Raw genomic sequence first — 255,159 nt, 5'->3', positions numbered from 1 at the left:
CTTGAAATGCATTTTATTATAACGCCTGATAAGCCATGTGGCTTTCGCGTTCGGAGCTTTGATTTATAACGGGCGTCAGGCGTAAAACGATTACCCTAAATAATTACAATCGGTCAAAATACTGGAATATTGTTACAGCTATGTAGAAAAAGAAGTAAACAACTATTAAAACGTGTTCATGAGCTCTTTCAGCACAAATTGTTGCGATTTGAGATTGCTCAAGACGAGTTTTGTACATTTTTTTTTTCTTATTTTCCTCTGAAAACGTATTTTTTTCTTAAAAAACTCACGATGCTCCTTTAATTCGTGAAACAAACGCATTTATTCCGTGAAATTTGCCAAAACGCATCATATCTCAACTAAAAAAAAATGATGATTTTCTATAAATACAGCACCTTTGTGACTAGGCCTGGTTTTGCGTTTAGGTCATAATACACCAAATAGTTTCCCTATATAATTCAATGTAAAAGCGACAACTTTGAGCGAAAATAAATGCAACATTTTGCACATAGAGACCCCCATAACCATACCTTTTCTTAAAGGCCATTCTAAGCGGAATCGATTTATGCAATAAAAAGATATGTCATGTACAATGCAAGAAAGAACTTGACACAAATCAAAATCGACTGTTTTTGCAACTTTTTTTTTCGGCCGTTTCTTAGTGGAATGTAACCTTTTCTAGTGCAATGGTTTACTATAGTCTTCAAGTGTATCATATTTCAGGGATTCAGTAGTGAACACCTATTCATGCCCTACCATTATCTCCGCAAGATAACACCTGAATAATGGTAAAAAGTGTAAAACATGCCTTCCTGTCAACTATGATATTTTTTTAGAGAGTACAGCCCTTCATGAAGCGATCATTTAGTGTATTGTAACCTATAAGACAACGTTTACTGTTAACATCGCGAAAAATAAGCACTTCTCGATACTTATAAACCTATTTTCTATGTGCATGCCAATTTTCAGACCGATCTTTCACGTAGAAGTGCTTGAAAATGCATTTTATTATAACGCCTGATAAGCCATGTGGCTTTCGCGTTCGGAGCTTTGATTTATAACGGGCGGTCAGGCGTAAAACGATTACCCTAAATAATTACAATCGGTCAAAATACTGGAATATTGTTACAAGCTATGTAGAAAAAGAAGTAAACAAGCTATTAAAACGTGTTCATGAGCTCTTTCAGCACAAATTGTTGCGATTTGAGATGCTCAAGACGAGTTTTTGTACATTTTTTTTCTTATTTTCCTCTGAAAACGTATTTTTTTCTTAAAAACTCACGATGCTCCTTTAATTCGTGAAACAAACGCATTTATTCCGTGAAATTTGCCAAAACGCATCATATCTCACTAAAAAAAATGATGATTTTCTATAAATACAGCACCTTTGTGACTAGGCCTGGTTTTGCGTTTAGGTCATAATACACCAAATAGTTTCCCTATATAATTCAATGTAAAAGCGACAACTTTGAGCGAAAATAAATGCAACATTTTGCACATAGAGACCCCCATAACCATACCTTTTCTTAAAGGCCATTCTAAGCGGAATCGATTTATGCAATAAAAAAGATATGTCATGTACAATGCAAGAAAGAACTTGACACAAATCAAAATCGACTGTTTTTGCAACTTTTTTTTTCGGCCGTTTCTTAGTGGAATGTAACCTTTTCTAGTGCAATGGTTTACTATAGTCTTCAAGTGTATCATATTTCAGGGATTCAGTAGTGAACACCTATTCATGCCCTACCATTATCTCCGCAAGATAACACCTGAATAATGGTAAAAAGTGTAAAACATGCCTTCCTGTCAACTATGATATTTTTTTAGAGAGTACAGCCCTTCATGAAGCGATCATTTAGTGTATTGTAACCTATAAGACAACGTTTACTGTTAACATCGCGAAAAATAAGCACTTCTCGATACTTATAAACCTATTTTCTATGTGCATGCCAATTTTCAGACCGATCTTTCACGTAGAAGTGCTTGAAAATGCATTTTATTATAACGCCTGATAAGCCATGTGGCTTTCGCGTTCGGAGCTTTGATTTATAACGGGCGGTCAGGCGTAAAACGATTACCCTAAATAATTACAATCGGTCAAAATACTGGAATATTGTTACAAGCTATGTAGAAAAAGAAGTAAACAACTATTAAAACGTGTTCATGAGCTCTTTCAGCACAAATTGTTGCGATTTGAGATGCTCAAGACGAGTTTTTGTACATTTTTTTTCTTATTTTCCTCTGAAAACGTATTTTTTTTCTTAAAAACTCACGATGCTCCTTTAATTCGTGAAACAAACGCATTTATTCCGTGAAATTTGCCAAAACGCATCATATCTCACTAAAAAAAATGATGATTTTCTATAAATACAGCACCTTTGTGACTAGGCCTGGTTTTGCGTTTAGGTCATAATACACCAAATAGTTTCCCTATATAATTCAATGTAAAAGCGACAACTTTGAGCGAAAATAAATGCAACATTTTGCACATAGAGACCCCCATAACCATACCTTTTCTTAAAGGCCATTCTAAGCGGAATCGATTTATGCAATAAAAAAGATATGTCATGTACAATGCAAGAAAGAACTTGACACAAATCAAAATCGACTGTTTTTGCAACTTTTTTTTTCGGCCGTTTCTTAGTGGAATGTAACCTTTTCTAGTGCAATGGTTTACTATAGTCTTCAAGTGTATCATATTTCAGGGATTCAGTAGTGAACACCTATTCATGCCCTACCATTATCTCCGCAAGATAACACCTGAATAATGGTAAAAAGTGTAAAACATGCCTTCCTGTCAACTATGATATTTTTTTAGAGAGTACAGCCCTTCATGAAGCGATCATTTAGTGTATTGTAACCTATAAGACAACGTTTACTGTTAACATCGCGAAAAATAAGCACTTCTCGATACTTATAAACCTATTTTCTATGTGCATGCCAATTTTCAGACCGATCTTTCACGTAGAAGTGCTTGAAAATGCATTTTATTATAACGCCTGATAAGCCATGTGGCTTTCGCGTTCGGAGCTTTGATTTATAACGGGCGGTCAGGCGTAAAACGATTACCCTAAATAATTACAATCGGTCAAAATACTGGAATATTGTTACAAGCTATGTAGAAAAAGAAGTAAACAACTATTAAAACGTGTTCATGAGCTCTTTCAGCACAAATTGTTGCGATTTGAGATGCTCAAGACGAGTTTTTGTACATTTTTTTTCTTATTTTCCTCTGAAAACGTATTTTTTTCTTAAAAACTCACGATGCTCCTTTAATTCGTGAAACAAACGCATTTATTCCGTGAAATTTGCCAAAACGCATCATATCTCACTAAAAAAAATGATGATTTTCTATAAATACAGCACCTTTGTGACTAGGCCTGGTTTTGCGTTTAGGTCATAATACACCAAATAGTTTCCCTATATAATTCAATGTAAAAGCGACAACTTTGAGCGAAAATAAATGCAACATTTTGCACATAGAGACCCCCATAACCATACCTTTTCTTAAAGGCCATTCTAAGCGGAATCGATTTATGCAATAAAAAAGATATGTCATGTACAATGCAAGAAAGAACTTGACACAAATCAAAATCGACTGTTTTTGCAACTTTTTTTTTCGGCCGTTTCTTAGTGGAATGTAACCTTTTCTAGTGCAATGGTTTACTATAGTCTTCAAGTGTATCATATTTCAGGGATTCAGTAGTGAACACCTATTCATGCCCTACCATTATCTCCGCAAGATAACACCTGAATAATGGTAAAAAGTGTAAAACATGCCTTCCTGTCAACTATGATATTTTTTTAGAGAGTACAGCCCTTCATGAAGCGATCATTTAGTGTATTGTAACCTATAAGACAACGTTTACTGTTAACATCGCGAAAAATAAGCACTTCTCGATACTTATAAACCTATTTTCTATGTGCATGCCAATTTTCAGACCGATCTTTCACGTAGAAGTGCTTGAAAATGCATTTTATTATAACGCCTGATAAGCCATGTGGCTTTCGCGTTCGGAGCTTTGATTTATAACGGGCGGTCAGGCGTAAAACGATTACCCTAAATAATTACAATCGGTCAAAATACTGGAATATTGTTACAAGCTATGTAGAAAAAGAAGTAAACAGCTATTAAAACGTGTTCATGAGCTCTTTCAGCACAAATTGTTGCGATTTGAGATGCTCAAGACGAGTTTTTGTACATTTTTTTTCTTATTTTCCTCTGAAAACGTATTTTTTTCTTAAAACTCACGATGCTCCTTTAATTCGTGAAACAAACGCATTTATTCCGTGAAATTTGCCAAAACGCATCATATCTCACTAAAAAAAATGATGATTTTCTATAAATACAGCACCTTTGTGACTAGGCCTGGTTTTGCGTTTAGGTCATAATACACCAAATAGTTTCCCTATATAATTCAATGTAAAAGCGACAACTTTGAGCGAAAATAAATGCAACATTTTGCACATAGAGACCCCCATAACCATACCTTTTCTTAAAGGCCATTCTAAGCGGAATCGATTTATGCAATAAAAAAGATATGTCATGTACAATGCAAGAAAGAACTTGACACAAATCAAAATCGACTGTTTTTGCAACTTTTTTTTTCGGCCGTTTCTTAGTGGAATGTAACCTTTTCTAGTGCAATGGTTTACTATAGTCTTCAAGTGTATCATATTTCAGGGATTCAGTAGTGAACACCTATTCATGCCCTACCATTATCTCCGCAAGATAACACCTGAATAATGGTAAAAAGTGTAAAACATGCCTTCCTGTCAACTATGATATTTTTTTAGAGAGTACAGCCCTTCATGAAGCGATCATTTAGTGTATTGTAACCTATAAGACAACGTTTACTGTTAACATCGCGAAAAATAAGCACTTCTCGATACTTATAAACCTATTTTCTATGTGCATGCCAATTTTCAGACCGATCTTTCACGTAGAAGTGCTTGAAAATGCATTTTATTATAACGCCTGATAAGCCATGTGGCTTTCGCGTTCGGAGCTTTGATTTATAACGGGCGGTCAGGCGTAAAACGATTACCCTAAATAATTACAATCGGTCAAAATACTGGAATATTGTTACAAGCTATGTAGAAAAAGAAGTAAACAGCTATTAAAACGTGTTCATGAGCTCTTTCAGCACAAATTGTTGCGATTTGAGATGCTCAAGACGAGTTTTTGTACATTTTTTTTCTTATTTTCCTCTGAAAACGTATTTTTTTCTTAAAAACTCACGATGCTCCTTTAATTCGTGAAACAAACGCATTTATTCCGTGAAATTTGCCAAAACGCATCATATCTCACTAAAAAAAATGATGATTTTCTATAAATACAGCACCTTTGTGACTAGGCCTGGTTTTGCGTTTAGGTCATAATACACCAAATAGTTTCCCTATATAATTCAATGTAAAAGCGACAACTTTGAGCGAAAATAAATGCAACATTTTGCACATAGAGACCCCCATAACCATACCTTTTCTTAAAGGCCATTCTAAGCGGAATCGATTTATGCAATAAAAAAGATATGTCATGTACAATGCAAGAAAGAACTTGACACAAATCAAAATCGACTGTTTTTGCAACTTTTTTTTTCGGCCGTTTCTTAGTGGAATGTAACCTTTTCTAGTGCAATGGTTTACTATAGTCTTCAAGTGTATCATATTTCAGGGATTCAGTAGTGAACACCTATTCATGCCCTACCATTATCTCCGCAAGATAACACCTGAATAATGGTAAAAAGTGTAAAACATGCCTTCCTGTCAACTATGATATTTTTTTAGAGAGTACAGCCCTTCATGAAGCGATCATTTAGTGTATTGTAACCTATAAGACAACGTTTACTGTTAACATCGCGAAAAATAAGCACTTCTCGATACTTATAAACCTATTTTCTATGTGCATGCCAATTTTCAGACCGATCTTTCACGTAGAAGTGCTTGAAAATGCATTTTATTATAACGCCTGATAAGCCATGTGGCTTTCGCGTTCGGAGCTTTGATTTATAACGGGCGGTCAGGCGTAAAACGATTACCCTAAATAATTACAATCGGTCAAAATACTGGAATATTGTTACAAGCTATGTAGAAAAAGAAGTAAACAGCTATTAAAACGTGTTCATGAGCTCTTTCAGCACAAATTGTTGCGATTTGAGATGCTCAAGACGAGTTTTTGTACATTTTTTTTCTTATTTTCCTCTGAAAACGTATTTTTTTCTTAAAAACTCACGATGCTCCTTTAATTCGTGAAACAAACGCATTTATTCCGTGAAATTTGCCAAAACGCATCATATCTCACTAAAAAAAATGATGATTTTCTATAAATACAGCACCTTTGTGACTAGGCCTGGTTTTGCGTTTAGGTCATAATACACCAAATAGTTTCCCTATATAATTCAATGTAAAAGCGACAACTTTGAGCGAAAATAAATGCAACATTTTGCACATAGAGACCCCCATAACCATACCTTTTCTTAAAGGCCATTCTAAGCGGAATCGATTTATGCAATAAAAAAGATATGTCATGTACAATGCAAGAAAGAACTTGACACAAATCAAAATCGACTGTTTTTGCAACTTTTTTTTTCGGCCGTTTCTTAGTGGAATGTAACCTTTTCTAGTGCAATGGTTTACTATAGTCTTCAAGTGTATCATATTTCAGGGATTCAGTAGTGAACACCTATTCATGCCCTACCATTATCTCCGCAAGATAACACCTGAATAATGGTAAAAAGTGTAAAACATGCCTTCCTGTCAACTATGATATTTTTTTAGAGAGTACAGCCCTTCATGAAGCGATCATTTAGTGTATTGTAACCTATAAGACAACGTTTACTGTTAACATCGCGAAAAATAAGCACTTCTCGATACTTATAAACCTATTTTCTATGTGCATGCCAATTTTCAGACCGATCTTTCACGTAGAAGTGCTTGAAAATGCATTTTATTATAACGCCTGATAAGCCATGTGGCTTTCGCGTTCGGAGCTTTGATTTATAACGGGCGGTCAGGCGTAAAACGATTACCCTAAATAATTACAATCGGTCAAAATACTGGAATATTGTTACAAGCTATGTAGAAAAAGAAGTAAACAACTATTAAAACGTGTTCATGAGCTCTTTCAGCACAAATTGTTGCGATTTGAGATGCTCAAGACGAGTTTTTGTACATTTTTTTTCTTATTTTCCTCTGAAAACGTATTTTTTTCTTAAAAACTCACGATGCTCCTTTAATTCGTGAAACAAACGCATTTATTCCGTGAAATTTGCCAAAACGCATCATATCTCACTAAAAAAAATGATGATTTTCTATAAATACAGCACCTTTGTGACTAGGCCTGGTTTTGCGTTTAGGTCATAATACACCAAATAGTTTCCCTATATAATTCAATGTAAAAGCGACAACTTTGAGCGAAAATAAATGCAACATTTTGCACATAGAGACCCCCATAACCATACCTTTTCTTAAAGGCCATTCTAAGCGGAATCGATTTATGCAATAAAAAAGATATGTCATGTACAATGCAAGAAAGAACTTGACACAAATCAAAATCGACTGTTTTTGCAACTTTTTTTTTCGGCCGTTTCTTAGTGGAATGTAACCTTTTCTAGTGCAATGGTTTACTATAGTCTTCAAGTGTATCATATTTCAGGGATTCAGTAGTGAACACCTATTCATGCCCTACCATTATCTCCGCAAGATAACACCTGAATAATGGTAAAAAGTGTAAAACATGCCTTCCTGTCAACTATGATATTTTTTTAGAGAGTACAGCCCTTCATGAAGCGATCATTTAGTGTATTGTAACCTATAAGACAACGTTTACTGTTAACATCGCGAAAAATAAGCACTTCTCGATACTTATAAACCTATTTTCTATGTGCATGCCAATTTTCAGACCGATCTTTCACGTAGAAGTGCTTGAAAATGCATTTTATTATAACGCCTGATAAGCCATGTGGCTTTCGCGTTCGGAGCTTTGATTTATAACGGGCGGTCAGGCGTAAAACGATTACCCTAAATAATTACAATCGGTCAAAATACTGGAATATTGTTACAAGCTATGTAGAAAAAGAAGTAAACAGCTATTAAAACGTGTTCATGAGCTCTTTCAGCACAAATTGTTGCGATTTGAGATGCTCAAGACGAGTTTTTGTACATTTTTTTTCTTATTTTCCTCTGAAAACGTATTTTTTTCTTAAAAACTCACGATGCTCCTTTAATTCGTGAAACAAACGCATTTATTCCGTGAAATTTGCCAAAACGCATCATATCTCACTAAAAAAAATGATGATTTTCTATAAATACAGCACCTTTGTGACTAGGCCTGGTTTTGCGTTTAGGTCATAATACACCAAATAGTTTCCCTATATAATTCAATGTAAAAGCGACAACTTTGAGCGAAAATAAATGCAACATTTTGCACATAGAGACCCCCATAACCATACCTTTTCTTAAAGGCCATTCTAAGCGGAATCGATTTATGCAATAAAAAAGATATGTCATGTACAATGCAAGAAAGAACTTGACACAAATCAAAATCGACTGTTTTTGCAACTTTTTTTTTCGGCCGTTTCTTAGTGGAATGTAACCTTTTCTAGTGCAATGGTTTACTATAGTCTTCAAGTGTATCATATTTCAGGGATTCAGTAGTGAACACCTATTCATGCCCTACCATTATCTCCGCAAGATAACACCTGAATAATGGTAAAAAGTGTAAAACATGCCTTCCTGTCAACTATGATATTTTTTTAGAGAGTACAGCCCTTCATGAAGCGATCATTTAGTGTATTGTAACCTATAAGACAACGTTTACTGTTAACATCGCGAAAAATAAGCACTTCTCGATACTTATAAACCTATTTTCTATGTGCATGCCAATTTTCAGACCGATCTTTCACGTAGAAGTGCTTGAAAATGCATTTTATTATAACGCCTGATAAGCCATGTGGCTTTCGCGTTCGGAGCTTTGATTTATAACGGGCGGTCAGGCGTAAAACGATTACCCTAAATAATTACAATCGGTCAAAATACTGGAATATTGTTACAAGCTATGTAGAAAAAGAAGTAAACAGCTATTAAAACGTGTTCATGAGCTCTTTCAGCACAAATTGTTGCGATTTGAGATGCTCAAGACGAGTTTTTGTACATTTTTTTTCTTATTTTCCTCTGAAAACGTATTTTTTTCTTAAAAACTCACGATGCTCCTTTAATTCGTGAAACAAACGCATTTATTCCGTGAAATTTGCCAAAACGCATCATATCTCACTAAAAAAAATGATGATTTTCTATAAATACAGCACCTTTGTGACTAGGCCTGGTTTTGCGTTTAGGTCATAATACACCAAATAGTTTCCCTATATAATTCAATGTAAAAGCGACAACTTTGAGCGAAAATAAATGCAACATTTTGCACATAGAGACCCCCATAACCATACCTTTTCTTAAAGGCCATTCTAAGCGGAATCGATTTATGCAATAAAAAAGATATGTCATGTACAATGCAAGAAAGAACTTGACACAAATCAAAATCGACTGTTTTTGCAACTTTTTTTTTCGGCCGTTTCTTAGTGGAATGTAACCTTTTCTAGTGCAATGGTTTACTATAGTCTTCAAGTGTATCATATTTCAGGGATTCAGTAGTGAACACCTATTCATGCCCTACCATTATCTCCGCAAGATAACACCTGAATAATGGTAAAAAGTGTAAAACATGCCTTCCTGTCAACTATGATATTTTTTTAGAGAGTACAGCCCTTCATGAAGCGATCATTTAGTGTATTGTAACCTATAAGACAACGTTTACTGTTAACATCGCGAAAAATAAGCACTTCTCGATACTTATAAACCTATTTTCTATGTGCATGCCAATTTTCAGACCGATCTTTCACGTAGAAGTGCTTGAAAATGCATTTTATTATAACGCCTGATAAGCCATGTGGCTTTCGCGTTCGGAGCTTTGATTTATAACGGGCGGTCAGGCGTAAAACGATTACCCTAAATAATTACAATCGGTCAAAATACTGGAATATTGTTACAAGCTATGTAGAAAAAGAAGTAAACAGCTATTAAAACGTGTTCATGAGCTCTTTCAGCACAAATTGTTGCGATTTGAGATGCTCAAGACGAGTTTTTGTACATTTTTTTTCTTATTTTCCTCTGAAAACGTATTTTTTTCTTAAAAACTCACGATGCTCCTTTAATTCGTGAAACAAACGCATTTATTCCGTGAAATTTGCCAAAACGCATCATATCTCACTAAAAAAAAATGATGATTTTCTATAAATACAGCACCTTTGTGACTAGGCCTGGTTTTGCGTTTAGGTCATAATACACCAAATAGTTTCCCTATATAATTCAATGTAAAAGCGACAACTTTGAGCGAAAATAAATGCAACATTTTGCACATAGAGACCCCCATAACCATACCTTTTCTTAAAGGCCATTCTAAGCGGAATCGATTTATGCAATAAAAAAGATATGTCATGTACAATGCAAGAAAGAACTTGACACAAATCAAAATCGACTGTTTTTGCAACTTTTTTTTTCGGCCGTTTCTTAGTGGAATGTAACCTTTTCTAGTGCAATGGTTTACTATAGTCTTCAAGTGTATCATATTTCAGGGATTCAGTAGTGAACACCTATTCATGCCCTACCATTATCTCCGCAAGATAACACCTGAATAATGGTAAAAAGTGTAAAACATGCCTTCCTGTCAACTATGATATTTTTTTAGAGAGTACAGCCCTTCATGAAGCGATCATTTAGTGTATTGTAACCTATAAGACAACGTTTACTGTTAACATCGCGAAAAATAAGCACTTCTCGATACTTATAAACCTATTTTCTATGTGCATGCCAATTTTCAGACCGATCTTTCACGTAGAAGTGCTTGAAAATGCATTTTATTATAACGCCTGATAAGCCATGTGGCTTTCGCGTTCGGAGCTTTGATTTATAACGGGCGGTCAGGCGTAAAACGATTACCCTAAATAATTACAATCGGTCAAAATACTGGAATATTGTTACAAGCTATGTAGAAAAAGAAGTAAACAGCTATTAAAACGTGTTCATGAGCTCTTTCAGCACAAATTGTTGCGATTTGAGATGCTCAAGACGAGTTTTTGTACATTTTTTTTCTTATTTTCCTCTGAAAACGTATTTTTTTCTTAAAAACTCACGATGCTCCTTTAATTCGTGAAACAAACGCATTTATTCCGTGAAATTTGCCAAAACGCATCATATCTCACTAAAAAAAAATGATGATTTTCTATAAATACAGCACCTTTGTGACTAGGCCTGGTTTTGCGTTTAGGTCATAATACACCAAATAGTTTCCCTATATAATTCAATGTAAAAGCGACAACTTTGAGCGAAAATAAATGCAACATTTTGCACATAGAGACCCCCATAACCATACCTTTTCTTAAAGGCCATTCTAAGCGGAATCGATTTATGCAATAAAAAAGATATGTCATGTACAATGCAAGAAAGAACTTGACACAAATCAAAATCGACTGTTTTTGCAACTTTTTTTTTCGGCCGTTTCTTAGTGGAATGTAACCTTTTCTAGTGCAATGGTTTACTATAGTCTTCAAGTGTATCATATTTCAGGGATTCAGTAGTGAACACCTATTCATGCCCTACCATTATCTCCGCAAGATAACACCTGAATAATGGTAAAAAGTGTAAAACATGCCTTCCTGTCAACTATGATATTTTTTTAGAGAGTACAGCCCTTCATGAAGCGATCATTTAGTGTATTGTAACCTATAAGACAACGTTTACTGTTAACATCGCGAAAAATAAGCACTTCTCGATACTTATAAACCTATTTTCTATGTGCATGCCAATTTTCAGACCGATCTTTCACGTAGAAGTGCTTGAAAATGCATTTTATTATAACGCCTGATAAGCCATGTGGCTTTCGCGTTCGGAGCTTTGATTTATAACGGGCGGTCAGGCGTAAAACGATTACCCTAAATAATTACAATCGGTCAAAATACTGGAATATTGTTACAAGCTATGTAGAAAAAGAAGTAAACAGCTATTAAAACGTGTTCATGAGCTCTTTCAGCACAAATTGTTGCGATTTGAGATGCTCAAGACGAGTTTTTGTACATTTTTTTTCTTATTTTCCTCTGAAAACGTATTTTTTTCTTAAAAACTCACGATGCTCCTTTAATTCGTGAAACAAACGCATTTATTCCGTGAAATTTGCCAAAACGCATCATATCTCACTAAAAAAAAATGATGATTTTCTATAAATACAGCACCTTTGTGACTAGGCCTGGTTTTGCGTTTAGGTCATAATACACCAAATAGTTTCCCTATATAATTCAATGTAAAAGCGACAACTTTGAGCGAAAATAAATGCAACATTTTGCACATAGAGACCCCCATAACCATACCTTTTCTTAAAGGCCATTCTAAGCGGAATCGATTTATGCAATAAAAAAGATATGTCATGTACAATGCAAGAAAGAACTTGACACAAATCAAAATCGACTGTTTTTGCAACTTTTTTTTTCGGCCGTTTCTTAGTGGAATGTAACCTTTTCTAGTGCAATGGTTTACTATAGTCTTCAAGTGTATCATATTTCAGGGATTCAGTAGTGAACACCTATTCATGCCCTACCATTATCTCCGCAAGATAACACCTGAATAATGGTAAAAAGTGTAAAACATGCCTTCCTGTCAACTATGATATTTTTTTAGAGAGTACAGCCCTTCATGAAGCGATCATTTAGTGTATTGTAACCTATAAGACAACGTTTACTGTTAACATCGCGAAAAATAAGCACTTCTCGATACTTATAAACCTATTTTCTATGTGCATGCCAATTTTCAGACCGATCTTTCACGTAGAAGTGCTTGAAAATGCATTTTATTATAACGCCTGATAAGCCATGTGGCTTTCGCGTTCGGAGCTTTGATTTATAACGGGCGGTCAGGCGTAAAACGATTACCCTAAATAATTACAATCGGTCAAAATACTGGAATATTGTTACAAGCTATGTAGAAAAAGAAGTAAACAGCTATTAAAACGTGTTCATGAGCTCTTTCAGCACAAATTGTTGCGATTTGAGATGCTCAAGACGAGTTTTTGTACATTTTTTTTCTTATTTTCCTCTGAAAACGTATTTTTTTCTTAAAAACTCACGATGCTCCTTTAATTCGTGAAACAAACGCATTTATTCCGTGAAATTTGCCAAAACGCATCATATCTCACTAAAAAAAATGATGATTTTCTATAAATACAGCACCTTTGTGACTAGGCCTGGTTTTGCGTTTAGGTCATAATACACCAAATAGTTTCCCTATATAATTCAATGTAAAAGCGACAACTTTGAGCGAAAATAAATGCAACATTTTGCACATAGAGACCCCCATAACCATACCTTTTCTTAAAGGCCATTCTAAGCGGAATCGATTTATGCAATAAAAAAGATATGTCATGTACAATGCAAGAAAGAACTTGACACAAATCAAAATCGACTGTTTTTGCAACTTTTTTTTTCGGCCGTTTCTTAGTGGAATGTAACCTTTTCTAGTGCAATGGTTTACTATAGTCTTCAAGTGTATCATATTTCAGGGATTCAGTAGTGAACACCTATTCATGCCCTACCATTATCTCCGCAAGATAACACCTGAATAATGGTAAAAAGTGTAAAACATGCCTTCCTGTCAACTATGATATTTTTTTAGAGAGTACAGCCCTTCATGAAGCGATCATTTAGTGTATTGTAACCTATAAGACAACGTTTACTGTTAACATCGCGAAAAATAAGCACTTCTCGATACTTATAAACCTATTTTCTATGTGCATGCCAATTTTCAGACCGATCTTTCACGTAGAAGTGCTTGAAAATGCATTTTATTATAACGCCTGATAAGCCATGTGGCTTTCGCGTTCGGAGCTTTGATTTATAACGGGCGGTCAGGCGTAAAACGATTACCCTAAATAATTACAATCGGTCAAAATACTGGAATATTGTTACAAGCTATGTAGAAAAAGAAGTAAACAGCTATTAAAACGTGTTCATGAGCTCTTTCAGCACAAATTGTTGCGATTTGAGATGCTCAAGACGAGTTTTTGTACATTTTTTTTCTTATTTTCCTCTGAAAACGTATTTTTTTCTTAAAAACTCACGATGCTCCTTTAATTCGTGAAACAAACGCATTTATTCCGTGAAATTTGCCAAAACGCATCATATCTCACTAAAAAAAAATGATGATTTTCTATAAATACAGCACCTTTGTGACTAGGCCTGGTTTTGCGTTTAGGTCATAATACACCAAATAGTTTCCCTATATAATTCAATGTAAAAGCGACAACTTTGAGCGAAAATAAATGCAACATTTTGCACATAGAGACCCCCATAACCATACCTTTTCTTAAAGGCCATTCTAAGCGGAATCGATTTATGCAATAAAAAAGATATGTCATGTACAATGCAAGAAAGAACTTGACACAAATCAAAATCGACTGTTTTTGCAACTTTTTTTTTCGGCCGTTTCTTAGTGGAATGTAACCTTTTCTAGTGCAATGGTTTACTATAGTCTTCAAGTGTATCATATTTCAGGGATTCAGTAGTGAACACCTATTCATGCCCTACCATTATCTCCGCAAGATAACACCTGAATAATGGTAAAAAGTGTAAAACATGCCTTCCTGTCAACTATGATATTTTTTTAGAGAGTACAGCCCTTCATGAAGCGATCATTTAGTGTATTGTAACCTATAAGACAACGTTTACTGTTAACATCGCGAAAAATAAGCACTTCTCGATACTTATAAACCTATTTTCTATGTGCATGCCAATTTTCAGACCGATCTTTCACGTAGAAGTGCTTGAAAATGCATTTTATTATAACGCCTGATAAGCCATGTGGCTTTCGCGTTCGGAGCTTTGATTTATAACGGGCGGTCAGGCGTAAAACGATTACCCTAAATAATTACAATCGGTCAAAATACTGGAATATTGTTACAAGCTATGTAGAAAAAGAAGTAAACAGCTATTAAAACGTGTTCATGAGCTCTTTCAGCACAAATTGTTGCGATTTGAGATGCTCAAGACGAGTTTTTGTACATTTTTTTTCTTATTTTCCTCTGAAAACGTATTTTTTTCTTAAAAACTCACGATGCTCCTTTAATTCGTGAAACAAACGCATTTATTCCGTGAAATTTGCCAAAACGCATCATATCTCACTAAAAAAAAATGATGATTTTCTATAAATACAGCACCTTTGTGACTAGGCCTGGTTTTGCGTTTAGGTCATAATACACCAAATAGTTTCCCTATATAATTCAATGTAAAAGCGACAACTTTGAGCGAAAATAAATGCAACATTTTGCACATAGAGACCCCCATAACCATACCTTTTCTTAAAGGCCATTCTAAGCGGAATCGATTTATGCAATAAAAAAGATATGTCATGTACAATGCAAGAAAGAACTTGACACAAATCAAAATCGACTGTTTTTGCAACTTTTTTTTTCGGCCGTTTCTTAGTGGAATGTAACCTTTTCTAGTGCAATGGTTTACTATAGTCTTCAAGTGTATCATATTTCAGGGATTCAGTAGTGAACACCTATTCATGCCCTACCATTATCTCCGCAAGATAACACCTGAATAATGGTAAAAAGTGTAAAACATGCCTTCCTGTCAACTATGATATTTTTTTAGAGAGTACAGCCCTTCATGAAGCGATCATTTAGTGTATTGTAACCTATAAGACAACGTTTACTGTTAACATCGCGAAAAATAAGCACTTCTCGATACTTATAAACCTATTTTCTATGTGCATGCCAATTTTCAGACCGATCTTTCACGTAGAAGTGCTTGAAAATGCATTTTATTATAACGCCTGATAAGCCATGTGGCTTTCGCGTTCGGAGCTTTGATTTATAACGGGCGGTCAGGCGTAAAACGATTACCCTAAATAATTACAATCGGTCAAAATACTGGAATATTGTTACAAGCTATGTAGAAAAAGAAGTAAACAGCTATTAAAACGTGTTCATGAGCTCTTTCAGCACAAATTGTTGCGATTTGAGATGCTCAAGACGAGTTTTTGTACATTTTTTTTCTTATTTTCCTCTGAAAACGTATTTTTTTCTTAAAAACTCACGATGCTCCTTTAATTCGTGAAACAAACGCATTTATTCCGTGAAATTTGCCAAAACGCATCATATCTCACTAAAAAAAAATGATGATTTTCTATAAATACAGCACCTTTGTGACTAGGCCTGGTTTTGCGTTTAGGTCATAATACACCAAATAGTTTCCCTATATAATTCAATGTAAAAGCGACAACTTTGAGCGAAAATAAATGCAACATTTTGCACATAGAGACCCCCATAACCATACCTTTTCTTAAAGGCCATTCTAAGCGGAATCGATTTATGCAATAAAAAAGATATGTCATGTACAATGCAAGAAAGAACTTGACACAAATCAAAATCGACTGTTTTTGCAACTTTTTTTTTCGGCCGTTTCTTAGTGGAATGTAACCTTTTCTAGTGCAATGGTTTACTATAGTCTTCAAGTGTATCATATTTCAGGGATTCAGTAGTGAACACCTATTCATGCCCTACCATTATCTCCGCAAGATAACACCTGAATAATGGTAAAAAGTGTAAAACATGCCTTCCTGTCAACTATGATATTTTTTTAGAGAGTACAGCCCTTCATGAAGCGATCATTTAGTGTATTGTAACCTATAATGCAAAGGCGGGATCTACTTTCTGCAAAATTGGATCATATGACGAATCGGCTTACATTTCAATGTTTCCGATCAATTCATGTTCGTAGGCTACATGTAAGTCATAATTATTAAAATAACAAAAATAAATTGATCTAGGCTAAGTCAAAATAATAAAAATAATAAAAATAAATTGATTTCAAGCTGCATTTCACTTTTTCTTGTTTAATGTTTGCTAATACATTAAATTATCATTAGTAAAATAAACAAAGGTGAAACTTCAGCTGCCCCAGCAACACAGCATTCCCGTCATTAACTGCGCCTACTTAAATGACAACGATAGCCCCTAAAAAGTGTGCGAATTATTTTAGAATATAACTTTTTATACATTTTGGGGAAAAAAAATCATTACACACACATTGTATTTATCTTACTTTCAATTAAAGAACTGCTTTGACTTAGACCGAAAATATACAGCAGTTCTATGTCTGCATGCCCTTATCTTTTGCTAAAATCAGTTAATAAACAGGTCTACATAATATGTTTCTTAATGAAATACAAAAAAATAAGTATAATATAATTAATAATATTAATAAACACACATGATAATATTAATAACACACATGGCAAGATTAAAGTTCTAACCAAAAATCAATTAGGCATTCCTGGTATTAATTTCGTCTAGTCCTTCGTATAATCCTATGTTTAGAAAACAAAGTAATTTATAACCGACCAATGACGTTACACAATGCAATTTTCAATTGACACAGTGCCATATGGTACAATCTGAATGGAACAATGATAGTGTCTTTAGATCTGGCATAGCATTACTTGTAAGTTTTTATTATCCCCACGCTTTTTGAAAAAAAGGTGGGGATATTGTGGTTATCTCCGCCGTCCGTCCGTCCGTCTGTCTGTCTGTCTGTCTGTCTGTCCGTCCTGGCCACTATCTCCTCCTACACTAAAAGCACTAGAACCTTGAAACTTACACACATGGTAGCTATGAGCATATGTGCGACCCTGCACTATTTGGAATTTTGATCTGACCCCTGGGTCAAAAGTTATAGCGGTTGGGGTGGGGCCGCGTCAGAAATTATCACTCATTTTTTTAGGCTATTTTACATTTACTTCTTTATTTCTACACCGATTCACTTCAAATTGATACTGGACCTCTCTTATGACAATACGGTCAATCTCAACCATGCATGGCCCCATTCCCAACCCTGGGGCGCCCCGCCCACATAGGCCACACCCACCAAAAATTTCCATTTACTATAATTTTTTCATTTCTACACGGATTCACTTCAAATTGATACTGAACTTTTGTTATGACATTAGGGTCAATCTCAACTATGCATGGCCCCAATCCCAACCCTGGGGCACCCGCCCACATAGGCCACACCCACCAAAAAATTCCATTTACTATAATTTTTTCATTTCTACACGGATTCACTTCAAATTGATACTGAACTTCTCTTATGACATTAGGGTCAATCTCAACTATGCATGGCCCCATAACCAATCCTGGGGCCCCGCCCACATAGACCACACCCACCCAAAATTGCCTTTACTATAATTTCTTCATTTCTACACCAATTCACTTCAAATTGATATTGAACTTCTCTTATGACAATACAGTCAATCTCAACTATGCATGGCCCCATAACCAACCCTGGGGCGCCCCGCCCACATAGACCACACCCACCCAAAATTGCCTTTTACTATAATTTCTTCATTTCTACACCGATTCACTTCAAATTGATACTGAACCTCTCTTATGACAATACGGTCAATCTCAACTATGCATGGCCCCATTACCAACCCTGGGGCCCCGCCCACATAGACCACACCCACCCAAAATTGCCTTTTACTATAATTTCTTCTTTTCTACACCGATTCACTTCAAATTGATACTGAACTTCTCTTATGACAATATGGTCAATCTCAACTATTACCAACCCTGGGGAGCCATAAATGATCTTGTCCGGGCCATAACTATGTCGTTCATTGTGGGATTTTAAAATCATTTGGCACATTTGTTCCCCATCATTGATACTGAACTTCTCTTACGACAATACGGTCAATCTCAACTTTGCATGGCCCCATAACCCTGTGTGCGCCCCTGGGTCAAACATGTGGCGTGGGGATACGTGTCGGCCTCTGCCGCGCCATTTCTAGTTAACTTTATTGTAATGCAACTAGTAAAATAATGTTTATATTAAGTGACTCTTGCATGATCATCTGCATTGTTTGCAGCCGTTAAAGCTTCCTACTTTTCTTTACTTGTTGGAACGATGCTATTGTAAATGGACGTTCAATGATATGAGGTCGATATATATTTAAAGGAGTAGTTTGTAAGCTGTAGTGACTTGCATAGTTTGTATGCCAATGTAGTAACTAACTTAATTTGTATGACAGTGTAGTGACTTGCCTAGTGTGTATTCCAATTACATGACATGCCTAGTGTGTCTGCCGCTGTAGTGACTTGCATAGTTTTTATGCCCATGCTATAATGTCAATAGTTTGTATGCCAGCGTAGTGACTTTCCTAGTGTGTATGCCAGTTTCATGACTTACATAGCGTGTGTGCCACTGTAGTGACTTGCATAGTTTGTATGCCAATGAAGTAACTAGCTTAATTTGTATGCCATGGTAGTGACTCACCTAGTGTGTATGGCAATTTCATGACTTACACAGTGTGTGTGCCACTGTAGTGACTCGCCTAGTTTGTATGCCAATTTCATGACTTACATAGTGTATGTGCCACTGTAGTGACTTGCATAGTTTGTATGCCAATGTAGTACATGTAACTACCATAGTTGTATGCCAGTGTAGTGACTGACCTAGTGTGTATGCCAATTTCAAGACTAACATAGTGTATGTGCCACTGTAGTGACTTGCATATAAATATATAATATTTATATAAATTATTTTATACTATATGGTTAAATATATATATATATATATATTGATTTACTTTTACAAATCTGTTATTGTTTATTTCTCTTTCAATTAGGTTTGATGGATCTACAGAAGATGGCAGTTTTGGAAGGCTTGTAAATGACTCCACCCACCCCAATTGCAAAGTGCAGTGCTTTGAGGAGGAGGGTCTACCAAGCTTGTATTTCCTTGCCCTCCGTGACATTCTGCCACTGGTCAGACGCTACAAGTGACTGTGCCAGTGTCATCTCTCGTGCAGAGAAGAAGTTGTGTATAATTATGGTACAGGACCATATCCATGGACGAAAAAGGTACTTATCAATAAAGAAATGTTTCCTCTAACTACTAGTTGATCCGTCTGTCCCTAAATTGGCTGTGCTCTAACTGCCTGATGAATTGCCTGAGGCCTGTTTCTACTGCCTTCATGGGTCCGATAGTCGGACCCTTTCCCAATGCCAAATATGCATAGTTTTTCCCAATTCGTACCCCAAAATTCCCAATTGTAAAAAAACAGTTATTTTTTAGCTCATCTATGCTTTTATGACCTGTCTTTTTCTGTCAACATTTGTACTTAAATGACATCTCCTACTAAATCGATGGGCCAGTCTTGATGTAAATTGCCAAGAGTGAAAGTTTTTTAAAGAATTGCATGCCAACCGAAAGGAAAAAAAAAATCTCTAAAAACTGCAAGGTCTGAGGCTTTAATAGATATTTTGCATGAAGCATCATCTGTTGGAACTCTACCAAGATTGTTTAAAGTACACTGCAACGCTCATATATCGCAGACCGGTAATTCGCGCTGACCGGTATATCGTGCTTCAGCTATGGCTTCCGAAAATCCAACAAGAATGATAACTAAATGACGTTTAAATCTGAAAATTCGCTAACTTAAGGTAGCGCACCTCTAATGATTTCCCGCGATTTATTTTACGATCATTGCCGATCTTCAATGATCGCATATTTCCGAGAGATGCATTTTATTATTTTCAAACTTTTAATTTTGATATATGTTTAACTTATTCATTTAGAATACATTATTTTCACTATAAATATTGACTTTGATCCAATTATCATCTGAAAAATACGATTTCGCGATTTCTTCTAAGATCGATCAAGCCTTTTTACCTGTTTACTTATGGATATCTAATTTAATGTTGCACCAATGTAAAGTTGTCTTGGCCGAGTGGTTAAGGCGATGGACTAGAAACCTTTTGGGATCTTCCCGCGCAGGTTCGATTCCTGCCGACATCGCATACTTTTTGCGATGCGTTTTATTTCTTTTCTAACGTAATTTGATTTAATATAGCACATTAGCTATGTTTATTGTTAAATATGTTGAAAATTGTATGCACATCCTTCAATTTTAAAATCAAAACAACGTTGTGGCTAAATTTATTAATTTACTGCTGAAAATACGAATGATGCATGTTGCATTTTTATTTTTATTTCTAAAAATAAACGGTAAATCTGTCTATTTTTTGGTATTTTTACTGTATATAGTGTTTCTATAAAAACTAAGTTTAAAATATAACTTAAATGATACTATTCTGAATTGTATGACACTTTGTTTTTAACCGACCCAATTTTTACTTGGCTGAAATCACTTACATTTCATGGCGCTATTCCATAGATTAAAATTTGTAAAAAATAAATGTCTGTAAAATAATACTTATTTCATCTTGTTTAAACTTAAAACACCTTTACTTCATCTGTACACACCAACTGCATGCCCATATTTGGAAATTTGAATGAATTATGGAACTTTTATATACCCCAGGGGTGAAAATAAACTGGACAAAAGCCGAGCGTGAGGGTGGTTTTGAAAAAATCGGTATATTTTTTTAAAAAGCATGGAAAGCCTACCTATAAATTTGCATGTAGTTCAGTGAAATGATGCTGATTAGGAAAATAATTAATTAAATTATATTTGGATATGTGCCCATTAGAGGTGCGCTACCTTAAGCAGAAAACCGTTTCTAGCTAGTATAAACACCCTATATTTTGCGGCCTACTATGGCACGCAATGAAGCATGAAAACAGTCGATTACTGACAGTGTTGTTTGCACACAGCTCAGGCTTTTTCCGCTCCATTTTGGGAATATGCCACACTGGAATTTTGGGAATTTCGTGTCGTGAAAACCCCCATTTTGGGAAAAAAATTATTTGCAAAATTGGCTCAATTGGGAAAAATTATCGCATGTAAATAGTGTTTCTTATATTTCAAAGAAGCCGTTAACTGGTAAATAACGACTATTTTGATAACTTATTATTAAAATTTTACAAAGTATTATGAGAATGTGAGATAAGTGCAGGTTTTTTAATCTGAATTTGGGGAAAAGGCCAGGTCTTTTTTGAGGTGAAAAAAATCGTGCGAAGCGCCGGATTTTGAGGAAAATAAGGAAAGTCTTAAATAATCATTAACATATTTTACAGTTTTTAAAAAAATTCAAGGCAACAGATAATTTAATTATGCAACACTTTCTGTTTTATACACCGGATCAGGTTAACTTATATATTTTAAGGTAAAAAAAAAAAATTTTTTTTTTTTGGAATTGGGATTTTTTTTTCAATTGGGAAAAAAACAACCAGATTTGCATTGGGAATGGGGCCAAATTTCAGACCCGTGGCATAGGGCGGAAAAAGCCTGCAGCTGGGGTTGTTTTTAACATGTAAGAAATAACTAATTAGTGTCCCTGCACAGGTTATAATAGCAGTATACTGTACTATAAATCGTTAAATTTCGCAACTGGTCATTCTGACTCTGTACACGAAATACATCGCAAAAATGGCTATGAGTAATACTGTCACACGCAAACATAAACAATTCTCGATTACTGAGAAGATAGAGATAATAGACATGAACTGAAGTACATGTTTATAGCAACAGATTTCCATTGGTCAATCCAAACTGTTTGATAGGAAAGTTTGTGTACATAACGTTATTTAATTTATTTTGGCAGTCATTTTAAGGATCATCTAATGCTTTTGAATTACAGCAATAGATATACCCTGTTAAAGGTTTTATAGAGATGCCACATAAGCAAAACATAAAATATTGATTATCTAAAACTGAACTAACTACAATGCATTGAAGTTATAATGTGATCAAAGTCTTCTAGTCATTTTGTGAGATGGAAATTTAAGTTGTTGTGTCATATTTGCTGCTATGTTTCATATACTGATACAGTGTGCGAAATTCAGATTTTAAAGTATTAGCCCAAATTCTTTTACACATATAAAATAAGTAAAATTTCTTAGTAGCCCGACTATATAAATTTTTTAATTGTTCCCACTAGCCCGAATGGATTTTCACTAGCCAAAACCCTTCAGACTGGTGCGAATTTGGCACACTGCTGATAGGTAGCAAACAAAGTTAAGTCATTAAAAGTTACAGTTTTATTTATACAGAGTTTTGTATGCCTCTGACATCTTAATGCAGGACACATATAATGATTGTGTTGGCCATCAGTAAATCCGTCCATAGAATGGTCTAGCGCAGGGATTGACCTTTACTGTTGGGAGGGGACGGTCCACAGGACTGACTGACTACCTTCAAAGCCTACTTGTCTGATACTGAATATACATGTACTGGTCCTGATAATCAAAAAACACCAATTTGCATTACCCGCAAGTGCATACAATAGCATGAAAATCAAAATGATTATCAAAATTGAATTTTGGCAAATAATAAAGCACATATAAATATTTTCAATGTACATTTTATAATATAACATATTTCGCTTAAAATATTATAAAACATTGTTGCTTAAATAAAGATCTAATATAGAATACTTGAACTTGACTTAAATTTGACACTATGATTTTTTGTGTGCTGAGCAATCAATAAGCAATTAGAGCAATTTAAGTATTTATCAGTATTTGATAGGGCTTTTCATTTCTTTATGTTTTGCAATAATTCCTAAAATGTGAAATCTAGGCTTGAATTTTGCTTACTTTGATTGTGTGTTGTTTAAATTAGGGTTACAATTTAAAACTGCCTGTTGTAGAAAAAATAATTGCTGAGTTGAAAAGTTGTTCATCAACTGTTATTGCGTCTGGAGAAATACTAATGATATCCAATTTTAGTCAAAGAACGGCCTAATGACCCATGTCAGCCAACCTCACTTTGGCCTTGACATAGTTTGTACTTAAAATATAAGAAATTGGTCATCCAGCACGAGCAATAAGCATGTGTGGGCAGTGAGCACAGCATCTCGTTTTAAAGGAAAATAAAAATATGCCTAATGTGTAATTTGTGCTCTAATATATTAACTAAAATGTACAAACACATTACTGGGATTATAAATGTAAATTACAAAATAGCCTATGCCTTCCAACACAGCTTGTCAGGGCATAATATATAATAATACAGTAAATATTATCTATAAATGAAATGTCGCTATTTAATTTGAAACAAGTTTTGAAATCCAAACAGTATTGTTATTTTTAAACTGCAGTTTGAAAAGCTGTGACGGTATAGTATCCAAGCCAGGCGTGAGACCAGTCCATTGCCTACTTGAAGTTAACAACGGAAAGGTAAGTATTTAAACCCTGTAGATTATTTTTCATGGAATTGTGTAATATGCCGCATGTTGCATTTACAATGTAGCTACAGAACTGTGTTTTTGAGCAAGCAATCAATTTTATTTGCCTAAAACTCTTATTATTATTTTTTAATTGATATCAAAACGTACCAATTAGTCAGGTTAAGCAGTTTGATCTGTAATAATTGACAAAATCCTGTCCGTATCAATCCTCGAGCCATAATTTACTGTGTTGCAACAAATAAGAGCACAGCAAATATGGGTGCAAGAAAATGGGAAGCTGTCTTAATAAAGATAACTAATAATAAAGAGCTTGAAACTAGATTTTTAGCTCTTTGCTACATTATTCAGAAAGTCGATAATGTGAATGTAAAGAAATAGTTTTTCCCGATAGCGATAAAACCTGTAGGCATTTTTAAAAGACAGTGCTAGTAGCATTGTAAACATATCTGGTTTATTTAAGTATGTACATTTGATCTTTCCTATCAGTTATTTGCAAAATAATCAGATTAAAATGACAATAAAACTTGAAAGCAGACATGAAAGCATTAAATGACGAAGAAAATGCTTCCATAAGCAATAAATAAACAAGTACTGATGTAGATTTCTTCCATCGTTTATAAGGGTTATGTTCTTTAAACCAACTGTCAATTTAACTTGTATGTTCAGTTGAAAACTAATCGTTGCTTAAAAACAAGCTTATTGTGCATTTGAAGGCAATGATTGTTATGAACTTTTATTCAATTTTAAATTGAAATATGTTTATTAACTTTATTTGGTTAATTTTATTTCTGCCACTGTATCTGATGAAAAACTCTACCCACTCTAAGGTAGCGTTCCCCTCTCATCATTCTGTTTATACAAGAAATGCAGTTATAAAGTTAGTACTCAATTCTAATTTGATAATCACTAAAAAAAAAACACTGGCATAACACTTCCTGAAATACTAGATTGTTGTTTGATACTTGCTTAGTTTAAAGAATTAAGGGTTATACTAAATTGACCTAAAATGCTCTGTCGCTGTAGTATATGCTACTAGTAATTCTTATCTACTGGTTTCATTTACTGCCCTTTTGGGGGATCTTTTAACTTGCTTTCTTCATGAAATACATGAAATTGCATTGTTATATTTATCAATGCTTAAAGAAACATTGCTACTCAAAATGAACGAAAATTTCGTACAATATTTCGTAAAATAAAGCTAATCAATTAAAAATCATTGTTCCTTATGGAAATTGCCGAAATTTCAACGCCAGACGTGGTCTGGTAAAATAGATGTTTGTAGATACAAAATGCTCGTTTTTATTCTTGATTTACATATTTATTTCCATTTAATAACATGGAATTAATTGTGTCACAAATAAATAAAAAGGAGCATTTTGTATCTACAAAAGCTATGTAATCATACCATATCCAGCGTTGAAATTGTGGCTATTGCTATAAGGAACACTGATTGTTAAGGTGTTAACTTTATTTTACGAAATACTTTACAAAATGTTCATTGACTTTGAGCGTTTTAATTGATGGCCCAAAGTGATGACTCATGACAATGTAGGCTCTAGTGGCTTGAGTGTTTGTACACACATTCCACATGCAAGTCACTACACAGTACACACTATGCAAGCCAGGAAACACTATTCAAGTCACTACACAGTACTCACTATGCAACAAGCCAGTACACACTATACAAGTCACTACACAGTACACACTATGCAAGCCAGTACATACTATGCAAGTCACTACACAGTACTCCCTATGCAAGCTATTACAGCATAATTAATTAATTTGACATCAGATCTATACAGTTTTCAAGCTCTTCATTATGTTCATGAGTATTAATTTGTATTTTTTATGTGTTTTAATAATAAATGTTTAAATCTTCAGGACAAGTTTGCTTTATACACTGATGTTGGAGCTTGGGGAAAGCCACTTGACTACATTACCCAGCTCAGGCAGTCTGCAATACTCAAAGAAGTGAGGACTTTGAGGTATAAATAATTTGTATGGATCATGTTGATAAAACAACATACATCATAGATAGCTGAATCAGGGCTTTTTCCTTCTGTGAGAATAGACGTTTTTCACAAATTTGAGAAATTGGCGACTCAAATTTTCACAATTTCAAGAAGTTTGTGACTCAAATTTTCAAAACTTTAGAAATTTCACGACTCATTATTTCACAATTGTGAACAGTTTTTGACTCATTTTTTCACAATTTTAAACTGTTCGGGAAAATTTTTATTCACATAATGAGGGTTGAAGCCAAGGCCGCTCCACAAAAACAGGGAACAAAGCCCTGTGAATTAGTACTTTGTATTAAGTAGTGTGTTAATTTTTGAAGGCATTATGAATACTATTGTGTGAAAATCTGTCATAGCCTAGGAATATAATTACTATATTTAATAAAACTGGTCCAAGGAATTTTGAATCGAACTATATACTTTTGTTAACAAAATCAAACATGTTACCACTGAGACAATCAGAAATTATAACTGAAAGCTATATTTTAAGGCTATGTGAGTAATAATAATACAGGTTTTGACATTATTGGAGTTTTCAGACATAAGTGGAATGTAGGGCACCTGTGTCATTTGGACATATTCCTGTTTGAATCTGTGACAATTTTTTGGGATATTTGTCATTTTGTTATGTAGTCAATTCTCTTTGAACATTGTGGCATGCGTAAACAAGTTTTATCTAATGTGTATAAGGTCTTGAGCTTTTCAACGAATGAATTTGTCTGTGCCATGTATATTGTTGGCTAAGGGATTAAATTTGTCTTTAAAGTGAGGCTCAAACAAACTTTTATCTGCAATATGTGCCAGTTATTTACTTAAATTGAAAAGGATGGGTCACATAGAACTACACCGCATTGCATGTCCCTATTTGAATGCTACACTTTCCTCAGTTTGACTTTTTACTGTCATAATTAGATAAGATATTACTTTTTATATTATACAGTTCTTGATGACTGCAGTGTCCATGACTTAAAAGTTGAACCAGATGGCCTACATCCAGAACTGACGCATGGAGTTCAAAACTACACGGATCAAGGTATTCTTTTCTATGAAACCTTTTGAAAAAAAAAAGATTTCATGTACCTCACTCAGGCTAGTGCAGTTTATAGGGAATTTGTCCATAAACCCCACATTCACAAGTTAGATTCAAATAAAGAAGGAATTGATATTTACCAACAGCTAAATGTATAATTGTAATCAAGAAATGCAGCAGTACAATTATTTATGAATAATGTTTATTTTTTTTGCCTGTGGACTTCAAGCACAATTGTGTTCTGAGTGCTGGCTACTGTTACATATAGGAATGATTACATGAAACCAAAAATACTGATGGTTTGCTTTGTTGTTTTGCCTTAAATTACCTTTATCAAAAGAATAGAATGTCTACAGTTTTAATTCTGTTACACATATGCGTATACATGTCATTATTTTCATTGTTTTTACATGTCTACCACATAGTAAATCAGGTATTCAAACTTAATGCTGTTTTTAATAATAGTTATTTTTTACATTATTGGAGTTTTCAGACAAAAGTGGGAACCCTTGTCTTTGGGACACTTGTCTATTTTAATATTAGTATGTGATGCATTTGTTGGATAGTTGTTATATTGCTTCGTAGATAAGTCTCTTTAAACTATGAGTTATGCCTATAACAATTCTTTTTTAATGTTTACAAGGTCATGGCAATTAAAGGAATTAACATGTCTGTATTGGTTAAGGGATTGGCATTGTCTCTAGAGTGCAGCTCAGCAAAGTTTGTTTCTTTAATATGTGCCAGTTATTGAATGACATTTAAAAGGATGGTGCAAAAGCAACAGTTAACAAGACTTAAAATGTACTCAAACAATGCTATATACATGTCATTGTTTTGTGCATGTCCCCATTCGAAGGTTACATTCTCCTCAGTGTGACTTTACACTGTCCTCATTTGGGGACGGTTACATGTATATTAGATATTACTTTTTATGTACACAGTTCTTGATGACTGCATTGTCCATGACCACGATGTTGATCCAGATGGCCAAGAACCTGAACTGAGACATATGGAGGTGCAAAACAGCATGGAGCAAGGTATTCTTTGGTGTGAAACATGTTAAAAAAAGGTTTACATATACATCCAGCTAGTTCTATTATTTTGGAACTGGTTGATCAACCTCACATGCACAAGTTGGATGACAGTGACAGTCACAATGTTTATATTTTAAAATTAATGTATGTGGCTCTATCTGTTTTCTTATGTCATGTTGTTACATGTACAGTAATGAGTCTGCAGCGGTTACCTTCTAGGCATCTACGTTCGATTCGGCGTAAAGTCGCCATGGTTAGCCCAGACAGCCTTCCGGCACTTTGTCAGAGGACAGATCATCTGAGATGTGATTGAGAGTCATGAGGTAGCTGCTGTGCAAAGATTGGGCTCGGATCTGACAAGCCGCAAATAGTTTGCCTTTTAAAGAGTGTGGCATATCATTCCAACAAGGTACATTTTATAACAAAATAAATAAATACTTGTTATAAATACATGTGTCACTGTGAGACCATTATTTAGTTGAGCTGTTCATAATGTTATTATATTTTGATAAAGAGTGAACTAAAACCTCAAATTTTTGTATTGTACTTTCACCTATATGGAACATGTGTTAGTAAATGTTTTTAATGTTTCTTATGATTCAAGACAAATAGTTTAAGCATTTTTTGTTTTGAATATATATTACGTGTCATTAGTTAAATATTTAAGAAAAATATGTACAGTTCTACATGTATATGAGTAAATGCATAAACTTCACTTTCCTTATTTTATCCGAAGAAGAACTTGTCCAAAACACACCAATGTTGAGTTTCTAAATATGTTTTGACATTTTTGGTAGTCAGTAGTTGTTGCTATTTTAGATTCTCTTCTTGTAGTAAGTTCATGTACTGTTATAAGGTATTGATAAGAAAAGTTTATTGGTTTGATTTAAAAATGTATGAAGTGTTTAGATGATTAATTACTTCAATGTATAACTGTCATAGACTTATTAGCTGGCGATTTATTTTTAAACACATGATATTATTTCATTTTTCATTTGTAAATGTTTGGACTAACAATAGCAAATAAGCAAGCATATACACGTATATATATCCAGTTCAAACTGTGTTTGATTTCAGTTATTAGTGCGGTGTTAAATATTCATATTGTATAAACCATAAACTTAAACATAACAATTACAGATGTGCATTGCCCCATCACCTTTGTCCAGCCACCTGGCTTGACTTGTAACAGATATCAGGATTCCCTGCGGAGTAGTTGTGTGCTTACTTCTCGGGTTCCACCACCAATGATGGCTTCCCCAAGGCTACAACTACATACAGAAGATGATAGTCAACAGTCAGCTTGTGTCAGATGTAAGAAACGGGCATTCAGCCGGCGAATATAAACCAGCACACCTTAACTGCTTGGTAGGTATATAGTGACGAGTACATGCAACTGTTTAGTTGTTGAAAATTTAAAAATTGTTTTCCCTTGAGTCATCAGTAACAACATTAGCCAATGTAAATTTTGATGTATTCTTAATTAATTTATCATGGAAACTTTGAAAAGAACAATTTAAGTGTTAATATCTGTAACATTATTGTTAATTTTATTATTAAGCTAAATATTGGGTTTGTACATTATTCTTTCTTGAAAAAATTTGGGATAAAATAATTCCACTTTCCAAGCACGTGTTCTTTGTACACATGTACATGTAATTGACTTTATCTGTTTGTTTTACATTTATTTAATAGTTGATTATAGTTAATGTAGTTGACAGAAATAATTTAAACAATATTGCTGTTACTGGAAAAATCCTTATAGTGTAAGCAAACACACCTTTCCATATGGAGAGGAAATCCAGGTTAAAATCCTGGTGGGGATCCCATATAAGCAGCAACTTACATAATGTACATATAAATTATACAAAGAATAGTATGTGTTGTCATAGTGTGTGATATTTAATATTCATATTAAAATTAAGTTTTTGATGATTTTCTCTGTCACACACACACATACGCAATATACGCTGGCAGTGACATATGTATTTTTACTTTATGTGATTTATCATTAGTACACCATCATTAGCTTCACGCTTCAAAAAAGGCCCATCACTCTGTCCTGGCAATTAATCATAATTATTACCCTTTTTTACTTTAAAAAGAAAAGGGTTTGTTTTCAACAAGTGTGCATCTTTGTTTCTACTACAGAATCTGATGTTCATATCTTCAGTGTCTTAATATAAGGCAAAAACTGATAAAAAAATAAATTTCATGAAGTACATATTTGTGTCAGTTTTCATGTGCAGTGCTCTTGGAAAGTGCAGGGAGAGGATCTTGCTGGAACAGGTGCTCACCCTTCAGTTGGCTCGATTGGTAGCGCCCAAGTCACTGCCAGCGCCCATGAATAGGCCAGACGCCCTGGAGATGGGAACCACTGACGCATGATCAGTTCCCCATCTAGAGCAGCACTGAAAGCGACCTCCTTAAAGCCTACTTTCTGGAATACATCTGTGTGCAGAGCTTGTACATCAAGTTGAAGACTTACAATTCATCTCATGGACAGTGATAAAACATTGAAACAAAACCTTATTATGACTGAAAAATCTAAACAAAAACAAAATTTGTTGTTGCCTTATACCAGTGTCATGGCACACTGGTCGCTTTACTATATGCTGCAATAAATCGCTTCTTTTCAAGGATGAGGCTTTGTTGACTGCTTAAATAAATATATAATATAAAATTACCTGCTCAACTATGAAATTATGTGAATCAAATATTGTGTACAACTACTGCTGGCCTCATTAAAAAAACACAATATGAAGCTTCATTACTAAATGTGTGCGCAAAAATTATTTCCCGATTCTGATCAGTGACTCCTTTGTGTAGCTTATGTTTAACGACTGTTCAGTTTAGTTGCTTTTTTGACCAAGTTAGTTATTTATCAAATACAGTGTACCTTTCTAATCATTTTGCTCTATGTAGTATAAAGTTACTGTTTAAAATAAATCAGATATCTTAGATGAGCATTTTCTAATTTTTTTTTATGTTAAAATCTCTTGTCATAAATATAACTTCATGGGCTAGTTTTAAAAATTGCATATGTATTGCGCAAAATGTTTGTTCATTAAATTCAAAAGATTCAACAGTCAATAAATAAATATTAAAAAAACAGTTTTAGTTGAATAATAATTGATGTTTTGGCTATTTTGTCTTTTTTACACTTATACATTATTTCTATACAATTGCGGATAGAATTGAATTACAGATTGATATTATTTGACTATTTGACAATTATTGCATTCTACTGATTAATATACACAATCGAATAATTTACATGTATCTGAAAATCAATAATAAATACAGTTACTAATTGTTATGAGTTATTACGGATTAAGTTCATATTGTATATTAATGTACATATGTATCTTGTATAGTTGGTTGCTCATTCGACGATGCAGCCTGTTAAGTTTATAAATGAAGGTCACTCGCTGCATGACAGATATTTCCAAATATTTCATTTACATTTAATTGATTGCATATCTTAAATATAATTAACGGATACTTCAAATAAAAACGTTTTAAAATAGGTATCGTAAGGAAAAAAATAATCATAAGGTCCGTTTTGCGATAGACGTCTGCAGTCGAACTTGAATTTTCCTATTGTAATAACCGTGTAAATGAAAAATATACGCAACTAAAATTTGAGACATCTTCAGCTAGAAAATTGTTTTACTCTACCAGGTCATCCGAGTGTTGTCAACACTATGATTGATATAATGTTTTTGACAATAATATAATTGTATATACGCTATATTATTCTTTTGAGTCTTAAATAAAAAATCTGTATATTTATGAAAATGATGAAGTTGTGAAATAGTACGTGATTTTAAACCATATTGCCCTCAGATATTGCAACCTATGCGGAAAAGGTACGGCGTCTGCGCAAGGCGGCCCCAGTGGTATTCGTCACCGCTGTTAGTTTAAGAGAACTCAATGCGTGCAGATTACATCACAACTCTTGTCAATTTGTGTATGCATTTAATAGCGGTGGGTAATATTATTGCGCACGTTATCACTCTTGCGTGCACAGGTACGAGTAATAGGTATCGCATGCGCACGTAATAGTTATATCGGTCTCACATAATAACTAAAGCGTGCGCTCGTAATTTTATTGCGAACATCATTAATACTATCGCCTGCGTTTGTAATACACACACTATGTAAGTCATGAAATTGACGTACACACTAGGAAAGTCACTACACTGCCATACAAACTATGCAAGTCACTACAATGGCACACACACTATGTAAGTCATGAAATTGGCATTCACACTAGGCAATTCACTACACTGGCATAACGAACTAAGTTAGTTTCCCTCAGATATTGCAACCTATGCGGAAAAGGTTCGGCGTCTGCGCAAGGCGGCCCCAGTGGTATTCGTCACCGCTGTTAGTTTAAAAGAACTCATAGCATGCAGATTACATCACAACTCTTGTCAATTTGTGTATGCATTTAATAGCGGTGGGTAATATTATTGCGCACGTTATCACTCTTGCGTGCACATGTACGAGTAATAGGTATCGCATGCGCACGTAATAGCTATATCGGTCTCACATAGTAACTAAAGCGTGCGCTCGTAATTTTATTGCGAACATCATTAATACTATCGCCTGCGTATGTAATACACACACTATGTAAGTCATGAAATTGGCATACACACTAGGAAAGTCACTACACTGGCATACAAACTATGCAAGTCACTACAGTGGCACACACACTATGTAAATCATGAAATTGGCATACACGCTAGGCGAGTCACTACACTTGCATAAAAACTATGAAAGTTACTACATTGGCATACAAACTATGCAAATCACTACAGTGGCACACACACTATGTACGTCATGAAATTGGCACACACACTAGGCAAGTCACTACAATGGCATAAAACTTTGGAAGTTACTATTTTGGCATAAAACTATGCAAGTCTCTACAGTGGCACACCCACTATGTAAGTCATGAAATTGGCATGCAGTGATACACACTAGGCAAGTCACTACTCTGGCATAAAACTTTGGAAGGTACTACATTGCATAACACTATACAAGTCACTAGAGACTCTGGCATAAAACTTTGGAAGGTACTACATTGCATAACACTATACAAGTCACTAGAGTGGCAAACACACAATGTAAGTCATGACATTGGCATACACATTAGGCGAGTCACTACACTGACATACACACTAAGTTAGTTACTACATTTTTATACAAACTATGTCACTGCAGTGGCACACGCACTATGTAAGTCATGAAATTGGCATGCAGTGATACACACTAGGCAAGTCACTACACTGGCATAAAACTATGAAAGTTACTACATTGGCATACAACTATGCAAGTAACTACAGTGGCACATACACTATGTAAGTCATAAAATTGGCATACACAATTGGCAAGTCACTACACTGGCATGCAAACTAAATTAGTTACTTCATTGACATACAAGCTATGCAAGTCACTACAGTGGCACACACACTATGTACGTCATGAAATTGGCATACACACTAGGCAAGTCACTACAATGGCATAAAACTTTGGAAGTTACTACATTGGCATAAAACTATGCAAGTCACTACAGTGGCACACACACTATGTAAGTCATGAAATTGGCATGCAGTGATACACACTAGGCAAGTCACTACTCAGGCATAAAACTTTGGAAGGTACTACATTGCATAACACTATACAAGTCACTAGAGTGGCAAACACACAATGTAAGTCATGAAATTGGCATACACATTAGGCGAGTCACTACACTGACATACACACTAAGTTAGTTACTACATTTTTATACAAACTTTGTCACTGCAGTGGCACACGCACTATGTAAGTCATGAAATTGGCATGCAGTGATACACACTAGGCAAGTCACTACACTGGCATAAAACTTTCGAAGTTACTACATTGGCATAAAACCATGCAAGTTACTACAGTGGCACATACACTATGTAAGTCATAAAATTGGCATACACAATTGGCAAGTCACTACACTGGCATACAAACTAAATTAGTTACTTCATTGACATACAAGCTATGCAAGTCACTACAGTGGCACACACACTATGTACGTCATGAAATTGGCATACACACTAGGCAAGTCACTACAATGGCATAAAACTTTGGAAGTTACTACATTGGCATAAAACTATGCACGTCACTACAGTGGCACACACACTATGTAAGTCATGAAATTGGCATGCAGTGATACACACTAGGCATGTCACTACTCTGGCATAAAACTTTGGAAGGTACTACATTGCATAACACTATACAAGTCACTAGAGTAGCAAAAACACAGTGTAAGTCATGAAATTGGCATACACATTAGGCGAGTCACTACACTGGCATACACACTAAGTTAGTTACTACATTTTTATACAAACTATGTCACTGCAGTGGCACACGCACTATGTAAGTCATAAAATGGGCATGCAGTGATACACACTAGGCAAGTCACTACACTGGCATAAAACTATGAAAGTTACTACATTGGCATACAAACTATGCAATTTACTACAGTGGCACATACACTATGTAAGTCATAAAATTGGCATACACAATTGGCAAGTCACTACACTGGCATACAAACTAAATTAGTTACTTCATTGACATACAAGCTATGCAAGTCACTACAGTGGCACATACACTATGTACGTCATGAACCTGGCATACACACTTGACAAGTCACTACACTGGCATAAAAAATATGGAAGTTACTACATTGGCATACAAATTATGCAAAGCACTACAGTGGCACACACACTATGTGAGTCATGAAATTGGCATACGCACTAGGCAAGTCACTACACTGGCATAAAACTTTGGAAGTTACTACATTGGCATACAAACGATGCAAATCACTACAGTGGCACACACACTATGTAAGTCATGTAATTGGCATACACACACACACACACACACACACACACACACACACACACACACACACACACAACACACACACACACACACACACACACACACACACACACACACACACACACACACACACACACACACACACACACACACACACACACACACACACACACACACACACACACACACACACACACACACACACACACACACACAAACACACACACACACACAAACACACACACACACACACACACACACACACACACACACACACACACACACACACACACACACACACACACACACACACACACACACACACACACACACACACACACACACACACACACACACACACACACACACACACACACACACACACACACACACACACACACACACACACACACACACACACACACACACACACACACACACACACACACACACACACACACACACACACACACACACACACACACACACACACACACACACACACACACACACACACACACACTAGGCAAGTCACAACACTGGCATACAACTTTGGAAGTTATTACATCGGGGTATGTATGTACGCAAACTTTTTGGCAGTAGAATAGTGAAGTTCTCTTTTTGTCAGTAAATGTAAGTACGTTTCATTTTCTAGAGATGTGTTGAGCACCATATACATATCTAAAACTGAACTATTATTCATATTTCCAAACCATTCTTGTTTAAATGTATCTATAATTCTACATTTTAATTCACATACAAACGAATTTTTACTAACCGTATTTACATTTTCGAATGTATAAGAAAATCAATAATCATTTAACAACTTTTTTTAAATTATATACCGTTTATTACAAATATTGATTGCTGGGTTATACACAGTTTGCATGATAATATGTTTACTATTAACAACTTTAAGCCAATGCTTTAACTACTGCATACAATGACGACTGTACCGAACGTAAAGAAAATTGCACAAAGCATAATGAATATTCCACTGAAAATAATGGTTAATGTACTGCAAACAACGACAACAGTCATATGCAGTCAGTAATGGCGTTCCATACCGCCTTATATCGGTAGACGGCTGTATGCGATGGACATCAACTTCTCAAACAGAACGTCATGTTGACGATTTAGTATTGCTTTGTTTGTGATGTCCATGGCTCTCAAACATACTCCGAAATGACACGATATTACACGCAATGATTATGAGGGATGGAATACCTTTTTTCCCGATCTTTCATTCATGGCCATTCCCCTGCTTAAGATTTCGTTTTAAAATAAAGATCGCAACTATGTTAATAGTAACAATGAACACACTTTTTGGGAAATAATTTGTGTCTACATGGTCACCATAAACTAAAATTTTATATCGAGACATGCATACAGTTATTAAACTACAACAGTTCACAAAGCAAAATAAAAATGTTGCTAAAATAGGTAAAAATAACCATACATTTTAAATAAAATCTATGCCCATTCATTTTCGTTCTAAAAGCGAAATTCAATGTTCATTTTAAACACATATTTTTCTCATTTTTTTTTTTAATTTACAAATTTGTGCTAAGAAGTTTACAAATTAGTCTTATCTTATGAAAATCTTTATACATAATTGAGTTGCGCATGACACGTTACAACACGTAGGATAAGGATAGGCATCAAACAACTGAAAATTAAAAGATCTCTGATCGGGATGTAGTAGTTTCATATTGTGTTGTCAAAATGATTGTTAACTAACTAAACGTTTGATTAAAGAAACAAACACGTTAAGATTAATGAAAGAACGTAACTATTTTATCCAGTAAATTCAATTACACATTTTAATTATTGTGATTTTTTAAATAAATATTTTGGCCAGATTGTACAAGTCTACTTGTACGTAATTATGCAAAGATAATATTAAAAAAGCAAAATAAAACACGTTGTGTACGGTTAATCAAATATAACATATACATGTACTGCTGCCTGTGTACCATAGTTCTTTCTGAACGACGTTTTTCATATTATATAGTCATATATGCTTTCCAATTTAATTTTACGTACGAACATTAACGTATTTGAACAGTTTAGAGATTTCAGCCCTCTTTATTATTGGTACTTCGAACCCCGATTTTGCCCCAAAATCCGTTTTTTAATAGGTGTATAAAAATAATATATAATGCATCAAAAGGAATATCAATATATGATGTACATCAAATGTTTTTATAATATAAGTATTTTAAGAAGAACATTTAGTTGAGAACAAAAAACAATTGAAGAAAATGAGGCTCTTTTAATCTGCAGTCAAATGCGTAACCGCTTGGCTTAATTGCTAATAAGTATGACTGTATACACGTATGAGCTTTATTCAAGTACATTAAGTTAGGTTGTAAATGATTTGATAACTTTCTTTCAAACATAAAATAATACACGTTCATTAACATCCTGACATCACCCGTTATCCATATCAACTTATGGATTACCGGTTCCGCTTAATGGTTTATTTCATCGCCCAGGTTATTGGAGTTGAACAACGTAGGATGACGTTTTAGGATTTGAAATTACAAAAAATATCAATGACGTTTTAGGATTTGGAACTGACTAAAATAAAGATATAAACAAAATGTCGTCGTGTATCAATAATCCTTAATGCAACTTATCTTTTAAAGTTGTGTTACACGTTACTATTAGAATGCGTGTTGTCTTTTTTATAACTGTCAACCGATATGAATTATAATGGTACCGTTGGAAAGAAGAACCTCCTAAGTTTCTAACAATTTAAAAATATTGTATGGCAGGGTCAGAGTTAGCCTGTAAATCGCGGTCAAAGTCGGCCTTTTTTTACACAGCAAAATGCCTAAAGGAAAACTCGGAAAAGGTCAAAGTGGTTATACAAACATTATTATAAATTCGATATTAATAAAATGCTACAGTTGTAAAGAAGATCCTCTAAGATTTCTAACGATGTAAAAAATAGTGTTTATCAGTATTATATTAGGGCGGCCAAAGTCGTCCTATTGATATGATTTTTTACACAAAACAATGTATTGAGGAAAACCCGGAAAGATAAAAGGGGGTTATACAAGCAACATTTTTTCCAACCGACCATACATTATTTGGTACCGTTGTAATGGTATTCCTCCACCGTTTCTAAATATGTAAAAAAAATCATGTGAGAATAGCATATTATTAATGCTAATTGCGACCGAAGTTGGTGTATATTTTTATATTCTTTACAATGACAAGCTGTGTTTCCAGTAAAATCCGGATATGATAAAAGTGACTATACAAGCATTATTCATTCGATATAATGGTAAATGGGGATCGTCTTAGAATTTAAAATATGCAACATTATTGTTTAACAGTATCAGATTACCACTATTGTTAGCGTCGGACTCCATAGTTAGTATAAGTTCTATGATTGCTGATGCCCAATTATGTTTTCCCAAAATTGGGGAAAATAAAAGGGGTCATAAAAGCAATATTTGTCATCGAACATTCATTAAAATAATACTGCTGTAAAGGGGATTTTATGACGCTCCAAAAGTATACAAAAGTAATATGTTTGCAATATTAAAAGTGACTAGTAATACAACCTATACTAACTGCGGACGAAAATTACAACTCACATTTGATATTACAAACATATTACTTTTGCATTTATATTTAAATGCAACAAAATATTTACCGGCACTTATAAATATTAATAAATCATTTGGCAAATACAAATGTTATGGAAATTTCAAGTATTGTAAGATAAAATAAATTAAATAAACTTTCATTAAATACATCACAATTTGGAAACTTCACGACTCGTTTTTTCACAATTGTTTAATTCGCGACTCATTTTTATCACAATTCTGAAGAATTCGGGACTCATTTTTTTTTAAATTACCTGCCAACGGCCGCTTCCCCAAAACTGAAAAAGCCCTGTTTCTGCTATCATCGTAGGAAGAAATATGGCTTATTTATGTTGTATTTATTTCCATTTCAGTATGACTACTGAATATCACTAAATATTCGTGAATATAAACCCGAGTTCATAGAAATGAATGATATTTTCATTATTATTTCATGTTTCAAAATCATTGTACTCTTAAACAACTAGATCTAATAATTATTAGCACTTACTCATTCGAACAATACCAAAAATTGTGTAGAAATTAACACTCGTTTCATGAATACTGATAATTAAGTCAAAATGAGAGCTCGAATATACGAATTTGAGTGATATTTTCATTATTATTGTTTTAAAAATTTTGAATTTTACTTTAAACAAGAACACTGAACTATTAATACATACCAAAATTCGTTGATATTGGACCATTCGTAGAAGTTTTCACCTGCAGCCTTAGAGCGTTTATGTTAATGATTCTCCATAATTTCCTTTAAGAACTCACAATATCAGTTTTTGGTATTAACTTAAATTTTATACGAGCAAAAATTTGAATTTCCTTACGCGCTTCACATATTAATACAATATATAATCATATCATATTATGTATGTGAAATGTGCTCGCTACTTACCGAAAAGAAAGGCGCAACTTCAAAAACGTCTTTCTTGTATATAAACTTGAGCGTTTTATATCCAGAATACGAGAAAACTGAGTACGAACCATTACACAAATAATCGGGCAAGTACTTTGTCCCACTACTAAAGGCATTGTTAGTTAATTAAATCACGCACAACACTTCGGGCACAAGGTCAATTAACACACATTATATCAATATAGATTCATAAAATGTTTGATCAATATATATATATATATATATATATATATATATATATATATATATATAATGTATATATAGTCGTGATCAAAGCTAGACTTGTATTGTAGTTATGATTGTTTCATACAAAAAATCTTATTTAAGTATTCGGATCGGAACGGTTCGACACCAAGCTGTATATCTACTAATTATACTTCATGGAATATCGAGATTTTGAAAATGTGCGTGTATAAATGGCTTTGTTTGCCTGGTCAATCTAATAAGTATTGCTTGAAACCCATAGCGTCCAATAGTTATATTTTTAGATTATTGCAAGTAGTGAGTTGTCTGGGAAAATGTGTGTGTACATGTAGTGACAAACTAGTGTGTATAAATGTAGTGATTCACCCGGTGTTTTTTTCAGAAGCGTGTATGTAGTGGGTAACATGGTAAAATATAAGTTTGTTAAAATACATTATATTGAAATAATAAAATCATCGTTCAGTAAAGTAGCCCTTTTGACATAATATTTCCAAATATGAAATCGCTGGCATAGCTAGATCTAGTGGTAGTGGGTTTCCGGGAGAAAATGCAGTGTAGTGACTTTGCACCATTTGCACGTATGTGTGTGTGTGTGTGTGTGTGTGTGTGTGTGTGTGTGTGTGTGTTTGTGTGTGTGTGTGTGTGTGTGTGTGTGTGTGTGTGTGTGTGTGTGTGTGTGTGTGTGTGTGTGTGTGTGTGTGTGTGTGTGTGTGTGTGTGTGTGTGTGTGTGTGTGTGTGTGTGTGTGTGTGTGTGTGTGTGTGTGTGTGTGTGTGTGTGTGTGTGTGTGTGTGTGTGTGTGTGTGTGTGTGTGTGTGTGTGTGTGTGTGTGTGTGCGTGTGAGTGTGTGTGTGTGTGTGTGTTTCTACGTGTGTAAGAATGTGTTGAATATCAACGGTGGACAGTGTCAGTTATTCTTTGCCTGTTTATCTCGGAATATTAGGAAGAATACCAAACAGGGGAAATCTTCGTTATCTTCTGATTTAATTTTCTTGTAAATTTATTCCTCGATGCACATTGTTCATTAATAAAGCAATGGTTGCGTTTCTAACTTGGTACAATAACAATTGTACTTGGTATTTCAATATTGCTGTACATGATGCCTATGCACTGTGGCCTGGTCAGGTGTTTTCCAGGATAAAATCACCCGAATTTCTCTAGTTAAGTGCATTTTTCCTTATATGGCTATAGTTAAACATGGCAAACTCTTTAGAAGTAACATTTATGGTTAAATCTTTATGAAACTTGGCCAGAGCTTCTAATGATAGCTTGGCTGAGTTCAAAACTGGTTTTTGTTTCCGAAAAATATGGCCAACATGGGGCGGGGCATTTTCCTTACATGGCTATAGTTTAACCTTTTTTAGCACTCTAAAAGTTACATTTTAGTTCAATCTTTATAATTCTTCGTCAGAACATTTGTTCTTATGATAGCTTGGCAGAGTTAAAATCAATGGTCATGGTTCGTCAGAAAGTATGGCCGCCAGGGAGCGGGGCATTTTTTCCTTTCAAGGCCATAGTAAAACCTTATTAGCACTCTAGAAGTCACATTTTAGTCCAATCTTCATGGAACTTGGTCAGAAGATTTGTTCTAATGATATCTGGGCTGAGTTCCAAATGATTCACGTCCGTTGAAAAACAGGACCGGGTCATTTGTCCTGATATGGCTATATTAAAACTTAGTTTACTCTCTTGTTAATATATTTGCCAAGTTTGAAAATGGTTTCAGACACATCTCAAAAGTTGCTGAGAGCAATGCAGTTCCCCGAAGGCTTAGGTGTGCGACCTTGGGCATCTGGGTCTCTTGTTTATAATTGTGTCAAGTCGAAACGGCGCAATGAGTTCGAGCGCTGTAAATGCGTATTTGATCCTAATAATGGTCGTTGTGAGTTCGATCCCAACATGATTGCTAGTAATTCGCTTGTGCTTTCATGCACAGCTGAGAATCATATAGTTTTTTCGTATTCCATCCGTCCGTGTGTCAACCGGTCTCACTTATGGTGCGGAGAAAAACTCGTTCAGTGTTGAATGATTGAAATGAACCTTCATAAAAGCACAGAACATATGGTTTTATGGGCATATCCAAAGTGCAAAGACATTAACTATCTTTTCACGATTTATCGAGCTATTTTCATTTCTTCAATTTTCTTATTCGGAGTATAACTCAATACGAAATGAAATGTAAAATAAACTTTGGACTAGAAAATCTTTAAATGCAGATTTCAAGAAAAACAACTCTCTTTTCATCTATATATTGATGCTTTCTTATAAGCCTGACGTACTGTTTTAATACGTTTGGCCGGATAACAGTCTATATGTATCCCACACATAACATGGGGGAACAATCTAACTGATAAAAAGTTCACGAATTCATAAACAAGAAATATCTTTAAAAAAGATATACGGCGTTGATTGTGGTCGATGTTTATGAACGATCAAAAGTTATCTCTATGAGATAAAAAGTAGCGGATGCCTTTTTTCTGCGCAGTTCTAAGCTACATCACAAGCAAATCAATTACGGGGTGTTGCGCCAGATTTCGTGGCTTATTTTGCTTTATGTGATATTATTACTCAGATATCTATATTTACAGAATAGAAAAACACAAGAAACATGAAAATAAACGAGTGCATATAGGTTAGCCGGCAATACTCGAATCTTATTTAATTGCATAATTATAGTATAGTGAATTATTGTGCTCATGCTTAATAAACTGGTCTAAATGGATAAATATTTCTAATTAATTTTATCAAAATTGGTCCTTATCATGCAAATGTTGAAAACATATTAAAAATCGATGATTGACATACCACAATAATATCGCCGAATATCTTTTTTTAGTATCTTTCTGATCAAAACAGACTTCAAGTGCACAAAGTTTACGAGACGGCGTTTATATAATGATTTCTGCAACTGACCGCAAACTGACCTTGATACCTTGCGGATTGGAATGCATTAAAGTTAGGTAACAATTCTGCTGCTGAAACGACGGCTTGTTTACGCCAATTGTACACGACCAAGGCAACAGCTGTGCCTAAAATATTGATATATCGACAAAGCGACTAAACGAACTATTTACTTCATCAGACAAAAATAGCATAGATTCCATTTTTTTTCCTTCAATGAAAAGATCGCAACCCCTTCTGCGAACTCCGGTGACGAACTGTATAAACTCTGACTTTCACACACTGGCCGCAAATTGATCCGAAACCTCGCGGGTTGAAATGCAATGCAAGTAAGTACTAAATATGAGAATATAGCCTTTAGTATAAACGCTTTTGCGCTGGTAATTCTCTGAAAATAAAAGGTGAACGCACAAACTGTATTTATGTCGAAAATTGATTGTAAAACTGTTCTATCTATTGAGCCTTTTCATTAGAGATACAATTGTTTCATGCAGTAAAACAGTGTTACAAAGACGCGGATATGTTTCCAATGTTCTGGTGTTATACTCAAATCAGCCAATGGAATAAATGAAGTGTATTCATTCGTACCTAGCCGCGGGAAATTTTATTTGAATATTATTGGACACTTACAAAGGTCAAGTCAGGGTGAAAAGCTGGCTTAATACAGCTTACGCCGAAAAAAACTCATTGATAAGCGTTAAATGAGTTCAAAGCGAAGTTACCACTTTTATAGATATACGATTTGGTGTATCCTGAATGCATTAGCACCCTAGCGTGTTCGTTCCTGTTCAGCTTCACATTAGTAGAAGCCGATGGACATTATCCGCTCTTATATGTCTATTGATATTCGGCCGTCTGACGTTCATGCTTTCTTTGCCTTTACCCATGTATAAGTAAAGACTTAGTCCTGGGTAGGAGCAGATTAGGGAAGTAAAGTAGTAAATCCCGTCCACAAGAGCTGGGAAGTGTCCAGTGCTGGCGTTTCGAACTGTTTGGTTCGTCGTCATTACAAGCAACGGCATTGCAGGCATTGGTTTTATATTTGCGTTGGTATAGTCTTTGTTTTTAAGAGAACATAAATGAACATCAATAGAGAAATTTGCAGAACCTATATTTGATAAGCCAAAAAATGTTGCGGCGTATAAGCTGTATAAGCCAATCCTGGTTTTCGTTTTATAACTTTTATAGCGGAAAAAGCCAATCTATTTAGAGAAAATCGTATACATTTGTTGAATGCATTTGTAATATAGATAACCGATGTATATTTCCGAGGATTGAAACTTATTTAATTTATTAAGGAGCGCCTAAAATCAAAAGATAACAGTAGTTCTTCGCCATACACTCTAGACTAATACAACAATGAACAAACTTTCATTTGACGGTTTGATGAGAATGTTCTTTATTTTCATTTATTGAAATGACATTATTTGGCTTATATTTGCATTTTTTCGAAGCGCGAATAGCAATGATGATGTTGGAAGATGGACTTAAGTCGATTAAAACGCTCTTTACAAGATGAGCTCTCCTTTCCGTGTAGGAGGGATGAAGTTTGCCTTTTTTCAAGTATACTGGATGATGGTGAAATTCCGTAATAAAAATACTTAGGGTAACTGTAATAGGAAATTTGATAGAGTTTACTTTCTATTATTTAATACATATCTATACATAGTAACACAATTAAATTGATATTAATCTGATATTGATTTGAAAAGGCTGGGCATGCATTACAAGTGTGCCGATATTCATTCTCTCCTTCCTACGAAGCCATTTCCTGTTGGTAGCTGGTACACGATCGGTTTCCCACGCCATCGTGTACTGCAGTGATCTTATTTACACAGTCAAAATGTATCGTTTACGAGCTCACTTAAGGGTGTTTTCAGCTGATAACAAAATCATTTGAAAGCATACCAATGAATAGTTTCACGCAAAATAAAAGTATTTCTAAAGTTATTGTGCTTCCCTTGTACTCGCTGGTGAGATTATTGGTTGTACGCATTGCCTTCGTTGGAGATCACAATGGGAAATGCATAGACAAGATTTGACAACACGTTGACTCCGTGAGCGTTGAAGGCTGCAACATGACCTGCAATGTATAATTGATAGTTTATTTCCCATTTAAACGTATCTATTATCAAAATAAATAAAATGTATCGACACTCTCTTTTCATTTGACAGATCACATACCAAATGTAGCTAAGTATGCTTTTTGTTGAACGTTGGGATGAGTATGAATGTGCAATTTTGATGTCCAAATGAAATAAAATAAAATAAACAAATAACAAAATATATCATGCTTAATCAAATTATGACTGATCAACTACTTAGCAGTTATTACGTGGCGACGTTGTGATAGCTGTCTATACTCGCATTTTTCAACAATAATGTTTTTAAATGGGCAAATATGATAAATAGAACTCCAACGCTATTCAACTATTGTGTATTGCATTATTTATCAAACAAAGGAGTTTTTTCATCAAATAACATTCGCAACGGCCAAGTGAGAAAATTATTTCAAAATTCGCAAGATTTTAATTTTCGAATGTAGATCAAATTGTTTCACGACAGTTTTTCCTTTGCTTTCAAATGATAAAGAAGGAATTAAATTAAAACAAAAACATATGTTTAGGTCTTAAATGGAATGTAATTTTATCTAGAATAACGATAATGTGTCCTACATAAATGTCACGGTACCGAACTATAGCGGGATTGGTGATTAGCTGTGTAAGCGGCCCAGTTAGCCCATTCGGTAGAGCACTCGAATTGTTCGCGGGAGGTCCCGGGTTCGTGTGCTGGACTTGCTGCACACTTTTCACCACCTGGCGACATAAGGGCGCCAGTTAAAGAAATGGATATCCGAATATCCATTACTGCAGTTACGGTCGAATTCGACATGAATACAATTGACATGACGCCTTATCAGTGATCGCTCCGCCCACTTAATCACGTGGCTTAGCGGGAAGAAAACCTAGACAAGCTAATACCAAAATGGCTTCTTTGCCTATAGACTGCATATGGATTTACGCGATATTCCGGATGATTTTATGGACTTGTTTAACACCATATTACACTTGTAAAGGGGTTGATGCCATTTAGTTTTTCTGCAAATGCAAAAAATATACGATTAAAAAGAACATCAGCTATTTATAACGGGTAAATCGGTACATTAAACACGCTCTCAAACGCTTGCGCGCCTACCGAAATCGAACCCGTTATTACGTGTAATGGTGGTATCTGCAATAAATTAACACTTCACCGGTATTTACCCGTGTTATTAACAAAATTATTACCGAAACATTCCCCCCTACCCGTGTATTTGACACGAAATAGCGCTTTATAACTGATAATTTGGTGAAGTTTTACGCGCTTTCTGACGCCGGGTGGGCACCTCAGTCCCACATGTTATTGCGTATAAAAGTGAACCTGCTCGCGCAGGTACCGACTTCCCCGAAGTTACCGCATTATTGGTTAACTAATATCAGTAATAATAACTCTTTTACAATTGCATTTATCGATACGTCTTTATTAAAATGGTTTTCACTTGTTTCTGACACACACAGAAACGCGATTTTTAACGGGGATTTCGTAAAGTTACACGAATTGGGTACCAAAATTCTCAATTATTTTACATGCACACGTGACATAATACATACTTAATAATGCTTAGTTATTGCTTATATGACATTTCAAGTTTGTGAAATAAATTAATGTTCTATAAAGGGGATCTCGGTAATTCTTGAAGCTTCCACTCGCTCTTGTCAAGACCGCATTGCCGCGTTGGAAATGGAATACATTTAATTCATCTAACTTATCTTTCTGGATACCAAATGTCAGAGTTGCATTAACCCTTTTTACACCGTTTTTGCCATAGTTCATTTCCGTTTTTTAATCCGAACAAAATAAACGAAACTCGTTTAAAAAAAGAGAACTAGGCATTCGAGCTCCTAGTGTGGATTAAAAGCGTTTATTGGTGACACCACATGACTGCAAATGTGTAGATACTGTTAATAAGATAATATATCACATGTCACCTTCAAATAACATGTATGATGTCAATTAAGTGCATTACTATCAGAGTAATAAAACACATATTGTAATTGTCGTTGACAATGTTGATGTTCAGTTGTTCGTGGGGACGACCGCATGCCTTTATCCATCTCTTACACTTTTCAAGATCTTTTTTCGGCTTTGGAAACGAAATTAATTCAATGCCACCAATTAATCTGTCTGGATATCGATTGTCCGAGTTACATAATCCCAATTGTCACCGTTTAACCATTTTTAATCTTTTTTTAAAGAGGAAAACAACAGAAACTCGTTGGAATAAAAGTGAATCTAAACATGTAGCTTGTCTAGAAAATGGCGGACAGGTCGTTGCTAACGAGTGCGCCCGATTAATCGATCGCTGATTGGTGGATCAATTCTAGTGGGCGTCATGTCAATTGTTGCTTACACACATCTCGGTCAGCAGCTGGAGCGTGCGCGACGCGACCGAGGCGAGAGTCCCCCGCAGAAGATTTCGGTTGAGGGGAACTTCTGCGGGTGGCTCTGCTAATCCAGCTGAGTCCGTCACCCTCGAGCCGGACGTCTTCCGCACTGCTGGGATTGCTGTCTTCTCCAAGATGCAGCGGACTTGTCACCCGCTGTCTATCGTCGAGAGCTCGCTGACCCGGACCTGCCAGAGGTCCCGTCTGTAGAGGGACGGGGATAGTGGGACAGAAAGACCACCAGTGTGGAGGAAATACGGGGCGGACCAGAACAGGCTTCTTTCCTGGGGAGGTAATGAAGCATGCCTGGAACTTCGAGGGGGTGGCCTTATAGAGGGACCCCGGGACAGCGGTACTCAGTACGCTCAACGCACTGGGGAAACTGTCTCGGGGATGATGACGACGGCCGGTGACAGCGAGAGGGGCCATAAAGGCAGAGCTGCTTGCTTGCACTCCTTTGGTGGAGCTGCGTACAGACAAGAATTTGTCTTTGAATTGTCAACTACCAGTGCACATTAAGGTCTCATTGGCCACCGTGCACTGGTATATTTGGATCTAAATTATATCTTTGGCGAATACCCGGGAAGCCGGGGTAAATTTGACCTACTTTGGCTCAAAATTTATCTTTTTCCCCTGAAAGGTTACAGGACAGGGGAGGTCGGACCTCAAAGACCTCGTGAAGAGGCCGGTAGGACCTGTAAATAAACTCTGATTAAAAAAAAAGTGCTTACACACATAACTGTGCGGCTTACTCCGACGTCCGTATCTAGATATGACAAGTATGGATGGTCGGCAGTTTCTAACAATATGTGTAGCGATGTGTATGACAAATGTGAATGTAGCACACTAAATGTGGAAACAATTATACTGTCAGTGTATGCCGCAACTTAAAAAACGCTGAACGGTGCACTTCGATAATATCCCCTTTGCGATGATTGTTCTAATTTGAGATCGTTTACTATGCAAAAGTTTGAATCGATATTACGCAATTCAAAAGAAGTTTTTTTATTGTTTATGATATAAAGTTTTGATGTTTTATTTTCTTGTTTGTATAAAACCCCATGTAAAAAGTTATAAAACATAAACTTGTATGTTTAGCAAACTAGAAATCTAAGATACTGATGTATTTGGATTGTAATGCAGTTGCTACCGTTAACCCAGGCGGATGTAACAACTGCGCGGAGTTTGAATTAGCATCAATGTTTCGAAATATAACGTCAAGAGCGACAATCTGCCAAAATCCAGCAAACCCGCAAGTGCGCAAAACAACAGCACTTACACTTTCAACATTTACCCATCGTTAAGTGATGCTCACCGTGCTTTAATTTATGGTTTGTAGACAAGAAGTAAATTTCATTAATAACAAGAGGTCGATCTTTAGGACAGATGTGTGTTCGCGACTGGTTTGACTTAGTTGTGCTTATAATGCGCTGATGATGCTTTTGGCGTTGTAGTAATGTTCTGGATGTTAAGATGATAAGTAATAATAAACATAGACTAGTGGAAGGCCAACATCCATTTTTATGAATTAGCAATTTACTTCGAACCATGATTTTGTTTCTCAGTTTCATTGTCTTACGTAATTTCGGCGATAACTCCTTAAATACAAATCTGAGTAGTCTATTATAACGTTAGAGCTTAACCATTATATTTATAAGTATTCTCACTGTAAAACTGTTTGTCCGAAAAAAAAAATAGTCCGAATTATTATGAATTGTACACTGAACGTTTATTAAGTTATTTTTAGTATTATTTGTTATAAACATTTCTTCTTATTCCAAAAGATAAAGTGTCAATTATTTTTGTACTTCGGTTTTATGTATTTCACGGTAATCGGTCTTAGAAATATCACGGGTTACTTTGAGACTCGTTAGGCTTACGCTTTGTCTCCTGGTTCAGGGTGCAGGATCACGCGAATTTGTGGGGTTCACAATTAAATATTAATGGATGTACATTCTTTACATAGATGGTGACGTCACAACGTTATTGTCACCTCTATACTAAGTCGCATCACATTGCCCTGTTTTGCGTAGGAATGAAAACGTTAAACATGAAAGAAAAATCGTTTTTTAGTGTGTGTTTAAAACGGAATGTTGATTAAAGAAATGTTATTTAATTATGTTTAAATGAGATTTTGAATCTCTATAAAGACTGATATCGATTATCAGAAGCACTATTATCTGACCTACTTTCGCTTTCACTTTACATGTATAATAGAAGTGTTACCCACTATTCCTTTCGCGTTAGTACACAAGTCAGTATAACCGGTGTGTACACAATGAATGGATGTAAACACACAGGTGAGTGGTGCTTTTTTGCGTAACTTGCTATAACAATCTTAAGAATTTCAACTAGTGCATAAAAGACAGTTTTATGCTGCTTATTGCAATTTATAATACATTAGAATTAATTTATTTAATAAGCCTGTGTTCTTGACCAAAAATTCGATGTGGACAGCATTCATTTACACAGTTTCGCTGCACAACGTGAACAATTGGCACCGATTTCAAACGTATTCAATTATTTATTCTTAAATCTTAAGATATCGGCACAAACTGCAAGAAAAAATGTCTTTAATGCAAAAACAGAGTTCTAAACGGTGTGCGAACATTCTGTCCAGCCCTTGGGTAAACCCTTGTGAACGCCTTTGATCCTGCACCCTGGATTGTCAAGGTCGTGCAAATGTCGATCGATAAATTGCAAAAAGTCAGTCCCTGAAATCGTAAACACGCAAGAAATGGCGTAAATACTCATCAATAACGGTTTTATTCTTTTCAGTACAGACACATGATTTACAACAAATGTAAATGCCAAACTGTAGATACTTCTTCGTATGATGTTTAAATAAAAGCTGTCATGTTATTTCTGCAATCTTGTTTAAATCGATACCGTCGTAGAAACTTGATCATACACATTTAACTCCATGATGTGTTGATGCGCATTCAGTTTACTCTAAATAAGCGCCCTCACAAGTCTTGCCGTTCTTCTTATACATTTGGTCATACACTGTTAACTTACATGTTGTGTTGGCACAAACTTCGAATGCTTCGGTGTTTCCCTCATATGCTTTGCCGTTTAATGTCGAAATTGTGTTGATAACGGTCATATTCCTTGGCTTGAGTCCCCCTCCACAATACATAATTTGACATTTATATAAACTAGATCGCACACATTTACTTACATGGTGTGTTGACACATACGGCGGAGGTCTCAGAGTTGCCCTTACAACCCTTGCCGTAGGCGGAAGGACTCGGGCAGGTGCAGGTCCTGCTCCTCAGCTTCTAACCCACTTCACACGTGACTTAACAGCTTTGCCACGCACCCCAGCTCGATCAGCCTCCATCTTAGTTAAACGTGGTAAAATTTGTTTTTCATACTGAACAGAAAAAAATGATTTTTACACATTTTCCACTCAATTTGCATCATAGTTAAGTGGAATCGGATACTTACTTCTGTTGGCGCATGGTTCTTGAAGACAAACTGTATTCTGGTTTAGGATTAGTGCAGATTCTGGACCTCTTTCTTAGACCCACGTCACACGTAACCGTGCAACCAGACCACGTGGACCATTCTGACCAGTTGCCATGTACTTGGAAAAGAACGTTTTTCGTTTAAAATCCGATGTTTGATTTGCAAATTGTTTTAAGATAATGGTTAAATGTAAAATTATATTGTCATTGTTTTACATAGATTTTGATTGAAAGTCGAATGTTTAATCAACATTTAATTGACGAAAAAAACAACACACGATGGAATAAAGCAGGCTTACCCGGACAAAGCTGGTAAGAACATTTTTTTGAGTCAACAGATGGCCCCATGCAATCGAGCCCACCATTGGTGGTTGACGGGTTAGAGCAGTTGCGTGTCGTTGACTGCGTGCCATTGGCGCAGCTCACGCTGCATGCCGTCCACGCACCCCATACTGCCCAATTGCAATCAACTTTAATTGTAGTATAATGGTCATTTATTACCTTTGAATGTTAATATGATATGTATCAAAATTTGAAAATAAGATTAGTACATCTTATTATACATACATGTACACTTTGATTGGAATGCAACATTATTACCTAGGTTACAGAGTCCGCCAAACTTTGGACAAGTGATTTTGGCGTGATGAACATCTGCACAGACGTGGAAAAGAGAGTTCAGAGGGGCACAGTCCAGTGTTTCGTCATCAATGCACGATGTTGCTTAAATACAATAACGAGTCATACATTTGTTTCAAATACAATAAACCATTTATTCCAAATATTGTGTTTTATTTTGATGGTGTACTCTTAAAGCGTATTTGAACAATCAATATGCTCAGCTTTTCAATAGTAAGCTAGTTTTTATAGTTCAAACTCTATGATGATTTTTACTGCATTAAGACCTTTATTTGTTACTAAGCTAATTTCAGCTTCCAGGTTCAAGTATAAATATTTTAGAACAGTTGACCAATTCATTGCTTTTAAAGGTAACTTTATTGTATATTGAATGCAAAAACTATTGATAAACCCCTGCATAACGCATACGTTTAGTGTGAACACATAGCTGCGCATTGCATCGGTTACTGCTGCAACATTCATGACAAGAGTACTGCTGTCTTGTCTGGATAGAACGACCAACGATACCGTTGGGGTCAACGGCATCGGAACTGCAGAGCTGCAAATATTTAAAGATTCGTGTCAGTTTTTGGAGTGGTGTGTGCATACATGTCTTCATCTATTGTTTTATTTGAATTTTGGTTGTTTTGTTTACTAAGAATTAAGTAAGATTAAAGATACACGTTATTGCACTAAGATTAATGCTCTCTGATTATACTCCTTTAATTGACGTTTCGGCATAATGCCTTTATCAAAACATTGGAGATTATATGTTAAATACATTTTTAAATAAACAAACGTTTTCAACTAATACCACAATCGTGTAAGACTAATTGTATAGTCTGTAAAATGTTGAAAAGAGGTTTTCATAACAACCCAAAAAGTGACATTCCAAACGAAGCAATAAAACAGAACTGTAACATTTATAACTTGGTGTACGGTATATTTTGTATTAAATGCCAAAAGATGGTATACGTCGGAGAGACAAGCAGATCATTAAAGGAACGTGCCAAAGAACACGAGGCTGACGAGCGGCTACGAAGAGAGAAACCAATCTCAGAACATTTTAATGGTGCTGGCCACAGAGTGCAGGATATTGGTGTATCAGTGTTATAACAAATAAGAGACAGTTCCCATTATTACAGACTTATTAAAGAATTGGAATTCATTAAAAAGTTTCAAACACAATCACCAAATGGACTAAATACAAAAAATCAACTTGATGTCCTGCTACGGGAAACTATATTGTAAAAAATATATGTGAAAAACATTTTATATTAATCATCAACATAATTGAATGTAAAAATAATAGTACTTTATGCAATTTATCTTGTCCATAATGTGTATATGATATATAGAATAGCAAGTATATATGATTATTTAATCAAATATCATTAGAATATTATACATAGATATGGATTGAAATAATTAGAGTCATTAAATAAGTTTACCCTATTTAATTTATTATAATAAGTTTAGGTAGATTATAATTACATATGATGATGATTGTTTTATTGTAAAATATCAATTTATTAAATATATAAAGCACACATTTAACATAAGATTAAGATACAATATGTAAGTGTTTAACGTCATTTCATTTTTGGCGAATTTTTACATTTTTTGGCGCCATTTTATATAACGCCATTTATGACGTCATCATGTACAACGTCATTAGACGTTTAAAAACATTTTTCTTTGTTATTTAAATTGTGCAGTCAAAAGACGTAAAAATGTAGTTAACATATAATTTCCAATGTTTTGATAAAGGCATTATGCCGAAACGTCAATTAAAGGAGTATAATCAGAGAGTTATAATTTTTTAATATCCCTTCGGATAATTCAACTGAGCTCAGATTAATGATACACATTATTGCACCTTAATATTTTGCATTGTCCAAATTACGTCGCGGGCTACAAGGTATATGCAGCTACATGTACCTACGCCCCTGACTTGTTCCCCAGACATTATCTCAAAGATGCACATGTTCAAGAGCCTCGCTCTTAAAGTGTCCTAATAGATTGTACTGTCCGCGTTTATGGATATTTCGTATACAGGAAGCCTCTCCTTATCTAAACTCCAGTTGCATTAAGAACGGGGTTCCCAGATCGAGACTGTTGTCGAGAAGTTGCCCCCCCCCCACACACACAGTTAGTGTTAGATTAAAATGAGTTCATTTCAGGTGGAATCACAAATCAATTCACTTCGATTAATCACAAAGATTCTCACGATCCATTTTTTTTTATAAAACTGTATTACAGCTTATAACATACATTAAAAGTGCGATGGTTGGATTTCATTGGCGACTTACTTAAGTGTCCGTTTTACTATAAATGGTTTGCAAAATAAAGTCGCACTAATATGGTTTCCTAGTGTTTTTGTTTCCATTGCAAATAAAGTTTTTCGATTTTATTCTCTTTCTCTCTGGGTTGAAAAGTTTTCAACAATTACGTACGTAATGTAAAAAAAGGGAAAACATTGAGCCAGATTTTGTGTTAGGGAATTTCAAACCTTGTGCGAATGACACAGTAAGCCCTTATTTTGCATATATATGTTTTTTATCCGATTTCAGAAATATAATTTATTGTTATTGTAAGCAAATATGTATCCTCATATTTTTAAGAGAAATCCTTCTACTAGCATTTATTACCGTGTCTCAGACAAGGAAGATATAACATGTTTAGGATTGTGTAAATCTAGAACACCATCTGCTGTTGGTAGGGAGGGTCGTATGGGTTAAGGCAGCACATCATGCTAGATAAGCTCGAGTCTGCACAGAATTCCCGGCCAACTCTGGAACACGCGTGCAGATACTATATTTACTACATACACCGCAAGTAATTCACTCACATTTATGTGTAATACACTTGCAACGAGACGCGTTCCATAATGATGACTTGCTGTCAGACCACTAAAGCCCCTGCCACAGCTCTTACAAAAAGGTTCCAGACAAGTTTTAACTGTCTTTTGTTACTGATGACTAAATACTTTAGCTCACGACGTACTTTTGCTGTCTGTCAACGATAAACACAATCTATATAAAATCTTGAATAATCCAAATTGAACATCGAGCGTTACTACTTTTTAATATGTCTAAAGACAAATCAGTTTTTGGATAATATTATCGTCGCCCCAGTACATGATTCCGATATGTCAGAAGTCAGATTTAATGTTGCTTATAAAAGAGTCGCCACGAATTTCTGAGATGGAATGACATTCATAGTACCATCGTACCATTGTATCATATTCTGACGCATTCTTGCAGCACTCTCGAAGGTATTCGAGGTCGTCAATTATCAACCAGGATCGTTTGCGGAGACTCGCGCAGTATGATTTAGGATATGCATTTTACAAGATTATGTTTTGCTACAAACGGGACATGAATTTCCCCAAATTTAAAGGTAGAATTCCGATTTGTATATTCTGCGACAACTTCAAAATAATTACTCCAACGGGAGGATCACGTAATCTTAATAGGACGAGTACCAAAAATGTCTGCCATTTAGAACGAAAGTCACATTTAAGATAATTTAGATAATTTCCCATTCTATTCATATCTCAACGTCTGCACGAAGTCGTGAGCCTTCTGGCGTTATCTTATTTGCCCGATGATTCATCGTACATTTGAAGAACACATAAGACACGTTTTTCATTAACATTTCAAGTGGTCAGATAAAATACATGAAGGATAGTGCATTTTGTTTATTTTTGAATGTTAAAGTGATGTCTCTTATTCTTACATGCATACAATGCATAAATTTTTTCAGATCAACTACGAGCTTTAGTGCAATTAGTGTGTTTTTACAAAAATGTTGGATTTTCTTATAGTAGAAAACATATATCCAACAGTTAGAAAAGTGTAATACTATGAATCGCTTTCTATCATAAGGGACACACACACAGCGTTAGTTGTTTTTTTTTAACTTTAAATTTTGAACGAACAACACTAGTTCAAAGCTATTTTCTAAATCTTTTAATTTCACATATTCGAATATTTTACACACCTTCTAAATAATCACCTTTGGTTTAAAATGCAAGAGAAATGTAAACCCAAACATTTCCACAGCGATTCATTAATTGACACAAGTAACAGCCCTCACAGTATTTGAAAACACACACACACGTCTACGCAGTCGAAATAGATGTCATTGAAATTTCAGTCAACACATGTTTATTTAAAGGATAACATTCATAGCTCATTTTTTGCAAATATTCATGCAATCTCGTTTTCAGAAACAAGAAATAGTGAAATAAAGTAATGGTCTACTGGTAAATGTTTCATTGCTGAAGATTAATAAGTATTCGCACGACTCTAAGTTTCCCTCAAAGCCAATATTCATGAATAAATTATAGTATTCTATTAGTTGTATACCAGTTCAATCATACGATGCTAAATTGTTCGGCATAGTTTTCATTGCAGCATTTATAAACACTTTTGACAGATGCAGCACAAATTTGGGTTTATTAGAAAACCTGTATAACATTATAGATTGTATACAACAATAGTATATAGAACACTTTTGAATAATTTGTTTGCTATAAATGTCAAACAAGATTAACGTATTATGTTTGTATTAGCATTAGTAAAATGCTGCGATTGTTCAATCGATGTTCTTTGTTTTTGTTTGAATATTAAGCTTACCTTGGTTAATTTAAGGTCACATTTTAAGAGCCATATTAAATGCTGAAATAAGGTCGAATGCCTCAAGGTATACTTTGCAATCGTTCAATTGATATGCGAGTTTTGTCAGATTTTCTGATTGAAATTTGGGTGAAAGGAACTTATTCAAATCATTGTAGGGGAGCTGATGCAGTAAGGTAATTATTCAAGGGACACAGTGTTTCAAAACTTCACTCAGTTGCAGAACGGTGGAAAGTTGTACTTTGTCTGTTTAAAGCGGAATATAAGGGAGAATAACAAATATGGGAAATCGTCTTTACCTTCTGATTTAAGTATCTTTTAAATCGATTCATCCATGCAGAAAGTTCATTAAAAAAACAATGGTTGCGTGCCTTACCTGTAACAAGAACAACTGTATTTGGTATTTCTATATTGCTGGAAATAATGCCTCTGCAATGTGACATGGTCAGGTGTTTTCCTGGATAAAATCACGCGAGTTTTTCTAGTTGAGTGCATTTTCCATTAAATGGCTATAGTAAACCTTGTTTACTCTCTAGAAGCCACATGTATGGTCCAATCTTTACAAATCTTATTCATAACATTAGTTCTAATGATAGCTCAGCTGAGTTTAAAAATGGTTGCGGTTCGTCGAAAAATATGACCGCCACGGGGCGGGGCATTTTTCTGTACAAGGCTATAATAAAACCTTGTAAACACTCTAGAAGTCACATTTTAGTCAAATCTTCATGGGATTTGGTCGGATGATTAGTTCTAATGCTATCTGGACGGAGTTTAAAATGGTTCACGTCCGTTGAAAAACAGGGTCGGGGCATTTTTCCTTATATGGCTATACTTAAACTTTGTTTACTCTCTTGTTGATATTTTGGCCAAGTTTGAAAATGGTTTCATAAACATCTCAACAGTTGCCGAGAGCAGTTATGTTCCCGAAGGCGAAGGTGAGCTACCGTGGGTTTTGGACCTCTTGTATATAATTGTTTCAAGTCGAAACGGCGCAATGAGTTCGAGTGCTGTAAATGCGTATTTGATCTTAATAACGGTCGTTGTGAGGTCGATCCAAACCTGATTTCTAGTAATTCGCTTGTGCTTACATGCACCTCTGAAGAATCATACAGTTATTTCTTATTCCACCCTTCCCTTCCGTGTGTCAACCGGTCTCACGTATGGTGCGGAGAAAAACTCGGTCAGTGTTGAATGATTGTAATGAACATTCATATAAGCACAGAACATACGGTTTGATGGGTACATTCAGAGTGCAAGGACATCAACTCTTTTTTCAGGATTTATCGAGCTATTTCTCTTTCTTTAATTTTCTTGTTCGGAGTATAACTCAATGCGAAATGAAATTTAAATAAACCTTTGGACTAGTAGATCTTTAAATGCAGATTACATGACAAACAACTATCTTGTATTCGATTTGTTGAAGCTTTTCTACACGTCTGACGAGATACGTTTGGCCGGATACTAGACTATATGTATCATACACATTAAATGGAGAAATAAACTTACTTTTAGAAAGTTCACGAATCAATTTTTAAAAAAAATCTCGTGTATCAGCATTAACAGAATTCAAAGCGAAATTACCACTTTCATACATAAACGATAAGGTGTATCCTGAATGCATCAGCTCCCGAGAATGTTAGTTCCTGCTTAGCTTCACATTGGTGGAAGCCGAAGAACATGACCTGCTCATATAACTGTATTGATATGTAGCCGTCTGATGTTCATGCTTTCTTTGCCTTTTCAGATCTTACGAAGGAATCCGGAGATAGCCGATGTATCACGATTAGTAAAAGTATAGAATGATTCCTTGGTAGGAGCAGATTAGCGAAGTAAAGTAGTAAATCCCGTCCACAGGGGCTGGGTAGATTCCAGTTCTGGCGTTTCGAACTGTTTGGCTCGTCATCATAACAAGCAACGGCAGTGCAGGCATTTGTTTTATATTTGTGTTTGTACAGTCTTTGTTATGAACAGAACAATACTGAACACTAATACAGAAATTAGGTGAACGTTTATTTGGTAAGACAAAAAAAATGTTGCGGCGTATCAGCTGTATTAGACAGTCCTGGTTTTCATTCTATATTGAATGCTAACTTGATGCATTTGTAATATAAATGCAATGTATATTTCCGAGGATTGAACTTACATAATTTATTAAATAAGCGCCTAAAATAAAGCGATACAGGTAGTTCTTCGCCATTCACTCTAGACTTTCACAATAATGAACAATTTTTATCATTTGACGGTTGAATTGGCAAATGCTATGTTTTTGTGTATTGAAATGACAGTATTTGGCCTATATTAGCAGTTTTTCAAATCGCGAATAGCGATGACGATGTTGAAAGATGGCCTCCAGTCGATTAAAACGCTCTTCGCAAGATGAGCTCTTCTTTCCTTGTCAGAGGTATGAATTTCGATGTTGTTTTTTTTATCAAGTGAACTGTATGGTGGTGATTTTCTGTATTAAAAATACTTCGCGTAACTTAAATAGGAAATTTGATATAGTTTACTAACTATTATAAAATACATGTTTATACATAGTAACAAAATTAAATTGATAATATTATGATATTGATTTGAAAAGGCTGGGCATGAATTAAAAGTGTGCCGATATTCATTCTCTCCTGCCGGTTGGTATCTGGTACATGATCCTTCTTACGCCGTCGTGTACTGCAATGATCTCAAAATGCATTGTTCACGAGCTCACTTAATGGTGTTATAGCGATTATTTTTTAGATCATCACAATACATTTACACTCGCTAAATAAAAGTATTTCTTGAGTTATTGTGTTTCCTATTTCAATCGATTAATTTCATTGTAATTATTAAATGTTCGAACAAACAATTCTGACAATTACAATATATTGTATTACTACATTTTACATCGCATTTATAAATAATTTGTTAACAGAAAAATGTAACACACACACAACATATTATATTTTGTGAATAGATTCATTAAATTGTATAATAAGTTCCCAATTATATATGAATGTTTTGTTTCTATTTTATTAATAAATTTACAAAAAAGACAGTTTTTATTCATTTTAATAGCTATTTGAAATTGTAGACTACCTTTGTTCGAACAACCCTTTTTGATCCGATTTAATATGAAATACGTTTAACTGAGCGATCAACAGTACAGGTAATCCTAAGGCCAACACAAAATATAACGTACAGAAATATTAAATGTCTACTGGACTTTGTGGTAAAAAGACAGGTTCGAAATGAATATATTTAACAATCAAGCATTACATGAATCAAAAGATCACCCAGATTTAGATCATATTAATAGTACTCGGTACATGAATCTGAAATCTCGCATAAATCCTCTTGGGTCATCTTAACGTTCACGCCGTTGATTTGTATACAGATAGAGCACCAACAAGTCGTTTGAAATACGATTAACATTTTTTGTAATTGCTACGCAATTAAAATACATATAACGAACTCAGAGAAACCAGTGACGCGCTAGAATAGCCATTAATAAAATGTAGAACAACGACGATAACAACAACAATACTACTAATAATTAAAAAAATAACTTAAGATGATTGTGTTAAATCTGTGTTTTCAATCTTCGCTCAGAAGCATGGTCTATGAAATATGCTTAATGAACGATGGTTCAAATAGTTCGGGTGTTGCAACTACTGACGGAGTGTTTGATACGAAGGAACGGCTACCATACTGTACCATACATATGTGTTATACACACTTGTACGACTTTGATGAAATAAACACACCATATTAAGTTCACGAATTTATTAAAGCTGTTGAATCAACGTTCCAGTAAATGAATTTCAAGTTTGTACATCAGTTTCAAATATCTGTGATGTGGTGTATTGCTGGTGCATCATCACCCACACGTGCTCATTCCTTGTCAGCTTCACAGCGCAGGATGCAGACGCACATGAATAGCTGGTGCTAGATACTTGCTGATCGGTAGCTGTTAGACGCACCTTGACGATCATGTTTTCACTGCCCTTTTCCAAGAAAAAGTAAACATCCTGTCCGGGCTTAACGCAGATGTGGGCAGTAAAGTAGTATATCCCGTCCACAGGAGCTGTGAAGTGTCCAGTGCTGGGGTTGTACGCATTGCCTTCGTTGAAGATCACAATGGGAAATGCACATACAAGATTTGACAACACGTTGAGTCGGTGAGCGTTGAATGCTGCAACATGACCTGCAATGTATAATAGATAGTGTATTTCCAGGTTAAACGTATCTGTTATAAAAATAAATTAAAATATATCGACACTCTCTATTCATTTGACAAATAACATATCAAATGTAGTTAAGTATGCCTTTTGTTGAAAGTTGGAATGAGTATGAATGTACAATTTTGATGTCCAAATGAAAAAATGATTCAAAATTAAATAATTTACAAAATATAACATGCTTATATCAAATTCTGCCTGATCAACTATTTAGCAGTTAACATATGGCGGCGGTGTGATAGCTGTCTATTATATCATAACTCAACAGGAATGTTTTTTTAAATGGGTCAATATGATGAATAGAACTCTGAAGCTATGTTAACTATTTTGTATTTCATTATTTATCAAACATAGGAGTTTTTCATCAAATAACATTCGTAACAGCCATATGAGTAATTTATTCAACGTAGAAAGCTTTTCGTATGATTTTAATTTACGGATGTAGATCAAATTGTTTCACGACAGTTTTTCCTTTGCTTTCAAATAATAAAGAAGGAATTAAATTAAAACGAAAACATGTGAATAGGTCTTAAATGGAATGTTACTTTATCTAACAATAACGATTATTTGTCCTAAATTACAGAATCCGAATAGTGCCATCTATAATCTCGCCCTTCTTTCATCAAGGGCGACACTAGACACACGATACACGATATTTTTCGCGACATTCGCGGCGACGCTCGATATTTTTTGCGACAGTCGCGGGACGCACGATATTTTGCGCGACAGTCGCGGCGACGCACGATATATTTAACACGATATATCGCCCTTGTGTAGGTAGCCTAAAAGGCTTTTAGATATTCAAGATACGAAAGTATTTGGATTGTAAATGCAGTTCCTACCGTTAAAGGGACCTTTTTCACAGATTTTGGCATGTATTGAGGTTTGTCATTAAATGCTTTATATTGATATATTTAAATATTGGAATTAAAAAGCTCCAGTAAAAAAGCACAAGAATAACATTAAAGAAAGAAATAAGTAACCTCAAATCACTGACCCCTGGAGTAAAAGTCTAATGCTTAGACCACACGGTCATCCGCGCTCATACAATGAGTGATATGTTTTATACTTTATATAAACAATTCTCGTAGTGTCACAAAATATAACGACAACAACAGAACTCTCCAAATTATTCAATCGTTCCGCGTTGAAACGTTTTATAATTTTTAGGTTTTTAAATCGTCAAAAGATGCATATAATGAATATTATAGAGTATGGCAAATTTTCAGCATTACTGTTTCCTTACAAGTATCATAGCAACAACGAAAATTTGCGAATCTGAAACAATTTTTTTTTTAATTTTCTCAATTTACCAAAACGTGAAAAGACCCCTTTAACCCAGGCGGATGTAATAGCTGCACGGAGTTTGAATTAGCATCAACCTTTCGAAATATAACGTCAAGAGCGACACGCAGAGTCATTCATACAACGTTGCTACCATCTGCCAAAATCCAGAAAACCCGCAAGTGTGCAAAACAACTACACTTACACATTCAACATTCACCTATCGTTAAGTGATGCTTACCGACCGTGCTTTCCTTAATTGTTTGTAGTCCATAAGAAAATTTTATTTACAACAAGATGTCGATCTTTAGGGACTCATGTATGAGTCTCGAAGACTGGTTTGACTAAGTTGTGCTTATAGTTGCGATGGTGATGCTTGTGGCGTTTTAGTAATGATCTGAATGTTACGATGATAAGGTAATTTTAACCGGTATACTAGTGGAAGACCAACCTTGTCAATTAATTGTATATTTCACCCTTCTTTTAACAGATATGCATTGCAAAACTGACGTCTACTACACTAATCATACCTGGTGAAACGCAGGGTTGATTTTGACAAACAGTGTATTCGCTATTATCACCGAAACAATAGTCGCCTAGAGCGTTCGGTTTAGGATTGGTGCATGTCCTTGATCTCTTCTGAAGTCCTCCATCGCACGTGACAGAACAAGTGGACCATACGGACCAAGTTGACCAGTTGCCATGCACTGATGTAGAAACACAAGCAATAAACGATAGCTGGCAGATCATTTCTATTGTGTAACATTGTTGCCCACGTAAAAACAAATTGCAATCAATTGCGACAATACATCTTCCATCACACGTACTAAAAGAGCTGAACCGTTAGGTCAAGGCTGACCAGTTGCCATTGAAAAATAAAGTTATTCTTATTTATTTTTGTTCGTTGCTGCAATTGTATATAAAATGCGAGTTTATTCCTTCCAACACATTGTATAAATAAAAAAGCCTTAAACTATATTATTGTTACCAGGAGCAATGCAGTGATCGATTTTGCAAACAGTTTATTCGCTAGCATCGCCATAACAATTGTCGCCAAATCTATCTGGTGTTGGATTGGTGCAGGTTCTTGTCTTTTTCATTAGTCCAACATCACAGGTAACTGAACAACTAGACCAACTGGACCAGTCCGCCCAGTTTCCATGCACTGAGTGATAGAAATATGCGTTACTTATTTTTAATTATGCTGTAAAGATTAATCCGGTTTGGACACGGAAGATTTGAATAAATGTGACAAATTATACATTTTAATTTATCGAACATTAAAAAACGTGATAATGTACAACATGCAATTCAAAAACAAAATAAAAAATCGTATTAACTTGAGAGCTAAAATGTCATTATTGGATTATAGAAGGCATTTATAATTTGAAGAAGCGTATGTTCGACTTGATGTAATATTTACAATGTTTTACAAAACACTTTCTATGAAAATCGCTTATATACGATATATACCATTTTGTTTGTTTTTAAATCAACGTAAAAACAATGTTATTTAACCTGGACAAAGCTGCTTTGTGCACAGTTTAGTGTCAACAGCTGGTCCAGAACAGTTTAACATCTTAGTTAAACGTGGTAAAATTTGTTTTTCATACTGAACAGAAAAAAATGATTTTTTACACATTTTCCACTCAATTTGCATCATAGTTAAGTGGAATCGGATACTTACTTCTGTTGGCGCATGGTTCTTGAAGACAAACTGTATTCTGGTTTAGGATTAGTGCAGATTCTGGACCTCTTTCTTAGACCCACGTCACACGTAACCGTGCAACCAGACCACGTGGACCATTCTGACCAGTTGCCATGTTCTTGGAAAAGAACGTTTTTCGTTTAAAATCCGATGTTTGATTTGCAAATTGTTTTAAGATAATGGTTAAATGTAAAAATATATTGTCATTGTTTTACATAGATTTTGATTGAAAGTCGAATGTTTAATCAACATTTAATTGACGAAAAAAACAACACACGATGGAATAAAGCAGGCTTACCCGGACAAAGCTGGTAAGAACATTTTTTTGAGTCAACAGATGGCCCGATGCAATCGAGCCCACCACTGGTGGTTGACGGGTTAGAGCAGTTGCGTGTCGTTGACTGCGTGACATTGGCGCAGCTCACGCTGCATGCCGTCCACGCACCCCATACTGCCCAATTGCAATCAACTTTAATTGTAGTATAATGGTCATTTATTACCTTTGAATGTTAATATGATATGTATCAAAATTTGAAAATAAGATTAGTACATCTTATTATACATACATGTACACTTTGATTGGAATGCAACATTATTACCTAGGTTACAGAGTCCGCCAAACTTTGGACAAGTGATTTTGGCGTGATGAACATCTGCACAGACGTGGAAAAGAGAGTTCAGAGGGGCACAGTCCAGTGTTTCGTCATCAATGCACGATGTTGCTTAAATACAATAACGAGTCATACATTTGTTTCAAATACAATAAACCATTTATTCCAAATATTGTGTTTTATTTTGATGGTGTACTCTTAAAGCGTATTTGAACAATCAATATGCTCAGCTTTTCAATAGTAAGCTAGTTTTTATAGTTCAAACTCTATGATGATTTTTACTGCATTAAGACCTTTATTTGTTACTAAGCTAATTTCAGCTTCCAGGTTCAAGTATAAATATTTTAGAACAGTTGACCAATTCATTGCTTTTAAAGGTAACTTTATTGTATATTGAATGCAAAAACTATTGATAAACCCCTGCATAACGCATACGTTTAGTGTGAACACATAGCTGCGCATTGCATCGGTTACTTCTGCAACATTCATGACAAGAGTACTGCTGTCTTGTCTGGATAGAACGACCAACGATACCGTTGGGGTCAACGGCATCGGAACTGCAGAGCTGCAAATATTTAAAGATTCGTGTCAGTTTTTGGAGCGGTGTGTGCATACATGTCTTCATCTATTGTTTTATTTGAATTTTGGTTGTTTTGTTTACTAAGAATTAAGTAAGATTAAAGATACACGTTATTGCACTAAGATTAATGCTCTCTGATTATACTCCTTTAATTGACGTTTCGGCATAATGCCTTTATCAAAACATTGGAAATTATATGTTAAATACATTTTTAAATAAACAAACGTTTTCAACTAATACCACAATCGTGTAAGACTAATTGTATAGTCTGTAAAATGTTGAAAAGAGGTTTTCATAACAACCCAAAAAGTGACATTCCAAACGAAGCAATAAAACAGAACTGTAACATTTATAACTTGGTGTACGGTATATTTTGTATCAAATGCCAAAAGATGGTATACGTCGGAGAGACAAGCAGATCATTAAAGAAACGTGCCAAAGAACACGAGGCTGACGAGCGGCTACGAAGAGAGAAACCAATCTCAGAACATTTCAATGGTGCTGGCCACAGAGTGCAGGATATGGGTGTATCAGTGTTATCACAAATAAGAGACAGTTCCCATTATTACAGACTTATTAAAGAATTGGAATTCATTAAGAAGTTTCAGACACAATCACCAAATGGACTAAATACAAAAAATCAACTTGATGTCCTGCTACGGGAAACTATATTGTAAAAAATATATGTGAAAAACATTTTATATTAATCATCAACATAAATGAATGTAAAAATAATAGTACTTTATGCAATTTATCTTGTCCATAATGTGTATATGATATATAGAATAGCAAGTATATATGATTATTTAATCAAATATCATTAGAATATTATACATAGATATGGATTGAAATAATTAGAGTCATTAAATAAGTTTACCCTATTTAATTTATTATAATAAGTTTAGGTAGATTATAATTACATATGATGATGATTGTTTAATTGTAAAATATCAATTTATTAAATATATAAAGCACACATTTAACATTCGATTAAGATACAATATGTAAGTGTTTAACGTCATTTCATTTTTGGCGAATTTTTACATTTTTTGGCGCCATTTTATATAACGCCATTTATGACGTCATCATGTACAACGTCATTAGACGTTTAAAAACATTTTTCTTTGTTATTTAAATTGTGCAGTCAAAAGACGTAAAAATGTAGTTAACATATAATTTCCAATGTTTTGATAAAGGCATTATGCCGAAACGTCAATTAAAGGAGTATAATCAGAGAGTTATAATTTTTTAATATCCCTTCGGATAATTCAACTGAGCTCAGATTAATGATACACGTTATTGCACCTTAATATTTTGCATTGTCCAAATTACGTCGCGGGCTACAAGGTATATGCAGCTACATGTACCTACGCCCCTGACTTGTTCCCCAGACATTATCTCAAAGATGCACATGTTCAAGAGCCTCGCTCTTAAAGTGTCCTAATAGATTGTACTGTCCGCGTTTATGGATATTTCGTATACAGGAAGCCTCTCCTTATCTAAACTCCAGTTGCATTAAGAACGGGGTTCCCAGATCGAGACTGTTGTCGAGAAGTTGCCCCCCCCCACACACACACAGTTAGTGTTAGATTAAAATGAGTTCATTTAAGGTGGAATCACAAATCAATTCACTTCGATTAATCACAAAGATTCTCACGATCCATTTTTTTTTTATAAAACTGTATTACAGCTTATAACATACATTAAAAGTGCGATGGTTGGATTTCATTGGCGACTTACTTAAGTGTCCGTTTTACTATAAATGGTTTGCAAAATAAAGTCGCACTAATATGGTTTCCTAGTGATTTTGTTTCCATTGCAAATAAAGTTTTTCGATTTTATTCTCTTTCTCTCTGGGTTGAAAAGTTTTCCACAATTACGTACGTAATGTAAAAAAAGGGAAAACCTTGAGCCAGATTTTGTGTTAGGGAATTTCAAACCTTGTGCGAATGACACAGTAAGCCCTTATTTTGCATATATATGTTTTTTATCCGATTTCAGAAATACAATTTATTGTTATTGTAAGCAAATATGTATCCTCATATTTTTAAGAGAAATCCTTCTACTAGCATTAATTACCGTGTCTCAGACAAGGAAGATATAACATGTTTAGGATTGTGTAAATCTAGAACACCATCTGCTGTTGGTAGGGAGGGTCGTATGGGTTAAGGCAGCACATCATGCTAGATAAGCTCGAGTCTGCACAGAATTCCCGGCCAACTCTGGAACACGCGTGCAGATACTATATTTACTACATACACCGCAAGTAATTCACTCACATTTATGTGTAATACACTTGCAACGAGACGCGTTCCATAATGATGACTTGCTGTCAGACCACTAAAGCCCCTGCCACAGCTCTTACAAAAAGGTTCCAGACAAGTTTTAACTGTCTTTTGTTACTGATGACTAAATACTTTAGCTCACGACGTACTTTTGCTGTCTGTCAACGATAAACACAATCTATATAAAATCTTGAATAATCCAAATTGAACATCGAGCGTTACTACTTTTTAATATGTCTAAAGACAAATCAGTTTTTGGTTAATATTATCGTCGCCCCAGTACATGATTCCGATATGTCAGAAGTCAGATTTAATGTTGCTTATAAAAGAGTCGCCACGAATTTCTGAGATGGAAAGACATTCATAGTACCATCGTACCATTGTATCATATTCTGACGCATTCTTGCAGCACTCTCGAAGGTATTCGAGGTCGTCAATTATCAACCAGGATCGTTTGCGGAGACTCGCGCAGTATGATTTAGGATATGCATTTTACAAGATTATGTTTTGCTACAAACGGGACATGAATTTCCCCAAATTTAAAGGTAGAATTCCGATTTGTATATTCTGCGACAACTTCAAAATAATTACTCCAACGGGAGGATCACGTAATCTTAATAGGACGAGTACCAAAAATGTCTGCCATTTAGAACGAAAGTCACATTTAAGATAATTTAGATAATTTCCCATTCTATTCATATCTCAACGTCTGCACGAAGTCGTGAGCCTTCTGGCGTTATCTTATTTGCCCGATGATTCATCGTACATTTGAAGAACACATAAGACACGTTTTTCATTAACATTTCAAGTGGTCAGATAAAATACATGAAGGATTGTGCATTTTGTTTATTGTTGAATGTTAAAGTGATGTCTCTTATTCTTACATGCATACAATGCATAAATTTTTTCAGATCAACTACGAGCTTTAGTGCAATTAGTGTGTTTTTACAAAAATGTTGGATTTTCTTATAGTAGAAAACATATATCCAACAGTTAGAAAAGTGTAATACTATGAATCGCTTTCTATCATAAGGGACACACACACAGCGTTAGTTGTTTTTTTTAACTTTAAATTTTGAACGAACAACACTAGTTCTTAGCTATTTTCTAAATCTTTTAATTTCACATATTCGAATATTTTACACACCTTCTAAATAATCACCTTTGGTTTAAAATGCAAGAGAAATGTAAACCCAAACATTTCCACAGCGATTCATTAATTGACACAAGTAACAGCCCTCACAGTATTTGAAAACACACACACACGTCTACGCAGTCGAAATAGATGTCATTGAAATTTCAGTCAACACATGTTTATTTAAAGGATAACATTCATAGCTCATTTTTTGCAAATATTCATGCAATCTCGTTTTCAGAAACAAGAAATAGTGAAATAAAGTAATGGTCTACTGGTAAATGTTTCATTGCTGAAGATTAATAAGTATTCGCACGACTCTAAGTTTCCCTCAAAGCCAATATTCATGAATAAATTATAGTATTCTATTAGTTGTATACCAGTTCAATCATACGATGCTAAATTGTTCGGCATAGTTTTCATTGCAGCATTTATAAACACTTTTGACAGATGCAGCACAAATTTGGGTTTATTAGAAAACCTGTATAACATTATAGATTGTATACAACAATAGTATATAGAACACTTTTGAATAATTTGTTTGCTATAAATGTCAAACAAGATTAACGTATTATGTTTGTATTAGCATTAGTAAAATGCTGCGATTGTTCAATCGATGTTCTTTGTTTTTGTTTGAATATTAAGCTTACCTTGGTTAATTTAAGGTCACATTTTAAGAGCCATATTAAATGCTGAAATAAGGTCGAATGCCTCAAGGTATACTTTGCAATCGTTCAATTGATATGCGAGTTTTGTCAGATTTTCTGATTGAAATTTGGGTGAAAGGAACTTATTCAAATCATTGTAGGGGAGCTGATGCAGTAAGGTAATTATTCAAGGGACACAGTGTTTCAAAACTTCACTCAGTTGCAGAACGGTGGAAAGTTGTTCTTTGTCTGTTTAAAGCGGAATATAAGGGAGAATAACAAATATGGGAAATCGTCTTTACCTTCTGATTTAAGTATCTTTTAAATCGATTCATCCATGCAGAAAGTTCATTAAAAAAAACAATGGTTGCGTGCCTTACCTGTAACAAGAACAACTGTATTTGGTATTTCTATATTGCTGGAAATAATGCCTCTGCAATGTGACATGGTCAGGTGTTTTCCTGGATAAAATCACGCGAGTTTTTCTAGTTGAGTGCATTTTCCATTAAATGGCTATAGTAAACCTTGTTTACTCTCTAGAAGCCACATGTATGGTCCAATCTTTACAAATCTTATTCATAACATTAGTTCTAATGATAGCTCAGCTGAGTTTAAAAATGGTTGCGGTTCGTCGAAAAATATGACCGCCACGGGGCGGGGCATTTTTCTGTACAAGGCTATAATAAAACCTTGTAAACACTCTAGAAGTCACATTTTAGTCAAATCTTCATGGGATTTGGTCGGATGATTAGTTCTAATGCTATCTGGACGGAGTTTAAAATGGTTCACGTCCGTTGAAAAACAGGGTCGGGGCATTTTTCCTTATATGGCTATACTTAAACTTTGTTTACTCTCTTGTTGATATTTTGGCCAAGTTTGAAAATGGTTTCATAAACATCTCAACAGTTGCCGAGAGCAGTTATGTTCCCGAAGGCGAAGGTGAGCTACCGTGGGTTTTGGACCTCTTGTATATAATTGTTTCAAGTCGAAACGGCGCAATGAGTTCGAGTGCTGTAAATGCGTATTTGATCTTAATAACGGTCGTTGTGAGGTCGATCCAAACCTGATTTCTAGTAATTCGCTTGTGCTTACATGCACCTCTGAAGAATCATACAGTTATTTCTTATTCACCCTTCCCTTCCGTGTGTCAACCGGTCTCACGTATGGTGCGGAGAAAAACTCGGTCAGTGTTGAATGATTGAAATGAACATTCATATAAGCACAGAACATACGGTTTGATGGGTACATTCAGAGTGCAAGGACATCAACTCTTTTTTCAGGATTTATCGAGCTATTTCTCTTTCTTTAATATTCTTGTTCGGAGTATAACTCAATGCGAAATGAAATTTAAATAAACCTTTGGACTAGTAGATCTTTAAATGCAGATTACATGACAAACAACTATCTTGTATTCGATTTGTTGATGCTTTTCTACACGTCTGACGAGATACGTTTGGCCGGATACTAGACTATATGTATCATACACATTAAATGGAGAAATAAACTTACTTTTAGAAAGTTCACGAATCAATTTTTTAAAAAAATCTCGTGTATCAGCATTAACAGAATTCAAAGCGAAATTACCACTTTCATACATAAACGATAAGGTGTATCCTGAATGCATCAGCTCCCGAGCATGTTAGTTCCTGCTTAGCTTCACATTGGTGGAAGCCGAAGAACATGACCTGCTCATATAACTGTATTGATATGTAGCCGTCTGATGTTCATGCTTTCTTTGCCTTTTCAGATCTTACGAAGGAATCCGGAGATAGCCGATGTATCACGATTAGTAAAAGTATAGAATGATTCCTTGGTAGGAGCAGATTAGCGAAGTAAAGTAGTAAATCCCGTCCACAGGGGCTGGGTAGATTCCAGTTCTGGCGTTTCGAACTGTTTGGTTCGTCATCATAACAAGCAACGGCAGTGCAGGCATTTGTTTTATATTTGTGTTTGTACAGTCTTTGTTATGAACAGAACAATACTGAACACTAATACAGAAATTAGGTGAACGTTTATTTGGTAAGACAAAAAAATGTTGCGGCGTATCAGCTGTATTAGACAGTCCTGGTTTTCATTCTATATTGAATGCTAACTTGATGCATTTGTAATATAAATGCAATGTATATTTCCGAGGATTGAACTTACATAATTTATTAAATAAGCGCCTAAAATAAAGCGATACAGGTAGTTCTTCGCCATTCACTCTAGACTTTCACAATAATGAACAATTTTTATCATTTGACGGTTGGATTGGCAAATGCTATGTTTTTGTGTATTGAAATGACAGTGTTTGGCCTATATTAGCAGTTTTTCAAATCGCGAATAGCGATGACGATGTTGAAAGATGGCCTCCAGTCGATTAAAACGCTCTTCGCAAGATGAGCTCTTCTTTCCTTGTCAGAGGTATGAATTTCGATGTTGTTTTTTTATCAAGTGAACTGTATGGTGGTGATTTTCTGTATTAAACATACTTCGCGTAACTTAAATAGGAAATTTGATATAGTTTACTAACTATTATAAAATACATGTTTATACATAGTAACAAAATTAAATTGATAATATTATGATATTGATTTGAAAAGGCTGGGCATGAATTAAAAGTGTGCCGATATTCATTCTCTCCTGCCGGTTGGTATCTGGTACATGATCCTTCTTACGCCGTCGTGTACTGCAATGATCTCAAAATGCATTGTTCACGAGCTCACTTAATGGTGTTATAGCGATTATTTTTTAGATCATCACAATACATTTACACTCGCTAAATAAAAGTATTTCTTGAGTTATTGTGTTTCCTATTTCAATCGATTAATTTCATTGTAATTATTAAATGTTCGAACAAACAATTCTGACAATTACAATATATTGTATTACTACATTTTACATCGCATTTATAAATAATTTGTTAACAGAAAAATGTAACACACACACAACATATTATATTTTGTGAATAGATTCATTAAATTGTATAATAAGTTCCCAATTATATATGAATGTTTTGTTTCTATTTTATTAATAAATTTACAAAAAAGACAGTTTTTATTCATTTTAATAGCTATTTGAAATTGTAGACTACCTTTGTTCGAACAACCCTTTTTGATCCGATTTAATATGAAATACGTTTAACTGAGCGATCAACAGTACAGGTAATCCTAAGGCCAACACAAAATATAACGTACAGAAATATTAAATGTCTACTGGACTTTGTGGTAAAAAGACAGGTTCGAAATGAATATATTTAACAATCAAGCCTTACATGAATCAAAAGATCACCCAGATTTAGATCATATTAATAGTACTCGGTACATGAATCTGAAATCTCGCATAAATCCTCTTGGGTCATCTTAACGTTCACGCCGTTGATTTGTATACAGATAGAGCACCAACAAGTCGTTTGAAATACGATTAACATTTTTTGTAATTGCTACGCAATTAAAATACATATAACGAACTCAGAGAAACCAGTGACGCGCTAGAATAACCATTAATAAAATGTAGAACAACGACGATAACAACAACAATACTACTAATAATTAAAAAAATAACTTAAGATGATTGTGTTAAATCTGTGTTTTCAATCTTCGCTCAGAAGCATGGTCTATGAAATATGCTTAATGAACGATGGTTCAAATAGTTCGGGTGTTGCAACTACTGACGGAGTGTTTGATACGAAGGAACGGCTACCATACTGTACCATACATATGTGTTATACACACTTCTACGACTTTGATGAAATAAACACACCATATTAAGTTCACGAATTTATTAAAGCTGTTGAATCAACGTTCCAGTAAATGAATTCCAAGTTTGTTCATCAGTTTCAAATATCTGTGATGTGGTGTATTGCTGGTGCATCATCACCCACACGTGCTCATTCCTTGTCAGCTTCACAGCGCAGGATGCAGACGCACATGAATAGCTGGTGCTTTCTTGCTGATCGGTAGCTGTTAGACGCACCTTGACGAACATGTTTTCACTGCCCTTTTCCAAGAAAAAGTAAACATCCTGTCCGGGCTTAACGCAGATGTGGGCAGTAAAGTAGTATATCCCGTCCACAGGAGCTGTGAAGTGTCCAGTGCTGGGGTTGTACGCATTGCCTTCGTTGAAGATCACAATGGGAAATGCACAGACAAGATTTGACAACACGTTGAGTCCGTGAGCGTTGAATGCTGCAACATGACCTGCAATGTATAATAGATAGTGTATTTCCAGGTTAAACGTATCTGTTATAAAAATAAATTAAAATATATCGACACTCTCTATTCATTTGACAAATAACATATCAAATGTAGTTAAGTATGCCTTTTGTTGAAAGTTGGAATGAGTATGAATGTACAATTTTGATGTCCAAATGAAAAAATGATTCAAAATTAAATAATTTACAAAATATAACATGCTTATATCAAATTCTGCCTGATCAACTATTTAGCAGTTAACATATGGCGGCGGTGTGATAGCTGTCTATTATATCATAACTCAACAGGAATGTTTTTTTTAAATGGGTCAATATGATGAATAGAACTCTGAAGCTATGTTAACTATTTTGTATTTCATTATTTATCAAACATAGGAGTTTTTCATCAAATAACATTCGTAACAGCCATATGAGTAATTTATTCAACGTAGAAAGCTTTTCGTATGATTTTAATTTACGGATGTAGATCAAATTGTTTCACGACAGTTTTTCCTTTGCTTTCAAATAATAAAGAAGGAATTAAATTAAAACGAAAACATGTGAATAGGTCTTAAATGGAATGTTACTTTATCTAACAATAACGATTATTTGTCCTAAATTACAGAATCCGAATAGTGCCATCTATAATCTCGCCCTTCTTTCATCAAGGGCGACACTAGACACACGATACACGATATTTTTCGCGACATTCGCGGCGACGCTCGATATTTTTTGCGACAGTCGCGGGACGCACGATATTTTGCGCGACAGTCGCGGCGACGCACGATATGTTAAACACGATATATCGCCCTTGTGTAGGTAGCCTAAAAGGCTTATAGATATTCAAGATACGAAAGTATTTGGATTGTAAATGCAGTTCCTACCGTTAAAGGGACCTTTTTCACAGATTTTGGCATGTATTGAGGTTTGTCATTAAATGCTTTATATTGATATATTTAACTATTGGAATTAAAAAGCTCCAGTAAAAAAGCACAAGAATAACATTAAAGAAAGAAATAAGTAACCTCAAATCACTGACCCCTGGAGTAAAAGTCTAATGCTTAGACCACACGGTCATCCGCGCTCATACAATGAGTGATATGTTTTATACTTTATATAAACAATTCTCGTAGTGTCACAAAATATAACGACAACAACAGAACTCTCCAAATTATTCAATCGTTCCGCGTTGAAACGTTTTATAATTTTCAGGTTTTTAAATCGTCAAAAGATGCATATAATGAATATTATAGAGTATGGCAAATTTTCAGCATTACTGTTTCCTCACAAGTATCATAGCAACAACGAAAATTTGCGAATCTGAAACAATTTTTTTTTAATTTTCTCAATTTACCAAAACGTGAAAAGACCCCTTTAACCCAGGCGGATGTAATAGCTGCACGGAGTTTGAATTAGCATCAACCTTTCGAAATATAACGTCAAGAGCGACACGCAGAGTCATTCATACAACGTTGCTACCATCTGCCAAAATCTAGTAAACCCGCAAGTGTGCAAAACAACTACACTTACACATTCAACATTCACCTATCGTTAAGTGATGCTTACCGACTGTGCTTTCCTTAATTGTTTGTTGTCCATAAGAAAATTTTATTTACAACAAGATGTCGATCTTTAGGGACTCATGTATGAGTCTCGAAGACTGGTTTGACTAAGTTGTGCTTATAGTTGCGATGGTGATGCTTGTGGCGTTTTAGTAATGATCTCAATGTTACGATGATAAGGTAATTTTAACCGGTATACTAGTGGAAGACCAACCTTGTCAATTAATTGTATATTTCTTTTAACAGATATGCATTGCAAAACTGACGTCCACTACACTAATCATACCTGGTGAAACGCAGGGTTGATTTTGGCAAACAGTGTATTCGCTATTATCACCGAAACAATAGTCGCCTAGAGCGTTCGGTTTAGGATTGGTGCATGTCCTTGATCTCTTCTGAAGTCCTCCATCGCACGTGACAGAACAAGTGGACCATACGGACCAAGTTGACCAGTTGCCATGCACTGATGTAGAAACACAAGCAATAAACGATAGCTGGCAGATCATTTCTATTGTGTAACATTGTTGCCCACGTAAAAACAAATTGCAATCAATTGCGACAATACATCTTCCATCACACGTACTAAAAGAGCTGGACCGTTAGGTCAAGGCTGACCAGTTGCCATTGAAAAATAAAGTTATTCTTATTTATTTTTGTTCGTTGCTACAATTGTATATAAAATGCGAGTTTATTCCTTCCAACACATTGTATAAATAAAAAAGCCTTAAAATATATTATTGTTACCAGGAGCAATGCAGTGATCGATTTTGCAAACAGTGTATTCGCTAGCATCGCCATAACAATTGTCGCCAAATCTATCTGGTGTTGGATTGGTGCAGGTTCTTGTCTTTTTCATTAGTCCAACATCACAGGTAACTGAACAACTAGACCAACTGGACCAGTCCGCCCAGTTTCCATGCACTGAGTGATAGAAATATGCGTTACTTATTTTTAATTTTGCTGTAAAGATTAATCCGGTTTGGACACGGAAGATTTGAATAAATGTGACAAATTATACATTTTAATTTATCGAACATTAAAAAACGTGATAATGTACAACATGCAATTCAAAAACAAAATAAAAAATGTTATTATTGGATTATAGAAGGCATTTATAATTTGAAGAAGCGTATGTTTGACTTGATGTAATATTTACAATGTTTTACAAAACACTTTCTATGAAAATCGCTTATATACGATATATACCATTTTGTTTGTTTTTAAATCAACGTAAAAACAATGTTATTTAACCTGGACAAAGCTGCTTTGTGCACAGTTTAGTGTCAACAGCTGGTCCAGAACAGTTTAGGCCACCGTTGCTAGGGGGCGGATTAGAGCAGGTGCGTGAACGCTCTTGCGTGCCATTCGCACACGTCACACTGCACTGCGTCCACGTGCCCCATTCCGCCCAGTTTCCATCAACTGCGTACAAATATAAATCAGTCTTGAAATAATTATACTAAGCCGATGTAAGTTCTGAAGCCATGTCGGTTGTAAGAGGAACGACAAACGCAATTAAGCTTGAATGAGATGGGACGTTATCTATAATTAAATATAAATATCTTTAATTGTGTAATATTTTATCAAGGTTTTCTACACTCTTAAAACAATACGGAAACATGACGTACTGACTTTTTAATTCAGAAAACTATTGTTCATATCTCTTATGCGATCTTACCGAGTTGGCACAGGCCACAGAACTTTGGACACGTGACTTTTGCATGATGAACATCTGCGCAGACATTAAAGAGGGTATTTAATCGAGCGCAGTCGAGTGTTTCGTCATCAGTGCACTCTGAAGCTGCAAAGAGGCACACGTGTTCACACATCAAAGTTGACTAAAGAAAAAATAATTTAAGCAACAATAGGCGTGACATTAATACTTTTTCGCATTAATTATATATCGTATTAATTGTACAATCCCGATCAGATAGATATACCGTATCTTGTAGTATGGGATGAACGACTGATTATAAATAGTTTCATGGCTTTAATTAAGCAACAAGTTCTTACGTTATTAGATTAATCAATAACACTTTAACGATATGGCATTGGCGTTGAAAAAAGTGAGATGAAAACATAGTTTTGAAACTAAAATAAAATTGAAGCGAACACATTACATATTACAAAATTAATGGACAAAATAGCAATATTTTTTTCAGCCACGACTATTTAACTGAATCTAATTCGAAATTCATTCCTTCAGGAAACCGAAGAGGAATGAAATGTTGACCATTGGTAAATGTTAATGCTCTATTCGGGAAACCGTTTCAATCGAATATGAGTGGTATCAATTGTTTTGTAATAATTCTGAGGTCTAACGTTTTTTATGAAAGCAAAGGTTCTCATTGCATCGGTCGGTACTGCAGCATTCATGGCATGTGTACTGCTGTCTCGTCTGAACGGAGCGACCGATGATACTGTGTGGGCTAAGAGCGAGGGAACTGCATAACTGCAATGTATTTAATTACTGATACATGGGTGCAACACCAAGATTTCTGTTTCAGAGAAGGCACAAACAATATATTATATGCAACAATTGTAATTGTAAAATGTTCAGTAGATTAATAATATAGTATAATATGTATTACCTGATTGTTTTGACATCCCATGGTGTAGCGTAATTCGGAGTCAGTTTGGAATATGTGTAAAGAGCAGGACTGCTTGTCAAAACAGAAAACACTGTTTATTAATGAGACAGATTGAACGATGCTCGAACTGGTTTTATAGTTATCATATTTCTTTATAAACATATTCCCTTTTCGACAGTTTTCTCGCTTAGTATTTACGGTATTTAAATAATGGTAGAGGAAGTGCGGACTACAAGAAACATAATCCTTTCTTTGACATTCATGTATTTAGTTCCCCATGTATAATTATCTTGTGTAACGAAAAATAAAAAAGAACACTACATATGATTGCAAACAACAAGAAGACAAACTTCTCTTTCAATTATACAGATTTGGTGGGTTTTTCTTGTTTTTTGTTTTTCTATTTTGGACCATTGCTCTCTTAGTTTTTATAAGAATCTTATGACAATTCATATGCTCGTGATTATAAGACACCAAGACACTCTTCTTAGTACACATTCCATCTATCGGTTTTCAGATTTAATGTTCTGTTTTTCATGAAATAAATGAAACTTGTCTGTGGTCCAATGTTTGAAGGTCAACCTGTTTGGTCAAAGTAATTTAGTCGGGGTCAAGTTGTTTAAACATATTTATTCAAACAAGAACTTTGATACATACACTTTCATACAACATGTATATTAAATATTCATATTATATTATGTTTAAAAAATAAAATCGGGTCATTTTGCGCTAGCGGTGATTTTGAGTGTTCATTTTAATTCATTTAGTTCAACTGGATTCAAAACACAAGTTGGCATTATACCAATTTTTTTTATAAAGTTTATACAAACTTGACCACTGGAACATTGTGAAGTATTTCTGCACTCATTAGGATCAGCAATGTTTTGACAAGTGTAACACTCTATGCATTCTGAAAATACATTAAAAAGTAATAAAAGATTAACACAGATTAAACATTTTAAGGTATCCGATGCATACACACATATATTGAAACGGTACTTAAATGGAGATATGAACAAAATGGTATACCTGACACTCTAATCATGCACAGAATCGCCAATGGAATCCAAACTCCTGCAACGTAGAACAAACCCGTCATGTACGTTTGAAAGAAATATATATATATATATATATGTGTAAAAAAAATATTTATGTATAATGTATTATTTTACTACCATAAAACAAATCCAATTTTTACCATATTATATTTTATTACATGAAACTTACCTATGTTCATTTCTCCGCCTTAATGTCCCTTGTCCTTTTAGAGAAACAATTGGTCTTATCAGGGAACGTGTTTGACTTTTTGATATTCGTGACTGTGACAGAGATTACACTTGATGAATGTATAAAATGTCCTACATACATGGAAACATGTCACTTGATGAAACCAGAGAATAGTTTTACGAAACTTTGATATCACACAATCAAATTAGTTCTTACCTCTTCAAGTTGCATGTATGTATGGTACATGTATTTTCATCTTGATTTAAATACTATTAGTATTTAAATAATCTCATTTATTTTTCCCTACCATAGTAAATTAAGATATTTAAATACATTATTTTGACACCATACCCACCACCAAAGGGTAAATAACTATTTTATAATACATATTATATTAATGCCATGAAATACCTATTGGATAGCCTGGTGTCACATATGCTCATAATGACAAGAAGGAATGTTCGAAGACCCATATATAACATTAAGCGAGGAGTGCACATTGTCTTAATTAAACATCTTAGTATGGTTATTTTCTTGGGTATTTGGTTAAAATTCAGGTTTAAGTGTTCATATCGCAATGTATTTTTCTTTTACCAGAGATATTCCTTATCTTCTTATTAAACGAATAATTGTGGTTCATTTAGGCGTTATTTACTGTTGTTATTATGATATCGTGTGTTGGATATCATGTTTTATTTCTGTCATTGGCATGTCTTTATGATGCAAATTTCTGGTATTTATATAATCTATAGTGACATAGAGATTAATTTTCCGAAAATTAAGATATATATGCTACATATGTCGATCCATTTCCTATAGTATAAAGTATGTACTAATTAGTTGTCCTTTTAATCACAATATTGTATTTTTATTTAGGACTTTAGGTACGTTAGTACATCTTTTTGAAACGAAACGCATACCCTTCCATTAAATGAAAACTGTGAAGTGGGGTTCAAACACTGTTTAACTACCTAACTAAATTCTAACCAAATGACGTTTAGGTGACAGGTAGAGTAAACGTTTACGGCTTATTACGCATACCGTTCTGAACTTAATGGTGAACTCCGCATTAATAAATGCACTTTCCAACACTACTATGTGACTTTCTATATTTGTAAAAATGGAAAACTTCATTTGGTAAATATTCGCAAATGTGAAACAAAACATAATACGTTCATATTATATTTTGTAATTATACTAATTCAAACACCGAATATGTAAATAAATAATGCGTACAAACAACTCGTTCAAACGATTCAATTCAACAGCATTGTTAAAATAACAACAGTTTTCGTTGAATCGTACATATTCGAACACATACATTTAATTTGACATTCCTTTCGCACGTTTCAGAGCAAAATATACATTAATATTTTTATAAAAGTAAGACAATACTATTATGGAGGGACATATGAAGTACCAAGGGGGTTTTGCAACAAGGCCTTGGTATTTTGAGACGTATTTCCACGTGTCACCGCGTGTTACAAAAAGACATGACTAATGAAGCAAACAGTGGAACATGTCCCCATAGCGTATGGTCGTGACATTGCAGTAGGTGCACTGTTGTGCTGCGCTGGAAAGGAAGTAGACGAGCCGCTGCTGCCAATGCGCAGAGTTGTTGCGAGCGTCGTTGTTGTGCACAACGGAAGACCATTCTCCCATGGCATCCGTGATATAACAGTGACGTTCCAACTTGAACCCGAGTCTGAAAAGTGCAGGGAACTAATTTACATCTTGCAAACAGCTAACTGCTATATGTTGACTCCATTGGTAACTATAATTAATGCGTAATGAAACCAAATTATTCCGTTTTAAGAGAAACATGTGACGATTAAGGATGCGTATTTGCAACCTTGGTACAAAAATAACAACTATTTATGTGTTTCCCTTACACGGACAGACGTTACACATCCAAGGGCAACGGAACATCGTGTGCATGTTCGTGTAGCACGTGCCACGTAGTGACCTTGAACATTCTGAATCGATGTCATTGGTTCCAACGCAGTTTACTGAAGTGAAATATTATAACGCATGTATTATTTTGTGACCTTGAACTTTCTGGATCGATGTCATTGGTTCCAACGCAGTTTACTGAAGTGAAATATTATAACGCATGTATTATTTTGTGACCTTGAACATTCTGGATTGATGTCATTGGTTCCAACGCAGTTTACTGAAGTGAACTATTATAACGCATGTATTATTTTGTAACCTTGAACATTCTGAATCGATGTCATTGGTTCCAACGCATTCTACTGAAGTAAAATATTATAACGCATGTATTGTTTTGTGACCTTGAACATTCTGGATTGATGTCATTGGTTCCAACGCAGTTTACTGAAGTAAAATATTATAACGCATGTATTATTTTGATTTGTCTACATTGTTCATCCACTATATAAGTAGTTGCTGTGTTGGGTAGTTCATAATATAACTTATGTGTAAACAAACTTACATTTAACAAAAATGTAAGCCGAGAGTAATCATTTGGATAGTGTCCAGAAATTTTCAAAACATCGATTGCATGTTGACATGCACAACAGTTCAACAATATGAACCTATCATTAATTGTTGCACATTTTTGCTCAATTGTAACAAACGTGTTTTTATATTTAGTTTACAAACGTATATTTTTCAAAGATAATAATCACAGTAAAGCTGTTTAGAAATAATGGATACAATGTATTGTATTTATACATATAAACATATATTAGAATTTTAACGAAACGTTTCAACTTGTATCAATTATACAAAAATAAACGAATTACTTTGTAGAAAACCGCAAATTTCAAGCAAATGTTATAGAAATTTGCAACCTATCAGTCAGTCCACAAAAGTTCATGGACAAGTCCTTTTAAAACTCTGTAAGCTGCAGTGTGTACGCACACGAGCATTCACTGCCACTGTATGTTCCTGGCAACACGGTTGACACGCAATCACATGTGTATGTAGTCATGTTCAACTTAGACCCGCTGAGGCATATCAATCCACCGTAGTCTGTACAACACACAACGGCGATCAATGTAACATAAATATGATACTTCGCATGTCTATTAAATTCATACAGTGCACCAATGTATTAGAGTAATGTATGCGAAACTTAGATTGTTAGTAGTAACAAGACTAGGGAATACATATTTTACATTTATAAAATAATAATATACAATATTTCGATTCAATTGCATTCAGACTATACATCATGTTCAACATAACAGTTTGGACTATATAGATGCACAAATTATTGATGATGATATTTATTATCACAAAAGCACTTTTACAAATGTATTACCACAGAGGTGGGTGCTTGCATTGCAGTGGCCCGGACAGTCGTCGCACGATGAGTTTGACACAGACTCTTTGTATGGCTGATCTAATGGCTGGGGGTTAGGGCTAAAATTGTAAAAAAATACAATTAAATCATTTATATTGCAAAACATAAATGGGCCGTGCTCTGTGAGGGGGTTTAATGCATGTGCGTAAAGTGTTGCGCAAGATTAGCCTGTGCAGTCCGCACAGGCTAATCTGGGACGAAACTTTAAGCAGAAGCATTAAACCCATTTTCACAGAGCACGGCTAAAATGATATATATCATTTTCCTTGTTTTGTTGCAAGATACTATAACATAGCCAGAGACCAGTTTTGGACAGCAACTTTGCTAATTCTTATTATCGAAAATTTCTAGAAACTCGGAATACCCTACATTATGTCGCCGATAAAACGAATTATGTGAAATGATTGCAGGTAATTAACTTACATGGTAGCATACAGGCAGATGTAGATGAAGAAAGTACCACAATTTGCAGCGCTACATCCAACAGATGAGGTTTCACCCCAAATCATCTGGAAAAAGGACAACTGGATTCTACTTTCTATAAATTATATATTTAATCAGAGTTTGGTTTAGGTATCATTTTAGCGCACTTTATAATCATCTCAAAGTTGAAAAGTCGGAAGTTAACATGCAACATAACTTTTAAAAAGGTAAATATGTCAATTGATTACCTGTGTGTAATTTCCAACCAGTGACGCGTTATTTCCCGGTGAGCCGTAAGCGAAATTCTTCTTTTCCTGCTCCCATGTTTTCACGACATCTGTCCAGTTAATGAATGATTTGCTGTACAGATGATTTTGGCCAAGAATGTATCCACCTGTTTTGTGTCAAAAAAACATATTTTTCATAAACATTGACGAATATAAATAAGCTCTACAAAAGAATATTTAATTACTTAGTTACGACCCCCTCAACAGGCTTAGATTTACAAAAAGAGCAAATGATTGTTGTTTTCTTGTTTTTCATCTCCCCTCAAAGTCAACAAGAAAATATATGTTGCAATATCTTTTGAATGAAACAAGCGAACCTTAGAAAATTTATTTAGGATTAAAATAAAAGCATTTTGAAGGTTGTATGAGCTCAAAGTGTTTCGCATGTATATCTGTCTACCTGATAAGATTCTTTTGTCGGTTATATACCTGGCGACGTTCGCTGATACCAAGTACTGTCGGCCGTGCATCGGCGTACCCATCTGTCCGCAGTGCTACTTAGGCCAGGGTTCTCCTTCTAATAGTGAACACATATAGTACGATCACTTGCTTGCGTGTCTTGGATTAATTGAAATAAAAATGTGCCGTTTACAATTCGCAATACAGGATAAGTTGTATACGTTGATGATCAAAACCCGTGTACAGTAAGATATATATTGACGTAAATGTTTCATACTGCAGCTTAACGTTTAAGTTTAATAATAACTATCATTATCATGTTAATTTTTTAATGTCAGACTAACAAGTTCTGCAGTTATGATGTAAAAATTTTAATTAGAGACAAATACTCATTTTATACCGCTAAAAACAGCCCTATAGGTTTTTTAGCATTGTGCGTATAATAGCAAAAATATGTGTACACTCAAACGTACATTTTTTATAGCGATGTGAAAAAGGGAGAGTTGATAAAATAAAGGGAAAAAAAATAACTGTAATAATATTGAGCGACCATTGCATGAAAGAGAAGAAATAAAAAAATGCAAATAATACAGAAAATAGGAAAAAAAAAATTAATATAAACGTTACGGACCATAAGCCGCATGTCTGCCGCTGGGGGAGATACATGGGTCCGGATCTCGTTGTGCAAGGCAGCAATAGTTGCGAGGTCTGGGACAAAAGCATACAGTAGTTGTCGATTTAGAGAACTCAACGTAGAACATGGTACGCAGCCATATAGACACATTTAGTGGTTGTTCGTTTATTTTAAATATAATTATATCTGCTATTTGTTTATGAAGTAGGACAACGTTTGCAAAAAGAAGACAAATGGTTCATCGTGAGAAACGGAAAGATAATTTAGAAATGTGTTGTTTTTATCTTTGTTATTTCAATAAATAATCACAAGGTCTCTTCTCAGCGTTGCGCGGACTTGTTTACGTTGTTCACCGTTGTACAAAATCACTTCTTAAAAATCACATTTTATTACGATTTGCACACAGTTCTTTTTGGTATGCGAGCCTTTTAACATAACGTTTTCTCCACTCCGGCATACCTGTGTCTGATATTTTGATCGTCTTTCCTGTCAATGGTCGGGTTTCACAATTGAGATGACCAGGGAATGCCGCATCCCGGTCGATACAGGTTGGATTGAACGGTCTCTGAAAGAGGAGGATTGAACAGATGCGATTACGCTTATTCAAGGTTCATTTCTGTTTATTCTTACTGATAAGTTATATAAACTACGGTATATGTACATTTACTAGCTATCGCATCCAGAAACTACTGCCGTTCTAGAAAGATCATTTGTACATTAACCCATTTATGTCTAGTGGACTCTTCCATCCTTCTAAATTGGATCAATTTATTTTTAAAATAAGGGATGTCTAGTATAATTATTTATATATTAAGAATATTTTTATTACAGAACTTCCTTAATGCAAACAGCGCATACCCTGATGAGACGCCGCATCATCATCAGGGTCTACGCTTTTTGCCAAGGCCTTTTTTCTAGACGCTAGGCATGGGTTAAAGAGGGGTCTAGTACCGCTTCAGCTCCATAAAACCATATATGGTCTATCTATATATTCAATGATCAAACGTGTTAATATGCATTCTGCACGTGATATTCAGTGAACCCGTCTGAATGCAGTTTCTTTTATGCTCTGGAATTTTGGAAATATAGTTGCAGTATGATGAGTATCTGTTAAGAGATTAATCCGTTTTGGTTGAGAACTCTTCACTCCGTTGAACAAGTACTAGTTTGGGCACGTCTCATTTGACTCAGATATTTATCATTATATACCGACGCATAAGCGTTTGTTTTGTTTCATTTTGAACCATTTATCATTTTATTTTATCATTCTAGTATCGTTGCATTCTCTCTTGACAAAACGTTTAGTTCTCACAGTCGTAAAATTTGATAAAAAATGAAGATTACGTTTTCGTATCATATAATTGCCATTGAACAAATCCGCATGGTTACAGAGTTAAGTTTTGTTTATGATAAGTCAATGTATATATAAGCAACATTTGAAGTGTATTGTTTTCTAACTAAAAATGCGCGCAACCCTTTTTTCTATGCGAGTTAATATATATATATTAAAAAACGTTTGTTGTAAACAAAACTTGATTGATCATCTGTTTTCCTTATTTAATATTAATATAGTTTCAGGACACATTGTCTAAATTTTGTTGTTCCTTAATACATTCAGTTTAGAAATAAGTAATCCTTAAATTGTGTATAATATGATATTGAATTACATAACCCTTTGTGTCAAACTTAAACAGGTAAATTTACATTTACAATTTCGTGATGTATCACGAGGGGTATCACGATATGTATGCTGGCATATACATGTATTTTAACCGGCTAGTTAAAACCTGGCTTAATAAAAAAAACATGTGAATTTTACTTTTAAATTAGTTTTACTTACTGGCGAATAACACGTTAGGTTTGGCGGTACCTGTCCCAATACTTCTTCTTAAAAACAACACAATTTTTAAAAAAATATGCGATTCGCAGTGCGAAAACAAAAGAAATAAAATTAGGGATAGAGAGATATAATCATACATGCGCTAAATAGTTATCCAATATTTCTACTATGATCTGCTTATTATTTTGCACTAGTTCCAAAAATATTGCCTGAAAAGGAGTCTCTATAAACACGCACACACAGTCCACAATATTTGTTCATCTCACACATAAATATTTATATTGATCGTGTCCATATTTGATTATGTTTTCTACATAATGGCCCTACATAATTGATTCTGCATAAATCTTTAGTCGTGAGTTCTAGGAACATACACATGCACCTAAATGTGTGCTTTAAGAAAATCTGTATCTATGTTGGTACTTCAAATGAGTCATTGTGGCCATCTTCAAATACGAAAGTCGTGCTTAATTACTAAAAAATTCGTGAACTTTTAAGTTTGCAATATGCACAGTCGATAATACTGTTTGATATGGTATTGGGGTTATACCTCTTGTTTATGTACAGTATGATTTCACAAAATGATAAGTCTGAATGAGAACGAAATGCAGACTGTGTTCACAATGCTCGACGCATTACGGACGACTGCTTGATTGTGAGGGAAAAAAACTTAAAAGGCGGATAGTTCATACCAAACTGATACTTCGTTGAAGTCATCCCGAAAAGAGCTAAGTAAATATGCGGTTTTAAGAATAATGCATGTATAATAAATGGATCTTATAGTGAACCAAGTTTGGTGATTGAACACATATTAAATATTCAGTTGTATTTTTAATATGGTTTGAATGTTCCCTCGAATGTCAGCATACAGCACAAGAAATAAATTTATTAAAAAAGACACACACGTATTATATATAAGATTGTAGATTTAGTAAAACTTGCGTTATAGCACCTTTTATGTTAAATTGATTTTGCTTCTAGTTCAAATCCATTAGAAAACAAACAAATGCAATAACTGGGTATATGCTTTGTCGATAAACTCATGTATGTTTGTGATCTCAATGTGAGGAATTAAAAAAAAAACTAATGGAAAAACTTCACAACTTTTCAGCCATTCCAATGCACAGAAAACCGATTTTGTGATAACAGTGTTATAGTGTGTAATTGATGCTGTTCAATCAAAGTGAGACATTTGTTCCTTTAATGATGGCTCATATTAAAAAACAGTTAATTTTCATCGGTGTGTTGCGATTTTCCATAAAATAGTTACGTTAGCACAAGCGAGTGTCGGACATTCATTGAAAATTTGCACTTTCATTATCTGTAGTTTACTTGTCCATTTAGTTAGATGGAAACGACTGTCGTGTAAGAATTTTCTCGTCATTTAGTGCGCCTGATTGAACAAAAAACACCAATAGCCAAATTACTCTCTATTAACCTTTCTTAAACAATATTTTGGAAACTCCATAAAAGGTACATACTTAACGTATATAATAAAAGAACTCTAAAGGAGTGCATGTGCATATTTGATGTTTCCTATTTGTGTGATTTCGGATTCAATTTCAGCTAACTATATCATAATATATATTGGATATATCTAGTACATAATAACTAAGGCGAAAAAAGAAGACGCTTTACGCACCTGTTACCAGCAAAAACAGGGCAAACAACACTATATCCATCTGAAGTAAACATTTAACACAGCGCTAATAAAAAAAATATACAAATACAGAATGAGCGTGCATACATGCTAGCTATCAAAATGCCTCATCAACAATTTACTCCCTTGTTTTACTTAAAAACTCAAAAACGCTCAAAACCAACGAAAATTTCGTTAAGTATTTCGTAAAATAAAGTTAACACCTAAATAGTCAGTGTTCCTTATAGCAATAGCCAAAATTTTAACGCTAGATGTGGTATGATTACATAGATTGTTGTAGATACAAAATGCTCGTTTTTATTTATTTGTGACGTAATTAATTACATTTTAATTTCCCGCGAATATATCTATTCATACGACACACGAACGCTAAAATGGTACCATGTGCGAAACAATAATAAAAACGAGCATTTTGTATCTCCAAACATCTATTTTACCAGACCATATCTGGCGTTGAAATTTCAGCAATTGACAAATATTTTTTTAAATATTGTTATTGAATATAATTACTATTAAAATAATTGTTTTGACTTTTATTAAGTGAAATTTGCAATAACAAATATATTATCGTTTGTAAATCAATATTTTAACATATTGCGCCCAATGTAAATAATACTTTATATTTTATCATATGTATTTTAAATGAAAATCAACCGTTAATCCGCAGTTTCTGATAACTGAGATATCTCCAAACGACCGCTTGCTTTTATTCAAGGTGCATTCTTAAGGAGGTCGATAAGCGAAGACTCTACATTTTCCATAGACATATATTTTAAAGTGTTTGCAGTTTATTTTTCCTTTAAGAAGTTTGAATTTACGATAAGAAATGTATTTTTAATTTTTCAATTTGTGTCATAAAGGACATTATCCCAGTTTCATAAGATTTATAAGAAGTTATTCCTGCAAAAGTAATATCCAAGTTTCAGATAATTACCATATTTTCATGCATTTTATGGTTTGATGTTTTTTTTACATTGTAAAAAAGAGTTATTTTATTAGTACACATTTGTGTTTCAAATAACAAATAATATGTTGTTTTGTTTTTTTTTGTGTAAAATATGTCTTATTTTAATTTTCGTCAGTGAGTCGCCTTAAATTATGTGCCACCCTTTTGCAGATATGGTCTACATGGAAAGAAAGTGGGTCAAAATAAAGTGATTGCTAAAGTTTGACTTTCCTATCGTAAAAATTCCTGTCAGCAATACATATTGAAGTGGCATGAATGATATTAAACGTTTTTTTAGCTGGATACATTTAACTTAAGGCCTGGCGACAAACGACGAAAATTGGAATGTTAGACAACCTTTAAAATACAAACATAAACATTAATATAAAATGTTTATGCCTGATTATATATAGATCTATTGTAATTGGTGGTGGTGATGGTGGTGGTGGTGGTCGTGGTGGTGTTCATGGTGGGGGTGGTGGGTGGGGTTGTTGGGGTGGAGGTGGGGGTAGGGGGATAGGGGGCGTGGTTGTGGTGGTGGTGGTGGCGTTGGTCGCGGCAGTGGTGGTGGTTCACGCAAGGCATGCTGACAAATGAAATTATGTTTTATATTCCATTACATTTTATGACAAACATAAATTATTTATCATCTAACCATTTAGAATAAAAACAAACACATTTGTTTAGGTGTCATGACAAGCAGGGTATTTTATTTCTTGAAACACACGCACGGAGTGGGTGTTTGTATCTGACAGGGCTTTCTACACATAAATGCAAGAAACAAATCTTCTGACGATCGTATGTGTTCAATGAGCAACAGATATCGACCCCAATGGCACCGCTCAGTTGAAAAGTCTCGAGACGTCAGTAAACGTTGCGACATCCTTCTCATATATTTAAGAACTGAAACGATACTAAATCCATTCTGTAGAACACGTCGTTATACGTATCATTAAACATGCTCATGCGTTACATGTGAATAATTGAATATTTTTAATACCCATCAGACGTCAAGCCTAAACTCAAAATCATACAATTGCACTATTTAACTACACAATTCAAAATCACAAGCCCAAACAAGGACGCCACGGCCCTAACAACCGCCCGTCCGCCGCCGATGCCCAAAGCGCACCGAGGACGCCCCCTATGCCCATCCACAACGCCTATTTGCGAAAAGTACATAAAGTGAAGCATTAGTTTTGATAAAACAGCTGCGATAATTACAATATTTATTCATTACCATCAATTAAGAGAAGTGCACATGACTTCAAGTACACCCCAAACAATAATCGGTGGTAACGAACGATTCAGGTGTAACCGCGAGCGGGATACGCAACCCTACTGCTCATTTTTCATTTTTCTTTTAATGGCAGGGGGACGTATGAGGACCCATGGCTTAAGACCAAGTCTAGGTGCCTTCATCACCTCCTGAAACCTCTAATTTTAGAGAAATCTACAAATAATCAGCTGTTAGTATATCGTAAACGTTAAGTATTCTTTTTAGAAAACTATGTAAATCCCATGGTAAAATGTCCGGAACCAATGCCCCTTTCTATCTCAAGTCAGTCATCCGTCTGCTCTCATAAAACTCACTGAAACACATAAAACATAATATTAACATCAACACACAAACAGAGCATAAATAAATAAAACGATTTAAATCAAGTCTTCGCTCTACCCTGCTTGCCTGTCGAATGACTAAACCTACAAATCTGTGCAGGAGGAAATCTTGATTTCCGCACCATTGGACATATATCACCTTCAAAAACCTGTATAACCAGTTTATTCATTCACACAACGATAATAAATACATTTATGTTTTATATTCCATTACATTTTATGACAAACATAAATTATTTATCATCTAACCATTTAGAATAAAAACAAACACATTTGTTTAGGTGTCATGACAAGCAGGGTATTTTATCGACAGAAAAAGAACGGGGCAAAAAAAACAACGCACAACTAACAACATACAACACCAAGTACCATATATATTTACAAATCCAAACGAGAAGAAACAATTGTTTGTGTTTCATCCGAATCTCTCACGCAGTGATCCTAAGCGCCAACAGTCTTCCACTGCCCATGCTTTTTTAACACTATCAGATACACCGCTATTTGCAACAGCAGCTGCTTCCCCTGACCGAAATTAATGCAACCCGTAAACATTAGGTTTAAGTCAAATTTCACTAAAGATGTGGTGCAAAATATCTAATTGTCTACTGTAACTCATCTGCTTTGAGCCAACTAAAATGTATTTATTCATTTTCTTACCATTTGTTATGTTTCTAAACGAAACATATATTGCAATATCTAGAATAGTTTCAACCAAGATACATTTTTTCAAGTAGAAGACAGGGCATAAAACTGCATTTGTTTTACAAAATGTCAAAACCTGTTCGCCCTTGCACAATTGAACCATTTTACTATTGAAAATAATAATTATAGCACAATCCTCAAAAATCTTGTATCGCATCCTTTCAATTCAAAGTCCCCAAACCGCCAAACCCCCCAAAAAACGCACCAAACACACCGTTACACATCTCACATCAAAGAATCAAAGCCTCTACACATCCGCTTTAGTCACTAAGCACCTCCGAACCAGCGGCCCAGAATTGGCCCTTTTCAATCCATCATCAGAAAACACAACCAGACCAGAATTACAACGACCACACGATCCCACAACCCCATGAGCCCACGAAATGCCACACACAATCGCGTCTACCCCAGAGGCAGACAGACATGAAACACACACACCAACATTTTAAATTGACTTTCTGTAACAAAACCGTTTCCCTTGCTTTCTTTTTTGCAAGTATTTTCCAATTTGAAATAAATATTACCCTTGCTATCTTTTTTGCAAGTTTTATACTTTTAAAACTATTATTTTTAACCCTTGCTTTCTTTTTTGCAAGTACTGTTTTTGCTTTCTTTTTTGCAAATATTCCATTCCTCGTGTACTGTACACGACTTCGTAAGCACCAGGTGCAAACGGACATACACCAACATGGTTTCTATACATACTTAATGGCTATACAAAAACAACATCCATTTAATCATTTCTACACATATAAACACGTGAAAAATCCCAACTATACCATAAGTCTAGCAAAACAGTCAAACCATTCATATCACCGATTCACATATAAACGACATATAGTATAGTTAAATTCGAATAGCAAGAACATTTCTTGAAAAAGGTCTTGAACTGAAACAGAGTGGTTATTACTCATACAAATAGTTTGCCCTTTGTCAAACACAATAATATCATTCTCAAAGTGCATTTGTACATTACCAGCCTCAAATAAGAATGGCCAAAATGCTGCACTAGGCCATCTGTGTACCACCAAAACGCCATATGCGTTGCATTCTAGAAAGTGCAAAATTGTTTTTCCTACGAGATAAATAGGGGCATCAACCAACTCAAATCGGCACCCCAAAACTGTGTAAAGCAATCTGCTTCTGTTTCAAAATCAAAGAATTTTGAGTTATATCTTTAAGTATTTCCATTTTTAACAGTAGCCAAGCGATCAATCAAAATCGGACCCGAGCTACCATTTAAATACTCAAAGAAATCTCGTGAGATTTACCATTCATCTGAATTGCTCATTTTACTTATACTCGCAAGTGAGTTTAATTCTCTTGGAATTCATTGTATTTCTAGTCCTATATTCATCTTCAAACACATACTAAAATGCTTAGTGCTAGATCATGTTACTCAATTTTAGAACTTCCTACCTTTACCAACTTTACACGTGATTCAGAGTCAGAAAACCTCTTAACAGCCCCCCACCCTTAAAAAATCCCATAGGCACGTAAAACTAGAACTACTCCATTAAGTATACTATAAGTAGAACTTGTATTGCAATCGTCATTTGACCATATATCGTGAAAAATAAAACCTGACATATCAACAATATAAGCCCCACCGGCAAAACCACTTGCATCACTGTAAACTTTTAAAACTTCGACACATGTAGTTTTACTAAAATGTCTTGATTGTATGCCATCTATGCGACCTAACCAAAATCTAAATTCGGAAATAAATAAGCTATCTGGTTCAAGGGCTATAACTCTATGCATTGACGGTCTAGAAACGATTTCATAATAAAGATATCTAATCTTTACCTAGCCAGACTACCAATAACAGGCATCATTGAAACAATTTTCCACGTACATCTAGCTAAATCCCTTGCCGAAACCATTGGCATGGAAGAAAATACCTTTAAAAGAGTATTTTTAAAATCAGTTATTCTTCTATCGAGAATTTCAAAAGAAAACATTTGGCTATCCCAGATTAATCCTACCCATTCTAGCCTCTGAACTTGTACTTATATTGACTTGTCCTCATTGATTACAAATCCAGCTTCCGGCTTCATTCACGGCTACACTTGATTGACTAACAACATGAGGGATGTCCTTTAATTCTTCAATACAGCCAGTATTTTACATATCCTGCACCGACTCGTTAATATCTGCTAATCTATCTGCTTTAAAGCTGATTGGTTATTTACAGATACACATTTTTCAGGTAATTATAAGAATGGTAATGTGTAAGCGCCGACAATACAGTCAATTATATCAGAATTGGCACCAATGATTTTCCGAAAAAAGGACATGCCTCTCTTTAAACTACAATTTACAAGAGAAAAACGTGAGAAATGATACTTTTCTTCACAATGTGCGTATTATATGTAAACCAAACTCGTCAAACAATTCTCCTCTATCCCCGAGGGCCTACCTTCTTGACCGCTACTACGTGGTCGCTACGTGTGTCCATTTACTGTGCCAGCCCTGTCCCCGCCGGCGAGACGATCTCTCCTCTCATCCTGACTGTCCATATTAATAAATTACCAACGCCAATACGACACAAAAATAAATCAAATTTCACAATGAAATGTGGTTGAGAAAATAAATAAAACGATTTAAATCAAGTCTTCGCTCTACCCTGCTTGCCTGTCGAATGACTAAACCTACAAATCTGTGCACGAGGAAATCTTGATTTCCGCACCATTGGACATATATCACCTTCAAAAACCTGTATAACCAGTTTATTCATTCACACAACGATAATAAATACATTTATTCTCGGTTTGATAAATACGGTATAGTATGGTTTATTACGTGTTATTTAGAAGAGAGATTATGTTAATGGTTTAGCGTGAATAATGCACGGGTTTTGTGTGCATGTTTTAGCGCACGAGTTTTTCGTTTTGGGGTATATATGATTTGCACATCTATTGAGTCGCCATTCGAGGGTGTATTTGACAGGCAAACGTTATGGAACAAGAAAACGAAAGGGTGATAAAGTAGTTTAGGCGTTCATTTGCGAAATACATAGTATTCGGAAGGAGATTTTCGATGAGAGGACTGATTCTCTGCTAAAAGCGAAATGGTGAGCTGTAACTTCGAACAAAGGTCAGACTTGTTGGTTCTGTTTATTGTAATAACACTGGCAACAACATTCCGATTGAAATTAACACAGGTTGTGTTCCTTGTTAACTTTTATGATAAGTATATTTAATAACATGCTCCATATCTTTATTTGTTCTGTTGTTTTTGTTTAGTTCCAACTTTTCAAATACATCAATTGATTTGATTATTGGGTAAAAATAAAACTATTTAAGTTCAAAAAGAGGTCGCAAATGTAATGGTTTGGTAGGATTATATATAGGTTAGGCCACATAGTGTGTAACTCCAGGTTGTTTTGATAGCAGAGTTAGATCACTCGCCCTCATGTTTTTACGAACACCTTGCTTTATTTTTATTGTTTTTAAGATATAACACCTTATATGGTAATACATGTGTTACAAGTTTGTGTATTAGTTCCAAACGTATAATTCAACAAACGATTAATAACAATTAACTGCCGTTTTCCTTATAATTCAGCACGATGGTTGTGTGCGATATATGACGTGGTATGATAATGAGCGGATGAATATTTATGCGAACATATCTTTAAACTATTCAGGTATTCCAATTGTGAATTAAGAATGTAACATCAAAAATCGATACATTACGGAAATATATATTCTATTCATCTATGAAACAGCTATAGAGACTTGTCTTTTAAACTTTTTTCGAAACATGTTTGTGTTTTGCATATATTACATCTCGTTCGCTGGATATAGAATAAACAGTTTATTGTTATTGTTGTATACAATTAAAAAATTTCTCTAAATTGAATTAAAACATTAAGAGTTATTATATTTTTCATAATAATTTAAGACGTTAAGTTTTCCCTGCAAGGTTGGTGTCAATAATGGTGCATGCGTATGTGCTAATTAATTTACGATATTTTGGATAAACTGTGGTATAAATTTGGTTTGAAAAGAGCGTTGACAATAAGACTGTTGTTTTAAACTTAGATGAAAGGCATTTATCGGTTTTGTTAAATTTAGTTTCGTCATAGTTAAATGCATTTTTAAAGATTAGGTACTGTAATGATAACAAAAGTAGACCGGATTTATTTGCAATATAAGTCATTTTGTTTTCGTGATAGTTTTTGTTTTTGTTTGGTGGCCTGTTGGCTTGATGTGTAAAGACATTTTGCTTTTATGGTGTTTGGCCGTTTTTTGAATGCCAGTTATCATGTGTAATTTGCTTATCGATTTGGTGAAAGCCAGTTGACCAGATGTGGAAAAACCCAGTTAGCGCGTGTAGTTTGTTAACCAAACTTGTTAAAACGTGCGTTTACATTTACATTTTTGTTTTTATTTAATGTTAAGATTGTACTGTTCGAAGGATATTATATATATTGGAGAACATTAAATGTATGTTATTAAGGGCCAGATTGGCTAATGTAAATTAACCGGTTGGCTCGGGTTGTCCGTTGACAGTTTGTTGAAAGCAGATTTTTTCAGATGCGTATAAGCCAGTTTGCTTGCGTGTCAGTTCACTAAAATGTCTCAAAACACATGTTGAAATTGCATTTACACATATTTGCGAAGTTTATTTTTTCAGAAGCTGGACAGTTCGAAGAATAAATAATGAATAGTGTAACATTATAGTAAGAGGGCAGCTCGAAAGGTATAATTTGTTTTTTTGTGTAATTATGTGTTAGAAAATAACTTGTTAAGATTAATAATGATGATTTTATTGATGATGATGTTATAAATGTTGATGATGATGCTAACGTTATTGATGAGGAGGAGGAATAGTTGACAGTATTTTGTGAATGGATAATACTACTTTAACGAATTTTGAGTGAATGAAATTATTTTAGGTTTGATAAATACCGAATGATGTTGGTCTATACATATTATTTAGAAGAGAAAGAGAGTATGGTTATGGTTTAGCACGTAAAAATGAATGAGTTTCTAGGTTTTGCGTTTAATTGAACAAAAACAAGTAACGGTTCAGCAACAGGGATTATTCTCAGATGGTACATGTATTCCTTTTAGAGTCACAGAAATTCAACTTTGCATCAATACCTGTTTTCTTTGAGATTTGTTTGATGGGTTAAAATTCCAAAAATTGACTAGTTTTGCAGCCGACCAAGTACCTATAGCTTTGTATTTGAGTGTGTTAAGCATTTTGTTGTTTTTAAATTAGTAAAGCAAAATTAATACGGTGTTCTAGTATATCAATAGAGCTTATGCTATTGCCATCGAAATTTGAGCCAGGGTTCGATCAGTAGATTAAAGTATGTCTGTGTTGGTGAATTGAACCTAAAAACAAATGTCAAGTCGGTAGTTTTAATTTTAAGAGCAGAACATACGTATTGATTGTGAGAACATTAGTAAAATGTGTTTGGTATTTGTGCATGTCTCTTGTGGTCATTAGACCAAGTTGTTTTAGGCCAATTGGCCTGATTTTGAAAGCCAGTTGGCTTGTATGGTCAGTTGACCGTTTTTAAAGCCAGTCTATATGATGTGTGAAAGCCTGTTGGCTTGTGTTGTCAGGTTACCGAACTTTCTTAGAACGAAAGTCTCATAGAATTAACAATATTTGCAAGTTTATTGTTTGCAATGCAGTAACTGGACAGTTCGAATAGTATATTAAGTATTGAAGAACATAAAGGTATGGTTTATGTAGTATGTTATTATTATTACTAGGATTATTATGATGTATTTTATTTGGGTGCATTCGGAGAATTGCAAAGCCGGTAGTTAAAAAAGAGCCTATTACATCAGATATATTAAAGAAATTTTATCACACTTTTGTTTCTGAAAGCGATTGTTCTTTGGGGTATTTAAGAGACGTTACAATCTTTTTCTTATCTTATGCTGGTTTTTTAGGATAAGTGAAATTTTGTCTGTTAAAAGATCAGATGTTGTATTTTTAGATACGCATTGTGATATTAAAGTTGAAAAGTCAAAAACGGACATTTTAAGAGAGGGTAATACTGTTCTGATTGCAAAAACTAATACAGACACATGTCCTGTGAAATTGTTTGAAAAGTATTTGTGTGTTGCAGATATTGCATGTTCATCTACTGATTATGTGTTTAGACCAGTTTATTTGTGTAATGTTAAACACTGTTTCAAATTGATTTCTAATAATAAGCATATAAGTTATTCTACTATAAATGATAGTTTTAAGAAGAAGTTAAGTCTATTGGGTTATGTTTCTTCTAAATATGGACTTCATTCTTTTCGTGCTGGTGGAGCATCTATAAGTGCCAATAATAAGACTGTGGATAGACTTTGGCAAAGACATGGTAGATGAAAAAGTGTTTCCACTAAGGACGGATATGTTAAAGATTCTTTGAAAGACAGATTATCGGTGTAGCTAATGTATGTGTGATTTGAAATGTATGATGTGTTGTTCGTAGCACATTTAAAGACACTATAATATATTATTATATAAATGGTTTGGAAATGCTTTTGAGTATTATTACGTTCTGTGTTTGTGTTGTGTGTATGTTCCTTGTGGTCATTGAACCAATTTGTTTACGGCCATTTGGCCTCATTTGGTAAGCCAGTTGGCTTGTATGGTCAGTTGACCGTTTTTTAAAGCAAGTTGATCTGATGTGTGAAAGCCGGTTGGCTTTTGTGAGTTGACCTTATTTTCTTAAAAAGCATGTTCACATGGAATTAACAATCTTTGCAAGTTTATTTTTTGCAGTGCAGTAACTGGACAGTACGAATGGTATATTAAGTATTGGAGAACATAAAGGTATGGTTAATGTAGAATAGTATTATTATTATAAGGATTATGATTATGATATTTTTTATTTCCGTTTTAATGTTTATCATTAATTTTGTAAATATTGTTTTATTATATCTGTTTAATTCTCTTGTGCTATATTCGATTGGTCATTTGACCGTTTGTGAAGGCCAGAGTGTGCCTGATGTTAGTTAGCCGTTTGGCTTGTGTGGTCATTTGACCGTTTGTGAAGGCCAGAGTGTGCCTGATGTTGATTAGCCAGTTGGCTTGTGTGGTCATTTGACCGTTTGTAAAGGCCAGAGTGTGCCTGATGTTGATTAGCCAGTTGGCTTGTGTGGTCAGTTGACCGTTGTTGAAGGCCATAGTGTGCCTATTTTGATTGAATTATTGTTATTGCTTTTACAAATGTTTGTAATTGTATCTTTTCAGTTAAAACACAGTTCGAGAGGTATATAACGTGGTGGAGAATATTTGGGTATTCATTTTATGTTTCATATTATTTGTATTCTCTCTTTGTTTTATTCGAAAGTCCTGTCAAATACAAGCACTCACTCCTATTTTGTCTTTGGTTTATTATTTGTATGATAATGATAATGATGATGATATGGGTTATAACGATGATGAGATTTTAATAGCATTTTGAGAATAGAGAATAATAAATTTACTCATAACTATGAGTAAATGAAATTATTCTCGGTTTGATAAATACGGTATAGTATGGTTTATTACGTGTTATTTAGAAGAGAGATTATGTTAATGGTTTAGCGCGAATAATTTACGGGTTTTGTGTGCATGTTTTAGCGCACGAGTTTTTCGTTTTGGGGTATATATGATTTGCACATCTATTGAGTCGCCATTCGAGGGTGTATTTGACAGGCAAACGTTATGGAACAAGAAAACGAAAGGGTGATAACCCCGCCCGCCCGCCCTTCATGAGCAAATGTATGGTTAAATAATTGGTTACATTGCTTTTATGTTTATAATTTTGCAATTATAAAGTCTATATTTAGTATATTTTCAGTTCGGTTTTTAGTCCATGTGAGATGGGATCTTACCACAAACCGATTCCTTTACTGGGAAAGAAGATGGGTGTATTTTCATTTAAGTCTGAAGCAGCTAAGTTTTCTTTATTATTTTGACTCATTTTTTACTTAATATTGTGTTTGAATGAGGTTTTTTAAGTTATGGGTGTCATGTTTTTCGAGACTCTCACTTCCTGGAGATAGTACCTCCAGCATATTTATTGAAATATTGGTATGTTTAAATTTCAGTGTTATTATTTTTTGTTGTCTTTCGTAATGAACGTTTAATTTTAAAGACATTCTTATTGTACGATTACTTAATATTTTCATTTTGGTGTGACTGGTTAGATGTTGAAGTCGGTTTAATATAGCTGTTCGTCATATGCATTTATATATTTCCCGGAATACTTATGATTTATCAACATTCTTTTTAGGTGCTTTATGGATTTTATGGTTTTAGTGATTTGTTTGTTTTTATGTTGATGTCCGGGGTGTGTGCGGGATGCTTTTGATGTTTGTTTGTTATGTTAATTTGCGCTATGAAATTTATAATGTTTTAATTACATTTTTTACTAAATAATACTTAATGTTTACAGTTTAATAATAGCTGCTTATTTGTAGATTTCTCTAAAATTAGAGGTTTCGGGAGGTGATGAAGGCACCTAGACACCGGTCTCGAGCCATGGGTCCTCATACGTCCCCCTGCCATTAAAAGAAAAAATAAGTAAACAAAAATGGCAGTAGGGTTGCGTATCCCGCTCGCGGTTTTACCTGAATCGTTTATTACTACTGATTGTATGGGGTGTACGTGAAGTCATGTACACTTCTCTTGATTGGTGGTGATGGATGAATCTTGCAGATATTAGCAGCTTCTTTGAACAAATTAATGTTTCACAATTGTTAATTTATAATATTTAAGCAAGTTAGCGTGATTGATGGGCATTGGGGGCGTCCTGTGTTCACTTTGGGCATCGGCCGGGATCAGTTTATTCAAACAGTAACTCTTTATTTGAGATATATACATGACGTCTAATTGTTATGAATAAATTTGCATTTTTTCACATGACACACATGTGCATGGGAAGAATTCATAATTACATGCCCTACAGCATTTAAATAGTATCGTTTCAGTTCTTTATACACCTGAACAAAGATGTTACACCGTTGCCAGTCGTCTCGAGGCTCATCAATTGAGCGGTGCCGTTGAGGTCTATATCCATTGCACATACAACACATACGGGCGTCAGAAGAATTGTTTTTTGCATTTATATGTTGAAAGTCCTGTCAAATACAAGCACTCACTCCTATTTTGTCTTTGGTTTATTATTTGTATGATAATGATAATGATGATGATATGGGTTATAAAGATGATGAGATTTTAATAGTATTTTGAGAATAGAGAATAATAAATTTACTCATAACTATGAGTAAATTGTCTTTCTTTACGGGAAAGGTGAGCTAGAAACCAGTTCAATACAATCTGTGTGTAACTGTACCAAACTTAAGCTGCTCACTTTTTACAACGCGCGGTAATGTAGTTCAATGAGTAGTTTGCAAAAGCGCAAATTTATTCGAATACTCGGTTTGTCCCCAAAACTTGGGAATATTGATCTTTGCTAGTCATTTGTGAGTTATAAATCAGTTTGGCAATAATATGACTGACTGAGTAATAGTGGAGATTACACTACATTGACAGCTATCACAAAAATTTAGTAAATAAAGTGAGATTTACTGCAAACGTTCTATTTGTAGTCATATCAGGCGTAAAAATATGTTACTTTGTAAAAACGAAAGCAGCACGCTGTGGGGCTATACGTTGTACACCGGTTTACATTTTTCGTTTGTCATAAATTGTGGCCGCTTTCAAAACTTGCTTGTGAATTGAAATATATCAAACTACATTAAAACGAATGTTAATCGTAACAAAATCCTGGACTGCTACAAGTGCGCGAACAATCTGAACACTTCGGACAGTGGGCTACACCACACCGTCGATCGCCGTTATGGCGGAATTGTCCGAAGGTTCCCGATTAGAGCGCGAAATGTCAATCGTACTTAGTACAATATATGGCTAACGGTTGATTTCAGAGTAGGAGATCATCACGATCCTGCCGAGGCGCATCTGAGTGTTGCTAATGCATTATTAAATCACGGACCGCATAACGTCCCGAAAAACAACACGTTCAATGTGTCATCCGCCCAAGTTAAACATCAACACACGTGCGTTTTAAATTCAAAAGCGTTAGAGTTTCTAGAACCAATCGATAATTTACAACTCATCAACCACAGATTGCGTTGACCAATAGTATAATGATGTTAAGCCCCGGTCCCATATAAGCACGGTTGAACACGGCAGTCCGGATCGTCCCGGACCCCCCCCCCCCCCCAAATCCGGCAGCAACACGACATAAACACAGCACACATGCGGATTGTCCCGGACAGTCACGGCAGAGCTACAGACCTCAGAGCCACAGACCTACACAGCAGAGATAGGGATAAACACAGACAAACACAGTATTTACACGGATCATCCCGGACCGACACGACAACGACACGGACTTACACGGAATCCAGACGGACCATCTCCGATCTGCGCCGGACCAACAAAAACTTGTAAGAAAGCATGTTAATTTTCGGTGAGTCTATCATTACTCAAAGCTCAAGGTGTAACCTCGTATACACATATAAAACGTCAAAATGCCACATAAATGAAACTTTATTATGTTGTAAAAGTGGGTAATTTATTTTCCAAAAGATCGCCACGAGCAGCAACAGCTACCGATGAAGAACAACACCAACAAGAAGATCCAAGCTCGAGGCCCAGATCAAGGTTGCAATTACATTTACAAGTAGATCAATAACCATCAACACCACCCTCAGAAACTAACTCCTAAAGAAAAAAGAAGACGTCTCTAGTCCTTTCAGGGTAAATTGGGGTCATCATGGCCGATTGGCTCCATGAGAACCCTATGTTGAAATGCATTGGTGCCTAATGCAACCTAAATGAATTTGTAGTCGGCGTCGACCATGGCCTTGATGATTATAAATTGATAAGTGTTGTAGTTCAATGACAAGGACAAGGTACGGCGATGTTCTTTCCGTCCAATACAACCACATAGTAATGCAACTGCTTTAGGTCGCCGAATTGCTTTACGATGCTCTTCTATTAATCCTGCGTTTCAGGACAGGGCATCGGTTCCTTAGCAAATTCTACAAACACTCATGGCAGACACGAATGATGATCTTGTGGATGGTGCTGTATGCGACCCGAAAGCCATACAACAGACAGTGGTAACTGTCCCCGATGTTAGGTACCGTAATGTTTTTGCAAACTTAATGCCAGCCGTCAGAGCCATCCTGCAGTTTAACTTCTACGGTTTGATTCTTTGTTCAATACGTGCCAAGATCTTTTGATATGTGCAGGATATTAAAAAACCTTTTGCGTCTTGAGTTCGCCCATCAGTCGTACGTTATCAACCAGGCTTAGTCGTCTGCCATTGACAGCCATTGTGTGACCCATAATATTATACTACTTCTTTACAGTCTATTCACTGGTGGAGATAACTATTTTTCTTGATTTTTCTTTTTTATGTCGTAGCTTCGATTTTGCAGTCAGAATATTGTTTTCAACCTGAGCCTTTTGCAGTAGGAGCTGGCATCTCATCAGCATCAGCTTGTTCTCCGTCGTCATCTCATCGCCCATGTTGCAACGTCGGTAGCACAGGGGACAACCGTACAATTGCCGTCACGGTCCTTGAAGGACAGGGTCGGAAATGTGTTCATTGACTGTTTAGGACGAATATGGACAACCAAGGCATAAATACGGTTGTCCCCAGACTCTATACGGCTGTCCCGGACCACACACGGCAGCTACACGGACCATCCCGGATGGTGATATCATCCAGGATCGTCACGGATAAAGATGGATTTAACTTTCCCAAAACTGCCGTGTTGGCCACCCGGACCCCCAAGGACAATGCCGGACGTTCCATAAACAACAGGGTTCGTCACAAAGCTACACGGCCTCGACACGGTTTACATGCCGGATCAGGCCAGATATGAATCGTGTTGATCCGGCATCTGAATGGGACTGGGGCTGAAGGAATTGCTAAATAGCACACGGTCGCCTTATCAAAACAATCTACTTCAAATGATCGGACAAAATAAATTTCGAACTGAAAGGTCAGGTATTTTGTTTTTGCGACTTTACGGCTGTATGACTCATGGTCGCTATAAGCTGTGCATTTATGTTCACATTGTCTTTCAAAAAGCCTGTCCAACCGTCCGACCGTCTTTTGAAAGTACTGATTTGATTTTTTTCGAGTGGCAATGCAGAACTAAACTGCGTTCTATCAAGTCTGCCCTATATGGTTGAAATATGTGCACTGGATTGTCCTTGTTCTTGTTTTATTTGAGTTGCTTTTCAATCGTCTTTATAGGCTATCGGCGTTTTTTTATTAAGATGTCCAAAACACAAAACACATACATGTACATACATGTACTATTAATTGCTTCATATCTTAATGTTTCTTTAAAGAACTACCACAGTTGTTTCAGACATATATAATATAATATAAATAAGATGTACTAGAAATTATAATTCAATCACTTTAATAACATGCCACTAGTATTATAATTAACAAATCGAGTACGCGCATTAAGTCCAATCAATTACAATGAATCCATGAACCACATATAGTTTTACTAATATGACATGCAGTTTGACTGTTTGTTTGTAATTGTTGTACTGGAACAAAATCATCGCACACGTCGTTGCTAAGAAAGTCAGCAACAGGAATTGATGCTGCTTGGATGACACGCCCAGGTTACGCTGGTTCCACGCAGTGTTGCACACCGGAAGTCCCTTCTCCCAAGGCATTCTGGATATCGCACTGACGTTCCATTTAGCATCGGAATCTGAAACATCCTTAAATTATAATGAATGATACAAAATGAAAATCTATCAAGCAATTTTTTTTAAAATAAATTCGCGGAATACTAAATAGATGTATATAATACATATGGAGTTTGTTTTACAGTGTATATGAGTATACATGCAAATAATAATAGTTAACACAGTTTAAATTTAACAATTCAATAAAACGTTAACAATAAGTGTATGTCGTAATTTGAGTAATACAGAGTTAAAATGGCTATATATGTGCTTTTCTTTGTGCACACCAACACAGCATGTACAGGAGCGTATAAACTTTTGCCGAGTATATATTACATACACGGACAGACGTTGCACATCCACGGACACCGGAACATCGTGGTTAGCTTCGTGCCGCACGTGCCTCGAAGTGTCGTTAAACACTCTGGATCAGTGTCGTTAGACCCGATGCATACCACTGAGATAAATGAATTTTATAATTTCTCTAAGAACAAATCAAACGTTTTTTTCAAATCGAAAACATGCTGGTATAAAAAGTTAAATAACACAACACGCAGTTTTAAAATGTTAGATGCAACACAACGCATTTATGACAAAAATAAGGATTCGTGTATTTTCATCGACATTTTAAAACGTCTTACGACATATATTCATACTGTCAATGTTGTGTTCATTTAAAGACGCAGTAAGAAAAAAAACTTACGGTCACATATGGTCCTTGTGTAGGTGCCGTGCGGAACAGTCTGGATGCAGTCACAGGTGCCGGAGGTCATGTTGAGACTCGAGCCTCCCAGACAGAGAAGCTTGTTGAAATCTAGAAATCAAGAAAACACCAGGTTGGTAAAATAACCAGAATAATTGATTTGCATTGTTTACATGCGAAGGTATTCGTTGCAGTATTTGTAGTTAAAATGGTACGTAGCGCAGCGTTCCAAAGTCTGATAATGTTCTTTTAAGTCTGCTATAACTCAACATATGCATAAAATATGCTCTCATTAAAATGAAAAATGGAATAACTAAACTTCAGTAAATCTGCATAATCCGCTAAAACTGTATACGTATTGATTGTATGAAGAATCCCTCTTTTTTCAAGTTCTTGTACATTTATGCACAAAATTGGGCCGAAATATAAAAGAAATAAGGCTATTTCTTCCTACCACAAAGTCCAATGGTAGTGTTAGAATGACTTGCACAATCGTCACAGCCTCCTGTGATGTTTGATGCTTTGAATGGCCGGTCAAGCTTTGCTGTATCCAATCTGAAAAAAAGCTTATAGTTTTACAAATAACATTTTTTGATTAAAAAATTCAAACGCTCGACGTACCCGAGGACATTAAGGAATAAATATGAGTCATGCTCTGTGAAAAGGGGGTTTAATGCATGTGCGTAAAGTGTCATTCCAGATAAGACTGTGCAGTCCACACAGGCTAATCAGGGACGACACTTTCCATCTAAACTGGATTTTTGCTAGGAAGAGATTTTGTTGAAACCAAAAATATCATTAAAGCGGAAAGTGTCGTCGCTGTCCGCAAAGGCTAATCCGGGACGACACTTTACACACATGCATTAAACACCTTTTTTACCGAGCACGACCCATATGTATTATACATATCCAAAATAAATAAAAACACAATAAGAATGGTGAATAATTACCATGCGTATGACTATTGAGGTGTATTCCTTACATAGGAACATAAAGGAATATGTGCATGATGAGTCCGCCACCGTTTATTTCGCATATCTAAAACATAAATCACCATAAATATTGTCACACTATCGGCATGCGTTCGACTGCCGAGTTGTTGTTATTACATCGGGACATAAAGGCAGATATACATGAAGTGACATTGCATTGGGACATAGAGGAAGATATATAGGTAGTGTCCTTACGTTGAGATATAGAGACATTTATATACAGGAAGTGTCCTTACATCGGGACATAGAGGCAGATATACAGGTAGTGTCCTTACATTGGGACATAGAGGCAGATATACAGATAGTGTCCGGACATTAGAACATAGAGGCAGATATACAGGCAGTACCCTTACATTAGGACATAGAGGCAGATATACAGGTAGTGCCCTTACATTAGGGTATAGAGGATGATATACAGGTAGTGTTCTTACATTGAGACATAGAGACAGATATACAGGTAGTGCCCTTACATTGGGACATACAGGCAGATATACAGGTAGTACCCTTAAATTGGTACATAGAGGATGATATACAGGTAGTGTTCTTACATTGGGACATAGAGACAAATATACGGGTAGTGACCTAACATTGTGACATAGAGACAAATATACGGGTAGTAACCTAACATTGGGACATAGAGGCAAATTTACAGGTAGTGCCCTTACATTGGGACATAGAGGCAGATATACAGGTAGTGCTTTTAAATTGGTACGTAGACGATGATGTACAGGCAGAGTCCTAACATCGAGACATAGAGGCAGATATACAGGTAGTGCCCTTATATCGAGACTTAGAGGCAGATATACAGGTAATGTACTTACATCGGGACATAGAGGCAGATATACAGGAAGTGCCCTTACATTGGGACATAGAGGCAGATATAGAGGTAGTTTCCTTACATCGGGGCATAGAGATAGATATACAGGAAGTGCCCTTACATTGGGACAAAGAGGCTTATATGCAGGGAGGGTCCTTACAATAGAACATAGACGCATATATACAGGTAGTGTCCTTACATCGGAACATAGAAGCAGATATACTGGTAGTGTCCTTATATTGGGATATAGAGGCAGATATATAGGAAGTGTCCTTACATCGGGAAATAGAGGAATTTATGCAAATAGTATCCTTACATTGGGACATAGAGGCAGATATGCAGGTAGTGTCCTTACATTGTGACATAGAGGCAGATATACAGGTAGTGCCCTTACATTTGGTCATAAAGGCAGATATACAGATAGTGTCCTTACTTTGGGACATAGAGGCAGATATACAGTTAGTGTCCTTACATTTGGATATAGAGTCAGATATAGAGGTAGTGTCCTTACATTGGGACATAGAGTCAGATATAGAGGTAGTGTCCTTACATTGGGACATATTGGCAGATATACAGCTAGTACACTTGCATTGGGACATAGAGGCAAATATACAGGTAGTATCCTTACATTGGGACATAGAGGCAGATATACAGATAATGTCCTTACATTGGGACATAGAGGAAGATAAACAGGTAGTGTCCTTACATTGGGACATAGAGTCAGATATAGAGGTTGTGTCCTTACATTGGGACATATTGGCAGATATACAGCTAGTAACCTTGCATTGGGACATAGAGGAAAATATACAGGTAGTATATTTACATTGGGACATAGAGGCAGAAATACAGATAGTGTTCTTACATTGGGACATAGAGGCAGATATACAGGAAGTGCCCTTACATTGAGACATAGAGACAGATATACAGGTATTGTCCTTACATCGGTACATAGAGGCGGATATACATGTAGTTCCCTTACATCGGAGCATAGAGGCAGATATTCAGGTAATTTACTTACATCGGGACAAAGAGGCATATATACAGGAAGTGCCCTTACATTGGAACATAGAGGCATATATAGAGGTAGTGTCCTTAAATCGGGACATAGAGGTAGATATACAGGAAGTGCCCTTACATTGGGACAAAGAGGCATATAAACAGGGAAGGTCCTAACAATAGAACAAAGACGCATATATACAGGTAGTGTCCTTACATCGGAACATAGAGGCAGATATACAGGCAGTGCCCTTACATTGGGACATAGAGGCAGATATACAGATAGTGTTTTTACATTAGGACATAGAGGCAGATAAACAGATAGTGCCCTTAAATTGGGACATATAAGCAGTTATACAGGTAGTGTCCTTACATTGGGACATAGAGGAAGATATACAGGTAGTGACCTTACATTGGAACATAGAGGCAGATATACAGGTAGTGCCCTTATATCGGAACATAGAGGCAGATATAAAGGTAGTGTCCCTACATTGGGACATAGAGGCATATATACAGGTAGTGTCCTTACATCGGGACATAGAGGCAGATATACAGGAAGTGCCCTTACATTGGGACATAGAGGCAGATATACAGGAAGTGCCCTTACATTGAGACATAGAGGCAGATATACAGGTATTGTCCTTACATCGGTACATAGAGGCAGATATACAGGTAGTGCCCTTACATCGAGACATAGAGGCAGATATTCAGGTAGTTTCCTTACATCGGGACATAGAGGCATATATACAAGAAGTGCCCTTACATTGGGACATAGAGGCAGATATACAGGTAGTGTCCTAACAATAGAACATAGACGCATATATACAGGTAGTGTCCTTACATCGGAACATAGAAGCAGATATACAGGAAGTGTCCTTATATTGGGATAAAGAGGCAGATATACAGGAAGTGTCCTTACATCGGGAAATAGAGGAAGATATGCAGGTAGTATCCTTACATTCGGACATAGAGGCAAATATACAGGTTGTGTTCTTACATTGGGACATAGAGGCAGATATACAGGTAGTGTCCTTACATTGGGACATAGAGTCAGATATACAGGTCGTTTCCTTACATTGGGACATAGAGGCAGATATACAGCTAGTATCCTTACATTGGGACATAGAGGCAGATATACAGATAGTGTCCTTACATTGGGACATAGAGGCAGATATACAGCTAGTATCCTTACATTGGGACATAGAGGCAGATATACAGATAGTGTCCTTACATTGGGACATAGAGGCAAATATACAGGTTGTGTAATTACATGGGGCATATAGGCAGATATACAGGCTGTGCCCTTACATTAGGACATAGAGGCAGATATACAGATGGCATCATTACATTGGAACATATAGACTACATGTAGTTTTCTTACATTGGGACGTAGAGGCAGATATACAGGTAGTGTCCTTACATTGGGACATAGACGCAGATATACAGGTAGTGTCCTTACATTGGGACATAGAGTCAGATATACAGGTTGTTTCCTTACATGGGGACATAGAGGCAGATAAACAGCTAGTATCCTAACATTGGGACATAGAGGCAGATATCCAGGTAGTATCCTTACATTGGGACATAGAAGCAGATAAACAGGTAGTTTCCTTAAATTGGTACATAGAGGCAGATATACAGATAGTATCCTTACATTTGGACATAGAGACTACAGGAAGTGTCCTTACATCGGGAAATAAAGGCAGATATACAGATAGTGTCCTTACATTGGGACATAGAGGCAGATATACAAATAGTGTCCTTACATTGGGACATAGACGCAGATATACAGGTAGTGTCCTTACATTGGGACATAGAGACTACAGGTAGTGCCCTTACATTGGGACATAGAGGCAGATATACAGATAGTGTCCTTACATTAGAACATAGAGGCAGATATACAGATAGTATCCTTACATTGGGACATAGAGACTACAGGTAGTGTCCTTACATCGGGGCATAGAGGCAGATATACAGGAAGTGTCCTTTTATTGAGACATAGACGCAGATTTACAGATAGTGTCCTTACATTGGGACATAGACGCAGGTATACAGGAAGTGTCCTTACATTGGGACATAGAGTCAGATATACAGGTTGTTTCCTTACATTGGGACATAGAGGCAGATAGACAGCTAGTATCCTTACATTGGGACATAGAGGCAGATATACAGATAGTATCCTTACATTGGGACATAGAGGCAGATAGACAGATAGCATCCTTACATTGGGACATAGAGGCAGATAGACAGCTAGTATCCTTACATTGGGACATAGAGGCAGATAGACAGCTAGTATCCTTACATTGGGACATAGAGGCAGATATACAGATAGTATCCTTACATTGGGACATAGAGGCAGATATACAGATAGTTTCCTTACATTGGAACATAGAGGCAGATATACAGATAGTATCCTTACATTGGGACATAGAGGCAGATATACAGATAAGGTCCTTACATTGGGACATAGAGGCAGATATACAGCTAGTATCCTTACATTAGGACATAGACGCAGATATGCAGATAGTGTTCTTACATTGGGACATAGAGTCAGATATACAGGTATCGTCCTTACATTTGGGACATAGAGTCAGATATACAGGTTGTTTCCTAACATTGGGACATAGAGGCAGATAGACAGCTAGTATCCTTATATTGGGACATAGAGGCAGACATACAGATAGTATTCTTACATTTGGACATAGAGGCAGATAGACAGCTAGTATCCTTACATTGGGACATAGAGGCAGATAGACAGCTAGTATCCTTACATCGGGACATAGAGGCAGATATACAGATAGTATCCTTACATTGGGACATAGAGGCAGATATACAGGTAGTATCCTTACATTGGGACATAGAGGCAGATATACAGATAGTATCCTTACATTGGGACATAGAGGCAGACATACAGATAAGGTCCTTACATTAGGACATAGAGGCAGATATACAGATAGTATCCTAACATTGGGACATAGAGGCAGATATACAGGTAGTGTCCTTTCATTGGGACATAGAGACAGATATACAGATAGTATCCTTACATTGGGACATAGAGGCAGATATACAGATAAGGTCCTTACATTGGGACATAGAGGCAGATATACAGATAAGGTCCTTACATTGGGACATAGAGGCAGATATACAGCTAGTATCCTTACATTGGGACAAAGATGCAGATGTACAGATAGTGTCCTTGCATTGGGACAGAGAGGCAGATATACAGGTAGTGTCCTAACATTGGGACATAAAGGCAGATATAAAGGTAGTGTCCTTACATTGGGACATAGAGGCAGATATACAGGTAGTGTCCTTACATTGGGACATAGAGGCAGATATACAGATAGTGTCCTTACATTGGGACATAGAGGCAGATATACAGGTAGTGTCCTTACATCGGGACATAGAGGCAGATATACAGGTAGTGTCCTCACATTGGGACATAGAGGCAGATATACAGGTAGTGTCTGTACATTAGAACATAGAGGCAGATACACAGGTAGGGTCCTTACAGTGGGACATAGAGGCAGATATACAGATAGGGTCCTTACAGTGGGACATAGAGGCAGATATACAGGTATCGTCCACCACAGTCCGCAGCGCCACAGCCTATTGAAACCGTCTCGGCCGAGATCATCTGAAACAGGAAACAGATGGTACCAAATAGTGTGATGATGTATCTTTAATCGGGAGTTTGAACTAATGCTGCACCATATCAGTTTTTCGCTACACGTTAAGTCAGTCCCACAAATTATAAATTTAACTATTAACTATAACACGTGGGCCGCCATACGATCTTTACATGAGTATATATTACCGTGGTGATTTTGTGCTTTAAAGGCAAAAGCTTATTAACGTTTTTTGGAATTCCCGTAGTGTTATTAGTATATGCATTTATTGTACTACTTCAATAATCACGTGTTATCATGTTACTTCTGTTGTAGTGCACTTTGCTGTCAACCCGATTTTGGTGTTTACAACTTAAGTGCGTTCGCGTTTTGGTCAGCAATAAAGTGCGCTGCAATGATACATATGATGCGGGAAATGGAACGCACTTTGGTAATATTCTGTACACCCTTTTCGGTTGATATACAATTCCACATTATAAGCGTTATAACCACTACCACCACAAGAACTATCACAATCATCATCATTATTATCAGAATCATCTTTAACAACAACAGCAGCAGCATCGTCGTTATCGTTTTCATCACTATCGTAACCATCATTATCAGAGACAACATATTATTATTCAATTATTGCTTATCAAGAACTTCAAACAATTTTGGCATCAAGTAAGCATTTCGTTTGATACAAAATTATCGCAATCAAAACAAAACACACACTGTTTATAATAATGATCACGATCAAGCAAAAGATGCTGACGATAGTGATTGTTGATGATGATAAATGTAGTTCTCTTGATGAAGACAACTATTATAAATGATAAAACAACGATGAAGTTAACGTTGTTAATATTGTTTATTATAATGATGAATATAAGTCCGGTGAAACATACCCACCTGTGTATAATTGCCTATCAAGGCCGCGTCATTCCCCGGCCCTCCGTACGTGAAATGTGTCTTCTCCGCCTCCCACGCCGCTATGACGTCCGTCCATGTGATTGCAGTGGGGCTGAACAAAGAGTTCTGTCCGGGAATGAACGCACCTGAGAATAATTGGTGAGCTAAATGCATTTGCGCACAGTCTTGTCCAAGATAAGCATGTTCAGTCCGCACAGGCTTATAAGGGACGAAACTATCCGCTTTTATTGAATTTTACGTTTAAATAAGGTATTTTCTTAACGGAAACTATGTTTAGGTGGAAAGTTTCGTCCCTGCCTTGTTAATATAGGGGACACTTTAGCCCCGTTTTCACAGGTCGAGCCCCATGTTTCCTATCAGTCAAGCTGAAGAAGAGGTTCTGTAATAATATAACTTTTGACCAAATGAGTGTTTTGTAGTTTTTAAGATAACACAAACTCCAAGTACGGTTATAGTCGGAATGATTTCATCTTCAAGCAAAGACACTTTGGTCGTCCGAGAGTTGTACAATAATTATGGTAATTGTTACGAACATTCTCCCAAAACATTTATCATTACCGTTAACGTACCTGGAGTGGAACGCTGGCACCACGTGCTGTCTGCCGTACAACGTCTCGCCCATCGTCTGGCAGCAGACACAAGTCCCGCATTGGTATGCTAAACGTATATGTTATGGTGTAGAAATGAATTTTAGTAATGAAGAAACGACAGCGAAAGGAATTTCAAAAGCTACATACCATAAAAGATGTAGTAAAATGAGCATGCATTATTTAAAATGTCAAAACTAAGTCTAAATGTCAATGTGGTAAATAGCGACAAAGGTTTGACTTCAAAATTGTTTTGCCTCTACCTTTTTGTCCCGAGTAACAAGCATTGCAACTTTGATGAGCGTAGGTCCCTAACCTCTTAGTTTATTCTTCGAAATTACAATGTTCGATAGAGGAAACTTGTTTGTTACGGTCCCTTGTTATAATCGTCTGGCAACCGTTCTCAAGAAACCATGCAGAAACGCATATCATGTTCAAAGACCCTTTGATTTTTGACGTGTAAAGACGTCTTACTTGCCTAGCAAACGAAATTATCAATAGACCGAAGGACAAACCATCCGACCGGCCGACGTAAATAAATTCTTTGTTTCGATAATGTTGTTTTTTTATTTTCGAAAAGGTTATGTGATTTTCTTAATTTAGGTTGATTTAACCAGAAATCACGTAATATGATAAGCAGTTTCTTGCAATACAATGTATTGATAGAATATATGGACACAATTAATTCGACGGCATAGATCACACTTCGAAAACACAGTTTTTACGGTTTTCAAAAATATGCGTCTTCCAGTAAATGATTAAAGCAAGTGGCAAAAGTTTTACGTGGCATATAGTATATATATAATGTCTGTTCACTGTAATGGGTTCAATGCATGCCACTTACAGTATAGTTTATTTAAGTGTATACGAAAAGTATATGGTAAGCTTATGCAGAGTATGTTATCATAAAAGCTGTGTAAACATTGACATCTTACCATGACTAACATGTTTGACGCCCGAGGAGTAACATTGGAACGGACACGGTTATGCTGATTTGCGATATCCTCCATTTCTGAAAGACATAATAAAATTGCCAAAGCATCATTCGCATGTTATCGGGTATTAGGTGAATCACTTTTATAGTTTTTTTAAGAAAGGTTATATCATGGGCTTAGCGCAAAACGGTCGTAACTGACATTTTTTACAAAAATGACTTTATTGCATATTTTGTACTATAATGTCAATATTAATAATCTGAAAAAATATTTAAGCTAAATTCTGCCTTAAAAAAAACCTAAAACGTCATTCGGCAAAAGGTCGTATCTGAAAATGAAATTATTTTCATTGCAAAACAGTCGTATCTGCAGTTGCAACCGTTTTGCACTGAAAAAGAATATAAACATGATAGTGTAATGGTACCAGTACCTAGAATGTGAGACTGAGACCATGGTAGCAAAAGATACAGACTGAGACAATGCCGTGATTTGTGTTACCTATTGGGAAAAGTATTGGTACCAGCCAAATTGTGTGAGAAAAAACCAGAAATTGGGAAAAATTATGTTGTGAAGTCTTCATATTGGGAAATTGGTATATTTAATATTTTGCTCCCAAATACTTAAAAATTAATAACTTAATGTTGTCAAGTTGTCATACCATAGAGCTGCATAGGAAAACTAATTAAAATTTGTTTTGTTTTTTGTTTTCTTCAATTGTTTTTTTTTTAACAGCAATTGGGAAATTTGTAGTTTTTTTTCTACACTAGGAAAGTGCCATTTCTGGTACTTATTAAAAATAAATTAAAACGCTACAATCGTACCAGTACTAGTAAGTCAGACTGTGAAAATGGTACCGGTATGTATCATGTTAGACTGTGACAATAATACCAGTATGTAGCATGATAGACTTTGACAATGGTACCAGTAAGTAGCATGCCAGACTGTGACAATTGTCCCAGCACAATTAACCAGTCAGACTGTTACAACGATACCAGTACCTAGCATTTCAGACTGTTATAATGGTACAAGTACGTAGCATTTCAGACTGTGACAATGGTACCAGTACGTAGCATGTAAGACTGTTACAATTGTTCCAGTACCTAGCATGTGATACTGTGACAATAGTACCAGTGCGTAGCATGTCAGACTGTTTCAATGATACCAGTACGTGGCATGTCAGACAGTGAAAATGGTACCAGTAGGTAGCATGTCAGACTGTTACAATTGTACCAGTACATAGCATGTTAGACTGTGACAATGGTACCAGAACATAGCATGTTAGACTGTGACAATTATACCAGTACTTAGCATGTAAGACTGTGACAATGGTACCAATACCTAGCATGTCAGACTGTTCCAATGATACCAGTTCGTGGCATGTCAGACAGTGACAATGGTACCAGTACCTAGTATGTCAGACTGTTTCAATGATACCAGTACGTAGCAAGTAAGACTGTGACAATGGTACCAGTACCTAGCATGTCTGACTGTTTCAATTATACCAGTACGTAGCAAGTAAGACTGTGACAATGGTACCAGTACATAGGATGTCAGACTGTTACAATGGTACCAGTACGTGTCACATCAGACTGTTTCAATGGTTCCAGTACGTAGCATGTGAGACTGACAATTATACCAGCATGTAGCATGTGAGATTGAGACAATTATACCAGTACGCAGCTCATGAGACTGGGACAATGGTGCCAGTACATGGCATGTCAAACTATTGCAATGGTACCATTAAGTAGCATGTGAGCCTGTGACAATTTTACAAGTACGTAGCCTGTCAGACTGTGACAATTATACCAGTATGTAGCATGTCAGACTGTGACAATTGAACCAGTACATTGCTGGTCAAACTGTGACAATGATACCAGTAGATAGCATGTCAGACTGTTACAACGATACCAGTACATAGCATTTAAGTCTGTTAAAATGGTTATAGTTCGTAGCATGTGAGACTGTGACAATTATACCAGTATGTAGCATGTTAGATTGAGACAATTATACCAGAAAGTAGCATGTGAGACTGTGACAATGGTACCAGTATGTAGCATGTTACACTGAGACAATGGTACCAGTACATAGCATGTCAGACAGTGACAATGGTACCAGTACCTAGCATGTCACACTGTTACAATGTTACCAGTACATAGCATGTTAGACTGTGACAATGGTACCAGTACATAGCATGGTAGACTGTGATTATTATACCAGTACTTAGCATGTCAGACTTTGACAATTTTACCCGCATGGAGCATGTAAGACTGTGACAATTATACCAGTACGTAGCATGTCAGATTGTGACAATGGTACCAGTAGGTAGCATGTGAAACTGTGACTATTGTATCAGTACGTAGCATGTCAGACTGTGACAATTATTCCAGTACGTGGTATGTCAGATTGTGACAATGATACCAGTAGGTAGCATCTGAGACTGTGACATGGTACCAGTACGTGGCATGTCAGACTGCGACAATTGCACCAGTACATGTCATGTCAGACTGTTACAATTATACCAGTACGTAGCCTCTGAGACTGTGACAATCATACCAGTATATAGCATGTCACACTGTGACAATTATACCAGAACGTAGCATGTCCGATGGTGATAATGGTACCAATGCATGAGACTGTGACATGGTACCAGTGCGTGGCATGTCAGACTGTTACAATTATACCAGTAAGTAGCATGTGAGACTGTGGCAATGGTACTAGCATGTCAGACTGAGACAATGGTACCGGTATGTATCATGCCAAACTGTGACAATGATACCAGTACATATCATGTCAGACTGTGACAATGGTACCAATGTGTAACATGTCAGACTGAGACAATTATAATAATGATGCTCAAAAGGTAGGAAAAAGATCAATAGGATTTTGTAATAGTTTTTGTCTTAACATTTTTCATATATCACAATAAATGTATTTGAAAACATTGTAGTTTGTATTTGAATTCAGAAAGAGGGTTATAGGCCTGCTTTTAATAACAAAGTTCATTATTTTTTTCATTAAAATAAGCTGATAAGACTTGTTTTGACTTGAACTCTATTGAATTATAATAATTACAATACAAATATTAAATGCTTTATGAAAGATTTAAAGATATAACAATAACTTGTTTTTTTATGTATTGGTCTTCTACTAAATAATTCTGTACAGGCCCCCAGTCACTGTGTAATGATCATTTTTCTGTTACTAGTATGTCTGGATACATTTAAATAATTTTAAAAAATCAAATAAAGTGATAATACTTTATAGTTATAGTTATTGGTTAAAAACAAGCACAGTGCAATGCATTTCATGTACCCCAGGTAATCCAACTTGTAATTCAAATAAATGTAAATTTTTGTATTTTCTTCTATCATTAAAAAAAAATATTTCAATAAACACATATTTCAAGAATTCCGAATAAAAGTCTTCATATTAAGACATATTAACAGAAAAAACTGATCTGATTTTCAGATACGACCTTATTGCATAAAAATATAATCCAACATTACAAGATTTTAAGCGCAAAACAGTCGTATCTTGATATTTTACAAATATCTCTGACTACAATAATGCCAATAGAGGTATATTGTGTGAACTTTAAATGAATGTACAATACCTACATTTATGCAAAATAATTTTGTATTACTGATAAAAATGAATAAAATATTATTATTTTTTATCGTACTGAAAAGTTTACAAATAGTCAGTTACGACCGTTTTGCGCTAAGCCCGCGATATACAACTCAAATTAGTGGATGATACACACAAAATAAAACATTCTTCAAACATATTTGATAAATATGCCATACTTTCATTTTTTGTCGAAGATTTTGCAGTATATAAAGATCAAGTATTACCGCTGTCAGGAAGTGGTATTGGCTCTCCCGTGAGATGTCCGAGGTCTTCGCAGTTCAGGTGGCCTGGCAAGGCAGCGTACTTGTCTGTACATGATGGGTTGAACGGGCGCTGAAAAGAGACAGTATTGTATGCTTTAACTCCGAGCAAGCTTTTTCCCATTCTGACCGTAAGAAAAATGGAAAAACTGTAATATCATTGTCTACATTTATATAAAATATGTTCACTGTCATATTGTTTAAGGTTGTTTTATACATGTCTTCGCAAACTAGTAAGATATCAAAAATTAGAAGTTATTGATTAACAAATGAACCACATACGTAACCAAGAGTAGTAAAGTTTATATAATTGTTGGAAAACGTTCATATTTGGACGGCTTCGAGCCTTTGCGCGGAACGTCGCGCGACGTAAAGACAATCCTTATCGATAAATGTTTCGTATCGAAGGGAATAATTTGTTCAAATAAATGTTGTTAATACTAAATGATATATTCTATTTGTGAAAACGATTTATTTTATCTTTACAAATTTTATATTTTGACATTGGTGGACAATAAGTTTTCATGTGTCGAGGTTCTAAAATAATATGGCGTCATAAAATGCATTGCGCTTAGCATACGTCACTATCGAGGCGAATTTTCTGTAAAAATGTCGGACCTGGAGTTATCATCAAATACACGTGCTTTCTGAATGTGTGCTTTCTATTAACAAGCGACTCTTATTAGTAGTAATCTTATCTTATTTATAGAGATACATGCAACAAATTTATAAAAAATGTCATGGTTCTGCTGACGATGGAAGAAATTTAGAAATGATACCAATAGAACGAAAGCGTATTAATATTCACTGCTCGTTTATGGCGGTAACCAATGATCTGTAAAGCACAATTTAACGACAATACACAGAGCACTAAACGAAACGTGCAAATCATTAAGTCTTTAAAACGGGGCTTAAATGGAGTTAATACTTACAGGAGAGTAGCACGTTATGTTCGAGGGAGTCTGGGACTCGATCAAGCCTGAAATACACGCAGCAGACACAGCCTTATAATATATACAAAACTATTCTTTATATTAAAATAAGTTATTAATTTATAAACATGATTCCGCTAATATTGCTGAATCAAAAATACGCAGTTAGATTTGAACGACAACTCAAGTATATACAATTTTGAATAGGAACTCACCAATATTTGCATGGCATAGTCAAATATTTCACATTTCAATTGCAAAAATATTTAATAAACCAACTTATATTCAAATATTTTTCCGAATTATCGTTTTTATCGGCAAATACACACACATATATTATAAATATTTTTAATATTATACTATTAATAATATTTGAACTAGGTCACACGCGGTCGCTGTAACGTTCCTAGGCATCGTAACCACTAATCGTTGTTTATTGGGGAAAACACGCTCAATTGATAAATCAAACAACCTGCTTGTTGTTGATAGATGCAATTCAAATGAAATCATGAACCGGTTTTATGATAATAAAACCGTGTATTTTAATCTTTAAGATTATCAGTTTACAATGTTTTAACATTCTTTGTACTATTAATCCAAAAATTATTATTTAGCATCTTTCCGAAACTTTTCTATAGTTAAATATTCATTACTATATGGAAAAAACTATTTTAAATTGTTGCATAATGCATAAAGATATTAATAAAATAATATCGTTTCAATATTTGTAATGTGCCCATTATACATGTCTAGTATATCTTCTAAAATTATGGCATCAACATTTAATTGTATACTTACCTAAATATAGTTGAATCAAAATCAAAGCCAGATTATTTTTATCCATGACTCGTCGAATTGATAATAATATTTAAATATCGTTGCTTCTTAACCTATATGATCCCGGTACGTTTCTGTTATTTTGATACATGCTTATGCCCTAAGTTTAAGTAAGGAGAAAAACAACTTTCTCATCGAAAAAGATTAATTATATCAACTTTAATCTTTGTCTCAACTGTGTTTGTGTTCCTTCCACATGAGCCAATGGCGAATTTACTCAACTAATTGACTGAAGATGTGTGATTGTTGATAAAGCCCACGGAACATACGACAACGGCACCCACTTACAGATATGCCAACATCATCGTTTCAATCGTGATCTGTCGGCTATCTCCGGACTCCTCCGTAAGATTTATGGAATAAATCGTTACAATCCAAAATCGATTTTGCTTGTCATTTAAATGGATTTTCATTATAGTTGATAGGCAAAAATGAAAATCGATGTCAGTTGAAATCGATTTTCGATTGCAGAATGTTTTGTGAACACGAGGCCTGGATTGAATTGGACGTAACGATTGTTTACCTTGACCGCGTTTACATACGATGTTAGGTCCACTCAGGGACTCTAGATGAAAGTATACGCTCCGTGGTCCACTTCAACACTTTAATATCATCAACAGCAGGATTAAGGTGAGTTCGAGTTTAGGTAATTTGCATTTTCTCGTCCACCTAAGAATGCGGTTTATCTCATGAATTTCTTTTTTTTGCCCATCATGTTAACTCCTTGCAAACTTTTAGGGTTTGAATCATTAAAATAGTTACTTATTAAATGCAACAATGCACGATTGCTTTGTGGTGATATATTTGCTATGCTAACGCATGTCCACGTAATTGAGTCCTTCTAACTATTAAGAAGATTGACGATGAACGTAGGTCAGTTGGCTTTTGCCCCACCATTAATTACAACAAATATATTTATTTCCGTTATTGTGTAAATCAGGTTGTTTAACAGGAATAACTGTATATGTGTATGGTTACTGATGGTTCAAAGACCTATAGAATAGGTCGTTGCTGATGATAGATAAAAATTGTACCGTACACAACAGTGTTGTATAGAGTTCCATATTTAATGACTTGAAGTCGAAAAGATACAGCTTGTACAAATATCATAGACACTTATTTTCAATGGAAATATATGTAAGCCGTGCAAGTATATTTTGTTCTAAAAATCCCTATTTCTACAACGTGTTACATATGATAGTATACGATTAAATGACGTTGGACCATCTATGTATTTGTATTTCATATGTGGTCTATGTTAAGACAATAACAGACGGCAGTGCAGGGCTGGACGTCTATAATCGGCCCGCTGCTGGCATAACGGCCCAAGGGCCTGTTGCCAGAGGGCCAATTTGCGGCTAAGGCCGATTATGGACATCGGACCCGGCTCTGCCCTGTGTTATCGTTCATATTACATATCATCCTATTATGCTCCTTCACTAAAATTCATTTCAGAATCATCTTTCCGTACCTTTATTTTGATTCGATTGACAACGCAATATATGACGTACCTCGTGTGACGAAATTTCTCTTACGAAACACACCAGATGAAGCTAACCTCTATGGATTTTAAAGCAAGCATGCAAATTGGACGTGGTGGTTTCTTTAAAAATAAAATATTTATTAAAGCATCGAACGAATCCAAAATGTATTTCAATTATCACCGTTTGCTGAGACTGAATTTTGGCGCCATTTTGTTCAGCATCAAAGAATCATATCTGAATGAAATAATTTACCTTACGTAGTAGTGTCTGCTAAGTCATTAAATATTTCAAAAACAAAAACAGACTCGACCAACTGTGGGATAATAATGCTCCGCACCTGTTGAGTTCTAGCCAGTGTTTTATCTCAAATTAGGTATTTGGTGTATTAAATATCAATAGATCTTTGTATGTGAAAAGTGTATTAAAAACTGTAAGTGCTAAATAAGTCAAGTCATCATTATATAACGAAGATGTAGGCTAAAAAGGATCCTGATCCTAACTTACGAGCCTAACAACGATTCTACTGTATTCTACGGTATATATAATCCGCGCGACCCCATTTTTTTCAGATATGAAAAATCTAGGCTAGGCGGGACTTCCGATACGAATAACGTTCGGCCCGCGAAGTCATTTTGTTACTAATTATAGTAACGATACATAAAATATGGATTATAAAATGCTTACCAATCAAAGTAAAACGTTATTCCAATGCATTTTCTTATGCATGATGGTCAATGTGCAGACACCTTGTCAGAATATCATCTTTATTAAATATTGTACTGCGACCAGACACTTCCGGCTTTCTATATTTTCGTTTCGTGTATGAAGCAAGCAGGGTCTAATGCTAATGTTATTGTAACACACATGGGCTACACTTGTAACTTAAGTACAGTTTACTGGTAGATATATACAAAATCAATTATATTACAGTTACATGTACTATCAACTATTGTTCTACAACTCTTTCTCCAATATGTACATAATGCTATGTATACACGTATCAGGAAAAACAATATGCTTCGTGGAATGATTTGTGTAACTTTGGTTAAAAGTATACATAATTAATATTATTGATCTTATTTGAATAAAAATAATTAGTATTATTATAATGATTATTATTATTATTACTAAAACACATTATTCATATTTAGACCTTATACATGTAAAATACAAAATGTTTGATATATTGTTGGACTTAATTAGCTTGATCGCAATTTGACGTTATTTCACATATTTATTTTATGCTTTCCGGCGGTTTATAGAGAAATATCAGTGAATTAAAACTGATAATTTCACTGTTCAAACAGTGAAAATTATCAGTGAAAATTATCGGTAATTTTCACTGTTTTACCGGAACTATTTTTTTTTACCCCATTGTGACCCCCAAGCAGTCTTCCACCAAGAGAGAGAACTCTTCAATGAAAATTTATATCAACTTACGGAGTAAGTTCCCATGAAAATAAATGTACACACTGTCGTCTGCTGTTTAAGCCTTTACTCTGAAACTTAACAATGAATGAAATGGAAAACGATGAAATTAATTTAATGTTCTCGGATATTTTTGATTTTGAAGATTATTTTAATGAAAATACAGAAAATCTTAATGAGACATCAAGTTTAACAGAAGAAACAACAGCAACAGTATCAGCAGCAACAAAAGTATCAGCAACACTGTTATCCATAACAGAAACAAACCAAACATATGGAAGGGCCTCAGAAACAATTTCTGCTGGGATACAGTCATCAACAGCCACTGCAGCAATAATGGCCACAGCAACAACAACGAAACGGCAGTTTCGAGAAGTCAATATTGACAATTTCCTGAATGAAAATGAAAATATGAACACCAAAAAGAAAACAGTTAGTTCTGGCTACCATAACTGTAAATGTCGCTTTTTATGATTTTTGACTGGCGCGACTTTATAGTTATTGACCAACCCCATTAGGAAAGTCAACCAGAAATTCCCGAAAAGTTGACAGTTAACAAAGACCGGTCCAAAACAGCTTTTATATGCAGTTATTGGCTCAAATCAACCACTTGATCGAAAAGATTAACATTTTTCACATTTAACTGATATATTCTTTTACAAAATACTATCTTAAACATATAAAATTTATCTATTCTGCTCTTACATATCGAGAAAAACAGCGATGTGACAGACTTTCTTGAAATGCAAATCTCCCGAGATTTCACGGTCAAATGACGTTATTTCTATTTTTAGTAACATACTATGTGCTCAAGTGTTTTCAAATTCAGAATGACATTTCCCGGTATGTTAGATAATTCTGGCTTGTTTTGTAAACAAATTGTAGTGTTAATACGAACTCAAAGTAAATATTGTTTAAAACTACCTGATTCACACTGAAATCAGTCTTATAATCCACCATACGTAATTTGTTAATCACAAATAATAGATTTCAGAAAACGAAAGTAATGTTTACAATTTCAGCAAAAGATGTCAAGGTCGATCCGAAAGTATCCAAATGAAAACTCATCACGTGACAAAGCGACAATGGCGTCAAAATTTTGAATTTCAGACTGATGAAAGTTATTTTCATCTATAGTAAGATGCATTTGAAATATTTGAACCTTAAAATATTCCCAGATGCAGTAATTTATATTCATTCACAAATATATGTAGAAATGTATGCAAGAAAATGAGCTTTCTTTGATTTATAGCGTGACATAAATATGTTACGACTCTGGTTGACTTTCGATACGGGGTTCGCTTCAGCGTAAAGGTCTGTCAATACTATATAAACTGTACGCTGAAGTTTCTTTAGCTAGAAAACAGTAAGTGACATAAAACTCTTCAACCAATTTCTTCTTCACAAACAAGACTCAAGAAATGTTGAAAATATTCCTGCGCATGAGTTGAACAATCTGATTTGTGAATTCTTGTTGGGCGACACCAAAAAAGATGGAAGTGAGTACGAGCCCACAACACTGCGAGGCATCATCGGCCCAATTGACCGCTATTTAAAACACAATAACAGTAACATATCACTCATGAATGACAAAGAATTTCCCAAAGTCTGGGAAGTGATGAAAAGCAAACAAAAGGCATAGAAAAAAACAAGGCTATGGGAATAAACCCAGAGAGGCTGTGACACTTGCAAAAAGAGGCAATGTATTCAGCCCAGACACTAGGAGATTCTAGTCCCAGAGCCTTGATTCATTCGTTGTGGATGATCTGCACAATCCATTTCGGCATGAGGACGGGAAATGAAATACATAAACTCTGCTGGGGGGACGTTACACTTGCTGTTGATTTTGAGTCAGGCGAGGAGTACATCACACTCGATACCGAGTGCCAGACCAAGACCAGAACAGGGGAAAATCCTAGAAATACCAGGCAAATTTCTATGTCTGAAACATTGAAGTAAATTCATCAAATCAGGTATTGCCTTTTAATTAAAGTATTTAATTTCATAGTCATAATTATAAGTGGCTTATAAAATTTACATGTCAAAATTAATGTAAATGTAACATGCTTATATTTATACATTATTTTTAATCAACAAAATGGTTAACTTATAAATGATTTAATAATTTTGATGTATTTAACAAATTATGGCCGACTCATTAGTAACAGAAGATCAATAAATTAATGATAAATAAATGAACTTAATGATTAATTGCCAAACAAAAGCCATTGACATCATGTTTTTATATGGTTTAAAGCAACTTCGTGGAAACTTTTGAATTCAGCATTGCTTTTTTATACACACATAATTTAATTTTGTTAGGTCAGTCAAACCAAGGGCTTATGCAGTCCCCGAAGAGCCCAACAGAGACCCAGTTCATCTGTATAAGCTGTATGCAGACAAACGGCCGGTGGAAATGAGAGGAGATGACAGTCCGTTCTTCCTTACACCATGCAACAGCACACAGCTTGGCTGTTCAGGAGGTCAGCAATTGGTATAAACAAGCTGTACGGCATCATGGCAGAGATGAAGGCGGACGCTGGGATAACAGAGCCCAGAATCACCCATACAGGTAGAATTAATTAACATTTAACTCATTTGCATATGTATGGTGGCACTAAGCCAGGTGACAACAAAGCTAAAAAAAATTAACTCGTGAAAACAGACTTATTTTGTGTTTCCCCGACTTATTTTTTTTGGAGCGCTGATGTAACCTTAGTGCCAATGTACATATCTTAAATAAAAAGAAAATGATCACTTACCTTTAATTTAAATTAGCAATTATCATCATTTGTTCACGATTCCGTATTTCAGCATGACGCCTTTCTCCGATTTTCCAGATCCATGCACTGTATTCTTTTTTGGATGAAGTTTTTCAAAGGGACACTATGCAATTACAAAAGCTTTTTTTTAATTGTAATATGCAATGTTTCCTTTTGATTTGTTTCCAAATTTATAGCCAAGACTATCAATAAAATTTCTTTCTTTTACAGTGCAAGAAAACACTTAATCCAGACATTAAATGATGAGAACAGCCCGGCTCACCAGATCGTACAAATTTCAGGCCACAAAAATGTCAATAGTCTAAATAACTATAGTTTGATAAACAAGGATCAATCAAAACAGATTTCAAAGATCCTCTCAAATTCAAACCAAACTGCTGTAACAAAGCAGAATCTTCCTCCATCTGCAACTGCAACCACGTTAATGAGTGATTTATCGATGGAAAGAGGATTCTTTGTAAACTCAAATTTCCACGGCAACGTTACTTTCAATTTTCACAGCTCTGAAATGGGTCTGTCCCAGAAGAATGTGTTTAATCAACAAGTGAAATCTCCAACACCAACACCGGATGTTTCGCCTGATATTCCTGATCAACCACGCTACAAGCGTATCCGTATGATTCCAGACAATGATAGCGATTAAATAGTTTGTGATAAAATTGGCACGAACAATTACTGTTGATTTTTTTCCAGTTAATTCCATTTAATTGTTATCACTCCTTTCGTGCGCATTTTGTTAAAAAATGGCGAAGACATTGTTAGCGTTATTTACGCTATAAATAGACTCCGCATATTAATACACCAACATGACATAATAAACAAATTGTGTCATCATATGATTATTTATTTTGTAAATGATGTTAACGGTGTTTTTGTCTTTTCACTTGATATGTGTTGCATTGTAAATACAAAAAAGTTATTGTTTAACGTTTGTTTTCTTGTGAACTATTTGCAACGCTTATTCATGTTATTGTTGTAAGCGGTAATGATATTTTGGGGCGCCCAATGGGTAATTGGTTTGAACGGATTGGCAAATGTATAAAAATATTAATTTGTGAGCATAAAATAAAAAGAAAATTTGTTGGATTTGGTGGAATATCGATTTTAATTCACTCGTGATCATAGAAAAAATATTTTTTCACTCGTGGCTGCGCCACTCATGAACATATAATTTTCTATGATCACTCGTGAATTAAAATCGATATTCCACCCAATCCAACAAATATCCTCTATTCAATAAAATATACAATACTGATAGTTATTAAACCAGTAAACGAATATATATTGGTATATTTACGTATTGTTACAATTAAACATATCATTATCTTTATAAAATCATGACTATTTACTTTGCAAACACTACACGTTTACTTTTTCCGCTTGGGCTTTTGGACTTCTGGATGTATTGTTCAATAAACATGCCTAACTCGTATAAAACATGTACGATTTCAGTGGATTTAAAGTTGCTTCATACAATTTAAAAATCAAAGGGACAGCATTCACGCAAATTGTCAGTAAGGAAATTTGGAAACAAAATGTTATATAACATCAACCTTTACATTAATTCATCTCACATCGAAAGAAAAACAGACAACATACACACACTAGTATGATTTATTGCATCAAAATTAAAGTAATTGCAAGGAATATATAATTATGTAAATTTATTCGGCTTACATTTCAAAATAAAATATGCAATTCAGTGTTCAACACTTCCAAAAAGAAAACGGTGTGTTTTTGTATCTTGTTTTACACCTTAATTATCAGGTAGACTCATGGAAAATGAAGCAAATGTCTAGCCACAATTGTGTCGAAATAACGTGTTTTTGTTCGAAGAAGAGACTTAATTTGGAAGTCTTGTCCCAGATGCCTCTAGAACATGTCAGCCAGGAGAACTACCATTGCTGCCCATGCCATTAAGGCGCACAGGCTGATCGCTGCAGCCGCTCCCCCGCTGTTATCCTGGCCCGGCCCCTGGTCGGGTGTGGAGGAGCTTACGACGTTAGGCAGACGGCTGGTAGCCGTGGTGGTGGTTGCTGGGAGATCCTTCTCCCATGGCATTCTGGAGTTGGAGGGCGTGCCCAAGCTTGACGCTGCATCTTTAAGCAAAAACATAAAATACATTGTAAAACATGGTTTTATATTCGTTTTGTTTCTTTGATTGTGGCAGTGTTTTTTCCCGATTTACCGAGGAGCAACTATTTGTTATAATGCGGCAAGCAAACAAAACAACGAAAAACAGAACTGACGAACAGGGCAGAACTTAATTTCATTTACGTCATACGAGTATTCATTATTTTATACATTTGGGTACATAGAAATCATTGTAAAGATGCTTCAGGGTCAACACGTTTTAAATGTTTAGTTCAACTGAACAAAATGGGGGCGGGGTATAATCATTTTCGAATGTCAACGTGAAAGAATTTAATGCTCTAGCATTATAATTATTTGTAATTTTAAATGCAAAGTAACTTATGTTAATCATCCAAATTATGAATTTATTATTTTTCGCTCGCGCAGTTAAAATGTAAGATTTAGACGGATAATTAATTAATTAATTATTATGTAGTAAAACAAGAATTAAACATAACTGTCCAAGTTGATTGATAATTGGACATTCATTCGTACACAAATGCGATGCATTGTTTATTTTGAGATGTTCTCAATATGATTTAATAAAATGTTGTGTAATATTGTTTTTATAAATTATTTGCGCTTGCTCTTAAAATAAATCAATAAAAAATAAAACAACGACGAGTGAATAATTCCACAATCAGAAAAACCAGTATTGTCCTACATGGACAGACATTACACATCCACGGACACCGGAAAATCGTAGTTAAATTCGTGCTGCACGTGCCTCGAAGCGTCTTAAAACATTCAGGATCCGCGTCGTTTGTGCCAACGCATTTCACTAAAATAAGAAAATAAAATACAGACGCGGTGCAAACCTCGATAAAAATATATGTAACTGTAGTATTGGTTACGAGAAAAATAACTTTGTTTAAAAAACAGCGCTACACAAATACGATATAAGATCTGACAGCGAGGATGAAGATATCATAACAAAGGACGCTCGTCGTGGATAAAGCATGGCAATCTTGCATAAATATAAGATAACCGTGCATATATGATGTGCGCTAAAACTCCATAAATAAACAAGACTATTGCCAAACAATAACAGTTCCGTACCTACCAACAAAATGAAATGACGTGCATAATCACCATATTGCCATCTGTCCATGTTTCAAGTTTCATGACAAAAAAATAAAGAACTTTTAAAGTTATCGCAGGAGTCACCATTTTCAGCAATATTTATAGTCTATTTGTTGCCATAGCAACCAGAACTCTTGCCGTAGGAACAAAATGAACTGACGTGCATAATCTCCATATTGCCAGCTGTCCATGTTTCAAGTTTCATGAACAAATATGAATAACTTTTAAAGTTATCGCAAAATCCAGAAAAGTGTGACAGACTGACAGACACACAGAGCGCAAACCATAAGTTCCTCTCCGGTTTCACCGGTAATGGACTAAAACGACAGTCGTTTTAAGTAGTTTTCTCTCATGAAGGCTTATCACATAGCTTAAACAATAAAAAACGAACTCTGCATAGTATTATGCAGCGTATGTGTGTTCAAATTATTTTATTTAACCTTTTTAAATTGTAATGTATTTTATAATTAGGGACTTTTTGGTGAGTTTCGTCATCCAGTAATGTGATGTTTCTTCTTGTCAAATGTGGGTTGAAAATCATGTGTGTGCATTGCCATACATATTTGTATAGGCACGGACATTTGTTTTGTTCAATTGTTTTGTGTCAGTTTTTGTTATAATTTTATCAGAATTAATGTGAATAAAATTGGTACTTGACGGTATTGGTATTTTACGACTACAGATGCAACCGTCTGGGTTTATATATCAATATATCAAGCCTTCTAAATGCATTTACTTCACCTATTCGGTCAGGGACATTAACTTACGTGAACCTCGAACTAGAAACTGGGTTAAAAGGGCCCAGCTTTCCATCTAAGAACAAAAATGGTTCTAGTCCATTTGTGAGATTGAAGATAAAGAATAAAGACAATGCTTTAAATTGGAATATTAATGAATTGCCTAATTTTGAAAGCAAACTTTGCATTAACTTTTTCTATATACATCATTTTCATGAAGAACATTCTGTTTAAGACATAGTCAATAGTGCTAGCCTATTTATTTATTTATTTACGTGTTTATTCATTTATTTATTTACTTATTTATTTATTTATTTATTTACTTATTTATTTATTTACTTATTTATTTATTTATTTATTTACTTTTTTTTAACTTATTTATTTACTTATTTATTTATTTATTTGTATCAACATGTATTTGTTGTTTCTTAAGCCTATGAATTGTTTGGTGAATACAGGCATTGAAAACTTCAATGCAAACTTAGACTTACATTCACATATTGTTCCGTTGTAGTGATCATTGTCAAGACAGTCGCACGATGAGCCGGTGGTCATGTTGACATTAGAGCCACCCAGACATAGAAGTCCCTTGAAATCTGGAGCATATAAACATCGAACCATATGAGCCGTGCTCTGTGAAAATGGGGTTTAATGTAGGTGCGTAAAGTGTCGTCCCAGATTAGCCTGTGCAGTGCGGGTCGATCAGGGACCACACTTTCCACTGTTATGATATTTTTCGTTTCAAGAAAGTCTCTTCTTAGCAAAGATCTAGTCTAAACCCTCTGATCCGATTGTGTATTCAATTTACAAAATAATGACATAATTATGCTGAACAATGTTTCAACCATACAAGTCAGCCTTTAGGTATAATACTAAACTTTTCGCGTTTTAAACCCTCTACCCCGGTTGTGTATTAATTTAATAATACTATGACAGAGTTTAGCTTGGACATGTTTCAATCATTCACTCTTAACTTGAAGAATGCTTCACAAACTCTGTTCCGGTAATGTATGCATTCACCTAAGGCACATCTCGAAACGGTATTAAAGGCACTCGTTGTAGTTCCATGTAGCTCACTAATAAATATTTGCTATCCCAATGAAGACAATATATACATAAAACGTGTGTTGAGTTTCTTACCGCCTAGCTTTATGGTTGAAGTACAGTAAGATATATTATTTGTTGAGTTTCTTACTACACAGCTATGTGGTTGCAGTACATTTAGATATAACATATGTTGAGTTTTTTACCGCACATCTTTGTGGTTGAAGTACAGTAAGATATATTACTTGTTGAGTTTCTTACTACACAGCTGTGTGGTTGCAGTGCATTTAGATAGAACATGTGTTGAATTTCTTACCGCACAGCTTTGTGGTTGAAGTACAATAAGATATATTATTTGTTGAATTTCTTACTACACACCTATGTGGTTGCAGTACATTTAGATAGAACATGTGTTTCTTACCGCACAGCTTTTTGGTTGAAGTACAGTTAGATACATGTATGTTATTTGTTGAGTTTCTTACTACAAAGCTATGTGGTTGCAGTACATTAAGATAGGACATGTGTTGAGTTTCTAACCGTACAGCTTTGTGGTTGCAGTACACTTAGATAGAACATTGGTTGAGTGTTTACCGCACAGTCATGTGGTTGCAGAACAGTTAAATAGAACATTTATAGAGTGTCTTACCGCACAACGTTGTGGTTGCAGAACATTTAGATAGAACATGTATTGTTTCTTACCGCACAGCTATGTGGTTGCAGTACATTTATATAGAACATGTGTTGAGTTTCTAACTACACAGCCATGTGGTTGCAGTGCATTTCGATAGATCATGTATTAAGTTTCTTACCACACAGCTTTGTGGTTGCGGAACATTTATATTTAACGTAGGTTGAGTTTCTTACCGCAGAGCTTTGTGGTTGCAGTACAGTTAGATGGAACATTTGCTGAGTTTCTTACCGCAGATCTACGTGGTTGCAGTGCAGATTTATATTATATTTATATCTATATAGAACGTATGTTGAGTTTCTTACTGCAGATGTACGTGTTTGCAGTACAGATTTATATTATATATATATATATATATATATATATATATATATATATATATATATATAAATATATATATATATATTATAAATTTGTTTGTATTTATTAGTTTTGTGGTTGCAGCACAGTTACGTTGACAGTGATATCTTACCGCAGAGCTTTGTGGTTGCAGTACAGTTACGTTGACAGTCATCACTTACCGCAGAGCTTTGTGGTTGAAGTACAGTTACGTTGACAGTCATCACTTACCGCAGAGCTTTGTGGTTGCAGTACAGTAACGTTGACAGTCATCACTTACCGCAGAGCTTTGTGGTTGCAGTACAGTAACGTTGACGGTCATCACTTACCGCAGAGCTTTGTGGTTGCAGTACAGTAATGTTGACAGTCATCATGTACCGCAGAGCTTTGTGGTTGCAGTACAGTAACATTGACAGTCATCACTTACCGCAGAGCTTTGTGGTTGCAGTACAGTTACGTTGACAATCATCACAACCCGCAGAAGAAGTAGGCTTATACGGTTGGTCGCGTTCAGAGGGATCCAATCTGTATCAGTATGGTATGGCACAAATACAACAGTATCACGAGATGCTTTTTTAAGTTGTACAGCTGCCAGTAAAAGATTGCTTTAATAACAACATGGCAGTTTTCGTGTAAGACGACTACGTGTATCACACAGAATACCGCAAAAAACTTCATTATTTACTATAAATAATTTTAAAGTATTCTTATTATAAATGTAATCGCAAATACTGCTGGTTGACTGCCATAAATAACACCACTGAAAAATAAGTAACAAATGCATATATTTATGGTAAAACGTGATTTTTATGAAAATGAAAATGATGTAGTTTACTGACTGAATCAAATTCTAGATATGCAGCTATCGATCAGGCAATGTACAAAATATTCAGTATAACCGCAGACGGTATAAACTTATGATCTTACATGGGGGCATAAAGACAGATATAGATGTAACGCCCTCCACAGTCCGCCGCGCCGCAACCAACAGAAACCGTCTCTGACCAAATCATCTGAAAAATAATTAGTGTATATTACATATTTAACCTAACTTACGATCGATATCTCAAATCACTGTATCTTAATTTTAAACTGATTACTTAACCGGAAGGAGATTCGGAACAACTGTTGCTATAGATAAATGGAGCAGATCGACATTTTCCTATAGTTACGAACTTTCCTCGCTTGATCACGTTTGGTCTCGCTTGCTCGAGAGATTTCCGAAATTGCCAACGTATGTATACTCATCAGCAACATGTAATTAAATACAATCAAAATATAAATGCTCATAATTTCCTCCAAAAATAATTTCCCTTTTGCATTTTGTAGCACCCACAACTTGCAATAATAATTGTGTGTTCGACCCGTGTGCCATCAACAGATAAAGCAATCGAATCCGTATCAACGACATCAACATCCAATTCGATACAATTAAAATATAAATGCCAACATTTTTCTTACACATTAACTTCCTTATCGCATTTACTTCTACCATCCACAACTTGCGATGATCGTTAACTATTTGTAAGCCCTGTCTGTCTCAAGCAGATAAAGCAAACAAATCCGTATCAACGACATCAACATCCAATTCGATACAATCAAAATATAAATGCCCATAATTTTCTTAGAAAATAACTTCCTTATTGCATTTACTTCTACCATTCAAAACTTGCAATAATCATTAACAGAAGATAAAGCAATCAAATCAGCAGCAATAATATCAACATCCGAAAATATTATAGGGTGCTAATACATCGTGTTCTGAAAACAACTGGACATAATGCATGTGCGTTAAGTGTCGTCTCAAATTTGCCTGTATAGTCCGCACAGGATAATCAGGGACGAAACTTTCCGTTTTATGACAACTTTCGTTCAAATGAAGACTCTTATTAGCAAAAATCCAATTTAGGCGGAAAGTGTCGTCCCTGATTAGCCTGCGCGGACTGCACAGGCTAATCAGGGACGAAAATTTTCGCACATGCAGTATGCCCAGTTTTCTCAGAACACGACTCTAATAAGCTTCCATGCGATCCTAATGTTATGATTTAGTAACAATCTTTGAGTACTAACGGTTAAATAATGTTTAACATGTTATAAAGTGTGGATTTGGTTAACAAAAAAACTCGATCATTTAACCAACAAACTATATTAAGGTTCATGGGAGGGATGAGATTCATTAAAACTTTGATTTGGTTTTTCTTCATTCAATGTGGTACAATATGGTCAAACTATATATCATTTTAAAGGTAAAGACGGACAGAATAACATAAATACATTTTTGACATTCAATATTTTTTTCCTTTATTCATATTTTTGTTTAAAACCAATACATTTTTACACTCATTTACAAAATCTCAATATAAAGTTAGGAAGGATATGCACGACCGTAAGTTGAATAAATACAAAGCGATATACATATAAAAGGTCAAGTAAGCAACATTTCACAGAAAATTATTGTCGGAAAACAACAAATGAGTTATTATTCAACTGCATTTTTTGGATAATTTTCCTAAACAAAGTTCTAAAAATAACTAAACTGAATTACTTTTTAAAAATTCAGGTATGGTGGATAATAAGAGTTTCAAGGGTTTAACAATTTTGCTATAACCAAATGGAAAATTTTAAACCATCTCAAATTGAAAGATATTGCAGACGACATATAAAATTGTAAATAAATATAAAGAAATAGGTTTGGCTGGGTAGAAATCATTGTGATTAAATGAGATATTGCTAATCAATAACAAGATTTTATGAGTTTTTTGCAGACGACTCCAGAAAGCATAGTTTTACATATAAATACACAGCTAGGTATTATGGTTTTTTCTTTCTTCCTTCCTCAACAACTACTGTCCTTGTACCGTTTTGAATAATGTGTTCCTTTTTGCAAACCGAATGTTTTTTATACATTTGTATATCAATTCCTTCTCCCCATTTTGAAAGCGTGGCACTCGCTGTGCACCGTAGAAAAACGTGCATTACAAATCGGTCGAAATCACGTGAAGTAGTAAGAAAACGTGGTATGTGTATACACATACCTGAGAAAACACATGATTATTTTAACAGTTGGGACGCGACTAGTAAAGCATCTGTTAACATTAATCAGGAAGAGATCGCGCTTAATAACAGAAATGATCACACAGAGATATAATCACTAACCCCATTTCAAATATTGTCTAGCTTAAAATTTCCCCCCACACGTCTTCTTTTAGTGTACTTGTATTTTTTTCTGGAGCCGAAGTGCATCTCATAGAATATCCATCCGACTTCCGTTGTTTTCACTTTCGTTATTAAAAACTCCGTTTAAAAGAATTATTTTTACATTTCGGTTGTTGAAGCGAATTGTTATTTTATATTATCAATAAAATAGTATACCGTGATGAATTGAACGGAGTTTGGTATCGATCTTTCTGTCAGTCTGTAAGCGTACTATTTTGTGCGCAATAATACAAGTGCATGTGATTCGACAGCAATTGTAAACATTGGTGAAATGCTTCTTACAAAGTTATATTTTGGAGTGTTTATGAGGTCTGATCATGCGGTTTGCACACATCAACGGAAATATTACAATTCAATGCATTTGTCATCGTCAACCGTTTGGAATGTCAATAAGGCGATGAGTGAGTTTTTAGCATGTTTCTTTCGATTTTATTAATTTAAAAATGGCTGCCCCCATCGTCATGAAATGGCATGTGTTCGAGTTTTGATATTTCTAGATATGTAAACTTTTTTTACTATTTAAGCGCAACTTGCCCTCATCAATGTCGATATTAATAAATAGTTATATAATTTTCCGCCGAAATACGTTGAATAAACATCATTCAGATTTTTGAAAATAATGTCTATTTTTGTGTTAAAATTGCTTTGTATTTTTATTGATTTTGTCGATAGTATGATACGTTGCTGCACACAATTGGTAGCAGTTTGAATAAAAAACATCCTTTTAAGCAAATATGTATACCTTTTCAATGTGGCACTCTTCGTTTAGTTAAATTTGAGGTCAATGCTAGGGGTCCCACATTTTTCAAACTGAAGCCTCAACATGAACCTTAAACGGTGTTATAGCCAATTCGGACACGTGTTTTATCTATACAAATTAGAAGTGACAAAACAACTATAAATGGTTATGCCACCGTAATCGTTATTCTCACATTATTTTGACAAAAAATGGATGTTGTGTGCAGCATTAAGGTTAATGCACGGTGATTCGGAAGTACTATGAATAGTTGAAGTAGAAAATAATAACCTAAATAAAGCATTGGCATAATAATCGGTAATGACAGTACAGCACCACTTTTAGTCACCTACAATACATGCGCATGCGCAGTGGGCACCCTACCTGTGTATAATTTCCGACCCGAGTCGCGTCATTTCCCGGTCCACCGTAACTGAAGCTTGTATTCTCCGCCTCCCAAACCGCTAAAACGTCTGTCCAGTTCAATGGAGTTTGGCTGAACAAATAGTTCTGTCCGGGAATGAACGCACCTGGAAAAATGACACACAAATAATTGACTATATAATTACCTGGCGGAAATAAAACAATGATAACAATAATTTCCAGATTATTTTCTGCGGATGTTACTTCAAAGGGATCTTTTCACGTTTTGGTAGATTGACAAAATGGAAAAAAGTTGTTTCAGATTCGCAAATTTTCGTTTAAGTTATGATATTTGTGAGGAAACAGTAATACTGAACATTTACCATGGTCTAATATAGCCATTATATTCATCTTTTGACGATTTAAAAACCTGAAAATTATAAAGCGTTGCAACGCGAAACGATTGAATAATTTGGAGAGTTCTGTTGTTGTCGTTTAATTTTGTGAAACTACGAAGATTGCTTATATAAAGTATAAAATATGTCAACAATATATAATTGGCAGGATGTTCGAGCGGTCTAATTGGTTTTTACTCCAGGATTTCGGGGGTCACTGGTTCGAGCCCTGCTGCGGGCTACTTTTTTCCCTTTTTTAAATTTTATTCTTGATTTTTTACTGGAGCTTTTTAGATCCAATGTTTACATTTATCAAAATAAAGCATTTAATGACAAACTTCAAAACATGCCAAAATCTGTGAAAAGGCCCCTTTAAATATAACGTTCCTATTTTTGCATGTGTACTTATATATCATAACGATCGTTAGACTGTTCAACAACTAGTATGTTTTCTGCATTTCAATATATATTATATAGATTCGGGTTTTGAAGTCACCTTTTATCAACACAAGTTGTTCAACACGATTACAAACACACAGCATGCGGTAAACAGTCCTATTTGTTGATTATGCTTATCAAAAAAAATCTTAAACCTGGAATACACTGATAATATACCTGGAGTGGAACGCTGGTACCAAGTGCTGTCAGCCGTGCATCGTCATGCCCAGCGCATTGCAGCCATCTCAAGTCCGGCGTTATAGTGCTGAATTTGATTGTACAAAATGTTCAACGAATCTCTGATAATGCGTGCGCGTCTTTGTTTTGGAGTTTGTGTGAAACAAACTTTCAGCATGTGATTGCAACTTACAACTTCAAGCACTCTCGCTAATTCACTTTTATGGTTGATGTGAAAATCTCGTAATTTTTATGTATTTGTCATATTGGTTCTCTCCGAATTAAATCCTATGTATAAAAAGTCTAGTTTTAGCCTTAACATTATCATAACTAGAACGAAAAACTTGTATTCATCTTAACTCAAATTGTTAACTCTTAAATTGTGGAGTCTGTTATCATTATTAATTAAAAGCATATATTAATGCTCTGAACCCACAAACGACCGGTTTGCTGTTTCTTACCATATCTAGCATGTTGGCTGCTTTTGTCACGACATTCGAGCGAATTCGATTGTGCTCGTCCGCTATGCGTGTCAATTCTGAAACAAATCAGGGACAACACTTTCCGCCTAAATTGGCTTTTTGCTAAGAAGCGACTTCGTTTTAACGAAAAATGTCATAAAAGCGGAAAGTGTCGTCCATGATTAGCCTGTGCGGATTGCACAGGCTAATCTGGGACGACACTTTACGCACATGCATTTTATGCCAAGTTTTTTCAGAGCAGCAAGACTCAAATGATCGCGTTGTGTATTGCTACAAATTAATAAAACACACGAATGCATTTATAAGTATCATTCAAGTGAATATGCTTAAAAAACCTTCGACGATGACAAAGCATGATCTGTGGCTTCAAGTTAATAAAGCATGAAACTGATGAAGACATTCAATATGCAATATCGCTTAGAGTTTCGAAATGCTATCAGAAGTAAATGCGTTTGAAGATGTTTTTTATTTTGCATTAAATCGCAATCGTTTTGAAATAACTATCATACATATAGATGTACGTATCGATGGACAATTTACTTATTATCTAACCTTTGTCTGTAATTGTCATCTTACTACCGACCAAGAGACTTTGGTCCTCACAGTTCAGGTGGCCGGGAAAGGCGGCGTACTTGTCGGTACACGATGGATTAAATGGTCTCTAAACAGAAATTTAACCCATTTATGCCTACCGTAAGTAACTCGCAGTCTTTCAAGCTTTATGCTGTTTGCTGCTCATCAGTATCTTATGGTTGGAAATGAAGCATTTAAAAGTTTTATTTAGGAATAAAGGTCTTTAATTAAATTTAACCTTTAAAGGGACTGCATAGCTAAGTGTTAAAGCCACACACCTTGAAATGAAATACATGGCATAGTAAATTCAAGTATAAATAAGATTTATATTTTATCTATGCCAATTAGAATATATCTGGTGGTTACAAGGTATAAATCCGTGTCTTTTGCGATTTTAAACTTTAACATAATCGCGTATGTCAAAATGGACGTATACGTCTAGAAATCCTTCTTTCGGTTTTAAAAGCGATACCGTTTGAAAAATAGTAAATAACTTGCTAACTAGGATATAGATTTTATTGTATCTATCTCAATTAGAATATATAACTGGTGGTTACAATGTAGAAATCCGTCTTTTTAGCGCTTTAAAACTTAAAAATAATCGCATTTGCGAAATTGACATATGTTTATACTTCTACTTCTACTTGATACTTCCTACAGTCAATTACTGACTATGACAGGAAGGCGTCTGTCGGGGGACAGAGAATGTTAAAAGTCACGTGTTAAAAATATATATACAGTATGTACATGGAAGTGATGTTAATTGACATACAAAAAATGGTGACGAACAATGTAAAGTTATTACATTGACTACTGATAAAAGTATAAAAACAAGATACTTATATTTATTTCGAGACAGCGGCCATGCCTGCAGTAAACTGACTGAGGCTGGTGCTGCTCTTAACGTTGCATGGAATGCCATTCCAATACCTGATTGTCCTTGGGAAAAAAGAATTTTGATGATAAGTTGTTCTAGAGAAGGGTACCAAGAAGTTTAAATGTCTTGTTGTTGTAAGATGTAGGTGGTCTACATAGATTAGATGATGTTCAATTTTATAAAGTAGTGTCAAGGATGAGTTTGTTCTTCTCTGTTCTAGAGTTTGCCAGTTTAGTGTCTTTATCATATGTGAAACGCTACTGGTGTAATGGTAGACATTTAACATATAACGGGCTGCTGATCTTTGCACTCTCTCTATTTGATATGTTAGGTTTTTCTGCCATGGATGCCAAATTGAGGAACAATATTCCAGTTACGGTCTGACATATGTTTTGTATGCTGTTTCTTTTATTTGTTTGTTATTTGTTTTGACATTTCTCTTGATAAATTTCAATGTGTTAGTAGCTTTAGATGTTATGTTATTTATATGCGTTTTCCAGTTGAGATCATTGCTTATAGTTAGTCCGAGATATTTTGCTTTTTCTGTTGTTTTAAGTTCTTTATTATGGAGTTTATAAGGGAAATTAATTATCTTTTATTTTTTCGTTATTCTTATTACTTCACACTTATCAGGATTAAATTCCATAGACCAGTTATCCTCCCATTTTTCTAGTTTGTGTAGGTCATTTTGGAGTGTGTTACAATCATTTTCTTTATTAATGGTGAGGTAGACCACCGTTTCATCGGCAAAGAGCCGTGCCCTACTTTTTAAGGAGTCTGTGAGGTCGTTAATGTAGGCTAGAAATAAGCAGGGCCCCAGTACGGACCCTTGGGGTTCACCTGACATGACTGGGGCTGAGTTTGATTTTTGGCCTTCAACCACTACAGTTGTGTTCGATGTTTTAGGAAAGAAGAAATCCAAGAAGTAGTGTTGCTGGTTACACCAAGTTTGAGAAGTTTGAAAACTAGGCGTTCGTGGTCTACTTTATCAAAAGCTTTACAAAAATCCATTACTATTAGACCAGTTTGTTTACCAGCTTCTAGGTTATCATAAATTTGTTGAGAGAGGTATATATAGGTATAGAAATTCTACTTTCGGTTTTAAAATTAAAAAAAATTACTTCCAAACTAGGCTATAGATTTAATGAAAATTTCTCACCCTTTCAAAATTGAATCTATATGTATTGATTAACATGTACTTCATTTCAAGGTGTGTGGCTTTAAAGGGTTAATATTTTCACAATGCTTTAATTATTCCCCGCCATAGGCGGAGTGATATTGTTTTGGCGTTGTCCGTTCTTCCTTCCGTCCGTCTTTCCGTCCTTCCGCCCGTCTTTCCGTCCGTCCGGAGTCATATCTTGGAAGTGCTTTGGCGGATTTCATTGAAACTTGGTATGAGTATATATATGGATAAGAGAATGATGCACGCCAAACGGCATTGTACACCATCTGTTAATAACAGAGTTATGGCCCTTTGTATCTTGAAAAAAAAGCTTTTTTTGTGTGTCCGGAGCAATATCTTGAAAGTGCTCTGGCCAATTTCATTGAAACTTCCTATGAGTATATATATATGGATAAGAGGATAATGCACGCCAAATGGCATTGTACACCATCTGTTTATAACGGAGTTATGGCCTTTGTATCTTTAAAAAATGCTTTTGTGAGTGTCAAATATAACACTTTTGTGTCCAGAAGCATATTTGCGGGGGATATCAATTCAACGAATTTGATTGTTGCATGTAAAACTGGAGTTATTATTTTATGGGATCATTGTAGATGTAATAGAAACAATAAGAAATCTTAAGTTATGACCATTAATTTCAAATTAAAGTTTTGGCAGCTATTACCTGTCATGTCACTGACAAATAAATTTTCAAACATATTTAATCATACTATGTTGAACAAATGCAAGATTTGATTCTTCTTTTTTTCTTATCTTCTGTTTCTGATATACATATTAAATTTGGCAATGGTTCTATGAATGTCAATATATTGGAACATTTTCTTATCATTTTTTAATTATGTTTTGTATTAATTATATGGTGATGGACACATTTTTGATATTCATTTACAGAAAACCGGAAATGCTATTCAAACTTTGGGGCGGATTACATTAAATCAAAAGATGTTAAAGAGAAACAACTCTACCAAAGATAGTAGCTTTTCAACCGCTTCTGGTGAAGGTTCACAATCTAGTTCAAGTAGTAGTCTAGGGTAAGGTGGTACATTAACAGTTACTGAAAATAACACTTCCTCTTTAAAGGAAAGCACCAGAAACAAGGAAGTGACGGCCAATAAAAATGGTGAACATTCAAATGTGACCAATCAGAATAAAAGTGGTGGCTCAGCAAAACAGACACATTCAGGTGATGGACTTAGTGTAAACAATGACACGAAATATGATCAAGACCTTGAAAAAAGAATGTCTAATCATCTTGCAAGTGTGGATTTAAATGCAAATGAAAGAAACTCTGCCCTTCCAAAATCACCAAATCAGAAATCTGGAAATTGCGACGTTTCCAAGCAGAATACTGATTTGTGTGACAACTGCATTAAAAATAAATCGTTAAATCACAATTCTCATTCACAATCAATAAAACCATGTTGTCCCATATTTAACAAGAAAATGGTGGACACTCGAGCGTTTCCAGGAGATGTCGTTAGATTTGACGTTGGATTTGAAGCAGACGCTCAAACAACTGTGACTTGGTATTTTGAAGACGAGATTATAGTGAAAGATAACCGCAACAGTATTCTAAAAAGCAAGGAAACTTGCTCGTTGATAATTAAAGACGTCTGCGAGGATGACGATGGTGAATACTCGTGTGAAATCGTGAATTCCAAAGGAGAAGATGAGTGTTCTTCAGAACTCATCGTGTACGGTGCATTATGAAACAATCTGGAATATGGAGTGCACTGACGATTGGAGTTCAAATATCAGTATTTTGAATTCACAGAAACGAATAATTTTTTTTTTTCGAAATCTGTTTGAGTTCATCCCAATCATGTAAGATCCAATGAGAGTCTCTCTCTGTGTCTGATATATTCATTTATGCAGATGAGTGGAATTTTTTCATGAATATGCAGCATCTTACATATGCATGAGGTAATGAGGTACTATACTGTGCCAGTTAAAATAATCAGGTTGTATGTAAACCCTCCTCTGGTCCAATCAGAGTTGAGCCTTTTACCTGATAAGAAATTTGAAAGTAACCAATCAAAATCAGTCTGTGATTTACTCCAGACTGTGTGTAGACAATTGATAAAGAGACAGATACACAGATTATGACAAATATAATCGTAGCTCCAAGCCTCATAGCCCTTGTTTGTAGTAAGTAGTGCATGATAAATTTGTTGAAGCCTTATTTATGCAATTTTGTAAAACTAGAGACAGATCCAATTAACAAAAACAGACGATAGAAAACTGTTTTTAAAAGTGTTATTCTTAAGAGTTTCAATAAATGCATTGTTATTTTGTTACATTTAAATAATTATAATATCAAACGTGAAAGGGTAACACGATCACACTTTGTATCTATATTTTTAATTTTTCAAATGTTTACGGCTTCTAAGATATAATCATGTGTAAGTTTTTCTACAGTGTATGATAAACTATGTGATTTTATTTCTCTCTAAAATGCTTGTATTTACTGACAACGCTTGGCCATCATCAACATAGACATACACCTCTTGCTAACACAGACATTGCATTTAAGGAGATGACATGTTTTCTTGATGTTGGCCATTTTTCGACTTTTTCGACCCTCAACTATACAATCCCTGATGAGCATTTTACAGAAAATTGAGTTCAGCTGAATTTCTTTGTGCAATTTTTGTGTTATATTGTGTAGTTTATTAAAGTTTACAACTCTGTAGATATTCTGGTTACATATATGTAGTTAATATATTGTATATCCAAGTGTTATTCTGTAAATATTCTGATATTTATTAATTTTCAGTAATCATAGCTGTCTTTCACTAAAATAAGATTAGCATTTTTTATTTTTTTTTATTCTTTACTTAATAAGAAAATGTTGATGTTTATGTATTATAGGTTGTATTACCACAACAACTAAACCTGTTCTCGGCTGCATACACTGTAAATAAACTTTGGTGTTCAATAAAATCTATAAAATAATTTGTATTCACATTGTTCCTGCTCATACATGAATTCAGAGGTGCCAGTATTCATATTGTTAACCTCTCACAATATCATATATTTTATCTTCCTTTCTATTTGTATTAGAATGTTATTTGAAAATAGACACCCAAAATAGACCAATAGAGATAACCTTTTTCTAACAAAGTATTCAGCTAATGTGCCTTGTTCTGAAAAAAATGGGCTTAATAAATGTGCATAAAGTGTCATCCCAGATAAGCCTGTGCAGTCCACACAGGCTAATCAGGGACGACACTTTCCGCATAAACTTGATTTTCGGTAAGGAGAGACTTTCTTGGAACTAAAAATACCAAAAAAGCGGAAAGTGTTGTCCCTGATTAACCTGTGCGGATTGCACAGGCTAATCTGGGACGACACTTTACGTACATGCATTATGCCCAGTTGTCTCAGAACGCGACTCATTTGAAAATAGACACCCATAATAGACCCACTCAAAAATAAGTTCAAATTATTTTTGAGAAACCCCTTATCTGTAGGTACAAACTAGGCTGCCCCATGTACAATTATTTCAAAATCACATGCCACATCAACCATTATTATTTAAATTAAATTACCATTAGTTTAAACCCATTTATTTTAGCTCGATTGCATAGAAAGCCTAAGCCTATATGAAAAGCTCTTGAGTGTTTCCTGGGATAAGATCCAGTTATTGGTGTCTACATGTATATTTGGGAAATCTTAAGAACGCTCCAACAGTGTGGATCGAACCAGTGACCTCCAGATTGCTTGGCGGACAACATATCGATTACACCATTGCGACCTGACAAACTACCATTTACGGATTATATGGGTCAAGGATGTTTGTATCTGTTATGTACAGGTTGGATGAGTTTTTCCAAAGTTAATGATATCTTGATAACAACTTCACTTCAAACTTCAAGTGACCAGTAGCATCTGGCCATTAGTCAAGTATAGATTAAATGGACATGAAAAGTACACATATATACTCCAGTTTTGTGAAAAAAGCAAGTTATATCCATTGTATTTAAAAAACAGTGACGCAAAAGCTGCAGTATATTTAAGAATGTTAGACAGCCTGTCTTGATTTAATATATCATTTTCGTAATGCGCTTGAAATAGAACATGCCTTCTTTACCATGTAAGAATATGTTCGATATTGCATCATAAACTTTGCAGTGAAAACCCAGATCATAATGCAAACTATGACCATTGGGTCCGAAAACACAACAAAACGCCATGGATTCCCTTGTTTTTGAGTTATTAACAGTTCAACAACAACAACTACATATTAAGGCATTTTGGGGTTCCCCATAAATATACGTTTATCCATTTGCTAAAAAGCTGTATTGAGCAATAAATCAAAATGTTGAAACAAGCAGTGACATCTTATCTAAATGATGTGTTAATATCTAAGTTGGAAAATGAGTACACTTAAACAGGCAACATAAGGATCAATGTTTGACTGTTTGCATGCATACATAGGCAACATGTTGATCAAAGTTGGACAATGAGTACACTTATACAGGCAACATAAGGATCAATGTTTGACTATTGGTATGCATACATAGCCAACATGTTGATCGAAAATGAGTACACTTAAACAGGCAACATAAAGATCAATGTTTGACTGTTTGTATGCATATATAGGCAACATGTTGATCAAAGTTGGAAAATGAGTACACTTAAACAGGCAACATAAGGATCAATGTTTGACTGTTTGTATGCATATATAGGCACAATGTTGATCAAAGTTGGAAAATGAGTACACTTATACAGGCAACATAAGGATCAATGTTTGACTATTGGTATGCATACATAGGCAACATGTTGATCAAAAATCGAAAATGAGTACACTTATACAGGCAACAAAGGCTCAATGTTTGACTGTTTTCATGCATACATAGGCAACCGACGGATCAATGTTTGACTTCTTCCATGCATACATAGGCAGCAGGCGGATCAATGCTTGACTGTTTGGAAAATGAGTACAATTATACAGCCAACATAAGGATCAATCTGTTTGTATTGGCAAAACATGTGCATATCTTGAATAATGTGTACACATAGCAGCAATACAAGGATTACTGAGTAGGCCAGTTAGATGACTTTATAAAGGCCACATATGATAGCACATGTGGAAGATTCAAACACATATATAGGGCACATGTGTATCATTTAACTTTTACACATATATAAATACAATTCAATCTTTACAGTAGAACACTTTTAACAATATACAAACACCATATACAAAATGTATATTACAGTAGAACTATTGTATAAATATATAGACAACACATGTATCGCAGTAGAACAATTGTACAAATAAACAGACAACACATGAACCTTAGTAGAACATTTAAAGGCAGCAAATGTAGACAGTAGAGCAAATTTAGACTTATACAGACATCATGTGTCACACAGAATAACAATTGTTCACATACATTGCCAGCATATGTAACACAGTAGAAAAATAATTTAGGTATCACAGTATAATAATAAACATGTATGCATATATAAGCAGATCATGCACCAAATAAGCACATTTTTTATGCATGGGTAACTCAAACTGGTGTGAACACGGTTTGCGAGTACCGTATGTATCGCAGAATTACATTTGACATCCACTTGTATCTTAAACGTTTGAACGAATTCATTTTTCGATTTTTTTTTCAACATTAACCGATTTTATTGAAAGCACACATACGGAAACGATTAACACTTTTTCACTAACCAGTATGTGTGTGTGTGTGTGTGTGTGTGTGTGTGTGTGTGTGTGTGTGTGTGTGCGTGCGTGCGTGCGTGCGTGCGTGTGTGTGTGTGTTTATGTGTGTGTGTGTGTGTGTGTGTGTGTTTGTGTGCACGTGCGTGTGTGCGTGTGTGTGTGTTTCTACGTGTGTAAGAATGTGTTGAATATCAACGGTGGGCAGTGTCAGTTATTCTTTGCCTGTTTAGCTCGGAATATTAGTGAGAATACCTAACAGGGGAAATCTTCTTTATCTTCTGATTTAAATTTCTTGTAAATTTATTCATCGATGCACATTGTTCATTAATAAAGCAATGGTTGCGTTTCTTACCTGATACAATAACAATTGTACTTGGTATTTTAATATTGCTGTACATGATGCCTATGCACTGTAGCCTGGTCAGGTGTTTTCCAGGATAAAATCACCCGAATTTCTCTAGTTAAGTGCATTTTTTCTTATATGGCTATAGTTAAACATTGCAACCTCTCTAGAAGTAACATTTATGGTTAAATCTTTATGAAACTTGACCAGAGCTTCTAATGATAGCTCGGCTGAGTTCAAAACTGGTTTTAGTTTCTGAAAAATATGACCAACATGGGGCGGGGCATTTTTCCTTACTTGGCTATAGTTTAACCTTTTTTAGCACTCTAAAAGTTACATTTTAGTCCAATCTTTATAATTCTTCGTCAGAACATTTGTTCTTATGAAAGCTTGGCAGAGTTAAAAAAAATGGTCATGGTTCGTCATGGAACTTGGTCAGAAGATTTGTTCTAATGATATCTGGGCTGAGTTCCAAATGATTCACGTTTGTTGAAAAACAGGACCGGGACATTTGTCCTGATATGGCTATATTAAAACTTAGTTTACTCTCTTGTTAATATATTTGCCAAGTTTGAAAATGGTTTCAGTTACATCTCAAAAGTTGCTGAGAGCAATGCAATTCCCTGAAGGCTTAGGTGTGCGACCTTGGGCATCTGGGCCTCTTGTTTATAATTGTGTCAAGTCGAAACGGCGCAATGAGTTCGAGCGCTGTAAATGCGTATTTGATCCTAATAATGGTCGTTGTGAGTTCGATACCAACATGATTTCTTGTAATTCGCTTGTGCTTTCATGCACAGCTGAGAATCACATAGTTATTTCTTATTCCATCCGTCCGTGTGTCAACCGGTCTCACTTATGTTGCGGAGAAAAACTCGTTCAGTTTTGATTGATTGAAATGAACCTTCATATGGTTTTATGGCCATATCCAGAGTGCAAAGACATTAACTATCTTTTCACGATTTATCGAGCTATTTCCATTTCTTCAATTTTCTTATTCGGAGTATAACTCAATACGAAATGAAATGTAAAATAAACATTGGACCAGTAAATCTTTAGATGCAGATTTCAAGAAAAACAACTCTCTTTTCATCTATATGTTGATGCTTTTTTATAACGTACTGTTTTAATACGTTTGGCCGGATACCAGTCTATATGTATCCCGCATATAACATGGGGGAACAATCCAACTGTAAAAAAAGTTCACGAATTCATTAAAAAACTCATTGATAAGCGTTTAATGAATTCAAAGCGAAGTCACCACTTTTTGACGATGCTGGCACAGCATCGTCCAAGGTTTGATAACCATCTAAAAAAAAATCACAATGGCGACCTATGTAAAAGACCGAGCCAGTCCGATTGAGATAACTTGATTTTTCAGTTACTTCCCTTTTGCATTCGCCACTGCGTAGGAGATTGCTCGTTATTGATAACATTCTCCTAGCAGAGTTGTCGTTCGTGTTTCAACATTCAACAATGGCCGCCCCCGTGAGAAGCTCGATTCAAAACTAAATTTACTGCATAAATTGGCTTGTTTCGCTATTAAGAAGCTGTCATTTAGGATTTATGAATCATTTATTCACTAAATCTCCGCTTATGACGACAATAGTTGGAATTCGAAGGATATATACTAGATGTGAATGAAGGACTTTCTGGATCGTAACAGCTTGACACGGCAAAACTGGCATACTGGTATTTTTAGTTATCAATAAAAGTCACATTGTGCTTTATAAATTGTATTCGAGCATTTTGCGACTTATTAAATGACTATGATACCCGATATCAACATTTCATCGGGGATTTTCAGATCACCAAGCTGTCCTGAAATTGATTTCAAACTCTTTACTGGTTTGTACTATTTCTTAGTGTTAGTACTTTTTATCATTTTAAAGTTAAATGAACTGTGTCACAGTAAAAGAGACATTAAGGCGATTGTGGCCATTTTGGATCTAGATCAGCCTGCAGTCGCTTGAAAGCTGTTTGCTTAAAAGTGTTTTTCTGACGATAACAAATAATTTAATTGGATACTGATTTGACTGCGCTTTTCCTGTGACCTGGCTCAAATAATAGAATTGTCATTAATCAAATTATTTATTTCAAACATTAATCAATTGTTTTTCTTGTCCCTCGGGATCAATGACTCCAGCACTTTCCTGTTGAGAATTTAATACTGCTAAAGGCGATGCTAGGGGGCGTGAGAGATGTTGCACCTTCCAGTATCGCTCGATTGTTCATTGTCGGCTCGGGTACTACGTACATGTATCCCGGGAACTCTTAAGTATACTTACCTGTATCCCGGGTACGGTAAATATACAAAAATGTACCCGGGAAATTTAACCCTAAATCAGTCGTTGTCAACTATTTTTTGTAATAATTATATATACACATTTATGTCAATTTTCTGTAGAATGGCCTCTATATTATCGGAACACATACTCAAAAAGCATGTTGATGCAGTGTTTTTTGAGGAGAAGTGTGTTTAAGATAATCGGTTGCGCGTTTTACGACATCGGATTTTGGGCGCGAATACAACTCGGGAACAGTCTAATATGGACCGAGTACAATTATGTTTATTTACCGTACCTGGGGTACATGTAAGTATGCTTAGAGTACCCAGGGTACATGTAAGTATACTTAAGAGTACCCATGGTACATGTAAGTAGTACCAGAGCCGACAATGACCAATCAAGCTCCATTATCTCTCATGAACCGACTCAAAAAACCGAGTCGGCAATATTTGACTTAATTTTTGGTTTGGTTGCTCTCGAGGGATCGAAAATTTCAGAATCTTCCTTAACGCCCTACGGGTTTGATCCCCAGAAGCGACATTGAAAACTAGCATACTTTTTTATCTAAAAGGCTTATAAACCTGATATACAATGATAATGTGAATTTTCTCTCACATGATGTTCATCAGTCATATTATATAAAAACTTACAACAGTAGTAAACAACTGGACAATAATTAATGAACGCATCTTTCATTTGTCTTTGACACTTTGATTTTGACATGGCCTAGATTTAAATATGTGACTGGACTTAACCAGCACTCTTGTAACAGAGCTAAAGTTTAAATTTACCATTGAAGATCACCTAAATCCAGATTTGCTATTATAGACGTGTGGAAAGTTTTAAGGGTGTGACAAGTAAGCAACAATTGGTCATTACCCAGAGGCCACAACTGATCTATGACTGTATTAAAACAAGAAAAATCAGTGCCTGATTTAGATTTCCTTAGAAAGTTAAATAAAAACTAATTTCATAAGCCTGGTAACAGTTTTACGGTAATGCTACCAATGAGTCACACCAGGGCCTTGAATTTGAAATCTAGGACATGCATGGTCATTTCTTAATGAAATCAGGACACAAAATTGTATTTTAAGTCCTTAATTGACCTTGCTATAGTTTTCAGATTATTATTAGCTCAATCAGTATATTTATATAATTATTTATGCTTTGTGTATTGTAAACATATACAAAATCATGCAGTTACATGATAGCAATAAATAATATCAAAGCTACCCATACTATAAAGGTCATTGACAAAGCCTATGGTCAAAATGTGAACACATTGAGTGTAATTGCCCTCTCGTGCCAGCAAAAACAACACGTTGACAGGTTGTCATTTTTGACAGTTCTACTTTCACTTTCATTTTGTGATATCAAACTATTAACAATTATGTGGCTGAGAAAATATCGCCATTGCTTTTTATGCCCCCGGTAGGGTGACCTATATCAGTTGAACTGTCAGTCAGTCAGTCAGTCCGTCCGTCCGTCCGAAAACTAATATGGCAATAACTTTTTAAATATTGAACATAGCAACTTGATATTTGGCATACATGTGCATCTCATGGAGCTGCACATTTTCAGTTGTGAAAGGTGAAGGTGAAGGTCATCCTTCAAGGTCAAATGTCAAATATAAAGCGTCTGTCTGTCTGTCCGAAAACTTTAACATTGGCCATAACTTTTTCAATATTGGCGTGCATGCGTATCTCATAGAGCTGCACATATTGATTGGTGAAAAGTCAAGGTCATCCTTCAAGGTCAAGGTCAAAGGTCAAATTTTGCAATATTGAAGATAGCAACTCCGTATTCGGCATGCATGTGTATGTCATGGAGTTGCACATTTTGAGTGGTGAAAGGTAAAGGTCATCCTTCAAGGTCAAAGGTAAAATATATGACTTCAAAGCTGCGCAGCAGGGGGCATTGTGTTTCACAAACACAGCTATTGTTTAATATATTTTCTGCACATTTCTTAAAAAAACTTACATCAAGACACGATTTTCTTCGTTAATTCAATCATTCCTGACAGACTTGTGTACATATTTCGCTTACATTTTGTCGCGCGAAGGTAGGACCGCATTACCGCTTCCGAAATGTGTATTCATACTATTGCCTTCGAGGAACTTATCTGATGTTTGACGGAAAGGGCCGAAAATGTGCGAGTATGGGTCATGTTCCCCACAGGTACTACTTTCCCCAATCGGGACTCCTCGGACAATTCCGCCATAACGGCGATCGTCTCTCGGGTGTATTTGGTGGAAGGATATGTCTAACGCCTCTAGGCGGAAGATATTACACCGAAAATATAGTTCGGGTTACACACCAATAAATTTGCACTAAATCAACCGATAATATATATATATAAGGACCAATATCTTTAAGGAGTAATATAATAGAATATTTATTAATGGTATTGTTTAAAATTAGATATTATTGCATGAAAAATATTCAAATTTTAATAAAATGTTAAGAAAGCCAATTTGTTGTTTATTGAAGTGAAAACAACAACATTATTCAAACTTAAAAGAATCAGTATTTCTTAAATTATATTCATTGCAACATTGCTGATGTTCGGCTGCAAGCGACAAACTTTGAGATTTAATCAATACGTTTATGTTCTATACCATAAACAAATGTACAACACTGTACAGTGGTACAGAGAAAACTCTTCGGTGTAATATAAGAAATAGTAAACTCCACGTTGGTCCCAATGGCATTATAGTGACCAGCCAGGCAGTCACTAACTGTATATGGACTATAGCCATACGGCCTTCAGTGGGGCTATTATCAGTATTGAGACACCTGAAAGGTTTCATGGAATGGAATGAGTGGGGCTTGATTGAATTTGAAAAACGATGCTTTCTGTACATTTGATGATGGCAACCATACAGAACTTTTGGCAGATATTGTTTATATATTATCCTAGGCATTTTAATTCCAGATGTTGTTATCCCGACCAGGCAACTAGCTTTTCAAAGCCTTAAACAATCCAGTGCCATTAAAATTAGGGACAGTGTAACAATGTTCAGTTTGGTAATATTAATACATTAAGGCATAACTTTGCCCTTGGAAATGAACTCAATTCAGATTGGCCTCTCAAAATAAGACATACTGTATTGGAAATGTTAAAACTGAGCAGTGGTGATGTTAACATTTATATTATTTATCTTTTAAGAAACTTTAAGATACATATCACAGGCATGCCCATAGTTTTGGGTCGGTACTCTTTAGATGGGAAACAAAAACACTAAATATGGTCGACAATGTAGGCAACAATTGTAAAAAGATATTTTCCATCCCTGACTGCCATAACTGACATGAAGTAATTTAACAGTAATATGTCTGGAAACAGTGTCAGTCACACTTTTCTAAATATTGATTTATTCAAGCATATGTATATATATGTCATACAAGTACAGATCATACAATACAGTCAATTTACAACATTTAACAATTGGAAAACAATTATCACAGGTTTTGGATCACAATGCATTGATATATCACATTTTGAATATCACAGTCAAAGTAAATCATTTAAATTCAGTTACAAGTAAATAGTGTATTTGGCAGAGATCTGAAATAACAAGTAGTTACAAGATGTTGAAATCAAGACATGATATATATACCACAGGATGTCCCAGGAAAGGTTTGCAACTTATTTCCAATGGGGCCCTATAGATGGGAGGAAAATGTACAAAAATGGTGGCATTAATACGCATAAAAATATCATTAATTTAAACTTGAGACAATAGTCTTGAGATCAAATAGTAATTAGCATATATTATTAGAGAGCATAAGTTACACAATGTATACAACTATCTTGTCATCACATTTAAATGTACGTACAAATGCTTTATTGATGACTTATTTGAACAACTGTAATATATATATATATATATATATATATATATATATATATATATATATATATATATATATATATATATATATATATATATATATATATATATATCACAAACCAATCACATAAAACATTAATTTAAACAATAAGACTACTAGTAACAAATAAAATCAGCATCTTCTTTCAATTTCAATCATATTGTCTGTGAGAGAAGTTTTCACTTTGTTTTCAAATTCATATTTATTCTTTTATAACGATTTTTACATCAGCAGGTAAACAGTTCAAGTCTTTAATCGTTTATAATAAATAGTAGTGCTGGTAAAACCATTCACTTGAGGACATTGAGGTAAATAAAAGTTATCTTTACTATGTCTACTGTTATCACTATATGTATATCAGACACTAAACTAAAATTATTATACAAAAAAGGTCATGTTAGAAGGACATGTCTTGTTAACAATTTTATAAACATGGTTGAGTGTTAATTGCTTAACTCTGTTTTGAACATTTAACCAACCAATACTTCTAAAATCTTTAACTTTCAAAGATGTTATGGAGTCATATCCATGAATAAATTTAACAACTTTATTCTGTACAACTTGTAATCTATTTTTAACTGTTTACTAATACCATTGTACTATGAAGAGCTAGCATAGTCAAAATGGCATTGAACCAATGAGTTACATAACAATTTTCTTAATTCCATATTTGAACAGTGGTTTTGTCTATACAAGAACAGGGGCGTAGCTGCTATTAGGCACAGCAGTCCCGGGCCTACATATTTTTTTAAACATGAAAAAATTAAAATTGCTTCAACTTCGAAAAACGCATTAAAATGTTGACCCTGAAGTTGGTGAGGTGTAAGAAATCTGCATTTCATATCGACATGATCCTCAGGCAATGGATTCTGGTCTTGTTCAAAGGACATATCTTCAAATTATCAACTCTACTTCTTTCTATATAGACATGCAGACAGTATTATTGGAAAGAATTCCCATGGTTTGACTTGTGAATAAGTGAGTGTTACAATTTTATATGTTTCTCTGTTCCAAATTGTTTTAAAATTTAGTTCTCTGGTATAAAGATAATACAGTAAAATTTAGTTCTCTGACATTGAGATAAAACAGTAAAATATCAAAGAAATACAGGCCAAAGTCTTATATGTTCTTACCTTATTATTTGTCTAGATATGCTTTAAATCTCACCACAGGCGTTATAGGATTTAAACAATTTCCAGGGGAGGACCCCCACACACACACCCCGTTTTTATGTAACATATTCGGGCCTACAGCTAAAAAATGCTAGGTACGCCCCTAAAGAATCTTATTCTTGAGTTCACCTTTAAAAAAAATATTATTAACAATAGATGTAACCGAAAGACCAGTGTCGAATATTGAACCAAGGTGTTCAACAGTTGATTGAGAAACAAAAGTGTGGTCATTACATTTTACATTAAAATTATGAAGTTTAGATAATTTCCTTTTGGAACCAAACACTATACATTCAGTTTTTCCAAGGTGTAAAGACAGTTTGTTATCCACTTACCATTTAATACAATTTTCAAGTTCTTTACAAAAAACACTACTGATGATACTAGGATCTTTGTAAAAATAAAGGATGACACTTTCATCAGCATAAAGAATAAGTTTACATAAATACAATAATCAAAAATCACTAATATCCTATATCAGTGTTAAGGCATTATGAAATGGAAATGGGTGTGACAAGTAACAAGAACCCTACACATTTACATCACAAACATCTGATATCTACAATTACTGGATATAATGTATATGTTGAAAGTTACTATAAAGAGGGCAATACTAAAGAATGTACAAAAGTAGTAATAAAGACAAAACAACCAGTTTACAATGTTAAGATTTATGCAGTTGTTGGCAATAAGAGAACAATTACCATTCTTAACTTTGAATTTTGCAAGTGTAAATACATGTTTGTAAATCTGAACACAAGAATTTGTTTCCCGGTCACTTTGAGCTATATAAGTACCCAATGTTTACACTCAGTGAATTTGTAAAACCAACTTATATGTGGTAACTGTCTGTCCGAAAACTTAAACATTTCCTATAACTTTTGCAATATTGAAGATAGCAACTTGATATTTGGCATACATGTGTATCTCATGGAGCTGCACATTTTGAGTACTGAAAGGTCAAGGTCATCCTTAAAGGTCAAATATACGGCTTCAAAGCGGCGCAATAGGGGGCATTATGTTTCTGACAAACACATCTCTTGTTTTAACATGAAAAACCACAGACATTGTTGGAATTTGCCACATATTAGGCATTTTTAAACTCAATTTTCCACACAATGAAACAACTTTTTAATAAGGCACCAACAAATGTTCCTCCATCCCCTTTGCACGCTAAACAAAGAATCAGTTTTTAGCTCCACTGGCCAAATTTGTTCAAATTATGCCCCTGGGTCAAATTTGACCCTGCCCCGGGGGTCACAAAATTGAAAATTGCTAATTTAAGGCCTATTTTGTGTAAACTTTCAAAATCTCCTCGTCGATAACCATTGGGCCTAGGGCTATCAAATTTGGTATGTAGAGTCATCTAATAGTCCTCTACCAAATTTGTTCAAATTAGGCCCCTGGGGTCAAATTTGACACTGCCCCGGGGGTCACAAAATTGAACAAATGCGTATATAGGGTCTATTTTGTGAAAACTTTACAAATCTCGTCCATAACCATTGGGCCTAGGGCTACCAAATTTGGTATGTAGTGACATCTTATAGTCCTCTACCAAGTTTGTTCAAATTATGCCCATGGGGTCAAATTTGACCCTGCCCTGGGGGTCACAAAATTGAACATACGCTTATATGGAGCCTTTTTTGTGAAAACTTAAAAAAACTTCTTGTCCATAAACATTGGGCCTAGGGGTACCAAATTTGGTATGTAGTGACATCTTATAGTTTTCTACCAAATTTGTTCAAATTTTATCCCAGGGGTCAAATTTGACCCTGCCCTGGGGGCAACAAAATCGATTATATGCTTATATAGTGCCTATTTTGTGAAAACTTTAAATATCTTCTTGTCGTTAACCATAAGGCATAGGGCTACCAAATTTGGTATGTAGTGACATCTAATAGTTTTCTACCAAATTTGTTCAAATTATGCCCCTTGGGTCAAATTTGACCCTGCCCGGGGGTCACAAAACTGAACATACGCTTATATGGGGCCTATTTTGTGAAAACTTTAAAAATCTTTTTGTTCATAACCATTGGGCCTAGGGCTACCAAATTTGGTATGTAGTGGCATCTAATAAACCACTACCAAATTTGTTCAAATAATGCCTCTTGGGGTCAACTTTGACCCTGCCCCGGGGGTCACAAAATTAAATAAACGCTTATAAAGCGCCTATTTTGTGAAATCTTTAAAAATCTTCTTGTCGAAAACCATTCGGACTACGGCTACCAAATTTGGTATGCAGTAACATCTTATGGTCCTCTACCAAGTTTGTTCAAATTATGCCCTTTGGGTCAAATTTGACCCTGACCCGCGGGTCACAAAATTGAACATGTACTTAAATAGGGCCTATATTTAAGTATTTGCACATGCCGAGAATATTTGTTTCAGCCTTTTTTTCAGCAGTGGAGTGATACACGGCCATCGTGGCCCTCTTGTTTATAAGAATATGTCGAAATGGGCAAAAGTCAGGGACAATACTGTCTAAATGCCCTTTTAACAGCTCTGGTGACATGCGGCTGTAGTATATTTTCTCTGTAAATTTACAGCAAAACACATAATGTCATCATCATATATGTATAGCTAACATGTATATAAATATGTTACGAGGTCTTACACGGTATTTATACAAATTAACCTGGATATTTATGAAAAACACCATCTCCCTGTATAGTGTAAAGAGAGAAGGCATTTGTTTACCAGTAACATTATGTTCATTACCGGTAAATTGCAAGCAGCGAACATGAAAAATTCAGTTCCCAATTCATCGAGTTTTAAAAAAGTTTAACTTTGCTTAAGTAATAATGCATCAATGTTGATTCTAAAAAAAGAGTAATCATTATGCCTAAACTGTTCTGCTGTCCAGAAGCAAGGACATCATACACAAGCTTTACAACATTTATAGTTTTAGTAACTTAACAATCTTAAGTGAATGTCCATTCTAAGTTTGCTGTCGTATTCTTCCCTCTAATCGTACATGTTTCTTGCATAATTGAATGTTCATTCCATGGATCACAATGTTACAAACAAACATTATTTTGAATTATCTTTCACAGTCATATATTTAATATAAGGTTAATTTTGGGATACACTAAAGCAAATATTAACATTTGTTTCAAAATGAATCATCCTCTGAAGCCCCCGATGGGATTCAAACCCATACCTCTTTCCTCTGGAGAGGAAAGTATTCTATCTTAAAATACAAGGGCATGTAAGAGGAAAACTAGCAATTTCAAAGGGACGTTTTCACAGATTAGACATGTATTGAAGTTTGTTATTAAATACTTTAAATTGATAAGTAAACATTTAAGCAAAATACCTCAATAAAAAAAAAATTAAAAAAAAAGAAAGGAAGTCTTCCTTAACTGGGCTCGATCGACTGACCCTTGGAGTAAAAGCTTAAACCAATGGGCCATCAGTGCTCCCATATAGTCAGTGGTTTATTTTATACTTTATATAAGCAATCCTTGTAATATAAAGAAGTGAAATGTCACAAATCTTACTAAAACATAAGAACTCCCAAAATTATTTTTTTCATTATAGACCTATGCTATATTGATAAATGCAAACATTGGATCTATAAAGCTGCAATAAAAAAAAAACAAGAATAAAATTGAATAAAAATATAAAAGTAACACTCAAATGGGCTTGAACTAGTTGCAATAATCCAACTCCCAGCTATTGACCCTCTGGGTCCTGGGAGCTGTACGTATGTACTCATAAAAGCTCAGAGCATTCAAGAAGAACTAGGGCTCGAACCATTGACCCCATGGAGTAAAAGTCTACCGTTTAGACCACTCGGCCATCCATGCTCATACAATGAGTAATGTGTTTCATACTTTATCAAGTTTATGTAAGCAATCCTCGTATCTCACAAAATATAACGAAAACAGTCGATTTAATTTTTTTAATGTACTCGATGTCAATACTATAAGTACTCCTATCAGTATGTCAGTAATGGCATCTTTAAATTTTAACAAGTTGTTAAGTACGTTGTGGGAATTCACAGATCTACATTAAATTATTACTTAAAGAATGTTATCTTGAAAAAGACGAGCTAAAACACACATTTAAATTTTTCCTCTTTACGAGGGGGCCGCCATCTTGTTTTCTAAAGTAGTTCCAAATCCAATATGACGGCCGCCTACGTACATCAGAGAGACGGTGTGGTGTAGCCCACTGTCCGAAGTGTTCAGATTGCTACTTTCCCGTTCCACCAATTTTTTTCCGTACCTAAAATTTTTTGTACCCCTTTTTTTTTCGTACCCGATTTTTTTTCGTACACATTTTTTTTTCATCCCCAATTTTTTGTTCGTACCCAAAACATTTCGGTCCCAATTTTTTTGTTCCCGAATATTTTTTCGTACACAAATTTGTTTTCATACCCAAATTTTTTTCGAAAAATTTGTGTACCAATTTTTTTTTCGTACCAACATACACACTTGTGGTGATTGTGGTGATGTAGATAAACTTAACTTGATGCTTTTATATCCATCCTCTCAAAAGCATCGTCACACCAGTACTGTCAGTACTTTGATATAGATGTACGATTTGGTGTTTCCTGAATGCATTAGCACCCTAGCGTGTTTGTTCCTGTTCAGCTTCAAATTAGCAGAAGCCGATGAACATTACCCGCTCTTATATGTCTATTGATATTTGGCCGTCTGACGTTCATGCTTTCTTTGCCTTTACCCATGTATAAGTAAAGACTTAGTCCTGGGTAGGAGCAGATTAGGGAAGTTAAGTAGTAAATCCCGTCCACAGGAGCTGGGAAGTGTCCAGTGCTGGCGTTTCGAACTGTTTGGTTCGTCGTCATTACAAGCAACGGCAATGCAGGCATTGGTTTTATATTTGCGTTTGTATAAACCTTGTTTTTAAGAGAACATAAATGAACATTAATAGGGAAATTTGCAAATCTATATTTGATAAGCCAAAAAATGTTGCGGCATATAAGCTGTATAAGCCAATCCTGGTTTTCGTTTTATAACTTATAAAGCGGAAAAAAGCCAATCTATTTAGAGAAAATCGTGTACATTTATTGAATGCATACTTGATGCATTTGCAATATAGATAACTAATGTATATTTCCGAGGATTGAAACTTATATAATTTATTAAGTGAGCACCTAAAATCAAGAGATGACGGTAGCTCTTCGCCATACACTCTAGACTTTTACAACAATGAACAAACTTTAATTTGACGGTTTGATTAGAATGTTCTATATTTTTATTTATTGAAATGACATTATTTGGCCTATGTTTGCATTTTTTCGAAGCGCGAATAGCAATGATGATGTTGAAAGATGGACCCCAGTCGATTAAAACGCTCTTTGCAAGATGAGCTCTCCTTTCCTTGTAGGAGGGATGAAGTTTGCCTTTTTTTTCAAGTAAACCGGATGATGGTGAATTTCCGTAGTAAAAATACTTCGGGTAACTGTTATAGGAAATCTGATAGAGTTTACTTACTATTATTTAATACATATTGTCACGACTCTGACATTTGTGAAAGTAAATATCTTCGGAAGCGGTAGCGAACAGTGTCAAGATAAATTTCTTTTAGTTAAGAAGTGAAAAAAAAACACTTTTATAAATTTTGTCAAACGTATCATTTATTATTTTCATCATATCACACATTTATGAACATAATACATTGTATTAATTGTATCATTATCATTGTCAATGATAACATTACATGAGAAAAGTAAGAGTTATAAGTTAATAATTATGTTAAAATTCTGCAAGTTTTCTGTTAAAATTTTGTGAGTTTTCTGTTAAAATTCTGCAAGTTTTCTGTTAAAATCCTGCAAGTTTTTCTGTTATACTTGTATGTTATTTCTTTTTCTTATGAGGTTGTCAATTACAAACCATCAACTTTCAAAGCCTTTGTCTTTCTTTTATTCTCATATTCTTGCGTTATCACCTACCGACCCAACCGTTCTGGTTAGAGTGATTCAAACTCAGAACTCACGGCCTTTTATACTCTCAGAAATTATGTTACCGCAGCATTCTGCTAAGTATTAGAATGTCATAACGTAAACAGCAGAAGACTGACAGAATCACCAATAACTTTGGATTGTTCAATGAAAAATATAACATTTCAATATGTATTAACAATATAATATATACTACTACATAAATTGCCTGCATATTTGCTATTTTAAATGCAAATAGTATTTTAAAACAATAAAAATTGATGCGGTATAAAAACAGTTTACAGCAGATTGTTTACGTAATAGTGACGTCATTCTTAGCTACAACGCCACCTAGGGTTGAATAACACTAAGTGAACATGTGTACAATAACTTTACAAGAATCTGGATTTAAAATCCAACAATCGCGTAGCTGGTAATCCAGGTAAATTTTCAAGTCTGTTATCATTAGAGTCGCATACAATACTATAGCTTAACTGCAGACAGCATTCGAAACGTAGGTTTAATATCAAACAGTAAATAAACATTATCCTACCCACTAAGGTTTACATGTGTTACATTACCCCGCTCTATCTATCGACATTGAACAATTAATACAATACAAATAAACAAATGGATAATATATTCAGCATATATAACATTCCGATAATAACAATACTTATCACCTAGTGCTGTAAAACACAAGTGACAATAATAGGAACAAACATGTTAACAAGTAAGTTATGAGCAAGGGTTTTAAACAAATATATTAAACATTGTGATGCTCATGACATTTTACTTAAAACAACAAATTAAGTACATATATCAAAATTGAGCATGGATATGACTAGTATGTTTCCTCCTCTATCACAAGCATCTCAAACAACAGAGCATGTCAAAAGTGATTAAAACATTTGGAGGAAATTCTTTTTAAAGATCAATTTTACAACAATGCAAAGAGCCAATGCTCTTTAAATTTACCTTTGAACATCAACATTAACAATAAAAACTACAACAACAGTAACAACACATCAAATGTTAAATAAACTCTTTGACTATCATTAATCTTGTTATAATGCAGCAAATTTTTAATAAATAAAATGACTATGTTTACTTCACATTTCATAGTATCAATTATTGGTTGCCAAAAACAAAAATGACAATTAAGGTTGTAACCGTCGGAATTATTTAGCGCATTACGACCTTTGCTGATCCGAGTTTTACACAGTTTGCATGGTTTAAAGAGTTACTTCCCTTTACCAGCCATGCCGTTAGAATTTCTATTCAAATTTCGATTCGTTTTTTTTAGATTATTTACATGTAATGGAAGGAGAGATACCAAAACTCGGTATGTTAACAACTCATTAGTATTTAATGTTTAAGTGCGTTAATTGTTTCTATGGCAAGATTCTAGTTATTTCTTGAATCTGTTTCTAAATGTACCCGACCACTAAGTTTGTAATTTTGGATGCATTTGCATATTCGGATTTAAGACATTATTTCCATATGCATGTTACAATGAAAATTGGTATAAATTTATGATTTTTTTTAAATGACAAAGAAGTTACTTATGGTTAGCTTATTATGTTTTTCAGGAAACCAGTGCAAAATAATTGCTGTGCAAAACACGTTGTATCAAAATCTAATGTGGGTATTCACTGGCTTTGGCGGGAACAGTGGTGGCCTCCGCATTTGTTGCCGATAAGGATGATACCCTCGACCACGTGAACTCGCAGGAGATGGCTGGTAATGACACCTGTCAGTGATTGTTGGCCTTCGAACAATGACTGGTTCATTCTCCTTTCTATTTTGAATGGGAGGAACAACAGCAGCTGGAACAACAGCCCTTTTCTCCGCTTTGAACTCACGGAGTTCATCAACTAATTGGCCCAGCGCTAAGCCCATCGTATGAACCGCTGATTTTAGTTCAAGAATCTCAGATTTGAGATCATTTATACAAGTGTCACAAGTTGACGTCGACGATGAAGAAGACGAAGACATGGAAAATACACTTCATGGAGATTTTGTAGGACACACAATTCTTTTATTGGAAGAATGTAATGGTGACTCTGGAAAGTCAAAAGGTGACAAATCGTGTTCACCTAACATCTCGGGCAAAATGTCAACAGTAGGGGTACTGTGAATGGAATTCGTTTTTAAGCCTGACGATTCCATTGCAGATTTCAAAATGTCTGAAGACTAACGACGACTGTTAAAAATCAAACACGAATCTTCTTTTGAAAAGCGAACAATGTCCAAGGAAGTTGGAACATATGGATTGACATTTTTGATTAATGAAGCATTTTCATTTACGTTTTCATTATTAGCCAACATGGCATTTACAGTTGCCTCATGTGGAGGAAAGTTACATTTTTTAACATGACGATTTAAATCCACTTCGGATGCACACACAAATTTGCAAATCGCACAATAAAATGGAACTTTGTCCAAAGCGACGTGTTTTTTGTAAAAATGATCAAAAACTTTAGATTTTGCGCCTTGATATTTTGGAAGTCAATGTTGGCATTCAAATATCCTGCCTCTATTGTTGATGTAAGACATTCTGAAAATACACAAAATTTTGTTTTAATACATGTTATAATATTGTAATACAATTATTTTTAATCTTTTTACCATAACAATCATTGTTATTAGTGAGCTTAAATAGCATGCAAATAATAGTTTCTGTTTCTGGCAGAAAAACTGGCAGAATTTATCTGCATTGAATTTCTTTTATTTGGAAATCCATTTTGGGGGACAAGTACCCTTGTACGGTTTCAATTTGTCATGATGTACAACTTTCACATCAGTCACAGATTTAGAAAATTGTACTAATTTTACTTTGGATGAGATATGGACCGGAGTATGGTGTTAACAACTTAGTGCATACTGCTTCTTTTCTTCTCACATTTAAATACCAAACAATGTCACCAGCATCGTACTGATTAAATGCTTTTCCTGATCCGTTTAAATCTGTATGTCTTTTGGCAGCATTTTGTAAATGTTCTCTACAAATTTGATGGTAAGTTAGCATTTTATTTTTGAGTTTCAAGACATAATCACCATAAGAGGAGATCAATTCATTTTTACTGTTTGCAAAACTACCAAAAGCAATCTCAGCAGGTAGTCTGACCGCTCTACCCCAAATTAATACATTTGGCGTCAATTTCGTAGTTTCATTGGGAGTAGCTCTATATGCTGCCGCTAAACAACCTAAATTTAAATCCCAGTCAGTTTGATTATCAGACAGATAAGCCCTGATCATGCGTATTAATGTTTTATTTTATCTCTCTGTTGACCATTGCCTTTTGGGTTTCTACTTGTTGTTCTCGTTTTCTTAATTTCAAGCATTTCACATAATTCTGAGAAAATTTTACTTTCATAATTGCTTCCTTGATCACTATGAATAGAAATAGGGCATCCAAATCTTGCAATAACTTCATTTAGTATCACTCGAGCTGTTGTCTTAGCTGTTTGATCAGGTACAGGTATTATCTCCACCCACCTCGAAAAATGATCTGTCACTGTTAAAAATGTTCCTATTACCCCTTGGAGTATAAGGCAGTGGACCTAAAAAATCAGTGGATAATCTGTCTAAAACATTGCCTACTGTGAGTGTTCCTAACGGAGCTTTTGGATTTATTGTAGGTGTCTTGTTAGCACCACAATTGTCACATTGTTCAATCCATATATGAATATCTTCCCTAACACCATACCAATAGTATCTCTGTAACAACTTTTCTTGTGTCTTTTTGCGACTTAGATGACCAGATAAGATACTGTTATGCATCTGATACAAAACATCTTTTTGTAATATCTTAGGAATTAATAATTGTAAAAATATTCCTGAATTATCCATCTTATGAAAACGCCTAAAAATCAAACCATCCTTTATAATCAATGCATCCCAGCAATGCAAATAGTGACATGTAACCACACTTTCTAAATTGGACATATCCCCATTAGGTTTGCTACCCAATGACAGCCATTTTAATATAGGCCCGATATCATTATCCTTCATTTGCAAATCTATCATGTCTTGTATAGTAAAACTGTTTGACCATGTAATGTAATCATCTAAGGAACCAGTTTTTGACCTTGTGGTCATTGATCTACACACTGAACGATACACAGAATTGAATTTCAATCTGTAAACAGTCACTGTAATAAGTACTATTAAAACAAGACTTATTGTCTCAAACATTGACCTTTTCATTAGGCCAAACAAAAAATATATTCCATTCAGACAACAGCTGAACAACAGTAATAATAATAAACAATCAACACTTCTTGTTGATTCTATATTTGTTCCAGTATTTGTAACCTTGACACTTGACATAGACTCATTTACTACATGTATGTCGTTGACCTTTGAATCGGTAACTGAACAATTCTTTAAAGGCTCATTGTATATTTTGTTTGTACATACATTTTGACTTGAAATATCATGGATGTTTGAATCCATTTCTAACGCTCTTTTTCTACACTTGAATCATGGTCCACATTTAAGAATTTCCTCGGTATCAATATCTTGACAATTACAATCTTTTGGATTGGAACACCTTGACAAAGCATCAGCATTGCCATGTTTTTGACCTTGCCGGTATTCAACTTGGAATGTGTATCCTGATAGGATTTCTATCCAACGTGCTGTTCTGCCTGTAGGCGATTTCAGGCTAAAAAGCCAACGTAACGCCCTATGATCTGATCTCACTCTAAATTATCTACCAAGTAAATAATGACGAAAGTATTCGACAAAATATCGAATAGCAAGTAATTCTTTATCTGGCACACAAAAGTTTCGTTCTGCTTTACTCAATGTACGACTAGCGAATGCGACTACTTTTTCTTTTCCACCTTGTATTTGACTTAATACAGCACCTATACCAAAATTACAAGCATCACAATCTAAAATGAATTCTCCATCATTTATTGGTAAAGTCATGAAATCTGGATTTGTAAGACAATGCTTCAATTTGTCAAACGCTATTTGACATTCATTTGTCCATTTCAAAGAACTATCAGTCTTGGTGAGATCAACCAAAGGTGTTGCAATAGTACTGAAATGTTTTACATGTTTACGATAATACGAGCAAAGACCAAGAAATTGTTTAACCTCTGTTACATTATCGGGGACCTTCCACTGTAAAACTTTACTTACATTACATGAATCTGGTTTGACACCTTTAGCAGACACCCTGTATCCAAGAAATGTAACCTCATCTTTCAACAACTCACATTTTTTAGGCTTGAGCTTTAGATTTGCCTGTCTAAATCTGTTTAAAACCTCAGATAACCTGTTTATGTGGTCATCCACTGTGCTTCCAAATACAATACAGTCATCAATATAGATGATACATGTTTGCCATTGTAGACCCTTTAAAGCAAGTTCCATAACTCTTTGAAAAGTAGCTCCACTATTGGTCATACCAAACGGCATAGAGGTAAACTCATACAACCCATACTTTGATGTGAATGCTGATTTGGGAATGTCATTTTCATGCAAAGGAACTTGAAAATAACCTGATGTAAGATCTAGTGTTGAAAAATATTTAGATCCTGCTACTGTGTCAATACATTCATCCACTTTTGTTATTGGAAATGCATCTACTTTAGTGACCTTGTTTAACAAACGATAATCTATGCATGGCCTTATTGTGCCATCCTTTTTGGTAACTAAACAAAACGGTGAAGCCCAAGGGTCTTATTACCCCTTGGTCAAGAAGTTTATCAATGGCCTTTTTTTCTTCTTCTTGATAAGCAATTGGAACACGCCGAAAAGGTTGTTTGATTGGCCGTGCATTGCCAGTGTCAATAGTGTGCTCAGTTAAATTGGTAAGGCCAATGTCATTTTCATCCTTTGAGAAAACATCATGGTATTCTATAAGAACATTTGCAATCTTTTTAATATCAGACTGATTTTTGTCTTTAACTGAGTCAGTGTACAGTGTTTTTAAATGTTCTGGTATTTGCTCACTTATGCTGTTATCATTTGCTATTTTAATGTTGTCCTGAGAAACATTTCTAAGGACTTTGTTTTCAGGTGTTTGAACAAATTGTAATCTCCTTATTGAATTTGTATTGAGGTCCTGCATATTTTCTGACTCAAGTAATTGTACTGGGTCATTTGCTACAAATTTTGCTGTACCAATCACGGTGTCTTGATTGATTGAAACATCATTAGGAAATGGATTTATCAGTCTAACTTTAACTGTTGGGGCACTATTGATATTTGCTAAACTTGTGGCCATCATAACAGGGAAATTGTTTTTAAAACAAGCTGATGCCTCAATTAAAATGTCAGCACACTTTCTATTGTCATCCATTTCATATCTGTCTACATATGCATCAATTATTTGTTCTGTATAGCCATTAATAACATAATGATCTGCAGACTTAACTTTCCGTACAGTATTATCACTGTATTTATGACATGTAATTTCTGCGCCATTGAGTAAAATGTTCTTCCTTTACTTCCTTTTAAAATGTCCATACCCAGTAAAACATCATCTTTTATATCTGCAATAATGACTTCTAATTTTGTTTTATATCCATCAATTAGCAATTCTAAATCACATTTTCCAAAATCTGTCAATGGTTCCCCAACTGCATGTAGTCATTTGCCTTTTTTTGTAAAGATGGTTTACATGAATCATCAAATCTATTATAAATATTCTTGGAAACTACAGTTTTTTCTGCACCAGTATCAACAACGTAATTAACGTGCACTCCTTGAACACATCCAGCAATATATATACTTTCTGATAATGGGAAACCTCGCCTTATAGGATTATTTGCTGGAATAGCAACATTACTTTGGCCTTCACAATTTTGGACTGTCTCTTGGACATTTAAGTCAGTCCTATCTAGTTTAAACATGAGCCAGGGGTAGCATAACTGTAGCTATTGGTGTTGTTTTGATGGTGCCATTGATTTTCACTGCCTTTATTGCTTTGATTTTGACTTATCAGTTGTGTGCCATTGGTGTAGGCATGATTTTCTCTCCCTTTGTGCATATTACTTTGGGATGGGAATGCTGATGGCATTTTACACTGTTCAGTTATTTGACTTTGCATGTTTTGTAATTTTGGGCAATTTCTTTTTATATGCGATGGGTCATGACAATAGAAACATTTCCTGTCATTGTTCATTCTGCTTTTAATGTAACTGTTTGTATGTGACCTATCCTTCATAAATTGGGCTTTGGGTGCGGTGTTGCAACTTTTGTGAAATTCTAAATGGTTTTGTTGCACAATCAATGCATTTAATTCTGCTCTGACAATTTCTCTCAATATGTCCATGTCATTGGTTTCTATTTTATTTGATAGGTTCTCATGAACACTGTTAACCTCTTTCTTAATGAGCCTTGTTTTATTTTTACCTGGTGCAATTCTTGCAACATCACATTCTATATCACTGTTCTGAATCAGTTAATATGTGTCGAATATTTTAATTATATGACCTTTTCTTTTGTTTTGTTTCTTGGAAACATACTGTTTGAAAAACAGTTTCATCAATATTTTTTGGTTCTTTTATGAATTATACATGAAAACGAGCCTTATCATCAATTAAACCATCAAGGAATCTTCTTAAAAGATCCTCTTTTCTTGTTTCTTTATCACGATTAACATGGGCTTTGTCATACAACATTTTTAATTCAGCAGCATACTCTTCTGCTGTCTCCCCACATTTTTGATTTCTGTGTCTGAATTGTACCCAAAATGTTTTAGAGGTTTCAACTATCCTGAATCTGTTTGAGAGTTCTTTGCATAAAGATTTGTAATCTGACCTAGTGTCACGGTTCAATTGACCATAAACAAATTCACCAGCTATTCCCTGTAATCTAGGTAATATTTCATCTAATTTTTCATCAAGTGTTCATCTTTGCCTTTTTGAAACATCCTCAAATCTGTTAAACCAAACATTCCATGATTCTTTACCTGTGAAGGGAGGTAATTTCGGATAATGTTTGTTTCCCCTGTTAACATGCATTGATGAATTGGACATTAGATTATCTGGGTCAGGAATACTATCACTATCAGTATCACTCTCACTGTATGCCAACCTGTGACTTTGAAGTCTGTTTTGCCTATGCGAGTCTAGAGATTTATCCCTATTATTTTGCAAATCTAGATTTTTTAAAGCATTTGTTAACTCCTGGGTTACATGTAATAAAGAATTCTCTAGGCTTGCAACTTTTGCCTCAATGTTTGAAATACTTTGACTCATTGCTTAATTATCATGAGTGTCGCCAGCACTCATATGTAACTTTGAACTAGTCATACACTGTGACTGTCCATTATAAGAAGAACAACATTGTTCATCTGTGTTAATAATTTGTAATTCTTCACTATTTGAATGTTCAACATTCTGCCTCTCATTCCTAATTTGAATGTTATCATTTTCTTCACGAGCTCTATGTCGTGTTAACACCATATCTCTGTCCATAGTTAAAAAAAAAATGAGAACCGTTTTTAAAAAAATAAATAATTTTCCAAATATAATTTATCCATTTATTCTTATGCAAATCCATTAAATCTGAACATTTAAATTCTGCAGAAATGATAAAAAATTGGTAGTATGGAGTTTTCGCTGCCACCAAAATATGTCACGACTCTTACTTTTGTGAAAGTAAATCTCTTCGGAAGCGGTAGCGAATCGTGTCAAGATAAATTTCTTTTAGTTAAGAAGTGAAAAATAAACACTTTTTATAAATTTTGTAAAACGTATCATTTTTATTTTCATCATATCACACATTTATGAACATAATACATTTATGTCAATGATAACATTACATGAGAAAAGTAAGAGTTATAAGTTAATAATTATGTTAAAATTCTGCAAGTTTTCTGTTAAAATTCTGTGAGTTTTCTGTTAAAATTCTGCAAGTTTTCTGTTAAAATCCTGCACGTTTTTCTGTTATATTTGTATGTTATTTCTTTTTCTTATGAGGTTGTCAATTACAAACCATCAACTTTCAAAGCCTTTGTCTTTCTTTTATTCTCATATTCTTGCGTTATCACCTACCGACCCAACCGTTCTGGTTAGAGTGATTCAAACTCAGAACTCACGGCCTTTTATACTCTCAGAAAGTATGTTACCGCAGAATTCTGCTAAGTATTAGAATGTCATAACGTGAACAGCAGAAGACTGACAGAATCACCAATAACTTTGGATTGTTCAATGAAAAATATAACATTTCAATATGTATTAACAATATAATATATACTACTACATAAATTACCTGCACATTTGCTATTTTAAATGCAAATAGTATTTTAAAACAATAAAAATTGATGCGGTATAAAAACAGTTTACAGCAGATTGTTTACGTAATAGTGACGTCATTCTCAGCTACAACGCCACCTAGGGTTAAATAACACTAAGTGAACATGTGTACAATAACTTTACAAGAATCAATCTGAATTTAAACTCCAACAATCGCGTAGCTGGTAATCCAGGTAAATTTTCAAGTCTGTTATCATTTGAGTCTCATACAATACTATAGCTTAACTGCAGACAACATTCGAAACATAGGTTAAATATCAAACAGTAAATAAACATTACCCCTCCCACTAAGGTTTACATGTGTTACAATATATGTACATAGAAACACAATTAAATTGATATTATTCTGATATTGATTTGAAAAGGCTGGGCATGCATTACAAGTGTGCCGATTTTCATTCTCTCCTTCCTACGAAGCCATATCCTGTTGGTAGCTGGTACACGATCGGTTTCCCTCGCCATCGTGTACTGCAGTGATCTTATTAACACAGTCAAAATGTATCGTTTACGAGCTCACTTAAGGGTGTTTTCAGCTGATAACAAAATCATTTTAAAGCATACCAATGAATAGTTTCATCAAAATAAAAGTATTTCTTAAGTAATTGTGCTTCTCTTGTACTCGCTGGTGAAATTATTGGTAACTATATGTATATCTTACTGTCTTACTGACTATGAGAGGTAACGCCTGAGTTTTTCATATACAATATTTACAATTCGTGCATATAAGTATCCCTTACTTTTTCCTGATCATGTCATCATTAATATATATATATATATATATATATATATATATATATATATATATATATATATATATATATGTGTGTATTTAATCTTCGCTCAGAAGCATGCTCTAGGAAAGTGCTTAACGAACGATGGTTTATATAGTTTAGGTGTTACTACTGACGTAGTGTTTTGATAGAATGTTTTACCATACATACTACTTTATCTTTGCTGAACAAACAAACCATACGAAGTTCACGACTTTATTAAAGCTCTTGGGTCAACGTTCCAGTAAATGTATTCCAAGCGTATGAACCAAATTCATACATAAATGATGTTTTGTACTGGCTGTCTATCTTCACCCACACGTGCTCCTTTGGAAGATGAAATTGTTTATCCCTGTCAGAGGTAAAGAGATCGCTGTTAGAAAGTTATACGTATGGTGGTAAATTTCCGTATAAAAACTTTCAATCCATGTTCTACTACCCATTGGGCTACATAATGCTTTGTATCTGGCCCGCGACGTTTTTTACGACGTCGTTGCCAGAAAAGTATTTGATTAGCACCTACAAAATGGCTGCCGCTTAAAGTTTGAGAAGCATGTTTTCTTTCGGATTAGGTCATTTATTGAGAAAGCAACAGTTTCTTATTCGGTTTACATAAATTGAATAGGGACCATATTTTACAATGCATTTAAACTGAAATATCACATACACCCTACTGATGCATCATTTCAGTTCATCGCCTTGATTTTTTTCAGATGCAGGTAGAGCACCCACCATTCAGTTGCTATTGAATGGTATGTTTTGTTATTTATGAACACTTGTAATACATGTTACAAATACAGGTGAATACATGTTACAAATACAGGTGATTGCGTGACGTGTTGAATATCAATACATACAATATATAATGCAACAAATCTAAAAATATCTTTTTAATATGATTGCATTATATAATTGTATTCAAAATGATTTTTTTCTTCAAAATAATGGTCAATGCAAGTGTTTAATGTACGACGTTTCCCATTTTATGTTTGTTGATACTACTGACATCGTGTTAGTACGATCGGTCGGTTACCAGTCTCAATTTATCGCAAACACTTTTTGGACTTTTTCGAGACAAACGAACCATAAAGAATTCACGACTTTATTTATTTATAAGAGCTCTTTGGTCAACGTTCCAGTAAATGTATTCGAAATCAATGAACCATCTTCATATATATATGATTTTGTGTACTGGCCATACATCTTCACCCACACGTGTTCATTCCTGGTCAGTTTCACATAGCTGGATGCAGAAGTACATGCCGGACCGTTATAATTGTAATTTAATGTAGCCGTCAAACGTATCGCTCCGCTCATGCTTGCACTGCCTTTTTCTATGAAAAAGTAGATGGCTTTGTTGGGTTGAACGCAGATGTGGTCAGTAAAGTAGAATATCCCGTCCACAAGAGCTGTGAAGTGTCCAGTGCTGGGGTTGTACGCATTGCCTTCGTTGAAGATCACAGTGGGAAATGCATAGACAAGATTTTACAAAACGTCGAGTCCGTGAGCGTTGAAGGCTGCAACATGACCTGCAATGTATAATTGATAAATTATTTCCAATTTAAACGTATCTATTATCAAAATAAATAAAATGTATCGACACACTCTATTCATTTGACAGATCACATACCAAATGTAGCTTAGTATGCTTTTTGTTGAACGTTGGGACGAGTATGCATGTGCAATTTTGAAGTCCAAATGAAAAAAAAATGAAATAAAATTTAACAAATAACAAAATATATCATGCTTAATCAAATTCTCCCATCAACTACTTAGCAGTTATCACGTGGCGACGTTGTGATAGCTGTCAGAGTGTCTATACTCGCATTTCTCAACAATAATGTTTTTTTAATGGGCAAATATGATAAATATAACTCCAACGCTATTCAACTATTGTGTATTGCATTATTTATCAAACAAAGGAGTTTTTTCATCAAATAACATTCGCAACGGCCAAGTGAGAAAATTATTTCAAAATTCGCAAGATTTTAATTTTCGAATGTAGATCAAATTGTTTCACGACAGTTTTTCCTTTGCTTTCCTACCTACATAAATGTCACGGTACCGAACTAAAGCGGGATTGGTGATTAGCTGTGTAAGCGGCCCAGTTAGCTCATTCGGTAGAGCACTCGAACTGTGCGCGGGAGGTTCCGTGTTCGAGTGCTGGACTTGCTGCACATTTTTCACCACCTGGCGACATAAGGGCGCCAGTTAAAGAAATGGATATCCGAATATCCATTACTGCAGTTACGGTCGAATTCGACATGAATACAATTGTTGCTTACACACATAACTGTGCGGCTTACTCCGACGTCCGTATCTAGATATGACAAGTACGGATGGTCGGCAGTTTCTAACAATATGTGTAGCGATGTGTATGACAAATGTGAATGTAGCACACTAAATGTGGAAGAAATTATACTGTCAGTGTATGCAGCAACTTAAACGCTGAATGGTGCACTTCGATAATATCCCCTTTGCGATGATTGTCCAAATTTGAGATCGTTTACTATGCAAAAGTTTGAATCGATACTACGCAATTCAAATGATGTTTTTTATAGTTTATGATATAAAGTTTTGATGTTTTATTATCTTGTTTGTATAAAACCCCATGTAAAAAGTTATAAAACATAAACTTGTATGTTTAGCAAACTAGAAATCTAAGATACGGATGTATTTGGATTGTAATGCAGTTGCTACCGTTAACCCAGGCGGATGTAACAACTGCGCGGAGTTTGAATTAGCATCAATGTTTCGAAATATAACGTCAAGAGCGACAATCTGCCAAAATCCAGCAAACCCGCAAGTGCGCAAAACAACAGCACTTACACTTTCAACATTTACCCATCGTTAAGTGATGCTCACCGTGCTTTAATTTATGGTTTGTAGACAAGAAGTAAATTTCATTAATAACAAGAGGTCGATCTTTAGGACAGATGTGTGTTCGCGACTGGTTTGACTTAGTTGTGCTTATAATGCGCTGATGATGCTTTTGGCGTTGTAGTAATGTTCTGGATGTTAAGATGATAAGTAATAATAAACATAGACTAGTGGAAGGCCAACATCCATTTTTATGAATTAGCAATTTACTTCGAACCATGATTTTGTTTCTCAGTTTCATTGTCTTACGTAATTTCGGCGATAACTCCTTAAATACAAATCTGAGTAGTCTATTATAACGTTAGAGCTTAACCATTATATTTATAAGTATTCTCACTGTAAAACTGTTTGTCCGAAAAAAAAACAGTCCGAATTATTATGAATTGTACACTGAACGTTTATTAAGTTATTTTTAGTATTATTTGTTATAAACATTTCTTCTTATTCCAAAAGATAAAGTGTCAATTATTTTTGTACTTCGGTTTTATGTATTTCACGGTAATCGGTCTTAGAAATATCACGGGTTACTTTGAGACTCGTTAGGCTTACGCTTTGTCTCCTGGTTCAGGGTGCAGGATCACGCGAATTCGTGGGGTTCACAATTAAATATTAATGGATGTACATTCTTTACATAGATGGTGACGTCACAACGTTATTGTCACCTCTATACTAAGTCGCATCACATTGCCCTGTTTTGCGTAGGAATGAAAACGTTAAACATGAAAGAAAAATCGTTTTTTAGTGTGTGTTTAAAACGGAATGTTGATTAAAGAAATGTTATTTAATTATGTTTAAATGAGATTTTGAATCTCTATAAAGACTGATATCGATTATCAGAAGCACTATTATCTGACCTACTTTCGCTTTCACTTTACATGTATAATAGAAGTGTTACCCACTATTCCTTTCGCGTTAGTACACAAGTCAGTATAACCGGTGTGTACACAATGAATGGATGTAAACACACAGGTGAGTGGTGCTTTTTTGCGTAACTTGCTATAACAATCTTAAGAATTTCAACTAGTGCATAAAAGACAGTTTTATGCTGCTTATTGCAATTTATAATACATTAGAATTAATTTATTTAATAAGCCTGTATTCTTGACCAAAAATTCGATGTGGACAGCATTCATTTACACAGTTTCGCTGCACAACGTGAACAATTGGCACCGATTTCAAACGTATTCAATTATTTATTCTTAAATCTTAAGATATCGGCACAAACTGCAAGAAAAAATGTCTTTAATGCAAAAACAAAGTTCTAAACGGTGTGCGAACATTCTGTCCAGCCCTTGGGTAAACCCTTGTGAACGCCTTTGATCCTGCACCCTGGATTGTCAAGGTCGTGCAAATGTCGATCGATAAATTGCAAAAAGTCAGTCCCTGAAATCGTAAACACGCAAGAAATGGCGTAAATACTCATCAATAACGGTTTTATTCTTTTCAGTACAGACACATGATTTACAACAAATGTAAATGCCAAACTGTAGATACTTCTTCGTATGATGTTTAAATAAAAGCTGTCATGTTATTTCTGCAATCTTGTTTAAATCGATACCGTCGTAGAAACTTGATCATACACATTTAACTCCATGATGTGTTGATGCGCATTCAGTTTACTCTAAATAAGCGCCCTCACAAGTCTTGCCGTTCTTCTTATACATTTGGTCATACACTGTTAACTTACATGTTGTGTTGGCACAAACTTCGAATGCTTGGTGTTTCCCTCATATGCTTTGCCGTTTAATGTCGAAATTGTGTTGATAACGGTCATATTCCTTGGCTTGAGTCCCCCTCCACAATACATAATTTGACATTTATATAAACTAGATCGCACACATTTACTTACATGGTGTGTTGACACATACGGCGGAGGTCTCCGAGTTGCCCTTACAACCCTTGCCGTAGGCGGAAGGACTCGGGCAGGTGCAGGTCCTGCTCCTCAGCTTCTAACCCACTTCACACGTGACTTAACAGCTTTGCCACGCACCCCAGCTCGATCAGCCTCCATCTTAGTTAAACGTGGTAAAATTTGTTTTTCATACTGAACAGAAAAAAATGATTTTTACACATTTTCCACTCAATTTGCATCATAGTTAAGTGGAATCGGATACTTACTTCTGTTGGCGCATGGTTCTTGAAGACAAACTGTATTCTGGTTTAGGATTAGTGCAGATTCTGGACCTCTTTCTTAGACCCACGTCACACGTAACCGTGCAACCAGACCACGTGGACCATTCTGACCAGTTGCCATGTACTTGGAAAAGAACGTTTTTCGTTTAAAATCCGATGTTTGATTTGCAAATTGTTTTAAGATAATGGTTAAATGTAAAATTATATTGTCATTGTTTTACATAGTTTTTAATTGAAAGTCGAATGTTTAATCAACATTTAATTGACGAAAAAAACAACACACGATGGAATAAAGCAGGCTTACCCGGACAAAGCTGGTAAGAACATTGTTTTGAGTCAACAGATGGCCCGATGCAATCGAGCCAACCATTGGTGGGTGACGGGTTAGAGAAGTCGCGTGTGCGGGACTGCGTGCCATTGGCACAGCTCACGCTGCATGCCGTCCACGCACCCCATACTGCCATCAACTGTAATTGTAGTATAATGATCATTTATTACCTTTGAATGTTAATATGATATGTATCAAAATTTGAAAATAAGATTAGTACATCTTATTTTACATACATGTACACTTTGATTGGAATGCAACATTATTACCGAGGTTACAGAGTCCGCAAAACTTTGGACAAGTGATTTTGGCGTGATAAACATCTGCACAGACGTGGAAAAGAGAGTTCAGACGGGCACAGTCCAGTGTTTCGTCATCAATGCACGATGTTGCTTAAATACAATAACGAGTCATACATTTGTTTCAAATACAATAAACCATATTTTCCAAATATTGTGTTTTATTTTGATGGTGTACTCTTGAAGCGTATTTGAACAATCTATATGCTCAGCTTTTCAATAGTAAGCTAGTTTTTATAGTTCAAACTCTATGATGATTTTAACTGCATTACGACCTTGATTTGTTACTAAGCTAATTTCACCTTCAGGTTCAAGTATAAATATTTTAGAACAGTTGACCAATTCATTGCTTGTATAGGTAACTTTATTGTATATTGAATGCAAAACCTATTGATAAACCCCTGCATGACGCATACGTTTAGTGTGAACACATAGCTGCGCATTGCATCGGTTACTGCTGCAACATTCATGACAAGAGTACTGCTGTCTTGTCTGGATAGAACAACCAATGATACCGTTGGGGTCAACGGCATCGGAACTGCAGAGCTGCAAATATTTGAAAATTAGTGTCAGTTTTTGGAGCGGTGTGTGAATACATGTCTTCATCTAATGTTTTATTTGAATTTTGGTTGTTTTGTTTACTAAGAATTAAGTAAGATTAATGATACACGTTATTGCACTAAGATTAATGATACACGTTATTGCACCTTAATATTTTGCATTGTCCAAATTACGTCGCGTGCTACAAGGTATATGCAGCTACATGAACCTACGCCCGTGACTTGTTCCCCAGACCTTATCTCAAAGATGCACATGTTCAAGAGCCTCGCTCTTTAAGTGTTCTAAGAGATTGTACTGTCCTCGTTTATGGATATTTCGTATACAAGAAGCCTGTCCTTATCTAAACTCTAGTTGCGTTAAGAACGGGGTTCCCAGATCGAGACTCATATGATAATAAAAGGATCCGGTTTAGCCAGCCAAACACAGTTAAAAGTTGCCCCCCCCCCCACACACACAGTAAGTGCTAGATTAAAATGAGTTCAATTCAGTTGGAATCACATATGCGGTTCACTTCGGTTAATCACAAAGATTCTCACTATCCATTTTTTTTTCATAAAACTGTATTACAGCTTATAACATTCATTAAAAGTGCGATGGTTGGATTTCATTGGAGACTTACTTAAGTGTCCGTTTTACTATAAATGGTTTGAAAAATAAAGTCGCACTCATATGGTTTCCTAGTGTTTGTGTTTCCATTGCAAATAAAGTTTTTCGATTTTATTCTCTTTCTCTCTGGGTTGAAAAGTTTTCCACAATTACGTACGTAATGTAAAAAAAGGGAAAACCTTGAGCCAGATTTTGTGTAAGGGAATTTCAAACCTTGTGCGAATGACACAGTAAGCCCTTATTTTGCATACATATGTTTTCTATCCGATTTCAGAAATACAATTTATTGTTATTGTAAGCAAATATGTATCCTCATATTTTTAAGAGAAATCCTTCTACTAGCATTAATAACCGTGTCTCAGACAAGGAAGATATAACATGTTTAGGATTGTGTAAATCTAGAACACCATCTGCTGTTGGTAGGGAGGGTCGTATGGGTTAAGGCAGCACATCATGCTAGATAAGCTCGAGTCTGCACAGAATTCCCGGCAAACTCTGGAACACGCGTGCAGATACTATATTTACTACATACACCGCAAGTAATTCACTCACATGTATGTGTAATACACTTGCAACGAGACGCGTTCCATAATGATGACTTGCTGTCAGACCACTAAAGCCCCAGCCACAGCTTTTACAAAAAGGTTCCAGACAAATTGTAACTTTCTTTTGTTACTGATGACTTAATGCTTTAGCTCACGACGTACTTTTGCTGTCTGTCAACGATAAACACAATCTATATAGAATCTTTAATAATCCAAATTTAACATCGAGCGTTACTACTTTTTAATATGTCTAAAGACAAATCAGTTTTTGGTAAACATTATCGTCGCCCCAGTACATGATTTCGATATGTCAGAAGTAAGATTTAATGTTGCTTATAAAAGAGTCGCCACGAGTTTCTGAGATGGAATGACATTCATAGTACCATCGTACCATTGTATCATAACCTGACGCATTCTTGCAGCACTCTCGAAGGTATTCGAGGTCGTCAATTATCAACCTTGATCGTTTGCGGAGACTCACGCAGTATGATTAAGGATATGCATTTTACAAGATAACGTTTTGCTTCAAACGGGACATGAATTTCCCCAAATTTAAAGGTAGAATTCCGATTTGTATATTCTGCGACAACTTCAAAATAATTACTCCAACGGAAGGCTCACGTAATCGAAATAGGACGAGTACCATAAATGTCTGCCATTTTGAACGAAAGTCACATTTAAGATAATATAGATAATTTCCCATTCTATTCATATCTCAACGTCTGCACGAAGTCGTGAGCCTTCTGGCGTTATCTTATTTGCCCGATGATTCATCGTACATTTGAAGAACACATTAGACACGTTTTTCATTAACATGTCAAGTGGTCAGATAAAATACATGCGGGATAGTTAATTTTGTTTATTGTTGAATGTTAAAGTGACGTCTCTTATTCTTACATGCATAAAATGCATTAAATCACAATTTTTTCAGATCAACAACGAGCTTTAGTGCAATTAGTGTGTTTTTACAAAAATGTTGGATTTTCTTATAGTAGAAACCATATATCCAACAGTTAGAAAATTGTAATACTATGAATCGCTTTCTATCATAAGAGACACACACACAGCGTTAGTTGTTTTGGTTTGTTTTAAACTTTAAATTTTGAACGAACGACACTAGTTCATAGCTATTTTCTAAATCTTTCAATTTCACATATTCGAATATTTTACACACCTGCTAAATAATCACCTTTGGTTTTAAATGCAAGAGAAATGTAAACCCAAACATTTCCACAGCGATTCATTAATTGACACAAGTAACAGCCCTCAGTCATTTAAAACACACACATACGTCTACGCAGTCGAAATAGATGTCATTGAAATTTCAGTAAACACATGTTTATTTAAAGGATAACATTCATAGCTCATTTTTTTGCAAATATTCATGCAATCGCTTTTTCAGAAACAAGAAATAGTGAAATAAAGTAATGGTCTACTGGTAAATGTTTCATTGCTGAAGATTAATAAGTATTCGCAGGACTCTAAGTTTCCCTCAAAGCCAATTTTCATGAATAAATTATAGTATTCTATTAGTTGTAGACCAGTTCAATCATGCGATGCTAAATTGTTGGGCAGAGTTTTCATTGCAGCATTTATAAACACTTTTGACAGATGCAGCACAAATTTGGGTTTATTAGAAAACCTTTATAACATTATAGATTTTATACAACAATAGTAAATAGTACACTTTTGAATAATTCGTTTTCTATAAATGTCAAACAAGATTAACGTATTATGTTTGTATTAGCATAAGTAAAATGCTGCGATTGTTCAATCGATGTTCTTTGTTTTTGTTTGAATAGTAAGCATACCTTGGTTAATTTAAGGTCAATTTTAAGAGCCATATTAAATGCTCAAATAAGGTCGAATGCCTCAAGGTATACTTTGCAATCGTTCAATTGATATGCGAGTCATGTCAGATTTTTTAATTGAAATTTGAGTGAAAGGAACTTATTCAAATCATTGTAGGGGAGCTGATGCAGTAAGGTAATTATTCAAGGGACACAGTGTTTCAAAACTTCGCTCAGTTGCAGACGGTGTTAAGTTTTTCTTTGTCTGTTTAAAGCGGAATATAAGGGAGAATACCAAATAAGGGAAATCTTCTTTACCTTCTGATTTAAGTATCTTTTAAATTGATTCATCCATGCAGAAAGTTCCTTAAAAAAACAATGGTTGCGTGCCTAACCTGTTACAAGAACAACTGTATTTGGTATTTCTATATTGCTTGAAATAATGCCCATGCATTGTGACATGGTCAGGTGTTTTCCTGGATAAAATCACGCGAGTTTTTCCAGTTAAGTGCATTTTCCTTTAAATGGCTATAGTCAACCTTGTTTACTCTCTAGAAGTCACATGTATGGTCCAATCTTTACAAATGGTGTTCATAACATTAGTTCTAATGATAGCTCAGCTGAGTTTAAAAATGATTTCGGTTCGTCGAAAAATATGACCGCCACGGGGCGGGGCATTTTTCCGTACAAGGCTATAATAAAACCTTGTTTACACTCTAGAAGTCACATTATAGTGAAATATTCATGGGACTTGGTCAGAAGATTAGTTCTAATGCTATCTGGACGGAGTTTAAAATGGTTCACGTCCGTTGAAAAACAGGGCCGGGGCATTTTTCCTTATATGGGTATACTTAAAATTTGTTTACTCTCTTGTTGATATTTTGGCCAAGTTTGAAAATGGTTTCAGAAACATCTCTGCCGAGAGCAGTTTAGTTTCCGAAGGCGAAGGTGAGCTACCGTGGGTTTTTGGACCTCTTGTTTATAATTGTTTCAAGTCGAAACGGCGCAATGAGTTCGAGTGCTGTAAATGCGTATTTGATCTTAATAACGGTCGTTGTGAGGTCGATCCTAACCTGATTTCTAGTAATTCGCTTGTGCTTACATGCACCCCTGAAGAATCATACAGTTATTTCTTATTCCATCCTCGCCCTTCCGTATGTCAACCGGTCTCACGTATGGTGCAGAGAAAAACTCGGTCAGTGTTGAATGATTGAAATGAACATTCATATAAGCACAGAACATACGGTTTGATGGGCATATTCAGAGTGCAAGGACATCAACTCTCTTTTCAGGATTTATCGAGCAATTTCCCTTTCTTCAATTTTCTTGTTCGGAGTATAACTCAATGCGAAACGAAATTTAAATAAACCTTTGGACTAGTAGATCTTTAAAAGCAGATTACATGACAAACAACTATCTTGTATTCGATTTGATGATGCTTTCCTACACGTCTGACGTGATACGTTTGACCGGATACTAGACTATATTTATCATACACATTAAATGGAGAAATAAACTTACTTTTAGAAAGTTCACGAATAAATTATAAAAAACAACTCGTGTATCAGCATTAACAGAATTCCAAGCGAATTTACCACTTCCATACATATACGATAAGGTGTATCCTGAATGCATTTGCTCCCGAGCATGTTAGTTCCTGTTTAGCTTCACATTGGTGGAAGCCGATGAACATGACCTGCTCATATAACTGTATTGATATGTAGCCGTCTGATGTTCATGCTTTCTTTGCCTGTTCCCATCTTAAGAAGGAATCCGGAGATAGCCGATGTATCACGATTAGTAAAAGTATAGAATGATTCCGTGGTAGGAGCAGATTAGCGAAGTTAAGTAGTAAATCCCGTCAACAGGAGCTGGGTAGATTCCAGTTCTGGCGTTTCGAACTGTTTGGTTCGTCATCATAACAAGCAACGGCAGTGCAGGCATTTGTTTTATATTTGTGTTTGTACATTCTTTGTTATGAACAGAACAATAATGAACACTAATACAGAAATTAGGTGAACCTTTATTTGATAAGCCAAAAAATGTTGCGGCGTATCAGCTGTATTATACAGTCCTGGTTTTCATTCTATATTGAATGCTAACTTGATGCATTTGTAATATAAATGCAATGTATATTTTCGAGGATTGAAACTTACATAATTTATTTAATAAGCGCATAAAATAAAGCGATACAGGTAGTTCTTTGCCATTCACGCTAGACTTTCACAATAATGAACATTTTTTATCATTTGACGGTTGGATTGTCAAATGCTATGTTTTTGTGTATTGAAACGACAGTATTTGGCTTATATTAGCAGTTTGTCGTATCGCGAATAGCGATGACGATGTTGAAAGATGGCCTCCAGTCGATTAAAACGCTCTTCGCAAGATGAGCTCTTCTTTCCTTGTCAGAGGTATGAATTTCGATGTTGTTTTTTTATCAAGTGAACTGTATGGTGGTGATTTTCTGTATTAAAAATACTTCGCGTAACTTAAATAGGAAATTTGATATAGTTTACTAACTATTATAATATACATGTCTATACATAGTAACAAAATTACATTTATAATATTATGATATTGATATTGATATGGAAAAGGCTGGGCATGCATTACAAGTGTGCCGATATTCATTTTCTCCTGCCGCTTGGTATCTGGTACATGATCCTTCTTACGCCGTCGTGTACTGCAATGATCTCAAAATGCATTGTTCACGAGCTCACTTAATGGTGTAATAGAGATAACAATTTTAAAGCATCACAATACATTTACACTCGCTTAATAAAAGTATTTCTTGAGTTATTGTGTTTCCTATTTCAATCGATTAATTTCATTGTAATTATAAAATGTTCGAACAAACAATTCTGACGATTACAATATATTGTATTAGTACATTTTACATCGCATTTATAAATAATATGTTAACAGAAAAATGTAACACACACAAAACATGTTATATTTTGTGAATAGATTCATTAAATTGTATAATAGGTTCCCAATTATATATGCATGTTTAGTTTCTATTTTATTTAATAAATTTACAAAAAAGACAGTTTTTATTCATTTTAATAGCTATTTGAAATTATAGACAACCTTTGTTCGAACAACCCTTTTTGATCCGATTTAATATGAAATACGTTTAACTGACCGATCAACAGTACAGGTAATTCTTAGGCCAACACAAAATATAACGTACAGAAATATTAAATTTCTACTGGACTTTCTGCTAAATAGAGAGGGTCGAAATGAATATATTTAACAATCAAGCCTTACATGAATGAAAAGATCACCCAGATTTAGATCATATTAATAGTACTCGGTACATGAATCTGAAATCTCGCATAAATCCTCTTGTGTCATCTCAACGTTCACGCCGTTGATTTGTATACAGATAGAGCACCAGCAAGTCGTTTGAAGTACGATAAACAATTATTGTAATTGCTACGCAATTAAAATACATATAACGATCTCAGGAAAACCAGTGACGCGCTAGAATAGCCATTAATAAAATGTAGAACAACGACGATAATAACAACACTACTACTAATATTTAAAAAAATAACTTAAGATGATTGTGTTAAATCTGTATTTTCAATCTTCGCTCAGAAGCATGGTCTATGAAATATGCTTAATGAACGATGGTTCAAATAGTTCGGGTGTTGCAACTACTGACGGAGTGTTTGATACTAAGGAACGGATGCCATACTGTACCATACATATGTGTTATACACACTACTACAACTTTGATGAAATAAACACACCACATTAAGTTCACGAATTTATTAGAACTCTTGAATCAACGTTCCAGTAAAGAAATTCCACACATTATTACCACTTTCATTTATCTGTGATGTGGTGTATTGCGAGTTCATCATCACCCACACGTGCTCATTCCTTATCAGCTTCACAGAGACTTCAGCAGACACACATAATGCGTTGTGGCTAGATCCTTGCTGATCCTCGGTAGCTGTTAGACGCACCTTGACGCTCATGCTTTCACTGCCCTTTTCCAAGTAAAAGTAAACACTCGACCCGGGCCTAACGCAGATTTGGGCAGTAAAGTAGTATAACCCGTCCACAGGAGCTGTGAAGTGTCCAGTGCTGGGGTTGTACGCATTGCCTTCGTTGAAGATCACAGTGGGAAATGCATTGACATTATTTGACAACTCATGGAAGCCGTGAGCGTTGAATGCTGCAACATGACCTGTAATGTATAATAGAATCATTTGTCAAATAACATACCAAATGTAGGTAAGTATGCTTTTTGTTAAAAGTTGGAATGAGTATGAATGTACAATTTTGATGGCCATATGAAAAAAATGATTTAGAATTAAATAAATAACAAAATATAAAATGCTTATATCAAATTCTGCCTGATCAACTATTTAGCAGTTAACATATGGCGGCGGTGTGATAGCTGTCTATTATATCATAACTCAACAGGAATGTTTTTAATGGGTCAATATGATAAATCGAACTCCGAAGCTATGTTAACTATTTTGTATTTCATTATTTATCAAACATAGGAGTTTTTCATCAAATAACATTCGTAACAGCCATATGAGAAATTTATTCAACGTAGAAAGCTTTTCGTATTATTTTCATTTACGGATGTAGATCAAATTGTTTCACGACAGTTTTTCATTTGCTTTCAAATAATAAAGAAGGAATTAAATTAAAACGAAAACATGTGAATAGGTCTTAAATGGAATGTAACTTTAGCTAACAATAACGATTGTTTGTCCTACATTACGGAATCCGAATAGTGCCATCTATAATCTCGCCCTTCTTTCATCAAGGGCGACACTAGACACACGATATTTTTCGCGACAGTCGCGGCGACGCTCGATATTTTTTGCGACAGTCGTGGCGACGCACGATATTTTGCGCGACAGTCGCGGCGACGCACGATATATTTAACACGATATATCGCCCTTGTGTAGGTAGCCTAAAAGGCCAATAGATATTCAAGATACGAAAGTATTTGGATTGTAAATGCAGTTGCTACCGTTAAAGGGACCTGTTTAACAGATTTTGGCATGTATTGAGGTTTGTCATTAAATGCTTTATATTGATATATGTAAATATTGGAATAAAAAAGCTCCAGTAAAAAAACACAAGAATAACATTAAAGAAAGAAAAAAGTAACCTAAAACCCCTGACCCCTGGAGTAAAAGTCTAATGCTTAGACCACGCGGCCATCCGCGCTCATGCAATGAGTGATGTGTTTTATACTTTATATAAACAATTCGCAGTGTCACAAAATATAACGACAACAACAGAACTCTCCAAATTATTCAATCGTTTAGCGTTGAAACGTTTTATAATTTTCAGGTTTTCAAATCGTCAAAAGATGCATATAATGAATATTTTAGAGTATGGCAAATTTTCAGTATTACTGTTTCCTCACAAGTATCATAACAACAACGAAAATTTGCGAATCTGAAACATTTTTTTTTAATTTTCTCAATTTACCAAAACGTGATACGACCCCTTTAACCCAGGCGGATGTAAAAACTGCGCGGAGTTTGAATTAGCATCAACCTTTCGAAATATAACGTCAAGAGCGACACGCAGAGTCATTCATACAACGTTGTTACCATCTGCCAAAATCCAGTAAACCCGCAAGTGTGCAAAACAACTACACTTACACTTTCAACATTCACCCATCGTTAAGTGATGCTTACCGACCGTGCTTTCCTTTATTGTTTGTAGTCCATAAGTAAATTTTATTTACAACAAGATGTCGATCTTTAGGGACTCATGTATGTTCGAGACTGGTTTGACTAAGTTGTGCTTATAGTTGCGATGGTGATGCTTGTGGCGTTTTAGAAATGATCTGAATGTTAAGATGATAAAGTAACTTTAACCGTTATACTAGTGGAAGACCAACCTTGTCAATTAATTGTATATTTCACCATTCTTTTAACAGATATGCATTGCAAAACTGACGTCCACTACACTAATCATACCTGGTGAAACGCAGGGTTGATTTTGACAAACAGTGTATTCGCTATTATCACCGAAACAATAGTCGCCTAGAGCGTTCGGTTTAGGATTGGTGCATGTCCTTGATCTCTTCTGAAGTCCTCCATTGCACGTGACAGAACAAGTGGACCATACGGACCATGTTGACCAGTTGCCATGCACTGATGTAGAAACACAAGCAATAAACGATAGCTGGCAGATCATTTCTATTGTGTTACATTGTTGCCCACGTAAAAACAAATTGCAATCAATTGCGACAATACATCTTCCATCACACGTACTAAAAGAACTGGACCGTTATGTCAAGGCTGACCAGTTGCCATTGAAAAATAAAGTTATTCTTTTTTATTTTTGTTCGTTGCTGCAATTGTATATAAATTGCGAGTTAATTCCTTCCAACACATTGTATAAATAAAAAAGCCTTAAAATATATTATTGTTACGAGGAGCAATGCAGTGATCGATTTTGCAAACATTGTATTCGCTAGCATCGCCATAACAATTGTCGCCAAATCTATCTGGTGTTGGATTGGTGCAGGTTCTTGTCTTTTTATTAGTCCAACATCACAGGTAACTGAACAACTAAACCAACTGGACCAGTCCGCCCAGTTTCCATGCACTGAGTGATAGAAATATGCGTTACTTATTTTTAATTTTGCTGTAAAGATTAATCCGGTTTGGACACTAAAGATTTGAATAAATGTGACAAATTATACATTTTAATTTATCGAACATTAAAAAACGTGATAATGTACAACATGCAATTCAAAAACAAAATAAAAAATCGTATTAACTTGAGAGCTAAAATGTTATTATTGGATTATAGAAGGCATTTATAATTTGTAGAAGCGTATGTTCGACTTGATGTAATATTTACAATGTTTTACAAAACGTATTGGGACTTCACTTTCTATGAAAATCGCTTATATACGATATATACCATTTTGTTTGTTTTTAAATCAACGTAAAAACAATGTTATTTAACCTGGACAAAGCTGCTTTGTGCACAGTTTAGTGTCAACAGCTGGTCCAGAACAGTTTAGGCCACCGTTGCTAGGGGGCGGATCAGAGCAGGTGCGTGAACGCTCTTGTGTGCCATTCGCACACGTCACACTGCACTGCGTCCACGTGCCCCATTCCGCCCAGTTTCCATCAACTGCGTACAAATATAAATCAGTCTTGAAATAATTATACTAAGCCGATGTAAGTTCTGAAGCCATGTCGGTTGTAAGAGGAACGACAAATGCAATTAAGCTTGAATGAGATGGGACGTTATCTATAATTAAATATAAATATCGTTAATTGTGTAATATTTTATCAAGGTTTTCTACACTCTTAAAACAATACGGAAACATGACGTACTGACTTTTTAATTCAGAAAACTATTGTTCATATCTCTTATGTGATCTTACCGAGTTGGCACAGGCCACAGAACTTTGGACACGTGATTTTTGCATGATGAACATCTGCGCAGACATTAAACAGGGTATTTAATCGAGCGCAGTCGAGTGTTTCGTCATCAGTGCACTCGGAAGCTGCAAAGAGGCACACGTGTTCACACATCAAAGTTGACTAAAGAAAAAATAATTTAAGCAACAATAGGCGTGACATTAATACTTTCTTCGCATTAATTATATATCGTATTTATTGTACAATCCCGATCAGATAGATATACCTTATCTTGTAGTATGGGATGAACGACTGATTATATATATTTTCATGGCTTTAATTAAGCAACAAGTTCTTACGTTATTAGATTAATCAAAAACACTTTAACGATATGGCATTGGCGTTGAAAAAAAGTGATATGAAAACCGAGTTTTGAAACTAAAATAAAATTGAAGCGAACACATTACATAATTAATGGACTAAATAGCAATAATTTTTTTCAGCCACGACTATTTTACTGAATCTCATTCGAAATTTATTCCTTCAGGAAACCGAAGAGGAATGAAATGTCGACCATTGGTAAATGTTGATGCTTTATTCGGGAAACCGTTTCAATCGAATATGAGTGGTATCAATTGTTTTGTAATAATTCTGAGGTCTAACGTTTTTTATGAAAGCAAAGGTTCTCATTGCATCGGTCAGTACTGCAGCATTCATGGCATATGTACTGCTGTCTCGTCTGGATGGAGCGACCGATTATACTGTGTGGGCTAACAGCGAGGGAACTGCATAACTGCAATGTATTTAATTACTTATACATGGGTGCAACACCAAGATTTCTGTTTCAAAGAAGGCACAAACAATGTATTATATGCAACAATTGTAATTGTAAAATGTTCAGTAGATTAATAATATAGTATAATATTTATTACCTGATTGTTTTGACATCCCATGGTGTAGCGTAATTCGGAGTCAGTTTGGAATATGTGTAAAGAGCAGGACTGCTTGTCAAAACAGAAAACATTGTTTATTAATGAGACAGATTGAACGATGCTCGAACTGGTTTTATAGTTATCATATTTCTTTATAAACATATTCCCTTTTCGACAGTTATCTCGCTTAGTATTGACGGTATTTAAATAATGTTAGAGGAAGTGCGGACTACAAGAAACATAATCCTTTCGTTGACATTCATGTATTTAGTTCCCTATGTATAATTATCTTGTTGAACGCAAAATAAATAGAGAACAATACAAGTGATTGCAAACAACAAGAAGACAAACTTCTCTTTCAATTATACAGATTTGGTGTTTTTTGTTATTTGCTTTTCTATTTTGGACCATTGCTCTCTTAGTTTTGATAAGAATCTTATGACAATTCATATGCTCGTGATAATAAGACACCAAGACACACTTGTTAGTACACATTCCATCTATCGGTTTTCAAATTTAATGTTCTGTTTTTCATGAAATAAATAAAACTTGTCTGTGGTCCAATGTTTGAAGGTCAACCTGTTTGGTCAAAGTAATTTAGTTGGGGTCAATTTGTTTAAACATATTTATTTCAAACAAGAACGTTGATACATACACTTTTATACAACATGTATATTAAATATTCATATTATATTATGTTTAAAAAATAAAATCGGGTCATTTTGCGCTAGCGGTGATTTTAAGTGTTCATTTTTATGCATTACGTTCAACTGGATTCAAAACACATGTTGGCATTATACCAAATTTTTTCGAATAAAGTTTATACAAACTTGACCACTGGAACATTGTGAAGTATTTCTGCACTCATTACGATCAGCAATGTTTTGACAACTGAAACACTCTATGCATTCTGGAAATACATTTAAAAGTAATAAAAGATTAACACAAATTAAACATTTTAAGGTATCCGATGCATACAAACATATATTGAAACGGTACTTAAATGGAATGAAATATGAATTAAATGGTATACCTGACACTCTAATCATGCACAGAATCGCCAGTGGAATCCAAACTCCTGCAACGTAGAACAAACCCGTCATGTACGTTTGAAAGAACAATATATTTATATATTATTAAATATTACATATAATATTTTGTATTATTTTACTACCATAAAACAAATCCAATTTCTACCATATTATATTTTATTACATGAAACCTACCTATGTTCATTTCTCCGCCTTAATGTCCCTTTTCCTTTTAAAGAAACAATTGGTCTTATCAGGGAACGTGTTTGACTTTTTGACATTCGTGACTGTGACAGAGATTACACTGGATGAATGTATAAAATGTCCTACATACATGGAAACAAGTAACTTGATGAAACCATAGAAAAGTTTTACGAAACTTTGCTATCACACAATCAAATTAGTTCTTACCTCTTCAAGTTGCATGTATGTATGGTACATGTATTTTCATCTTGATTTAAATACTATTAGTATTTAAATAATCTCATTTATTTTCCCTAACATAGTAAATTTAGATATTTAAATACATTATTTTGACACCATACCCACCACCAAAGGGTAAATAACTATTTTATAATATATATTATATTAATGCCATGAAATAACTATTGGATAGCCTGGTGTCACATATGCTCATAATGACAAGAAGGCATGTCCGAAGACCCATATATAACATTTAGCGAGGAGTGCACATTGTCTGAATTAAACATCTTTGTATAGTTATTTTCTTGTGTATTTGGTTAAAATTCAGGTTTAAGTGTTCATATCGCAATGTATTTCTCTTTTACCAGAGATATTCCTTATCTTCTTATTAAACGAATGAGTGCGGTTCATTTAGGCGTTATTGACTGTTGTTATTATCATATCGTGCGTTGGATGTCATGTTTTATTTCTGTCATTGGCATGTCTTTATGATGCAAATTTCTGGTATTTATATAATCTATAGTGACATAGGGATTACTTCTCCGACAATTAAGATATATATCCTACATATGTCGATCCATTTCCTATAGTATAAAGTACTAATTAGTTGTCCTTTTAATTACAATATTGTATTTTAATTTAGGACTTTCGTTACGTTAGTACATCTTTTTGAAACGAAACGCATACACTTCCATTAAATGAAAACTGTGAAGTGGGGTTCAAACACACGGTTTAACTACCTAACTTATTTCTAACCAAATGACGTTTAGGTGACAGGTAGAGTAGCTTTAAACGTTTACGGCTTATTACGCATACTGTTCTGATCTTAATGGTGAACTCCGCATTAATCAATGCACTTTCCAACACTACTATGTGACTTTCTATCTTTGTAAAAATGAAAAATTTCATTTGGTAAATATTCGCAAATATAAAACAAAACATAATATGTTCATATTATATTTTGTAATTATACTAATTAAAACACCGAATATGTAAATAAATAATGCGTACAAACAACTCGTTTAAACGATTCAATTCAACAGCATTGTTAAAATAACAACAGTTTTCGTTGAATCGTACATATTCGAACACATACATTTAATTTGACATTCCTTTCGCACGTTTCAGAGCAAAATATAAACATTAATATTTTTTATAAAAGTAAGACAATACTATTATCGAGGGACATATGAAGTACCAAGGGGGTTTTGCAACAAGGTCTTGGTATTACGAGACGTATTTCCACGTGTTACCACGTGTTACAAAAACATAACGAACATGAACCAAACAGTGAAACATGTCCCCATGACGTGTGGTCGTGACATTGCAGTAGGTGCACTGTTGTGCTGCGCTGGAAAGGAAGTAGACGAGCCGCTGCTGCCAATGCGCAGAGTTGTTGCGAGAGTCGTTGTTGTGCACAACGGAAGACCATTCTCCCATGGCATCCGTGATATAACAGTGACGTTCCAACTTGAACCCGAGTCTGAAAAGTGCAGAGAACTATTTTACATCTTGCAAACAGCTAACTGCTATATGTTGACTCCATTGGTAACTTTAATCAATGCGTAATGAAACCAAATTATTCCGTTTTAAGAGAAACATGTGACGATTAAGGGTGCTTATTTGTAACCTTGGTACAAAAATAACAACTATTTTTGTGTTTCCCTTACACGGACAGACGTTACACATCCAAGGGCAACGGAACATCGTGTGCATGTTCGTGTCGCATGTGCCACGTAGTGACCTTGAACATTCTGAATCGATGTCATTGGTTCCAAAGCAGTTTACTGAAGTAAAATATTATAACGCATGTATTATTTTGTGACCTTGAACATTCTGGATCGATGTCATTGGTTCCAAGGTAGTTTACTGAAGTGAAATATTATAACGCATGTATTATTGTGTGACCTTGAACATTCTGGATTGATGTCATTGGTTCCAACGCAGTTTACTGAATTGAACTATTATAACGCATGTATTATTGTGTGACCTTGAACATTCTGAATCGATGTCATTGGTTCCAACGCATTCTACTGAAGTAAAATATTATAACGCATGTATTGTTTTGTGACCTTGAACATTCTGGATTGATGTCATTGGTTCCAACGCAGTTTACTGAAGTAAAATATTATAACGCATGTATTATTTTGATTTGTCTACATTGTTCATCCACTATATAAGTAATTGCTGTGATGGGTAGTTCAAAATATAACTTATGTGTAAACAAACTTTCATTTGACAAAAATGTAAGCCGAGAGTAATCATTTTGATAGTGTCCAGAAATTTTCAAAACATCGATTGCATGTTGACATGCACAACAGTTCAACAATATAAACCTATCATTAATTGTTGCACATTTGTGCTCAATTGTAACAAACGTGTTTTTATATTTAGTTTACAAACGTATATTTTACGAAGATAATAATCACAGTAAAGCTGTTTAGAAATAATGGATACTATGTATTGTATTTATACATATAAACATATATTAGAATTTTGACAAAACGTTTCAACTTGTATCAATTATACAAAAATAAACGAATTAGTTTGTAGAAAACGGCAAATTTCAAGCAAATATTATAGAAATTTGCAACCTGTCAGTCAGTCCACAAAAGTTCATGGACAAGTCCTTTAAAAACTCAGTAAGCTGCAGTGTGTACGTACACGAGCATTCACTGCCACTGTATGTTCCTGGCAACACGGTTGACACGCAATCACATGTGTATGTAGTCATGTTCAACTTAGACCCGCTGAGGCATATCAATCCACCGTAGTCTGTACAACACACAACGGCGATCAATGTAACATAAATATGATACTTCGCATGTCTATTAAATTCATACAGTGCACCAATGTATTAGAGTAATGTATGCGAAACTTAGATTGTTAGTAGTAACAAGACTAGGGAATACATATTTTACATTTATAAAATAATAATATACAATATTTCGATTCAATTGCATTCAGACTATACATCATGTTCAACATAACAGTTTGGACTATATAGATGCACAAATTATTGATGATGATATTTATTATCACAAAAGCACTTTTACAAATGTATTACCACAGAGGTGGGTGCTTGCATTGCAGTGGCCCGGACAGTCGTCGCACGATGAGTTTGACACAGACTCTTTGTATGGCTTATCTAATGGCTGGGTGTTAGGGCTAAAATTGTAAAAAAATACAATTAAATCATTTATATTGCAAAACATAAATGGGCCATGCTCTGTGAGAGGGTTTAATGCATGTGCGTAAAGTGTTGCGCAAGATTAGCCTTGTCAGTCCGCACAGGCTAATCAGGGACGACACTTTACGCCTAAACTTGATTTTTGCTAAGAAGATACTTTCTTTAAACAGAATCATAATAGTAATAGTATCATAAAAGCGGAACGTGTCGTCCCTGATAAGCCTGTGCGGACTGCACAGGCTAATCTGGGACGAAACTTTAAGCAGAAGCATTAAACCCATTTTCACAGAGCACGACTAAAATGATGTATATCATTTTCCTTGTTTTGTTGCAAGATATTATAACATAGACAGAGACCAGTTTTGGACAGCAACTTTGCTAATTCTAATTATCGAAAATTTCTAGAATCTCGGGATACTCTACATTATGTCGCCGATAAAACGAATTATGTGAAATGATTGCAGGTAATTAACTTACATGGTAGCATACAGGCAGACGTAGATGAAGAAAGTACCACAATTTGCAGCGCTACATCCAACAGATGAGGTTTCACCCCAAATCATCTGGAAAAAGGACAACTGGATTCTACTTTCTATGAATTATATATTTAATCAGCGTTTGGTTTAGGTATCATTTTAGCGCACTTTATAATCATCTCAAAGTTGAATGTCGGAAGTTAACATGCAACATAACTTTTAAAAAGGTAAATATGTCAATTGATTACCTGTGTGTAATTTCCAACCAGTGACGCGTTATTTCCCGTTGAGCCGTAAGCGAAATTCGTCTTTTCCTGCTTCCATGTTTTTACGACATCTGTCCAGTTAATGAATGATTTGCTGTACAGATGATTTTGGCCAAGAATATATCCACCTGTTTTGTGTCAAATAAACATATTTTTCATAAACATTGACGAATATAAATAAAGCTCTACAAAATAATATTTAATTACTTAGTTACGACCCCCCTCAACAGGCTTAGATTTACAAAAAGAGCAAATGATTGTTGTTTTCTTGTTTTTCATCTCCCCTCAAAGTCAACAAGAAAATATATGTTGCAATATCTTTTGAATGAAACGAGCGAACCGTAGAAAATTTATTTAGGATGAAAATAAAAGCATTTTACATTTTGTATGAGCTCAAAGTGTTTCGCATGTATATCTGACTGCCTGATAAGATTCTTGTGTCAGTTTTATACCTGGCGACGTTCGCTGGTACCAAGTACTATCGGCCGTGCATCGGCGTACCCATCTGTCTGCTGTGCTACTTAGGCCAGGGTTCTCCTTCTAATAGTGAACACATATAGTACGATAACTTGCTTGCGTGTCTTGGATTAATTGAAATAAAAATGTACCGTTAACAATTCGCAATACCGGATAAGTTGTATACGTTGATGATCAAAACCCGTGTACAGTAAGATATTTATTAACGTAAATGTTTCATACTGCAGCTTAACGTTTAAGTTTAATAATAACTATCATTAACATGTTAATTTTTTTACTGTCTGACTAACAAGTTCTGCAGTTATGATGTAATAATTTTAATTAGAGACAAATACTCATGTTATACCGCTAAAAACAGCCATATAGGTTTTTTAGCATTGTGCGTATAATAGCAAAAATATGTGTACACTCAAACGTACATTTTTTATAGCGATGTGAAAAAGGGAGAGTTGATAAGATAAAGGGAAAAAAATAACTGTAATAATATTGAGCGACCATTGCATGAAAAAGAAGGAGCGAAAAAATGCGAATAATACAGAAAATAGGAAAAAAAAATTTAATATAAACGTTACGGACCATAAGCCGCATGTCTGCCGCTGGGGGAGATACATGGGTTCGGATCTCGTTGTGCAAGGTTGCGAGGTCTGGGACAAAAGCATACAGTAGTTGTCGATTTAGAGAACTCAACGTAGAACATGGTACGCAGCCATATAGACACATTTAGTGGTTGTTCGTTTATTTTAAAAATAATTATATCTGCTAGTTGTTTATGAAGTAGGACAACGTTTGCAAAAAGAAGACAAATGGTTCATCGTGAGAAACGGAAAGATAATTTAGAAATGTGTTGTTTTTATCTTTGTTATTTCAATAAATAATCACAAGGTCTTTTCTCAGCGTTGCGTGGACTTGTTCACCGTTGTACAAAATCACTTCTTAAAAATCACATTTTATTACGATTAACACACAGTTCTTTTTGGTATGCGAGCTTTTTAACATAACGTTTTCTCCACTCCGGCATACCTGTGTCTGATATTTTGATCGTCTTTCCTGTCAATGGTCGGTTTTCACAATTGAGATGACCAGGGAATGCCGCATACCGGTCGATACAGGTTGGATTGAACGGTCTCTGAAAGAGGAGGATTGAACAAATGCGATTACGCTTATTCAAGGTTCATTTCTGTTTATTCTTACTGATAAATTATATAAACTACGGTATATGTACATTTACTAGCTATCGCATCCAGAAACTACTGCCGTTCTAGAAAGATCATTTATACATTAACCCATTTATGTCTAGTGGACTCTTCCATCCTTCTAAATTAAATCAATTTATTTCTAAAATTAGGGATGTCTAGTATAATTATTTCTATATTAAGAATATTTTTATTACAGAACTTCCTTTAAGCAAACAGCGCAGACCCTGATGAGACGCCGCATCATCATCAGGGTCTACGCTTTTTGCCAAGGCCTTTTTTCTAGACGCTAGGCATGGGTTAAAGAGGGGTCTAGTACCGCTTCAGCTCCATAAAACCATATATGGTCTATCTATATATTCAATGATCAAAAGTGTTAACATGCATTCTGCACGTGATATTCAGTGAACCCGTCTGAATGCAGTTTCTTTAATGCTCTGCAATTTTGGAAATATAGTTGAAGTATGATGAGTATCTGTTAAGAGATTAATCCGTTTTGGTTGAGAACTCTTCACTCCGTTGAACAAGTACTAGTTTGGGCACGTCTCATTTGACTCAGATATTTATCATTATATACCGACGCATAAGCGTTTGTTTTGTTTCATTTTGAACCATTTATCACTTTATTTTATCATTCTAGTATCGTTGCATTCTCTCTTGACAAAACGTTAAGTTCTCACAGTCGTAAAATTTGATAAAAAATGAAGATTACGTTTTCGTATCATATAATTGCCATTGAACTAATCCGCACGGTTACAGAGTTAAGTTCTGTTTATGATAAGTCAATGTATATATAAGCAACACTTGAAGTGTATTGTTTTCGAACTAAAAATGCGCGCAACCCTTTTTTCTATGCGAGTTAATATATATATTAAAAAACGTTTGTTGTAAACAAAACTTGATTGATCATCTGTTTTCCTTATTTAATATTAATATAGTTTCAGGACACTTTGTCTAAATTTTGTTGTTCCTTAATACATTCAGTTTAGAAATAAGTAATCCTTAAATTGTGTATAATATGATATTGAATTACATAACCCTTTGTGTCAAACTTAAACAGGTAAATTTACATTTACAATTTCGTGATGTATCACGAGGGGTATCACGATATGTATGCTGGCATATACATGTATTTTAATCGGCTAGTTAAAACCTGGCTTAATAAAAAACATGTGATTTTTACTTTTAAATTAGTTTTACTTACTGGCGAATAACACGTTAGGTTTGGCGGTACCTGTCCCAATACTTCTCCTTAAAAACAACACAAATTTTAAAAAATATGCGATTCGCAGTGCGAAAACAAAAGAAATACAATTAGGAAGAGAGAGATATAATCATACATGCGATAAATAGTTATCCAATATTTCTACTATGATCTGCTTATTATTTTGCACTAGTTCCAAAAATATTGCCTGAATAAGGAGTCTCTATAAGCACGCACACACACTCCACAATATTTGTTCATCTTACACATAAATATTTATATTGATCGTGTCCATATTTGATTATGTTTTCTACATAATGGCCCTACATAATTGATTCTGCATAAATCTTTAGTCGTGAGTTCTAGGAACATACACATGCACCTAAATGTGTGCTTTTAGAAAATCTGTATCTATGTTGGTACTTCAATTGAGTCATTGTGGCCTTCTTCAAATACGAAAGTCGTGCTAAATTACTCAAGAATTCGTGAACTTTTAAGTTTGCAATATGCACAGTCGATAATACTGTTTGATATGGTATTGGGGTTTTACCTCTTGTTTATGTACAGTATGATTTAACAAAATGATAAGTCTGAATGAGAACGAAATGCAGACTGTGTTCACAATGCTCGACGCATTACGGACGACTGATTGATTGTGAGGGAAAAAAACTTAAAAGGCGGGTAGTTCATACCAAACTGATACTTCGTTGAAGTCATCCCGAAAAGAGCTAAGTAAATATGCGGTTTGAAGAATAATGCATGTATAATAAATGGATCTTATAGTGAACCAAGTTTGGTGATTGAACACATATTAAATATTCAGTTGTATTTTTAATATGGTTTGAATGTTCCCTCGAATGTCAGCATACAGCACAAGAAATAAATTTATTAAAAAAGACACACACTTATTATATATAAGATTGTAGATTTAGTAAAACTTGCGTTATAGCACCTTTTATGTTAAATTGATTTTGCTTCTAGTTCAAATCCATTAGAAAACAAACAAATGCAATAACTGGGTGTATGCTTTGTCGATAAACTCCTGTATGTTTGTGATCTCAATGTGAGGAATTAAAAAAAACTAATAGAAAAACTTCACAACTTTTCAGCCATTCCAATTCACAGAAAACCGATTTTGTGATAACAGTGTTATAGTGTGTAATTGATGCTGTTCAATTAAAGTGAGACATTTGTTCCTTTAATGATGGCTCATATTAAAAAACAGTTAATTTTCATCGGTGTGTTGCGATTTTCCATAAAATAGTTACGTTAGCACAAGCGAGTGTCGGACATTCATTGAAAATTTGCACTTTCATTATCTGTAGTTTACTTGTCCATTTAGTTAGATGGAAACGACTGTCGTGTAAGAATTTTCTCGTCATTTAGTGTGCCTGATTGAACAAAAAACACCAACAGCCAAATTACTCTCTTTCTTAAACAATATTTTGGAAACTCCATAATAGGTACATACTTAACGTATATAATAAAAGAACGCTAGAGGAGTGCATGTGCATATTTGATGTTTCCTATTTGTGTGATTTCGGATTCAATTTCAGCTAACTATATCATAATATATATTGGATACATTAAGTACATAATAACTAAGGCGATGAAAGAAGACGCTTTACGCACCTGTTGCCAGCAAACAGAGGGCAAACAACACTATATCCATCTGAAGTAAACATTTAACACAGCGCTAATAAAAAATATACAAATACAGAATGAGCGTGCATACATGCTAGCTATCAAAATGCCTCATCAACAATTTACTCCCTTGTTTTACTTAAAAACTCAAAAACGCTCAAAACCAACGAAAATTTCGTTAAGTATTTCGTAAAATAAAGTTAACACCTAAATAGTCAGTGTTCCTTATAGCAATAGCCAAAATTTTAACGCTAGATGTGGTATGATTACATAGATTGTTGTAGATACAAAATACTCGTTTTTATTTATTTGTGACATAATTAATTACATTTTAATTTCCCGCGAATATATCTATTCATACGACACACGAACGATAAAATGGTACCATGTGCAAAACAATAATTAAAACGAGCATTTTGTATCTCCAAACATCTATTTTACCAGACCACATCTGGCGTTGAAATTTCAGCAATTGACAAATATTTTTTTAATATTGTTATTGAATATAATTACTATTTAAATAATTGTTTTGACTTTCATTAAGTGAAATTTGCAATAACAAATATAGTATCGTTTGTAAATCAATATTTTAACATATTGCGCCCAATGTAAATAATACGTTATATTTTATCATATGTATTTTAAATGAAAATCAACCGTTAATCCCCAGTTTCTGATAACTGAGATATCTCCAAACGACCGCTTGCTTTTATCCAAGGTGAATTCGTAAGGGGGTCGATAAGCGAACACTCTACATTTTCCATAGACATATATTTTAAAGTGTTTGCAGTTTATTTTTCCTTTAAGAAGTTTGAATTTACGATAATAAATGTTTTTTTAATTTTTCAATTTGTGTCATAAAGGACATTATCCCAGTTTCATAAAAGATTTATAAGAAGTTATTCCTGCAAAAGTAATATCCAAGCTTCAGATAATTACCATATTTTCATGCATTTTATGGTTTGATGTTTTTTTTACATTGTAAAAAAGAGTTATTTTATTAGTACACATTTGTGTTTCAAATAACAAATAACATGTTGTTGTTTTTTTTTATTTGGTAGAATATGTCTTATTTTAATTTTCGTCAGTGAGTCGCCTTAAATTATGTGCCACCCTTTTGCAGATATGGTCTACATGAAAAGAAAGTGGGTCAAAATAAAGTGATTGCTAAAGTTTGACTTTCCTATCGTAAACATTCCTGTCAGCAATACATATTGAAGTGGCATGAATGATATTAAAAATTTTAAGCTGGATACATTTAACTTAAGGCCTGGCGACAAACGACGAAAATTGGAATGTTAGAAAATCTTTCAAATACAAACATAAACATTAATATAAAATGTTTAAGCCTGATTATATATAGATTTCTTGTAATTTGTGGTGGTGATGGTGGTGGTGGTGGTCGTGGTGGTGTTCATGGTGGGGGTGGTGGGTGGGGTTGTTGGGGTGGAGGTGGGGGTAGGGGGATAGGGGGCGTGGTTGTGGTGGTGGTGGTGGCGGTGGTCGCGGCAGTGGTGGTGGTTCACGCAAGGCATGCTGACAAATTGTCTTTCTTTACGGGTAAGGTGAGCTAGAAACCAGTTCAATACAATCTGTGTGTAACGGTACCAAACTTAAGCTGCTCTCTTTTTACAACGCGCGGTAATATGGTTCAATGAGTAGTTTGCAAAAGCGCAAATTTATTCGAATACTCGGGTTGTCCCCAAAACTTGGGAATATTGATCTTTGCTAGTCATTTGTGAGTTATAAATCAGTTTGGCAATAATATGACTGACTGATCAATAGTGGAGATTACACTACATTGACAGGTATCACACAAATTTAGTAAATAAAGTGAGATTTACTGCAAACGTTCTATTTGTAGTCATATCAGGCGTAAAAATATGTTACTTTGTAAACACGAAAGCAGCACGCTGTGGGGCTATACGTTGTACACCGGTTTATCAGTCGGTCCGTCGGGCGTCACATTTTTAGTTTGTCATAAATTATGGCCGCTTTCAAAACTTGCTTGTGAATTGAAATATATCAAACTACATTAAAACGAATGTTAATCGAAACAAAACCCTGGACTGCTACAAGTGCGCGAACAATCTGAACACTTCGGACAGTGGGCTACACCACACCGTCGATAGCCGTTATGGCGGAATTGTCCGAGGGTTCCCGATTGGAGCGCGAAATGTCAATCGTGTTTAGTACAATATATGGCTAACGGTTGATTTCAGAGTAGGAGATCATCACGATCCTGACGAGGCGTATCTGAGTGTTGCTAATGCATTATTAAATCACGGACCGCATAACGTCCCGAAAAACAACACGTTCAATGTGTCATCCGCCCAAGTTATACATCAACACACGTGCGTTTTAAATTAAAAAGCGTAAGAGTTTCTAGAACCAATCGATAATTTACAACTCATCAACCACAGATTGCGTTGACCAATAGTGTAACAATGTAAAGCCCCGGTCCCATATAAGCACGGTTTCAACACGTCAGTCCGGATCGCCCCGGACCCCCCCCCACCCCAAATCCGGCAGCAACACGAAATAAACACAGCATACATGCGGATTGTCCCGGGCAGTCACGGCAGAGCTACAGACCTACACAGCAGAGATAAGGATAAACACAGACAAACACAGCATTTACACGGATCATCCCGGACCGACACGACAACGACACGGACTTATACGGAATCCATACGGGCCATCTCCGATCTTGCCGGACCGACAAAAACTTGTAAGAAAGCATGTTTATTTTCGGTGATTCTATCATAAATCAAAGCTCAAGGTGTAACCTCGTATACACATATAAAACGTCAACATGCCATATAAATGAAACTTTATTATGTTGTAAAAGTGGGCCATTCACTTTCCAAAAGATCTCCACGAGCAGCAACAGCTACTGATGAAGAACAACACCAACAAGAAGATCCAAGCTCGAGGCCCAGATCAAGATTGCAATTACATTTACAAGTAGACCAATAAACATCAACACCACCCACAGAAACTAACGCCTAAAGAAAAAAGAAGACGTCCCTAGTCCTTTCAGGGTAAATTGGGGTCATCATGGCCGATTGGCTCCATGAGAACCCTATGTTGAAATGCATTGATTCCTAATTCAACCTAAATGAATTTGTAGTCGGCGTCGACCATGGCCTTGATGATTATAAATTGATAATTGTTGTAGTTCAAGGAGCTACCACACCTTGGGCAAGGTACGGCGATGTTCTTTCCGTCCAATACAACCACATAGTAATGCAACTGCTTTAGGTCGTCGAATTGCTTGACGATGCTCTTCTATTAATCCTGCGTTTCAGGACAGGGTATCGGTTCTTTAGCAAATTCTACAAACACGCATGGCAGACACGAATGATGATCTTGAGGACTGTGCTGTATGCGACCCGAAAGCCATACAACAGACAGTGGTAACTGTCCCCGATGTTAGGTACCGCAATGTTTTTGCAAACTTAATGCCAGCCGTCAGAGCCATCCTGCAGTTTAACTTCTACGGTTTGATTCTTTGTTCAATACGTGCCAAGATCTTTTGATATGTGCAGGATATTAAAAAACCTTTTGCGTCTTTTTTCTTGAGTTCGCCCATCAGTCGTACGTTATCAACCAGGCTTTGTCGTCTGGCGAGTCATCGTGTGACCCATATGTTTCTTCTTTACAGTCTATTTACTGGTGGAGATAACTATTTTTCTCGATTTTTCTTTTTTATGTCGTAGCTTCGATTTTGCAGTCAGAATATTGTTTTCAACCTGAGCCTTTTGCAGTAGAAGCTGGCATCTCATCAGCATCAGCTTGTTCTCCGTCGTCATCTCATCGCCCATGCTGCAACGTCGGTAGCACAGGAGACAACCGTACAATTGCCGTCACGGTCCTTGAAGGACAGGGTCGGAAATGTGTTCCTTGACTGTTAAGGACGAACATGGACAACCAAGGCATAAATACGGTTGTCCCCGGACTCTATACGGCTGTCCCGGATCCCACACGGCAGCTACACGGACCATCCCAGATGGTGATATTTTCCCGGATCGTAACGGATAAACATGGATTTAACTTTCCCAAAACTGCCGTGTTGGCCACCCGGACCCCAAGGACAACGCCGGACGTTTCATAAACAACAAGGTTCGTCACATAGCTACATGGCCTCGACACGGTTTACATGCCGGATCAGGCCAGATATGAATCGTGTTGATCTGGCATCTGTATGGGACTGGGGCTGAAGGAATTGCTAAATAGCACACGGTCGCCTTATCAAAACAATCTACTTCAAATTATCGGCCAAAATACATTTCGAACTGAAAGGTCAGGTATTTTGTTTTTGCGACTTTACGGCTGTATGACACATGGTCGCTATTAGCTGTGCATTTATGTTCACATTGTCTTTCAGAAAGCCTGTCCAACCGTCCGACCGTCTTTTGAAAGTACTGATTTGTTTTTTTTCGAGTGGCATTGCAGAACTAAACTGCGTTCTATCAAGTCTGCCCTATATGGTTGAAATATGTGCACTGGATTGTCCTTGTTCTTGTTTTATTTGAGTTGCTTTTCAATCGTTTTTATAGGCTATCGGCGTTTTTTTATTAAGATGTCCAAAACACAAAACACATACATGTACATACATGTACTATTAATTGCTACATATCTTAATGTTTCTTTAAAGAACAACCACAGTTGTTTCAGACGTATATAATATAATATAAATAAGATGTACTAGAAATTATAATTCAATCACTTTAATAACATGCCACTAGTATTTATAATTAAAAAATCGAGTACGCGCATTAAGTCCAATCAATTACAATGAATCCATGAACCACATATAGTTTTACTAATATGACATGCAGTTTGACTGTTTGTTTGTAATTGTTTTACTGAAACAAAATCATCTCACACGTCGTTGCTAAGAAAGTCAGCAACAGGAATTGATGCTGCTTGGATGACACGCCCAGGTTACGCTGGTTCCACGCAGTGTTGCACACCGGAAGTCCCTTCTCCCAAGGCATTCTGGATATCGCACTGACGTTCCATTTAGCATCGGAATCTGAAACATCCTTAAATTATAATGAATGATACAAAATAAAAATCGATCAAGGAAATAATTTTTTTAAATAAATTCGCGGAACACTAAATAGATGTATATAATACATATGGAGTTTATTTTACAGTGTATATGAGTATACATGCAACTAATAATAGTTGACACAGATTAAATTTAACAATTCAATAAAACGTTTACAATAAGTGTATGTCGTATTTTGAGTAATACAGAGTTAAAATGGCTATATATGTGCTTTTCTTTGTGCACACCAACACAGCATGTACAGGTGCGTATTAAATTTTGCCGAGTATATATTACATACACGGACAGACGTTGCACATCCACGGACACCGGAACATCGTGGTTAGCTTCGTGCCGCACGTGCCTCGAAGTGTCGTTAAACACTCTGGATCAGTGTCGTTAGACCCAATGCATACCACTGAGATAAATGAGTTTTATAATTTCTCTAAGAACAAATTAAACTTTTTTTTCAAATCGAAAACATGCTGGTAAAAAAAAGTTAAATAACACAACACGCAGTTTTGAAATGTTAGATGCAACACAACGCATTTATGACAAAAATAAGGATTCGTGTATTTTCATCGACATTTTAAAACGTCTTACGACATATATTAATACTGTCAATGTTGTGTTCATTTAAAGACGCAGTAAGAAAAAAAAACTTACGGTCACATATGGTCCTTGTGTAGGTGCCGGGAGGAACAGTCTGGATGCAGTCACAGGTGCCGGAGGTCATGTTGAGACTCGAGCCTCCCAGACAGAGAAGCTTGTTGAAATCTAGAAATCAAGAAAACACCAGGTTGGTAAAATAACCAGAATAATTGATTTGCATTGTTTACATGCGAAGGTATTCGTTGCAGTATTTGTAGTAAAAATGGTACGTAGCGCAGCGTTCCAAAGTCTGGTAATGTTCTTTTAGGTCTGCTATAACTCAAAATATGCAAAAAATATGCTCTCATTAAAATGAAAAATGGAATAACTAAATTTCAGTAAATCTGATTAATCCGCTAAAACTGTATACGTATTGATTGTATGAAGAATCTCTCTTTTTTCAAGTTCTTGTACATTTATGCACAAAATTGGGCCGAAATATAAAAGAAATAAGGCTATTACTTCCTACCACAAAGTCCAATGGTAGTGTTACAATGACTTGCACAATCGTCACAGCCTCCTGTGATGTTTGATGCTTTGTATGGCCGGTCAAGCTTTGCTGTGTCCAATCTGAAAAAAGCTTATAGTTTTACAAATAACATTTTTTGATAAAAAAAACCAAACGCTCGACGTACCCGAGGACATTAAGGAATAAATATGAGTCGTGCTCTGTGAAAAGGGGGTTTAATGCATGTGCGTAAAGTGTCGTCCCAGATTAGCATGTGCAGTCCACACAGGCTGATCAGGGACGACACTTTCCACCTAAACTAGATTTTTGCTAGGAAGAGATTTTGTTGAAAGAAAAATATCATAAAAGTGAAAAGTGTCGTCGCTGTCCGCAAAGGCTAATCCGGGACGACACTTTACGCACATGCATTAAACCCCTTTTTTACTTAGCACGACCCATATGTATTATACATATCCAAAATAAATAAAAACACAATAAGAATGGTGAATACTAACCATGCGTATGACTATTGAGGTGTTTTCCTTACATAGGAACATAAAGGAATATGTGCATGATGAGTCCGCCACCGTTTATTTTGCATATCTAAAACATGAATCACCATAAATATTGTCACATTATCGCCATGCGTTCGAATGCCGAGTTGTTGTCCTTACATCGGGACATAAAGGAAGATATACATGAAGTGACATTGCATTGGGACATTGAGGAAGATATACAGGTAGTGTCCTTACATTGGGACATAGAGACATATATACAGGAAATGTCCTTACATCGGGACATAGAGGCAGATATACAGGTAGTGTCCTTACATTGGGACATAGAGGATGATATACAGGTAGTGTTTTTACATTGACGCATAGAGACAGATATTAAGGTAGTGCCCTTACATTGGGACATAGAGACAGGTATACAGGTAGTGTCCTTACATTGGTACATAGAGGATGATATACAGGTAGTGTTCTTACATTGGGACATAGAGACAAATATACGGGTAGTGACCTAACATTGGGACATAGAGGCAAATTTACAGGAAGTGCCCTTACATTGGGAAATAGAGGCAGATATACAGGTAGGGCTTTTAAATTGGTACATAGAGGATGATATACAGGTAGTGTTCTTACATTGGGACATAGAGATAGATATAAACGTAGTGCCCTTACATCGGGACATAGAGGATGATATACAGGTAGAGTCCTTAGATTGAGACAAAGAGGCAGATATACAGGTAGTGCCCTTACATCGGTACATAGAGGCAGATATACAGGTAGTGCCCTTATATCGAGACATAGAGGCAGATATACAGGTAATGTACTTACATCGGGACATAGAGGCAGATATACAGGAAGTGCCCTTACATAGGGGCATAGAGGCAGATATAGAGGTCGTTTCCTTACATCGGGACATAGAGATAGATATACAGGAAGTGCCCTTGCATTGGGACAAAGAGGCATATATACAGGGAGGGTCCTTACAATAGAACATAGACGCATATATACAGGTAGTGTCCTAACATCGGAACATAGAAGCAAATATACAGGTAGCGTCCTTATATTGAGGCATAGACGCAGATATACAGGTAGTATCCTTACATTGGGACATAGAGGCAGATATACAGGTAGTATCCTTACATTGGGACATAGAGGCATATATACAGATAGTGTCCTTACATTGGGACATAGAGGCAGATATACATATAGTGTCCTTACATTGGGACATAGAGGCAGATATACAGATAGTGTCCTTACATTGGGACATAGACGCAGATATACAGGTAGTGTCCTTACATTGGGACACAGAATCAGATATACAGGTTGTTTCCTTACATTGGGACATAGACGCAGATATACAGCTAGTATCCTTACATTGGGACATAGACGCAGGTATACAGGTAGTATCCTTACATTGGGACATAGAGGCAGATATACAGGTAGTATCCTTACATTGGGACATAGACGCAGATATACAGGTAGTACCCTTACATTGGGACATAGACGCAGATATACAGGTAGTATCCTTACATTGGGACATAGAGGCGGATATACAGGTAGTATCCTTACATTGGGACATAGACGCAGATATACAGGTAGTATCCTTACATTGGGACATAGAGGCAGATATGCAGGTAGTATCCTTACATTGGGACATAGAGTCAGATATACAGGTAGTATCCTTACATTGGGACATAGAGTCAGATATACAGGTTGTTTCCTTACATTGGGACATAGACGCAGATATACAGCTAGTTTCCTTACATTGGGATATAGACGCAGATATACAGCTAGTATCCTTACATTGGATCATAGACGCAGATATACAGGTAGTATCCTTACATTGGGACATAGAGGCAGATATACAGGTAGTAGCCTTACATTAGGACATAGACGCAGATATACAGGTAGTATCCTTACATAGGGACATAGACGCAGATATACAGCTAGTAACCTTACATTGGGACATAGACGCAGATTTACGGGTAGTGTCCTTACATTGGGACATAGAGTCAGATATACAGGTAGTGTCCTTACATTGGGACATAGAGGCAGATATACACATAGTTTCTTACATTGGGACATAGAGACTACAGGTAGTGCCCTTACATTGGGACATAGAGTCAGATATACAGATAGTGCCCTTACATTGGGACATAGAGTCAGATATACAGGTTGTTTCCTTACATTGGGACATAGACGCATATATTCAGCTAGTATCCTTACATTGGGACATAGAGGCAGATATGCAGGTTGTATCCTTACATTGGGACATAGAGGCAGATATACAGGTAGTATCCTTACATTCGGACATAGAGGCAGATATACAGCTAGTCTTGTATCCTTACATTGGGACATAGAGGCAGATATACAGGTAGTATCCTTACATTGGGACATAGAGGCAGATATACAGATAAGGTCCTTACATTGGGACACAGAGGCAGAAATACAGGTAGTGACTTTACATTTGGACATAGAGACAGATATGCAGGTAGTGTCCTTACATGGGGCATAGAGGCAGAAATACAGGTAGTGCCCATACATTTGGACATAGAAGCAGATAAAGAGATAGTATCCTTACATTGGGACATAGAGGCAGATATAAAGATAGTGTCCTTACATTGGGACATAAAGACAGATGTACAGGTAGTGCAGTTAGATAGGGACATAGAGGCAGACATACAGATTGTGTCCTTACATTGGGACATAGAGGTAGATATACAGGTAGTGTCCTTACATTGGGACATAGATACAGATATACAGGTAGTGTCCTTACATTGGGACATAGAGACAGATATACAGGTAGTGTCCTTACGTTAGAACATAGAGGCAGATATACAGGTAGTGTCCTTACGTTGGGACATAAAGACAGATATACAGGTTGTGTCCTTACATTTGGACATAGAGACAGATATACAGGTAGTGTCCTTACATTGAGACATAGAGACAGATATACAGGAAGTGTCTTTACATTGCGACAAAGAGGAAGATATAAAGGTAGTATCCTTACATTGGGACATAGAGACAGATATACAGGTAGTGTCCTTACATTGGGGCATAGAGACAAATATACATGTAGTGTCCTTACATGGGGCATAGAGGGAAATGTCCTTACATTGGGACATACAGGCAGATATACAGGTATCGTCCACCACAGTCCGCAGCGCCACAGCCAATTGAAACCGTCTTGGCCAAGATCATCTGAAACAGGAAACAGATGGTACCAAATAGTGTGATGATGTATCTTTAATCGGGAGTTTGAACTAATGCTACACCATATCAGTTTTTCGTTACATGTTTAGTAAGTCCCACAAATTACTTAGATCTCGATTTACATGTTAGTTTTTTTAACTATTAACTATAACACGTGGGCCGCCATACGATCTTTACATGAGTATATATTACCGTGGTGATTTTGTGCTTTAAAGGCAAAAGCTTATTGACGTCTTTTGGAATTCCCGTAGTGTTGTTTGTATATGCATTTATTGTACTACTTCAATAATCACGTGTTATCATGTTACTCCTGTTGTAGTGCACTTTGCTGTCAACCCGATTTTGGTGTTTATAACTTAAGTGCGTTCGCGTTTTGGTCAGCAATAAAGTGCGCTGCAATGGTAAATATGATGTGGGAAATGGAACGCACTTTGGTAATATTCTGTACACCCTGTTCGGTTGATATAAAATTCCACATTATAAGCGTTATAACCACTACCACCACAAGAACTATCACAACTATCATCAGAATCATCATCATTATTATCAGAATCATCTTTAACAACAACAGCAGGAGCAGCATCGTCGTTATCGTTTTCATCACTATCGTAATCATCATTATCAGAGACAACATATTTATATGCAATTATTGCTTATCAAGAACTTCAAACAATTTTGGCATCAAGTAAGCATTTCGTTTGATACAAAATAATCGCAATCAAAATAAAACACACGCTGTTTATACTAATCATCACGATCAAGCAAAAGATGCTGACGATAGTGATTGTTGATGATGATAAATGTAGTTCTCTTGATGAAGACAACTATTATAAATGATAAAACAAAGATGAAGTTAACGTTGTTAATATTGTTGATGATAATGATGAATAAAAGTCCGGTGCAACATACCCACCTGTGTATAATTGCCTATCAAGGCCGCGTCATTCCCCGACCCTCCGTACGTGAAATGTGTCTTCTCCGCCTCCCACGCCGCTTTGACGTCCGTCCATGTGATTGCGGTGGGGCTGAACAAAGAGTTCTGTCCGGGAATGAACGCACCTGAGAATAATTGGTGAGCTAAATGCATGTGTGCACAGTCTTGTCCAAGATTAGCATGTTCAGTCAGCACAGGCTTATAAGGGACGAAACTATCCGCTTTTATTGAAATTTACGTTTAAATAAGGTATTTTGTTAACGAAAATTATGTTTATGTGGAAAGTTTCGTCCCTGCCTTGTTAATATAGGGGGACACTTAAGCCCCGTTTTCACAGGTCGAGCCACATGTTTCCTATCAGTCAAGCTGAGAAAGAGGTTCTGTAATAATATAACCTTTGACCAAATGAGTGTTTTGTAGTTTTTAAGATAACACAAACTCCAAGTACGGTTATATTCGGAATGATTTCATCTTCAAGCAAAGACACTTTGGTCGTCCGAGAGATGTACAATAATTAAGGTAATTGTGACGAACATTCTCCCAAAACATTTATCATTACCGTTAACGTACCTGGAGTGGAACGCTGGTACCACTTGCTGTCTGCCGTACAACGTCTCGCCCATCGTCTGGCAGCAGACACAAGTCCCGCATTGGTATGCTAAACGTATATGTTATGGTGTAGAAATCAATTTTAGCAATGAAGAAACGACAGCGAAAGGAATTTCAAAAGCTACATACCATAAAAGATGTAGTAAAATGAGCATGCATTATTTAAAATGTCAAAACTAAGTCTAAATGTCAATGTGGTAAATAGCGACAAAGGTTTGACTTCAAAATTGTTTTGCCTCTACCTTTTTGTCCCGAGTAACATGCATTGCAACTTTGATGAGCGTAGGTCCCTAACCTCTTAGTGTATTCTTCGAAATTACAATGTTCGATAGAGGAAACTTGTTTGTTACGGTCCCTTGTTATAATCGTCGGGCAACCGTTCTCAAGAAACCATGCAGAAACGCATATCATGTTCAAAGACCCTTTGATTTTTGACGTGTAAAGACGTCTTCCTTGCCTAGCAAACGAAATTATCTATAGACCGAAGGACAAACCATCCGAACGGCCGACGTAAATAAATTCTTTGTTTCGATAATGTTGTTTTTTTATTTTCGAAAAGGTTATGTGATTTTCTTAATTTAGGTTGATTTAACCAGAAATCACGTAATATGATAAGCAGTTTCTTGCAATACAATGTATTGATAGAATATATGGACACAATTAATTCGACGGCATAGATCACACTTCGAAAACACAGTTTTTACGGTTTTCAAAAATATGCGTCTTCCAGTAAATGATTAAAGCAAGTGGCACAAGTTTTACGTGGCAAATAGTATATATATAATGTCTATATATTACTTTTGGTAGGGACATCGCTAAATGTTTAATCTTTTAACTAGAACATAACAAAGGCATAACAAGCTTTTAGCTGGAATTCATCCTAAAAGTGCCGTGAGACAAACAAATATTTTTTTTCACATTAGAATTCTTGATACGACAGTATAGTTTTTCTTTTCATAATGTTTATCTACTCCCACCACTATTACTCGTGACATCTCTGAGTTCGGTTCGGTGATATGAACCGATTTCTATGTGCATTGGGTGTTGAATGGACGAAACATTTGTTCACTGTAATGGGTTCAATGCATGCCATTTACAGTATAGTTTATTTAAGTGTATACGAAAAGTATATGGTAAGCTTATGCAGAGTATGTTATCATAAAAGCTGTGTAAACATGGACATCTTACCATGACTAACATGTTTGACGCCCGAGGAGTAACATTGGAACGGACACGGTTATGCTGATTTGCGATATCCTCCATTTCTGAAAGACATAATAAAATTGCCAAAGCATCATTCGCATGTTATCGGGTATTAGGTGAATCACTTTTATAGTTTTTTTAAGAAAGGTTATATCATGGGCTTAGCGCAAAACGGTCGTAACTGACATTTTTTACAAAAATGACTTTATTGCATATTTTGTACTATAATGTCAATATTTATAATCTGAAAAAATATTTAAGCTAAATTTTGCCTTAAAAACCCCTAAAACGTCATTTGGCAAAAGGTCGTATCTGAAAATGAAATTATTTTCATTGCAAAACAGTCGTATCTGCAGTTGCAACCGTTTTGCACTGAAAAAGAATATAAACATGATAGTGTAATGGTACCAGTACCTAGAATGTGAGACTGAGACCATGGTAGCAATACATACAGACTGAGACAATGCCGTGATTTGTGTTATCTATTGGGAAAAGTATTGGTACCAGCCAAATTGTGTGAGAAAAACCCAGAAATTGGGAAAATTCATGTTGTGAAGTCTTCATATTGGGAAATTGGTATATTTAATATTTTGCTCCCAAATATTTAAAAATTAATAACTTAATGTTGTCAAGTTGTCATACCATAGAGCTGCATAAATAAACTAATTAAAATTTGTTTTGTTTTTTGTTTTCTTCAATTGTTTTTTTACAGCAATTGGGAAATTTGTATTTTTTTTTTTCTACACTAGGAAAGTGCCATTTCTGGTACTTTATAAAAAATAAATTAAAACGCTACAATCGTACCAGTACTAGTATGTCAGACCGTGAAAATGGTACCGGTATGTATCATGTTAGACTGTGACAATAATACCAGTATGTAGCATGATAGACTTTGACAATGGTACCAGTAAGTAGCATGTCAGACTGTGACAATTGTCCCAGCACAATTAACCAGTCAGACTGTTACAACGATACCAGTACCTAGCATTTCAGACTGTTACAATGGTACAAGTACGTAGCATTTCAGACTGTTACAATGGTTCCAGTACCGAGCAGTTCAGACTGTGACAATTATACCAGTAAGTAGCAGTTCAGACTGTGACAATGGTACCAGTACGTAGCATGTCAGACTGTTACAATTGTTCCAGTACCTAGCATGTGATACTGTGACAATAGTACCAGTGCGTAGCATGTCAGAATGTTTCAATGAAACCAGTACGTGGCATGTCAGACAGTGAAAATGGTACCAGTAGGTAGCATGTCAGACTGTTACAATTGTACCAGTACATAGCATGTTAGACTGTGACAATGGTACCAGAACATAGCATGTTAGACTGTGACAATTATACCAGTACTTAGCATGTAAGACTGTGACAATGGTACCAGTACCTAGCATGACAGACTGTTCCAATGATACCAGTACGTGGCATGTCAGACAGTGACAATGGTACCAGTACCTAGTATGTCAGACTGTTTCAATGATACCACTACGTAGCAAGTAAGACTGTGACAATGGTACCAGTACCTAGCATGTTTGACTGTTTCAATTATACCAGTACGTAGCAAGTAAGACTGTGACAATGGTACCAGTACCTAGCATGTCAGACTGTTACAATGGTACCAGTACGTGTCACATCAGACTGTTTCAATGGTTCCAGTACGTAGCATGTGAGACTGTGACAATTATACCAGCATGTAGCATGTTAGATTGAGACAATTATACCAGTACGCAGCTTATGAGACTGGGACAATGGTACCAGTACATGGCATGTCAAACTATTTCAATGGTACCATTAAGTAGCATGTGAGCCTGTGACAATTTTACAAGTACGTAGCCTGTCAGACTGTGACAATTATACCAGTATGTAGCATGTCAGACTGTGACAATTGAACCAGTACATTGTTGGTCAAACTGTAACAATGATACCAGTAGATAGCATGTCAGACTGTTACAACGGTACCAGTACATAGCATTTAAGTCTGTTAAAATGGTACCAGTTCGTAGCATGTGAGACTGTGACAATTATACCAGTATGTAGCATGTTAGATTGAGACAATTATACCAGAAAGTAGCATGTGAGACTGTGACAATGGTACCAGTATGTAGCATGTTACACTGAGACAATGGTACCAGTACATAGCATGTCAGACAGTGACAATGGTACCAGTACCTAGCATGTCACACTGTTACAATGGTACCAGTACATAGCATGTTAGACTGTGACAATGGTACCAGTACCTAGCATGGTAGACTGTGATTATTATATCAGTACTTAGCATGTCAGACTGTGACAATTTTACCCGCATGGAGCATGTAAGACTGTGACAATTATACCAGTACGTAGCATGTCAGATTGTGACAATGGTACCAGTAGGTAGCATGTGAGACGGTGACTATTGTATCAGTACGTAGCATGTCAGACTGGGACAATTATTCCAGTACGTGGTATGTCAGATTGTGACAATGATACCAGTAGATAGCATCTGAGACTGTGACATGGTACCAGTACGTGGCATGTCAGACTGCGACAATTGCACCAGTACATGTCATGTCAGACTGTTACAATTATACCAGTACGTAGCCTCTGAGACTGTGACAATTATACCAGTATATAGCATAACACACTGTGACAATTATACCAGTACGTAGCATGTCCGATGGTGACAATGGTACCAATGCATGAGACTGTGACATGGTACCAGTGCGTGGCATGTCAGACTGTTACAATTATACAAGTAAGTAGCATGTGAGACTGTGGCAATGGTACTAGCATATCAGACTGAGACAATGGTACCGGTATGTATCATGCCAAACTGTGACAATGACACCAGTACATAGCATGTCAGACTGTGACATTGGTACCAATGTGTAACATGTCAGACTGAGACAATTATAATAATGATGCTCAAAAGGTAGGAAAAAGATCAATAGGATTTTGTAATAGTTTTTGTCTTAACATTTTTCATATATCACAATAAATGTATTTGAAAACATTGTAGTTTGTATTTGAATTCAGAAAGAGGGTTATAGGCCTGCTTTTAATAACAAAGTTCATTATTTTTTTCATTAAAATAAGCTGATAAGACTTGTTTTGACTTGAACTCTATTGAATTATAATAATTACAATACAAATATTAAATGCTTTATGTAAGATTTAAAGATATGACAATAACTTGTTTCTTCTTATGTATTGGTCTTCTACTAAAAAATTCTGAACAGGCCCCCAGTCACTGTGTAATGATCATTTTTCTGTTACTAGTATGTCTGGATACATTTAAATAATTTTAAAAAATCAAATAAAGTGATAATACTTTATAGTTATAGTTATTTGGTTAAACACAAGCACAGTGCAATGCATTTCATGTACCCCAGGTAATCCAACTTGAATTCAAATAAATGTAAATTTTTGTATTTTCTTCTATCATTAAAAAAAATATTTTAATCAACACATATTTCAAGTATTTCGAATAAAAGTCTTCATATTAAGACATATGAACAGAAAAAAACTGATCTGATTTTCAGATACGACCTTTTTGCATAAAAAATATAATCCAACATTACAAGATTTTAAGCGCAAAACAGTCGTATCTTGATATTTAACAAATATCTCTGACTACAATAATGCCAATAAAGGTATATTGTGTGAACTTTAAATGAATGTACAATACTTACATTTATGCAAAATAATTGTGTATTACTGATAAAAATGAATAAAATATTATTATTTTTAATCGTACTGAAAAGTTTACAAATAGTCAGTTACGACCGTTTTGCGCTAAGCCCGCGATATACAACTCAAATTAGTGGATGATACACACAAAATAAAACATTCTTCAAACATATTTGATAAATATGCCATACTTCCATTTTTTGTCGAAGATTTTGCAGTATATAAAGATCAAGTATTACCGCTGTCAGGAAGTGGTATTGGCTTTCCCGTGAGATGCCCGAGGTTTTCGCAGTTCAGGTGGCCTGGCAAGGCAGCGTACTTGTCTGTACATGATGGGTTGAACGGGCGCTGAAAAGAGACAGTAATGTTTGCTTTAACTCCGAGCAAGCTTTTTTCCATTCTGACCGTCAGAAAAATGGAAAAACAGTAATATCATTGTCTACATTTATATAAAATATGTTCACTGTCATATTGTTCAAGGTTGTTTTATACATGTCTTCGCAAACTAGTCAGATATCAAAAATTAGAAGTTATTGATTAACAAATGAACCACATACGTAACCAAGAGTAGTAAAGTTTATATAATTGTTGGAAAACGTTCATATTTGGACGGCTTCGAGCCTTTGCGCGGAACGTCGCGCGACGTAAAGACAATCCTTATCGATAAATGTTTCGTATCGAAGGGAATAATTTGTTCAAATAAATGTTGTTTATACTATATGATATATTCTATTTGTGAAAACGATTTATTTTATCTTTACAAATTTTATATTTTGACATTGGTGGACAATAAGTTTTCATGTGTCGAGGTTCTAAAATAATATGGCGTCATCAAATGCATTGCGCTTAGCATACGTCTCTATCGAGGCGAATTTTCTGTAAAAATGTCGGACCTGGAGTTATCATCAAATACACGTGCTTTCTGAATGTGTGCTTTCTATTAACAAGCGACTCTTATTAGTAGTAATCTTATCTTATTTATAGAGATACATGCAGCAAATTTATAAAAAATGTCATGGTTCTGCAGACGATGGAAGAAATTTAGAAATGATACCAATAGAACGAAAGCGTATTAATATTCACTGCTCGTTTATGGCGGTAACCAATGGTCTGTAAAGCACAATTTAACGACAATACACAGAGCACTAAACGAAACGTGCAAATCATTAAGTCTTTAAAACGGGGCTTAAATGGATTTAATACTTACAGCAGAGTAGCACGTTATGTTCGAGGGAGTCTGGGACTCGATCAAGCCTGAAATACACGCAGCAGACACAGCCTTATAATATATACAAAACTATTCTTTATATTAAAATAAGTTATTAATTTATAAACATGATTCCGCTAATATTGCTGAATCAAAAATACGCAGTTAGATTTGAACGACAACTCAAGTATATACAATTGTAAATAGGAACTCACCAATATTTGCATAGCATAGTCAAATATTTCACATTTCAATTGCACAAATATTTAATAAACCAACTTATATTCAAATATTTTTCCGAATTATCGTTTTTATCGGCAAATACAAACACATATTTTATAAATATTTTTAATATTATACTATTAATAATATTTGAACTCGGTCTCACGCGGTCGCTGTAACGTTCCTAGGCATCGGAACCACTAATCGTTGTTTATTTGGGAAAAACGCTCAATGGATAAAATCAAACAACCTGCTTGTTCTTGATAGATGCAATTCAAATGAAATCATGAACCGGTTTTATGACAATAAGACCGTGTATTTTAATCTTTAAGATTATCAGTTTACAATCTTTTAACATTCTTTGTACTATTAATTCAAAAATTATTATTAAGCATCTTTCCGAAACTTTTCTATAGTTAAATATTCATTATTATATGGAAAATAACTAATTTAAATTGTTGCATAATGCATAAAGATATTAATTAAATAATATCGTTTCAATATTTGTGATGTGCCCATTATACATGTCTAGTATATCTTCTAAAATTAAGGCATCAAAATTTAATTGTATACTTACCTAAATATGGTTGAATCAAAATCAAAGCCAGATTATTTTTATCCATGACTCGTCGAATTGATAATAATCTTTAAATATAGCTGTTTCTTAACCTATATGATCCCGGTACGTTTCTGTTATTTTGATACATGCTTATGCCCAAAGTTTAAGTAAGGAGAAAAACAACTTTCTCATCGAAAATGATTAATTATATCAACTTAAATCTTTGTCTCAACTGTGTTTGTGTTCCTCCCACATGAGCCAATGGCGAATTTTCTCAACTAATTGACTAAAGATGTGTGATTGTTTATAAAGCCCACGGAACATACGACAACGGCACCCACTTACAGATATGCCAACATCATCGTATCAATCGTGATCTGTCGGCTATCTCCGGACTCCTTCGTAAGATTTATGGAATAAATCGTTACAATCGAAAATCGATTTTGCTTGTCATTTAAATGGATTTCCATTGTAGTTAATAGTCAAAAATGAAAATCAATGTCAGTTGAATCGATTTTCGATTGCAGAATGTTTTGTGAACATGAGGCATGGATTGAATTGGACGTAACGATTGTTTACCTTGACCGCGTTTACATACGATGTTAGGTCCACTCACGGACTCTAGATGTGAGTATACGCTCCGAGGTCCAGTGCAACACTTTTATATCATCAACAGCAGGGTAAAGGTGAGTTCGAGTTTAGGTAATTTGCATTTTCTCGTCCACCTAAGAACGCGGTTTATCTCATGAATTTCTTTTTTTTGCCCATCATGTTAACTTCTTGCAAACTTTTAGGGTTTGAATCATTAAAATAGTTACTTGTAAAATGCAACAATAAATGATTGCTTTGTGGTGATATATTTGCTATGCTTACGCATGTCCACGTAATTGAGTCCTTCTAACTATTAAGAAGATTGACGATGAACGTAGGTCAGTTGGTTTTTGCCCCACCATTAATTACAACAAATATATTTATCTCCGTTATTGTGTAAATCAGGTTGTTTAACAGGAATAACTGTATATGTGTATGGTTACTGATGGTTCAAAGACCTATAGAATAGGTCTTTGCTGATTATAGATACTAATTGTACCGTACACAACAGTGTGGTATAGAGTTCCATATTTAATGACTTGAAGTCGAAAAGATACAGCTTGTACAAATATCATAGACACTTATTTTCAATGGAAATATATGTAAGCCGTGCAAGTATATTTTGTACAAAAAATCCCTATTTCTACAACGTGTTACATATGATAGTATACGATTAAATGACGTTGGACCATCTATGTATTTGTATTTCATATGTGGTCTATGTTAAGACAAGAACAGACGGCAGTGCAGAGCTGGACGTCTAAAATCGGCCCGCTGCTGGCATAACGGCCCGAGGGCCTGTTGCCAGAGGGCCAATTTGCGGCTAGGGCCGATTATAGACATCGGACCCGGCTCTGCCGTGTGTTATCGTTCATATTACATATCAGTCTATTATGCTCCTTCACTAAAATTCATTTCAGAATCATCTTCCGTACCTTTATTTTGATTCGATTGACAACGCAATATGTGACGTACCTCGTGTGACGATATTTCTCTTACGAAACACACCAGATGAAGCTAACCTCTATGGATTTTAAGGCAAGCATGCAAATTGGACGTGGTGGTTTCCTTAAAAATAAAATATTTATTAAAGCATCGAACGAATCCAAAATGTATTTCAATTATCACCGTTGGCTGAGACTGAATTTTGGCGCCATTTTGTTCAGCATCAAAGAATCATATCTGAATGAAATAATTTACCTTACGTAGTAGTGTCTGCTAAGTCATTAAATATTTCAAAAACAAAAACAGACTCGACCAACTGTGGGATAATAATGCTCAGCACCTGTTGAGTTCTAGCCAGTGTTTTATCTCAAATTAGGTATTTGGTGTATTAAATATCAATAGATCTTTGTATGTGAAAAGTGTATTAAAAACTGTAATTGCTATATAAGTCATAAGTCATCATTATATAACGAAGATGTAGGCTAAAAAGGATCCTGATCCTTACTTACGAGCCTAACAACGATTCTACTGTATTCTACGGTATATATAATCCGCGCGACCCCATTTTTTTTCAGATATGAAAAATCTAGGCTAGGCGGGACTTCCGATACGAATAACGTTCGGCCCGCGAAGTCATTTTGTTACTATTTATAGTAACGATACATAATATATGGATTATAAAATGTTTACCAATCAAAGTAAAACGTTATTCCAATGCATTTTCTTATGCATGATGGTCAATGTGCAGACACCTTGTCAGAATATCATCTTTATTAAATATTGTACTGCGACCAGACACTTCCGGCTTTCTATATTTTCGTTTCGTGTATGAAGCAAGCAGGGTCTTATGCTAATGTTATTGTAACACACATGGGCTACTCTTGTAACTTAAGTACAGTTTACTGGTAGATATATACAAAATCAATTATATTACTGTTACATGTACTATCAACTATTGTTCTACAACTCTTTCTCCAATATGTACATAATGCTATGTATACACGTATCAGGAAAAACAATATGCTTCGTGGAATGATTTGTGTAACTTTGGTTTAAAGTATACATAATTATTATTATTGATCTTATTTTAATAATAATAATTAGTATTATTATAATGATTATTATTATTATTACTAAAACACATTATTCATATTTAGACCTTATACATGTAAAATACAATATGTTTGATATATTGTTGGACTTAATTAGCTTGATCGCAATTTGACGTTATTTCACATATTTATTTTATGCTTTCCGGCGGTTTATAGAGAAATATCAGTGAATTAAAACTGATAATTTCACTGTTTAAACAGTAAAAAATTATCAGTGAAAATTATCAATAATTTTCACTGTTTTACCGGAACTATTTTGTTTACCCCATTGTGACCCCCAAGCAGTCTTCCACCAAGAAAGAGAACTCTTCAATGATATATCAACTTACGGAGTAACTTCCCTTGAACATACATGTACACACTGTCGTCTGCTTTTTAAGCCTTTACTCTGAAACTTAACAATGAATGAAATGGAAAACGATGAAATTAATTTAATGTTCTCGGATATTTTTGATTTTGAAGATCATTTTAATAAAAACACAGAAAATCTTAATGAGAAATCAAGTTTAGCAGAAGATACAACAGCAACAGTATCAGCAGCAACAAAAGTATCAGCAACACTGTTATCCATAACAGAAACAAACCAAACATATGGAAGGGCTTCAGAAACAATTTCTGCTGGGATACAGTCATCAACAGCCACTGCAGCAATAATGGCCACAGCAACAACAATGAAACGGCAGTTTTGAGAAGTCAATATTGACAATTTCCTGAATGAAAATGAAAATATGAACACCAAAAAGAAAACAGTTAGTTCTGGCTACCATAACTTTAAATGTCGCTTGTAATGATTTTTGACTGGCGCGACTTTATAGTTATGGACCAACCCCATTAGGAAAGTCAACCAGAAATTCCCGAAAAGTTGACAGTTAAAAAACGTTGTGTAGAAATACCGAAATCCCCGTAAATACCGAAATCCCCCGAAATCCCCCGAAATCCCCAATAATATTTTTTTTTTTTATTCAATATCATACATACAATGTAAACATGTATATGATCATACAACATAGTGATTGTACAAAGCAATAAAGTTCAGACATGTTATACAAGATATGCTAATATATATTTTTTAGAGAGAAAAGAAAAGAACAACAGAGGAATAGTTATGAAAAAAGATGAATTGTATAAAGTCGGAAGAAAGCATACTGGACTTGTGTGTTTTGTTGTATATTCACAATGATCTTGTCAGATTAAAAAAAAAATTGAAAAAATAAACAAAACTATTTTAGAGAGATAAACTAACATTAGAATGAAATGTATATAAGTGGACAAAAACATTATGAGAATTTAATCCGATTCCATTTTTGTTCAAAGATTTGTAATGTGTCATTACTGAGGGCTATTTCTTTCTCAATCTGGATTTTTAGTTTAAGACTATGGACAAAACAATTAAAATTTGGTACTTGTTTTTTGTACTTCATGTTTAAGATAAAATATTTCATCAATATAACCATAAAATTCACAATATTATTACAGTCTATTGATTTTAATGAGTTAATTCCGAAACTTACATTTAAGAAAGAAAGATTAACGTTTAGTTGATGTTGTTCAAGAAAAGATATTAATTGATTCCAAATAGGCTGGATGTGTTTGCACTCCCAAAAAAGATGTTCTATAGTTTCAATGTTTTCACTGCAGAAGTCACACAGATTTGAGTTAGATAATTTGCATTTAAAGAGATATTTATTTGTAGCTATAATTCTATGGATGTATTTATATTGAAAATTTCTCAGTGTGCTTTCAATGGTTGCTTTATATGGCATGGTAAATATGTGTTTCCAATTAAGTTCCTTTTCTCCAAAAAGGACTTGCCATTTATTTTGGATTTTGTAGTTTTCTGTAGGGTTTTTAATTTGTAGTGTGTAAAATATTTTATTTGTTTTGTTTTTTCTTCCAAGTATGTTTTCTACAAATGTTGTTTGAGTACATGGAGTATTATTTGTATTGATTTCAGATTTAATATGTATGGGTATGCTTTTGATTAGTGTGTAGTACTTCAGAAAATTATTTGAAGGTATTCCGTATATGTAGCATATATTATCAAAACAGTAGAAATCCTTAATTCTGTAGTCAAATAATTGGTCGACATATTAAATGCTTCGTTCAAACCAGTCTTTATAGAAAAACGTCTTATCGTTTGAAGTTATGTCTTTATTGTTTCATAAAATTGTTTTACTGCTGGTTTGTGTTTCTAAGTTATGAGTGACATCACTCCACGCTGATAGAACATCAGACAGAAATATGTTTTCGTTTGCAATTTCATGTAAGATAGTATTGCTGATGTTACATTCAAAGAGTAAGGAGTCACCATATTTTTTTAGGATTTATTTATCAAAATACTGCGGATTTTAAGATAAAATATTGCAAAATACAATCAATTCACTGATGAAAAATTGTTTTTATCCATGTTTTGTAGTGAAAAACTAAAATATATACATAATTATTGGGATTCCGAGTATGAATCCATAGTGCATGTTTTTACAAGCACGATCAGGAACAGAAATCCCCGCTGTAAATCTCTTCAAGTGTCAAAAATCATCTGGGTGGCTTTTTGATATTAGAAAGAAGAGGTACAGACAAAAACTTAACAACAATATCCCACTTCTTTTGAAAAATATTGACTTGTAGCGGGGATTTCGGTAATTCTACATTCGCCCACCGAGTATCGAAATCCCCCATATTTACATCTGAAAGTGTCAAAAATATCATTTGTATTCTTGGTTTTTGGCTTTGCTTGAATGTTTACGTGCAAAACATAATAATAATGTTAATTATTAAGCACACTTGACAGCATAAGTTGCCTCTTAGCGGGGATTTCGGTAATTCTACATTCGCCCGCCGAGTACCGAAATCCCCCATATTCACGCCTTACAGGGTCAATATGTCATCGGTATGATTGTTGCTTGCCATCGCATAACTGTTAATGTACAAATAATGATATTAATATTAATTTTTAAGCACTCTTGAAACCATACGCTGCCTCTTAGCGGGGATTTCGGTAATTCTACACAAGAGCATAGACACGCGCCGGTACCGAAATCCCCGCTGTACAAACCTGCAAGAGTCAAAAGAACCATTATATTGCTTACTTATTGTAGAAATCAGTCAGAAAGACAAAACACTATCAACAATATCCCCTTTGGTGACCTAGGTTGAAAAATTATCACTTAGGCCAGGGATTTCGGTAATTCTACATTCGCCCGCCGAGTACCGAAATCCCCCATATTCATGCCTTACAGGGTCAATATGTCATCGGTATAATTGCTTGCCATCGCATAACTGTTAATGTACAAATAATGATATTAATATTAATTTTTAAGCACTCTTGACACCATACGCTGCCTCTTAGCGGGGATTTCGGTAATTCTACACAAGAGCATAGACACGCGCCGGTACCGAAATCCCCGCTGTACAAACCTGCAAGAGTCAAAAGAATCATTATATTGCTTACTTATTGTAGAAATCAGTCAGAAAGACAAAACACTATCAACAATATCCCCTTTGGTGACCTAGGTTGAAAAATTATCACTTAGGCCAGGGATTTCGGTAATTCTACATTCGCCCGCCGAGTACCGAAATCCCCCATATTTACGCCTTACAGGGTCAATATGTCATCGTTATGAGTGTTTCTTGGCATCGCATAACTGTTGATGTACAAATAATGATATTAATATTAATTTTTAAGCACTCTTGACACCATACGCTGCCTCTTAGCGGGGATTTCGGTAATTCTACACAAGAGCCTAGACGAGCGCCGGTACCGAAATCCCCACTGTACAAACCTGCAAGAGTCAAACAAACTTAACAAAGACCGGTCCAAAACAGCTTGTATATGCAGTTATTGGCCCAAATCAACCACTTGATCGGAAAGATTAACATTTTTCACATTTAACTGATATATTCTTTCACAAAATACTATCTTAAACATATAAAATTTATCTATTCTGCTCTTACATATCGAGAAAAACAGCGATGTGACAGACTTTCTTGAAATGCAAATCTCCCGAGATTTCATTGTCAGATGACGTTATTTCTATTTTTAGTAACATACTATGTGCTCAAGTGTTTTTAAAATTCAGAATGACATTTCCAGGTATTTTAGATTATTCTGGCTTGTTTTGTAAACAAATTGGAGTGTTTTTTACGAACTCAAAGTAAATATTATTTAAAACTACCTGATTCACACTGAAATCAGTCTTATAATCCACCATACGTAAGTTGTTAATCACAAATAATAGATTTCAGAAAACGAAAGTAATGTTTACAATTTCAGCAAAAGATGTCAAGGTCGATCCGAAAGTATCCAAATGAAAACTCGTCACGTGACAATGCGACAATGGCGTCAAAATTGTGAATTTTCTGATGAGAGTTATTTCCATCTATAGTAAGATGCATTTGAAATATTTGAACCTTAAAATATTCCCAGATGCATTAATGTATTTTCATTCACAAATATATGTAGAAATGTATGCAAGACAATGAGCTTTCTTTGATTTATAGCGTGAAATAAATATGTTACGACTTGACTTGGTTGACTTTCGATACGGGGTTCGCTTCAGCGTACAGGTCTGTCAATACTATATAAACTGTACGCTGAAGTTTCTTTAGCTAGAAAACAGTAAGTGACATGAAACTCTTCAACCAATTTCTTCTTCGCAAACAAGACTCAAGAAATGTTGAAAATATTCCTGCGCATGAGTTGAACAATCTGATTTGTGAATTCTTGTTGGGCGTCACCAAAAAAGATGGAAGTGAGTACGAGCCCACAACACTGCGAGGCATCATCGGCTCAATTGTCCGCTATTTAAAACACAATAACAGTAACATATCACTCATGAATGACAAAGAATTTGCCAAAGTCTGGGAAGTGTTGAAAAGCAAACAAAAGGCATTGAAAAAACAAGGCTATGGGAATAAACCCAGAGAGGCTGTGGCACTTACAAAAGAGCACATCGAGGCAATGTATTCAGCCCAGACACTAGGAGATTTTAGTCCCAGAGCCTTGATTCATTCGTTGTGGATGATCTGCACAACCCATTTCGGCATGAGGACGGGAAATGAAATACATAAACGCTGCTGGGGGGACGTTACACTTGGTGTTTATTTTGAGTCAGGCGAGGAGTACATCACACTCGATACCGAGCGCCAGACCAAGACCAGAACAGGGGAAAATCCAAGAAATACCAGGTTAATTTCTATGTCTGAAACATTGAACTAAATTCATAAAATCAGGTATTGCCTTTTAATTCAAGTATTTAATTTAATAGTCATAATTATAAGTGGCTTATAAAATTTACATGTCAAAATTAATGTAAATGTAACATGCTTATATTTATAAATTATTTTAAATCAACAAAATGGTTAACTTATTAATGATTTAATAATTTTGATGTATTTAACAAATTATGGCCGACTCATTAGTAACAGAAGATCAATAAATTAATGATAAATAAAGGAACTTAATGATTAATTGCCAAACAAAAGCCATTGACATCATGTTTTTATATGGTTTAAAGCAACTTCGTGGAAACTTTTGAATTCAGCATTGCTTTTTTATACACACATAATTTAATTTTGTTAGGTCAGTCAAACCAAGGGCTTATGCAGTCCCCGAAGAGCCCAACAGAGACCCAGTTCATCTGTATAAGCTGTATGCAGACAAACGGCCGGTGGAAATGAGAGGAGATGACAGTCGGTTCTTCCTTACACCATGCAACAGCACACAGCTTGGCTGTTCAGGTCAGCAATTGGTATAAACAAGCTGTACGGCATCATGACAGAGATGAAGGCGGACGCTGGGATAACAGAGCCCAGAATCACCCATACAGGTAGAATTAATTAACATTTAACTCATTTGCATATGTATGGTGGCACTAAGCCAGGTGACAACAAAGCTAATAAAAAATTACCTCCTGAAAACAGACTTATTTTGTGTTTCCCCGACTTAATGTTTTTGGAGCGCTGATGTCACCTTAGTACCAATGTACAAATCTCAAATAAAAAGAAAATGATCACTTACCTTTAATTTAAATTAGCAATTATCATCATTTGTTCACGATTCCTTATTTCAGCATGACGCCTTTCTCCGATTTTCCAGATCCATGCACTGTATTCTTTTTTGGATGAAGTTTTTCAAAGGGACACAAAGCAATTACAAAAGCTTTATTGTAATTGTAATATGCAATGTTTCCTTTTGATTTTTTTCCAAATTTATAGCCAAGACTATCAATAAAATTTCTTTCTTTTACAGTGCAAGAAAACACTTAATCCAGACATTAAATGATGAGAACATCCCGGCTCACCAGATCGTACAAATTTCAGGCCACAAAAATATCAATAGTCTAAATAACTATAGTGGGATAAACAAGGATCAATCAAAACAGATTTTAAAGATCCTCTCACATTCAAACCAAACTGCTGTAGCAAAGCAGAATCTTCCTCCATCTGCAACTGCAACCACGTTAATGAGTGATTTACCGATGGGAAGAGGATTCTTTGTAAACTCAAATTTCCACGGCAACGTTACTTTCAATTTTCACAGCTCTGAAATGGGTCTGTCCCAGAAGAATGTGTTTAATCAACAAGTGAAATCTCCAACACCAACACCGGATGTTTCGCCTGATTTTCCTGATCAACCACGCTACAAGCGTATCCGTATGATTCCAGACAGTGATAGCGATTAAATAGTTTGTGATAAAATTGGCACGAACACTTACTGTTGACTTTTTTCCAGTTAATTCCATTTAATTGTTATCACTCCTTTCGTGCGCATTTTGTTAAAAATGGCGAAGACGTTGTTAGCGTTATTTACGCTATAAATAGACTCCGCATATTAATACACCAACATGACATAACAAACAAATTGTGTCATCACATGATTATTTATTTTTTAAATGATGTTATCGGTGTTTTTGTCTTTTCACTTGATATGTGTTGCATTGTAAATACAAAAAAGTTATTGTTTAACGTTTGTTGTCTTGTGAACTATTTGCAACGCTTATTGTTGTAAGCGGTAATGATATTTTGGGGCGCCCAATGGGTAATTGGTTTGAACGGATTGGCAAATGTATAAAAATATTTATTTGTGAGCATAAAATAAAAAGAAAATTTGTTGGATTGGGTGGAATATCGATTTTAATTCACTCGTGATCATAGTAAAAATATATTTTCACTCGTGGCTGCGCCACTCGTGAACATATAACTTTCTATGATCACTCGTGAATTAAAATCGATATTCCACCCAATCCTACAAATATCCTCTATTCAATAAAATATACAATACTGATAGTTATTAAACCAGTAAACGAATATATATTGGTATATTTACGTATTGTTACAATTAAACATATCATTATCTTTATAAAATCATGACTATTTACTTTGCAAACACTGCACGTTTACTTTTTCCGCTTGGGCTTTTGGACTTCTGGATGTATTGTTCAATAAACATACCTAACTCGTATAAAACATGTACGATTTCAGTGGATTAAAAGTTGCTTCATACAATTTAAAAATCAAAGGGACAGCATTCACGCAAGTTGTCAGTAAGGAACTTTGGAAACAAAATGTTATATAACATCAACATTTACATTAATTCATCTCACATCGAAAGAAAAACAGACAACATACACACACTAGTATGATTTATTGCATCAAAATTAAAGTGATTGCAAGGAATATATAATTATGAAAATTTATTCGGCTTACATTTCAAAATAAAATATGCAATTCAGTGTTCAACACTTCCAAAACGAAAACTGTGTGTTTTTGTATCTTGTTTTACACCTTAGTTATCAGGTAGACTCATGGAAAATGAAGCAAATGTCTAGCCACAATTGTGTCGAAATAACGTGTTTATTGTCCCAGATGCCTCTAGAACATGTCAGCCAGGAGAACTACCATTGCTGCCCATGCCACCAAGGCGCACAGGCTGATCGCTGCAGCCGCTCCCCCGCTGTTATCCTGGCCCGGCCCCTGGTCGGGTGTGGAGGAGCTTACGACGTTAGGCAGACGGCTGGTAGCCGTGGTGGTGGTGGTGGTGGCTGGGAGATCCTTCTCCCATGGCATTCTGGAGTTGGAGGACGTGCCCCAGCTAGACGCTGCATCTTTAAGCAAAAACATAAAATACATTGTAAAACATGGTTTTATATTCGTTTTGTTTCTTTGATTGTGGCAGTGTTTTTGCCGATTTACCGAGGAGCAACTATTTGTTATAATGCGGCATGCAAACAAAACAACGATAAACAGAACTGACGAACAGGGCAGAACTTAATTTCATTTACGTCATACGAGTATTCATTATTTTATACATTTGGTTACACAGAAATCATTGTAAAGATGCTTCAGGGTCAACACGTTTTAAATGTTTAGTTCAACAGAACAAAATGGGGACGGGGTATAATCATTTTCGAATGTCAACGTGAAAGAGTTTAATGCTCTAGCATTATAATTATTTGTAATTTTAAATGCAAAGTTACTTATGTTTATCATCCAAATTATTAATTTATTATTTTTCGCTCGCGCAGTTAAAATGTAAGATTTAGACGGATAACTAATTCATTAATTATTATGTAGTAAAACAAGGATTAAACATAACTGTCCAAGTTGATTAATAATTGGACATTTATTCGTACACAAATGCGATGCATTGTTTATTTTGAGATGTTCTCAATATGATTTAATAAAATGTTGTGTAATATTGTTTTTATAAATTATTTGCGCTTGCTCTTTAAACAAAACAATAAAAAATAAAACAACGACGAGTGAATAATTCCACAATCAGAAAAAAACACCAGTATTGTCCTACATGGACAGACATTACACATCCACGGACACCGGAACATCGTAGTTAAATTCGTGCTGCATGTGCCTCGAAGCGTCTTAAAACATTCAGGATCGGTGTCGTTTGTGCCAACGCATTTCACTAAAATAAGAAAATAAAATACAGACGCGGTGCAAACCTCGATAAAAATTTATGAAACTGTAGCATTGGTTACGAGAAATATAACTTTGTTTAAAAAACAGCGCTACACAAATACGATATAAGATCTGACAGCGAAGATGAAGATATCATAACAAAGGACGCTCGTCGTGGATAAAGCATGGCAATCTTGCATAAATATAAGATAACCGTGCATATATGATGTGCGCTAAAACTCCATAAATAAACAAGACTATTGCCAAGCAATAAAAGTCCCGTACCTACCTACAAAATGAAATGACGTGCATAATCACCATATTGCCATCTGTCCATGTTTCAAGTTTCTTGACAAAAAATTAAAGAACTTTTAAAGTTATCGCAGGAGTCACCATTTCCAGCAATATTTATAGTCTATTTGTTGCTATAACAACCAGAACTCTTGACGTATGAACACAATGAACTGACGTGCATAATCTCCATATTGCCAGCTGTCCATGTTTCAAGTTTGATGAACAAATATGAATAACTTTTAAAGTTATCGCAAAATCCAGAAAAGTGTGACAGACTGACAGACACACAGAGCGCAAACCATAAGTTCCTCTCCGGTTTCACCGGTAATGGACTAAAACGACAGTCGTTTTCAGTAGTTTTCTCTCATGAAGGCTTATCACAAAGCTTAAACAATAAAAAACGAACTCTGCATAGTATTATGCAGCGTATGTGTGTTCAAATTATTTAACCTTTCTAAATTGTAATGTATTTTATAATTTGGGACTTTTTGGTGAGTTTCGTCATCCAGTAATGTTATGTTTCTTCTTGTCAAATGTGGGTTTAAAAATCATGTGTGTGCATTGCCATACATATTTGTATAGGCACGGACATTTGTTTTGTTCAATTGTTTTGTGTCAGTTTTTGTTATAATTTTATCAGAATTAATGTGAATAAAATTGGTACTTGACGGTATTGGTATTTTACGACTACAGATGCAACCGTCTGGGTTTATATATCAATATATCAAGCCTTCTAAATGCAGTCACTTCACCTATTCGGTCAGAGACATTAACTTACGTGAACCTCGAACTAGAATCTGGGTAAAAAGGGCCCAGCTTTCCATCTAAGAACAAAAATGGTTCTAGTCCATTTGTGATTTCAGGCCAGTATTCATCAAACAATTTTAAGATTGGAGATAAAGAATAAAGACAAAGCTTTAAATTGGAATATTAATGAACTGCCTAATTTTGAAAGCAAACATTGTATTAACTTTTTCTATATACATCATTTTCATGAAGAACATTCTGTTTAAGACATACTCAATAGTGCTAGCCTATTTACTTATTTATTTACTTGTTTATTCATTTATTTATTTACTTATTTATTTATTTATTTATTTACTTATTTATTTATTTATTTATTTATTTATTTATTTATTTATTTATTTATTTATTTATTTTTTTATTTATTTATTTATTTACTTATTTATTTATTTATTTATTTTTTATTTACTTATTTATTTACTTATTTATTTATTTATTTATTTATTTGTATCAACATGTATTTGTTGTTACTTAAGCCTATGAATTGTTTGGTGAATACAGGCAATGAAAACTTCAATGCAAACTTAGACTTACATTTACATATTGTTCCGTTGTAGTGATCATTGTCAAGACAGTTGTACGATGAGCAGGTGGTCATGTTTACTTTAGAGCCACCCAGACATAGAAGTCCCTTGAAATCTGGAGCATATAAACATCGAACCATATGAGCCGTGCTCTGTGAAAATGGGGTTTAATGTAGGTGCGTAAAGTGTCGTCCCATATTAGCATGTGCAGTGCGGGTCGATCAGGGACCACACTTTCCACTTTTATGATATTTTTCGTTTCAAGAAAGTCTCTTCTTAGCAAAGATCTAGTCTAAACCCTATGATCCGATTGTGTATTCAATTTACAAAATAATGACATAATTATGCTGAACAATGTTTCAAAAATACAAGTCAGCCTTTAGGTATAATACTAAACGTTTAGCGTTTTAAACCCTCTACACCGGTTGTGTATTAATTTAATTATACTATGACAGAGTTTAGCTTAGATATGTTTCAATCATTCACTCTTAACTAGTAGAATGCTTCACAAACTCTGTTCCGGTAATGTATGCATTCACCTAAGGCTCATCTCGAAACGGTATTAAAGGCACTCGTTAGATGGAACATGTGCTGAGTTTCTTACCGCAGATCTACGTGGTTGCAGTACAGATTTATATTATAATTATATTTATAAAGAACGTATGTTGAGTTTCTTACTGCAGATGTACGTGTTTGCAGTACAGATTTATATATATTATATATATATATATATATATATATATATATATATATATATATATATATATATATATATATATTTTTTTTTTTTTTTTAATTATAAATTTGTTTGTATTTATTAGTTTTGTGGTTGCAGCACAGTTACGTTGACAGTGATATCTTACCGCAGAGCTTTGTGGTTGCAGTACAGTTACGTTGACAGTCATCACTTACCGCAGAGCTTTGTGGTTGCAGTACAGTTACGTTGACAGTCATCACTTACCGCAGAGCTTTGTAGTTGCAGTACAGTAACGTTGACAGTCATCACTTACCGCAGAGCTTTGTGGTTGCAGTACAGTAACGTTGACAGTCATCACTTACCGCAGAGCTTTGTGGTTGCAGTACAGTAACGTTGACAGTCATCATTTACCGCAGAGCTTTGTGGTTGCAGTACAGTTACGTTGACAGTCATCACTTACCGCAGAGCTTTGTGGTTGCAGTACAGTTACGTTGACAATCATCACAACCCGCAGAAGAAGTAGGCTTATACGGTTGGTCGCGTTTAGAGGGATCCAATCTGTATCAGTATGGTATGGCACAAATACAACAGTATCACGAGATGCTTTTTTAAGTTGTACAGCTGCCAGTAAAAGATTGCTTTAATAACAACATGGCAGCCTTCGTGTAAGACGACTACGTGTATCACACAGAATACCGCAAAAAACTTCATTATTTACTATAAATAATTTTAAAGTATTCTTATTATAAATGTAATCGCAAATACTGCTGCTTGACTGCCATAAATAACACCACTGAAAAATAAGTAACAAATGCATATATTTATAGTAAAACGTGATTTTTATGAAAATGAAAATGATGTAGTTTACTGACTGAATCAAATTCTAGATATGCAGCTATCGATCAGGCAATGTACAAAATATTCATTATAGCCGCAGACGGTATAAACTTAGTAGTCTTACATGGGGGCATAAAGACAGATATAGAGGTAACGCCCTCCACAGTCCGCCGCGCCGCAACCAACAGAAGCCGTCTCTGACCAAATCATCTGAAAAATAATTAGTGTATATTACATATTTAACCTAACTTACGATCGATATCTCAAATCACTGTATCAGGGGACCGTTTCAATAAGCTCTCGTAAGTATGTTACGACTCGTAAACCAGTTGCGATTATCGCAACTTACCATATTGCGTTCCAATAAACTTTCGAAATTTACGATATCGTAGAATTCACTCGTAAGTTTACGAGACGTAAGTAGCAGTCGTAGTGACGTCGAAACAAAAATGGACGCCGCGTATGCTGTGCGTAGACGCCGAGTGAGAAGCTTTTGTCTCCATGTTTTTTATCGACGACATAACAGAGGACGTAAAATTGTTGTTTTTTATTCCTTGATTACTTTCTGGAAAATATTTTACGTTGGGAGTAAGTCAGTTACTGCCCTTTGTTTATATTTCGAATAGGATTTAAAATAAATTGCAATACGTCAAACCCTATGTGTTAAGTATGTGTGTGATTTAATTATATTGTTCAATAGCAGTTAAAATATATGCGCTTTCCGCCGCTCTTATCACTTCTGCAATAAATTATTAATTTGGCTGTAAGCTTTTATCTCCATTGCATGTGATTTCGGATATTTTTTTGTTCGGATAAATACCCTATGGTGCATTGTTTTTTTATTGGTTACGGTTTGTTATGAACGCTTTTCAAGTCGTAACAATCTATTCCTTTTCTTTGTCTTATGTTTTTTAATATTCTGTTATCATGATGCATGTATTGCTAAATGATGTAAAATGTGCCCGTTTAGGCAACTGTTATATGTATCAAACCTACAACCACAAAACACTAAAGTGATGATAATCATGATATAACAACTGAGTTATCAGAATATCTTGTTCTTTAACACACATACACTACCGTAACATATTATAGTATGTTTATGCCCTCGGTAGGGTGGCATATAGTGATCGCACTGCCAGTCCGTCCGTCCGTCCGTCTGTCTGTCCCTCTGAAATTCCGTAACACTTGCGTTTAGGTTTCGAAAATTGGTCATAACTTTTGCAATATTGATCATAGCAATTTCATATTTGGCATGCATGTGTATCTCGTGGACCTGCACATTTTGAGTGGTGAAAGGTAAAGGTCAAGGTCATCCTTCAAGGTCAAAGGTAAAAAAAAATCAAAGCGGCGCAGTAGAGGCATTGTGTTTCTGACAAACACATCTCTTGTTTTGTTTTCAAACCTTAGATGTCTTTTTAATGCCAGTATTATTCACTTTTTCATATTGTCCTACACCTACAGGTACTCATCAATGACATCAGTTAAAGACTCTTGGCCAAAGGAAACGTCTATTCCAAGCTGGCAGATCTTCATGGAATCAGCAGATCATCTGTCTTACGTATTTGACATGCCTTCATGCGTTCAATCAACAAACATATGAACAGAACAGAACAGAATATTTTATTTTAGCTTAAGCATACAGCTCATCGCCATAAACAAACATATGCAATAACAGCATGCGTGACAATTATATACAAAAACATACATCCTTTTGAGGAAAGATAAATTAAAAAAAGTAATGACATACAACATGTTTTAGTGAGAATGTCACATGGATGGGGTTATTACAAAGTGATCATATAATGTTAACACGAAATTTAATAATTGTTACAAATATATAACATTATTCTAAGCTTATTGTCTTTGTGGAAGATATATCATTTATACTACACATATAGCACATCTTCTCGTAACTTAAAGTATTTTAAACAAAAAATGGCAAGTTTTCTTAACACTATTTTGTTTGAAAAATTAAGTAGTTCGATAAACTTGAACATACTAGGTCGTGATCTGTAATACTTTGGAATTAATGTATTCCTAATATCGGCATAATAAGGACATTTAATTACAAAGTGATATTCATCCTCGATATCATTGAGGTTGCATAAAACACATTTGCGTTGATCTCTGACAATGTTCTGGTGTCTACCCGTTTCAATTAATAATTTGTGAGACGACAAACGGAATTTAGCAATAATATTCCTATGTTTTTTATTTTCAACAATATCAAGATACGCAGATCTTTCGAATATTGGTTTCAATTCTTTATATAAAATCAATTAACTTGATGATGTGACATTTGTATTCCAGTTAGTGATATACTGGTCTCGTAATCTGGTTTTAAGTAGCGGTATTAATTGATTAGCGTTCACAGATTCGGGGAATAGCCATACATCGTTAAAACCGGTTTGGTTAAGAATGTCCCGTACTTTCGATGACCAATTGTTTGTGTTATTTTTGCGTTCAATTTCTTATCTCTGTGATAATAAAATGTGTTTAAGAATACAATTACACTCTTTTACAGTATATAATTTCAAAAAGTATTTCACGATCCGGACATATCTGTCTAAATACAAGGGGAATCGACCAACTTCGGCATATAGCGATAATGAGTTTGTTGATATCTTAACATTCAATATTCTTTTACAAAATTTACGATGGACGCGCTCAATGTTTTCCGCTTTCATAAATCCCCATACCTCACAGTTATAGTTTAAAATTGATGATACATATGCGTTAAATAAATTTAACATGATATGTATAGGTACGTTCATGTCTTTTGTGAGAGTGAACAAAGAATGCATCGCTTTTAAAGCTTTGCCATACAATGTATTTGTTGCGGACGCAAAAGATCCACCGCTTGACATGACAATTCCAAGGTAATTAAAATTGTTAACAATTTCTATTTCATGACCTTTATATGTCCATTTTAATGTTTTACTAATTGTGCCACCTTTTCGGAATAACATGACCTTTGTTTTTTCAATGTTTACCGTTAAATTCCACTTATCGCAGTAGGTTTCTAAATTGTTTAATGATTCTTGAAGACCCTCCGGTGTTTCAGAAAATAAAGCCGCGTCGTCAGCGAATAATAATAGATATATCGATATTTGATCTAGTGTAATTCCGGCGTTTATTCCATTTTGTAAACCGAAATCGATGTCGTTAATAAAGAGAGAAAACAATATGGGCGAGGTTATCTCCCCCTGAAATAAGCCGACGTTACTATTAAATACGTCTGATAATTTACCCATATGTTTAACCTGTAATTTCACTTCATCGTACATGGATCGAATAAGTGTTAATAGTTTACCGTCGATGCCCACATTAATCATCTTACTCCATAATTGGCCGCGATTGATGACGTCATATGCTTTCCGGTAGTCAATATAACAACAGTATAGTTTACCTTTATTCTGAAACTGTTTTTCTATAAGTGCATTAAGAATAAATATTGCATCGACCGTGCTACAGTTTGGTTTAAAGCCGAATTGTGCATCCGTTAGAATGTCATTCGTTTCTGCCCATTGTTTAAGCCGTTCATTTAATATGCTTGTAAACAATTTCGCAAAACAACTTATAAAAGTAATTCCCCGATAGTTATTTGGATCTGATATGTCCCCACGTTTATGAATTGGTATTATAATACCAGATGACCAGCTGCGCGGAAAACGCTTTTTATCAAGTATGTAGTTAAACATATGATTGGTAAATGTCTTTCTTTCTATTATCAATTACTCAATTACGATTTTAAACTGTTGTAGAAAAAATGTTATTTGTTTAAATAAATCATGTCTTACAATCATTTATAGATATTGGGTCATATAATTAAAGTTACAATTATTTTTCATTTTACAGGGATCGTATAATTATAATTTATTTACTTTTCACCTTTTTTTATTCCCACATTTGTTTTTGTTTTTTCTTTGATATCATAATTAATATGTCAAATAAAAATCAATAGATGATGAAAACTTGAACACAGTTAATAAATGAAAATTTAAACACAGTTAATCAAACGTATATAAATGCTTTATAATCAAGAACTGGTAATTTTAAACGCACGATAGTCATTCTTTACATAGGTTTCCACTCCAAGTCCGTGTACAAAAATGAACAAGCATGAAGGTTGGATTCTGCTACAAGTCCTGGGAGCAGTGGATGGGACATTCATACTCATAATACTGAATACGTTATATGACATGCATGTTGAAAACAGCAGAAACTCTTGAAGAAAAGAAAAATGTGTGTTTTTGTTATTGAAACTTAAATGTAAAAAATATATGTAATTTTACATCTTCATATCACTGTTTCTACTACAGATTTTCACTATAAACCGGTATTCAGGGTCATTATGTGAGTCACTGACAATGTTTTGTATCTCTGACCTGCATTTAGCTGAATAATGCCCCTTTTTGTACTTAAAATGTTCCACTTAAATTTTGTTCAGCTTCTCCATATCCCAATATTTTCAACAGATATTAAAATAATCCTTCACATATGAAGTCAGAATGTTTATTAAAAAATATATATTAAAATAATATTTAAATGTGTGATTGTTGTTAACACTACAAATATTTACTGTTGTTGTGAATAAAGTTGTTGAAACTGTTTTTACTGGATGTTGTGTTAGTGAATCTTTAACAGAAGAAGCTTTTGAATAATGTAACTTCAGTTTATTACTTCACAAACTTTTTACAACATGTAATAAACTTTAAATGATTAAATTGGATGCAATATTGGAATACACAGAAGAAGCACTTACTTAAAAAGAACGATGTTTGAAGTTGTCAGCATTTCATTGAGAATTCTATTCATTAGCTACAGTATTTGAAATGTGGTGAACATTTTGAATGTATGTCCCCAATGGAAAAACACTTGTTTGCTTATTTAAATTTTAGCATACACCTAAGAAAACTCTAAGAATGAGTTAATTTGTTTCAAAAGTAAAAATATGCCCTGACCTAGAAAAGATACACTTAATACATTTAAATTGCAAAGATGCACTTACAAATCCACTTTCTAAGAAAAAGTGGATTACATGTTCACATGTATTTATAAAAAAAAAGTACAGAAAAATACACTCCCACAGCTTCATCTGATTCTAAAAATGCAGAATTAATACAATTAAGTGTTCTCTTAAAAAAAGTGGATGTACACTTTTAAAGAAAAAATGCATACGAAATACAATTTTTTAAGTGCATTTTGGTAAAAAGCACATTTCATTTTGAGAAGGGTTGCTGCATGCTGATGCAGATACTAGAAACAATGATATGACACAATTTGAGATTCCAGTATTTCTTAATTATTCTAGGAACACACTGTTATGTGAAGTTAGAATAAGACATCAATTTGGGAATAAACTGTGTTTTTGAACACTGCATTACATGCAGTTTTACCTGTTATTATTTAAAAAAATATACATCAGAAAAATAGACACGTGCATATATAATTGTATCATTTCAATTGATATCACTTCAAGACTGGGTGTTTAATTTGAATTTGTGTTTAAATCGTAAAAAATATTGAAACCGTGTTGATGTGTGCATGAATAAAGTTTAAAAATACAATGAAAATGATAAAAAAAAAACATCACTGTTAATAAAAAACATAACAAAAGTACTACTATTAAAAAAAACTAAAAGTATACACAGCTTTTTTCAAAAATACATTCAGAGCATGAAATGAGTTTGAATATGCATTGTCTATTTTACTTATAATTTGGTTTAATAAATAAACATTAAAGGTAAAACAGCACAGTATACATTGTTGAAAAGATGTTATATTCCAACTTCACATAGTGTGTTTAATTTAACATTACAATAGCTTTATTTTGAAATAATAGCAATACAAAATGCATTGTTTCTACCATAAGTAAACCATATAAGGACTACTGCTCATTAATAGGCATTGGTATGTATATGACAATGTTCTTTAATGCACATTCAATACACTTTTGTGTACCCTTTTTTTAAAGTGCATTTTAATACCGGTAAATTAAATGCACGTATGGTCACTTATTTTCAGATGAAGTGCATTTATCAAAAGGAGAAGTAAACTGTTAATACACAAACATGAATGCATGTAGGAAAATGCAGAAAATAAAATTTTGTTAAGTCTTTTTTTTCTGCATCTCAAGTGTATTAAGATGATCATTAAACACAGACAAATATGGGGCCAATACTGCTACATTTAATTTGTCATGACCTTTTTGTGTTGGAGTTTAAAAGGCAATGCAGTTATTGTAATTAAGGGACAGTTTCTGAGTTAGTTGGATGCACATGCAGATACACCAGGTTTTACGAAGGGGACAGAAGCAATAAAATGAGTAACACATATTGTAACTGTTTTAAATATGTAAGTATAACAGAACCTTCAATGATTTTACTTAATAAATAAGGTTGTGCTAGAATATTGCATATAGTGTCTGTCTAGCTACTTGTATCAAAAGGTCCCACTTTGATCCCCACTGGCAATGAGTGGTGTGTAGAAATACCGAAATCCCAATAATTATCGAAATTCCCATTAATATTAATTATTTATCAAAATACTGCGGATATTAAGATAGAATATTGAAAAATACACTGAATTCACTGATGAAACTTTGTTTATTCCAAGTTTGGTTGTGAAAAACAAAAATATAAACATTATTATTGGGATTATGACAGGTTTGGCATTACCCGGGTTTTATAGTATTGACCAGCCCGGGCGGGTAATGCTGGGAATACCCGTGTTTTACTGGGCAATAGTGGGCAATACTGGGTAATAAAGATATTGCAATATTGTATACCGTAACTTATACGATAATAATGAGTTTGTACATATTTAAAGAACATATCCATGAACAATTTTTAACTGTTAGTTACATTGTCAACTTCTTATTCATGTGAACTCATATTCATAATTCTTTCTCATTTTCATGAAAATGGAAATTCATTTTCTTTGTCTGTTTGGATGGGCATTACTTAGGTATCGAAGATATTACACAATTATACAGCAGCACAACTTGCATAATGATAATAATGATCAAGTACATAACAGAAAATAACCATTAATTTTAGCAATTGTATTCTATATTTACACTGTTAACTTCTACTTCATGTGGATGCATATTAATAATTACTTTTTTTCTGCAAAAAAGTGCAATTCATTTTGTGTTTGTTTTGGATGGTTTGGATGGGCTTTACTGGGTAATAAAGATATTACACAATTATATAACTTATATAATTATTAGTCTCTATAAAAACTTATCCATCAATTATTAATAATTAGAAACTATTTGTTACATTTTAACCAACTACATTATGTGGAAAGTTTGGAATCTTAATAATACTTTCTTTTTTTTCATAAATGAAATTCAATTTAATGGTCTTTATGGACAATACTGGGTATAACTTGGTATCTATGTTTTATCTGATTTACATTTTATTAACTCGCTTACATTATTTGTTCTAAAAATATGATATGATATGTTACAAAATGGTATTTATGAAGGAAAAGGAAAATGGGTAGAGACATGATGGATTATACATGTAATATATCTTTTTGTTATTATTCAAATAATTTAGTTGATCTCATGTTGCATTAAGACTCATGCCCCAATTTAGTGTTTAAAATTATTGACACAGTTTTGTGTCATCATTAATGACAGTTCACACAGTATTTCAGTGTAAATTTATTTTGTGTTGACTCTTTCGCTCAATAAAAAGGGCGCAAAAATTAAGCATAATAGAAAGCGTGGGTGTATTGAGTGTTGTAACAAGCACACAACACGTCAGGGGATTAGCGCATGTTAGGAGGCAATATTTCATCAAATCTATAAATATTCACTTATGCCAAAATTTATTTGACACAACAGAAAAATGGCAAGGTTTGTGTTCAAGAAATTATTGAGAGCTTTTATCGTAAATATTTACCAGAAAGTGCTTTAAAAATGTTATAAACGGGATTATCGGGCAATGAATATAAACTTGAAAAGTAGCAAGTATGCAGTAATAGATTCGGGTTGAAACGGATGTATTGGGGAATTAATCGTTTGAGTTGGGATTTTACTATCTCTGCGGGAAAGAGTTAACACTTAGGAAGGGGGCTAATTCCGCCTGTCTGAAAACTCGAAGGGGGTTTGTTCCGCTATGGAAGGTTTTTTTTTCCGTGTATGCAAAATGTGAAAGGGGGTTTCTTCCGCTATGCTGTTTTTAGAGAAGGGGGTTTCTTCCGAAGGGGGTTTATCAGTTTGTACAACTAACAATAACACTGGCCCACTTAGATAAACATTGGATCTATTAGGGCCAGACAAAGGCCCTCTAATTGTTTATTAGGGGCCATTAAAGATACACAGATAAGTGCCAATTAGGGCCCTCCAATAAACTGTGAAAACATTCTTTGATTGTTACAGTAAGTGGTAGATTCCTGTTAATTGTGTTTCAATATAACGAACGTATTTCTTCAATGATCCCTCATTAAAAATGACTTTAAAGTTTAATGACTGATATTGTAATTTTTTTGTAATCTCCAAAAACATGAAACCTAGAGATCCTATTTGGGGATTTTATGATAAAATCACAGAAGGAAATAAGGCTAAAACCAAGTGTAAAGCATGTTCATGTGATGTATTGCCCACTTTCAGAGTATTGCCCGGGGCGGGAAAAACCGCGTTTTCCCGGGGGCGGGTTTTTCGTGCCAACCCTGGATTATGAGCATGAATTCATTGTGCAAAGCACGGTCAGGAACCGAAATCCCCACTGTAAATACCTTCAAGTGTCAAAAAAGCATCTAGGAGCTTTTTTGATATTAAAAAACAGTGGTACAGACAAAAACTTTACAACAATATCCTACTTCTTTTGAAAAATAATGACTTGTAGCGGGGATTTGGGATAATTCTACATCAGCCCACCGAGTAACGAAATCCCCCATATTTACATCTGTAAATGAGGGAGGGTTCTCAAGATCATCTCTGATGACACCAAGTATTGGTTCTACCCAGGAAATAGACTCAAGTGTCTCAATAAGCATCAGACTTTTGAAGGAATCTAGCTTAAATAAATAGAGTTAAATAAATATTTATGTGTGATATTTTATGATAAACATGTCAGTTAAATAAATACTGCACAATTTGTTTTTCCTGTATTTAAGTACCATTCTAATCTTGGCGGCTAGTGAACTATTTTAAAAGCACATATAAAGCATACCACAGTGTTCCACAGAAATGATTCTGATGATAATTCAGCATGATGATTAGATATTTCTAAATTCCATTTCCACTAACGACGTAAGTTACAATTCCAGTTCAAGGACTTTGAACAAACTAAGAAAAATAACACTATTCCACTGTCAAACGGTACGAAAGATTGATTTATGCAATTAATCGTCTACTGATCCCGTGTGAGCCATCTCGCTCTCTGTGCAATGTTTGTTATATGTGCTTTTTCTCAATTTTCAGCAACACATTAAAGAAAACAACACGGTGTAAAAACTCTACCGGATGTTGACAGTTTGAATATAACCCCAAAGAAAACAGAATATACAATAAAGAAATCGTAGGTTACGAGAGCGTTTTACAAGGACGTTTACGAGAGGTTTATTGAAACGGTTTACGAGAATCGTAAATCCAATCGCAACTACCCGAGTTACGATATCGTTATATTTACGATACGATATCTTATTGAAACGGTCCCCAGAATTTTAAACTGATTACTTAACCGAAAGGAGATTCGGAACAACTGTTGCTATAGATAAATGGAGCAGATCGACATTTTCCTATAGTTACGAACTTTCCTCGCTTGATCACGTGTGGTCTCGCTTGCTCGAGAGATTTCCGAAATGGCCAACGTATGTGTACTCATCAGCAACATGTAATTAAATACAATCAAAATATAAATGCTCATAATTTCCTCCAAAAATAATTTCCCTATTGCATTTTGTAGCACCCACAACTTGCAATAATAATTGTGTGTTCGGCCCGTGTGCCATCAACAGATAAAGCAATCGAATCCGTATCAACGACATCAACATCCAATTCGATACAATTAAAATATAAATGCCAACATTTTTCTTACACATTAACTTCCTTATCGCATTTACTTCTACCATCCACAACTTGCGATGATCGTTAACTATTTGTAAGCCCTGTCTGTCTCAAGCAGTTAAAGCAAACAAATCCGTATCAACGACATCAACAATCAAAATATAAATGCCCATAATTTTCTTAGAAAATAACTTCCTTGTTGCATTTACTTCTACCATCCAAAACTTGCAATAATCATTAACTTTGTATAAGCCCTGTGTGTCTTCAGCAGATAAAGCAATCAAATCAGCAGCAATAATATCAACATCCGAAAATATGATAGGGTGCTAATATATCGTGTTCTGAAAAAAACTGGGCATAATGCATGTGCGTTAAGTGTCGTCCCAAATTTGCCTGTATAGTCCGCACAGGATAATCAGGGACGAAACTTTCCGTTTTATGACATCTTTCGTTCAAATGAAGACTCTTATTAGCAAAAATCCAATTTAGGCGGAAAGTGTCGTCCCTGATTAGCTGTGCGGACTGCACAGGCTAATCAGGGACGAAAATTTCCGCACATGCAGTAAGCCCAGTTTTCTCAGAACACGACTCTAATAAGCTTCCATGCGATCCTAATGTTATGATTTAGTTATGATTTAGTAACAATCTTTGAGTACTAACGGTTAAATAATGTTTAACATGTTATAAAGTGTGGATTTGGTTAACAAAAAAACTCGATCATTTAACCAACAAACTATATTAAGGTTCATGGGAGGGATGAAATTCATTAAAACTTTGCTTTGGTTTTTCTTCATTCAATGTGGTACAATATGGTCAAACTATATATCATTTTAAAGGTAAAGACGGATAGAATAACATAAATACATTTTTGACATTCAATATTTTTTATTCAATATTTTTTTGCTTTATTCATATTTTTGTTTAAAACCAATACATTTTTACACTCATTTAAAAAATCTCAATCTAAAGTTAGGAAGGATATGCACGACCGTAAGTTGAATAAATACAAAGCGATATACATATACAAGGTCAAGTTAGCAACATTTCACAGAAAATATTGTCGGAAAACAACAAATGAGTTATTATTCAACTGCATTTTTTGGATAAGTTTCCTAAACAAAGTTCTAAAAATAACTAAACTGAACTACTTTTTAAAAATTCAGGTATGGTGGATAATAAGAGTCACCATTCTATTTCAAGGGCATAACAATTTTGCTATAACCAAATGGAAAATTTTAAACCATCTCAAATTGAAATATATTGCAGACGACATATAAAATTGTAAATAAATATAAAGAAATAGGTTTGGCTGGGTAGAAATCATTGTGATTAAAGGAGATATTGCTAATCAATAACAAGATTTTATGAGTTTTGTGCAGACGACTCCAGAAAGCATAGTTTTACATAGAAATACACAGCTAGGTGTTATGTTTTTTTCTTTCTTCCTTCCTCAACAACTACTGTCCTTGTACCGTTTTGAATAATGTGTTTCTTTTGGCAAACCGAATTATGATTATTTTAACAGTTGGGACGCGACTAGTATAGCATCTGTTAACATTAATCAGGAAGAGATCGCGCTTAATAACAGAAATGATCACACTAAGATATAATCACAAACCCCATTTCAAATATTGTATAGCTGAAAATTTCCCCCCACACGTCTTTTTTTAGTGTACTTGTATTTTTTTCTGGAGCCGAAGTGCATCTCATAGAATATCCATCCGACTTCCGTTGTTTTCACTTTTGTTATTAAAAACTCCGTTTAAAAGAATTATTTTTACATTTAGGTTGTTGAAGCGAATTATTATTTTATATTATAAATAAAATAGTATACCGTGATGAATTGAACGGAGTTTGGTATCAATCTTTCTGTCAGTCTGTAAGCGTACTATTTTCTGCGCAATAATACAAGTGCATGTGATTCGACAGCAAGTGTAAACATTGGTGAAATGCTTCTTACAAAGTTATTTTTTGGAGTGTTTATGAGGTCTGATCATGCAGTTTGCACACATCAACGGAAATATTACAATTTAATTCATTTGTCATCGTCAAGCGTTTGGAATGCCAATAAGGCGATGAGTGAGTTTTTAGCAGGTTTCTTTCGATTTTATTAATTTAAAAATGGCTGCCCCCATCGTCATGAAATGGCATGTGTTCGAGTTTTGATATTTCTAGATATGTAAACTTTGTTTACTATTTAAGCGCAACTTGCCCTCATCAATGTCGATATTAATAAATAGTTATATAATTTTCCGCTGAAATACGTTGAATAAACATCATTCAGATTTTTGAAAATAATGTCTATTTTTGTGTTAAAATTGCTTTGTATTTTTATTGATTTTGTCGATAGTATGATACGTTGCTGCACAAAATTGGTAGCAGTTTGAATAAAAAAACATCCTTTTAAGCAAATATGTATACATTTTCAATGTGGCACTCTTCGTTTAGTTAAATTTGAGGTCAATGCTAGGGGTCCCACATTTTTCAAACTGAAGCCTCTACATGAACCTTAAACGGTGTTAAAGCCAATTCGGACACGTGTTTTATCTATACAAATTAGAAGTGACAAAACAACTATAAATGGTTATGCCACCGTAATCGTTATTTTCACATTATTGTGACAAAAAATGGATGTTGTGTGCAGAATTAACGTTAATGCACGGTGATTCGGAAGTACTATGAATAGTTGAAGTAGAAAATAATAACCTAAATAAAGCATTGGCATAATAATCGGTAATGACAGTACAGCACCACTTTTAGTCACCTACAATGCATGAGCATGCGCAGTGGGCACCCTACCTGTGTATAATTTCCGACCCGAGTCGCGTCATTTCCCGGTCCACCGTAACTGAAGCTTGTATTCTCCGCCTCCAAAACCGCTAAAACGTCTGTCCAGTTCATTTGAGTTTGGCTGAACAAATAGTTCTGTCCGGGAATGAACGCACCTGGAAAAATGACACACAAATAATTGACTATATAATTACCTGGCGGAAATAAAACAATGATAACAATAATTTCCAGATTATTTTCTGCGGATGTTACTTTAAAGGGATCTTTTCACGTTTTGGTAAATTGACAAAATGGAAAAAAGTTGTTTCAGATTCGCAAATTTTCGTTTTAGTTATGATATTTGTGAGGAAACAGTAATTCTGAACATTTACCATGGTCTAATATAGCCATTATATTAATCTTTTGACGATTTAAAAACCTGAAAATTATAAAGCGTTGCAACGCGAAACAATTGAATAATTTGGAGAGTTCTGTTGTTGTCGTTTCATTTTGTGAAACTACGAAGATTGCTTATATAAAGTATAAAATATGTCAACAATATATAATTGGCAGGATGGTCGAGCGGTCTAATTGGTTGTTACTCCAGGATTTCGGGGGTCACTGGTTCGAGCCCTGCTGCGGGCAACTTTTTTCCCTTTTTTAAAATTTTATTCTTGATTTTTTACTGCAGCTTTTTAGATCCAATGTTTACATTTATCAAAATAAAGCATTTAATGACAAACTTCAAAACATGCCAAAATCTGTGAAAAGGCCCCTTTAAATATAACGTTCCTGTTTTTGCATGTGTACTTATATATCATAACGACCGTTAGACTGTTCAACAACTAGTATGTTTTTTGCATTTCAATATATATTATGTAGATTCGGGTTTTGAAGCCACCTTTTATCAACACAAGTTGTTCAACACTATTACAAACACACAGCATGCGGTAAACAGCCCTATTTGTTGATTATGCTTATAAAAAAATTCTTAAACCTGGAATAAACTGATAAAATACCTGGAGTGGAACGCTGGTACCAAGTGCTGTCAGCCGTGCATCGTCTTGCCGAGCGCATTGCAGCCATCTCAAGTCCGGCGTTATCGTGCTGAATTTGATTGTACAAAATGTTCAACGAATCTCTGATTATGCGTGCGCGTCTTTGTTTTGGAGTTTGTGTGAAACAAACTTTCAGCATGTGATTGCAACTTACAACTTCAAGCACTCTCGTTAATTCACTTTTATAGTTGATGTGAAAATCTCGTAATTTTTATGTATTTTTCATATTGGTTCTCTCCGTATTAAATCCTATGTATAAAAAGTCTAGTTTTAGCCTTAACATTATCATAACTAGAACGAAAAACTTGTATTCATCTTAACTAAAATTGTTAACTCTTAAATTGTGGAGTCTGTTATCATTATTAATTAAAAGCATATATATTAATGCTCTGAACCCACAAACGACCGGTTTGCTGTTTCTTACCATATCTAGCATGTTGGCTGCTTTTGTCACGACATTCGAGCGAATTCGATTGTGCTCGTCCGATATGCGTGTCAATTCTAAAACAAATCAGGGACAACACTTTCCGCCTAAATTGGCTTTTTGCTAAGAAGCGACTTCGTTTTAACGAAATAGTCATAAAAGCGGAAAGTGTCGTCCATGATAAGCCTGTGCGGATTGCACAGGCTAATCTGGGACGACACTTTACGCAAATGCATTTTATGCCAAGTTTTTTCAGAGCAGCAAGACTCAAATGATCGCGTTGTGTATTGCTACAAATTAATAAAACACACGAATGCATTTATAAGTATCATTCAAGTGAATATGCTTAAAAAACCTTCGACGATGACAAAGCATGATCTGTGGCTTCAAGTTAATAAAGCATGAAACTGATGAAGACATTCAATATGCAATATCGCTTAGAGTTTCGAAATGCTATCAGAAGTAAATGCGTTTGAAGATGTTTTTTTTATTTTGCATTAAATCGCAATCGTTTTGAAATAACTACATATAGATGTAAGTATCGATGGACAATTTACTTATTATCTTACCTTTGTCTGTAATTGCCATCTTACTACCGACCAAGAGACTTTGGTCCTCACAGTTCAGGTAGCCGGGAAAGGCGGCGTACTTGTCGGTACACGATAGATTAAATGGTCTCTAATTTAACCCATTTTTGCCTACCGTAAGTAACTCGCAGTCTTTCAAGCTTTATGCTGTTTGCTGCTCATCAGTATCTTTTGGTTGGAAATGAAGCCTTTAAAAGTTTAATTTAGGAATAAAGGTCTTTAATTAAATTTAACATTTAAAGGGACTGCATAGCTAAGTGTTAAAGCCACACACCTTGAAATGAAATACATGGCATAGTAAATTCAAGTTTAAATAATATTTATATTTTATCTATGCCAATAAGAATATATCTGGTGGTTACAAGGTATAAATCCGTGTCTTTTGCGATTTAAAACTTTAACATAATCGCGTATGTCAAAATGGACGTATACGTCTAGAAATCCTTCTTTCGGTTTTAAAAGCGATACCGTTTGAAAAATAGTAAATAACTTGCTAACTAGGATATATATTTTATTGTATCTATCTCAATTAGAATATATAACTGGTGGTTACAATGTAGAAATCCGTCTTAGCGCTTTAAAACTTAAAAATAATCGCGTTTGCGAAATTGACATATGTTTATACTTCTACTTCTACTTGATTCTTCCTACAGTCAATTACTGACTATGACAGGAAGGCGTCTGTCGGAAGACAGAGAATGTTAAAAGTGACGTGTTAAAAATATATAAACAGTATGTACATGGGAGTGATGTTAATTGACATACAACAAAAAATGGTGACGAACAATGTTAAGTTATTACATTGACTACTGATAAAAGTATAAAAACAAGATACTTATATTTATTTCGAGACAGCGGCCAGGCCTGCAGTAAACTGACTGAGGCTGGTGCTGCTCTTAACGTTGTATGGAATGCCATTCCAATACCTGATTGTCCTTGGGAAAAAAGAATTTTGATTATAAGTTGTTCTAGAGAAGGGTTCCAAGAAGTTTAAATGTCTTGTTGTTGTAAGATGTTGGTGGTCTACATAGATTAGATGATGTTCAATTTTATAAAGTAGTGTCAAGGATGAGTTTATTCTTCTCTGTTCTAGAGTTTGCCAGTTCAGTGTCTTTATCATATGTGAAACGCTACTGGTGTAATGGTAGTCATTTAACACATAACGGGCTGCTGATCTTTGCACTCTCTCTATTTGATATGTTAGGTTTTTCTGCCATGGATGCCAAATTGAGAAACAATATTCCAGTTGCGGTCTGACATATGTTTTGTATGCTGTTTCTTTTATTTGTTTGTTATTTGTTTTGACATTTCTCTTGATACATTTTAATGTGTTAGTAGCTTTAGATGTTATGTTATTTGTATGCGTTTTCCAGTTGAGATCATTGCTTATAGTTTGTCCGAGATATTTTGCTTTTTCTGTTGTTTTAAGTTCTTTATTATGGAGTTTAAGGGAAATTAATTATCTTTTTCTTTTTCGTTATTCTTTTTACTTCACACTTATCAGGATTAAATTCCATAGACCAGTTATCCTCCCATTTTTATATTTTGTGTAGGTCATTTTGGAGTGTGTTACAAAAATTTTCTGTATTAATGGTGAGGTAGACCACCGTTTCATCGGCAAAGAGCCGTGCCCTTCTTTTTAAGGAGTCTGGGAGGTCGTTAATGTAGGCTAGAAATAAGCAGGGTCCCAGTACGGACCCTTGGGGTACACCTGACATGACTGGGGCTGAGTTTGATTTTTGGCCTTCAAACACTACAGTTTGTGTTCGATGTTTTAGGAAAGAAGAAATCCAAGAAGTAGTGATGCTGTTTACACCAAGTTTGAGAAGTTTGAATACTAGGCGTTCGTGGTCTACTTTATCAAAAGCTTTACAAAAATCCATTACTATTAGGCCAGTTTGTTTACCAGCTTCAAGGTTATCATAAATTTCTTGAGAGAGGTATATATAGGTATAGAAATTCTACTTTCGGTTTTAAAATTAAAAAAAATACTTCCTAACTAGGCTATAGATTTAATGAAAATTTCTCACACTTTCAAAATTGCATCTATATGTATTGAATAACATGTACTTCATTTAAAGGTGTGTGGCTTTAAAGGGTTAATATTTTCACAATGCTTTAATTATCCCCCGCCATAGGCAGAGGGATATTGTTTTGGCGTTGTCCGTCCGTCCTTCCGTCCGTCCGTCCGTCCTTCCGTCCGTCTTTCCGTCCGTCCGAGTCATATCTTGGAAGTGCTTTGGCGGATTTCATTGAAACTTGGTATGAGTATATATATGGATAAGAGAATGATGCGCGCCAAATGGCATTGTACACCATCTGTTAATAACAGAGTTATGGCCCTTTGTATCTTGAAAAAAAATGCTTTTTTTGTGTGTCCGGAGCCATATCTTGAAAGTGCTCTGGCCAATTTTATTGAAACTTCCTATGAGTATATATATGGATAAGAGGATAATGCACGCCAAATGGCATTGTACACCATCTGTTAATAACGGAGTTATGGCTTTTGTATCTTGAAAAAATGCTTTTTTGAGTGTCAAATATAACACTTTTGTGTCCAGAAGCATATTGGCGGGGGATATCAATTCAACGACTTTGATTGTTGCATGTAAAACTGGAGTTATTATTTCATGAGATCATTGTATATGTAATAGAAACAATAAGACATCTTAAGTTAAGACCATTTATTTCAAATTAAAGTTTTGGCAGCTTTTACCTGTCATGTCACTGACAAATAAATTTTCAAACATATTTAAACATACTATGTTGAACAAATGCAAGATTTGATTCTTCTATTTTTTCTTATCTTCTGTTTCTGATTTACATATTAAATTTGGCAATGGTTCGATGAATGTCAATATATTGGAACATTTTCTTATCATTTTTTAATTATGTTTTGTATTAATTATATGGTGATGGACACATTTTTGATATTCATTTACAGAAAACCGGAAATGCTATTCGAGCTTTGTGGCGGATTACATTAAATCAAAAGATGTTAAAGAGAAACAACTCTACCAAAGATAGTAGCTCTTCAACCGCTTCTGGTAAAGGTTCACAATCTAGTTCAAGTAGAAGTCTAGGGTAAGGTGGTACATTAACAGTTACTGAAAATAACACTTCCTCTTTAAAGGAAAGCACCAGAAACAAGGAAGTGACGGCCGATAAAAATGGTGAACATTCGAATGTGACCAATCAGAATAAAAGTAGTGGCTCGGCAAAACAGACACATTCAGGTGATGGACTTAGTGTAAACAATGACACGAAATATGATCAAGACCTTGAAAAAAGAATGTCTAATCATCTTGCAAGTGTGGATTTAAATGCAAATGAAATAAATTCTGCCCTTCCAAAATCACCAAATCAGAAATCTGGAAATTGCGACGTTTCCATGCAGAGTACTGATTTGTGTGACAACTGCATTAAAAAAACATCGTTAAATCACAATTCTCATTCACAATCAATAAAACCATCTTGTCCCATATTTAACAAGAAAATGGTGGACACTCGAGCGTTTCCAGGAGATGTCGTTAGAAATGACGTTGGATTTGAAGCAGACGCACAAACAACTGTGACTTGGTATTTTGAAGACGAGATTATAGTGGAAGATAACCGCAACAGTATTCTAAAAAGCAAGGAAACTTGCTCGTTGATAATTAAAGACGTCTGCGAGGATGACGATGGTGAATACTCGTGTGAAATCGTGAATTCCAAAGGAGAAGATGAGTGTTCTTTAGAACTCATCGTGTACGGTGCATTATGAAACAATCTGGAATATGGAGTGCACTGACGATTGGAGTTCAAATATCAGTATTTTGAATTCACAGAAAGGAATAATGTTTTTTTTTCGAAATCTGTTTGAGTTCATCCCAATCATGTAAGATCCAATGAGAGTCTCTCTCTGTGTCTGATATATTCATTTATGCAGATGAGTGGACTTTGTCATGAATATGCAACATCTTACACATGCATGAGGTAATGAGGCACTATACTGTGCCAGTTAAAATAATCAGGTTGTATGTAACCCCTCCTCTGGTCCAATCAGAGTTGAGGCTTTTACCTGATAAGAGATTTGAAAGTAACCAATCAAAATCGGTCTGTGATTTACTCCAGACTGTGTGTAGACAATTGATAAAGAGACAGATACACAGATTATGACAAAATATAATCGTAGCTCCAAGCCTCATAGCCCTAGTTTGTAGTAAGTAGTGCATGATAAATTTGTTGAAGCCTTATTTATGCAATTTTGTAAAACTAGAGACAGATCCAATTAACAAAAACAGACGATAGAAAACTGTTATTTAAAGTGTTATTCTTAAGAGTTTTAATAAATGCATTGTTATTGTTGTTACATTTAAATAATAATAATATCAAAAGTGAAAGGGTAACACGATCATACTATGTATCTATAGTTTTAATTTTTCAAATGTTTACGGCTTCTAAGATATTATCGTGTGTAAGTTTTTCTACAGTGTATGATAAACTGTGTGATTTTATTTCTCTCTAAAATGCTTGTATTTACTGACAACGCTTGGCCATCATCAACATAGACATACACCTCTTGCTAACCCAGACATTGCATTTAAGGAGATGACATGTTTTCTTGATGTTGGCCATTTTTCGACTTTTTCGACCCTCAACTATGCAATCCCTGATGAGCATTTTACAGAAAAATGAGTTCAGCTGAATTTCTTTGTGCAATTTTTGTGTTATATTTGGTAGTTTATTAAAGTTTACAACTCTGTAGATATTCTGGTTACATATATGTAGTTAATATATTGTATATCCAAGTGTTATTCTGTAAATATTCTGATATTTATTAATTTGTAGTAATCATAGCTGTCTTTCACTAAAATAAGATTAGCATTTTTTATTTTTTTTATTCTTTACTTAATAAGAAAATGTTGATGTTTATGTATTATTGGTTGTATTACTACAACAACTAAACCTGTTCTCGGCTGCATACACTGTAAATAAACTTTGGTGTTTAATAAAATCTATAAAATAATTCGTATTCACATTGTTCCTGCTCATACACGAATTCAGAGGTGCGTGCCAGTATTAATATTGTTAAACTCTCACAATATCATTTTTTTTATCTTCCTTTCTATTTGTATTAGAATGTTATTTGAAAATAGACACCCAAAATAGGCCCAATAGAGATAACCTTTTTCTAACAAAGTATTCAGCTAATGTGCCTTGTTCTGAGAAAACTGGGCTTAATACATGTGCATAAAGTGTCATCCAAGATTAGCCTGTGCAGTCCGCACAGGCTAATCAGGGACGACACTTTCCGCATAAACTTGATTTTTGGTAAGGAGAGACTTCCTTGGAACTAAAAATACCAAAAAAGCGGAAAGCGTTGTCCCTGATTAGCCTGTGTGGACTGCACAGGCTAATCTGGGACGACACTTTACGTACATGCATTATGCCCAGTTGTCTCAAAACGCGGCGCATTTGAAAATAGACACCCATAATAGACCCACTCAAGAATAAGTTCAAATTATTTTTGAGAAACCCCCTATCTGTAGGTACAAACTAGGCTGCCCAATGTACAATTATTTCAAAATCACATGCCACATCAACCATTATTATTTAAATGAAATTACCATTAGTTTAAACCCATTTATTTTAGCTCGATTGCATAGAAAGCCTAAGCCTATATGAAAAGCTGTTGAGTGTTTCCTGGGATTAGATCCAGTTCTTGGTGTCTACATGTATATTTGGGAAATCTAAAGAACGCTCCAACAGTGTGGATCGAACCAGTGACATCCAGATTGCTAGGCGGACAACATATCGATTACACCATTGCGACCTGACAAACTACCATTTACGGATTATATAGTTCAAGGATGTTTGTATCTGTTATGTACAGATTGGATGAGTTTTTCGAAAGTTAATGATATCTTGATAACAACTTCACTTCAAACTTCAAGTGACCAGTAGCATCTGGCCATTGGTCAAGTATAGATTAAATGGACATGAAAAGTACACATATATACTCCAGTTTTGTGAAAAAAGCAAGTTATATCCATTGTATTTAAAAACAGTGACGCAATAGACGGTATTTCAGTATATTTAAGAATGTTAGACAGCCTGTTTTGATTTAATATATCATTTTCATAATGCGCTTGAAATAGAACATGTCTTCTTTACCATGTAAGAATATGTTCGACATTGCATCATAAACTGTGCAGTAAAAACCCAGATCAGAATGCAAACTTTGACCATTGGGTCCGAAAACATAACACAACGCCATAGATGCCCTTGTCCTTGAGTTATTAACAGTTCAACAACAACAACTACATATTAAGGCATTTTGGGGTTCCCCATAAATATACGTTTATCCATTTGCTAAAATGCTGTATTGAGCAATAAATCAAAATGTTGAAACAAGCAGTGACATCTTATCTAAATGATGTGTTATTATCTAAGTTGGAAAATGAGTACACTTATACAGGCAACATAAGGATCAATGTTTGACTGTTTGTATGCATACAGAGGCGACATGTTGATCGAAAATGAGTACACTTATAAAGGCAACATAAGGATCAATGTTTGACTGTTTGCATGCATACATAGGCAACATATGGATCAAAGTTGGAAAATGAGTACACTTATACAGGCAACATAAGGATCAATGTTTGACTGTTTGTATGCATACATAGGCAACATGTTGATCGAAGTTGGAAAATGAGTACACTTATACAGGCAACATAAGGATCAATAATTGACTGTTTGTATGCATACAGAGGCGACATGTTGATCAAAGTTGGAAAATTAGTACACTATCACAGGTAACATAAGGATCAATGTTTGACTATTGGTATGCATACATAGGCAACATGTCAAAAATCGAAAATGAGTAAACTTAAACAGGCAACAAAGGATCAATGTTTGACTGTTTCCTTGCATACATAGGCAACAGACAGATCAATGTTTGACTGTTTGCAAAATGAGTACACTAATACAGGCAACATAAGGATCAATCTGTTTATATTGGCAAAACATGTGCATCTCTTGAATAATGTGTACACATAACAGCAATACAAGGATCACTGAGTAGGCCAGTTAGAGCACTTTATAAAGGCCACATATGATAGCACATGTAAAAGATTCAAACACATATATAGGGCACATGTGTATCATTTAACTTGTACACATATGTAAATACAATACAATCTTTACAGTAGAACACTTGTAACAATATACACACACCATATACAAAATGTATATTACAGTAGAACAATTGTATAAATATATAGACAACACATGTATCGCAGTAGAACAATTGTACAAATATACAGACAACACATGAACCTAAGTAGAACATTTAAAGGCAGCAAATGTAGACAGTAGAACAAATGTAGACTTATACAGACATCATGTGTCACACAGAATAACAATTGTTCACATACATTGCCAGCATATGTAACACAGTAGAACAATTGTACACACATATGGCCAGCATATGTAACACAAAAGATCAATTGTACACACTTATTTACAGGCCATGTATCACAGTAATCAATCGTGCACATATATTGCCAGCACATATACCACAGAAGAAGAATTGTACACATATATAGACTGCATATGTATCACAGTATAATAATCAACATGTATGCATATATAAGCAGATCATGCACCAAATAAGCACATTTTTTATACATGGGTAACTCAAACTGGTTTGAACATGGTTTGCGAGTACTGTATGTATCGCAGAATTACATTTGACATCCACTTGTATCTTAAACGTTTGAACGAGTTCATTTGTCGAAAAAAAAAATCAACATTAACCGATTTTATTGAAAGCACACATACGGAAATGATTAACACTTTTTCACTAACCAATATGTGTGTGTGTGTGTGTTTACGTGCACGTGCGTGTGCGTGTGTGTGTGTGTGTGTGTGTGTGTGTGTGCGCGTGCGTGCGTGCGTGCGTGTGTGTTTGTGTGCGTGCGTGCGTGTGTGCGTGTGCGTGTGAGTGTGTGTGTGTGTTTCTACGTGTGTAAGAATGTGTTGAATATCAACGGTGGACAGTGTCAGTTATTCTTTGCCTGTTTATCTCGGAATATTAGGAAGAATACCAAACAGGGGAAATCTTCTTTATCTTCTGATTTAAATTTCTTGTAAATTTATTCCTCGATGCAATTGTTCATTAATAAAGCAATGGTTGCGTTTCTAACCTGGTACAATAACAATTTTACTTGGTATTTCAATATTGCTGTACATGATGCCTATGCACTGTGGCCTGGCCAGGTGTTTTCCAGGATAAAATCACCCGAATTTCTCTAGTTAAGTGCATTTTTCCTTATATGGCTATAGTTAAACATGGCAAACTCTTTAGAAGTAACATTTATGGTTAAACCTTTATGAAACTTGGCCAGAGCTTCTAATGATAGCTTGGCTGAGTTCAAAACTGGTTTTTGTTTCCGAAAAATATGGCCAACATGGGGCGGGGCATTTTCCTTACATGGCTATAGTTTAACCTTTTTTAGCACTCTAAAAGTTACATTTTAGTTCAATCTTTATAATTCTTCGTCAGAACATTTGTTCTTATGATAGCTTGGCAGAGTTAAAATCAATGGTCATGGTTCGTCAGAAAGTATGGCCGCCAGGTAGCGGGGCATTTTTTCCTTACAAGGCCATAGTAAAACCTTATTAGCACTCTAGAAGTCACATATTAGTCCAATCTTCATGGAACTTGGTCAGAAGATTTTTTCTAATGATATCTGGGCTGAGTTCCAAATGATTCACGTCCGTTGAAAAACAGGACCGGGTCATTTGTCCTGATATGGCTATATTAAAACTTAGTTTACTCTCTTGTTAATATATTTGCAAAGTTTGAAAATGGTTTCAGACACATTTCAAAAGTTGCTCAGAGCAATGCAGTTCCCCGAAGGCTTAGGTGTGCGACCTTGGGCATCTGGATCTCTTGTTTATAATTGTGTCAAGTCGAAACGGCGCAATGAGTTCGAGCGCTGTAAATGCGTATATGATCCTAATAATGGTCGTTGTGAGTTCGATCCCAACATGATTTCTAGTAATTCGCTTGTGCTTTCATGCACAGCTGAGAATCATATAGTTTTTTCGTATTCCATCCGTCCGTGTGTCAACCGGTCTCACTTATGGTGCGGAGAAAAACTCGTTCAGTGTTGAATGATTGAAATGAACCTTCATAAAAGCACAGAACATATGCTTTTATGGGCATATCCAGAGTGCAAAGACATTAACTATCTTTTCACGATTTATTGAGCTATTTTCATTTCTTCAATTTTCTTATTCGGAGTATAACTCAATACGAAATGAAATGTAAAATAAACTTTGGACTAGTAAATTTTTAAATGCAGATTTCAAGAAAAACAACTTTCTTTTCATCTATATGTTGATGCTTTCTTATAAGCCTGACGTACTGTTTTAATACGTTTGGCCGGGTACCAGTCTATATGTATCCCACACATAACATGGGGGAACAATCTAACTGTTAAAAAGTTCACGAATTCATTAAAAAAAAAACTCATTGATAAGCGTTAAATGAATTCAAAGCGAAGTAACCACTTTTATAGATATACGATTTGGTGTATTCTGAATGCATCAGCACCCTAGCGTGTTCGTTCCTGTTTAGCTTCACATTAGTAGAAGCCGATGGACATTACCCGCTCTTATATGTCTATTGATATTTGGCCGTCTGACGTTCATGCTTTCTTTGCATTTACCCATGTATAAGTAAAGACTTAGTCCTGGGTAGGAGCAGATTAGGGAAGTAAAGTAGTAAATCCCGTCCACAGGAGCTGGGAAGTGCCCAGTGCTGGCGTTTCGAACTGTTTGGTTCGTCGTCATTACAAGCAACGGCAGTGCAGGCATTGGTTTTATATTTGCGTTTGTATAGTCTTTGTTTTTAAGAGAACATAAATGAACATTAATAGGGAAATTTGCAGAACCTATATTTGATAGGCCAAAAACTGTTGCGGCGTATAAGCTGTATAAGCCAATCCTGGTTTCCGTTTTATAATTAATGTAGCGGAAAAAAGCTATTTAGTGAAAATCGTGTACAATTGTTGAATGCAAACTTGGTGCATTTGTAATATAGAATAACTGATGTATATTTCCGAGGATTGAAACTTATATAATTTATTAAGTGAGCGCCTAAAATCAAGAGATAACGGTAGTTCTTCGCTATACACTCTAGACTTGTACACCAATGAACAAACTTTCATTTGATGGTTTGATTAGAATGTTTCTATATTTTCATTTATTGAAATGACATTATTTGGCATATATTTGCATTTTTCGAAGCGCGAATAGCAATGATGATGTTGAAAGATGGACTCCAGTCGATTAAAACGCTCTTTGCAAGATGAGCTCTCCTTTCCTTGTAGGAGGGATGAAGTTTGCCTTTTTTCAAGTAAACTGGATGATTTTGAATTTCCGTATTAAAAATACTTCGGGTTACTGTAATAGGAAATTTGATAGAGTTTACTTACTATTATTTAATACATATCTATACATAGTAACACAATTAAATTGATATTATTCTGATATTGATTTGAAAAGGCTGGGCATGCATTACAAGTGTGCCGATATTCATCCTCTCCTTCCTACGAAGCCATTTCCTGTTGGTAGCTGGTACACGATCGGTTTCCCACGCCATCGTGTACTGCAGTGATCTTATTAACACAGTCAAAATGTATCGTTTACGAGCTCACTTAAGGGTGTTTTCAGCTGATAACAAAATCATTTTAAAGCATACCAATGAATAGTTTCTCGCAAAATAAAAGTATTTCTTAAGTTATTGTGCTTCCCTTGTACTCGCTGGTGAGATTATTGGTAACTATATGCATATCTTACTGTCTTACTGACTATGAGAGGTAACGCCTGAGTTTTTCATATACAATATTTACAATTCGTGCATATAAGTATCCCTTACTTTTTCCTGATCATGTCATCATTAATATATATATATATATATATATATATATATATATATATATATATATATATATATATATATATATATATATATATATATATATATATATATATATATATATATATATATATATATATGTGTGTGTGTGTATTAAATCTTCGCTCAGAAGCATGTTCTATGAAAGTGCTTAATGAACGATGGTTAATATAGTTTTGGGGTTGCAACTACTGACGTAGTGTTTTGATAAATGTTTTACCATACATAAGTGTTATACACACTACTTTATCTTTGATGAGACAAACAAACCAAACGAAGTTCACTACTTTATTAAAGCTCTTGGGTCAACGTTCCAGTAAATGTATTCCAAGCGTATGAACCAAATTCATACATAAATGATGTTTTGTACTGGCTATCTATCTTCACCCACACGTGCTCCATTGGAAGATGAAATTGTGTATCCCCGTCAGAGGTAAGGAGATCGCTGTTTGAAAGTTATACGTATGGTGGTAAATTTCCGTAAAAAAACTTTCAATTCATGTTCTACTACCCATTGGGCTACATAATGCTTTGTATCTGGCCCACGAACGTTTTTTCACGACGTCGTTGCCAGCAAAGTATTTCATTAGCACCTACAAAATGGCTGCCGCTTAAAGTTTGAGCAGCATGTTTTCTTTCGGATTAGGTCATTGAGAAACAGTTTCTTATTCGGTTTACATGAATTGAATAAGGACCATATTTTACAATGCATTTAAACTGAAATATCACATTCACCCTACTGATGCATCATTTAAGTTCATCGCCTTGATTTTTTTTCAGATGTAGGTAGAGCACCCACCATTCAGTTGCCATTGAATGGTATGTTTTGTTATTTATGAACACTTGTAATACATGTTACACATACAGGTGATTGCGTGACGTGTTGAATATCAATACATACAATATATAATGCAACAAATCTGAAAATATCTTGTTAATATGATTGCATTATATAATTGTATTCAAAATGATTTTTTTCTTCAAAATAATGGTCAATGCAAGTGTTTAATGAACGACGTTTCCCATTTTATGTTTGTTGATACTACTGACATCGTGTTAGTACGATCGGTCGGTTACCAGTCTCAATTTATGGTAAACACTTTTTGGACTTTTTCGAGACAAACGAACCATAAAGAATTCACGACTTTATTTATTTATTAGAGCTCTTGGGTCAACGGTCCAGTAAATGTATTCCAAATCAATGAACTATCTTCATATATAGTTGATTTTGTGTACTGGCCATACATCTTCACCCACACGTATTCATTCCTGGTCAGTTTCACAGAGCTGGATGCAGAAGTACATGACGGATCGTTATAAGTGTAATTCAATGTAGCCGTTGAACGTATCGCCCCGCTCATGCTTGCACTGCCTTTTTCCAAGAAAAAGTAAACATACGCTTGGGGTTTAACGCAGATTTGGGCAGTAAGGTAGTATATCCCGTCCACAGGAGCTGTGAAGTGTCCAGTGCTGGGGTTGTACGCATTGCCTTCGTTGAAGATCACAGTGGGAAATGCATAGACAAGATTTGACAACACGTTGAGTCCGTGAGCGTTGAAGGCTGCAACATGACCTGCAATGTATAATTGATAGTTTATATCCAATTTAAACGTATCTATTATCAAAATAAATAAAATGTATCGACACCCTCTATTCA

At 35.0% G+C, this 255,159-nt stretch overlaps 5 protein-coding genes and 2 long non-coding RNA genes across 25 annotated transcripts; 2 read left to right on the top strand and 5 right to left on the bottom strand.

Annotated features, from left to right (window-relative positions):
* Positions 1-28,503: 28,503 nt before the first annotated feature.
* LOC127846937 (uncharacterized) lies at positions 28,504-31,120 on the top strand. Its single transcript, XR_008033739.1, has 3 exons — positions 28,504-28,687; positions 29,419-29,646; positions 30,515-31,120. It is a non-coding gene; the product is annotated as an uncharacterized LOC127846937 (long non-coding RNA).
* Positions 31,121-59,563: 28,443 nt separating this feature from the next.
* Positions 59,564-186,074, bottom strand: LOC127848553 (A disintegrin and metalloproteinase with thrombospondin motifs adt-2-like). Of its 18 annotated transcripts, none has more exons than XM_052381075.1 (11): positions 185,986-186,074; positions 185,793-185,837; positions 185,590-185,669; positions 184,760-184,831; positions 184,491-184,620; positions 183,851-183,973; positions 183,424-183,594; positions 182,424-182,600; positions 74,496-74,672; positions 62,041-62,217; positions 59,564-60,192 (listed from the first exon to the last, which is right to left on the bottom strand). In XM_052381075.1, the coding sequence occupies exons 1-11, from the start codon at positions 185,993-185,995 to the stop codon at positions 59,810-59,812; spliced, it is 1,545 nt and encodes a 514-aa protein (XP_052237035.1). In that variant the 5' UTR covers positions 185,996-186,074; the 3' UTR covers positions 59,564-59,809. The 18 variants fall into 18 exon arrangements, with proteins under 18 accessions (XP_052237035.1, XP_052237034.1, XP_052237029.1 ...); XM_052381074.1 differs by lacking the exon at positions 182,424-182,600 and adding an exon at positions 74,954-75,130; XM_052381069.1 differs by lacking the exons at positions 182,424-182,600; positions 183,424-183,594 and adding exons at positions 74,954-75,130; positions 75,461-75,631.
* Positions 79,491-92,517, bottom strand: LOC127848559 (cysteine-rich venom protein ENH2-like). Its single transcript, XM_052381096.1, has 10 exons — positions 92,292-92,517; positions 83,561-83,666; positions 83,099-83,175; positions 82,498-82,585; positions 82,030-82,175; positions 81,782-81,867; positions 81,317-81,417; positions 80,914-81,024; positions 79,920-80,036; positions 79,491-79,732 (listed from the first exon to the last, which is right to left on the bottom strand). Exons 1-10 carry the CDS (start codon positions 92,328-92,330, stop codon positions 79,509-79,511), a joined length of 1,095 nt encoding a protein of 364 aa, XP_052237056.1. The 5' UTR covers positions 92,331-92,517; the 3' UTR covers positions 79,491-79,508.
* On the top strand, positions 92,778-98,990 carry LOC127848563 (uncharacterized). Its single transcript, XR_008034579.1, has 2 exons — positions 92,778-96,670; positions 97,091-98,990. It is a non-coding gene; the product is annotated as an uncharacterized LOC127848563 (long non-coding RNA).
* Positions 102,278-213,185, bottom strand: LOC127848556 (cysteine-rich venom protein ENH2-like). 2 transcript variants are annotated; one of them, XM_052381090.1, is made up of 12 exons: positions 213,059-213,185; positions 117,772-117,863; positions 116,974-117,020; positions 116,006-116,114; positions 112,152-112,228; positions 111,199-111,286; positions 110,609-110,754; positions 109,637-109,722; positions 103,735-103,835; positions 103,281-103,391; positions 102,918-103,034; positions 102,278-102,600 (listed from the first exon to the last, which is right to left on the bottom strand). In XM_052381090.1, exons 2-12 carry the CDS (start codon positions 117,815-117,817, stop codon positions 102,341-102,343), a joined length of 1,188 nt encoding a protein of 395 aa, XP_052237050.1. In that variant the 5' UTR covers positions 117,818-117,863; positions 213,059-213,185; the 3' UTR covers positions 102,278-102,340. The 2 variants fall into 2 exon arrangements, with proteins under 2 accessions (XP_052237050.1, XP_052237049.1); XM_052381089.1 differs by lacking the exon at positions 213,059-213,185 and having other exon boundaries at positions 117,772-118,084.
* On the bottom strand, positions 187,424-191,248 carry LOC127848560 (cysteine-rich venom protein ENH2-like). The gene is made up of 9 exons (XM_052381097.1): positions 191,199-191,248; positions 190,598-190,685; positions 190,128-190,273; positions 189,881-189,966; positions 189,281-189,381; positions 188,878-188,988; positions 188,286-188,328; positions 187,884-187,957; positions 187,424-187,696 (listed from the first exon to the last, which is right to left on the bottom strand). The coding sequence occupies exons 1-9, from the start codon at positions 191,208-191,210 to the stop codon at positions 187,473-187,475; spliced, it is 885 nt and encodes a 294-aa protein (XP_052237057.1). The 5' UTR covers positions 191,211-191,248; the 3' UTR covers positions 187,424-187,472.
* LOC127849285 (cysteine-rich venom protein pseudechetoxin-like) lies at positions 199,377-212,747 on the bottom strand. Its single transcript, XM_052382005.1, has 11 exons — positions 212,735-212,747; positions 212,168-212,214; positions 211,200-211,308; positions 207,275-207,351; positions 206,048-206,135; positions 205,457-205,602; positions 204,446-204,531; positions 200,843-200,943; positions 200,389-200,499; positions 200,024-200,140; positions 199,377-199,704 (listed from the first exon to the last, which is right to left on the bottom strand). Exons 1-11 carry the CDS (start codon positions 212,745-212,747, stop codon positions 199,532-199,534), a joined length of 1,068 nt encoding a protein of 355 aa, XP_052237965.1. The 3' UTR covers positions 199,377-199,531.
* Positions 213,186-255,159: the final 41,974 nt, after the last annotated feature.

Source organism: Dreissena polymorpha, chromosome 10, assembly GCF_020536995.1.
Source record: "Dreissena polymorpha isolate Duluth1 chromosome 10, UMN_Dpol_1.0, whole genome shotgun sequence".
NCBI lineage: Eukaryota > Metazoa > Mollusca > Bivalvia > Myida > Dreissenidae > Dreissena > Dreissena polymorpha.
This window is presented reverse-complemented; position numbering and strand designations above follow the sequence as displayed.

What these genes read in the sequence shown, in the direction of transcription:
- LOC127848559 (XM_052381096.1), bottom strand. Translation starts at nt 92,330, where the DNA reads ATGGACACACGTAGCGACCACGTAGTAGCGGTCAAGAAG. An exon ending in ATCTGCCTGTATGCTACCAT is followed by an intron (nt 81,418 to 81,781) that starts GTAAGTTAATTA and finishes TTACAATTTTAG; the next exon opens with CCCTAACCCCCAGCCATTAG. An exon ending in GATGTGTAACGTCTGTCCGT is followed by an intron (nt 79,733 to 79,919) that starts GTAAGGGAAACA and finishes TGCACTTTTCAG; the next exon opens with ACTCGGGTTCAAGTTGGAAC.
- LOC127848556 (XM_052381090.1), bottom strand. Translation starts at nt 117,817, where the DNA reads ATGGATAAAAATAATCTGGCTTTGATTTTGATTCAACTATATTTAG. An exon ending in TTTGATTCAACTATATTTAG is followed by an intron (nt 117,021 to 117,771) that starts GTAAGTATACAA and finishes CGTGTATTTCAG; the next exon opens with GCTTGATCGAGTCCCAGACT. An exon ending in CACAAGGACCATATGTGACC is followed by an intron (nt 103,035 to 103,280) that starts GTAAGTTTTTTT and finishes CATTTATCTCAG; the next exon opens with TGGTATGCATCGGGTCTAAC.
- LOC127848553 (XM_052381075.1), bottom strand. An exon ending in GTGCATGATTAGAGTGTCAG is followed by an intron (nt 185,670 to 185,792) that starts GTATACCATTTA and finishes ATGTATTTCCAG; the next exon opens with AATGCATAGAGTGTTTCAGT. An exon ending in CACAAAGCAGCTTTGTCCAG is followed by an intron (nt 182,601 to 183,423) that starts GTTAAATAACAT and finishes TTTCTACATCAG; the next exon opens with TGCATGGCAACTGGTCAACA.
- LOC127848560 (XM_052381097.1), bottom strand. An exon ending in GTACCAGCGAACGTCGCCAG is followed by an intron (nt 190,274 to 190,597) that starts GTATAAAACTGA and finishes GACACAAAACAG; the next exon opens with GTGGATATATTCTTGGCCAA. An exon ending in TGGTTGGAAATTACACACAG is followed by an intron (nt 189,967 to 190,127) that starts GTAATCAATTGA and finishes TCCTTTTTCCAG; the next exon opens with ATGATTTGGGGTGAAACCTC.
- LOC127849285 (XM_052382005.1), bottom strand. An exon ending in AATACCACTTCCTGACAGCG is followed by an intron (nt 207,352 to 211,199) that starts GTAATACTTGAT and finishes TATGTCTTTCAG; the next exon opens with AAATGGAGGATATCGCAAAT. An exon ending in GTACCAGCGTTCCACTCCAG is followed by an intron (nt 205,603 to 206,047) that starts GTACGTTAACGG and finishes AATTATTCTCAG; the next exon opens with GTGCGTTCATTCCCGGACAG.